Source organism: Anguilla anguilla, chromosome 9 (genome assembly GCF_013347855.1).
Source record: "Anguilla anguilla isolate fAngAng1 chromosome 9, fAngAng1.pri, whole genome shotgun sequence".
NCBI lineage: Eukaryota > Metazoa > Chordata > Actinopteri > Anguilliformes > Anguillidae > Anguilla > Anguilla anguilla.
Window position 1 is genome coordinate 28,472,906 of NC_049209.1, and position 276,039 is coordinate 28,748,944.

General features: G+C 41.9%; 14 protein-coding genes, 1 long non-coding RNA gene and 3 other non-coding genes across 51 annotated transcripts; 7 read left to right on the plus strand and 11 right to left on the minus strand.

Annotated features, from left to right (window-relative positions):
- Positions 1-3,629: 3,629 nt before the first annotated feature.
- On the minus strand, positions 3,630-30,447 carry LOC118236219 (A disintegrin and metalloproteinase with thrombospondin motifs 15-like). The gene is made up of 8 exons (XM_035434398.1): positions 29,185-30,447; positions 18,568-18,700; positions 16,312-16,479; positions 11,569-11,852; positions 9,759-9,936; positions 9,064-9,239; positions 6,823-6,998; positions 3,630-6,273 (listed from the first exon to the last, which is right to left on the minus strand). Exons 1-8 carry the CDS (start codon positions 30,145-30,147, stop codon positions 5,502-5,504), a joined length of 2,850 nt encoding a protein of 949 aa, XP_035290289.1. The 5' UTR covers positions 30,148-30,447; the 3' UTR covers positions 3,630-5,501.
- A 2,836-nt stretch (positions 30,448-33,283) lies between these two features.
- On the plus strand, positions 33,284-51,471 carry LOC118236217 (A disintegrin and metalloproteinase with thrombospondin motifs 8-like). 2 transcript variants are annotated; one of them, XM_035434397.1, is made up of 9 exons: positions 33,284-34,390; positions 37,193-37,432; positions 39,302-39,434; positions 40,017-40,184; positions 41,701-41,993; positions 43,102-43,288; positions 43,673-43,845; positions 44,816-44,991; positions 45,279-51,471. In XM_035434397.1, exons 1-9 carry the CDS (start codon positions 33,638-33,640, stop codon positions 46,009-46,011), a joined length of 2,856 nt encoding a protein of 951 aa, XP_035290288.1. In that variant the 5' UTR covers positions 33,284-33,637; the 3' UTR covers positions 46,012-51,471. The 2 variants fall into 2 exon arrangements, with proteins under 2 accessions (XP_035290288.1, XP_035290287.1); XM_035434396.1 differs by having other exon boundaries at positions 33,285-34,390; positions 39,990-40,184.
- Positions 51,472-51,940: 469 nt separating this feature from the next.
- LOC118235803 (zinc finger and BTB domain-containing protein 44-like) lies at positions 51,941-69,466 on the plus strand. Of its 3 annotated transcripts, none has more exons than XM_035433626.1 (6): positions 51,941-52,193; positions 57,463-58,578; positions 59,186-59,270; positions 60,976-61,127; positions 61,946-62,246; positions 64,691-69,466. In XM_035433626.1, the coding sequence occupies exons 2-6, from the start codon at positions 57,510-57,512 to the stop codon at positions 65,028-65,030; spliced, it is 1,947 nt and encodes a 648-aa protein (XP_035289517.1). In that variant the 5' UTR covers positions 51,941-52,193; positions 57,463-57,509; the 3' UTR covers positions 65,031-69,466. The 3 variants fall into 3 exon arrangements, with proteins under 3 accessions (XP_035289517.1, XP_035289520.1, XP_035289519.1); XM_035433629.1 differs by having other exon boundaries at positions 51,942-52,193; positions 61,946-62,029; positions 64,691-64,859; XM_035433628.1 differs by lacking the exon at positions 51,941-52,193 and adding an exon at positions 52,202-52,312.
- A 21,273-nt stretch (positions 69,467-90,739) lies between these two features.
- On the minus strand, positions 90,740-94,041 carry LOC118236360. The gene is made up of 8 exons (XR_004767019.1): positions 93,967-94,041; positions 93,341-93,375; positions 92,838-92,898; positions 92,607-92,640; positions 92,260-92,300; positions 91,785-91,908; positions 91,520-91,601; positions 90,740-91,075 (listed from the first exon to the last, which is right to left on the minus strand). It is a non-coding gene; the product is annotated as an uncharacterized LOC118236360 (long non-coding RNA).
- Positions 91,161-91,233, minus strand: LOC118236795. Its single transcript, XR_004767079.1, has one exon. It is a non-coding gene; the product is annotated as a small nucleolar RNA SNORD31 (small nucleolar RNA).
- On the minus strand, positions 92,715-92,779 carry LOC118236793. Its single transcript, XR_004767077.1, has one exon. It is a non-coding gene; the product is annotated as a small nucleolar RNA SNORD29 (small nucleolar RNA).
- On the minus strand, positions 92,997-93,069 carry LOC118236794. The gene has a single exon (XR_004767078.1). It is a non-coding gene; the product is annotated as a small nucleolar RNA SNORD31 (small nucleolar RNA).
- A 1,011-nt stretch (positions 94,042-95,052) lies between the features above and the next one.
- On the minus strand, positions 95,053-102,541 carry LOC118236359 (N-alpha-acetyltransferase 40-like). Its single transcript, XM_035434652.1, has 8 exons — positions 102,168-102,541; positions 98,503-98,598; positions 98,002-98,054; positions 97,483-97,578; positions 97,072-97,230; positions 96,740-96,823; positions 96,479-96,556; positions 95,053-96,291 (listed from the first exon to the last, which is right to left on the minus strand). Exons 1-8 carry the CDS (start codon positions 102,171-102,173, stop codon positions 96,147-96,149), a joined length of 717 nt encoding a protein of 238 aa, XP_035290543.1. The 5' UTR covers positions 102,174-102,541; the 3' UTR covers positions 95,053-96,146.
- A 3,544-nt stretch (positions 102,542-106,085) lies between these two features.
- Positions 106,086-116,454, plus strand: LOC118235174 (REST corepressor 2-like). Its single transcript, XM_035432251.1, has 13 exons — positions 106,086-106,663; positions 108,416-108,542; positions 109,180-109,236; positions 109,741-109,821; positions 109,962-110,014; positions 111,148-111,309; positions 111,878-112,002; positions 112,268-112,334; positions 112,729-112,968; positions 114,004-114,081; positions 114,325-114,382; positions 114,509-114,756; positions 115,157-116,454. Exons 2-13 carry the CDS (start codon positions 108,422-108,424, stop codon positions 115,529-115,531), a joined length of 1,665 nt encoding a protein of 554 aa, XP_035288142.1. The 5' UTR covers positions 106,086-106,663; positions 108,416-108,421; the 3' UTR covers positions 115,532-116,454.
- Positions 116,455-119,624: 3,170 nt separating this feature from the next.
- Positions 119,625-169,756, minus strand: LOC118235725 (serine/threonine-protein kinase MARK2-like). 21 transcript variants are annotated; one of them, XM_035433416.1, is made up of 20 exons: positions 168,618-169,756; positions 150,675-150,776; positions 146,132-146,305; positions 144,698-144,751; positions 143,982-144,030; positions 143,489-143,554; positions 142,789-142,859; positions 142,492-142,548; positions 141,477-141,713; positions 140,833-140,952; positions 137,841-137,979; positions 137,301-137,413; positions 136,139-136,274; positions 135,795-135,934; positions 135,390-135,472; positions 133,331-133,477; positions 130,500-130,760; positions 126,087-126,113; positions 121,842-121,880; positions 119,625-120,102 (listed from the first exon to the last, which is right to left on the minus strand). In XM_035433416.1, exons 2-20 carry the CDS (start codon positions 150,678-150,680, stop codon positions 119,664-119,666), a joined length of 2,358 nt encoding a protein of 785 aa, XP_035289307.1. In that variant the 5' UTR covers positions 150,681-150,776; positions 168,618-169,756; the 3' UTR covers positions 119,625-119,663. The 21 variants fall into 21 exon arrangements, with proteins under 21 accessions (XP_035289307.1, XP_035289305.1, XP_035289303.1 ...); XM_035433414.1 differs by lacking the exon at positions 150,675-150,776 and having other exon boundaries at positions 133,331-133,474; positions 137,877-137,976; XM_035433412.1 differs by lacking the exon at positions 150,675-150,776 and having other exon boundaries at positions 137,877-137,976.
- si:ch211-284e13.6 lies at positions 169,596-183,153 on the plus strand. Of its 4 annotated transcripts, none has more exons than XM_035433428.1 (3): positions 169,596-169,718; positions 178,300-179,294; positions 179,817-183,153. In XM_035433428.1, the coding sequence occupies exons 2-3, from the start codon at positions 178,329-178,331 to the stop codon at positions 179,982-179,984; spliced, it is 1,134 nt and encodes a 377-aa protein (XP_035289319.1). In that variant the 5' UTR covers positions 169,596-169,718; positions 178,300-178,328; the 3' UTR covers positions 179,985-183,153. The 4 variants fall into 4 exon arrangements, with proteins under 4 accessions (XP_035289319.1, XP_035289320.1, XP_035289318.1 ...); XM_035433429.1 differs by lacking the exon at positions 169,596-169,718 and adding an exon at positions 175,572-176,157 and having other exon boundaries at positions 178,305-179,294; XM_035433427.1 differs by lacking the exon at positions 169,596-169,718 and adding an exon at positions 175,573-176,157.
- A 2,300-nt stretch (positions 183,154-185,453) lies between these two features.
- Positions 185,454-192,868, minus strand: si:ch211-284e13.5 (uncharacterized protein LOC793850 homolog). Of its 2 annotated transcripts, XM_035433632.1 has the most exons (4): positions 191,198-192,868; positions 190,662-191,024; positions 189,547-190,156; positions 185,454-189,516 (listed from the first exon to the last, which is right to left on the minus strand). In XM_035433632.1, the coding sequence occupies exons 1-3, from the start codon at positions 191,793-191,795 to the stop codon at positions 189,573-189,575; spliced, it is 1,545 nt and encodes a 514-aa protein (XP_035289523.1). In that variant the 5' UTR covers positions 191,796-192,868; the 3' UTR covers positions 185,454-189,516; positions 189,547-189,572. The 2 variants fall into 2 exon arrangements, with proteins under 2 accessions (XP_035289523.1, XP_035289522.1); XM_035433631.1 differs by having other exon boundaries at positions 185,454-190,156.
- Positions 192,869-193,292: 424 nt separating this feature from the next.
- LOC118235804 (insulin receptor substrate 1-B-like) lies at positions 193,293-212,093 on the plus strand. The gene is made up of 3 exons (XM_035433630.1): positions 193,293-194,848; positions 199,597-202,911; positions 209,470-212,093. Exons 1-3 carry the CDS (start codon positions 194,500-194,502, stop codon positions 209,481-209,483), a joined length of 3,678 nt encoding a protein of 1,225 aa, XP_035289521.1. The 5' UTR covers positions 193,293-194,499; the 3' UTR covers positions 209,484-212,093.
- A 3,308-nt stretch (positions 212,094-215,401) lies between these two features.
- On the minus strand, positions 215,402-221,620 carry LOC118235264. Of its 4 annotated transcripts, none has more exons than XM_035432429.1 (7): positions 221,403-221,620; positions 220,054-220,155; positions 219,718-219,735; positions 218,151-218,237; positions 217,443-217,567; positions 216,655-216,732; positions 215,402-216,457 (listed from the first exon to the last, which is right to left on the minus strand). In XM_035432429.1, the coding sequence occupies exons 1-7, from the start codon at positions 221,521-221,523 to the stop codon at positions 216,317-216,319; spliced, it is 672 nt and encodes a 223-aa protein (XP_035288320.1). In that variant the 5' UTR covers positions 221,524-221,620; the 3' UTR covers positions 215,402-216,316. The 4 variants fall into 4 exon arrangements, with proteins under 4 accessions (XP_035288320.1, XP_035288321.1, XP_035288322.1 ...); XM_035432430.1 differs by having other exon boundaries at positions 218,151-218,204; positions 221,403-221,619; XM_035432431.1 differs by lacking the exon at positions 220,054-220,155.
- A 6,682-nt stretch (positions 221,621-228,302) lies between these two features.
- Positions 228,303-231,714, plus strand: LOC118235360 (zona pellucida sperm-binding protein 3-like). The gene is made up of 8 exons (XM_035432590.1): positions 228,303-228,741; positions 229,465-229,580; positions 229,702-229,805; positions 230,355-230,532; positions 230,728-230,848; positions 231,170-231,255; positions 231,336-231,406; positions 231,605-231,714. Exons 1-8 carry the CDS (start codon positions 228,316-228,318, stop codon positions 231,655-231,657), a joined length of 1,155 nt encoding a protein of 384 aa, XP_035288481.1. The 5' UTR covers positions 228,303-228,315; the 3' UTR covers positions 231,658-231,714.
- A 1,580-nt stretch (positions 231,715-233,294) lies between these two features.
- LOC118236125 (segment polarity protein dishevelled homolog DVL-2-like) lies at positions 233,295-253,909 on the minus strand. Of its 2 annotated transcripts, XM_035434206.1 has the most exons (16): positions 253,643-253,909; positions 253,282-253,500; positions 249,821-249,890; positions 249,200-249,342; positions 244,177-244,292; positions 243,398-243,527; positions 242,798-242,888; positions 242,276-242,345; positions 242,048-242,187; positions 241,831-241,907; positions 241,315-241,382; positions 239,489-239,623; positions 238,920-239,051; positions 238,621-238,797; positions 237,780-237,998; positions 236,871-237,415 (listed from the first exon to the last, which is right to left on the minus strand). In XM_035434206.1, the coding sequence occupies exons 2-16, from the start codon at positions 253,440-253,442 to the stop codon at positions 236,871-236,873; spliced, it is 2,274 nt and encodes a 757-aa protein (XP_035290097.1). In that variant the 5' UTR covers positions 253,443-253,500; positions 253,643-253,909. The 2 variants fall into 2 exon arrangements, with proteins under 2 accessions (XP_035290098.1, XP_035290097.1); XM_035434207.1 differs by lacking the exon at positions 253,643-253,909 and having other exon boundaries at positions 233,295-237,415; positions 253,282-253,442.
- A 260-nt stretch (positions 253,910-254,169) lies between these two features.
- Positions 254,170-261,355, minus strand: LOC118236126. Of its 2 annotated transcripts, none has more exons than XM_035434209.1 (12): positions 260,422-261,355; positions 259,763-259,878; positions 259,568-259,671; positions 259,072-259,246; positions 258,646-258,763; positions 258,484-258,569; positions 256,331-256,419; positions 256,071-256,205; positions 255,831-255,950; positions 255,669-255,758; positions 255,469-255,561; positions 254,170-254,560 (listed from the first exon to the last, which is right to left on the minus strand). In XM_035434209.1, exons 1-12 carry the CDS (start codon positions 260,839-260,841, stop codon positions 254,235-254,237), a joined length of 1,872 nt encoding a protein of 623 aa, XP_035290100.1. In that variant the 5' UTR covers positions 260,842-261,355; the 3' UTR covers positions 254,170-254,234. The 2 variants fall into 2 exon arrangements, with proteins under 2 accessions (XP_035290100.1, XP_035290101.1); XM_035434210.1 differs by having other exon boundaries at positions 259,763-259,829; positions 260,422-260,628.
- A 457-nt stretch (positions 261,356-261,812) lies between these two features.
- Positions 261,813-273,830, plus strand: taf6 (TAF6 RNA polymerase II, TATA box binding protein (TBP)-associated factor). 2 transcript variants are annotated; one of them, XM_035432345.1, is made up of 15 exons: positions 261,813-262,310; positions 262,923-263,083; positions 263,230-263,316; positions 263,676-263,829; positions 264,113-264,169; positions 264,482-264,601; positions 264,748-264,869; positions 265,210-265,287; positions 265,514-265,615; positions 265,973-266,155; positions 266,295-266,369; positions 266,999-267,124; positions 268,767-268,940; positions 272,053-272,247; positions 273,037-273,342. In XM_035432345.1, the coding sequence occupies exons 2-15, from the start codon at positions 262,928-262,930 to the stop codon at positions 273,340-273,342; spliced, it is 1,935 nt and encodes a 644-aa protein (XP_035288236.1). In that variant the 5' UTR covers positions 261,813-262,310; positions 262,923-262,927. The 2 variants fall into 2 exon arrangements, with proteins under 2 accessions (XP_035288236.1, XP_035288237.1); XM_035432346.1 differs by lacking the exon at positions 261,813-262,310 and having other exon boundaries at positions 262,928-263,083; positions 273,037-273,830.
- The last annotated feature ends 2,209 nt before the right edge of the window (positions 273,831-276,039 follow it).

A 276,039-nucleotide genomic window follows, 5' to 3' on the forward strand; every position in this document is an offset into this window, starting at 1 on the left:
TGACAAGACTGCTGACTAGATTTTGCAATACTGTACACACTGCACATTGCATATATTTTCAGCTGTTGTGGCAGCCACAGCTTGGCACACATTTTTCTTTTTTAGTTTTGCTGGGTCAGTTTATTTCACTCTTCCTCCGGTGAAACATTTGTGATTCATTTGTCACACAACCACCAACCAGAAAGTGTGCCAGAATGTGGAGAGGGGAATTCAGGCCACTGAATGCTAATTACTGTCAAATAGTATTAACTGTTTACTACACCACAATATGGTGAGCTTCGGAAATAGAGAGAATAGGTTCTGAAATAGAAAAAATTAGAAGGAACAAAAAGTGGACCAGAAATGGATTTATGGGTCAGTCAGTTTAAAGGAAACACAAGGGCCATAATTGTGAGGTCTGATTTTCCTATTTCTCTGAAGACCTCTCTCCATTCCATCCTGTCATCAACTGGCAGGAGTCTACACCAGTGAAGTCTGACTCCAGATCTCACATCCCATTGTCTCTGTGCATGAGTAACAAGAGGACTTAACATGGGGGAGAGAAAAATGAAAAGTGGCTGGGCAAGTACTCCGCCCAGATTCAACAACCTTTTTCTCAGCCTTTGCCAGCCCTTGACCCGCTCCTCCAACACCCCACTCATCAGGACAGTGAGTCACACAAAACTGGGAGAGCTACGCGTACTCCCCCTTTACAATAGGAGTGGATCATCGGGCACAATGTGGTCAGCTGGGTGATTGGTGTTCCAGGAAAGACAGAACGCTTATGTCAGCAGAAAGCTCCATGTGGTCTCAATGGAAATTAATGCGCAGCTGAAGAGATGATCTTGTACCATTCCCACCCATGAACACCAAGGCATTGGTGAGGAGATTAGCGGACCTGGAGCACCACAGAGATGTTAAGCCCCCCTGGCTTTGTGTTGGGGGAGGTCAGGAGTTCAGTGCCCGGGGTAGGGGGAAGATGGGGGAGGGGGAGGACCACTGGTCCAGACCACATGTCTAGTGTTGGAAATCCAGGCTGGTTACTGTGTCTGGTTTGACGGGTTACTCCCAAAACAGCTGCATGCTTCACCCCTGTCTGACACCATTCCAGTAATCATAGATGGGGGGGATCTTTCATATGATTTTATCTCACAGAAAAATGTATGGACAATGCAGGAGTAACAAGGTCATCATAAATCAGTTTTATCTATTATTTTATCAAGGTCTTATAAATCCAGATGCTTCAAAATTCAGGACAGGGATTAATAACAGCCAACACTCTTTTTTCTGTCTCCAATCTTGGCCGTAGCCTCATTACTCTCATAAAACACTCACATTCCCAGTTTTAAAAGGCAAATCAAGACACTCTGCATCTCACTCTGCAGAACTGCAACACCTAGTTAATAAATATTTCTGAGCAGATTTATGAAGCCAATGAAGCATAGTAGTTTTTAACTAATTATGCTAATGATATTTGTCAATTGAAAACTCCAATAGTACAAAAAACTTTTAGATACACTAAAAGCAGTTTTTGTACTTGTTGATATTAGAATATTTTTTTGTTGTTGTAATGGTCAGTTTATAATGCATCTGAAATAACTTTGATATAATTTCCAAATGTGTAACTATATATACCTCAGTTTAGAAACTTAAATTTCCATATATGGATGTATCTATGGGCCTCCAGATGTCACACTTGCCACTAGTGAATAGTTTCCAATTTTCTGTTATAGCTGCTCCAGGCTTTGCACAACACCTATTTCCTGTCACATAAATTAAGTAAAAAAATATGTATTATGCTTTGATGCGTGCAAAGATAGTCATTTTGCACATATTCTGTGTCTAGTCTAATGCCTGTAATGTAATGTAATGTAATGTAATGTAGTCAAAGTTGCAGGTTAAGTTTCCCCAGCAACACAAAGCCAAAAGACCATGCCATGAGGGATGGGAGGATGAATGAATGTTTGAAAAACATTTGGTGCAGTCCTGGCACAGATTGGGAGTCTTATGAAAGAATTCCATCTGCATTCAGCTGTGTTGACAGAGGCACTTAATGCATGTTATCATTTTCATGGTGATGGTGGATTGGAGACATAGCAGCTCTTTTGGTATCACAGATTGTACATCCTTGGTGTGTATCTCTTGCTGCCTCCACTCCCAGAAAGTTGCTAATGCACAGAGGTAATATTATGCTTTAACCTGTTTATAATCAAAGCGCAAAGAATTATATTTACATCTGTAAATATATTGCTGCATGTGACTCATATAAATGCCCCCAGAGTTGACTTAACAATGAACATTTTACATATTATGTGTGCTGTAAAAAAAAAAGTGAAAGGGACTGAAAGACAAAACATTCTAAATGACTTTTATTTGGAATAAATACCTTGAAGACAAAGAAAAATTAACAAATGTGATAGCAAAAAATAAAAATAGGAAGATATTTACATTATTTATTTGTGCACTGCCCAATGGGTGTATACACAGTATACAATGCAGCCAGTGCAGAGCAAGTCATTCTCTTGCTGTACCATGTGCAAAAGAAAACAATAAAATCCCAAGTAATACAGGAACCATCTTGACAAATACAATGGCGGGGGGGGGGGGAGGAGTCAGGGTCCCAATAGATGACACACGTACAGCATTACAAACCAAAAAAAATCATCATGCCTTTTGCCACTTTTATTTATTTAATCATAATAAATTAGATACTAATGGCAACTGTACCAGACAGGGCGTGATATTAGCAGCTGCACTGCTGGCTTGGAATGAGAGAGGACTACTCTGCAAATCTGAAATCCCCAAGTGGAGCTCAGGAATGAGGGAGTTTTACCGAAATTGAACAATGTCTTGAACATAATGTCTTTAATGTAATAAGGGGCACAAACGTAAGTAGAATATACTATAATTTTCTAAAGGTGAGGATGATGATGAACAGACTACTGAGGAACATTGCATTGAATGAGTGCATTCAGATTGGATAGATTTCAATAGGTTCTTCACATGTGTGTTTCCTTACAGGTGTCTGAAATAACCGTTTTTTAAGCCGTTTTTTTTTAACTGCTGTCCATTTGTGGGTTTTTCATATTTTCTGCACATTATTTATCATTCTACTTTAAATAATTTTAACCAAGTTACGTACTCATTTAACGTGTAAAGGTGACCCAATGTGCAGTATTACCCAACAAAATACTCAATAGGCTAGAAGACTAATGCATTAGAGCATGTCTCCAAAGAACTAAGAGTACAAGGCAAATTTACAGCACAAGGCAGGATTAGGGAATGCCTTTGTCCAATGAGGTGCAGAGGATCCACAAAGTATTGCCTACATTTCATTTTTTAAATTATTTTGGCAAGTCAGTCAGTTCATTAAATTTTTTAAGTTGTTGTTTTCATACTGGCAGGATGGTCTTAACCTTTTTTTTGCTTTTCCTGCAGTGATTGACATATTGAGCACTGCTCAGTCTCTTGTTCCAGATAACATTGCAAAATGCCAGAGCATACCATTTAGCCTAGGTCACCATGCAATAGAAATTCTACTGTTCTCCTCTCTCTACTGATAAAGGGAATATAAGCAGTGTATTATGTTTTTCTACTTCATACTGTATATGGAGGGGAGTTTATCCTGGAAACCTTTATTTTTTTCAGAGAAGGAGGAATTCAGTTTCTTGTTATAGTTTAAGACCAGCCTGCAGGCAGTATTGCTTAAGAGTTTTGCTAAGAGTACTGTTTCCACTGGGTAAATCAATATTGTGTTATTGATTTGACAGTGAATACTTAATTTGTCATTAAAACAAACATGTCAAGTATATTTATCAGATGTGCAAGGCAAGCATGGCATGGAAACCTGATGTTTGACTCATTAACCTTTGATAGCACAGATACATGAACACTAATACAAGTCCTATATCATTCCATGATCTTTGCTTATGCAAAAGGAAGAGTGTATTCATCTACCCTGAACAATTTCCTGGATTTCCAGGACTCTCAAGGCTAAGACTCTCTAAATTTTTTCTTCTATACTATTCTATCATGACTCAGAAAGAATGGCAACACTTTACTTGAACTATGTTCCATAAAGACCACATAACATGGATATAAGCAGGACATAACCCATGCCATTACCTGACTTGACAGTGTGTTACAGCTTACAACCAATGCCATTTACACCACCATAATGTATGCAGTGAATTTAACAAAACATTAAAAATAAATGTTATACAGTAATGACGGTCTTATAACATTGGTCATAATTAGTCATCATAAATAATTATGAGGTGTTATGTCATGCTTTCGACAATGTTATCTAGGCCTCATGATGTATAGTTACAGTAAAGCATTATCAAAAGAGTGTATGTAAGGGTTCATAGCTGGTCCGTTCAATGTGCCACACTAACTGAATGAATTTCACATGTACTTGTCTATGCCAGCCATGAATATTTGAAACAGCATTAGCTTTTCACATTTTATAATACATCGTAATTTGGAATGGTGGTACCAAATATAACATTACTATTATTACTATTATTATATATCCTTGAGTATGTCTTTGACATACAAAAAGTTTATGGCAATTTACACTATTAAACATGTCTTAGGTCACCACCCAAAAGATATCATTGAATCTAGTCCAAGCCCTAATAATTCCATATTTAGAAACATTTGCAGATAAAACTTCACAGTTTTTTCAGTCTGTTAAATTTTTCAGTTAAGTGGAAAGATTTTTTAAACATATGAAAGACACTGTTTATTAACTAAATTGACATTAATATTTGATATTAAAGTAAATGTTCAAATATTTCAAATATTCAATATTCAAATATACAGTAAGGAATGTATTTCACAATAATTGAATATATGTCAAACCTGCCAAATATATCAGTTATTACTGCTTTTGCTGTTGTGATTTTATGATCATGCTACTGTAATTATAAAAACATAGTGCATATAAAAATATATTTCTATGTTCTACAATATATGTATAAAATGCATAGGCGTGGCAGTAGAAATCTATGTTGACACAATTTGAATATTTATATTTATATATTAACAATGTAACCTTTTTTAAAGGCCAGTTTGCCAAATAACTGCTTTTTGCTTATTTTTTAAACTTGGGTTGTATTCTTTACTTTGGTCTTTGTCAAGAGTAGAGAAAATTCACACATTAAACAAATAGATATAGGGCACATTTGCATGTAACAGGTGTATATGTGTTGCGTGTGTGAGCTTGTGTGCTTTATTGCTCAGTTATGATCAGAGGTAGACGTCTCTGTGTAACACCAACTCCATATGAATGAAACAATTGGGCCCACAGTTTGTACCTCTCGCTCATACACCTCTGGCACTGTTACACCCTTACCCTGTTTCATATTTTCCTTTCATGTGGCCCATGTTGCAAGCAGATGCACCAGAACAAACAAGGTTCTGGATCGTTAATCAGTTTTTTTGTTGTTTTGTTTTTTGCATACATTTTAACAAAAAATAAAGCAAGTGTCTGTTGGAAATTATGGGAGGGGGAATCATTAACAAGGAGGTAATTTGCAGAAGTCCAGTTCCTGTGGCTTTCGTTTACCAATACAGTGATCCCGAGGCAAGAGCAAGCCTGTCTGGGTGACACATCGCAGCACCCGTCGTTTGAATCCCTTCCCGCAGGTTTTGGAGCAGGGGGACCACTCCCCCACGTCCCACATGGGACAGGGGTCCCCGCATGGCCTCATGGCGTTGGGCCTCTGCGCAGCGTCGCAGTCGGACGCCGCCTGCCCGTCCAGGTCCAGGCACTGCACCAGCCTCCTCTGCAGCCCGCTCCCGCAGGTCACCGAGCATTCGTCCCAGCTGGCCACCGTCCACTTCAGCGCCGGCCTCCGGTACGAGGCCTTCTTCAGCTCCATCTTGTCCGCCTCGGCGAGCACGCTGTTCTGAGAGTGGGCCCGGCCCTCCTTCTTCAGGAGCTTGTCCTCCTTGTTCTCTTTGGCCAGGTAGAAGGAGTAGCGGATGCGCGGAGGAGTCATCTTTCCCACGGAGAGCACCTCCACGGTGAGAGCCTCCAAGAGCGGCCTGGCGGCCTGGAGCGTCTCCGTGGCGGTGGTCGTGCCGCTGTACCGAAGCAGGCTGCCGCGCACGATGATGTCCCTCTCCACTGCCGACACCACATAGTTTCCGTTCAGCAGGTACTTGCCCTGGCTGTTCTTCACCGCCAGGTAGTTGTCGTCACTCACCATGCCCTTGTAGCCCCGCTGCCGGATGTCCACGTTCGAGGCGCCAACGGGAAGCATCACCACAAAGTTGTAGCCATGTCTGTGCAATCACACAAAAATCAGACAATGATTTCAGAAAATGTTAACTGTGTCAGGCAACAACAAGGCAGGAAGTGTTATGCAAACAGTTGGCTGAAAGTAACAGAGTGACAGCCCAACAGAGTGTGAGCCGAGAAGCTTCAATGGTTCGTTCAGCTAGTTTCAAAATGGTTCATTTGCTGGACTACTCGAGGGAGATTATAAGATTTTGTCAAATATAAAAATAGGTTTATCCCTGCCACACATGTGAAGTAGAGGCTGCATATTTAGTAGTTTTACAGTCTAAACGCATTGCTGCTGTGCATTTACTGATAAGACATCCATAGTAACATTCAGCTCATGTTGGGATGGCAGGTACGCCATCATGCCACCAACAGTTTGGCACATGGTACACAACAACAGCAACAATAATAGAAGTAGAAGAAGAATAAAGCACTTTGTTCCTTTATTTGGAAGGTTTAGTATAATAAAGTAACGACAAGACAAAAAAAAAGAATAAATAAAAAGTAAATTAAGAAATAATAATGAAAAGAATGAAACAGATACTCACAAGGGTTTGGTGAAGAGCCCTGAGACTTTCTTGCAGCTTCGGTTGTCCCCCCCACACACACCGCACTTATTGAACTTCTTGTCGGAGCCCAGCTTTCCGTCACAGCCGGCCTTGATGCATTTCCCCTGCACACAGACAGCGGACGAGTCCGGGGAACAGGGAGTCCCATCCACCACCTGCCAACAGCCAACATTCAACAGAAACATTCACGTGACCAAGGACGGGCAAAGAAACAAGCAATTCTGGCTAACTACCTTGCTCAAGGGTTACAAAAACAAAATATTATATAGCTACCAAATAGATGTATTCATAAACTACAATCAAAATCATGGTGTAGCTTACTTTACATAGAGGTATAAAACATGTGCATGTGCATGTATGGCTGTTTTCTATATCAACTGCATACATGCACATGCACATTTAAAATACCTGTATTTGAATACATTCATGTGAACACATAAATGCATGTATTTGAAATACTGCCAACGCTAAGCCTGACAAAGAAGGTTTGGTTGCTCTTTTTAAGCCCCGCCCATTCTCAGAAGTATAGGTGATGAAAGCAGTCACCATTCAGTTGGCTGCTATATCTAAGGCAGGATAAATACTTCACAGTTCAGCCAATGAAAGCTCAGCATTATCACTATACAGCCAGTGAGAACAACGTATTAACTGTCCCTACATGGGTGATGGGAATGTCAGTGGAAAAATGTGTAGCTCTTGACGACGTGTGACATTGCCGATGCCAGACCAGGCCGCTGGTATCCTCACGCTACACTGTCAGAGCTTTTGGTCTCACCATGTGTTATTCAGTAAAATTATCACCATTGTCTTCCAAGAATTGGCTGTCCACCATTGTTATGAACTTGACTTCTCTTATAGGCCTATAAATGTTCTAAAACTTTTATTTTCTTGCCAGCACTGTGTATTATTTGAATTTCACAACCGTCTAAAATAACAGTGCTATGCCAAAGAAATGTCACAGAATCTCCCCAGACAGACTCTTTGTTGATCAAATGCGTGTCTGTTCCAGAGGCATGTCCGCTCTGGTATCTCTTTTGGAAACATATGTTCATTTATGGCCACAAAGCACGCCTAGCACCAATATCAGCAATAGGAATTCTTCAGTTAAACTGGTTTAGTATTCTATCACAGCATATGCACAAAAAGCAATGCTGAAAATCTATTTTTAATTTAAAACTATCAAAATACATTGAAACATATCAATGTAAAAATTCAATGATGTGCCTTTCACAATAAAAATAAAATAAAAATTCTGGCTGGCTTTAGGAGACAAAATCTCTCTCTAACTCCCTCTCCCCCCCTCTTTCTCTCTCTCTCTCTCTCCCATGAGTCCCTGCTCTGGCTCACTTCACACCCATGTATCTCAGGCAGATACCCTCACTCCTTCCAATCCATTCTTCTTTCTCCACTCCAAGGAAAGAACAGTGCTCACGCCTGTACTCAATCCAGTAGCACATACACGTCTGTGTCACTGCCCTGTTTTGTTGTAGCATTTTTTTAATGTCTCTGTCTTCAAATATTCCATACAAATATTATTATGTGCTGTTTTAATCACAATGCATAATAGAAATGAACTGTTATCAATTTCCATACCCAGATATTTATACTTGATATATTGTGGACTGTGTTGATATTCATACTGTAGACCATGACACAACGTGTTTGCTATTACTGCTGTAATCTCATTAGCATCCCTTGTTCAACTGCATGCACCTACCATAATCTGTGTGTCTCCACCAGAATCAAATTAACTATTAATGACCTGGAAATTGTTAAATAATTGTTGAATAAATGTACGGCTTGGATGGGAAACCTCCTGTGATACTATGTTGCTGGGAGAGGTGTTTGTAGGCCAGTTGGGAACACTTTTCCAGTAGCCCAGAGCAGTGATGGGGCGCATTGTGCAGTAGAAGGTGCTGTCCTTTGGACAAGACCTCAAACTGAGACACAGACTAACTCACTGCGGTCACTGAAGATCCCATTCTGTGGGATGGGTGTGGGCATTAACCCTGGTGTCCTGGTCAAATTTACACAAAAAGTAGTTCTCTTCATCTGGGCAACAAATCATACCCTACGTGTGATTGGCTACATAATCACTTGCATTCTCATCCACTTTGATTCCCCAGGTTGTCATAGCGACAGAGAAGTGACTTCTCTGTTGCTTTGCCTGCATAGATAAATAAACGTAAAATAAATAAAATGGCTGAAACGATAACTAACCTTTGGAGCGAGGACGTAGAAGTAGCCTGTTCCATTGGCTCTGCAGATGAGCTTGCACTTGTCCTTGGCGGAAACCCCAGAGTATTTGGGGACCCATGTCACGGATGGGGTGAGCCTGTTGGTGTTGAGGCTGAACCCATTGAAGGCCTCACACTGCTCCTCCCGAAAGCTTTTACCTGTGTGGTTAGATAATTATGGTTTAAGCACTTTTTAAAAAAAACCACAGGTTTGGAATTCCTACAGGAGTTCAGGAAGGGCAATGTTTTGTTTAGCAGCTGTCCTTGACATTTGTTCAGCTTAACGTTATTTGTTTAACTGGACAGGTTTTCTCCTCTGGCCTGGTGCTCATACTCTGTTTACATCGGCCTATTTGGCTGCTGGTCTCTCAGCTTCACACCTTGTGGTCTGAATGGAGGTTTTTTTTTTTTTTTCCTGTGTTTGCTTTGGTTCACTGTGAAGAATAACCCATGAGCACCCACTACAGAATGTGACACCCCCCCCCCCTTCACCCAAAAGAGAAGTAGGAGCATAATCAGTTCTCTTGGCTTGAGAGCTTGGCTTTTACCTCAGCAATACAACTGCGGTTTGAAAACCCTGCAGCATTACATTACATTTATTTGGCAGACGCTTTTATCCAAAGTGACGCACAATAAGAGCAGCAGGCCTTAACCCCCATTACAGGTGCTCAGACGTACCTGCATCCGAGCAGGCGTTCAGGTTGCACGAGCGATACTTGACACGCACTCCCTGGCAGTACTTTCCACCGTTGGCCGGCACAGGGTTATTACACTCCCTCTTGGCCAGCTCCACGCCCCCACCACAGGTGCGGGAACAGGGGCCGAACGCACCCCACTTGCCCCATCGTCCATCCACCTGGAAACACAAAAATGTCTGGTGATGAGCACTATTTCAAATTGCATTTTGAATATTTCTATTCTTTGCTGTATCTCCATATTCCAGGAGTTCAGCTTGATCACCTTTTAAATGATCCACTGTACAGTTATCCCCAAATTATCTCAATTGTGGGGATTTTCTGGTCATATAATGTCCTATAGAACATGTCCATTGTCAAGCACTGGCGTGACAACATGTTTGTAAATGGCGCTGTACAACAGAGTCATTTACCCAGTCGTTCATTTGTATGTTTGATATATAACACAGGCTGCTCTTTTTACTTCTTTTTGTATGGTTTATACCTTTATACTGTGCCTCCTGCAAAGCAACTCATAGCTCCACCATTCTGATTGTAGTTTATAGCTGCTTTTATTTGGAAGGTATTTTGAAAATCAAATAACATTTCAACATATTTTTTGCTGCACAGTGCGGAAGACGCCACAAGCACTTACACAGGACCAGCTAATTCTACCCTAATCCTAACCTTAACCATTAGCAAGAAAAATGCTGACATCCTGCCAGTGGCTATGGTGAACTTCCACCCACATATTTTTGCCCTTCCCTACCCACGTGCCGGGTCACACCCTGCCCTCCTCAGCAGACCGTGCTGCCCTGGTTCTCCAGGGTCTTGATCACAGAGTACCAATCGGGCTTCTCTGCTTGTGGCAGTTACTGATGTGGTCAGTTCACCCAGGCTGTTGATTGCCCGTGTGTGTCTTTTTCCTATTTCTGAAAAGCAATCACATTTTTCCCTCTGACACGCCCCAACCCCTGTGGTCCCCCTTTTGTTCTCCACACCCAGAGCCCTGTGGGTTTACATAAATCCGTTCAATAACTTCAAATAAAATGCAGCGCAAATGCTTCTGGAAATGGTCAAGCAGCAAAAATAAGAGACTCAAATCCCATGCTTTCCAAATTCTTTCCTCCCACATTTGTCATGATTTCAAAGCAGGGTTCCCAAGCCCTGGCCTTGAAGAGCTGGTTCTAATTGTTCCTTGGCAATTATTGCAGTTTTCTTGAGTCAAATTGTTTGCTGATTTTATGCGAACAAAGACAGCAGACCCTGTGCCGCTCCAGGGTCAGAGCTGAGTAACCCTGGTTTATAGGTTTCTTCAGACTGTGAACCATCCCCATCCTCTAAACCCAGCCTTGACATTAAAAGAGGATCCAAAAATCGTTATTCAATGTTGGTTCCCACCTTTAGAGTAATTAGATTCAGTAAAAAAATGTCCCATATAATATTTTAGCTCACAGTAAAGTAATGTATGGAACCCCACCCCAAACTATAACATTGCCCTTCCCCCATTGTAGAGAACTGCTTCAGGTAATTTAATACAGTTCAAATACCATACATACTCCAAAGCTTCAGCTATGTCATAAACATTGTTATTTTTCTAAGTTGTGTGTTGTCTAGATATCACATTTGCCACATCCTGCATCAGAAATACACTTTTATACTATATAGTTATTTGACTCAGTATTATACTTTTGACTCTATGCTATGCATTGCTGTTACATTGAAAGTGGGTGGATTATTTTACATTTGCAACTTCACTTTATCCATCATACAGATTTGTGAAGAGGTGACAGGAGCACATCGGGTCCCCTCACCTTGTCCTTGGTAGCATCCTGCTTGTTGGTGCAGATCCCCCGGACGCACACCATGTTGTCTCCGCAGCTGGTGCCGTCGGCCCAGGGGAAGTGGCGGGTCTGGCACACCAGCTGGCCCCGGGCCTTGCCGGTGCACCACAGCTTGGTGCAGGACTGCATGTAAGGACAGGGCTTGGACCCCTCACCGAACGCCAGCTCACACTGACGGCTCAGGCTGTAGCTGGTGCCCGGGAGCACCTCGGGCAGGGCCAGGAGCTTCTGGGGCTGATCCAGCAGGCAGTCTCCTACAAGGACACCAGACACACTGCTTGGGTACACTCATATATACTATGTGTGTATGTACAGGCATTTATGCTCTCAGATGCTCTCATCCAGAGCAATCGAGACAGCATTTCCCATAAAGCATTTGACATTTTTTTGCTTTATCTTCATTTATACACCGCTCAACCTGGAACAGAACCTGCAACCTCCAGGTTACCAGCCCAGTCCAAACAACAGCACAGGGCTGTGAGACCTGCTCACATCGCACGCTCCCACAGAAGAACAACAACCTTCTCAAACAAAGCCTCACGTCCTTGCTTTCCTGGTTCTACTCCAGAGCTCCAGCTGCTTCTGTCATTTCATTCAACTGTGTTTATTTATCCTAATCAAAAAGATTGTAGCGCCTTAAACCAAAAATAAACAAAAAAATACATGACCACCATTAACTGTATTAATAATCACAGAGAGCCTTTGAAAATGGCTAATATAAACTTTAGATTGACAGCATTTCCATCCCCCCTACCCTCAATTACACCACTCCTTTAATTAAACAAGCAATCATGTTAGAATTAGAACTATCTAACGCAAGCCAAGTTGTTTTTGCCTGAGCCTTTTCAGATAAACCACATAAATACCTTCCAAGCACCGCCAGCCCTGAGGCGGAGTTCCAGGGGAGTGGAGAGGGGTGTGGGGATGTGGGGGGGCCGTGCGGGGGGGGTTGTGTAAACACTGCTATGTGCCGAGTAACGTGTGCAGGGCAACGGGCGTGAGATGGAGCGGGGCCTCTCGGCGGTAACTGACAGAGTGACCCTCCACCGCGCAACCCTTTGACGGCACAGGGCTTCTGAAGGGTTTGACCGTCCCTGACACCAACGTGCCAAAATCACCTGAAGTGCAGTGACGTCCGACGCCACTCCAGCCCGCGCGCAATCTGGTTAACCCCTCAGTGTGCCACCTGAAGTCACCCCGCCTCTCTACCCCAGCCTGTAAGACTTCGCCCTTCACATCCACTGGAGCCGACATGACATGGGTCACAGCGGAGTGATGCTTTTCAGAGAAATGAGCAGTTCCCGGAAATATTTAAATAATTGTGCTGGTTTCATGGTGAACTGAGAGTTTTCTGGAAATCCTAAACAGTGCTCACTGTGTCATGATTTGGTAAAAGTTAAAAAGCAAAGCTCTGAAACGTGTAGATGAAAAGTTCATGATCTTTTAAACCAGCACTATGCTTAGAAAGCACAGTACTTAATGTAATGGAAATGCATTAACCAGCTAAACATCACTCTGGATTGCATTTCATATATTGTTGTATGATTGAAACAAAAGATACATTCCTTGAGTAAACTGTACACCATTCAGCCACTGCCTTCTTATACTATTCTGTATTTGTAGATAACAATACAGCTCAGCTATATTAGCATGACTATATGTAATTTGTAGTCTTCCATATTACTCTGTCAGTGTATTCACACGTTAATCAATGGGTGCTATAAATCCACCTGCTTAAACAACAATGTTTTAGTAAACAACTATCATGACTTAATTTAGACTACAGCAATAAGCTTTAAAAAATCCTTTCAGCCTATGAACTACCAATTAGAAAGATTTAAGTGTCTGAGAAAATAATCATAAAAATAAATGTTCAACCGACAAATTACGTTAAATTATTATGAGAGGTACAAGGTGCAGACATTCTGTCTGGGCTCTGCCCAGACACACCAATCCCCCAATAAACAGACAGGAGACCCTTGTCAGACCCTGAGAGTGCGCAGGCACTGTCATTATGACTTTTGGGAGCATTTCAAGACTTAAATGAAACAAAGTTATCACCAAGGTGCTGAATAAAAAAAGTATACTGTGTATAGATTAAATGGAACACTCACTCATAAGAAAATATGTTTACCGATATTATTTTGCATACCAACACTATCTTTGGAACTTGGTGGTCCAGTTTTTAGAAATCAAGATTCGTTTTTTTTTTTCTGAGCACCACAGCAAGTCCTTCACTCTTTTTTGTGTCTCTCTACATTCTAATCTGAAAATAAGTGTCCTTGGATAGTTAATTGCTTGTTGCCATAGCATCCAAAAAACTTCAAGTAGGAATAAGGTCCTTTGAATTCTTCTAATCAGGTGATCCAAGAGCTGACAGTAACCTCCTTATTTGACCATGGTAAGCACCAGGGAGAGAGAGAAAAATACTTTATACATTTAGTTGCACTCGAGTGTGAAGATTTTCAAAGCAGAGGGGTTTGCTTTCTATACAAATCTTTATTTCCAGTGTAATTTTTCTGTCCTGGCGAATTTCCTGAAAGGAACGTGTCTGAAGATTTTCTATTTTAACACACGTGGGAAACTCGTGACTGTACGTAGATGCCAAACCAAAAACCACAGCTAGTTGTCAGACCCTTCTAATTTCAGACAAATTGTCAGGGCAACGGTCTTTAAAATAGCAACTTGTCTGTGAGCTGCAAATTACAGTCATCTGTGGGCAGGCTCCACAGTTCACCCTACTTGGCACAGGCCCAGAATGCAAAGTGCAGACAGGATTTCACCGAACTGTCCTAGATTGCAATGATTCCGGGGAGCTAAATATATATTGGGTTGTTATAATGCACTTGCGCAGCTATCAATAACGTCTTTCCTTTCACGGGCAGAGAACCATCTGTCTCTCCAATGAGCAATGTGCTTTTCATTGCATATTTATATTTAACTTGGGTCTCTCCTTTTTTTGACAAAAATGTACACAGATTTGTCAAATATGAGACTGACTAAAGAAGCCATCAATAAAATTCCAAATCATTGTCTGATTGTGCTGTTACTATGAACTGTCACAGCAAAATTAACAGTTCACTTCTTCTAAAAATAATTATAAAAATAATAAATCAAGATAAGCCAGATGAATTGGAGTTCAGAGACCAGAGTTAGCGCATGGAATGTCCACAACAGAATGTGATGTCACCAATGGAGAGTCAAAAGAATAAGTGCGATTACTACCCTTGGCTTTTAAGATTTCACTTCCTCTTCTATATCAAGGGACCAAGAGCAGAGATGTCCATAGAGGAGGCACAGCACCTATGGGGGCTGAAGGTTGCCAACAGTCCCATATTAGCTGGGAGGTCCCTTATTTCAACACAAAAATTATTTGTCCCATTTCCAGCATGACCTCCAACTTCTACCTACCATTGATGAATTGCTGTGACACACACTGAAAATTGAAAATGACTGAATAACCAAACCAGATAACACTTTTGTGAAAATACACATTCAACTAATAACATCCTCCCCAATCGTCAATGTGTGTGATGTATCTTGTATTTGAGCAATGCTACATAGCTGAATAACAAAAGTGAACCCAAGTAGCCCTTGTTGGACGTTCCAAAATTTCACAGTATTTTGCGGACCAGTGATCCAAAGTGTGTTGGTACAATCAACTGAGTGCATTCATTTTGCCTTGTTCTCAAATACTTGTTTAAATATTACAGAAAAACCTAAATTCATTTCAAGTTTCAAATTGAAACACAAGTGGAATGATAAGGCGAGCAAAAAAACTCACTTGTGTGTGAGTATACTGGCACAATGCTAGCATGTCAGCTGCTGTGCCCATTCTGCAGACATGGGTGGAACAGAAGGTAAGCCAAAGAAATAGTTTGTGATTTTGGAGAAAATAAAAAAATGTTGGGTGGAAAAAACTAAATATATATAATTTTTGTAAGCCATATGATACACTAATGAAAATTATTAATCATCGGATTTGTAATCAGTGAGGATGTAAAACATGCACACACGGCAATGACCCATTGACCCAGAATTCCCCACAACCTTGGCTATGCTGCATTCCATCTGAAGGAGACCGTGAGGAATTAGCTCCCGGCATTGCATCAGCATGACTGGCATGTTAGGAAATCTCAGGGAAGGTCGAACAGCAGTTCTACAGCTGAAGGCCTCTTGCTCAGCACTCAACAGGCCCCTTATTTTTCCTTTGGTGAAGAAAATGCATTATGCCCACTGCCATCTTCCTAGCAGCACAGAAAGGGTGCCCATGGGACTGATCCTTCAGACCACCTATAGGGTGCCTCTGACGTGTCTCTACATTACATTGTTCACCTCCAGCTACTTTACTACTTTTCAATAGCGAATGCTAAACATTTCTAAAGATGTGAAATTCTCCGCTTGGAGCACCTTCTTCCATTGAAATCCAAGTGTAGCTGGAATGCTTTTGCCTCATTGCTGTTGCTTCCGCCTATTCTATGCACCTTTGTAGTCTGACAACGAGGAGCCAGAACTCTCCAAAAAAAAACATTTAATGAAAAAAAAGGAATTTCTAAGTCTAAGTTTTTTGTTTGTAAACCTGTATGCATGTGGTGGACCTGCCTGACTGATTCTAGAATATCCACAAAATTTGAACACATTGGTGAATAAGTCAGTAAATGGGGTCTGTATCAACAGAGGGGAGGGTCGGCGCTGCAAGTGCTGATTACTAACCATGGCCGCTGTCCAGGAAGTCAGTGATGATGGCCGCACTGCAGGCGGACCAGGGGTTGGTGCGGTCGATTTGTATCAGCGTAGGGGACATCATGTGGTTGTCCTTCATCTTCCCAAAGACCTCTTCGCAGGCCTTCACGTTGTCATGTGGCATGTTGAAGACGTGTCCTGAACCAGGGGAAAGGGCACCCAGATGCAACCATTAGAATGCTAGTCTGCAACTAGCTGGTCCTGGAGAGCTGTAGGATATGACTGGAATGAGGTCAGCATTATACTGATCAATTAAAGAACTTGATTTCACACTGTAAAAAATGTGTAAATTTTACAGTAAAATACTGTTAACTGCATACAGTAGCAGTTTGTATATCAAACAAATGTTAAATGCATTAGTTTTTCACCATGAATAATATTTACATATCAGCTGTTTACATTCTATACCTTCAATATTTAACATATGTTTACTGTAAAATTCAATCACAATTTTTTACAGTGTACTTACCTCACCTCATTTCACCTGATTGCTCGGGTCTAAATTGGTTGCTGACTTTGAGATGGAAAGAAAATCCAGAAGACCCTGTGGCTCTTCAGGAATAGGGTTGCAAAATCCAACACCAGGTGTACAACTCCTGGAGGACTGACAGTATGCTGGTTTGTGCTCCAAACGATTATTCAGGCTTAATTCTATAAACAGCTGTCGTACACTAGGGCCGGTTCACTCCTATATCAGTGGAAACATTTTAACAAAGAACGCGGTACATGTGTAGACTGCAGCTGGGGCGCATGGATTAATGACGGATGGTAGATAAGATGAATGATTGCACACATTAAAAAATTTAAAGCAGAAGTTTGGATGAAATCCCGACACAGATCGGCCTTGTAGTGCACCCCTGCTCTATATGTTCGTACTGGGGTCTATTTCTGCTTAACCCCCCCCACCCTTTACCAGTTAAGCAATATGAGTGCATATTTGTTCAAAAGCTGGCATACCTGTACGGAACTGCGATACTAGGAGTCAGGCCAAAGCACATGTTATGTGTTAATGCAAGGGCGCACAATGACTGCCAAACTGTTTTCAGATTTTGTGCCAGCTTCTGCTCTTGATTATTTAATTTGCCCAATCATTTCTTTCATTGACATTTTTAAAGGGCTACAGCCACAGTTGTACTGTGGTCTGATATAGAAGTGAACTAGCATTGGTGTATACAGCTGGTTTGAAAATTAAGGCAGAATACTTGGTTGGAAATAAAGACAGCATGCACACCAGACCTCCAGGACTGTGCACCATGGGTTTTAAAGGATTTTTTCCAGCTAATTAAGACTGCAGCTGCATAATTTAACAAATACAAAGACCTTTTAGATACAAAAATCTGAGCAACATACTAAATATCTGCAAGGTTTTCTTAGGGATAGCTTATGTGTTTTTTGGAGTCTTTCTGACTCACGTCAAAATTTTCTACTAGGCAGACAAAAAGGTTTAAAAAAGAAAAAAGAAAATAATGATTACCAGATAATACATGTTTTTAAAAAGTTGCCATAGGCACAGTAACTGTATGCATTAATCTGTACATTATGTTAGGTGGATACTCAACATTTTATCCCCAAAAGCCATTGTTTTGGATTCCAGGTAACTCAAGTTTAAACTGATTCTTCTCAGCAGGGCTCTTTCACATCTGCAAGCATTTTTCCATCTGTTCTGAATCATCTGTCTTTATTCCCAGCTCTTCACAGACGATCTAAAACACTCAACAGCAACTGTCACTGGGCCCTGTTATGAATGGGGCCAGTCTCCACTGGAAAAAAGAGAGCCTCGTGGCAACCAGACCTTTAGCCCAATGTCATCACAACTGATCAAAATGACAGGCATTGGAGTGAAAAAAGCACACTCCCTCCCACAACCTGTCTGACGCTGTGCGATTAGTGTTTACGACACTGTGCAGGTGTGTGGGGCAATGGTACGGGAAGGAACACATTTGCATTGTGCTCTTTGCTTTGCTGTATGCAAGATGGTCGTCTCCTGCTTTAGGTTGTAAGGTTTATTGCATCCGGTAAAAAATTTTGGGCTACATTTATGTATGAAAAGTCCATACAATATAAATAAAGACCAAAATAAAAATCATCAACATAAAGCAGGTATTAATTTTGCATAATTTGACTTGATATCGTTTTTATCTAATGTGTTTTATTAAACCTTGCTTCTGGTTTTTTAACCTGTTGAGAAAGTTGGGGTTAAAATTATTCCTCCTCAACTAGACTCACCCAGTTCGTGTGCTGTGGTGAACGCTGAGGGAAGCCCGTCATCCTCAATGACAGAGCAGCTCCTCTTGGAGTCACACATGGTGCCTACGTCTGCCATGCCCAGAGTGTCACAGGTTGAGGCTCCACACAGGTCCTTGTGAGGTAAAAAAAACAAAACCAGTTTCATTCGGCTCAATATGTCACTTTGCTTTGAGATGAGCTAATGTCAGCTCCAGGAAAAATATCAACTGCTGCTGGTGAGAATTATATACACTTATGAGGTGGATTACTGATTTTTAAAAATCAGTTTTTTTTTGTTTTCTCTCCATGTGTGGTTCTGTGTTTGCATCAGTTGAACCATTTTCCCGTTTGTCTCAACATTTTGGATTGTTTGGATGATAACAACCCAGACACAACAAGCCAGGGAAATGAGAAACACACCATTCCCCCAAAGGTGTACAGAGGTACCTTTCACAATGCTCAGAAAAAGTGGTTAAACAGGTGCTAAAGAAGATGGAGCTTGGACTTAAATGATCGGTTAAAGATGTTGATGACTCATCACCTAACCTAATTTCTTGGGTCTGAATTGGTTAGCTGTCCCTGCAGCTCTCAAGGTTGAAAGTGGTAGACGCCTGTTATAACTGGATGATAACTAATTATTCTATTATATGAACACTTATTATTATACTAATAAGTGTTCATAAGTTCTTTATATTGTGATGAAGCAATGTAATGATGTAAGTGATCTCCTCTTGTCATTGTTGACTTCTTCATATCAAAGTTAATATAAAGTCCAATTAATATTTAAAAGAAAGTGCTGAAGCAAACATTCTGTTTATAAATTAACAAACTTTTGTTCAATTGACTTCAAATGAAGTCTTTGTAAGTAACTATTTAGCAAAGCAGACGGCACATCATGATATCCTAACTCTTGGAAAGCCAACATTGCTGTTCACATAATGTGCTTGGGCTGTTTCAAATTAATATTACTAAATAAATTTTGACACCCCAACAACATGTAATATTATTCTTTGGCAGCACAGCACAGCAAGGAGAAAAAGACTGCAAATCCCATAAAGCATCAGTAGAAAATTTAAACAATTTACTGCCTTCAGGACTTTGATCTATCATTTCTATGTCCACAGTGAAACTTGTTCTTTAGAAACTGTTTACATACCACTTTCCGTCAATGCACTTGTTTGAACGCATGTGTGTGTGCATGTGTGTGTGAGAAAGAGAGAGAGAGAGAGAGAGAGAGAGAGGGGTTAGTGAGTGTACATGTATACATGTGTATGCATTTGTTTTTCAGGTATATAAATTATAACCTCACGGCCACACAAAAAAAACCGGTATGTCCCAGTAATATAAATTAGACATTTGACATTTATTTGATTGCTATTAGACAGACCTTTCTGTTTTAGTGGCCTTCTTTAAATGACACTAACAGCACAAGCCATACAGAGAACTGTTTCCCCCTGGAAACTAGCCTGCCAGTTATGTTGTGGAGAATGACCTGGCATGTGGCGCAGTGAACTGTGATGTAACTGTGAAGTCCTTTTCCAGACCCAGAAATGGTTCCAGGAGGTCTGGAAATGTGTCATAGCTGGGGCTTTTTCCACAGTGATAGCCATCAGGGAAGCACGGAACACTTTTGGATGGGAGTGACAGAGATCTATCCCTCACCAGAGAATATTAACTGAGAGAGTTTTATGGGTTGGAATCCATTACTAATCTTTTGGATATCAACTTTGTAATATCTTGCATAGAGAGCTATAGATTCCACATTCATTAAGAATCTTCCATTACCGAAAAGTGTGTGTGTATGTGTGTTTGTGTGTGTGTGCATGCGTGTGGGTGTGTGTATGCGTGAGTAAAAATATTGAGCAAGAATCCATTCTTCGTCATCAAGTGTGAACAACATATTCTTGACATTCAACCATTTGCAAAGGATCACGCTGCATATGTTAGTTTGCACACAATGTCCCCTGAGTCCCTGGCACGTTTAGTTGGCTACCTTGTTTAGCTAATGATTATTCCAAAGAATCCACCAAACATTTTCAAATGTTGAGATAGGCCTAGTACCACCTCAGCTGTACCTTAGTCCAAATATAGTTACAATGCATAGCATATACATAAAGTTAAATGATTTTGCACAATTAAACTAGTAACTTTATCGCTCTCATTCCCTTGCAACATATGTCTGAGGAATCATTTAATTAGCAGGCTAGCTACCTTTACAACCAGCATTTCCAAGTTATGCTATGCTACGAGTTCTGTAACTACCCTGTTGTTGGTTTATTATTAGTCAACATACAGCACATTAACCAAAGCCAATACAATGCATCATTAGCCATACACTAATTGAAAATATCCTAGTTTGAATTTGTGTATTGTGGCTATTGTTATACAGCAAGAATTTGTATACAGCTTAGCTGGCTAGCTTGCCAAGCTAAGTTGCAACATAAAATCCTGTCAAATTGGCTGTTTATGTGGTTACATTTTTAGCCAGCTAGAAGATCATCTTTACATTTGATATTCTGATTAACAAGCATGTTACTACAAAATCACTCATTTCATATGCAGCTGAAAAAGACAATACATTTTAAAAGTACCAGAAAATAATAACTTAGCCAATGTTTACAGGCCTTGACTCATAGATTTATTGCTTGACGGATGATGACTAATGGGCAGCAATGGGCTTGCAGCACAGTTTGTAGAGACAACAATAATGCCTGTGATGGAGAGACAGTGCTCCACTACACCATGTCCCTTATGTTTAATTTTATGAATAGACAAAGAATGTGCTCGAGTGGCCCGTAACGCACTCCATGTTAATCTTCTGAAAGCATCTTTTTGCTTTTTAACATTGACAGCATTCTATCTGTTTGTGGGTAAATGTATAATATGAGCTGTAATACTAGCTGTAATGATAGGAATGGTGTTGTAATAAGTGTCATGCATGACAAATTCAAAAGCCTTAACAGTGGATTTTTAATCTTTTCATTGTCTTCACAGGTCATCTTAACAACCTAAATCTACACAAATAGTCGTTATATGTCACGTGTCACAACTACTTCATAGTGGTGTAACAATAAATCACTCCAGATCACTGTATCAAAGGGAAACGATACAATCCAATGGATACAATGTGCAAAAATCAATCCGTATCGTTATTAAATCATAGAAAAATATTTTGCTGAGATTTATACCGCTATTTGTTCACCATTTTACTCCAGCAAATTCAGGAAACATACCCTCCTGACATGGCAGTAGTGCTGAAAGCTCTAAATTGTGTGTATGTTGCAGATCCTGCCCCCACTACTGTGCCTGAAAAAGATGGGGTAATGCCATGTGTATGTAACTGTTTTTGAAGTAGAACATGCTTCACATATGCTCGGTTATGCAATGAAACCCTCGTCCAAAGCATGTCATATTACAGTCTATGGAAGACCCAGTACCATCGATTTCACTCACAAGATGAACTCATTGACAGCAAGCGGCGCAAACATAAGTTTTTCATTATGGTTTCTAAGATTTTCCTTTTGAATTTCCTTTGTGCTTTCTCTGAAGTAAAACTTGTTTGTCACACTAGGATTCCAGGGTAGACTCCAGTGATCCCTCTGTTGTCAGTCTCCCATGGAGAGGAGTCACTGAATAAAAGGAAAAAGTGGGATTTCAGGTGTACAGGGTCTTAGATCTGATGTTCGCTCCTTTGAATTCACATAGCAAATTGCAAGGCAAATTCTCTGTATATTGTGCGAAAGTGGCAGTTTTTGTGCTCTGATGACAGCATGGTGGATTGAAATGTATATTTTGAGCAAATATGCTTGTCTAAGTACTGTATGACTCAACAAGCAAATACATCAGCCAATGCAACAATGCAAAGTACGCACTGAATAACCATGATCATAATATGATAGTATGCCAATTTGTGTGTTTAAGTTTACAATGTGAATCTCAAGCATTTATTTCCGTTACAAAGGAGGGGCTGGTTCACATTTGCTACACAATATCCTGTGTGGCTGGTACAGGGATTTACTCAGACAAAAAACTGTATGGATGCATTAAATCCACCTGGCTGGAACACTCAGGTTGTCATCCTGCGGTTAGAGATGTCTTTTGTAATTGCAGGTTTAGCTTATGATTTTGAAGCTACTGAACATTTGTGTGGTCCCACCATAAATACAGACTTGCAGTTTGTCTATACATCACCATTAGACAGTAGGCCAGCACTCTTGTTGTAGCCCCAGTGGTGGGGCTGTGGCAGTTTTTAACAGGAGACCCTTCACAGAAAAGGAATATACTGAACTATATTGAAAGTACTTGTGTGTTACCTTTATGGCATTTAGCAGACACTCTTATCCGGAATGATTACTTTCTTTTGAATGCAATAATTCTTTTGAATACTGAAGCAACTGTGGTTAAGCGCCCTGCGCAAAGATATAACAACAGTGCTCTACCTGGGTAATAGTCCTCCAGCATCACAGTTACAAGCCCACTTCCCTGTTATGCAGCACTTCTACCCCAATTGCCAATACAATATAATAATTGATATTATCATTATCAGAAATTAAATGGACAATTCAGGAGCAAATGTACAAATCACTGACCCTTTCTGCTATTGCAATATATATATTTAAAAATGGGCCATGCACCTGTATAAATATCAAAGGTGGTATGTATACAAAAGCTGAACGTTCCCCTAGTTGGTCCTTAGTGTAATGGGTACAAAATATTACAAACAGTTGTTATTGTAGCCCATTGTGCAACCTGGAGCCTGCTAACCATTATGGATAACAGTGATATTTCTTGCACATTACTTTTTAATGGTTTGAGTCATTTATATCAGACCAACCCTTCGTTGTCATGAGGATTTTTAGAGTAATATATTTATTTCAGAGATTAATAAGTAGACAAGAGACCTCAGATGAAAACAATGTGTCCAATCTATTTCTTAACCCCAGAGAGGGGAGGGGGGTAGAAAAAGAGAATGAAAGACATAGAAAAATGAGGAGGGAGAAGGGGGAAAAGAAAGAAAGAAAAAAAGATTGAGAAATTCCTAGATGCTAAGAATGAGCTAATGAAAATCAACAAAAAAGCACTGAGATCAAGCAGTCACAGGCCCCATGGAAGGGTCCGCTGGGTAATTGCTGTGTGCAGTGGGAGTATCCACTCTCATAATTATAGCTCCTGCTTTCAGTTAAAGGTGAGCGCTATTTATATTTAACGTCCAGCTCAATGTTGGGGAGTGAGATAGGACCAATTCTATTCATATATGCATATTTTTATGAAAAGAATTCATTTGACATTGCATGTTAAGGCTCTATTCAACCAAGTTTTTTAGTTTTGCTAATACAACTACAAATGCTGTTTCAACACCACTCTGCTTGGCAAACAGCACAGCAGCTCAGAGTCAGGTTACCAGTCATCAAAACTGTACACCAAATTTGGATGACTTATTACACAGTTAATGAACTGACAATTTAACTGGCTCATTCCTGCAGCCCTAAATTACATTTATGACTTACAGTAACATAAAGAAACCAAAATGACATCACCCAGATGTCTCTGAATATGGTGACTATATAAGTCATGGAAAAGTGGATCACACGTTTTTTCTTTTCTTTTTTTTCCTGGCAGCTGACTGTTGCATTTTTGTTTAAAACTTAAATCATTAAAGACAAAGCTAAGGTTTCTGAAATGTAATATTCTGAAATTTAATTGTAAATGTCTCAGCATAGTTCACTTTTGACACAGTAAAGTCCAGTGTTAATTCAACTCAGAGTACATATGAGTCTAATAGGGACTATATTTACTCTGTAAGAGTTAATTTAACACTGAATATTGTACTGTGTAGGACAAGGCACTTCTTTATGTCTATGTCATTTTCAAAGCTGCCATAATGAATTAATAAATCCTATAAAACTATTAATGCCAGCTGATATAACATCCATTATAAACAATTAACATAAGAGTTAGAATAAACAAATACTGGCACAATGTGTCATCATTGATACAAACCACTCACTGCTTTCTGATGTTTACATGCTTAGCACGTTTTTTTCTGGACTGAATATACATGCATATTACTTCTGCAAGTTATAAGGCAGGAGTCTCTGATCCTGAAGAGCCACAGGGTCTGCTGGTTTTTATTGTTACTCAGACCTCAATTGATCAATTAATTGTGCCGCTCATCTAACCTAATTCTAATAGAATTTAGTTTAATCATTCATGTGGATTTTTTAAATCATTATAATAATCATCATAAAGGTTAACAGTCTAATTAATGTGACAGATGAGAATGCTGTTTATTGTATGATATTCATTTAGCTATCAGCCGGCCCTGTTTGCTTGGTTTTATATATGGTAAAATGTCAAGTGTCAATAACACAAACAAAATTTATGCGAGTTCAACAAGGATGGACACACAACAATATCAGAGTAAAATAGACTCTATCATAATGTATTTTAGACTTAACATTTTACTGTGTAACTATGCCGTGCCTGTATACCAAACTGATGGAAGAGCTGTCACTCCAACTTTCTATTACCATTCAAAATGTTTGAGTGAGATTAGTATGTATTCTGACTTGTTGAGCAAATATATATTTTGTACATAGTGTGATTTGCATTGTAAGCAGATGTGAGAGCAGCTTTCCCATGTCAAGTAAGAGTTTAGGAAACCTAGGGGGAATTCTTGGGGTGGCATGTTTTAGGTATACTTCTACTTCACTTGTTACTCCACAGAGAACCAACTGAGGGAACTGGGCATATTCAAGCTGATCCAAAGGCCTTGTTAAGATCAGCTGATTTAAAGTGGCGATGAAGACACTGATTTGTTGAATTTTGCAACTGACCCCTTCTGATGGTGGCTTTCTTGCAAAATGTGAGAGATGTGGTGTTGTTTATTGTTTTCTGAAAAATCTTTCAAATTAGGGGCCATTCTGATGAATATGTAACTCAGTTACAACACTACACAGAGTCCACAGCTAACAGGAAAATGATTCAGTCTGCCGCAGTTAGCCAACTGTCTATTTGGGCATCCAAGCTATGCCACTACACATTTTTGGCTTGTTGCTAGAATACCTCACCGTGGTCAGCAAGAGACGGAAACATATTTCACTGTGGAAAACTCAGCAGAATCATACTGAACTCCAGCTGCCTTAACATTGGACCAGCCAAAAGCAGAGTAACTAATGTCTTTCTCACATTAAACCTATATCAAACTCAAGATCAAAATCAAGATTCATTATTGTCAGTCAAGAGGCAACTGATCACAACAGCAGTTTGGTTTATAAAACCGCTAATTGCTGTGTAAGAGGGTTTGCCTAAATATATTTCTGTATGGAAATCTTTGGGCCATGAAGTTCAAATGTAGAAAAATATGAGGAATATGGGAAATACTGTCATTTCATTCAATACATTAATGAGTGATAAATTGAATATTTGTCCTGTGCTCTCTATTCCCATTAGCATTTTGTCAAATTATAAGGGATTACATAATGTGAGCTCTGCACTACCCTAAATCATTTCCATGGTTAGAACAGCAGGATTTTATATATGAATGGGTGTGGCCACTGGCCAGGGGCTATGAGCTGTGACCAGCACAGTATTAAACTGTATACCGGACGAATGTGCCAAAAGTGACCTAAAACCATATGTTTCTGATATCTGACATATGTGTGCTGGTGGCAGATAGTGTAGTATTTGCTCTTGCTTTTGGATAGCCACAGGGTGGGTAGTTTTCTCCTTAAAATCAGCAACCAATTCAGAAACAAGGTGCAATGAGTTAATTATGAAATTAATTTCTTTAATTGATCATTGATTAAGTGGTGAGTGACAACAACAAAAAACTACGCCTCCTCCAGCTTTCCTAAGGCAACAGTGAATACCACCGACTGACCTAGAGTGGCAGGGAGTTATTCTCATGCTATTTATATGCTGTGAAAGACTGCTACTTCAAATATGCGCTTTATCAAATAATTATGCAAACAGTTATGCAAACAAAATCATAGATTTCCACCACAATGAAGTTGATTTGGCATGGCAAGTGGCCAAAAGCTGTGAAAACAAATGTGTACCAATGATCATGCTTAAATGATAAATGCTTAAATGTGAAAGAATGCACAGTTGAAAAGATATTTTAAAAGTACATATTAGACCATATCAGACATAGGCTAAGAAAAGGGACTTAATGCACATCCATGAACTCGCCAGTGTGTGTTCAGAATGTAAGGTAAAGTGTGACACTTGCAACAGGTGCTCAGTCAACAGCCCATCAGCTGTCAAAAAACATTGATTTGATCTTTCTTTGAATGGTACAATGAAAGCCTATTGAAACAGGATTCATGCTAACTACAAAACTTTCCCTTCTATTGTTTAAAGAGTCCACAAGGGGGCTGAACATAAGCACTGTATGAAAATTTGCAAGCTTTAATAATGTTTTCAATTATTTTTACCTTAAGCAACACCATATAAAATGTGCATTGCTTATACGAATATGTGGTCTACTGTATACAGCTGTAGCTTTGGAGCCCTCAATCACCACCTACACACATGCACATGCTTTTTTATGCAGGGTTAATCTGAGGGAGTCTGCAACTTTCATCAGGGAGAATAGCAGAGTCCGCAGGTTTTTCTCTTCACCTTAAAATCAGCAACCAATTCAAACAAATGAAGCCAGATGGGGTGAGTTAACTTTGTAATAATCTGCTTTAACTGACTGAGTATGTGTTCAGTAACAATGAAAACTAGCACGTTCTGTGGCTCTCCAGGACAAAGGTTGGGTACCCATAGTTTATACCAATAGAGACAGCCCTAGGATTCCACTGGCCCTAAATAAAAACGTTGTTGTGGCCCCAAAGTGCTTCAGCATAAATCACACCCACTACTTAACTTGAATTGTGTGAGCCAGGGATAGTTGTGGTCCTAAACAAATGCATAGGGTGTTTATGCCAGCGGCCAGCTCTATATACCATGAAAAAAATGCGCTCAAAAATATTACTCTTTGGCTGCAAGGAAATGCTTCAGTTGTGCTAAATTACCCTTCACAAATATTTAAGATGCAAAGCCAAGTTTAAGAGACGGCAGTTCACTCCAATGTAGGTCAGCATGTGCGTTATCTTTCCAAGTGTAAGCAGGGACCATCGCAATAGCGCGCGCCTTCGCTTGCCACAGTTTCAGACGCGCGTTTTCCACGCTGCTGCTGTGAGCAAGCAGGTGGGCTAGTCCCTTGGCTTTTGCACACAGCTCAGAGATTTCTCCCTTACAGCTCAGCGCAGCTTAATGGGAAACAGAACGTCTCAAAGCGATGAGTAGGATCACAGACTAGCAGCTGGAAGCAGGGAAATTTTCAGAGAAACAGATACTTCCCATAGTGCCCTCTGTGTTAAATCCCCGAACTATGACACGTAATATTCATTGGCTTAATTTTGGAAGAGAATAAACGTGAACATTCGTAGGACTTAATTGCTTTTCCTTTCAATCTGAAGTTACCCTGAAGCCAACAATGCCGGGCTTCCCTAAAATCAGCATGACAACGACAGTGAGTGACAGAATGGTGGTGTTTCTTTCCTTTTGAAAACGAACCATTGCATTATATGTCTTAATCCAAATATACCGTCTAATTCTCAAATGAGGCAAATGTTTCATGTTCACTATCCCCCTCCATCCGTCTGTTTCAGGATCAAAACGCTGCGTTTTGAAACATCGGCGCTTAATTCCTCTTTTTAAGGAGGCTCTCACTGAATTAGCTGGTGTGCTCCGATCATACAGTGATAACAAGAATAAGACCGGAGGGCAAACATGGGTATAGGCAGAAAGACGACGACATTACAGTGTGCTTGGGCAATGTGGCTGACAGGTGAACAGCACATCTCTTGGCTCTCTGTCTCGAACTCAGCGGTCACATGACCTGGGTTACTCCACTCCATGCCATTCACCCGACCTGACATGTAGAACACATGCTTAATTATCCCACTGGCCTCCAGCCAGTTTATTATCTCTTGCACCCCACTGCTAGCCGTCTTTCATGCATGTCTGCCGAAAATGCTTCTGGTTTGATATTCCTTTTAAACTGCTTAATAGAATATAATAAGCAGCTCTCATTTTATGTGACAGATACCAGATGTGTGCTTATTAGAGTACTTGCGGGGGCTCCGCATAACGAACCGCAGGTTGCCCATGGAGCAAACCTCAGCACTTTATCATCAGTTTAATAATTGTGGAATTTAGGGAGTGACAATGATTCTGGTATGAGCATGAACTCTCTTAAGAACCAGACATACTAACGACAAGAGTAACGATTCAGTTATTTTCCCAGACGAGAATTACTTCCCAAAAGTATTTGGCAAGCTGTTACTCACGACATTAATATGTTCACCTTTGGCCTGCGAGAGCCATGATTCAATCACAGTGGGAACAATTAAAGTCTTGTTAAATGTGTGAGAGATGTGTGGCCCTTCTGCAACAGGTCAGGGGTAGGGTCGTCTTAGCAATACAGAGTGCTGCAGATTTCACTTGGCTTTAACCGGCATCACAAGGCAGGGTTTCATTGATTAGCCTACATCCGAAGGGTGACAGTTCGCTCATATAAACAAATATTAAACGCATTAAAGTTGCAAGCAGGCTGGTGCTTACCTGTTTGGTGAAAAGGATCGCGGTATCCCAATACTCGGGATGCTTGTCATTATTTTTGTTCAACTTTTTCTGCCAAGTGCAGAAATTTCGCAGAGTCATAGCTGCGTTACCGGAAACTTTGGGTCCTTTGTCAGCTTCGCTAATGACCATGAACTTGACGACCACAACGTTGATGGAATTGAGAATGCTGGGGTGCTTGTAAAGCTTGGCCGCCACTGACATGAGGGTCAAAAGGTAATGTTTAAGGTCGTCCCCGTGGAATTTCTCCATGGACTCGTCGGCAACGATGAGGGCTTCCACATATCTGGGAATGGAAGCAAATCTTTTCGAGCGACCCAAGGTTTTTAGCACCGTTTCAGTCACATTCCCATTGAAGTGTCCGTGCATGTGCTTATATTTTTCCAAAGACTGCAAAACGTCCTGGTTCAAACCAGAGTCCACTCCACACCTAGAAGTTGAATTGCCGCTGTCGTGCGCATTGCTTCGCCGGCGAAGAAAGTGCGGTCTTTCCGCGTTCCCAGTGTGCTCTGATGCCGTGTCATTCTGTACTGGATTGATGAAATATTCCCACCCTTTGTACCAAAAAGCGCCTTGAATACCTTTGCACAGACTCACGGCTGCATATGAATCCCGGTCAGAATTAACAACCCCAGAGTAGAAGCACCGACTCAGATCTGAGCTTGCACCGGTATTTTGGGATGAAACATCGCTTTGATCAAAGAAGGCAGGAGCAAGGAAATTGGTATCTGGATGCAAACTGAGAACAAACTCCTGTTTGAATGCGTTAATTTTAAAAATCGCTACTTGTGCTTCCTCCTCGCTGCTAACAAAATTGTATTTTGCAGAATTTGGGTGATCCAGCCTATGAGGAATGCAAAAATCACTTTCAATAGAATGTGCAATTCTGGTATACATTGACAGAACATTAAAAAGCAATGCAGTTGTCCAAATAAACATAAACATGATTGTGTCTAAAATTGTATAGTAAAAATGATTGAAACCGGCGGAGAATTTCTCTGAAAGTTCGTTATTTGCGATATGATTAAACTGATGTGTGCGATAGCCTATCGATATTCCAAGGCACTGTTGCCTAGCAGAGCTGATGCTGTGTGTCCTTTTCAGTACAAAATTCCCAGTATATGATCCCCTTCCATCTTCAAACTGTCTGATGAAATGACTGCAGCCTTCTGCGGGCTTTATGCTTTTGCGTCATGTGTAAACATTGAGGGATTGTAATCAGAGTTTTGGGGAGGTGCTGGCGGAGCTCATTGGACATGCCTCTTGGTTTAAGGTTAAGACCCCAGTCAATTGTAGCTCTGAAAATGAGATTATCACTGCAGCACGCTGTGCGGGGCATTGTCATTTGAAGAACGATAATGAACATCCAGTGACAAGCTTTTTGTTGTTGTTCAGATTCAACATATTATCCATGCGAAGACGTTTTTTTTTTAGAAATACTTGTTGAAATTGGATACCTATATACTACGTTGAAGTGGGCTACAACTTGTCGACCGGGGGGGGGGGGGGGGGGGGGGGGCTAGTAAACTGCATCGGAGAAATTAGCTGTTTCAGCCCGTCGCTACAAAAAACACTGCACAAAACATTTATTGTCAATCATTTCGGTGTCACCTCCCTCTGATTGTGTCACCCATACCCCCCCCCCCCCCCGGGACGTCTCTGACCGTTGCTACTGTTGGCAGTACTTGATTTGAAATTGATCAGCATATAAAACTTGAGCGCACACTTTACATTGCGCAAATAAGCAAGATAGTCTGCGTAAAACGTCGTAATACAAAAGAGAGTAAGAACACTGCTTGAATCGTAAACTGACGTAATTTTGACGATCGCCCAGAGAAAATATTAGCTAATGTGAGATGGCAGTCTTTACTTTCAATGAGGCTCTTTAGCCCATTGAACACGTAGGAATTTGTCCCAATGAACAATACATACTGTATACTGCAAAGATACATACAGAGGTAACCACACACCAGTCCACAAGAAGGGCCATTGTTTGTCAATAAGTTTACACAATGACGCGTATGATGCGCATTTCGTTACTTCTACTGATTTGCTTTTAAGAGCATTGTCAAGAGCATATCATTTACTATTAGGCCTATGCTAAAAATGTTTTTTTTTTTAATTTAAAAAAACAATTTAAAAAAATAAAGTGAATTTTGTCTGAGAAAGCTTTAAATAATACATGCTTAATAACGCGTTACAGCTGTTGAGAAATTTTATTGGCGATTATAACACCCCTGGAATACAGTTCGAATGCCTGTAACCATGTGTCAATGAAATTGTTATTTTTCATGCAAGCGCGACATCTAGTGGCCGAACATTAACTATGAATAAACTCGCTCTTAAAGTGAAATTCTCTTGAAGGTTTGATCTTGATTCACAATACAAAAGCAGAAAATGTCAATTGCGATGTTAGCCAGATAATTAAATGGTTTTAAAGAAACCCGTATTCTTGCAGAAGTTTCATTCTGTGATAATGTTCTGGCTGCTAAAAAAAAGTCCATACTTCCAAATGTTCCTGACTTTAGGAAAATGAAAACGTGCTCCTACACTACCACCTTGTGGTAGTGTAATACAATTACAGGAAGACGTTTGCATTGTTTAAAAGTTACGTAGTTACCGATAACAACCAAAAAAAAAAAAACTTGAACAGCTTCTGAACAGATCTAAACTGCTGATAATATGAGCCGTTACATTATTTCTGATCCCGGCTTACCCATTTAAAAAAATGTTTTTAAATAATAATTCCAGTTGGGACTGTTATCCTGCTGCCCACCTCTATCTCAGGGCGCCGAGAGGAAATGTATAGGGTTGCTATCTGACTTTTGCTTGAGTTCCTTTGCCTACCTGTTCAAGAAAGGGACGTAGGTGTATGAAAAGACAGCTATTATATAGTTATGGGTGTTGCAAAGATAAATACCTTTATATCTTTAAATATAAATAACTGCAGCTATCAGGTGTTCATCCTTCTGTTTTGATATGTATGGAAGGCGATAAGCTGCACTTTGTGTCAGCCAGGTAAGGCCTACTGTAAATGAAATTGTATGAAATTAATATACATTATATACGATGTGATTCAATATCCCAATATGCTTCTTTAGTTGCTTATAGTCGATTGTGTAGAAGAAACGCGACGCATTTAGATTGTAGCCTAAATGTATGTAACAATGTAATCTGTGTTAGTGGCTGTGGATGAGTGTTCGCCAAATGATTCGTGCTGAAATGGATATTGGATATTTATACTCCTATAATTCGAGAGAGTGCAATAAATAGCCTACTCTTACACATTTTGTACATCCTTGATCTTTTTCCCAATAGAGGGCACTTGTGTTTCTGGAAAGACGTTTTTTTCGGGTGCCTCTGGGAACAAGAAGGCAAATCACATTTATCCAGGTGCTATTTATTTAATGCTTACGTCTAGTCTTTATTGTGAAAACTGGAGTGGAGGGAAGTCCAAATAGGGCTTCTGACCAAGCATTAATGAATGACGAGTTGGGACTGAGACAAGGCTGAAATACAGCAGCTTAGATCAAGAAAAACTTGATCCTCTCCACTGCCACATCTGCAATATGCAATATGATTAGGCCTGTGTCATAACCAACAGTAGCCTATTTATCGGATATTATCGCGCAAAATATTGTTGTAAGAGGAATAGCACTTCTCAGTTGACATGTCATCAGTTTATGCGTGAACGAATTGTTTTGCTTTGTAACTATTACTGGCCATCGGGTTGTAATTTTGTTTAGAAGTCACACACTTCTAAAGCATTATCTTCTTTTTCTGCTTCTTGTTCTTTCATCTGCCCCGACGTAGGCTATAGTAGTTTTTTTTTTTAAGATAATTTTCCACTTGAGAAATGCCATGGATTAAATAACATAGGCTGTATTACACTAGAATTAACACGTGTGGTCTGCACACGAGGTAGAATTGGCGTTCTGTGAGGACTGTCTGGAAGTTTATGAAGCAGTTAGTGGAGTGGGTGTGCTAGTCTGTTCCTATTGGATCAGTTTGATGTGCGAGTTTTTTCATGAAGTAGCCTACGAGGGGGAGGAGAGTGTGTATAGGTGGGTGAGGGATATCAAAAATAAACTTTTTAAGAAGGGGAACGTATAAATACGACCGCGACGCACACCCTTCACTGACACAATCCAGGCGAACATGTGTTAGCTCATATAGACTAACTGCTACAACACTGTATTAGCTTTAGTACAACTAGCAGAATCAAACTGAAACCAATTTGGATGTTTAAATCAAGAGCCGTTCAATTAAGAAACTTAACTTTCGTTGCATTTTTACAAAGCTATTATGGACGTTCTGTATACAAGTAGACACTGCTTGCATTCACTTAGATTATTTTATAGGCTGCATTGAGGTCACACTTAATTATTTCCAGAAATAAGACATTACTCATTTGTGTATTGTCTTCTCTTTTAAAATGTGTTCAGCGTTACATATAACTTTGTTAACTTTGTCAATATACAGCATTGCTCTTTCTGAGTTGCTAGAATCCGAAGACATTATACCTATCAAGGTGACCAGTCGAAGAATCAGCGGTCGTCCGTGGAAAAGGAACGAGGAACTCAGTTTCAGACTTACTGCGTTTGGTAAAGACTTTACGCTTCACTTGACTCCGGATGACAGGTTCCTAGCTCCGACCATTAGGGTCCAGCGCATCAAATCGAAACGTCTTTCTTCGCTATTAGACGTATTTGACATAAGGGAGAAGGGGACACCATCTGACATTGTTAACAGCAGCAACGACGTTAACCGCACCGAGGACATTGAAGCAGATCTGAAAACTTGTTTTTATTCGGGAACCGTAGATTTTAAGCAAGACTCTTTAGTTGCTGTCAGTCTGTGTCATGGAATCCAAGGATCGTTCCTAACAGACGGAGATGAATATCTGATTGAGCCTAAAAGGTCTGGAACTGGCAAACTAAAGCAAACCACCAAGCAGCTGCACGTTATTAAAAGAAGAGTTTCCATCGACACGCGTAGGGCTGAATCTACATTCGACCAATTGAAGGATGACAGTCACAGGAAATCAGAAGGAAGCACATTATCCTTCGGTGAGATGGGTGGTCAAACACGGAATAGGAAGAAACGTTTTGTTTCTGCAGCAAGATATGTTGAGACGTTGGTGGTGGCAGACTCCTCAATGACACGATTCTATGGGGACGAGATAAAGGTAGGACTAGTTCAATTTTCTACTTTTTAAATAGGTCTTATAGAATTTATTTATTGATGGAAAAGCAGTATCAAACTATAGTCAATTTAACTAATGTAGAAAGTCGATCAACTATTTTGTAAATAGGTATGGGCGAAATTCCATAATCCGTCAAAAAGTCTCATGCATTTTCATTTTAGTTTAATCCCAACTTCAACAGGAGTTGGGAAATTTAAAATGGAAAAAAAAGTCACTGTCTAACTATAGAACAAAATATCTGTTTATTTGGAAAGAGACATGCAAAGTTTTGTCCCGGTTCCGAATAGGCCCTACACCAGATATCCCACAAGTGAAATGGTTGAATCGCATAATTACGTATGTGACATATCCGTATATGCGTACGTGTAATCAGATTAAGTCATGCAGCATTTCCCAAAAATGTTAGGCCTATGAAGATTGCTTTGCGTTACTATAAACATTTTGGTTACTTCATGGTTGCATAACTGAGCATTGCTCGAGATTATATCATGCATTCTAACTAGGTCGACTGGGTTTGATCATGTTGGTATCAAACTAATATTGATATGAAAAAATGAATATTAATTCATTATTTTGAACAGTTTGTTGTGACATATGATGAATTGATACATTATAAGACATGCTAAAGTGCCTGTTTCCTAATGCAAGTGAATTAGTGAGAGCATGATATGAGATTGATTGCAGGTCAGTTGTCTTCTTAGCATAGCAAGACCGTTTTAAACATCAATTTTCCGTCGTTGAATATTCTACTGTCAGTACAGCTGGCTAAGTAACTGCACTCATAACTGCATACCAAATAAGGTATTTCTGCAGTAAAGGAACATGACATTCAGACAACATGCCAGAAAGATTACACTGATCATAATAACCCATTTTGAGCCAGTGATATTTGGATCGCCCCAGCACATACACAATAAACTGCCCAGTGTTAACTCAACTCTAACAGAGTACATACAGTATGAGTCCAATCAGAACCATATGTACTCTGTAAGAGTTGATTTAACACTGAACATTTTACCTTGTAGTGTGCACAAGTAAACCATAAATATCTCTCATACAGCCTGGGTATTACAAATTATATACAGGAGATCTGACTTGTTGGGATTTGCTTACCATAGCTGGTAACACATTGTTTTCATCAGAGGATCTGGGATGTATTTTGTCAGTACAGATCCTAAAGTTCTTTGGAGATAATGTAAACCTAACTTTATTGACTTGACATGTAATGCTGAAGTGGCAAGGCATATGGTAAGAAATTAGTGCTTGCAGAAATTGAATTGCATGACCTAAATTTGTAGTACAATAACTTGAATCTGTAAACTGAAGTATTGTTTTAAAAAAAATGAATTTTAACTGCATAAATTGAATGCATATATCATTTTTTGAAATTGAATGGAACGGTTTGAAAATGAAATAGAATTTGGTCTGCGTTCAGTTTTCACAATTTTCACAATTTCAAGTTTAAAATTCTACTTCAGTACACTTTCACATTTAATTCAAAGCTGTCAATTAGGACTCTCCCATCAGGGACCACTAAAGGTGGAGATAAGAAAAAGCCACAGATTTTCAGATTATATATATGGTGTCTGGTTGCCAGATTCATGAACCCAGAGTGGCTGTGCTTTTCAATGTATGATTGAGAAGTCCACACTATTTTTTCAGGTACCTGGAAAGAGGCTTGCCAGTGCTGCAAATAGTACCCTCATTATAAGCTAAAAGAGCTAACACTTTGTTTAAGGCTGTAAGTCTAGGAAGGAAAGATTTATAATGCAGTTTTTTTAAGTTTCTTTTTCACAATTTGGATTTTTTGTGTTTGTTGTTTGTTGTTTCTCAAACCCTCCCCAATTTCAACAGACCTTCAACAGAAACAAATTTTCAAGCCTTTGCTCAATTTCAAAATTCCAAGGTTGCCACAGACTTCCATGCATTTTCTCCTGCCTCTTCTCAATAGATGTTCCGACTTTTGGTGGGAAAATCTACCAACCTTTTTTGTATTCCATTGCATTGTACAGAAGTGAAAGCAATCAATAGATATACAGTATTGTGTAATGCTGGTAACATTTCTCAAGTAAAAATATATGAAAAAGAATTCCCTGTCTTTGTGCCTCCTCAGTATACAATGGTAGCAGCATAGTTTTTTGGGGGAAATTACATGGATAAGTTAAAGAAGGGGTTGTTTTTTTAATTGCCTGTTGTAATTCTTGTGGTGCTTAAGACTGTAGCCAAAAACATGTCAGGCACACGAAAAAAAGATTTCTTGAGGCTTAATCTCATGTTTTATTTTACATGATCTGAGATGGGAAAATCCCAGGCCTCCATGTACTCTTTGTTCTTTATTACACATGTAATTAAAGCCTGTATTAAGTCATTTCATTTATCAGACCACATTTCAAGATGTAATCCTCCATGCTGGTGTGCCTTGCAGATGACTGGCATGAAGTCTACATTACTGCTCAGAGTTTAAATAACTGGACTTATAATGGGACTCTGAATGACTCCTCTTCCAGTTGTCAATCAGCTGTAAATTTAGTCCTAAAAAAGACTAATGACTACAGATGTCCAGGATAATTAATCAGATTAATTACATTTGCCAACATAGTCGACCATATCTTAACCTGTATGTGATAGGACATTCACAGTAGTGCCATATAGTGGTTCAGTTTTTCGGTCACCCGTTATTCACTCAGTGTCATGTTTCTGGCTGATGTATGGGACATACTCACAGATGCAGGACTATTGGAAACATCAATTGAAGTGACGCATGTCTGAAACGTTCCTTCGCAGCACTACATCCTGACCTTGGTCGCCATGGCAGCACAGATCTACAAGCACCCTAGCCTGAGGAACTCAGTCAGCATGGTGGTGGTTAAAATATTGGTGGTAGAGGATGAGGATGTGGGACCAGAGGTCTCCAGCAACGGAGGTGTGACTCTACGCAACTTCTGCACCTGGCAACAGCTCTTCAACCCTTCCAGTCACCGGCACCCGGAGCACTACGACACAGCCATCCTCTTCACCAGACAGGTAAGAGCAACTGGTCCCCTGCTGCCAGTGATGAGCAGAAATGTGTCTTGTACTGAACTTAATGTAATGTTGCACCTTATGTTTCTGGATCATATTTATCCGGGATATTCACTTAGTACAGCTGTTCTGAACAAACTGTTTGCCAATCTTTGATGGAATCCGGGGCTAGGGATGGGCGTAAAAATGCAATAATGTGATTTTTACTAAATGGAAAGCACCTTCCGAATAAATTAGAGACACCTCCAATAATCATAGAAATGCCTCCAAACTCATTGACGGAAGTTTATTATGCAGCAAGATGACACAAAACATACAGCAAACTTAACCAAGGAGCTAATCAGGAAGAAAAGGTGGAAGTGTTTGACGTGGCCCGGTCAGTCACCAGAATTAAACACCATTGAACATGCTTTTCACTTGCTCAAAAGGAAACTAAAGTCCAAAACACCAGCAAACACAACTGAAAGAGGCAGTGGTAAAAGCATGGCAGGGCATCTCAAAGCATCACATCATAAACCTAGTGATATCTATCAGTCGCAGACTTTATGCAGTCATCGAATGTAAAGGGTATGCAATGAAATATTGACCTTGCAAGTCATTAAATTTGTCAAAACTTACTCTGTCCCAATACTCATACTGACTTGAAATAGAGGGACATGACTAATTGAATGGAATTGTTGTAATATAGTAATTGTTATAGTTGTTGACAATACAAATTTGGTTACTACAGAGAATACTTTTTCATTTAACTGTATGTATTTGAACTACTGCCCAACCCCATTTGCTACTATACTTAAACATATTTAAAGCTGTGGCATTTCTTTAAATAGTTTGTCTTCAGTGCAAGTCTATAATAATGATATGGTGATTAATAAAGACGCATTAGAGTAAATATTTGTAATCCGCTTAAAGTGTTTTATACTGTATGATAGCATTCTGTTTGCAGAGCTCAGAATCATAATGCATTACATCCTGGAGTGAGTTTAATGGCTCTGTTGTCAAACTGAAACATTAATACATTTTGAACAGCAGTGGCTCAATGTATAAAACCTCACTGGATCCATTACTGTGTAAGTATGGAAAAACTACTTGAATATCAAACATTCCATCAATTTTTACACAGTTATTGTATACTACTCAAGTAGCCAGGGAAACGTTAGAAATGCACTTTACAAACCATCGTCCTGTTGTGATGTTGCAATATGACATTGGGTCAACGCAGAAAAATGCGGGACTGAAAGTGCTGCGAGTATGGGTCATTTTTAGAAGCACTTTAAATAAAGCTTCATGTGATGACAGTGGCTATTTTAGACAGGCCGGGAGGGCAGCGGTACAGTTGGGTGTGCTTAACCGCAGTACAGCAGCGCTTTTGACACCTGGCCTCATTCTGAGTTTCTGAATAATGCAGGCTGCATATTTCACGGTAGCAGGACACTAAAGTAAAACATAATTGGAGGTATATTTGTGTACTGTGCTGCGTGTCGTCTGCAGTGAGCGCTACTTCCAGCAGAACTGACTTCACATTACCCCTAATCCCCGTGCCCCTCTGATGTCCAGATGTGTTTTAAATTATGTGTGGAAATATGTCTTGTGGCCTCTGTCTTCTGCCCAGGAAACATTTGTTTCAGTCATGGGGGACCTTGACAGGAGAAGGGAAACTCACTTTGGAGGCATGCTGTTTACTGTATTCCAAATGTTAAGGTTTCAGCTCTCGTGGACGCTGTTTTATTTGCTTCATTAATATCTGACGGAAATGGCAGAAAAATATGTTTGATTGGCAAGAGCTTGCTTGGGAGCAAAATATGTTTAAAAATAACTGGGTGTTTGTTGCATACAGCATAATTTTAATTAAATATCTCCTCTCTTCTCCAGGACATCTGTGGACATCAGAGTTGTGACACTTTGGGGGTCGCTGATGTGGGCACCATGTGCGACCCCAAAAGGAGCTGTTCTGTCATTGAAGACAACGGTCTCCAAGCTGCCTTCACCATGGCCCATGAGCTCGGTGAGAGGAAGTGTTTTCTACTGAACCACATGGTTGTATTTGGCATCTGAGTCTTAAATGGGTATAGCGTGGACATCCTCTATCTCTGAGGTTCTCTAACTGACCCACATCCTCCAGCACATGCTGGTTTTTTATGTGAATTTTGTCATTAATTAAAGTTTTTGAAAGGTTTTTTGTATAAGCTTTTACATTTTTTTTTCTTAAATGTTTTAAGGAAACAAGCCCTTCTTTGAGCTCTGTCTTTGAACTCATTTTCCACAATTGATTTAGTGTCATTGATTTATTGTCCATACTTTTAGCAATCAGGACTTATGAATTCCACCTGTCGATCTATAATTTGATCAGTTAAAAATGACAGCATTATTTAATGTGATTAACATTATTAATGGCATGCGTAGCTACTGTTTCTGAGATAATGTGGCGTAATGCGGATACGTTTTTTGACAGACCTTAAGAGTCTAAATCAGAACTGTTTACAGCTTTACAAGGTTTAAGAGCCCTTCTCTGTCTACCAGAAGCTGACATAAGTAAGGCTGCTTGCTGTGATGTCATCAGTGACAGCAGCGGTGTCTCTCCGCACAGGCCATGTGCTCAGCATGCCACACGATGACTCCAAGATCTGCGAAAGGATGTTCGGGCACCTGGGAGGACACCACCTGATGGCCCCCCTCTTTGTTCACCTGAATAAGACCCTGCCCTGGTCCCCATGCAGTGCCCTGTATATCACCGAGTTCTTTGATAGCGGACATGGTGAGCTCAGATCCATTTCATAAATACCCTTTTCAGCAGAAGTGTCTGACTCAATAAACAGCGCTGCTGTGGCATGTCAGAGATGGGAAGAATTTCAAATGCATGTTTTTGTGAAGTATGTATTTGGATGTATGTCACATGTAATACTGGCTGCCCGCCACATTCATCATATCACAAATATCTGTGTGCGGTCTCCAAAGAAGCTTGATTGTAGTTTGCAGACACACAGCCAAACATTTAGGGATTTTGGGCACGATTTTGGGATGAACTTTGGCATTCACAAGCTTCATCTGCTATATCTGCCTACTGAACTGAATCTTCCGCTGCGGCTATAGTCTGTAATTTAGGTCTTTATGGCTAAATCATTTTCCAGCAGTTTGGGCCTAGATTTCACAAGTGTTATTTTCTGAAATAATACTTCTCCTGCCTTTACACTTTCCTGACCACAAATTATGCTCTCTAAAAACCACACTTGTTATATCCTTCTGGGAGTTTAATAATAATATCATCACTCTTCTGGCTTACTGCTACTGTATCACGCAACTGGAGCAGTAAAATTGTGTATTTGACGTGTAGGCAATGTCAATCAAAGGTTTGAATTGCCCTTCCTTGGGTGGGAGGCCTGCCTTTGCGGTTGTTGCGCATATAGAAAGAAAAAGGTATTCCACAGTGTGGTTAGCCATTACCCTCAGGGTCAGTCCTCTTGTATAGCCATGAATCAGTGGAGCAAAAGAAAATATTTGTCTTGCAAAATAGCTGGCATTTCTGTTGATTTATATCCATCAATATTTCCGTCTGCACCACACACTTTGTGCTCGTGAGTCATCAGTGGAGGATTCCAGCTCACGCATTCCATCTTTAACAACTGATCCCCCTTCAGAGAACAAGCAAGTACTGCCAAGCACATTCTTCTCTTTCGTAATAAAACTATATCTATTGGTACTGATGTGTAAATTGAAGTATCTGATCATGCTTCAATTTACTTTAAACAACAGTACCAAAAGGATGGTGGTAAAGGTAGTGTTATCATTGTATCTGAATGGAAGAATACATTTGCTATTGTGATCTGTAACACAAACAATGTATTTACTAACGGCTGGCCATTGTCAACCTCATTCCCAAAAGCAGCACTCTTAAACTCAGTTCCCCTCTCAGGAGGGTCTTCATACATTTTAGATTTTTTGAGCATCCCCCCAAAATTACCCCCACAGGAGTCAAAGAGTCCTTTCTCTGTCTGTCAAATGGTTTTAATGGCCAGAAAGCAGACACACTCCAAAATATCCATAATGTGCCAAGTTAATGGGTAGATCCAAAACAGTAAACAGCTCACACTTACAAGGACACAAGCTCCCGTACAAGTCTGGATTATTAGGCCATAGAGGTAGCTAACGTTTCAATCCTACCAGTGTCTTTAACATAAGTTCTACTTAAAACCCAGATCATTGGCATAATAAATTAAATGTGAGTTGGAACAAAATTGTCAGATTTTTCTTTATTCTTTCTCTTTTTCTCACAGGGGACTGCCTATTGGATGTGCCGGGCGAGACTGTGCCTTTGCCTGCTGAGTTGCCCAGCCGAACTTTCAGCCTGGATGTCCAGTGCCAGCAGGTGTTTGGGGAGGAGCTTGTGCACTGCCCCAACACCTCGGACACGGACGTGTGCAGCAAGCTCTGGTGCAGGGAGAGGGGGCAGCAGCAGTGCATCACCAAGAACGCCAGCCTGCCCTGGGCCGACGGCACGCCGTGCGGCGCCAGCGGGACCTGCCTGAACGCCGTCTGCGTGGGACCTGAGGAGGTCCCGCAACCCAAGGTGAACCCGAAAAGAGCCGATCGCCCTGATACGCAACCCTCCACCCATCAGAGCTCGGAGCAGCCCGTCCCTCGGAAGATTTAGTGCCTCTGCGCTTTCTGAGCCGCCCACTCTCTGTCTGTGCCCCAGCGTGCCCTGACGGGGCTGTTTTGCAGCTTTTGTTTTGACGTATAAATCTCTCTCAGGTCATTCGGTACGCATTCTCGCCCTCTCTGAAAATGTCTTATAGCACTTCTTGTGCGCTAGTAAGCAACCCACCAACCTCCCCCCACCCGCCATTGCGCCGCATAGCTGCTTAAAATAATCAAATGCTCTGCTACATTTTCCAAATGCCGATTTGATTATTAGCATGATTATTTTGGGTGCCATGTTTAAAAAAGACTTTCCACTAGGGCCTCTGTAAGAAGCTAGTTATGACCTCAGACCTGCTGGCAGACTAAAGACTCCTTACACTGTGCTCATAAAATCCTTCAGCTAAAAGCACGCGCTAACTTTTTACACGCCAAGCACACCACCGATTTTGCAAGTGGAGACACATGAGTCTGCAGCAGACCTGAGAGAAAGCAGCTCTGCCCAAGGCAAGGTACTCCAACACAGTAAAATGTTCAGTGTTAATTCAACTCTGACAGTGTATATGAGTCCGAAAGGCATCAACTGTACTCATTCACAGTACAGTTTAAAAACTTTGTCTATCAGCTGATTTAATACTGAACATTTTATTGTGAAGAGACACAAATGCCCTGTGATTTCACTGCACCTACACTGTGGGCTAATGTTTAATCTAAGTATGTCTGGAGTATGTCATAACTTGTTTCATTAAAGTCTTTGAGATCAGCCAATTGAAGAATGATGTTATTCAAATGGTAAATTCTTCTGTGTTGATTAATCTCTGACAGACTACATGAGTCTACACTGGTGATGAGGTGCTCTGTTAGTGTAAAATCTACTTTGTCGGTGTTGATCTGACCATTTTGCTGTGCAGTGTTTTAATGTCACTAAATAATGCATACTTGAAAAGTACTCACTGCTTGTCTTAACTTCATTTAGAAAAGGAGCATAGTACCTTGCCTAGCTGTAATGGCCCCTGATTTGTGGTTTTTTGGTACAGGAAGTTGTGGATGGAGGATGGGGGCCATGGGGGCCTTGGGGAGAGTGTTCCAGAACATGTGGTGGTGGAGTGGAGTTCTCCCACCGGGAGTGCACCCACCCCGAGCCCCAGAATGGGGGGAGATACTGCGAAGGACAGAGAGTCAAGTACCAATCCTGCAACACTCGCCCCTGTGAGAACAGTAACGGTAATTTAGTTTTTTCTTTATAGCATGTTTCTTCTTATTCCTTGGAATGATTTTCCCTGTTTTAAAGAAAGTTCTTTAAATGACCATAGAAAATACAGTTGTTTTTTGTAGTAGTAGTAGTAGTAGTAGTAGTAGTGGTAGAAGTAATAGTAGTAGATAGTAGTAATACTTGGCATGCTTCTTCAGCACAGTATACTGCAGCGTGGATGCTTAGGTAGAAATAGTGTGTCCATGTTCTTGTGCAGGTAAAGAACTCCCAGTAGGGATCAAGACTGAAACTTTACACCCAGATGACATTCAAACCCCATAAACAAGAGCAATTGACTATTTGCCTATGTTGTTGGCACATTCAGAAAAGATTGATCTTTTTCCTTGTTGCTTCAGGAAAAAGCTTCAGAGAAGAGCAGTGTGAGAAGTATAACACTGTGGATAACCTGGATATCCATGGCAACGTCAAGCACTGGATTCCGAAGTATGCTGGTGTGGCCCCTAGGGACCGGTGCAAACTCTTCTGCAGAGTAAAAGGGGGCAGTGAGTTCAAAGTCTTTGAATCAAAGGTACAGTGTGACCACTATTTATTTATTCATTCATTCATTCATTCATTCATTCATTCATTCTTTTTTTTCCCCCCCTTGAAAAATGGTTTCTTACTCTTGAAATTTCCAGTTATACTGGCCATGCCCAAAGATGTCTATATCTTTTTCAGGATTTCATGCCAACTTCATGCCTAGTCATCTATTTCTTCTGAGATTGTTCTATGTTCATGTCTTGATAAACATACTTATAAACATATGAAACACTGTATATTTCTCTACCCATTATTATTTCTAATATAGAAATTATTTTTATTTTCCTCCAGCCTCTTTTCCATGATGTCAGTTCTTCTCCAAAGTGCACAGGCCTCTCTCATATTAGTATTATTATTGATGTTTTTATTATTCTATAGGATTATGTGATCACACATAGAGAGAAAATTTCTTTGAATGATTTGATCAAAACAACAGGATTAGCATCCCTATTTTTATTCAAAAAGTAGAATGGGATCTTTAGTGACCACAGTGAAACTCATCCAAAGGATAGCACAGTGCCTTTATCACTGTGCTGGGGGGCCATAGGATTTCTGTTTGGTCCAGAGGGATGAGTGCCCCCTACTGGTCCACTAACATCTTGTGCAGCAACCTAGAACCTGATTGAGAAAGACTTTTAGCATGTGCAAAACCTTTTAGCATGTACAAAACTAATAAAACAACCAATGATTGGTACAAAACAAATACCATGACCAATCATTGGTTGCTATTGGTTTTGCATATGCTTAAAGGTTTTGCGCATGCGAAAGGTTTTAGTAAATCAGACCCGTAGTTTTCATAGGAGATCTCCCAGCCCTGCATAGCTTCAAAAGTTGGACATGAGAAGGCTGCAGGGTGGTATGGCTGCTGGCAAAATTAAGCCATAACCCCATGTACCATTAACTTTTTTGCATTGTGTTATATGTAGCAATTGTTTGAATCTGTTTCCTGTGCTGTGTAGGTAATCGATGGTACCACGTGTGGCCCCGACACCACGTCTGTCTGTGTCCAGGGCCAGTGTGTGAAAGCGGGCTGTGATCAGGTGATTGGGTCCAACCAAAAACTGGACAAGTGTGGTGTGTGTGGAGGGAATGGTTCCAGCTGTAGGAAGGTCACTGGCTCCATGAACAAAGCCATGTAAGTGTACTATTTCAAGGGGGCATTTATGCTGGGCACAGGGATGGGCAGTATTTAAAATGAATATATTTGAAATATGCATTTATTTATACATTCAATTTTGGGAGGTATGTAGCATTTTTCTATTGTCCTTCAGAACTGCTGTGCAAAGTGAAGGTCCCAGATAAAAATGATAGAGTAAAAATTATTATATGACATTCATTTTGTTCAAAACTGATCACAACACAATGGGATGACTAGTACGTTTAGCAACAAAAAAAGAACAAAACTTTATTTTCATCCTTCAGGTATGGCTATAACGATGTTGTGACCATCCCAGCTGGGGCCACCAACATCGATGTCAAGCAGCGCAGCCATCGTGGAGTGAAACACGACGGCAACTACCTGGCTATCAAGGGAGAGAAAGGCAGCTACATCCTGAATGGAAACTTCTCAATTTCTACGGTGGAGCAGGATATTCCAGTCCCAGGAGCCGTGCTGAAGTACAGTGGCTCTTCCACCACCCTGGAGAGGATCCAGAGCTTCCAGCAACTGAGGGAGGCCGTGACTATCCAGCTGCTGGCCACAGCAGGAGATACCATGCCACCCAAAATCAAATACACCTTCTTCATCCCCAAAGATGTGTCCTTCAGAAAACATAGTGAGAAGAAGACCTTCCTGAACGCGATCCAGCCTTTCGGCACATCCCATTGGGTCTTGGGGGAGTGGTCCGACTGCTCGAAGAGCTGCGGTTCCGGTTGGTCCCGGAGGGCCATTGAATGCAGAGACAGCGGCGGTTTCCCATCCTTCCTGTGTGACGAACAGCTGAGGCCCAGCGACATCAGGCCCTGCGGAGACCTGCCTTGTCCCATCTGGCAAACGGGGCCCTGGTCCTCCTGCTCTCAGACCTGTGGCCTAGGGCAGCGCCACCGCAGCATCCACTGCCTCGACTACTCCGGGAAGGTGGTGGAGCCCGAGAGGTGCGACCCTGCCAAGAAACCCAAGCCGGCGTATACGGAATGCCTTTACCAAGACTGCTGAGACCTGCACAGAGCCTGCTAAGTACTGAGCCAAATGTGGTTGAGGGACAGGGGTGGGGAGAATAATGGAACGTAATGTTTAGGAGAGCATTGGCATAGAGTGGTGAGAAGAACAAAGGAATGGAATTGGGACGGACTAACTCACCTTGACCTGTGCCTGAGACACAGGCAAGGAAATCTGCATGAGAAAGAAAAAGTGTAGTATCTGCACTACCTGGTCTAAGCGAGGTCACAGAGCGTTGGGCCTGTTTGAAAGATTTTCTTTGTTGTTCTTTATTCATTTACTTTATGCTTTTTCATAACCACTATTGAAGTTTCAGCCCAATAGATATCTACCTCAGAGGATGTGAAAGTTGTATATCATATGCATATATTTATAATATAAATTCTTGATAAACTGTACCAAAGGTTGTTTTTTTTTTTGCACAAATAAATGAAAATGCATGAAGTTGCAATGCTCCAAACACACCATAATGTAACAGCAAATGTTTTACAAATATCTGCATTTTTTTTCCAAATGGAAACTTGATGCAGGACTTTATATTTATATAATTAGAAAGACTGAGTAAATTGACTTATTGTATGCCTTAAAAAATCTATTGTTTGCTTAGGCCATATACTATCATACTAATGGTGCAGTGTTGGCAGAGTTTGAAATGTTATTTGTGCAAAAACATAATTTTTGGTGAATCATCTTTTTGATTTTGTTTATCAAGGGCGTGAATACATTTGGAGTATACAGAAACATAAAACAGCACTTAGGGTCAAACAAAAAAGATTATCATTCTACAATTCTTGTCTGCAATTATAAAATGGAGTAGTTTATTTCTCAGGCAAGAATACATTGTGCGTAATGATGGGGGGGCTTAGAAAATGGTTTACAAATTCAGTGTACGAGTTCAACATGCCCCAGTTTTGTTGTTCTCAATGCTAACACCAATGCTATCAACAAAATACTATTTATTTCTCTCTGGGAAAGCATACCCCACTCAAATGCAAGTGCATAGGGGATTATTTTGCACAAGGTAAAGTACAATGCGTGTAGTGAGAATATGATCAATGGTATTATGCAGTCAGTGAGCCACAGTAATCACTAGCTGTTACATTGCATCTTACTGAAGCAGAGTACGTTACTACAGTACTTCGCCTGCCTCTGAGGTACACTCTCCACCAGCTGTTTTGCTGAGATAAACTGTCCCATGATTCATCTGTGGGTAACATTTAGCTCATTTTCACCACGCCATTTTTTTTCATAATGTGTCTGGTTTGCACAGGCACAACGTATTGACTTAAGTCAGTGATGCAGCACCAGGTTGACGTGCACCACTGGATCTGGGGGATTCACTATACCACTATGCGTTCATCAGTGTGAATGTAAAAGAATGTTTGGTAACAAATGCCAAGTACTGTTTGCTGTCAAATTGCAGAAACGACTGCTTAAGAGGAAGATGCAAACAAGTCAATAATCATTTTGCTATTAAGGGCCTGTCATTCATTTGATACTGTATTTATTTTTATTTTTTTCAACAAAATAGAACCTCTCATATGAAATTGTATTCCACGGAGTCAAGTTGTCCATGTTGAACACGCACCAAGTATTTTCACAGCACTTTGGGATACAGCAAAATGTTTATTGTCTGATTTTGCACAGAGGTCATGAGGGTTTGGTTTGCTTGCAGAGTGGGAGTCTGTTAGTCCACACCAATCTTTCTGCTGACCCTGGACATTGACATTCTTATGGTCTCCTTTATGTATAGTTTTTATTTTATTTTTTTGTATTTGTATTTGTATTTATGATGCTCCATGGTGTGTATATTAGCAATTATTTGACTGAGAAAATAGTTCAGTTGTCTTGGTAGTTATGATGGTTGGCTCTTGATGGAAGGCAGTAGATATTTAAGTCTTTATTTCCATAGAGAAAGCTAATATCAAGACATTCATGAGGAGACTAATTCTCATTTTTGAGATAGCAAAAAATGAGTTTATAAAGTGCTTTTAAAGATAACATTAGCAGTTTCACCACAACTAAAAGTTGCTGTGCACTCTAAGAAAAAAGGATTGTTTAAAGGGTTCTTTGGTCTGGGTAATGTTTCAGTGTTGAAGATGAACCTTTTCCACTTTAGGAACCCTTTGCCAGTAGAAAAGGCCCTCTGCAATTGGTTCCATGGAGCTTTCTTTATTGAAAGTTCCACTGGAGAACCCACTTGAAGTGGTTACACTTTGTATTGTGAGTTCTGCTTAGAACATAAGGGTTCTACTTTGTATTTTGCCACAAATTAATTTCAAATGTGCCCTATACATTTTCATGTATTATGGTAAAATATATAGTAATAAGATCATAAATGTGTTCATTTCAGAGTATGCAGCATTCATATTTTTGATGCTATGAACTCTCTTCTGACTCTTTTACCATTATGATGGGGTAAATAGGACAAGCCATCTAAATGGCTTAGAAAAGGACTGAATCTGTAGAAAATATTGCATGTCACAACACTGTTCACCACTGCCTTTGCTTGACTGTAGCACTGAATGGAATCTTTCACCATTTCCCCAGTTAAACATACTTCAGTTAATTCATTTTCAGCAAATTAAGTTTGCTTATCTGATTTCTGAAACATCATATACTTTCAAACTGTGCACACTCAAACATAGTTAAACTGTCAGAACAAGATGATATTGCTCATGAAAAGCTTTTACTGTAAAAATGCGCAATACAGTATTTTGAATATACAATTCTGTTTAAAATGCAAGGGATTCTGGAAGGAAAATAACATCATGCTGTGTCAAACTAATGTTTTGTGTTTTATTTATAAATATATAAATACATTTCCTGTATTTAACCAAATAGGACTTACTACAAAGTCCCCAGTCATCAAAAACAGGAGATATCGTGTGACAAAAATGTATCTGATATCCTGTTATCTATTACTAGATTGTAAATTGAGGTTTTTTAAATTATGTATTTTCTTATTAGAAGACTATATGTTTTGATTGCATTTTGCTTTTGTATGGGTCTTTTTTTACTATTAGTGTTCCATAGATTAAGCTATTTATACATATTTTCCAATGACAAATTATTATTGATATATACAACTGTTACAATTTGGGACACTCTTTGCAGCCTGATCTAAAGCTTCATTTTTCCTCAGCTTAATATTTATGACAAAACAGTGAATTCGGCAGGGTGTGAACATTATGATTATCTTTATAGATACTGTAGTTGGTAGATTAGAAAGTAATTTAAAGATCCGAAAAATATTTCACATTATTATTACTTGGCAATTTCGCAGTTGCCCATGTAGGGGAAATTATTATAAGTATATGATACATGCATTAATCCATCCATATAGGGGAATAGATTTTATGAAAAGAGCATATGATGCATGCATTAATAAGAATATAGTCAAACGTCAATTTTGAAATGAAAAATGACTAAGTACAGTTACAGTTCTACAGAACATGTAGGCAGTGCATAATATCACATCAAAATAAAATATAAGACATAAATACAGAGTACGTCCACCAGCCCAACCCCCTTTTACTCAGATCCACCCTGCACCTCATAGATCTCCAAACACTCCTGTATTTTTTATTAATTTATTTTATTTAGTTTTATTTTTGAATGGGGTGAAAAATCAAGGACTGGTCCTTACATTATGAATGCAACACTGCAACAAAATTCTGCTTTTCAAATATCTGAAATCTAGGCCATGTCAGAAAAAGTTATGTGGAAAATGTGATTTTAGAATGGACATTTATAAGGACTGAATGTCAGAAGGTGCATAAATAATTAGGTTTGGAATCAATTCAGACTTGTAATAATGTACACACAGTGGCCAATTTTGTAGGTACACTATCGCAAATAGTCTGCTCCTCCAAACAGAAAATAGTGACGGTGAAGAGGTTTAGTTGTTGTTCAGCCAAACATTATAATGGACAAGAATCATGATCAAAGTGCCTTTGACCGTGGAATGATTGTTGGTGCTGGACGTGGTGGTTCCAGCATCTCAGAAACAGCTGCCCTGTTGAGATGCAGTCTCTGGAGTTTACAGAGAATGGTGCAATAAACAAAAAACATCAAATAAGCGGAAGTTCTGTGGGCAAAAACACTTTGATAATGAGAAAGGTCAGAGGAAAATGGGCAAACTTGTTAGAGCTAGCAGAAGGGCCACAAATTCTCAAATTACAGCTGTTTACAACAGTGTTGTGCAGAAGGGCATCTCTGAATGTATAACGTGTTGAACCTTGAAGCGGATGGGCTGCAGCAGCAGAAGCCCATGCTGGGTTCCACTCCTGTCAATGAAAAACAGGAAAATTAGGCTACAGTGACAATCAAAGATTGGAAAAATGTTGCTTTGTCTGACGAATCTTGATTTCTGCTGAGACATGCGAACGGTAGGATCAGAATTTGGCGTAAACCGCATGGATCCATGGATCCATCCTGCCATATGTCAACGGTGCAAGCTGATGGCGGTGGCGTAATGGAATGGGGAATGTTTTCTTGGCACGTTTTGAATGCCACAGCGTACTGAGGCATTGTTGCTGACCATGTGCATCCCTGAGTGGCCACACACTGTTTTTTTTCAAACCGATACTTCCAGCAGGATAATGTATGAATCACAAAGTATCCATCATCTCAAGCTGGTTCCATGAACAGGACTTAATTTCACTCCAGTGGCCTGCACAGTCCCCAGATCTCAATCCGATTGAGTTCTTTTGGGATGAGGTGGAACAGGAGGTTCACAGCATGAATGCGTGGCCAAAAAATGTGCAGGGAATCTGTGTGATGCTGTTGAGTCAGCATAGAACAAAATCCCAAAGGAATGTTTTCAACAAGATGCTGGAAACATTCCTTTGGGATTTCACGCAGACTGCAGATTTTTCAGCCACACATTCATGCTGGGAACCCCCTGCGAAGGATCCAGGCTGTTCTTGGGGCAAAGGGGGCTCCCAACTGGTGTTAGATAGGTGTACCTAATAAATTACCTAATAAAGTGGCCACATATACTGAGTGTATATATAGATTTAACTATAAATCCTCTGCTGACAGCTCTGTTCAATTCCTATCTAATGCAATTCATATGTAATATACAGGCCTTTTTTGTCTGGTGCTAAGTGTCTATACTCCTTTCCACCAGTGCAAGGGACTTGGTGAAAGACATATACAACAAAACTGATTAAATCACACAAAAAAACCTGAGATTACACATGTGTTTTCAAATATTAGTAGGTTAATTTCAAATGTAGACTGTGTATGTTGTTATATTCCTTCAGTGAAGGCCTGTGCTGCCATAGCTTCCTTGTCAAGCTATTTATTTCTGTGAAGTTTCTGTATCTGGACACTTAATCACAATAGAATTTTTAGATGCTGCTGTCTTCCAGAATTATAAGTGGTTAGTTATACATAAATACTTTGAATAAAGATGCATCTCTTGCCTGAAACTCTCTAATGTTTTTTTTTATTCATCTTGTGCCTAAAGAACATATTATTGCTCCAAACTATATCAGTTACTGTGAAAAGGTTAAAGGGGAGTGACTGCCAGTTTGTCCAATGACAGATTACTTGATGATGTGTGCTTTGTATCACAACTAGGACACATTCCTCTGCAGGTATTTATAAATGTTACTTTCCTCCAACTACATGTATATTTGGTAGAACTGCATTTTTTATGTTCATTAATTTACAAAAGACATGCGTGCTTTTTCTAAACTTCAGAAACTGCACAAGATTAATATGGCATGTAAAGGTGTTTAATCATGCATGCGTTCATAAATATGTCCGCATGTTCCACTGCATTATTAAAATCGTATTACACAATCGTAACGTTGTACTGAACGTCTTCAATTCCATCTCCCCCTACAGCAACAGTCGTCACCTTACTAGCTAGCTAGCTATCTGGCTAACGGTGGAGTTGGTATTTGATTTTACCGCGCGATGCATTGTGGGACAAAAATAAAGTGCAAAAAAATATCTGAAGGGACAAAGAAGCAAGACGAAGCGGAACGGGCCTTAGTAAACTTTCTAACAATTTCTATCGGTTTCTAAGACTTTCTACAATACGGGGGAACATTACGCAGAACATATTCTGAAGCTCTATCGGTGCGATAAACTTGAAAATTAACTGAGAAATGGGACTTTAATCGGCGAAAGAAAGCAGCCCCAAGCCTGCGAGCTCCACTGCTGTGAGTGTGGTGTATTTACGTTCGCATTTGACTCGCTCTACAAACCCGAGGCTTTGCAGTTGGACGATAGGCCGGGCCGCCCTACTTTTGGTTGGAAGAGATAAATACCAGAAACAAATGTAAATAATATTTGTGTTGAATATATGGTGCAGCAGAGCGCGCGTATAAATCCTGCTAGTTGCTTATTTGCTATAGCTAGCTTGCTAACGCGTAAGCATCCACCTAACTAGTCCAGCTAGATACTGACGTTGGGTAGCGAAGTCTGGCGGGCGAGCTATGATCAGTGTTAATGGAGAAAGCGTATTTCTTTTGCTGAGTAGGGAAACGCTTTTTTAAATTACTTGTGTAGTATGTCAGCTCGGGGAGCCGCAATGTTTTGTAGCCTAAGCTCCTTGTCATTTTAGCTGCGTTCGCTTCAAAAACTGGTCGTTTCTTGTTGCTGATAAAGCCTTTTAAATGTCGTTGGCCTAATTTTCTCCGAATGTGATAACGGAGAATCATATTCATTCTAGTAAAAAAGAGCCACATCCGATGTGTTGTTGGAGCAACGGGAGAGATCATGCCGTCAACACCGCGTCTGCATGTGAAATGCATTGTAAACAAAGTAAGGAGAGCTCAGTGTGAAACCCCGCCCCTAATGTCTCCCTCCTAAAGCGTGGCGGTGCTGAGCTAACCCGCCAGCATTCACGCTCCGGAAGACCTCAGAATCATTTTCACAGCCAGCCGACACTTCACTCTTTCAGTCATTATTCATCGATGTTAAGAGAAACATATCACTTGTCATATTTTCAAAGATGTGCAACTTCACAGTCTCTTGATACGTTTACGAAACCTTTTGCCCTGATCTAGCTCCACATGTCGCCATGCGTTAAAACGTGTTTTTCTAAGGTCACGAGTTTACTGGTTACCCACAATAAATGAGAATATTTCTAAAGGGGACACGTTAGAATGGGAGTTTGGAATTTAAAAATATATGTGTTGTTAATCCAAACATGCTAGTTTTGATTAAATATGCTATGCTTTTAGAAATATTGTAATTCACACAAGAATTCAGCTCAGTTGTCCTAACAACATGGTTTCCCAAATCTAAGAGTACACTGACTACCCACTGTTTAAATAAGAATATTTCTGAGGCACATTTCTGAAAAATTTGCAGTTGGAATTTTAAAATATTTACATTGTCCTCCAAACATGCCAGTTTTGCTGAAATATGTCTTAGAAATATTTTAATTAATATTCTCATTAACAGAATAATTCAGGTCTGATTCCATAACAACCTGTTTCCCAGCGCTGCTGGTAGCTATATTGATTATACATGAGAATATATATTGGAGAATATTTCTAAGGCATATTTCAACAAACTAGGATGTTTGTAAGACATTTAATCATGTTAATAAAGAAAAGCTTGCAATTGCTGTACAATAATCAAACTCATTCAGAGATAAAACTTTGAAGGTACATAGACTGTAAATATTTTAAAATTACATTCCAATTCCAAACTCACTTCACCATGGAGTTGGATGTGGGCATGAACATGCATGCATAATACAGTTATGCCTGTGTGTCAGTGGCTTTGGAACTGGAACTTTTGAACTAAATTGGAAATGTAACCAATAGCCAGTAAGTAGAAAGGAAATACAGTCACTCATGAACTATTATCATTTCGTGCTTGTATATTTGACAGGTTTTTTTTAGGTTTTCAACCCTGTCAAATTGAATTCAACATTACGAAGCATGTATATTTGAAGAGTAATATCACCTTTCAAGATGAAATAAAAGCCCTATAAATCATCAGTGTGAACGATCACTCTAAATACCTTTAAATACCTGTAGAGTCCTTTGTACTGAAATGCTGGAAACAGAAACTTTTGTTTGTCATGTGTATGTGTGTGTGGAACTGAGACGTGTAGGGGTGTGATGTCTGTCGTTTCCTGTCCAGGGTCTCTGATATCTTACTGCACACCACAGGTACAGTCATTTGTATAATTATGCTAATATGCTAATTAATATAATCACAAACTACATTCTCTCTACTTAAAGATCATCTTCTGTTGTGTTACCACAATTTATACTTTAAAGTTAAATTTTAAAGTACCATTGTTTTACTGTACATACTACCTCTCAGATATGTTCAACTTCAGCAGCACACAGCAAATCAAATTCACTTGACTGCCTTGCAGTTAACTGGTGTTGTAATTTCGTTACTGGATCAATGTACAGTATAAACACATTTGTTTAACCCTCAGTGATGTTGCTTCAACCTGCTGTCAGTTCTGCTATGACAACCTTTCTGTTTCTAAGTTCTTCTCAGCAGTATGAAGCTGTATTTAACTAGTGAGCCTGATCAAACAGGCTGAAGTTGCACCCCCGTCTACTCTTGTGTTAGCACTGTGTGTAATGGGGCAAGAGACCCTTGCTGTTGTTTACTTATTTCCTACAGTTAAAGTACAATTTTCATGGTGCTTTCATGCCTAATGTGGACTTAAAAGAGCTTCATAGGCAAGTCTGTGCTCACAGAGAGCGAGGGCCAGGGAGGTCTTTTATTTTTTATTTTTTAGAATGGTAGTTCTGACTATTTTCTTAACCTTGAAACAGGGGGGGGAGAGAAATGGCTCAGTGAGTAAGAATTATCACCATGTACAGCAGCAGGGAGCTTTGTGATAATACTGTCAGAATGGAAGGTTCAGTTTAACTGTGATTGAGGACTGGGTGCGCCTAAGCATCCAGGGAAACTCCATTCAACCGGAGTGGAGCTGACTCCCAGATGTGACACAATAGCTGCTGTAAAGGAGAAGCTTGCCTGTCTGCACAAGAGGATTTGCTTGTAAGGAGTAGGCAGGGGAAGACATTTTCTGTCAGGAGTTTTCATTTTCTCTGAAAGGAGTAGTTTAGAAAAACAGGTGTTCTCTCACAGGCCTAATCCTGTGATTACCTTACAGCACTGCTGTTTTTTCCACAGTGGTCACTTGGTCTGTAAAATTTAGATTTTATATTCAAACATATTTTGAATAGGAAAAAATGATATTGTTAAAAATTAAGGTTTGAATATGTAATTGCAAATATGTGTGCGAAAAATCAAACTTTTCCCGGTTTAAAAACGTTACGTCTTGCTTCTGAATGATCCCATTTTACTCACTCATGCGTACCCATTTAAACTAGCCAATCAAGGAAGAGCGTGCTCATGCGCAGACATTAAGTAACAACATGGCCACAAGCTTGGAAGTAATGATGGGAACATAATGTTCCTTTTAGTGGGCCGCATGTTTTGGTTCTGTTTTACAAAGAGTTTGTTTGGTTCACTCGTTTGGTCTTTCACGACTTGTGGAAAAACCAAGATGTTGCATGTTAATCATTTGTCATTTATGTACTACTTCTGTCAATGTGAAGCATCCACTCAGTTCAAGATTGTTAAGACTGATTGCATTAATGAAGCCATTTTGAAGTTTTTGTGCATATTTTGCAATAAATATTGTAATGTACTGAAATCTCAGTGGCGATTGTTTTATATTCAATTAAAATGTTTTGGTACAATTGACGGTCTGAATGGTCGCTGTTCCATGTCCATTCTTTGGTTTATTTAACAGAATTAAGGATCATGTCCTGATTTTTATGTGTAGCACAGTTTTTAAGTACTGCTGTTAAAGTTAGTTTGCCTCATTAATAATGATGCATTTGCTAATCCGTGTAGAGCTGTGCGGTTTTCTGAGACTTGTCTCCTGCCAGCTTCTTTTCACACTGCAGCCCACAGCTGAGCTCACATGGAGCTGAGTCAGAGGAGGATTTCATGTGTGGTTTGGCAAGCAGTCCTCGGGTACCGGGTCCACCAGCGGTCACTAGAGTACAATGAAACATGCACCCCAAACGAACTGAATCGCTATCCCTAGTGGGGTGTGATTACCAGTTGTGCTACAGGCCACAGTTGGCACTGGCATGGATTTGATTCGAGACTCTGGGGGCTCATTTGTTCACCAGAACATCCATTGCCTTCACCAGATCAGCCACCTGGCTCGTCCAGTTAAGGCACTGTTTTATAAACTGTTTAATAAAGCCTTGTATAAATATGTGAGGGGCAAATTACCATCAAAAAAGTAAGATGTATTTCCTAGTCACTTACTCATAGCCTTTCTCCTGTATTTGTTCTTAATTGTCTTGGCATTCAGTGACCAGTTGACTGGCCCTCGGGGCATGTATGTGCTTTTTTAATTGGACCTCATTTAGAATTATTCTGTACTATCAACACACTGTCAGGCTTGTGTTTAAGAAGTCATTCTTTATTTTTATACAGCTGTGCCTCAGTGACCATGCTCTATGGTTTTGTTTTGTTTGGCTAAATGGTGGACTGTATCAGATGGCATTGATCGAAAAGCATGACCACTTGTTTCCATTGTAGTAATTGCATAACAAGGTATCGTACAAAGTTTATATTTTGACAGAATAGTTTTTATTATGTCTACATACGATACAACACTTACAGGAACCTTATAGAAAAATCAATTTTGTGTTGGGGTTTGTACATAAACAGTCAAATCTATTTTCAACTTTATTTTACCAGAGGTATCCAGAATTGACATTCTTCCACTTGGTTTATTTTTGGAGGGGTCGCTTATAAGGCAGGTGTCAGAGGGGACCAAATTTTGAGTTTGAGAGCTCACTTCATACATTTTTGTGACTTTTGGATGCAAAATAGCCACCAAATTTCTGTATCAATTGTATAAAAGCCCACATTGATTTCCAAAATTTCTACATTGATTAAGTATCTGCTTTCTCTTTACTGTTTGAAAAAAGACAAACAATAACAAAAACTTTATTTCCATTACATAGGTAATCGCAGCCAATAGCAAATTAGAAATCAACGTTAAAGTCCATTTTTCGCTAGCTTGCTGACATTGATTTGCTAGCTAGCTAGTGAAACATCCTGCATTGGAATCGATAGGTAATAACTTAACAAGTTAGCTTAATATCTCTAACTTTAACAAATGGTTATATTAAATTTATGGTTATTCCAAAAATTATGAAGTAAAAATTCTGTAAATCAACCCTGATTCCTGGAGCAGCACTGAGAAAGACTCAGAGTCAGTCAGCAGGGCAAGTAATAGAATATTGAACATTTCAAACAATAAGTCATACGAGTACAAGTCTAAAAAATTAACATTCCTTAGTACTGGTAATTTCAGTATTAATGTGTAGCCTGTACCATTGCCATTGCTTGGGAACCATTTGGAAATTGATTGTTATCAGTGAATGTTGACCAATCTTAATGCCTTTTCAGGTGAACCCTCATCGCCCGTCTGCAGGAGGTGAAACGGACTCTTCGATATGGGCGTCAAAACATTTACTCACAGTTCCCCCACCCACAGCCAGGAGATGCTGGAGAAGCTCAACGCCTTGCGCAACGAGGGCCACTTCTGCGACGTGACCATCCGCGTGCAGGACAAGATCTTCATGGCGCACAAGGTGGTGCTGGCCTGCTGCAGCGAGTTCCTGCGTGCCAAGTTGGCGGGGTTGCCAGACGGGACCGACAAGTTTGTGCTGGACTTGCACCACGTGACCGTGAGCGGCTTCACCCCCCTGCTGGAGTACGCCTACACCTCCACCCTCTCCATCAGCACAGAGAACATCATCGATGTTCTGGCGGCCGCCAGCTACATGCAGATGTTCGCCGTGGCCAGCACCTGCTCCGAGTTCATGAAGTCCAGCATCCTGTGGAACGCCGGGGCCTCTGCTGCAGCTCAAGAGAAGGTTCAGGAAACTGCGGGCCCCCCCGATGGCCCCACGGGCCGCGCCCTGACGCCCCTGGAGGGCAGCCTGTCTCCGGTCTCGTCTGAGTGCAGCGTAGCGGAGCGGCCCGGCCCCCTCCTCCCGCTGGCAAGCGGGCGGGAGTCACGCCGCAAGAGGCGGAGTTTCGTTGTCATGTCACCCGAGAGCCCGCTCAGCAAGTGCAGTGGCGGTGGGCGGGCGGGCTCCCCACAAGCTCCCAACCCCTTGCCCTCCTCCTTCGCTGAGACTGCCGTTCCTCCAGTTGACTCCTCCTCCCTGGCCTTCCCCTGGACCTTCCCCTTTGGGATTGATCGGCGCTTCCAGTCAGAGAAACCCGCCAAACTTCCCGGGAGCCCTCATGGTGGCCTGGAGCAGGCTCGGCCCTCCGACGTGGCCCGAGGGCTGGCCGACTATCTCGCCTGCGAGGGCCCAAAGGCAGTGGCGTCCCCGCTGGAGGCCGAGGAGGACGTGCGGGTGAAAGTGGAGCGGCTGAGCGATGAGGAGGTGCACGAGGAGGCCTCTCAGGCTGTCAGCGCCTCCCAGAGCTCCCTTAGCGACCAACAGACCGTTCCTGGCAGCGAGCAAGTCCAGGAGGAGCTCCTAATCAGTCCACAGTCCTCCTCCATAGGTTTGTCTTCTCCCATGATGTCAGTTACCCAGGTCTGATGTCACTTCCTACATTGTGTCCAATGTCACTTCCTTCTTGATGTCACTTTCTTTATCAGTGTCTGATGTTACTTCCTTTTTACTGTCATCACACAAATATTTGCATGAAAGCTGGACAGAAATACTCAAAAAGCCAGCAGCTTGGAAGTGATGTATTCTGAAGGGTTGTTCATTTTGTCATGATCTGACAAATAGAAGAGGCCAGCTTTTGTATTTTTAGTCAGAATGCTGGTAGATGGTTTAGCAAACCGTTTACAGGACAAAGGGAATGTGGTGTTATGTTGTGTTTCATGTATAGGCTGGTAAAGCACTTACTATTCTTGTCTGTAATTAATGGGAAAATAAGCAAAGCCTATCAATTGACAAGTAAGCATACCACAGTTCTGCACTGAGGTTAAGTGTAGCCAATATGTTTTCTCCTGGCCTGTTGGTAATGTTCTGGTACCCTGGGATATGTTGAGGGGTTTTTTGGCTCTTTTGTATTTTTGTGTTTACACTAAAAAGTCTGAGAAGGCGGAATGCAAAAGTGTGTTTAGATTTATCATGTACTCATCGTCTGTGTGCCACAGGTTCAATTGATGAAGGAGTTGCTGAAGGGTTGCCGTCAATTCAGGGTACATCCAATTCTGCAGGCCACGCGGAAGACGATGAGAGGTAATGGGCTTACCTTCTATTGCAGGCATGTGGCCTCTGTACCCATCTCATTATATCCCCAGTTTAAGGCCAAAAGGTGGTTACTTAGCCTGTCAAATGTCTCAATCCATGAGGGCATTATTACCCATGAATGTTGGCGTGTGTGGAGTCATATACTGTAGCTTTGACCTGCCTGGGTCGGGTGCATCTAAGGAGATACCCTACCCAAACATCGAAATATCATGATGTTCACTGACATTCGGTATTCCCAGGCTTTCTAGATGGTGTTTTGTAATAAATAAATAAAATATTCTATTAAAAAAATACTGAAATAAGAGCTTTAGTTCAAACTTATGGGACTCAGAGGTCCACAAACTGCATGGTAAAGTTACACTTGAACAGCATCAAAATTCCCTTATACAGACTTTACTGTATCTCGTTTTGTCATGTGATGCCATGATAGTTTAATATGGAATAATAATGAACAGAATAAAGCAAATATATATTTTGAAAAGCATGTTCTGTTTGCAATTAAGAATTTTGTTGGTAAGCCGTTGTATAAGCGGGACAGTGTCCAAGGGACATTACGAAAGCGTCTTTCTAGTACCCCAACCGGGTTGCTGATTATTAAAATTCAGTTTGGTTTTAAGTCAATGTTCTCACAGCATGTTTGTTATCATTGATAGCTAGCTAGCCGACTACTGAATGATATTCAAAACAGAACCTAAACTACACCGTCAAGCTGTAACTATGCTAGCTACTCTATATGCAGTCATTCATGGACATCAAGTTGCAAGTATGATATTGTAACTGTTGGCTTGCTTGCTCTTAAAAATTTTCACTTTATTTATCGAGTCAGACTAGCATGAGTATTAATTTAGAATGCTGATTGGACTTTTGCAGGTGCTACTTCATAGCCAGGCATTTATAGAAAAAAATTCACTGCCAGTCAGAATTGAGTATTTAGCCAAACCTTTGTGTATTGGTATTGTGGGAATTCAATTTTTGTGAATTTCGAATAAAAGAGGTTGGAAATGGCATAGCAATGACACAATACCTTAGTACAATTAGCCACTCCAAATGGAATGGGGAGGCAAATGAAGCTTACCTTTCTGTCCGAAAAATAATAAATAAATACAAAAATGTAAAAAATGCTTTTTTGCTCTCAGCAGACGATAGTGCAAACACACAGAGCATGATGTGTAATACCCTAAGATTTTGACAAATTACTACCAGATGTAGGTAGGAAAAACTGCTCTTCTGTTGTGAAAAGAATATGCATTGATTGCTTTTCATATGCTGTATTGATGCCCTTGGCTCCTTGTCACAATCTGTATGAGTTCAGTATGAATTGTCTATACATTCCAGGGTACTCCCACAAGTCAAGAAAATCAGGTTGTCAGCGTGATGCCAAATCAAGCTGGTTAGGTCACTACTACTCAGATATATTTGACTACATATGGGGGTTAACTAATTGTAGTCAGAGGCTTGTTTATTTGTATTCAGTGTGAGTGTATATAAGAATGCAAGAAAATAAGAATACTCATTGATGAGAATTTTCAGTCCACCTAGAAATGTCAATGAAAAAGAAACATAGTTTGAGTGATGATGATTTCAAACATATATAATGTGATTTTGATGCAGGGGTGGGGTTGGTCATGAAACTGATAACTAATATTACGTAGTTAACACAGTATCTGTTGTTTTGTTTTTTTTCTTCCCCCAGGTTGGAAAATGTTCAGTACCCCTACCACCTTTATATAAGCCCCTCAGCAAGGCCTGGCACCAATGGACCAGACAGGCCTTTTCAGTGTCCCACATGTGGAGTCAGGTTCACACGCATCCAGAACCTAAAGCAGCACATGCTAATCCACTCAGGTGAGTTACTCACAGGCTCTGAAATGGGCTCTAGAAGAAAAGGGCTGTGGACCCCCTTTTGCCTCCAGAACAGCCTGAATTCTTCACGGCATGGATTCAGCAAGGTGGTGTGCTGTCTCGATGGCATCACACAGTTCCCGCTTATTTTTCACCACGCATTCATGCTGCGAACCCCAAGTCCACCTCATCCCAAAGGTGCTCTGATGGATTGAGATCTGGGGACTGTGCGGGCCATTAGAGTAAACTGAAGTCACTGTCATGTTCGTGGAACCTGCTTGAGATTATGCATGTTGTGGCACGTTATCCTACTGGAGGTATCCATTTGAAAAAGGGTAGACTGTGGCCAATCTGGCCATAAAGGGATGAACATGGTCAGCAACAATGCGTAGTGATGCTGTGACTTTCAAATGATGCTGAAATTAGTATGAAGTACTAGCAAAGAGGTTGCTCTAGTTTTGATTTGAGCAAAATGGGCAAAGGTGATGTCTTAGTTAGGGTTCTTTTTGGTTTTAACTAAAAAAGTGTGTCATTACTGTCAGACTGTAATCAGTGGAAAAGTGGGTCATGACTATTAATTGTCTTTAATGGTTGTGGATTCTTAATTTAACTTCTCTCAGCATGAGGTTTGGTCCATGTTCTCAAATGGTTCTCTGTTTTTTTCTCTTTTTAGCATTTACTTAAAAAAAAAAATGTTAACGTTTTGGTATATTTTATATGTATATTCAAAGTATTTTGTTCCCGGAAGGGATATTCTTGTGAAGAAAGTCTTTGTATATTTACAAACCCACGCGCTCTCTCTTTCTTCATCTGTCTGACAGGCATAAAACCCTTCCAGTGTGATCGCTGTGGAAAAAAGTTCACACGGGCGTACTCCTTAAAGATGCACCGGCTGAAGCACGAAGGTAAACGCTGTTTCCGGTGCCAGATTTGTAGCGCCACTTTCACTTCCTTCGGTGAATATAAGCACCACATGAGGGTCTCCCGCCACATTATCCGCAAGCCGCGGGTGTACGAGTGCAAAACGTGCGGCGCTATGTTTACCAACTCCGGCAATTTAATCGTACACCTGAGGAGTCTGAACCATGAGGCGTCAGAGCTAGCAAACTACTTCCAGAGCAGGTGAGGAGTCCGGGGAATTACACTCTCCCCTCCCTTCCACACACCCTTCCACAGCACACCAGGCAGAATACACTTTCTTTTTGTTTTGTATATTTTTAAAAACTCATGCAAAGTGGCTTGGCTGGTGAAAACCATTCCATATGTTAGTGGCGTGTCACTGTGTTCTTTGCATTTCATTTGTACCTTCTCGATATTAATTTTTTTCTATGCTACCTTTAGTCTGGTGTGCGTATCTAGCACATACCTGCTAATAAGTTCATACTGATTGGACGTGCCATTGTTTTCTAAATTGTGAAATGGCACAGAACACATGAAGCATTAATATCTGACGTATGATTTTCACTCAGCGCTGTGATACATGTTCAGTTTTTGCCGTTGCTTCTCTCGGATTGGAACGAAGTGGTGTTTTTAAAGGACGTTAGAATGGCTGTGCAGACACAATGGCCGAAGGAACATACTGTTCAGAGACCAGCCAGATTGGGATCCAGCCTGATCTGATAAACCGGGGGCGGAGCCTCCTGTCCCAGAGGGCTCGGTGTCTGCTGCTTTTTGGTCCGTTTCAGAACATAAGTGGTTCGCTTAAGGCATTATTTTGGCTAAGGAGTCCACACACCTTGTTTCCAAGGCTTAAATTGACTTGCTTGTTGAAAGGAAACCACAAAAAAACAGACTCTCGGGTCCTCCAGGAGCAGAGCTTGACACCCCGAGATGAATAGGCAGTTGCAGCATAGCATTGCGGGCCCTTGCGGACGCATATCTGCCTGATGTACTGTAGAAATAGAGTCTGTCAGGGCCGCAGCCCTGCTGTTTTAGGGGTTGTCATATGGAGACCCAGAGCTACTAGTCACCCAGATCACATGCCTACCCCCCCACTCACAGTGGGGTAGTCATAGCCATCACTCACTGTCACTTTTACTCCAGTGGACAGCCATTTTCCAAGGCTACAGAATTAGAAGGATACTGGAATGAATGCTAAAAAGCAATTGAATGTCATCATGATGATAATAATAATAATTATTATTATTATTTTCATTATTAGATTGTCTATTGCTTAGAGCAATACATGGCTAATAAGAACCTGGTTATACTGTCTTTTATAGGTTGGTGTTGACAGTTTCACTAACATTCATTGGCCTTATATTCAGTTTCCTCCCATTCTGGCAATATTCAAGAGTAAAAGGTCCTTGAATTTCCACCATGTTGTTTATTTTTTGGAGAATTCATTTTGAAGGGAAGAAATAACGGCTTTTTAGCAGCACCTGCATTTCAGAATCTGATTTTCAGGCTAGACGTTCAGTCTTTGTCACGTGTAACGAATGCGATCCCGTGTTGGCCGGATGTCTCATAATTCACGGTCTACATAGCACCGCTGTTCCAGCGCGGGGCCCATGCTGTGAACACTGAGAAGTGAACACTAATGGGGAACAAAGTGTTTTATGGCCACTGAATAACCCTGCGAGCTGCCATGTCCTCCAAGTTTCTATCAAACACTATAAACCAGAGACCGGTGTTAATCGGGCTGGAAGGTTACTGTGTTATTTCTGGATCTCTTTGGCTGAAGATCAGATTGTCTGTTTGCATGTTTTACAGTGCCTGTAATCAGTCTGGGCGTTCGGGCTCGTGCCAGAACCTCTGGAAGGGTGCTATTTACCCTCTTTATATGGTTTCATTTTCCTTGTCTATTTCCCCCTCCCCCTTTTTAATACCTTAGTCTGTGTTCATTTTTGCAACTCACACGTCACTTAAGCTTTATGTTCTGCATGAAACAGAAATGTACCTGACACAAGGAGTTCAATTTCTCAGCTTAATTCATGTTATTATGCTTGATGTTATGGCAGTACAATAGATTTGTTCTGAAGCAGTGGAACTGTTTAGAGTTTGATACAATGGCCCTTCTGTCCTTTTACCACATTCACATGTATTCTCTAGTATTTTACTCTGTATTAAGTTTTATTATGTCACGATGAAACAAAAAAATGCAAAATATGACTTTTTTTCAAAGGCTCATATTTCAACATAATTGAATTCTATTGAAAGCCAAGGATCTATTTTTAAATCTTGTCTTTACCATTAGAACATCTTAAAAGCTGTCATTTTTTCTGGCAGCTGTCAGTTAGATGTGAATGATGATTTGCTGTCACACGTTTAATGGAAATGGAATATACAGCACAGAATTTGGACTTTTAGGAAAATGTAACTATTATATAGATATAAATATAACATAAATATTTCATTACAATGCATATTTTAATATATTGCAGTATTTGAAAGTGATGATTATTAGTATATTTGTTGGAATATCTTATAATGTATCTTACTGAGATATATTTCCGGTATATTCCACGTCCATGAGACCTGCATTGCACGTGTGAGGGGGAGGAAGGGATTGTTCTCAACGGCGCTCTGTGTGTTTGCCCTTGGCCTGCTGTGGCGTGGGTGTGCAGTGACTTCCTCGTGCCCGACTACCTGAGCCAGGTGCAGGAGGAGGCCCTGGGGCATTACGACCTGGCGGAACACGGGTTCGAGAGCGCCGCCTCCGTCCAGATGCCCGTCATCTCCCAGGTCTCCTCCACCCAGAACTGCAGCGCCGCCTTCCCCCTCAGCCCCCCGGGGCCTCTGACGGACAGGGAGGAGGAGGAGGAGGATGAGGCGGACGCAGAGGAAGCGGAGCAGGCGGGGACCCCAGAGCCAAAGATCCAGCCCGGCGGCAGATCTCTGGGCGCTCCTGAGGACAGACTCCCCCAGGAGGTGAAGGAGGAGCTGGCCTCCACCACGGTGGAGTGAGGACGTCCGCTCCCCCTCCGACCCCGCCCCTGCAACCCAATGCCCTGCCACTGGAAAGTGCCTGAAGTCTCTTTAATCTTCACAAGTACCGAGAAAACAAGAGGTCAAAACCCTCACTGACCGAAAACAAGTATCTCTGTTCTGTTTCCTTGTGCCTGTTTCTGCTTGGTCCTGTGTGTGGATTTTTTAATTTTTATTATTTTGTTTTCTTCCTCTTTGTGTATGACTGTTTTAATAAGTGCTGTGGTGTACATTATTTTAAAGTGCCGTGGCTGCAAAACAGACTTGATGTTGCATTTTAAAAAATTTAGCAGCTTGTAATGAGGACTTGTGTGAAAACACTGTTGGATATTGTTGACAGTTGTGAATTGTGTGTATGTGTGCGCGTGTTTTCCCTAAGAATATGAACCACGTATAAATACTTAAACGAAACGTAAGTATTTAAATGGCGTTTTAATGTGATTTAACTTGAAAATTGGCATCATGCTCTCATCACAAGAAAACCGGAGTATTGCGGTCCCCTCCTCTCAGACCTTCGATGCCACGGGTGACGGGTGCCCGTGGTCCTAACTTGGCTCCTTCTCCGCAACTGTGCCGTTTTAAGGCATGAGACCGGGGGGGGGGGGGGGGGTGGGTCGCGCAGTGTTTTCAAAGGCATTTTGTGAGATATTGGGGTGTAGAGACTGCGTCCTGTGTGTCTAGTCCCTAGGCTCTAGTGTTAACGGCCGGGCGTGGTGTTGCTGTACTGATGTGGCATTGTTTGTGGCATAAATGGGGAAATGTTGAACTGAGATATGTCTTAGAGAAATGAAGACTGTTCAGCACAGCACCCTACTGGGTGATTCTGCCTCCTACAGAACTCTGTGACAAGGTTAGAGTCTCATCAGAGGAGAGAGGATTGGCTAATCGCATTGCCAATGGGAACAAAATAACATTTGAAGATGTTGCATCATATCATTTTGAAGTTGTACCTTCTAGAACTTTAGTGCTTGGCCCACTGTGAACTTATTTTATGAATATCTGTGACTTCCTGTCACTCCTCCATACCGAAATGAAATATGCTGCAATATATCGAAATGAAAGGTATTTGTCTGGATATTATTTTGCAACACTCCAAAATATGTGGACAAACATACAAATTGCTGAAACTTTGGATAGATATATAAAAAATAAACTGCTGTGAAATATATTTATCGCTGTATTTTCACTAAAACCCACATTTTCAGTATATCGCAGTATATACCATTTGTACAAGATTATCTTTTTTTTATTCATTTACCATCGTACTGAAGTTTGCACATCACTGACAAGTTTTGTCAACCACTCAAAAGGTTGACTAAGGAGAGTGTAGCTGTTATATTGTGGAGGATGAAACTGAAAGCAGTGACTGCCAGGTCAGTGTTGTAAATGAGAATTTGTTCTCAATCACTTTTACCTGGTTAAATAAAAAAATAAATAAAGCATTTATCAGCAACTATTTTCAAGGGTTAATGTTTGAGTGATAAGGCCCTTAACTTGTGTGTGCGTGTGTGTGTGTGTGTGTGGACAGCAAGCTTATTATTATGTACAAATGGAAACAGACTTATGTGTAACCCTCTATCTGAACAAATTCACGTACATTTAAAACTAATTTGAGCTAACGGTTAAAAAAGTGTCAAAAAAAGTTGGATGGTTAATTTCAGTGATTTGTGTCATACAGTATACAGACTTGTTTTAGTTGGTTTTGAAGTGTGGTGTGGAAATCCTAATTGTACAGTCATAATTAAAGTAGCTCCGGGTATATTAAATGTGCTCTAATATTTATCAAATCACATTCATCAAAATAGATGGGAAACACTAAATGTATAACCTAAACTTGTTTTCAGTTACGAATAGCTTGTAGTAAGCATTAATTGTTTAGCCAGTTTATTAACAACAAAATAGCTTTGGCATATGGTCCAGTGATGGCCTCTGGCATTTGTTTTTTTAACTTCTAATAATATTTATTTGTTTTGTTGTATGTTTCCTTACCCTATCCTCCAGTGGTAAAGCAAAGTGTACATGAATTGTGGAGTGAATGTAGTTTGACATTTTATAATTATTCATGATTATACACTGGAGAGCAGAGGTTGCATAAGTAGGGTTACTGATATCAGAATGTGACTGAGAAAAACATTTTTCCAAGTGAAAGACGTGTTTATGACTCGCCACTCCTGCTTGTTTGTGATTTATTGAAAAAGTATATATATATATATTCCAGATGCTGAAAGTTACTGCATTTTTAAGAAGTTTTTTTTCCTTCTCTTGAACAGTCTACGCTTGTTTTATGACCGCTCTTTGCAGCTCTTAGTTGCACTTTCTAGTTTTAAAAAACTTGCCGTAGTGGATCAACATTCTCACCTCACGAATGGGGTGGGATTGCAGTTTAAGTGACTGAAGAACCCAGAATCGACGCCCTTGTGCTCATTGCCGTTACACTGATGGCTTAGCTGTGCTTGATAGTGTTCTAGAGCTGATAGGTTCACGTTGACTATGGGGTAATATAACCTAAACTTTTATATCACTCGAAAAGATATCACCCCTTGCTGGAAAATCCTGTAATATTCCTTTTTTTAAGCAAACAATTTGGCATCCACTCTGAATTAAAGATCTGGTTTATACATATAGTAAGGGAGCAAAGCACAAAGAGTACTGTACTTCTGTGTGATAAGGGAATTGCAAGAGGCAATCTGCTGACATTGTTTTCCAAATTTAACCTTGCTGATGTCAGGTGGTTAGGTGGTCTACATATATATATATATATATATATATATATATATATAATCTTAATAAAATGCTGCTGTACAGTCATGATAATTCAAAAAAGTGGCCTAAATATTTCAGTAAATTCATTTAGACATTTTTGTGCAATAAATTGAGAAGGGTTGTAAGGTTTGTTGCCAACCGACTTTTTGTATGAAAGAGTGTTGTGTTAATGTGGAGCTCTTGTGATGTGACTGAGAAGGTAGACTGAAGATCAGTTTCAGTTTTCTCATCCTGTGATAATGAACCTTGTAGGCCAGTGGTTCTCAGCCCTAGTCCTGGAGTAGCCTTGTGTATGCTAGTTTTCGTTACAACCATGCTTCTGATTAATTTAGGCTGCTCCAAATGTCTTTAAGTTGCATCATTTTGTGGGTTTTTTTGTTTGTTTGTTTGTTTGTTTTACATAATGCAGGTTTGTTCATCACCATTGCTTTGTCTTTGAATTTTTAAGTTTCCGCAAATGATGTAGTTTCAGTGTCCAGGTGTCCACACGAATAGCATTTAGGACATTATTGAGTTCAGCTGTATGTCTATCAATGACTCAGTACAAAATGCAGTATGACTCCTTTACTACAGTAGAGTTAAACTCATTGTCTGAGAACTGATCTGACTGATTGAAGTTTTAAAAGTTTTGAAAGTTCATTCTTTATAACAGAAATATAAGTTTCTGATATAATGTGGCATTAAGAGGGTGAATCACCCCTCATTGGACATTATGTCTATTTAAAAAAATATTTAACAGTACTTAACAGGAATTGCAGAACAATTAGTGGACAAGGGGGGCACTTCAGAACCAGGGTTGGGAACTACTGATGTGGACTTCAAAAAGCCACTGAACTCCCTCAAATTATGACTCCTGCATTCAGTTTCTCTTTGTGAATTTGAGAGCATGTGCATACTGGCTTTCAACGTCTCTGTAGCCGCTACCTTGTTGAGGTCGATGAGACTATGCCATCATGCCTTGGGCCATACAGTCATTTTGACACTTTGTTTTTTCTCATAAACCTGGTATCTTTTGGCATGAGGACATGTTTTTCCACACCTTGCTACTGATGTGGAATGTTTTAATATGTTTCTTCTGGTAGTTTTGCATTTTATATATCATACAGTTTCTGGTTCATAGTGTTTAATGGAGGGGTGTAGCTATTTGTCACTATATATATTTTTGTGAGCTTTTTGTATTTCAATTACTGTTTGATGAATATGTCCTTTTTTAAAAAATTCTTAATGTGAATACCAGGAGACGGTCAATGGATTTTGAGCCTTATAGTGTTCACTTTGTGACTATGTCTGTATTATATATATATTGTATAGTTTCATTAATCTAAAGCCTAGTTTTATTAGTATTGTGTGCCTTTTGATATTGAATCTGTAGTTTATTTAAATGGTTTTAAACATCCAATGATGGTTATTACATAAAAGAGTGGTCACAATTTAATTTGTAACATATTTGTTTTATGAAGTACTGCAGCTAGATTATAATACTCTTCAGAGAACATTCACAATTAGAAAAAACAGCGGAGTTGTTTTTCTTTATATTATTGGATGTTTTAAGCCAGGTTATTGTGGTTTTGAGATTGCAGATATGTTAACTGGGGATTTTTGTTTTGTACAAACAACACATTTAGATTGTAAATAAAAGACAATGCATCAAATCTGTGCAATTGCAAATTTTTTTCTGACCTAAATCAATTAGTATGACAGAAAATTGACATCAGTTGGCATTGACTCGCCTTCCATTTTAAATGCCGTGTATATTTGGAAGTCTGAGGGCTGAGTCTGAAAAACACCACAGGATCAATGGTGCAATTTCTGTCAACCACATTTGCTCCTTTCCAACTTGCCCACCCCCTCATCCAACACTGCTTTGTCACAAGATGATGTTTTAGTCTGAGTTAAATGAGGATGAGTCAAAGTATGAAACAATGAAAGACACTTAGATGAATGGAGGCTTTCGCCCTTTTTGACAGGGATTCTTCTTCGACTCCCCCCATCCCACATTCCATTCCTGGCGCAGACTCCTTATTGCCAATATCATCCACCCATACTGCACAGTGGAAGAGGCTAGAACATGTATTTTATGGATTGCCAAAAGTATGAATGCAAGACAAATGCCCCTTTAAAGGCAATGATGTTTTCTATTTTGTTGAATTCTGTTCTAGGAAAGAAATTGTGTGAAGTAGATTAAAGAAGACCAGAGGATTAGAGAGAAAGAAGAGGATTTAACATATAAGGCATACATGTTGATTTATGACAGATGTGGAGCTTTGCTCTTCTATATTCTATTTTGGAATGCACTTTATTCTAGGTGGATTTTTGTGACCCTAAAAATGCTGCTGTATTTCATGTTAGCACGAGCTCTCATTGAATAATGCAGCCTTTGACGCACCCACACAGAGCAAGTGCTGAAAAACATATGGAGGAAAACAGCTACTGGAGAGAGGACCACTGCACATTATTTAGTAAACACACCTATTCAGAGCAATATGAACAGTGTTTAAGAATGTATTGTGGCAAAACAAAGCATATTCGGAAGACAATATTTAATATCGTGCCATGATCTTATGTATTAGTTATAGTCAACAATGGTGGTAGCAAACACAAGTCTCATCAAATATTGTATTGATATTGCACATTTTATATAACATCTGTCACAATATAGGGCTGGTTATTCATCTAAGCAGATTTATGGTGCATGGATACTCTATGGCAGCCCAAATTTGGTAAGCTCTTCTTTAAAATGCTATATACATGACAGGCTGTCCATATATGGCACAGACAATTTCTGGCTGAAATATGAGACGTCCTGGTTAATTTGGGACAAGTAGCAACACTGATGATACCACATTCAAAAGTCTAGTTATTGCCTTCTTTCTGAAATGCTACATTCACAAAAATGTTTGAAATTTGCCATTCCAGCTTGATGCAAATTTGTCGTAGGTGTTGAGTTTAATTATAGCCTGCTTCTCTAAGAAAGTTTACTTTCCAGAAAGTTTATGGTTTTCTTCAAGGGTTATGTTTGTAACCTCCTGCTTCAAATTCAACCACCCTGTTACTCCCTGATGACATCCAACATATTCATGTCCCAGTATTTTTCTGATCTTTAGTAATGATCGATAGATGCTATATGTGTATGTTTTACATAATAATTTTTTGGTTTGTACATACAGGTTGGATAGCTATGTTAAATATGCTGAACTAGAAAAAAACAAAGTAATTGCGTTTCAGTTGCACAAGCCATGGCTGTTTCCATGCTGCAAAACCTGTGAGTCATTGGCAAAGGATTCAGATTATCGTTTAGTTGAAATAAGTATCTCTCAAATCCAGAAGAATCTGTGAACAGGACTCAACTTGTTCAGCTTCACAAAGGTGCGAATTGATTTTCAAAAACAAAAGGCTGCCAATGACACCTTTGCAATGACCACAGTCAATTTGAGTTAAATGTACTCGAATGGAGTACTTTTAACGAATAATGTATGTGAAGATTTTAAAATGAAAATTTTTCTGTGTTGTCATGATACTAGTGTTAACCAAATTTAGTATCCATGACTAAAATTAAACATTTTCCATTAATAGGTTTTAAAAAGCTAATACACAACAACAGCAGGCATGAAATCGCAGAGCCTGACTCATTTTTCAGTCCCTTTTCAAGCTCCATTTTTTGCAGTGTGCACAAATGAAGGCCTTTTGTTAGGAGTTTATGTGTAAAAAGCATATAAGCAGAAAATGTGAACGCTTTTAATGTTTATATCAAATGTATTCATTTATTTAGTTTATTGGTAGAATTTGTGATGTTCCTTTTGTGATACAGTATTTGCATGTTAAAGACGCATTTCAGATACTGTATGTATACTGCATACTGCGGGACTTTAATAAAATGTACGGTAATTTAATAATTATCCTGAAAAAGAATGGCTACATATAATATTGGGGCACTTGACACATTTGTTTATGAAACACATCATAAAATCAAAGGAGATGAAATTCCATGGACAGCCGTTCCGACAGTTAACTCGTTCAGTGAAGCGTGTGCGCTCCATTAGCTGCTAGCATTGCTTCCATCCTGACAGCTCATGGAAAAGAGTATTTATTTCTCTCTGTGGAAAATCACATCCCATTCGGAAGGAAATCCTGCAGCTCGGTGGGAGTGCATGGCTGCGGTGTGGTCACGGCTGTGCACACGCCTATTCTTCCTGTTCCAGGAGGGCCACGTTGGGTTCATATTGGGTGAATTGGGAAAACAGGCCTGCACATGCACAATGTTCAATGACAGATAAAGTCTGGGGAAAAAAACAGGCCATGAGTAGTTTCTTTGTCCAAAATACTTGGGTCTCCAAAAGAGAAAGCGATCACAGAAGCATAAATCTAAAAAACTATCTAAAAACATCAAACCTCAGGCAAAAAAACTAGGGGTCTTCTATGGTCATAAATTGAACTTTGAGGCTTATATCAGAAATGTGACCAAGACCACCTTTTATCATTACCTTTTCCCTCACCAGCTGACAATGTGAAATTAATACACATTTTAATCACTACCTGTTTGGACTACTGCAATGGCCTCTTCTCTGGTCTACCCAAAATACCACCTGGTTAGCTACAACTTGCATAAAAGCACTGCTGCCAGTTATTCCAGTCCACATGGTCTTGCCCCTGACATGTTTTTAAGGTATCTAACATGCAGATCTCTCCAGTCCTCTAGTTCCAACCTTTTGTCATCACCAAAACCAGAACCAAAGCATAGAGTGAGGCCGCTTTAAGTTCCCCTGACCCTAGGCTGTAGAACACTCCGCCTGAAGAACGGAGGACAGCACAATTGGATGATATTTTCAGTAATAATTTTCTAGTTATTTTTCCCTTTTAAGTTTTTATTTTTCTGATTGCCCTATTTTTCAGGTATGATTTTGCTGATATTGAGTTTTTGGTAAATGGTAGATGGACTTCATTTATATGGCACATTTTTCAGCAATGTATAATACAATCCCATTTTATTATATGTAAAGCACATTGCATTGCAACTTCTGTACAAAATATATATACAAAATATGCTATACACATGAAGTTTGATTTGTTTATGTTACAATATCAAGGGTATATCAGTTAATCCTACAGTCTTCATCCACCCCTAGTCCAACTTCCAACTTGGTGTTAGCCTTGCACTTCTCTGCTATAAGCCTATTGAATGCAATGGAGTTCGGAGTGATAACCAATATTTTCTAATCATGTAAAAAAATTGTTGAAGGTGGTTCTCAAGTGATTCAAACATAAGCTATGAACTATACTGAAGAGGTTAAATTGCAAGAGGAGGTGTGTGTCAAATGCATCACACTTGCACCAATGGCCCCTCAGAGAATCTGACCAGTGTCTAAGCTGCCATGTCCCTGATGTGGCCTCTCGCTGCTACAGTAAGTGCTGTTCCCAGATGGCAAGGCAAGAGTCTCCTGAGATCTGACCATCTGGGTTCCAGGTCTAACTTGATATAATGTAATATGGATTGTGCTGCTCCACACGTGTGTATCACTCTCCACGTTCAGCATTTAGGTTGAATTGTGACATGTCTAGGGGCGTGTTTGGTATTTTTGGGGCCCCTGGCAGAGCTATGTCTGTGGCCTCACAGTACATCTTTGCACATCCAAATCACTACTACATCATATTTGGGCCTTATGATTTCAGGCACCGATGTTTGTTTTAAAATATGGCTTCCCAGCTGCTTATCCAGTCAGATCAGATTTTGGTCACACGAATGGACAATATGGGTGCTATGTTTCACATATAATTCATCTTACAAATCATGTTGTGTTTAAGTGATACAATAATGTTAATCAAAGCCAGTATCTATCTAGCTAGCTGACTCGTTTTTTGTATTGGCTTAGTAAATTACAGCTAATCACCTACCTTCTGGAATTTTCAAGACGATCAGCATTAGCTAGTTTATTGCACACATGCTATTTTAGTCCCACAGTTGTTCAACTAATGTGATAACGTTGTTTATTAAAGAGGAAAACTGTTTACAGCGAATACATTACAGTCTATTTACAGTTATTTTATTTATTTATTTTTTTAAAAGAAAAGATTTTTCTGAATAAGTTCTGTCAGTATAATAAGGGGCCATAAGCTGAAGGCAAAGGTAAATGGTTATGACAATGTTTTTTTTACACAGATCATTCATGGAACAGCTTTTCAATTGATGTCTAATAGAGTGTCTGACAATCCTGGACATTCATATTTTTGGCATCCAAACAACTTCCTCCTTTCTGCATTAGGGTAGTCGTGGTTTTTATTTTCCTAGTCATAAATAAGGAAAGCTCTGCATGCCTTTTTTATCCCTGCTCACCACTAGAGGTCTGTAAAAATGTGTCAGGCAACAAAAAAACATCCAAATTTGTTCATGGATTTTCAAGACGGGAATTGATAAAAAAATATTTGTATAAATAAATTGTAGATACAGTACATCATTTTCAGAAAATACTGAATCTTACATTTATAATGTTAGGTACATCCAACTTTCTTCTTATTTATATATTAAAGATAAAATATATTTATATTACATTTATCAGTTATGACATTCTCAATTATCTGTTGCCCGTTTGCATGTCTACTGTCCTGGAAGCTTGAATATTACTCAACTCTTGCACAATTTGACTTGGAGGTCCATGTTGTAACATAGATTATAGTCCTACAAAACTATGATTTGAATGAACAAACCTGGAAGTTCCTGTGTGGTACCCATGCTGGTACGCGAATACATTTTATGTGAAGCCGTCCTTATGGCATTTTAAATCAGCAATTTCAGAAATGCACTACTTAAATTGTAGCCACTGAGGCACAGTTCAGTATTTCACTTGTTCTCCTGAGGATCCCCTTCTGTTCAGCCAGAGAGGGAATAAAATATTCCTCATTTCAGTCTATGCTGGTTGTGACTCCCCAGGGCAGGAAGCAAAGATAAACATATAAAGGAAGTGGGAAGTCCATCAACTGGAACATTTGGTTACATAACAGGCTAGTGGCTTCATGCTGGGGGTGAGGGTCACTGCCTGTACAGTGCAGTAATTTACAATGCACGTGTTTGTGCTAATGAGAAAAGCCCGGCAGCCGTGAAACTCTGGTTGTCAGATAGTACAATGCAACCCTCAGAGACCCTGGGAAGCTCCAGCCATATCAGCTCTCTCCCTGGTGCTGGCCCCTGGTGCGTTTATAATTGGCACCATTCAAAGGTATGCCTGGCATTCTTACCTGTACCTTTTTCCTGACGCAGATTTATTGCGAGACAAGGGAGAAACTGTAATCTTTTGCTCTGGCTTTGTAGTAACGGATCTCCATCATCCCACACCAGCAGGAATGTGTTTCACCTTCCCAGTGTTGTGCCTGGGGAAGAAATGTAGGCAGTGCTACAGGCCATGTGAGCCGCCAAACCACCGCCATTTTGTACTATGTGCCGCTGGACATCATCCCTAAAGAGCCCCCCCCCCACCCCCCTCAGTACAATGGCATTACATAAAAGCGCACATCTGAGAAGCATTGCATCCAGCGTGCCTCTTAATGTAAATGCACACATGGTTAGCACATGGTGTGCGTGTTCACTTTACTGCATGTATCACTGTGGCTCAGGAGCCCACTGGCAGACAGACCCTCTGGACACAACTGTTGAAAACCAAGTCCAAATTCATTTTTTTAGCTGTAGCGTACACTGCCCTGTACCGCACTCCGTCCTGTTTCACCGTACTGCATGACAATGAAAAAGCATAATAATAAAGAGATTTGTTTTGCATGTAAGCAATATCTATCACATTTTTTTTGCATCAATGCAGTAAAATGTTTCCCATATTATTTGTAGCCAAAAATGTGCGATTTTGCCACATTCAGTATTGATATTTATTTATACTTATATTCCAGTTGAAAACTCTGTGGAAATCCTTCCAGATTGAATACAGCTCAGAGGCCTTATGTTTGCACCTGAGAACAAGGATTTATTCCCCAATGAAGCACAGTGGCTTTTTATTAAAGTTCCCACTGCAAGCAGTTACCCTGTTTGAGAATCTGGGAACATTTCCATTGCTCTAAGTAGGTGAAAACTTTCCTTCAATACCTTTCATTTCAGATCAATCAACCGATTATAGCAAATAATTTGGCAAAATGGACAAAAAATGAACTAAAATGTATAGGGTATAAAAGGAGATATTTTCAGATCTTAGTTCTCTGAGAGAACAAATGTAGATTGCTTCTGTTGAAAAGGGGATGCGGACTGTTTTTCATCAGTGATACAGAAGAAAAGAAGCTGTTGTTTGGTTAGTACTGCCTGTCTCACTGATGTTATTGTAATTAACTGGTAATAAAAGCAGAAATTAGTCATTGAGTTATCATCAACTTGTTGATATCGAGCTATCTGAGTGACAGTTACTAGCAACATTAAAATTTATCTTCATATTTCTCTCAAAAATCATAAATTCTGCTGAGATCTTTTAAACTCAATAAGGTTTGATTCCCTATTAAAGAGAAAGAAAAACATCAGTTTGCTGTTCTTTTTACCTGGATGTTGTTTTGAGCAACAATAAAACTGCTTCTTTAAAACCAAAGTACTCTAGGTTCTATCTTCTCCAGCTGCTTGTCCATATGGCAAGGTTAAAGTGCACTCATATTTTACTTTGCAGGCATCTAGCAAACACAGAGACATCCTCATGAAATGCTTTACGAGGGCCAGTAAATGCAGAATTTGAGTGCTTATGTAACTATAGATTCCTGGAAGAGTCATTTATGTTGGACTTTATGTTGTAGGCTGCAGGCAGTTGACCAAAATTCACACATGAAGAGTAAATCCCATGTAATCCATCTGCCAACGTCCCTAAGATTTGGACAAACTTATAATTGGGAACTACAACATTTCCCTCCACACAAATGATAAAGAGTCATCTATACTCATTGATGTCTGAGGGGAGTGTAACAACATAATCCTATGGCTGGGTGCAATGCTGCATTCTGGCTTCTTGCCCATGATTAAACACATCAGATGTTCCCAAAGCAATGTACAGCTTTAGGTATTCAATAAAACAAATTTTCTATTACATCCATTGAGTGAAATTTGTATGAAAATTGTATTCTCCAGGGTGAGTGCTTTGTTGAAGTTTTGTCTCTGTTTGCATGTAAAGAATGCTGTTATGTAAACACTGTCTCCAGTCTTCCAGATAAATGGTTCTTAGACCAAGGGTCAGGATTCAGTGCAGTTTCTAAGCTGGTCGGGACTCAATCATAGCAAGAAACAATATGAATAGCAATCAGAGGAATAATTTGAACCCCTACTGTACACCAGCAACCTATATTACACTGATCTTAAAATTATTTTTTGCCTTTCCAAAACAACAAACAAATTAATTTCAGTATTTTTAAGGAATTTAAGGGGAAAAGGATGATCATAACATAACATTTGTAACATCATCTTGAAATAGTTCTGAAATGCTTGAACTCATTTTATGTACATTTATTATTTATTAGAGTACATATTTGTATGTGTTATCTAATTAGTTTGCTTATTTCATCTGTTATGAGTGACTGGAGTGCACAGATTTTTTTTTTTTACTGGGGTTCTGGGGTTACAAGTTTAAGGACCACTGACTCAGACTTATTGCCTTCTACGGCTGTCTGTTATTGTGCCTGTGTGTATTGAAGGCCTCACTGCCTGTTTTTGCATCCTTGCTGCATTCAGGATCCACTGGGATCCACCAAGCAGCTGTAAAACAAGCATGTAACCGTCCAGACCCACGGCGCAACTCACTTCCACAGACACATTTTAGCTGGCACCACCTGCCCATGCATCCCACAAAACGTCCCTCAAAGGTCGTCTGTGAGTGAGTGAGTGAGTGACCACAATTTGCCATGCATAGCCCACGGCGGCAGTTCCTGCGCGCCATGGGGAAAAAAAGGCCATTAGAAACGTGACCAAGGAAATCAGCAGGATGTTTTATTCTTTGCAAAACACTTTGCAATGCTGAACAAGCAGTGGAACTCCACACAGCTGTCAGAAGACCATTCGCTGTTTCACTGCTGGGTTTTACGAGTCACGTTTCTCAGCAGATGTGCTGGAGCACGGGAGCATTTTGCAGAATTGAGGCAACATAAAAATCTTTGGAGAAAAACATTCAGAAGAATTTTATTAGCAAACGCTTAGGGCCCCTGAAAGCTCAGGGGCACATAAGTTGAACTGTGCTCCTGGATGGTGTATCCAGGAGTAAATCTCATTATTTTGATCCAATCCAGACCTATGAACATGAATAGGGATTCCAAACAGGGAGAGAAAACAAAAGCTGAATAAAACTGTGGTTATGCACACATACGCTTTATCCAGTACTATTTTTTTTCTAAAAAAAAAATGTATTGTGTTTTTAAATAATTTTAACAAAAAAAATAACAAAAAGACACTTTAAAAAGGAATGCTAAAAAGGTAAGTCTTCATGAATTTGTCTGTGGACACAAAATCCTGTAGACCCTCTGGCAGGCTGTCTCAAAGGCTTGAGCCACAGAAACTGAACAGCCCTTCACTTCTCGTAGCCCCAACCCTGGGAACAGAGAGAAGGCCGGGCTGGAGGACCTAAGGGATCTGCCTGGCATAATGGTAACACCGGTTTATCCTATATCACACAACTGTAAAAAAAATAAATAATTCACCATGGAATTTTTGCAACAGTAGCCCATTATTTCATCAATAATGTCAGATCACATAAATTATTATCCCTTTTAAATAACAAAGAGCAAAAACTGAAAAGAAAGATTACCCTCATTGTGCACCAGTGAACCAGAGTACTAAAATTTATCTTGGAAAAAGGGGTGGAGCTGTTAATTATAAGGTTGCCAGCTGTCTTTTGGGGTCCTCTGGGGATAACAAGGAACAATGTCAAATTCAAACAAAAAGGCTTTATTACAAGTTTTTAGGTAGCAATTTCTACTGTGAATAAGATATACAATATATATTCCCTTTAAATCCCACAATACAGTGTGCAAAGCACAATTATAGTATTGGCCTTGCTTCTGCAAGTCTCTTTGTGGCCACTTTATTTGGTGCACCTATCTAGGACCAGGTAGGACCTCATTTTGCCTCCAGAAGGGGCCTGAATTCTTTGCATCATGAATTCAACAAGGTGCTGGAAACATTCCTTAGAGATTTTCATCCAAGCTGATTCAAAAGCAACATGCAGTTCTTGCAGATTTTTTTTGGCCACACATTAATGCTGCGAACCTCCTATTCCACCTTATCCCAAAGGTGCTCCATTAGATTGAGATCTGGGGATTGCGCAGGTCATAGGTGAAGTGAAGTCACTATGGAACTAGCTTGAGATGATGCATGCTTCGTGACATGGTACGTTACCCAACTGGAAGTATCCATTTGAAAAGGGTAGACTGTGGCCATAAAAAGATGTACATGGTCATGCTGTGGCATTCAAAAGATGTTCAATTGGTATTAAGGGTCTAATGTGTACCAGGAAACATTTCCCACACTGTTGCACTGTTGGCACAAGGCAGGATGGATCCATGGATCTACACTGTTTACATCAAATTCTGACCCTATCATCTGTACGTCGCAGCAGAAATTGAGATTTGTCAGGCAACATTTAACCAATATTTAATCACCCAGGTTTGGTGATCAAGTAACCACTGTAGCCTCATATTTCTGTTCTTAGGTAATAGGAGTGGAACCTGGTGTGGTCTTCTGCAAAGTTCAACGTGTTTTGCATTCAGAGATGCCCTTCTGCACACAACTCTTGTAAACAGCTTTTATCTGAGCATTTGTGGCCTTTCTGTTCGCTTGAACAAGTCTGCCTATTCAACTCTGACCTCTCTCATGAACAAGGTTTTTTCACCCATAGAACTGTCATTCACTGGATGTTTTACCACTCTCTGTAACCTCTGGAGCAGTGGTAACCAACCCTGTTCCTGGAGATCTACCATTCTGTATGTTTTCATTCCAACCCTAACAAACGCTCCTCATTCAACAGCTAGAGATCACATTGAGCTGCTGATTAGTAGAATCAGACCTGCCAAATTAGGGTTGAAATTAAAACCTACAGGGTGATAGACCTCCAGGAACAGAGTTGGTTACCATTGCACTAGAGACTGCAGTGCATGAAAATCCCAGGAGGGTAGTTGTTTCTGAGATGCTTTGGCATCAACAATCATACAAAGGTCGAAGTTACTAAGATCAAACGTCTTGTCCATTCTCATGTTTGGTCAAAGAACAACTGAACCTCTTCAGCATGTCTGCATGCTTTATATATTGGGTTGCAGCCATAAGATTCGTCGTTTGGAGAAGCAGGATATTTGCGTTAACAAGCAGGTACACCTAATAAAGTGGCCACAGAGTGTATATGCACACACAAGAGTGTAACAGAAATGCTGAAAATATGCTAAATGTATAAGATAAGAAACCCATGCATATAAAATAATTGCATAAAAGAAAACAGGCAAATATCGTCTTCAGATATAAACTTTATAAACAAATCTCCCACAGCTCCCTTCTGACACGACCGCAGCATTTTGATCATGAACGAGTCTGACTACTCTTCGCACCTTGGTTCAGACCCATTTTTAGAACATTAATGGCACCCTTCTCTCTCTTCCCCTTCAGTAATTGCTTGGCTTGATTAATCATTTATTGATATGATGCATTTGTTTAAGCACATCTTGGATTTTGTTGTGGCAACACAGCACAACAGCACCCAGACTGAATGAGAGTGCTTTAAAAAATGAGCACTTGTGAAGGCCAACCTCAAATCAGCCGGAATTCCTGCTGCTCACATAGCTGGTGGCCACGGAGGTCAGTGTCATAACAATCATAAATATTCCCTGGCAGACTTCTGTGCACCACCTCTGTCATTTCTCTAGCCATGTACTCGCAGTTAGAAAGCCTTTAATAAATCTAATCCACCATCAAAAAATGAAAAAAGCATAACAGATTAATAAAAATGAATCATTAGTTTCAGGAAGTATTTTCTGTTTATGTAACCATACCTTTGTGAGGAATAAAGCAAGAGATGTGGCAGTCGTGGGAAGTCACACATAAGTCAGACCAGTTTGAGGTCACCGTCTACCCCATGACAAGCTAAATCACACAGGACTGGAGCCCGTCAAACGGAATGACCAGTGAGCACCTGTGGAACACATTTCTTTAGCTGAAGAGTGTTGGGCAGTTTGGGTAGTGTAGAGGTATAAACACTCGCCTACCACCTTAGAGACCCGGGGTTCAATCCCCGGCAGTGGTACTTCTGGCTTGGTCACAATTGGCAGTGTTTGTGGGTGGGAAGCCAGTGAGGGTATGAGTCCTGATTGTTGCATTAGCGATTCCTACTGGTTGGTCGGGGTGCCTGTTCAGCAGGGAGGGGATCTGGGGAGGATAGTGTGAACCTCTGCACGCGTTACGCTCTCCCAGTCAGAGCGTACACTCTTCGCTGTCAGGTGAAAAGAAGCGGCTGGCGACTCTACATGTATCGGAGGAGGCATGTGGTAGTCTACACCCTCCCCAGACCAACAGAGGATAGCGCATCGACCAGGACCGTGACACAGGGAATTGGTATAACGACTAAATTGGGGAGAAAATGGGAGAAAAATGGCAAAAAAAGAAGTGTTAATCAACTGTGGTTCTTTTGACCTGTATTAGTATTGGATGATTGTCACTACTTTTACATTTCATACTTTTTTATTTCATCAATACGGTCTTCTAAATAAGGATGAAAATAGGAAGAAAAATGTATTTGTAGGGAGCTTTTCACTGTCAAAGGGCTTTGTAATCAATAAGAAAAAGTATCAAAGCAAATGAAAGTCAAAATCAAATAAAAACATAGGTGAACATATATAGAGCTACATAAATATCAGAAAGTTTTCCAGAATATATGAGTTTTAAGATCTTAAAGCTGTCATTTCATTGGGAAATCTACAGGTGGTCCAGCAGGGAATACCAGAGACAATGGACCAGAAAGGATGACCATCCATGGTATGGAGACAAGTTTGAGCAACAGACAGGAATCTGGAGTCTGAAGCTGCTTGACTTCATTCAGGGTTGCACAGATCCCTTCTGGAAGGCCCTTCACGTACCAGGGCCTGGTTTTAGTTAAAAGCAACCATTCTGGCTAATTTTTCTACAAGGCTGTATACATCAAAACAGGTTAATCCTTTATGTAAAGGAGTAAAAGGTTTGTCTGCTGCTGTAGTTCATTACTATCGGCAAAGTAGAGGAGCGATTAGCCTAATTAAATAAATAAGAGCAGAAGTAGTCATGAAATCCCAAAACAAATCAGATCATTTTGTGCACGCCTGACCTGAGTGAGGGTGGGTTCAGAGACTAGGTCTGGGTATCCAGGATTTGGTGCATTTAAAACCTCACAGGCCAAGAAAAAAATATAAAAAATCTATCTTGCACAGCCTGTGCAAGGATTCAAAGATGGGAATCATGTGAGCAGAATGGTTTTTTTTCAGGATCTTGGCACCACTCAGATGTGCACTGCAGTAAACCCTAGAGAACCCTAGAGAAGAATAAGGGATGGAAAACGTGATATGATGTTTTGTAGGTCTTATGCTAGAGTCAAAGTATTAGAGACTATTGAGGACCAATGGATTAGAAGCCCGTGTCTAAAGAGGCATATTTCCACAGTTTAATTAGCAATGTGTGAAGTGCCTGCTAACAGTGCTTCTGTTTTACTGCAGTTCCACTGGATATAATATACTTCTTAGTCTTATCTCTTCCAGGAATTAACCTAGGTCTTGTGTAAGTAATATATAATTCATATATAACAGTCATCTGTATTAGTGGAACAGAATTTCATATTGATTAACAGCTGAAGGGGAGTAAAAAAAAATATTCTAATAATAAAAAAGATTAGTATATAGCCTTATATCAGTATAAGGGATTCCACATGTTACAAAGGTTACCCGAGATCTGGTCTCTTCAAAGGTAGCATAGTGCTTTCAATTTGATATGTAGGAGAAGAATCATTTAAGACATCCCCACCGAGAGCTGCATGTTCTCATAGGCGAGGTGAAAGGCTTGAGTGATCTATGGGGTTAAAAACAGCTCTAATGTCGAAAATGAATAGGACACAAGGGCACACAGCGGCCATTCATATGTCAATTGCAACCTTTACCAGAGACACCTCAGTGCTGTGCATGGGGTACACGGGGGTACTCAGCTCCAGCCCTGGAAAACCAGTGTATACACTGTATACACAGTAAAAGAAAAATTCACGTGGATACATGTGCAGTCTGCAGCTGTATACATTTATTATATAATTATAATGTAATTTTCTAGAAATAGAACCACTTCTCTTCTAATGTACAATGATGAACCTGAAAATTAAGAGCACAAAAGTGAAGGCAAAGGGCAAAAAAAAAGAAAAAAATCCCCCTTTCCCCCTTTCCCCCTTTCCCCCTTTCACATTCATTTTCTCCTGAGAATCCAGCACCAGGTTGATTTCCCTATGATGGACATATTTCCTGTCCAGTGCCCACATACATGGATGCCTAACAACATCAGGCAAAGGGACTGCCGATGAAAACTAGCCTTTTGGCTAACTCAGGTACATTTACATTTGTTTAAAATGTTGATTATTGTACATTGTCCCTTTTCAAATAAAGAAAGAAAGAAATAAATGCTACCTGCCTGCTACAGATATTAGGGTAAGTGTACTACCCATCTACCCAGGCAGCACCCAAATTACTTTGGAAAGCCCATTTGATTGGAAAGACTTTATTAAGTAAAGTAATGTATTAAAAGGAGCAGAGGTCATCTGTGGAGCTTGAGGCACATGTGGCATTGATTGGCTGTGCTATTCCCAGTTTCAACAACCAGAATGACTGACACAGCTATTATTTCAGAGCACGTCGTTTTTGCGGTTTCAAGTAATTTATCATTCCTTCACTGAGTCTTCAAGATTCTCAAATCAATGTGTCTACAGTAAGGGAACTCTCGACGAAAACAAGAGGCGTCTGTGGAACGTTATTTTAGATCTCTCAACTCTTACATTCTTGCGGAGCACCTGATACCGATAACATGATGAATGAGTTCCCAGCTCCCATCCAATGATATTTCATGCCTCCTATATTTAGATATATGGAGGCTCTACCAAACACACTTTACCAGTGACAAGCAAACATGATAGCAGGCCCTTCATATTTCTGACGTGTTTGAAATAATCTTCAGCAACAAAGGGGTTGTTTAAATGTGATGATTCAGTACATATCAAAGAAACTGATTTCACAGCTTAAACATTATCTATCATTTAAATCACTGTCATTTTTTCAACTCAATTTTTTTTTTTAAACTAACTTTTGGGGGAACATTGAAGAGGTTCATATTCTAATGAATCGCACTGATGACGTAAGTTTTCTATTAGTTTCCTTACTCATACTCCTGCAGTGCAGTTCATCTAGAAAATACGAAAATACTTTTCCTTCTGATTATCAGGTTTATTCAAAATTATTATATTAGCAATACATCCATGAAATCATCTGAAATGACCTGCCATAGCCTTCCAGCTTTACAACATTGCAAACACTGAGGCAGTTAGCCGGACATGCACATACTTCCTCTACAAAATCAGGAGAATGCAACCATTCTTCACTACCGATTCAACCATGCTTTTGGTTCAGGCTCTGGTCCTCTCCCACCTTGACTACTGCAATGCTCTCTGCACTAGCCTCCCTGGCTCTGCTATCAGGGCTCTGTCATCAGGACCCTGCAGCCCATCCTGAATGCTCCTGCTCCTGCTCGCCTGGTTTACAACTTCAGAGCTGTAAACCAAAATCACTCTCACACCATCCTCCCCTCCTCACTGCCCTCCACCGGCTACCCCTCATGCTCGCATCAAATTTAAAACCTTGGTGCTTGACTACCAGGGGGACTGACCCTTCATACCTTAAGAAGACCATCAGACCGTAAACACCGGCCAGACCACTCTGTTCTGCAACCTTGAGCCTGGATCCTCCCCCTCTCCATGTCCATACTTTTCGGTCACATTTGCTGTCTGCTCTGGCCCCTTAGTGTGATGGAATGAGCTTCCCACAGCACTCAGAACAGCAGAAATGTTGGCCATCTTCCAAAGCTGATCAAAGACCTGCCTCTTAAGCCTGCACCCCTTCATTCTGGGTCTTCCTGCACAAACTGAAAACCACTTCAGACTGTACCTTAACTCCTCCACCCCTCTCTAGCACTTTTATCTAGTCCTAACACCTGATTAGATGTAATGACCTTTTTGTTTTCTGAGCCTGCAGTTCTTTGCTACTGTTCATATAATAAAGATTAATATTCAATTTTATTCAATGTTTGTACATTCTAGGTTGATGTTCAACAGGGTAGTTGACACGCTGTCAATCAAGTTTGCACTTATTGCACTTGGGCAATAACTGCTCTTCTACCCCTGCATTGTATTTATCTCAACACAAGAGTGTCTGCTAACTACCAGTGAAGTACTGTATTTCCTATAATTTCACTCATAACTATTAATAATACTCGATTGTATTTACAAAGCACTTTTTCTCATTTTAGTCTTTACATTAATGAATCATCATCAACAACAACAACAAAAACAACTACAATCTCCCAAAGGAAGGCTTTGAAATTGTATCATTACGTTACTGAGCATATTTAGGCTTTTATGAGAGCTGTCCATCCTAGGAAATGAATATACTGTTTGTATAATTATAACATTACATTTTGTGTTCACTGAAAGCTGTGCACTGCAAACTGTTTTATCAAAGTCCTCATTATTTCACACAGCTACATTTTCCAGTGACCATAGTGCAATTAGTAAAGCAGTTGCCTGGGTGAGCTGGATAAAGATCAGAGATAAGCCTGGTTTAATTGGCAGTCATTTGCGCACAAAATTGCATAAATTTACGGTGGGTGGCATTAACTTATCTTGTCTTAAAACGTACCAAAGGACTGTGAAACTAATAAAATATGACATAAACGCCATTTTAATTTAATGCTGATTAATTTTTCCTTCTCAAGATAGATGCTATCCTAGAACAGATGGACTCCTCTTTCCTGCAGTAAATAAGACATCTTCTTATGTTACTAATCTCAAAATCTGCTGTACAGAAGAAAGGTAAGGATATTGTTTCCATATATATTGTCATCTTTGCAAGTATTACACTTCATCTGTTTCTTATTGTAAAAATGTCCCTGCAATGTGTTGTCCATAAATAGAGAGATTTGCTGTTAACTTTGTTTTATCTTTCTATAGCTGGGTAAGTCAAACTGAACTCTCTTTTGGGGTGTTGACCAGGGGAACAAAGGGAATGCAGGGTAGGGAATGCAAAATATTTTATAGTCAACAAGATGTAGGGGATGATGAGGCATCCATATGTGGTGGACCAGTTCTGTGGGATTTGAGCGGCACACCTGGGTTAAAACCCCCGCCATTTTGAAACGTGCCATGGGCCTTTGAATGACCACAGTGAGCCACGGCCTCCGGTTGAGTGAGCCAAATCTCAGCCAAAGAAAGGCTCCTTATAGAGTATACTGTCCAATTATTGTGCTAGGATGTTAGATTTTTACTTTTGGCCCAGAGGGAAGACTGCCTCCTTCTGGTTGAGCAGCACCTCTTCCCGTACAAAGTTTTTTAGTACAAGAAGTCTCCCATCCAGCCGTTTACCAAGCCAACCTATGCTTAGCGGTTTGACGTAAAGAGTACAGGGCAGTATAGCTGCTGGTTAAACAGTATTTGAAATTCTATTGTCCACAGAGAAAATCCACAATGCTAATGTATTATTTTGAAATGACTGTGACAATTTTGCTTTTTACTCTGCTATCAAATTTTGAATGTTTTTCACCAGGTCAACCTGCCTCCATGAATGCCTGGAAAATATGCATAACAGTTGAGTAATCTGTGTTAGTTTGCCATGAAAGAAAGCAACTTTTTCCGACATGGAGCTTTGAGTCAGCCAAGCTTTCTACTTTAATGAAATGAACTTCAGCGTAAGGTGATAACAGGAATTGCATTCAAGATACCAGTACATGACATGACATGACAACTTCTGTAAACAGTTCTGTTCTGAAATAAAACTCTAATTTTACTACTCTCCTACTGTACATGTTCCTTTTGTGGGAAGTAGTGGGTAAATGTAATTAAAAACGCACCTGTTGTTTGTGGTTATTCAGCCTGTGAGATCAAGTGAAATTTTGATCTCACATCATTCAGTACTCACATTCTCACTGTCGCTAAAAACCAAATGAGCTTCCTTTGCCCAGAAACAGTCCAGTGACACTACAGCAGGTGGCTGTTGTTAGCTGAGTGTGGGTCTGGACCTTGGTCCTGGTATCCAAGTGAAACAACTTCAGCTCAAATCCCGTTAAGCACATTTTCACTGGGATGCGTTCTGTGGATAAATGGATGAACTGTAGTGAGTTTTGTTGAGTGTAAACATTCAAGAGAAACATAGACTTGAAAACGGAGGAAAACCACCGACAGTGGTTTCAGTTCCTGAAATGAGGGATTTGGATCAAATGCTGTCTTAAAGGGCAGCTTTTTCAGTAAGAATCATTGTGAACATGTCTCACAACATTTTCAATTTTACATAAACCCATAATTCAAAAGACACCACCAAAGGAACACTGTCCAATTGGACAGGCCTTCAAAAGTTTTGAAAATCAAATGTTTCTGTGAACTGGTTTATTCTTTAGCGGCTTGAATAATAGTTTATTGGGGAGATAGGGACATCTGGTGGAAGCATAACTTGGCTCTATTTCAGAACAAGTAAAACTGCTTTTTCACAGAACCCTGCAGTAGCTGTGTCTGAAGGGTTGTAGACCTGTCAAGAGAAGCCCCTCATATGGAGAGAAAATATATACACAGCAATAATATTTTAAATGCTAATTTAATTGTTCCATTGTAAATTGGCATTTGATTTAAGGACTTGGCAGGGCCATAATTCAATTCACAGTCAACACCAATAAGACTATAAATTGCAAGCATATCTTTGTTTTTGACTTTGTAATTTGACACCGCGTGCAAAAATATAAACGGGAGATAGTTTCTTTTCTATTATGCAACAGAAGGCCAAGCTGTAGGGTACAACACTAAATCAAATTATGTCAAAACAGACTGACTAATAAAATAATTTATTGGAATTGGGGAGAAAAACGTTTTTACCTGGAATTGCGTTTCTCCTCCCTCCAAAACTGTGCATTGATCTTACAGCATAAATTAAAGGCTTATGCAAGTCTCATCTCAAAAAACAAATCACACCACTGACAGCTACTACAAATCCAGAAAAAAAATTTTTCTGTAAAGTACAGGTTAACTCTTTCCAGATATATACCATACAAACTGAGTGCAGTCTAATTGTTACTCTTTTGGTTTATCAGCTTCTACAATACATAAATGTCAATATTAACAAATAAAACCAAGATAAACTATTGCTAAAGCAACTATTTACAGGCAGGACATTATCTGTTATGTCTCCTGGGAGACATAACAGATAATACCTTACAGAAGTCTTTTCAGTGAACTTGGTCTGGATATTAATCACTTTTCTAAGAACAAGTTGTTAGAACAGAAGTGCAATGACTTGGAATAATGAGCTTGCTCCGGACGTAGGCATGTTAATTACGCTGTTTTCAGGTCACCCAAATATATTTCCCACAAACCAGCGAGCCACTAGGTGAGTGGTGTCAATCCATTTTGTGATTTAATGGCAACTTTGTCCAAGAACTAATTTACAAGAGCTTGTTTGAATTGGCATTGTTGATAAGGTAGCAAGCTACAGTTGCTATAGACTACTCAGGTGCTCTTGGTAAACATGATTTACTGTGGTCCAGTATAGCAGCAAACCATCACAGCTGTTCAAAAACATTCAGCCTGAAAAACTAGTCAGAACAATATGCAATTTTATAGGCCTAAAAATTATTAGCATTATTTCAGTCAGTGGTTACACAGAGTGGCTACCATAAATGCAACAAAAGTTGGGGCAATTTGTTGTAATGATAAAACAAATAACTATTTTAATGCCAACACAGTTTGAAATGGCTACATTATTGCCTGCCAAAAACAAGTTTGCAGAACATTTGTTGAAAATGGATTGCACATCCCATGGCATTGTAGAATTCATGGACATCCCCTCTTTAATTTACCTGTGCAAGTCTATTGGAAGGTGATATATCAGTATGAACAAACACATAAATACTGCACCATATTTCCTATTCTCAGAAATAAGAACTTGTCTGTTTGCCAGCCCTTGAACTGCAGAATGCACTCATTTTCCAAATGAGAGGATTATGGGAATACCAAATGTTCCTCTGCTCCCTTGAAACAGATGTTTATTGCCCTCTAGTGTTCAGTATAAGAAAGTGGTCTGCGCAATTGCCCTCCTATGCAGTGATGAAACACAAATAAAACATAAAACTGATGGGTGTTGAGCAGAAGATGAACCTAGCGTTACACTATATTTGAAATAAAAAAAATCATTTTCAGGGCCCCTCAATCCACCCTAACACATAATCAGGTGTAAAAAAAAAAATTTAAGAGCCTGTTTCTTTGCTCTTCATTTATTGTATTTTAACACTCACTTGGGCATTTTGTTCTAGTTTGAGTAACATTGTCTGCACTTCTTGCACTTACATCTCTTCAAACTATATTTTCCCCCTCTAGGAAATTACTACACATCAGGCCCTGACCACTGCATTTTTGTTTGCATTCGTAATTCACTTTGGATAATGTCTGCCAAACGATTGCAGTCGCAGTCTTTCCCAGAGCTGCAAGCTGGTTTCCGTTTCAAACTTATCTTAATTTTCAAAAAGCTGCATTCACCACCGCAGGATCACTCCTGAGACCCATGTGCAGTCTGCAGATGCTGCTTGTGACCTTAGCCAAGTTGTATCAAATGAATGGCCAGGCCAAGTAAGAGCAGAACTCGTCATAAAACCCAGAAAAGGATAGGCCATCAAGTACCCTTGGTCTATCCCTACAACTACTGAGCCCGTTTCAGTAATAAACTAAACTCCTCAAAAAAAGTTTGGAAATTTGTGTTTGGTCGATCATATCTGTCGTTAGTGTTATTAGGCATTCCATTAGGCATCCTCAACCCAACTGAACACTTGTGGGATCAGCTCGGGCGTGCTATACGTGCTAGAGTGACCAACGCAACCACGTTGGCCGACCTGCGACGAATCCTGGTTGAGGAATGGAATGCCATCCCACGCGTGACCAGGTTGGTGACCAGCATGAGGTGCCAGGCTGTTGTGGCTGCGTATGGTTCTTCCACCCGCTACTGACTGTTTGTTCAATGAATAAAGCGCAAAATTACCAATGTCTGGTTTGTTCCTTGTTACTGAGAGTTCAATCATCCAACCCCACAAACAACTCAAAACAGTCAGGAGACTCTACCAACAGAAGAATACACTGGTTGACACTGGCATGGAAATTTGCCACATGTCACTTAGGACCCTACCTACATAATCAGCTATGCTGCTCATCCCACAAATGCATGATCCTTACAAATGGGACATTGTAAGGGGAAATGAACAGGCTTTCCAATGATATAACATACATGCTGATAAGTGACAACAGACAGACCAGACACAAATTTCCAAACTTTTTAGACAGACAATACAGCCTATGGAAGGCAATTTTACTCCATCCCTTCCCACCCACCCCAATACTGCTTCTGAGTACCTATATAAATACACTTCCAGACTGGAAGTGTATTCATTTAATATTAAGATTTGCTTAAAGGCAATCTGATTTGAGATGCATGCACATATGGCCTGGCAAGAGAAACCAAGCACTGCGTGTTACTGACTCAGAGGTCCAAAAACAAGGACTACAAATACAGCCCAAGGACTACAAATAGATTCCAAAATCATTTGTGAGATTAATGAGAATCCTATTAAAATCTACATTACTTGCTTTGCTGCAGTAATTCTAATCTATTTGGAAGTAACCACTCACCATCTTCAGTAAATTTAAGCACTGAAGCTTTGGACAAAAAGGTTTATTTAGGTTGATACATGTGCGATCATCATTACTCAAGAGAAGAACACAGCAAGGAGATTACCAAACACTTGAAATGAGTGCTACAACTCAGGAGTATAACTAGCAACAGTCAGAGTAATGCACCTCTTTGGCAACTGCCACATACTGGTAATGGACTGTACCAATTTAATGCACACATTACAAATAATGAATTACAGCAAATACTAAAAGCTACTCCGTCGTATTCTGGTTGTCACTTGGTTTGTTTCATTATACCATCTCCGTTCCCAATCATCCATACAGAGGAGTGTCCCTGGGGCCCTGGAGAGAAGGGGGGGGGGGGGGGAGAAAAGAAAGACATTGAAGAAACTTCCCAAAATGCCTGAGCTAGCAGTCAGTGCACACGTGTAGATCAGAGGGGTACCACTCAGTCACATAACATCAGACTGGGGCGGTAATCGCATCTCATCACCTTCACACCAGAACAGAATTCCCAAAATTTCCCCCAGATACCAATAATCCAAACTGCACAAATCTTTTCACCCAGCAGTATTAAGCTTTTACTTGATGTTCAGAGGCATGACTAAACATTTCATGTAGGCCAATACAGCAGTTGCATTTACGCATTAGTCCGTTTAAAAATATTTAAATTAAAGCACTGCATATTTCTTGATAGATTACATGCTAAAAAAATACATATTTACAATGACTGACATTACTTAATTCCACAAAATGCATTTACAATAGCAGCTTGATAGCTCTTACCATCAAGTCATTTCCCCTCCTACATGACCAACACTGGATGTCAGACAATGAATGTGGACTGGCCAGTACCCTTCAAGGATATCTAGGGAAATGGAAAGCCATAAGTAAAGCAGCACACAAGCCTGCACTATTACAGGGTCAGATTAGAGGTTCAGATTTTCAATTAACATCACCAAATTCAGGCATATGCTTGTCTTTTGAAAATTCATCATTTATCCTCAGAGCAGACTGCCGTTAAACGACAAGCCTTTGCTGGAGTTCTTACCCGGAATTTGAAAGCAAGGTTTCCACAGTCAATCCAATGTTAGCTGCGATTCAACCATTTTGCTCAATGGTTCAACCCAGCTTCCACAGCACTCTGAGGATCATTCCACACTGCACATGTACTCCTGCAGATTAAAAAGACACTTGTAAATTCAGTAGTAAAGTCAAATTCAGCATATCACTGCCACCCAGGTTAGTGATATGACCAGTCAGTCATAGGGAATCAGACTGGGGTGGTAATGGGCATCTTCATGCCATAAAAAGCAGGGGCCTCATTTCAAGCTAAGCCAACAATCTTTACTGCATATGTCATCGGCACAACTCCATTCCCTGCAGGCCGGCATGTGCTGGCTTTGCGCAACTTACTCATTCAAAATGATTCACTCCTATTGACTACAGTAAAACATTCACCAAGGAAAAGTTTGTCCATTAGAATCTGGATCTTTTTTTCCCCCTCTAGAAATGTAGATTCTCACCATTGCTACACCATCACCATTTTCAGTCCAGACAACGGTTCCTGTGAATAGGATTATAGTCAGACAGTGAACGTCACCATGCCACAATTCTACTAGCTACGGCACTCTGCAACAGTCAGAATAAAATAAACTCATCAAGTGTTCAGACGAACGAGATTCCAATAGATAGATCATCATGTGCAGAGGACTAATGCCACAGGGAGCAGTCTGGTATACCCAAGGCTCTTCCAGCCATATCTGCACAAGGGTCCACACCTCTGGTCCTGAAAAGGCATACGGTCTGCCATTTTTCAGAGCCAGTGCTGTAGAGCCGTGGTACTTTCTGGCAGTTTAAGATCTTGGCTTACCATGAACGTGACTGCCTCCCGATCGCTCGGACACCTGTGAAGAACGGCATGAGTCAGCACAGCTTGACATCGGATAATTACCCAGAGCACGATCTGGAGTTGTGTACAGTCGCTCAGTTGTTCATCTCTTTTCACATTGGTTCAAAGTGAGCTAGATATTTTAATCATTGGGACTGTACAAATAATGACAGGCTATGGATGACAGAAGTAGTGGGTGGTTGTTAATCTTACCTCTGAGCCACATGGTCTTCAACACACCCCTGCAATTCATTTAGGGGGTGCAGGAGTAAGTCTGAAAAATAAGAGGGACCATTAATGTTAGTGTATTCAGGCTGCAAGTACCTTTATTTTTTTTTAAATGCCAAAAAATGTAATTTTACAAAGTACACGTGTAGATCAGAGGGGTACCACTCAGTCACCTGAAATCAGACTGGGGCGGTAATCGCATCTCATCACCTCTAGACACTGAACAGAATTGTAAAATGCAAAAAAAAAAAAAAATCTAATTGATGCAGTACTACAGTCTCTGAAAAGTTCTGTAAGCATACATTCTGAAGGTACACTAGATGGGAATTTTTGATTTAGGAGTACCTTTCACAGCAGAATACCAATTAAAATTCATACTGGGAGGCTAGAGGAGCATAAGGAAGGCACCTAATGCCTAAAGCACATCTTTAAAACCCACGGTTGTTGAAACAAAAAGTTTAGCAGGATTCAATCTTGGGTGTACTTACTTGCGTTGCCCTTTCCAATCAGCATGGTCACCTGCCTGAATGGAAAAGAAAAATAATATAACGCATGGCGGTATGGGTGGACTAGCTTGGGAGAGCACAAATGTTCAACTACTTCTATACGGTCCTTTAAAATTAGTTTTATTGCGATGAACGGCAGTTTCTCGTCAGAGAAAATAGTTTGCAATCACAGAAATTCAGTACAGGTCTGTGAAAGTTATCATCACTGAGAAACGTTCATTAACACCCCGTGGACGCTGCATGACCATGCGCTGGCTATTCCGCTCAACTTAATTATCACCTTCATATTGAGCACTCAAAACAAAAATACTGACAAAATATAACCTAGCAAAAGTATTAAGATGGTTTTAGCAAGAAAAGGGACAACGGGAAAAGGTAATATCACCGGATGGGTATAGATTGAGAACTTTCATGCACGCACGAGTAATATGTAGCTGCTACCAAGTAGTACGTTATATTTTCCCACGCGTCTCTATTAAACGAATGTTAGCAATAATAACATGAATTATACAAGGAAGAGGAAAATGAAGGTTTATCACATAACATGTACAATCAAATGTAGGTGGGGAGAAAAACAAGAGTATTAGCGCATGTTAACACACACTTACCTAACGCAGAGTTCGGCACAAAATGAATGACTAGCTCAAGAAAATCGCTTTTATTTGCTTGCGCTACTTACCCCGGAAGTGTTCTCTTTGAAAGGGACAAGGAGGCTGGACCTGCTTGGGCTGGACCAATCAGAGGAAGAGCCAGTGCGAGAGCGCCAACAAGGTAGATTTTCTGACCGGTGTCTGCAAGAACGAAACAAAAATTATGAAGAGGAATTTCATTTTGAACGGAAATCAGATTTTTACCCCAACCTTGTCACACGTTTTCTTATTTTTACTTTCAGATTAAACTTTCAGGATTATTTTTTAAATAATTTGTTAGTAATGGCAAGGTCGTCAAGAACATACTCTACTGAAATTGGAGGTGTGCCAGTAGTCTTTATTTAATTACATTTTTTACACGACACTAGCTCCGCTCTGCACTGCGCTTCTGTCTACATACTGTATTGATGTGTTAATGAGCATCGATCAAAATCAGACTGTAGATCAAAACACAAGTGGGTTGTATCTACTGAACTTGTATACGATCCACCTTTCAACCGCAAAGTGCTGCATTTTAATTCTCTGCATTATTTGCGGAAATAAAAAAGTGAAACAGGAAAGGCTATCCAACGATAATTGGCTTTATTGCTAGCAATGAAGATGGATATTACCCGATTATTCTTTTTTTCTTAAAGTATGTATAATTATGAATACATGTTATAAAATGTGTTTTAAAATTTTTGTTTAAAAGCTATACAATGTATCTGCTCATGTATGTGTAGGCTCCGGAAACAACTGTACAAACGGCTTTGGAGTTACTTGAACTGTATTTTCCTGCTTTAAACCACAAACACCCGAATTCTCTGATACCTTTGTAAAGCTCAGAACCTCTTTCTAAAATACCCTTCATTACACACAAAATCTGAAATATAATCCAAAAGAACACTTAAATTTCCCTCAAGTATGATGACCCTCTGCTTTAATTCACACTCACCCCATTCTCACAGAATACATGCTGATTTTCTCTTAATGTGACAAAAGATGTCACAATTGATTATAAGAATGCAGGAATTTTAGGGGATCCTATTCAAGACAGTAAGCCAGTTAGAAGTTAAACAAGTTTCCTTTTATTTGTAACATACAAATAAAACACCTACAAGGCAGACATATTTCTGGTTCCCTTCATTTTTACATGAAATCTAATAAGCACATGACTGTAAGAATCTTAAACATTTCTCACTGTAAATGTTTCGTTTTTGCAGTCAATTGTTCACGTACAAAGGCAAATCAGATAAGAAATATTTTTTTTCTATACTGTACACACCAAAAACTGAGTAGGCAGTAAGAAAAAGAAAAAAAGGGGAAACAAGGGACAAAGGTTCACAAAATAAGAAATAGTTTGCATGATTATAAAAATATAAAATGAAAAAAAATGTAACAGGCCCTTTTCTAAACTTAGTATAGTATAGTCCTCTCTCTCATGATACCCTATCTCCTACCTTCACTGAATCGCCCCTTTCCCTTACTTACGAACCCCCAAACTCTGCTTTCCACAACACCCCCTTTCCAAACCAACCTTTTTAAAACATACATCATGCATTTTCATAACCTGAGAGATGAATCCTGCGTTGCTGAGATTTTAAGTTGCAAAGAATTCCAAACAAAAAATACAAAAGATATCACACCCAACATTCATTATTCCACATACTTATCAGGCAATTGACTTCACATCTGTCTTTTTGCTGGCTAGTTATTCTGAAAGAACAGTAAAAAATAGGCACAGGAATAAGCTTTAATTCCTGACATAAGTTCTGGCTGTAGTTTTCTATAAGCAATAAAAAAGTTTGTTGTGAAAAATGTTCTGAAAATCCAATGGGCTTCTTCTTACTATAGTAAGAGAACATTGCCTCTCTTTAAATCAAATGCCAATCCTCTGTCTCCTGTTGTAATGCATAAAACTGGCAACTACAGCACATTTAAAAGAAAATGGGAATAAAATTTCCACATTTAATAGGATCAATGGTCATTCTTTGGGGAGTGTAAAATTTGTACATGTATTACAGGGGGTGTAAGAGGTTTCTATGGGAACACATTTATTATAGACATTGGGAGAGTTTATAAAGGAAAAAAAAGGTTGTGGTTTGGTCTGAGGCGGGGTTGTTTCTATTTGGGAAATAAGGCACCCCCTGCCCCCTCACTCAATGGCAGCACCCCCCGCAGTGCCCTCCAGTGTGCCCATGACCTGCGGCCTCCCCGAATTTTGTCCGCCGACTCAAAATCTCGTAAGTGCAGTCGTCCCCACAGCAGCCGGACATACTGGGTGAGGTGTCATCAATCTCGAACCTGAGGTAGAGAGATGGGGTGAGGAAGCCGTATTTAATCACCTCATTGATTTGCACACAAGGTCATCCATAAGAGCCAGATGGGAAGAGACTCAGAGAATGTCATGAAGAAAGAGAAGAGAAAGGGCCAGTGATGTAAAATGAAATTTAAAAAAGGAAGAGATGTGGTGAACTGTGCTAAGACTCACTGTAAGGCTTCTCTGAAGAACTGGTATGCACCGAGGTTGTGTTTGAAGACCGTCAGCGTCACCTTCCTCATCTGTGTGCTGGAGGGAGACACAACGGAGAACGGCTCAGTCCCTCTGAGAATCTGCATGTCACCGTGTGAACTGTGTTCCATTTGCTGGTATAGGCATTTACATTGCATTACTTTACAATCACTTTATGTCGTTCTTATCCAGTTGAGTTGGGTCGCTGATGATGGGAGTCCCTTCAGCTGGAGGCCATACCTGTTGGCGATCAGCTGCAGTATCTGGATTAGGAACTTTCCAAGGCCTTTCCTCCGCACTCGGCTCTCCAACTGAACCTCATAACTGAAACACAGAGTTGCAGCTCAACCACACGATCAAGGCTCACGGCAGAATTTACATACTACTGCTCTACACCTCCATTATGTCACCTCATTGGTTCAGCATTCTTTGTCTCTGATAGCTCAAGCGTTCTCAATTGTTTGAGCTACCAAAGGATAAAGGATAGCTACCGACTGTTTAATATAATGTTCAGAACACATTAACATCTAACGTGCGCCAGACTACTTTTGCTCAGCTGCTATTGCACTCACCAGTAGAGCACTTCTTCCCCACACTCAACGTCAAATCGAAAGTGAGAGAAGGCGATGGGGGCAGAGTCAGGGTCTCGAGCAAGGAGGTACCAAGCTCTCTCATGCTTCATCTCTTCCCTCTTCTCCCTTTCTTTCCACCCCCACTCACTCTGTTCATAACTAAGGAGAAGGGGCACAGAGGTTGGATAAACAGACAAAAACCAAATGTACAAATGTACCATTCCAGAGAAAATGTATCCAAATGTACCATTCCAGAGCATTCAAACAGACAGGCAAATAAAGTTAAAAGTCTTATTTATTTTGAAGTTAGATCAGAAATTCACTTGTTTGCTTTCACACTTCTCTGTCTTTCTCTAACAACTCTCAGGCATTTCCTTCCCCTCTTTGCCCCCACTCCCTCTCATTTCTTACAGAGATTGCATGTTGGCTCTGGTCAGTTCATAGGCCCACTCCACTGTACCGGCATCCAAAGACGAGACACGCCTGCATTCTATATGAAGGTTTAACCTGAAACAGACGAGAGCAAGTGCATAAAGATCAACCCTTTTTGGGTCTTCTCCTCCAAACGTGAAAAAGGTTTCAGGGCAATCTCTGTCTTTACACACTTTCGCCAAATTTGTGCATGTTAACCTTGTTATTCTAAAATGTGTTCGGCGTGACACTCATGTGCTGTTTTCTGTGCAAGAAGAGGTGGATGTGGCTACAGAGCCAGTGGTTGAGGATCAGATTTATGGTTTGTTGCTAGCTAGCTAGCTAGCCACTGCAATGGCCCAGATACAGCGAAGCAAGAAGACAAGTCAGCAAGAGTGGGCAGGGTTAAAGACGAAGGAGAAGACTTATTTGATAGTAAACACAGGACCACAGCAAGGCTAAAACATCCTGCATAAAATGCCTTTAATACCTATACAGACTCTGGACAAGCATTCTTACCCGTTTCTGTCATACTTCTTAAACACAGGGAATGCAGCCAGAGGATCTTCAAGCTGCCAGAAAACAGAACTATTTTATCAACAGTTCATCTGGGTGCCTTTGGCTGAACATGCCTCGTGATATGCATAAACATACACCTGTCACACTTATGATATTTGGAAAAATTTATAATCATAAGCTAAAGCACCACAGAGAATGGTATTACTGAGAGGAGGGACCACAGCTGAATAGTAAAGGTTTTCTATGCAAGTACATCTGAAAACAGTATGTGAAGCCGACTATTTGGCTAAGTTCAAGGTGTACACTACAACTCCTTAAAAAAGCAGAAAAATTGTATAAGTCTTTAAAAAAAACTATCATCTCAGTGATGGAAATTAACTGTGTGAATTTTCATAACTAAGTATGACAGTTGTGAAATGATTGTGACTGCCCTACCTACGCAACAGGTCATGTTTTGAATTGCGGTGTATGGCTAGCAGCAACAAGAATCGGTTCTCTTACCTTATTGGCTGCCTCCACCTTAGCACACACAGCGTCCATGGCAGCTCGCTCCTCTAGACGTCTCTGCTTCTTCTCCTTCGCCCGGTTCGATTTCCTCTAAAGGAATGGAAGGCAAGGAGAATAGGGGCAACCCATTTAACATTAAGATCTCTGCTGAGCCCAGTTGTTATTTAAAATGCTTTACACCTCACAGAGATCTGTAGCCAGTTCTGCATTTAGTGGAAGAGTACCACATTCAAATGTATTCTACACCAAGAGAAGTAAAAAAGGCCACATTCCAATATAATTTTTCCCTCCTAGTACAACATGACTTCTTCTTGCTATGTGATTGTGCACTATGTGTACCATTTTCTCTTACATCCTTAATCACTTAATCAACAGTTCAGTATTTACACATTGGCCTAACTCATGAACCCACTTCAAAGCTGTTTAAATTTGTGATCCTGCTGGACACAGACACGATGCCATTGCCTAGAATGGATACTGTAACAGGTAATCCCATAATGCTTTTACACACAAAGTTTTGTGTGGCATCTTGACTGCAAATACGGATACAAAATGTATGAAGAAGTGGAAGAGGACGGGTTGTGTATTTTTAAGTGGGGGTGGGGGGAGGAAGTGTGAAAGGTTTGTAGATGACAGTGAATTTATGTTATCCTAGTATTCTGTGTTCATACCAGAATCAGACAATTATACAACTTTAAAGTGGGCTCCACGGGTTAGGTTAGTGTGAAAACTGAACAGGCCTACAGGTACGTCATAGTTGGACAGAAATAAGCATGGGATGCAACAGGAAACAGCAGGAAAAGACACCATCAATTATATTGGAATGTGGTTCCTTTACAAACCTGAAGAAATTGTATCCTGGTGTTACAATATGTTAGACATGATGCTCTCAACAAGACAGCATTTAAACTAATGAGTCAATGTGGGGGAAAAAGTGAGCCAAAAAACGCTAATCTGGGACTCTAAATTGCCCGTCGGTATGAACATGTGATTAAAAGGTCTGCAGGCCCTGTGATCTGTGGGCCCTGTGATGGATCAGCAACCTATCCAGGGTGTATTCCTGCTTCTCGTCCACTGCATGCTGGGATAGGCTCCAGCACCCACCCCCCAGCAGACTGGGGGGGGGGGGGGGGGGCAGGCTGGAAGTGTTTGAACACTGACACAATTTTTGTAGTTTTGGCTCTGTACTCCAGCACAAGAAATTTGAAATGAATCAATGAATATACGGTTAAGGTGCAGACTGTCAGCTTTAAATTGAATTGCCATTTACATCCATATCTGCAGATCCACGTACAGCCCTTTTTTATAAATAGGCCCCCATTTTAGGGGAGCAAAAGTAACTGGGCATCTGCAATCCCACCTGAATTCGGAATGTCCCATTTACAAACTATGTACAAGCATGCTCACACGCAAAGCAGGGGCGGAGGCTCAACCATACGCGAGCAAGTCCAGACAGTCAATAGTTGTCACCAAAGCAATGAACACCGCTATCCCGCCAGACTGAATTCCTCACATACATCCCTTGGGCGACATGAGGCCAATTGTGTGCGCAGCCCCAGCGGGGGCTACCAGCCACAACCACCACTGGCCATATTCAGTCCCCAAACCATGGTGCTCAGTAATGCACTGTAAGCAGCGCTTTTACCACGAGAGCTACCCAATAGTCCCAAAGTCGTCATATTTAGTATTTGGTCGCAAATCCTTTGTATTCAATGACTGCATGAAGTCTGCAAAGCATAAACATCACCAGACGCTGCTGGGTATCTTCCCTGGTCATGCTCAGTGAGGCCTGTACTGCAACCATCTTCAGTTCCTTCAGTCTTGTCTTCAGCCACATCATCAATAAAGACATGTGAACCGGTTCCAGTGGCAGCCATACAAGCCATTCATGCTGTTACACTCCACAACATGCACCAAGATCATCCAAAACAGATCCCGTGTTAACACAGCTACCTATACAAACACACCTCCATCTCCCACTGACCTTCATCTATAACACACTGTAAATAGAATGTAATACAGTAAGGCAGTCCTGCTACATGAGCCAATTACTGTTGAATTGTAGGGGACCCAGGGCTGATGTACAGTAGCACATGTTTTTCAGTGGAGAAGTATTAGTGCTGTAAGTGTCAGCACCTCAGGAATGCAGCTGTCCTAAAGAGGTGCTATGCAAAATATAGCTGTGGGGAACACGCAAAATCGCCAACATTTTGTACCAAGCCACACTGCTATTTCTTTCCACTCATAGTGCTTGTCAGCAGTGACCCACTCTTACTGGACTGATCAAAGACATTTGTCCACTTCTCTCCAGTTATACATGTTCTCGCCATGCTTCCAACATGGTTTTCCCTTGGTGTTTGGTGCCTTGTTGCCACTAGCTACTAGCTAAAAAATAAATAAATAAATACAGCTTGCCAGAACTGGACTCACATCTCACGGGCACTTACAAAGAGCATTTTTTGTCTTTAAAGCACCTGCCACATTCCAAGACCAACACTGTAGAACCCAAGTATCATTCCAGTACACACAATGTAAACTTCAACAAGTCATACTAAAATCCTAGCAAGCTTACTGGGATAAAAATCATACTGCGCATACTCTAGGCTGAAATTCGGTCCAATACAGACTCCCGATAGGACATGACTTATTTAGATAAGCCAAAACGATATGTTAATAATACTGATAAATAGGTTATACTTTATTGACCCCATGGGGTAATTTGTCCTCTGCTTTTGATCCATCCAAGCTACTTAGAAGAAGTAGGTGCCACAAAGTAGCAGCCAGGTACCAACTCCAGTTCTGAGGCCAGTGTCTTGGTCAAGGGCCAATGCAGGAGTACACCTACCCTGACACAGCCTACATGCCATTTTGTATTTCTGCTATTTTGATTCAAATGCTTTATTATGAACTATGATACACATCAAGGAGACTTGCTGCACGTAATTCAGTAGTTTGTTTACGTGTGTGGGGGAGGGGGGTCCTAGATATACTGCTAATGTACAAGAAATTGTAAATTTGTAGTATATCTAGGCTTTCCTTTCAGTTTAATCATTCAATAAATCGGTCAGTAGCTGTTTACAAAGAGGTTTTTACAAAAAAATGTGTTACGATGGCATGAAAAAACCTCTAGAATTTACCTGAATTTAAATAGGGGTAATACAGGCTAACCTACCAATGAGAAAGAATGTGACATGTGTACATACCATTGAGCTTGCACGATACCTAGGTGATGTACCGTGCACCCACAGAAATTCATTTCTCATTCTAATTAAAAAATACGTTGTTGCATTACATCCATTTATATACATATATATATACACACCGTAATATCAGTATGACCCTAACAGCGCGCTTCTAGTGGCCTAACACTAAAGAAAAAAAATGGATTCCACCGTAATGAACAGCGTAGGAAGTCAAAGGACATCGAGACAAAATGTGGAGAAAAACGGAGAATTGAGTAATGAGAAGGAAGAGAAAGGGATGTGAAAGGAGGCGGGCAAAGAAAACCTTAAAGGGGGGTTAGTGTTACTTTGCAATCTTTGTCTCCCTCTCTCACATTCACTCACTCGCGGATCATGATTTCTGAACGCACGTTCTTTGTTCACACTGCTGCACGCATTTCAGTCTCCCTTCACACGGACATAGCAAGAGAAACTCACCCCCATATCGTGGTATATAAGCGATCGCCTCCACGCTAGACGCTATATGTCTTGTATTCAATAGTTGTTTTGTGTGTGGGGATTGTTTTATGGAAGAATAACGAGCATAAATAAAAGTTGCTGGTTAGCGAGACAAAATAATAACAAAACTGTAGTAGCTGGCTACCAAGCGAGCCTGCTACAAATCGCCCCTAATCGCGTTTTATTGTTCCTCCAAATTGGCGACAGGAGGAGGGACCAAAATAAGCTCTATTCCCCTTTCTTTTCTCTCCCCTTTTCCTCCCTCCTTTCTCTTTCTCCTGTGCCCCGTTGAACATCAGCACGAGTACGAAGGGAGAGAGAGAAAGCGCTTCCTCTTTCCATCTAGAGTGTTGGGGAAATACGTCACGGGCTATAGGGGTCAAGTTGTGTCTTGCCATGCTTGCTTCCCGAATATAGATCTTCTGTCTTACAGTTCTGTCGTCTTAGGCCAGAACTTACCTGGTTTTGAATGACATAAATTTACTGCTATGCCGTCAGAAATGTGTAAGGTGTGAAAAATGTGGGGTTAATCATGGGATTTGTGCTATGTATGTTAGCATAACGGCTACAATCACTTGCGACCCACCAGCTCTTTGTTGCCTAACAAAATGCACTAAAGTGACATTCACAGCTTAAAAACATATTCATGTCCCCAATAGCAAACTGGTTAATACTATTAGACCATTATTAGAGATTTGAGATCACTAGCCTCACTTGGTAAGATTACATTTCAGCCTGGCTAAAGAGCATATCTGAACATATTATTATTATTATTATGATTATTATTATTATTATCTGCAGATTAAATATTCAGTGAAGCAGCTTTCTTATGTTTACTTCACTGTGAATGATCAGTCATTTCCTCCAGGTGGTGCCACATCTTTTTGCATTTGGTTCGTTTGAACCTATTTTTTACAGTCTCTGGTTTGAACCGAGGCCATGAACAGTATAACGGATAATAAGAATGTAACCGGTTGTGTTCCTTCAATTTGAGCAATGAATGGGTTGTGCCAAATTCACACTGATTGAGTAATAGTTGCTTGACATTTTTGGATTTTGAATACTGAAGGCTGTAGTTTCTGCTACATTTCACAGAGAAATTGAATTAACTCCCACGTTGAAATTTCTGCTCTCTGATGCCTACCAATGGCCAAGATGGATTCTGCATGTAGAATATGGGAGACCAGCTGGCCAACTGATTTTTTTAGCTGACTGTCCGTATGTGTGTTTGTGTCTATCTATCTATCTATCTATCTATCTATCTATCTATCTATTTGTCTGTCGGTTGGTCTGTCTGTCTGTATATGTTTCTATATTCATCTATATATTTAATTCAATTGATGAGGTTGTCAATTTTGGAATAGTAGCAATAGTATTCAGAAATGATTACTGTCATCTAAGTATTTAACAAAAGGTCAGCAATATCATTGATGCGCTGACAAAGTTCTGAGTGAAGAATATTTTATATGTATAGATAATTCTGATACCAGTGGGACCATTAGAAACTGTAGTGGTTATTGGTGGCTGTCACCCAAAGACGGTGAGATCAGAAAGTCCATCCAGGGTCATGGGGTTGTGGAGCCTATCCCAGCGTGCATTAGGTGAGAGGCAGGAATACACCCTGGACAGGTTGCCAATATATCACAGGGCACACACACCATTCCCTCACCATTCACTCACACACTTATACCTATGGGCAGTTTAGGGTCTACAATTGACCTACATATATGTCTTTGAAAGGCCCAAGCTGGGATTTGAGCCTAGGACCTTCTTGCTGTGAGATGCATACCCACTGCACCACTGTGCTACCCCTAGATCTGAAATTACTGATGCTTATTTATACATTTATATTTATATACACGTGCGCGCACACACACAAATATATATATATACTTTCTGTATTGTTCAGTAAAACCCACCATATCATCCAATCAGAAATAATACCCATGGTGAGATCCTATTTGTATGTGCAAAAGATATATATATATATATATATGTATATATGACCAAGCCTAACAAATGACCAGTTTGTCAGACTTGATCAGCCTCACAGCCAGCACCCATGCATGGACATTTCCTATGAACTAATTTTTTAGAAGAGGGAAGCAGTGAATAGCTATTGTAAATGCATATTTCTTTCTCAACTAATCATCAAAATCATAAACATGATATCAGTCACCAAATATCATTACTGAATGGAAATATTTAGCGTATAATCATAAAAATCATAATAAATCAATAATACACATTAGAAAATCAATTTAAAATAAATCTAGAGAACGGTAAAAAAAAAAAAAAAAAACATCCATAGGGCCTGAATTTGTTTGTAAATCACACAGAAAACATCAATACACTAGGATCATCATGTGTATATGTGAAAGCTGTATACTTCAGTACCTATGTATCTGTGCAGTAGTTGTGTGTCCTTTTTTTAAACAATATTCACTCACCAACTTTCAAATACCACCCATCCCCCCCCCCCCCCCCCCCCCCCCCCCCAACCACACCTCTGTCTCAGGGACAGATGGCCCCCAGCAGCCCCGCCCCACACTCTTTGTCTGCAGGTCATATGTCTTACAACGAAGTGGCGACATGTGGAAGGAGGGCAGGGAGTTCTCATAAGGATAAGGAGCAGCTAGCTGCATTCCCAAAGCCATGACTGTAAACTTTCAGATGCCTGAAGACTCCACTGTGTATAATGTACAAGGTAGATCTGTTGATGGAAACATAACAGAGAGAAACAAGAATAGAGCTTGTAAAAATATTGCCTTTTTCTTCAGTTGCATACACACACACACACACACACACACACACACAGTCACATACATGCACACACCAACACACACAGATACATACAATCTTCTGGTAAATAATTATTCACCAGTATGAAATGATTTATTGCTTTCCTGAAGAGATTAGTAGAGGGTTGACGCTTGATTCAATAATATATAGCCCAGGCATGAGAGAAGAAGGGGCAGGGTGATCACAGCTAAAACAGCACATACAGAGGGGGTTAGAGGAGAAGAGGGAGAGAGGAGACAAGGGCAGGAAGGGGTGATGGATGTTAGAGGACAAGGAAATGCAAGAGAGCAGGGGAGAAAGAGAGCATGAGAGACAGAGATAATGGAGGAGGGAGGGAACGGGATTTTGTAGCAAGGGAACCATGATAATTTAAAAATGAAGTAGCCAATGAGAACATTATATGGTAAATGTGACACCAGAAAAGGTTGAAAAAGTGACTGGTTGAAGCTTCACAGAGGTGGAAATATATGTCTGTGTATACGCATTTGAGATTTTACAGTCCTGACAGCAGTATTCTTGTGAGTGTGGACGGTGGACATGTCCCCAGTCTAGATAAACTAACCCTACTATGCGCTGTTATAGAAATCCACTTTAATGGAAATACATGTAACTTGTGTTAAAGGATTAATTTCATACACATTATTTATAGTTAGGCCTATTCATTTTTCCATAATGTGAGAAATAAGAATACAAACAGAATGCTGTTTTCAACATTTGAAATTGAAATCGATTTACAGACCAACATCTAACCTATTACCTATTCTTAAATTCAGTAGATAATATTTCAGTGCTAATTACCGTCTGTTTTGCAAATTGAGTGTGCTATTGAAGATCTTTCACGATTACAGTTGTCCCCTCGTTTGCTCTCTACTCGCATAGTCACATCAGGATCAGGGCAGGTCGACCGACCTCATCACACGGCTCGTCAGCTGCCTTATCCTTTCGCGTTTGCGGAGGGAAGTAGCTCCGACCGCCGGGCCGGTTAATTTGAAAAGGGTCTGACTGGTTAACTTAATTGGATTACAATATTTAAAGGCATTGAAAAAATGTACCTTCCCGTTTCGTTTAAAAGTACGAGGTGCAAAATCGCTATATGAACTCGCATAATTATTATTACTCAAATGTAATGTAATAGATAATTTGCTGTTACCATGCAATATATTCACAGTAAATAGAACGATAGATAAAAGTTGCTCAAAGCCAGAATCCGTAAACGTAGATAGTGCATAATGTCTGGCAAATCTATTGTGCAATTGAAGAGAACTACTTTTTGGCAACGAAGTTGAGCAGGCGGCAAGCTCACAATAAACGGTTTGAAAGCGAGTGCTGAGGCTCCCGGCACAGTCATCCCTTTACGCACGCTTTATGCTAGAGATTTCATTGTGCGGGTATAAGAGTAGTGTGAAAGGTAGTTGAAATGAAACTGTTGTGCATTTAAGTGTGCATGCCTTTTCTGCGCTACGGGGACATGTTTTGACTACCGACAGAGCCAAGTTTTATATCGGACAAGAATAACTAGATGGGAATATGTTGTTTTAAATAGGCTAGGTGAAGCTAGCCTAGCTAGCGTGGCCAACGCGAATAGGAACAGAAGAACTTAAAGCTTAAAAACAAAGGATTCAAACTTATCACAACAGGCTGCCATCCGGAGACTGGAGGGAGGATAGAAAAAGGTGACTTTTTTCATCGTTTGGTTTTGGCACGCCTGCACAGACCCACGTTGGATTGTTGGTCCCCGTGAATTTGTTCTCTTAAAAAAACAATGGCAGGGAGTACGATGGAAAGAGGAATGGTAAACGAAAAAGACAAAAGAATGATCAAAAGGATAGACTTGGAAAATATTTCATTGGAAAAACTGCTCTTCTAAAAAAAGATATTATAATATGGCTAAACCGATGGACAAGTGCTCAGTAGACAAGAGAATGAATTTTATGTTCAGTTTCCTTACATAATGTGTAGAACCCATGGAAACTTTAGGGGGAAACATCCACCAAAACATTACTGGCTGGCAAGTCGTCGGCTTAATCGTATTTGGCCAGCTACATAAGTTGCTCATATCCTTACTTGGGACATGTTTAACATTATTTCAGCATATAAAATTATTTAGAACCGAGTTATAATTTCCATTAAATATATTCTCCACAACAAGACACAAAAGTAGGCAGTAGTGTCTGTTTGCTTGCTACAGTAGTTATGGTCTTAGTCAAAATGGAATAGTCTACACTTGAATTATGCAGCAGATAAAATTGAGACCAAATTTCCCTAAATTTTAAAAACGTGTTAGTCTTCCACGAGATACTGTGTGTTTGCGTTTAATGACGCAGTCATCATTGGTTAGTTCATTCCTTCAACTTCGCTTTCTCCTAACTCCTTTGTTAAGTCGTGGAACTCAGAAGTTGAGACGTTTCCCTTTGGATGTGCTGAAATAAGTATTGACACCATTCCTAATTCAATTGCTGTTATTTTAAGAAAAGCAATATAGTTACCATATTCAACCCTAACTTGGGATTCACTTCTGGAAAGAATAAACACAGAAGGCTACGTTGTGCAGCTGTTCAACAACGGATATCTAACAAAGGATAGCGGTAGCTTGCTAGTTCTGTAATCATTCATCAAAATGAATATTAAACCAGTCCATGTGTTTTTCTAAACAGCCTACTAATCAATTTCTGTCAACTTACAAAAAAATCTGAATATATCGTAAAATAGCTTGCTGTGGGCGAGGGCTAAAATAAAATAAAAGTAAAATTTAAGTATGATGCGTATCTTTTTATGTGTGGGGTTAACTTTGGGAAGACGTCAGAGGTCAGGTCACGTACTAACCGAGTTCCCTCAAATCAAAACTAAGTTCAAAACGAGGAGTTGCAAATATAATTCAAACGCCTGAAAAGACAAACCGTCTAGTAAGTGGTCTTTGAACAAGAAATAATATCCAGAAGTTTTGATGTATTGTGTTACAGTATTTTCTTGAAATAGCTTCTGTGTTTCTCTGTTGCCCCAAGGTTTATAGATCCTTCAAGGGTGCACTTTATATGATGTGCTTAATTTAAATTACAATTTTTACAGTGTAATTGGTGACATTTATTATGACCACTAGGAGGAATGAAAATGTTATTGGACAAAGAGAAAGTAAAGGGTGAAAAATTTGCTTTCTGTAAAATTTTCACTGGGGTTAGTTTTTTCTCCAGGTGTTTTCTCCAATAGCCCATGAATGAATGTCAGTTGATGTGCTTACTGCTTAAGGAGGTTACTTTTGTAGTGTAAGCCTTGCCATATGTGTGTATTGGACTCTTCTGTAGGTATTGCCTGCCATAAGTCACTGGGTGAGAATAGGCTATTTTTTTATATGTACGAGTGTGTTGTCAAGGTGCCAAGTCTTTTGGAACAGGTGTGTGTGTGTGTTAACCCAGGTGACTGTGTTGTAGGGAACCATGCCGTCAGTAATGGAACGTTCCGGTTCTGGCGTGCTGTCCCGCAGCAGAGCCAAAACTGTCACCAACGGCAGTAGCCAGCATTCAGAGGAGGAGAGCAGCGATGAGGAACATGCACACGGTACAACGTCATGTTTACACCAGTATTTCCCAGACTCAGTCCTGATGACCAACTGTGCTTGCTTGTGTTTGTTCCATCCGTAATTGAGACCTATCAATGGTAACAAGCTGTATATTCTTCTTAATTGGACATTTATTGAAGGGTGATTATCCCTCTGCTTTATGCCAGGTTATCCACACTACACTAAACTACAGTGTTTCTATACTACACACAATGCTGCCTTCCCATCTACCACAGGGAGTTTTTCTTTGCCACTGTTGCCTTAGGCTTGCTCCTGTGGGGGTTTAGGCCAGGGTTGTCTGTAAAGCGTATTGTGACAACTGCTGTAAAATATGCTATACAAATAAAATTTGATTGACTGATTGATTGATTGATTAATCTGCTGGAGTATAGTGCTTTTTTTATTTTTATACTATACTGCCATTCTACATGGCTACTAAAGACTGCCTTCAACTTGTTAACGTTTTTCATAATTTTTTAATTGGGGAGCCTCACCAGAGTGGTTACATAACATATGTAATCTGTCAACCCCTCTAACATATAGCTTTTCTGTTCATTTCCATCTTCCACTCTGGTTCCACTTTTGTTGGTATTATGGGATGTTTTTTCAGCCTCCTTTTTTCTTTTCTTTCCACAGACAGTATGATTCGAGTTGGGGGAGACTACCAAGCCCAGATACCTGAATATAAACCTGGTATGGAAGCAGGAGAGCGGAGAAGGGAAGGGAGGAGGAATGGAGGGGAGGGTGGTAGGAAATGAACAGATGGACGGATAATGGAGTGGTGGAAAGACTAGGGGATCAGAGGGGTAGGAATAGAGCGGGAGAATGGGGAGGAACTGCATTTGAATGGGGAGGAACTGCAGAAGGGAATAGCGGGGAAGGTAAGGGCATATCTAACAATCTTGCATCACAGGTCTGTCGTTCCTGTAAAAAAAAAATTAATTACATAGAAATTCCGTGGTACCTTTGTCTGCAGGACACCTACAGACCCACATGCACGTGAGTGGGTGTGTGTGTGTGTGTGTGTGTGTGTGTGTGAGAGAGAGAGAGACAGACAGACAGACAGACAGGGAGATGGGGGAGAAAGAGTGGGGGGAGGGAGGGTGATGGAAAGAGAGACTCACACTGCAGATGTGGAAGATCTGTGAGTGCATGCCTCTGTGCGGAGTCTGAACTGGTGTCTCTGGGTATTTTCAGACAGCCCAGCTCGATATGCTGAGAAGGATCACAGAGGCATGCTGGTCTGGTCGCCCAACCAGCTGGTGACCGATGCAGAATGTAAGAAATGCTCCTCTTCTCCTTTCTAAATGGAGATTCCTTTGACATCATTACTGATGATCAGTGATACATTGCTGCTCACCGATTTGATCAGTGTGGGACATGTGGATGATGGTGTTATCACCCCTTGTTTCTTCCAGTGGATGAATACATTCTGATGGCAAAAGAGAAACATGGATACAATATGGAACAGGTACACTTATTTACTGTCTGAAACACCAGTATTATATTAGTAGTATGCAAATCTGAAATTATGTTCATTATAAAATAATGCCTCTCAACCTCTTGCCATATGAAATAATTACCATATAATGTGTGCGTTAATCAACTCTAACAGTGAATTATTCACAATTTACTTTCTGAAGAAAATAATAAATTCTCCTTGGAACGTAATGACATGTTATGTTATAGGTGATATGCTGTATACATTGCTGAGAAATAATGATCTGATTTCCAGAAATGACATATATTTTCAATATATTGCAATATATTGAATTTCTGTAGGTATAGTCTTTGTTGTGAAGATTGACAACCGCCACACTGTCGTGTGCTGTGACATGTCTGTACTGCGAGAGGAATCGCTCATTAAAATCACACAGTGCCCTTCGCAACAGGCCATAGCTTTAGTTGACGTGTAAAGCTTTCTACCAATTACATACAGTGTTCTTTAGTGCTGTTTCTCAGTATGGATTACAGAAGGAACTCTGCAGCCTTCCTTATGTAGAGATGGACTATCGTATGGCATTTACCCCTTTTTCTCATTTTCCCATTAACCTTTCTTGCATTGCTACATACACAGTGGCTTGCTTTTCTCACTTAAGGGAAGTGAAAAGAACTCATGAGACAGGCTATGAGTTGTCATGGTTCCTGTAAATTGTTACAGCCTTGAAATCTTTTTCAACTTTCTTTTTACAAATCAATTTGGCACCCAGTGGCACAGATCCAATTAGCTGCAGCCACAGTCGCATTCACGCACAAACCCCGCTGCTGATTCGGGACAGTGTAGAGATCCACAGTTCTCCTCTGAAAGCCATGGTGTCACCAGCCGGTTGCTTTAACATTCAGTCCTGCGTGGGTCGCAAGATAACGATGACACGTAGACTCCTAACCAAGTGAACCCTCGCCTACCCTGGGTGATGCAATCACCCAGTTGCGGGTCTCCCTATGGAGCTACTAGCCGCAGTGAACGCAGGCACGGCCTGGATTCAATCCAAGACCACGGGGCTCACCCTCGCAACTCAGCGCGGTGCCTTAACCGAGTGAGCCACCCAGCAGCCATCTGTGACACCTTAACCGCAACTCCCTGTCACCCTCCACCCCTTGCAGGCTCTCGGCATGCTCCTTTGGCATAAGCATGACGTGGAGAAGTCTCTGGCCGACCTGGCCAACTTCACGCCCTCACCCGAGGAGTGGACAGTGGAGGACAAGGTGCTGTTTGAGCAGGCCTTTAGCTTCCATGGCAAGAGCTTCCACCGCATACAGCAGATGGTAATTCAAACTGTCATTTACACTCAGTGGTGTGAGTTTCCTGATTTTTAAAAAATATTCTTGATTAATTAGGAAATGCTGATCTCAGACCCTAAGTGTTTCAGCAGGGGACTTCGGTATGCCATAAGCACAAACATTAAGAGTGGCTGATAGCATGAGAGAATGTGCAGTGGCCCCCAGAGACATTTAGAATTTCCTGATTTTCATGATTACTTGTAATTGGAAGTGACTTCATCTCCCATCATGCATTGAATTGAATTGGATATCTGCCCATACTGTACTTTGTATCTGTTGACAGCATCAGTAGAAAACTCATTCCATGAACCAGAATATAGTGACCATGTTCATATAGCACAAAAACCTTGTGCAAACGTAAATGATGCATGTAAATTTATCTATGGTGCTAATATTAATCCCAACATTTGAATGTAGCACTGTTTGTCCCCTTTACTGGTGCTATTGTTACAGGTGTTACTTAAAAAGGAAAGAGGTTTGTAAAGTTTGTGTGATGGACTACAGCTAGCCAGATAATAAATTGTTATCTGTAAGTGAATTTCATGTTTCCTAGTTGCCTGATAAGCTGATCTCCAGTCTGGTGAAGTACTACTACTCCTGGAAAAAAACTAGAATGCGCACCAGCGTCATGGACCGACAGGCCCGACGATTGCTGAACAAGAGGGAGAAGGACGACAGGTTAGAGAGGGAGGAACGTGTGTGTGAGTGTGTATGCGCCTGTGTATGCGAGTGCGTGTGTATGAGTGTCTCAGTGTGTATGAGCGACTGTGTAGGGGTGTGTGTATATATGTGTGTGCCTGTGTGACTGTTTGAGAGAGAGAGAGAGTGTGTGTGAGTGTCTGAGTTTTTATCACCCCTGAGAGTAGAAATATATAAGGAAAGCTGTATTATGCTGAGCTCCTGAGCTGGAGAGGTTACCCTTCCCTGTTCTTTTCCCTCTCAGCAATGAGGACGCAGAGGAAGGGGATGGAGGCAGCGACAGCGACTTTGAGATAGAAGCTAAGAAAGAGGTGAACTTTTCATACTCTGAACCAACACTGCTGTATCATGGACTCAGTCATTGTGTACTGAACCACAGTCAATGCCCCACTCTCCCTTACCCTTCCTCCTCCATCTTGTCAGTCCTTTCAGGGATGCATCATGTCTAACCATTTGGAAATTATTCAATATTTATGAAGTCAGACTTAATCCTTGCATTACTGAGCAGTGTTTCCTGGCAATTACTTCATTTGTGGCAAATGTGTACCCACACTTACTGAGTGTGTGTGTTCAGTCATGCTTCCATTTCCACAACTATTATGGACTGAACTATACAGAAACACAATGTTTTGTTGGACATATTGTTTGTAACTATTATTATTCAACATTCATGTTCTCACTCTCCCCTCTCTGTCCCTCTCTCAGACTCAGAAACAGACTGTAAGCGCAAGAGGAGGAGAGAAGGCCAGTTCTGGGAGGCCGGGCCCAGTCCGGAAGGAAAGCCTTGGGTCGCAGTACAGACATCACCCTCTCCGAGCTCGACGGCGCCCCCCAAAGGGCATGCACCTCATCCAGGAGGACCTCACCTCGCTTTCTGCCAGCCCGGACACAGGGGCAGTGTCTCTGAAACAGCTGGATACACAGCTGGTGTCGCTTAAGAGACAGGTGTGCACACTCTCTCTCTGTGCATCCCCACATCTTCCCAGCCTACCAGAAATGCTTCAAGAACATCGAGGAACATTCCAGCTGTATCATCATTAGGCTGTGAGACAGTGTTATAATAATGATGATCCAATGGAAACATTGTCCAGCGTTTTTGGAATGTTAGGGAACGTTACAGTCTAAACCTAGAGCTTGTCCCAGCTAACACAAAATGTTTGTAATACTGGGGAACATTGCAGTCCAGCGCCATCTCTGCTGGTTGATGTGAAATGGTGGAAAAGCATTACAAAAGTACATAGAAGTGTTTATCCTACCATTTTTAATATTCTGTCAGGACCACTGTCATCAAAGTAAGATCTTTATTAACAATAAAGGCAATACAGTTATGTTTGGCGGTATGGCTCTGTCCTGGGAGCTCTCCCACCAACCACGCAGCCCGCGTGGATAAGGCCGGGAGGCCAGCAGCCAAACCCCCCTCGAGGGGTAAACACAGAACAGATCCAGCAGCAATGCAAATTTTTTTTAACACACAGGGATGGAGCAATACAAATTCTTAACACACAGAGATGAAGCTGGGGTGGTGGAGGGGATTTACAAAGCAACGTGCAGCAAGCTTGCAGGCAGGACGAGCAGCCGAATGAGTAGAGGGAGGCTGTTTAAATAGACCGCCCTGTTAAGTGAATGTACTGTGATAGGTGAACATCACTCAGCTGAGCATCAGCTGATTCGGCCAGAGCAGCTTGACTCTCGTGGCCTGCCAGAACTAACGCGATGCTCCATTTGTGGGAACGTTCTGGCATCCGAACATCATAAGCTGGGTTGGGGTTGGTCTCTGCATGGATGGACACCGCACTTCCTGGACTGTGCCATAGCATCCAGAGCAGGAGCTGAATCTCCTGTTTGAAACCTGAGTTTCTTGTGGATGGACTTTAAGTTGGAATGACCCGATCAATCAATCATGAGTTAGTTTCCATGGTGATTTCACAAATCCAAATTCAGAGCTGTTACACGAGTGGCCTTCTGTCTCTTGGGTTGCAGGTTCAGAGCATCAAGCAGACGAACAGCAGTCTGAAGCGTGACCTGGAGGGAGGGATAGAAACCCTGCGCCCCACTGAGGTACAGCACATTGATGCAGCAGAGACACTGATTTAGTCAGACAGCACAGATACAGCACTGACACCAGTCTTTCAGCTGATATAACACTAAGACATAACTGCAGTGAGACTGCACACTGAGTCACTGACACACTGAAACCAGACTCACTGACTGGAAACACTGATATAACACTGACACTGAATTATAGACAATGGACTGATCCTCCTGCCCTCACTCTCCATCTTCTCATTATCTCTCTCTCAGCCTGCTCCCAAGATCAACTCCCGCTGGACTACTGAGGAGCAGCTTCTGGCTGTACAGGGTAAGATGCCTACAACTGTCATTTAACAGAAATGTAGAAGATCCAAACGCGGTGATTTAACAACATTTAACTCCGCCTCCCTTCTCTCTCAACCCCACCCACTTTGTCCATCCCTCCTCCCCCTAGCCATCAGGCGCTACGGTAAAGATCTGGCGGCCATTGCCGAGGTGATCGGCAACAAAACCATCCCGCAAGTGAGCTCGTTCTTTGTCAGCTACCGGCGGCGCTTCAACCTGGACGAAGTGCTGCAGGAGTGGCAGGCGGAACAGGAAGTGCTCCAAGGGCATGCTGGGAACCCTGAGGACATCAAGGATCTGGCCGGGGCCAGAGGAAGAGGGGTGCCAGGGGGAAACGGCAGCGCAGAAGATGAAGAGGTGAGGATGGAGGGAGGAGGGAAGGGGTGGTGTAAGATGAGGTAGAGGAGGGAGTGCTGGAACAGATGTTGTAAAAAGGAAAATGTCACAGCTTGTGTGTGAAGTTTCAGTTTGCAATGTGGCTCCATTGTAACTGAAGCTTGTGGTTTTTTATGCTGTAATGTCACATCAATTAAGTCAAGAATTCTAGCGGTAATAATAATTCACAGTAATTTAAAACCATAACTACAAAACTGAACTCCCTCCAGGACTGGAGTTTTGAGGGACGCATTTTATACTGTAGATACAGAAAGGTGTTTGGCATGGATGGATTCATTCATCGCAGGAGCTAAAATTGTGTAAAAAATAATTCCTGTCCTGTTTGTAACCACCTTCTTATCCCCGTTTTTCATTCCTTCAGGAGCAGATGATAGTAGAGACTGAGGCCACATCTCCTCCCACTGCTAGTAACGTCAGTAACTTCGGTGCAAACCAGGGGCCCCCTTCCCTGTCCCAGCCCCCACCTCTGCTCCGCCCCACTCCTCCTCTGGCCCCTCCTAGCCTGCACCGACAGCCCCCGCCCCTGCAAACTCGCCCAATCCAGACCCGCACCCCTCACAATCACCCACCCCCACCGCTGATCCGCCCCGCAGTCGCGTCCTCCCGCCACCAGGGGCTCCGAAACTCACTCGGCTCCAATTCCACTTCCGGCTCCTCGTCGCTGTCCTCCTCTTCCTCAGGTCAGCTGCCACCTTCCCTAGTGGGACTGAAAGTGGAACAACCCCATTCTCACTAAGGATCTTCGGCAACCAAGGGCTGTAGATGGCGTGCACACACACACACACACACAGATTTTGCAGATGTGAGAGAATAGTAGGGTGTGAGAGAGGGAAGTCTCAGAGACAGAATACTACTGATGCCATTTTCTCCTCCCACTAGTAAGTGGAGGACTGTGCAGCCCTGGTCCTGGAGAGCTGTAGGGTCTGCTGATCTTTGTTTTTACCGTAAAATCAGCAACAGATTCAGACTGATGCTGATGTGAGTTTAACTGCATAATTGGTTGCACAATGGATCAAGTGCCAAGTAACAGCATAAATGAGCAGACCCTGCGGCTCTCCACAGCCAAAGTTGCAGATCCCCTGTCATAGTCACTGAGCCACTGACTCTTCTGAACAGAACGTACGTATGGGCAGGAAACTGAAATAACCAAGTTAACTTAACCCATCCAGGTCTTTCTCCTGGCACAGCCACACACGCTGCCTCATGATACACCAACCACGGTGAAGCATTCACCTCAACGACTGGCCAAGCATTTAGCTTTCAGGACAACACATTACTGAAAATTCAAAATGCGACCTTCGGTGAACCCTCTCCCACAGTCTTCACTGTTTGCATACAAGCAGCTGCTGTATGCAGGGAAGTGTTTGGATTGGACTACCTTGACAGCATAGCTCCTTGATGTGTTCAGCCCCCTGCTGGTCTCCATGGCAACACTGGGACTGTTCCAGTTGTGGGAATGCAGGTAGGCAAGCAGAGTTATGTGGAGAGACGGTGTGCTCGTCTTTTTAGACGGCAATCTGTCTGACCCAAAGTTGGGGGGAAAAGGTAACCCATTTAGTCAAGCACAGAGGAGCCATTGATTTAGCAGGTTACTGAGGAAAACACAGAATAGCTGCTTTTTTTTACTTGTAGTTTAGAGTAGGATTAAGCACTAAAACAGTAAAATACTTGACAGTTTTTGACATGTTTAAACATGCAGGCACTGAAAACTGCAAAAGCAAACACTGGCACTAGGAAAAAAAATAGAACAAGAAATTCCCCTCCCCTGTGAATGTTTGCATTTGTTCTTTTTATGTATTTCTTTGGAATGTTTTGGAATTTAATAAAAATTGATGTGATTTTTTTAAAAATTCAATGGTTCCGTTTTTTTTTTTTAAGCGTGTGTATAGATTACAGTATTTTGTGTGCTTATGGACAGTAGGAGTGCTGATCTGGAATCAGGTTTCTTCTGTCCATATCCATCATAGGCTAAAAGGCCAAACGGATCTTGGATGAGCGCTTCTACTCAGTGCTTTATGAAAACAGGCCCGCTGCTTTTAGACCCAGAGCTGAACCCCTGCTGTACAGTTGACGCTAGACCGGAGTTACTTCATTTTGTATCCTTCATTTTGTTTTCTGACTAAACACAACCAGCTTTGTCATTGATGTCATTTCTTTTATTTTATAATGGGTGAGTGTATCTTCTCACAAATAATGGAAAAAAATTAATTTTGAGTTTGACCCCTGGCAATGCACCAACATTAACATGTAAATTACAATGAGAAATTGAGCCCAGTAGAAATTCCCAGCAGCTTCGTAACAATCATCTGAAAGCATCTGCAAGATTAAAGATGTGCACAGGTGGCTAACTTGTACTAGGGTCAACACCACACACCTTGCTCCATAGCAATCTCTTGGTTACTCTTTAAGTTTAAAATTTACAATGTTTTTTATTCACATTTTTACACTTTTAAACATCCCTAAAGATGTTCAAAGTATTTTTAAGGGTGAAGTAATTTGGCTCAGACTGGTGCACGGGAGAGAGTCGAATCATGCATCCATAGTGTGTACCCTGAAGGAAATGCAACTTGAATGTACAGCAAAGATGACTGCAGCTCAGCTCTCACAGGCATGGTGGGAAACGGGGGTGCTGACAGCCTTACTCTCTCTACAGTCCACTCCATCCAATCACACAGTCACCGCGGGCCAGCCTTCCGTCCAGGAGTGCATTTCAAGAGACCGCACAGACTGGAACAGCGCAGCTTCAATAGGTCTCTGCCGTTACCGAATCAATTTAATAGCCGCGCAGTTCGTAAACAAGCGCGCGAAGAAGGAGTCCACGGCCTGGTGTTTTAGCGCTTTGCCAGAAAAACGACGAGCTCCAACCGTCTCCACCTCAAGGACAAGAGCTGCACCTTCTCATTGATAAAAAGGAGCACACAGCAGAAAAATGCACAAAGCACACCGTAAATACAAGCATGCTAGCAGACGTAAAGTGGGAAGTGTACAGTCTGGTAACCAGCTAATTGTTCTGGTCACAGGAACACATTTTTAGGCTGATCCTAATACCATGCGACCAAAGCACGAAGATGTTTGGCAAACTTTGGGCACCCCCAAACTTTACAATTCAACAAATCACTGCCAGTTTAACAAACAGTAAGTAGGAATACAAATAAAATTTAATGTGGTGTGCATGTCTTCAGGTAATGTTAAAAGTTTCCACATACACATAAATCAGACTAATTTTAAACTCCAGAAACTTGACATTGATGATGGGTATCCTATCAGCAACCTCTAATTACAGATGACAAATTAAAACCGGTCCTTAATCACAAGTAGAATTTCTACAGAACGTGTGTACAAACAGGCATGTAAAAACTCCATGACGTGCACTGAATTGCAATGTACAGACAAAAAGGCAAATACTGTTTGGGGCAGACAGAAGACACATTTTAAGTTTGAATTTGTCACTTAGCCATTTTGCTGGCTCAGTTACAATGATTCTCAGGAGATACATGGAGTTCCAGTCTACATAAAAAAGATTAACAACAAAATAAGACCCTCCTTTTCCAGTGATATACATGTTATTGACATTTCAATGTCTACCTAGCTAAGCTTTGGGAAGTGTTGGATAAACACGATCAGGCCACACCCCTTACAGAGGTGAGAATCAACCAAATAAAACACAAAAACAAAAAGAAAAATCATTCAACTTTTGTTTATTCTTATAATATTAATAATTTTCTCCAGAAAGGCAACGGAACCGACTCACTCCAGTGCAGCACTTTGAAACCAACCAACAATTCTTAATTACAATACAATCCACCAATAATTACTTAATTGGCCCTTAATTAGTTAATCAGAAGAAAAAATAAAATGACCCCTGCTGTAGAAAAGCAATGTGGGGGAGGGGAAGGAGGAGGAGGGGAAAAAGTGATACAGTGATAGAGCATTAGAAGAGGTTCTTCAGGTTCAAATCCAAACTGTCAGTTGTGCCTCAGGTCAGACACCGTTCCTCGGCTGCAGTGACGGCACTTGAAGCTTCACAGATCACTGAATGGGATGAGCTGCCATATGCTGTCAATCATTATCTAGCCTGAGCCAATCAAAGCCTCTGGAACTTCTGAAAATCTTTTATTCAGGTCCCCTTCCTCCATTTATATACGTGTAGTTGCCCATCATGGTTGTACATTCAGAGCGTCAATCTGCAGCTTTCTCCGTTTATTTGCAGGACACCTGGATCCAGGAGTGAGATGCTCAAGTATTATGGTACTTTACCATAGCTTGGGTTAGAGCACAGTAATGGGGGGTTACAATGTTCAGTGACAGAAGCTGGTTTGAGTTTATAGTGTAGAAAGGGAAACCCACATCATTACGGTAATCAGTTAATTACTCTCTCCTTCTACCCCATGTTCTCCGTATTCCACTCCTTCTGAAATTAGACATCTGAGGTGTAATGAAGACCACCAGGGAACAAAAATATCCATGCAACAGGACATCCCCAAAAAAAGTGATGAATAGAGGTGAAACAGAAACCCCAAATGGAAAAAAAAAAAACCTCTTCAAAACAAACCACCCCCTCAAAATCTGTACACACCAAAACCTCTTCTGCCCTGTGAAGTCTATGCACACTTGTTTAAGCGAAACCTCAGACCACCTCCTTATAGTATCAGTTCTCTTGGTTGAACCGTTAGTTGAAGTCTTTCCTCCGCTCCTTCCATTTCTCAAAGCTCGAGTTCCTCCTCTCGTCTGACAGGAACCTTTTTTGCGGTCGTCTGTTCCCCACCGTCCGTCCTTTGCTTGAGAGTCCCCCCCCCCCCCCCCCCCCCCCCCAAGGTTTAAGTCCTCCCCAATTCCCTTCCTGTTCCCTCCCCTCCCCACCCCACCCCTCACAGTTTGAGCTCGTTGGCGACCTTGGAGGCGATGTTCTTGAAGGCGATGGAGGTGCCGGAGATGCGCTTGAAGCGCACGCCGTTGAGCGAGAGGCGGGGCAGCTTGCACACCTCCATCTCCCACTGCACGAAGTCGTCGCGCGCCGGGTTGCCCGACACGCACAGCAGCATGAAGCGCTCGCGCAGCTCGTACTCGCAGCTGTTGGAGTCCAGCACCTTGCGGATCTCCTTCATCATCTCGCCGGGCTCCATGGACGACGTGGTCTTCATGCTCCAGGTGAAGCGCAGCGAGCGCGGCTTGGTGTCCTTGCCCAGGTGTGAGTGCGGCGGGGGCGGGGTCAGCGAGCTGGGGACGTTGGACGAGGACGACAGGGAGTCCTTGTTCTCGTCCCCCACGGGGGCCTTCTCACGCTTGTCTGCAGTGCTCAGCATTGGCCTAGAGTGAGAGAGAGAGAGAGACAGAGACAGAGACAGAGGGGGGAAAGAGAGAGGGGCAGGGAGTGAGAGGGAAAGAGACAGAAGGAGGGGAAGAGAAGAGAAAGGGCAGAGGGAAGGGAGGGAAAAAGAGAGGAGTGAGCAAGAGAAGGAGTGACAGAGAAAAAGCAGGGGGAGCAAAAGGAGACCACGAAAGAGTTGAAGTGAGAGGCAGACAGAAGAGAAATGGGAACGGGTAGAAGGACGGAGAGAAAAGGGAAAAGATTAGAAAATTGCGAAAAAGGGGGAAGAGAAAAAACCGACAGTGGAGAAAATGATTGAGGAGGAGGAGAATGGTTAGGAAAAGCGACGGTAGTTCAGGGAGTTGGAGGGTGATGGTGAGAGAGATAACACACAATCATGAGAGTCCTGTACATTCTGTGCTGTACCCTGCTCTCACCCACCTGAAGGGAGAATCTGCTTTAGAATCTTAAATAGTGACTGTCTGTCAGCCCTTCTCACACGCACGCACACACACACACATACACACAGACATGCGCACACAGATACACACACATCACAGAAGAAACCACAACCACACTTTTCTATAACATTATTCAGAGCCCAAACAAAGACACCTGGCTCAATGTATCATAAACAGAGAGCCTTACTCTACCAATTAGCCACAATACACTGTCCACCTACCACTAGCTACCGTAGTGTTGTGGCAAGCATTGTGAGAAACATGATGCGTTTTCTCACTGTCTCAATGATATTTATATGTAGAATTAACATTTTAAAAGCAGCCATCGCCCTCAGAATGTGTACTGAATTAACAGTGTTTTTTATAACGCACTGAATCAAAATTCAGTCCTATGCAGACAATGTTGCTATGCATCAGAATATACAGTGCCCTCCAAAAGCATGGTAACGGTAGAGTGAAATAATTCGTTATTTTGACAATATACTTAAGGCATTTGGATTTGAGATCGAAAGATGAATGAGACAAAAGCACAGACAATCAGCTTTTATTCCATGGTATTTACATTTCAAAATGTTTTACCATTATACAAAAACAGCTGTTTTTGTGGTGAGTCCACCCATTTTCAGTAGTGCAAAAGCTAACGGATGACTGACAGGTGTTCACTGTTTCTCAGGTGTTTCCTTTTGCATGGATTGTTCACATAACAGAGGACAGCAAAAGTAGGGTGAATTTGAAACATGCAGACAGATTCTGGCTTTGAACAAAGAAATTCCTCCAACCTCATTGGACGGCACTTCATCCTGCAGCAAGACAATGACCCCAAATACACTGCCTGTGCAACTAAAGCATTCGTCAGCGGGGGAAAAAGTGGAATGTTTGGACTGGATCCAAAACTGTTTTGAACTGAAATCCAAGTGCCTAAAGTACATAGCAAAAATAAGATATTTCACTCTGCCTTTACCATACTTTGTGAGGGCACTGTATCCATCTAATCTAAAGGAGGGTCTCTAAAAAATAAAGACCTAAAAACCTTTGCTATAGGAACCAGCACACAATATTGACACATCACACTGAAAACAATTCAAATTATAATGAAGACCCCCCCCCCCATAATTTTTGCCAGGAGCATGACAGTAAGTCTCTCTTTCACCAAATATTATCAAATTAAACAGCCCTTCTCTTCAGTAACTGTATGCTTAATTAGCGTCATTTGGTCATTGGTTGATTGAGGGACAATTTGGCGGAACAGCCAGTCGGTCGGTCGGATTTTTCCTCACCTGCTTGCCTCATCCCGACCCTCTCCCTCATACGGGCTCCTCAAAAAGAATCGGCACAAGTTTAGTCTCCCCTGCCACACCTTTATCATTTTATTCAGTTCAGATTTCATCAATGGAGCCCAGGACCAAACTGACCTCGACTCTTCCTGTGCCAGTTCCACAGATGAGCTCTTTCTGCTGGTCACACACCCAAAGCTTCGCTAACACCCTGAACATGACCTGATCCAAGAGTCCGTGTCTGGAAACAGGACTCCCCACTGTGTCCTCTACATAAGGTCTATTCAGGATACACTACACTCCAAACCCGAAGGTTACTTCTCAGCTTCTCAAAGCATACCACAATCACAAAAATGAAAGCCAGTACTTCAAGTAATTCACTAATTAATTTTTTTACTTTTTATTTTCAGAGGAGGCTGCAATGGTTTCGCAACATAACTTGTTAACCCGCACAAAATAACTGGCTGTATTAGGCTGCATTGTACTATAAACTGACTAAAGAAAAAATGGTGCAACTGCAAATATATTTAAATTACTGTGAAGTTTAAAAGTGTGTGTACACTCTGAGAATGAGTAGTCAATGTCCTTTCTCAGCTCAACTGGCAGTTCAATTTGGTAGTGCATTCTCAAATAGAGCACCAACATACGATGGGAGTAAAGCAGACCATATATGAAATTTTAAAAGCATGAAATGGGAGGCAAAATGGAGGGCTATTTCAGGAACGCTGAACTGAAAGGGTGAAAATCCCCTGCTATTCAACCTCTATTTCACCCTGACGGGACTGGACAGGAAGAATCGGTGGCCGTGAGCCATGGAGGTCCTGGGTAATGCATCAAAATCCTGTCTCTGCTTCAACAGCAGCACACCCCCATCACCGACCATCCCCTTGCATAGCACCAACACACACGCGCATGTGCGCACACACACATATATATACACACACACACACCCATAATCTACCATCCCCACTGCTTAGCACCAACACACACGCGCATGTGCACATGCACACACACACACCCCCATCACCTACCATCCCCACTCCTTTGCACCAACACACACACACGCATGTGCACATTTATACACACACACACATCACCTACCATCCCCACTGCTTAGCACCAACACACACACGCCCATTCATGCACAGACCAGACCAGCAGACAGACGGACAGACAGACAGACTCTGAAGCTTTAGCAGTGCCTGCTCTGCTGCGCAGGCTCCACTTCAGTTCAGGGAGCCGGGTTTTGCCTGCAGCCAGGCTGCATGTCTGAGGCTCAGGGCTGTGTGTTGCACACAGATCTGGCTCGCAGGACCACTGGATGGTTCCAGAACACGTACTCTGACTTTCAGACACACTTCTCTACCTACAAGGTCCACACAAATAATCTCTCCCAACCTTAGCCTCTCCATACTAATGCTTTCCCTTAAATCTGTTAATTGAAAGAAATCATTATTTAATGTTATTAAAGCAGAACGCAAAGAATTAGGATATTTTTGTGTTTTTAAAAATGATGTAATGTAAGAGTTTGCAGTCATTAAAAATGGATGAAAATTAGTTCAAAGTAAAATTACTGTGAGGCTGCCCAAAAGCTGGCGGTCATGTTGATGATGTCAAAAGAATGGTACTGCTGCAGCTTGTGTGGTTCACGTGCTGTCTGATAGGCTATGACATCACAAGAGTCGATCAAGAAAGGAAGCGGAGGGCTTCATTGGCCTGTGCATACAATATCAGCCCTCCCAAAGCCATAACCTGCCTGACAGCACGTCAACAAAAAACGTGAGGTGCAGAGGAAACGTTCCGCTGACACCGTCAGGACATGCCGAAGAACACAGCGGTGCGCCAGTTCCATTTCAGGCTATTTCAGGCAAAAATATTTTACTTTGAACTTGTTTGCTTGCATTTTTAAATGGTTGCTGTCTCTCACACTTCTCCATGTCATTTTCAAAAACGACAAACTAAAAGGTTGCAGTTCTGCTTAAAAAACATGGTTGTTCTTCATGCTACTGAGGTAATCTACTCTAAATACTGGAGACTTCTAAAATGGAATAGATGGAAAAGACAACAGTACAGCTGGAAATGATACTCAGAAGAACACGCTTACCAGATTCTGACCACTGGAGTCTGGAGTGCTCATCTGTTTAGTGCCTTGACAACATTAGTACTAATCAAGGTTTGGTAAAAACAGCCATGCCATCTGTTGGTCAACGCCAGTAATGCACATATTGTGGCAGAAATACAAATTTGTAATTCACTCTTGCTGTACTGATTATGCCTACCAACTCACTCACAATATTCCTCCACAGGACGAATGCAATGCAGACAGATTTAATCAGCTGATATATAGTTGGCTATGATTAGGGATGACTGAAGTTGCCACTTCACCACTGTACACTGTTATGGCCAATTTCCAGGAGCACGGAACCATTCATTTAAACGCTCCTCTTTCCTAACTTAAACCTAAGGTGGTCAGTGTAGATCCCTGAAGAGATGTAGTGTGGTTTCAATTCCTGTTCTTTTTTTCCCTTGGCATGTGCCAGCTGCAGTGTATGTGAACCCAAAACTCATTTACTCACTCTTTACTGTTACTCTGTAAAGCGTGTGACAAATACAGTATAGTAAAAATACTATAGCACTATGAAAACTAAATTGAATTGATTTGACTCACTGAAGCTTCCTCGACAACAGAGCATGCCTGCCCTGTCACCAGAAGAAATACATACATGGAACAGGGAATTGTGGGATTTCTGAAGCTGGCTGTATGATACACTTCTACTATCCTCCTGCTCTCTTGCTGAATGCCAATTAGAGGCAAGAGTTCCGCTCCTTTAAATACAGAGCTGAGTGACTCATAGGCACAGCCATAGAAGGAAAAGTGGGCGTGCTGAAGGGGGTGGGGGCTGAGTTCCATGAGCAGGGCTGAGAACCAATCACAGTGAAGTCCAGGACAAGGAAGAGGCGTGGCAGCGGGAGAGCAAGGGGGTTAGTGCAAACATATAAGCATCCCAGCCCTGCGTTGGGGGGTGACGTTCTGATGCGAAACCCAGAGAGCAAGAGAGTGCCACAGAGTACACCCCACGTCCCCTCCCTCTCCCTTCACCTCTCCTTCACTCCAGAAGCACACAATTAAGTAAGACAGGTCGAATAAGAAGGCACAAAAATGCCACTGCCGTTTCAGTTTTTTCTTTCCAAACCTACAGAACTCAACATGAAGCTTTAAGGTGTCATATAGCTGCTTCCATGCGTTCTTGACCACACATCTCAGCAATAATGTTGTGATTCAAGGACAGTGTAACAGTGTCCCAGTAATTGTACACAACGACTGAGAGAAACAAAGATTCTATGCACTACATTTTGTTCTGGACTTAATCTCCCATCAGCCCCTTCCAGAAAACTAAGGTAGGTGTGCTGCTTTCCTACTAAAGAAAAAGATCCAATTCAGAGACGTTGGCTAGCTACCTGGCACTAATGACTAGCAAAAAAAAAGAGAAGAAAAAGGAGCTTCATGAAGCGTGACATCAAAGTGGAATCACATGACCTAACTGCCTGAACTAAAATAAGAACAGTCAGGGCTGCCTCCTGTGTTGTTTGAACCATCTAGAAGCTTTGTTGCTTGGAAATAAAATTGAAGCCAATGAGGTTCAAAGATGCTGCTCATATTTGATCAAATTGGAACTGTTCAATTTGTTGCCCCATTTGCTGCCAACAAAATTAATGGTTGGTGTAGCTCCTCTCTGTTTTCTACCAGTAAGGTGACGCCAAGATATTCTTGTATTTCTTCATTACTCCCTGCCATTCCAGTCAGGGTGTGGTATTGCTTGAGCTGTCGATGTTGGTTGAAAATGACACGACGGTCACAGACACACAACGTTTCCGTTGACGGCATTCTGGGACATGCAGTATAGCACCGTCTAATGTTCGCAACAAGTGCACAAGTGTACACGAATGGAAAGGGGGATGTGATGGAGGAGAGCGAGAGAGAGAGGGCTGGCTGTTATTTTCACCGAGCGAGGCAGGGAGGGGCTGGCGGAGGAAGGTGAGTCAAGCAATGGAACGAGAGCGACGTTAGTACCGGCCAAACAGCTGACCACAACTCATCCACAAAAAAGAATAGTAAACTCAACCACGTATAAACCAAATACAAAGAGATCAAAGCACAAAAAGGACAAGAGAACCACAAAAGAGAAGTAAAAAACAAAAAAAACAACAACAAAGAGTCAAGGGGGGTTCATTATTGTCATTGCCTACCTTCTGGGGAACCTGAACGAGAGATTTCTACAAAAGGGGGAGGGGGAGAAAAAAAGAAAAGGTATGTACACAAACGTGCACACGAACGAAACCACAGCAGATATCCTCATACATAAGCAAACTGACTCTGGAAGGAAAGTTCACTCAAAAGCGTCGCTATCCGACTCGGCAGTCCGGCAAAACACAGACTGTTGCAACATGTTCGTAAAGTTTACACAAATATTGTACTGCAGAAACGTTGCGTGGAGCCCGATAAGGCATCGTACAGTCAAACTGGGACCATGGACAGAATTCAGATTAGTGTCATCAATAGATGGGTGAGGCATGCAAATGGTATACATGTGGTCAAATTTTAATGTTTGAGTTAACGGGAAGATTGATGGAGCTTTGCCGTCAATGAAAAGTTAATAACCAACTATTATTTATAAATATGAACAAGCGTTGGCCTACAAAGCATACACTGCCCCAAACCCCCTGTGATGTGGAATGCTGTCCATAGTTACTGAGACGTGTGCCACTTCAAACCAACAACCCCGGAAAATGGCTAAATATTAGCTGAAGTACCATTTTGTCCTGACACGCAAACACATACGCACACAAACACGCACGCACGCAATCTTTCCGCATATACACAATGTCAACAGGAAGTGATGACCTGTCTCAAGACTTGAAGGTTACAGTTAGCAGATAACGTTTTCAGAGCGGCTCTGATATAATAATGAAAAGTCATTACTCTGCGGGGGATGCGGAGTGCTCCCCCCTGTTGAGGCACTGTCCCGGTGTGTGAATGGGTCCCACGGTCTGGCACTGAATCTGGGCCAAGCCGACACTGAGCAGGCTGCAGCTAACCGGCTGTACAGGCTCGTGTGTGGTGCATACTCACTTTAGAGGGTGTTTGTGTGTGCGCGTGTGTACGTTACATGTACTCATTGCATACGGTTTGGTACGAGTACTCACTGTGGAAAGAGAGCGAGAGCGTGCACGCGCACGTACATCTCTGGGCAAAGTAACACGATCTGCTGACGTCACGCGACACTCCGCTTCTGAGAAATCTGTTTTTGCACTTCCGTAATGTCCGCTCACGGATCTCGAATGAGAATGCTGACCATACGTCCAAGACCACCTCGCTGGGGGTAACCATGGAAACTGTCACCACAGAACTAGGCTTCGCATTCGAGAACGTGATCAGTTGTACGTGCAAATCATTTTTTCCGGTTTTCATCCAAGAGCCTCAACACGCAGTGAGCAGCACGCTTTCCTCTCTGGCCCAGAAACACAGGGGACACACTCAGTGAACATGCCCCAGTACAGCCTGTCGGTTCTGAACCCTACGGTGAGTATCACTGGTCTGCTAAGAGGGGAGACGCACACAACCTATCGAGCCAGAGAAAGACTGACGGTTTCACCAATGTAAGGCCACTTCAGAGAAAACATAAGCAAAACACCAGAACTACCCTTTACAAACTGAAAACTCTATGAGACTTTAAGAAAAAGCCACTGGAGTAACAAATTCATACCATCACCTTACATTTAACAGGGCATCTTCATACAGTGGCCAACTGAGTCATAACAGCAGACTGAAATTAAATGCCAAAGACACGTAGATACAATCTTAATTTCTATGCAGAAAGTTTTCTCCCCATATCCAGAAATTTCGATATTCTTCTCCCCCGTTTTCCTCCCCGCTTGAATGCCCAGCCCTGCTCACACTGCACCTCCCGTGGTACTCTGCATTGCCGACTTGGCAGAGCGCAGGACAGAATGAGCCGTACTGTGAAGCATGTGACAGCCGGCACTTCTCATCACGCCACAGTTCACATGTAGGACTCGCACAGACGCAAGTCTGAGAAAAAATGTTTGTTTGTGGGCACCCGATGAACCAGCGGGGGGTGCTGGTGCACGGCGAGAAGCTGCAATCGCAGCCAATCAAAATCCTTCCATCCCTGGGCAACACAGGTACCATTCGGATTAGAAACTGTACTGTGGGGCCCATGTATGCACTAGAACAGTGCTTTAACAGATACCAGACTGTGGGGCCCAGCCGTTCAGTAGAACAGTGCCTTAACAGATACCAGACTGTGGGGCCCAGCCGTTCAGTAGAACAGTGCCTTAACAGATACCAGACTGTGGGGCCCAGCCGTTCACTAGAACAGTGCCTTAACAGATACCAGACTGTGGGGCCCAGCCGTTCAGTAGAACAGTGCCTTAACAGATACCAGACCGTGGGGCCCAGCCGTTCAGTAGAACAATGCCTTAAAAGATACCAGACTGTGGGGCCCAGCCGTTCAGTAGAACAGTGCCTTAACAGATACCAGACCGTGGGGCCCAGCCGTTCAGTAGAACAGTGCCTTAACAGATACCAGACTGTGGGGCCCAGCCAGCCGTTCAGTAGAACAGTGCCTTAACAAATGCCAGACTGTGGGGCCCAGCCGTTCAGTAGAACAGTGCCTTAACAGATACCAGACTGTGGGGCCCAGCCGTTCAGTAGAACAGTGCCTTAACAGATACCAGACTGTGGGGCCCAGCCGTTCAGTAGAACAGTGTCTTAACAGATACCAGACTGTGGGGCCCAGCCGTTCAGTAGAACAGTGCCTTAACAGATACCAGACTGTGGGGCCCAGCCGTTCAGTAGAACAGTGCCTTAACAGATACCAGACTGTGGGGCCCAGCCGTTCAGTAGAACAGTGCCTTAACAGATACCAGACTGTGGGGCCCAGCCGTTCAGTAGAACAGTGCCTTAACAGATACCAGACCGTGGGGCCCAGCCGTTCAGTAGAACAGTGCCTTAACAGATACCAGACCGTGGGGCCCAGCCGTTCAGTAGAACAGTGCCTTAACAGATACCAGACTGTGGGGCCCAGCCGTTCAGTAGAACAGTGCCTTAACAGATACCAGACTGTGGGGCCCATGTATGCACTAGAACAGTGCCTTAACAGATACCAGACTGTGGGGCCCAGCCGTTCAGTAGAACAGTGCCTTAACAAATACCAGACTGTGGGGCCCAGCCGTTCAGTAGAACAATGCCTTAACAGATACCAGACCGTGGGGCCCAGCCGTTCAGTAGAACAGTGCCTTAACAGATACCAGACTGTGGGGCCCAGCCGTTCAGTAGAACAGTGCCTTAACAGATACCAGACTGTGGGGCCCAGCCGTTCAGTAGAACAGTGCCTTAACAGATACCAGACTGTGGGGCCCAGCCGTTCAGTAGAACAGTGCCTTAACAAATACCAGACTGTGGGGCCCAGCCGTTCAGTAGAACAGTGCCTTAACAGATACCAGACCGTGGGGCCCAGCCGTTCAGTAGAACAGTGCCTTAACAGATACCAGACTGTGGGGCCCAGCCGTTCAGTAGAACAATGCCTTAACAGATACCAGACAGTGGGGCCCAGCCGTTCAGTAGAACAGTGCCTTAACAGATACCAGACTGTGGGGCCCAGCCGTTCAGTAGAACAGTGCCTTAACAGATACCAGACTGTGGGGCCCAGCCGTTCAGTAGAACAGTGTCTTAACAGATACCAGACTGTGGGGCCCAGCCGTTCAGTAGAACAGTGCCTTAACAGATACCAGACTGTGGGGCCCAGCCGTTCAGTAGAACAGTGTCTTAACAGATACCAGACTGTGGGGCCCAGCCAGCCGTTCAGTAGAACAGTGCCTTAACAAATACCAGACTGTGGGGCCCAGCCGTTCAGTAGAACAGTGCCTTAACAGATACCAGACCGTGGGGCCCATACATGCACTAGAACAATGCCTTAACGGGATTTTTTTTACTACTGCTATTTTATTACAAACAATATTTAAAAAAATATAATTAAGCAACATTTCTCTGCTTAGTACTTTTGTAAAGATGAAGAACAAGACATTCATACACGTTTAATCGTAAATCATACTTTTACAAATCTAAATGTATTAATACTCCACATTATACAAGGACACACACAAGAACACCACACCAGGGTTGGGGACAATTTCATCTTCAATTCCGTAAATTGAGAAAATGAATTGAATTAAAAATCTTCAAAGAATACTGTCATTTTTCAATTCAACTGGATTTCACTTCATTCACTTCAATTTGTCCTGGGCCTGTATTCATTCAAGCACCTCAAAGTGGTAGTGCTGATAGAGGGATCTGGTTTTCCCCATCCATACCCTAACCTTATGCAGAACAAGCTAAAAAGGCGAAACTCATTCTTATCCCACAAGATCTATTAGGAATATAATCCAGGATCTAGAATCAGTTCAGCCTTCTAGCTCGTAATAGGCAGGTTAATAATTTGAACAGCGGATACCTGATTCTAGTTCAGCACTCCTACTCTGAGGCACTTGAAGCAAACAGGCCCAGAGCTCCGCCCTCTCTAGCCCCATGCCTCTCGCCCGCCATATTCAACCCGAGAACGAAACCCTTCAAAATCTTACCTGCGCACAAACTTGGATGTGAACTTGCTGAAGATGCCGGTTCCAGCACGACGGGCCTGGCTGTTGCCGTGGGAGAGGGAGGGAGACACGGGGGGGCCGTTGTAAGTGGAGGCGTGCTGGTCTCGCGTTGCCCTCTGCTGGCCGGCGTGGAAAGTGCTTCTGCTGGCGACCCCCCTGGGGAAGTTGGTGCGATCCGTCACCGTGGAGCTGCTGACGTTATGGGCAGAGGGAGATGCTACTGCCAATCTCTGAGGGGTGGTGCTGTTTATTTTAATAAAACATATATATTTCCTTCATAAATAAATAACATTTTTAATATACATTTAGTACTTTCAAAATCACATAATTAGGTACTGTAACAAAGCTCTACCTTTATGGTAAGTCTAACAACATTACGTACATACTGATGCATAGTTACTTGGGCATGGAATCGTGCTGGAATATTCACGTGTATCCTGTACCATCCCATCAGTTTTCATATTCTTTTTTTAATATAACCAATGAAATTTATTTTAATATAACCGTTTTATCAGAGATGTACCCACATAGTGTGATAATGTCTCCTGTTTTTATGCGAAACGTAACTCACGATTGTCATGTGCCTTTAATTACACTCTGTCCCTGATCAATGAACACAAGCTGCTGCAGCACAGAGCTAAAAGCCTGAATCTAAATGGATATTAAAGTCCCAGGCTTCACACTCAGGCCCCTGTAGGGAGACACTGCGAAACACACAGAGGAGTGAACGCGGCGCGAAGGGAGGGAGGGGGGTGCCGGGCCCGCCGAGTGCGCGCTCTCCCCGTCCCCACGCCGCCGCCGCCGCCGCCAGAACAGACGGGCCGTGTCGGCGGGCCCCCGGTGACGAGGAGGCGCGGCGGCGCCTCCCTAAGGCTGAAGCCTCCACTTCTTCCGCTGCTTTAGGAAACTCGTTTTTAAACGCGAACGGGAGCAGCAGAGCACAGAAACCGCTACGCTAAAGCCCCCGCTGCCCTTCGCCTTGAGAATCGGCCAAAACAGTCATTTTAATTACCGTTTCCTTTTTCAAATCTTACAAATAACATACAATTATTCCCATATATATAGATATATAAGTAGTTGTTTATTCCAAGCAAAATGGACCACACAGCTAGTTGATGTAATGATTACAGTGTTAGTGGTTCAGTTTCATGAGTTAGGTCAATAGATAGCTTTTTTTAAGTTTAGATTATAATGTAACATTAATATTTACTATTTGTTATCATTTTGGTTTTTAAGTTGTTCTTACTATACATATGTAAACATGGTCTTTGTTTAGGCATGAATTACCTAGATTTCCTCGTCCCTTATTGGTTTCCGTTATTTAAACAACATTCGGTTATGTAGATAACCTTGCTTCTATTAATGTACAAAGAAACTGACTGGTTCTGTATCAGAATCGGCTTTAAGCCAATCACGAGAACTCAAACAGCAGCAACTACCTAGCCAGCGGTAGCATCCTTTGGCTTATAACAATAAGAGTAACACGATGCCAACCGTGTGGGGCTCGCACATTCTGGATGGACAGTTAAGTTTGTTAGCCAGCCAAGTGTTCTGTAATGAAGTAGCTATAAAGCTGACATAGCGGGGTTTCCTGTATCAGATCACTACATAGAGTTCCCCCAGTGCAGCAGCTTTCCTCTGATCTGTGCTTGTTTATTTGCTGACAGTCGAACCCAAAAAAGTGGGACGGGGGGGCAGGTGTGGGTGGAGGAGCATCTCGATGGAACAGAAGGATGGTGGATACGGGGTGAGGGTGGTGAAGCAGGAGACCGCGGGATGCCAGTTTGATCAGGCCGCTGAGCTGAGAGACACCCAGAGCCAAGCACACACCACCAGAGCAGCAGCGCACAGCAGGGAGCGAAAACACGCACGCACGCACGCACGCACGCACGCACGCACGCACGCACGCACACACGCACACACGCATGTGCACACACACGCACATGCACACGCACGCATGCACACACACACGCATGCATGCATGCATGCACACACGCACAAAATCACATACAAGTTACATACATGCACTCCGCTCATACACACATACACACACACAATCACATACAAGCACACATGCATAGCTACATGCATTCAGCTCACACACGCATAGAATCACATACAAGCACACTTAATTACACACACTCAGCTCAAACACACACACAGACACTTGTATATGCTCTCTTGGGCTCAGTGCTGTACAGTGTGGAATGGGTGGATTTGTGATATGTGGTCGTCAGTACAGAGTGTGAACGCTATCTGTGGGGCCATAAAGTGATTGGGTAGAGTGTGAGTGATGTCAAAGTGATGTAATAGAGGAGGGGGCTCAAGTAATGGAGAGTTGGGGCTGATCACGGCTAATTAAGTTATTGGCTCAGCAACGGAAAAAACTTTCAGGGCAGGACTAAGGTTTGCCGTCTTCACGGTATGTACTGTCGCTAACCATATTACAACAGATACAACCTTTGTTACAACACCCCATAATCTAAGTAATCTCTCTCTCACAGACATTTCCCATAAAAACGCCTAGTTTGATTGGTACCCATTGCTGAACTGTGGTTTGCTGAACTGGTGATTGATACTGTGTTTTTCACTCGGTCCCATCTCAAATCAACCTGCCACTCCGTTTCCTTCTCCATCTGTCAAACGTGAGGAAGCTCGCCTTCGACAATCCCAAAAAGATCCCTCCTGAAAGTCTCCTCCCAGCTTTACCCATCCCTCTCTTTCTGCTGACGAAGCCACCTGACACAGCACCTCCCTGTGGGGACTCCTAAACACCTCCCCTCCCAGCGCTGTCCTGCTCCTCCCTCACTTGCCTGGGGAGCTGTGCGTGGAGGTCAGGGGGGCTGGGGTGGGCCGAGGTGGACAGGGACTTGTGGTGTCGGGAGCGGGAGGAGGAGGAGGAGGAGAGAACGGCGGAGGCCGGGGCGGTGGAGGCGCGGGACCCTGAGGTGGCCAAGCTGCTGGAGGGGAGAGAGAGGGACACAGCCCGAGAGAGAGAATGGGGCGAGAGCGGGCCGAGGGGGCGGGGTCAGAGAGCGTGCGTGCACACCCGCACCCAGAGCGCGCACACCCGCACACAGAGCAGCAAACACCTGCACACAGAGCACACACCCACACCAAGCACGCCGCAAAGAGGGCGAGGAGCATAGGGACACCCAGTGAGGAAATGGGGACCAAATACCGAACACACTCACCCACTCACACACACGCACACCCTCACAAACACGCGCACTCTCACACACCCACTCACACACATGCACACTCTCACACGTGCGCTCACATATGCAAACTCACACACGCACTCCCACACACACAGACACGCACACACTCACGTGATTAAATTGCGTAATCATGAGAAATTCAACAGCAAAAGGTGGACACCACTATCTTTTGGTGAAGGGGAATTAAAAAACACAAAGGTCTGCTTGCCAAACTTGTCAAAGTAAAAGCTGACTCACACCATGTTTAAAATTTGAGAAAAGAACACCAACAGTATATACCGTACAGAAGTTGTTGATTGCTACGTACGATATACAGTATAGACACCACACATACAGTATGCATGCACATGCGATTATATTCAGAGATGATTCATGAACATGAACCCAGAACCACGTCCCAACTACAACCCAAAATACACAGCCAATCAAAATGCAATGCTTCACGTGAAGCACTGAATGAAAGCTGAAGCGGAAAGAGAGAAGGGAGTCTGGATACGGGACAGGGGTGGTGAGTGCGCAGGTACGGGAGAGAGGGGCGCACTGCCAGCGGGGCTGTTTTGGGAGAGCGGGGGTTTAGCCCGATGACTCCGCTGTGCGTCAGGAGTCTGCCGCCTGGCCACGGCACCACTGCCAACTGCAGCGCTGTGGGAGCGCCAGGTTCTCTGCCTGAGGTGTGTGTGTGAGTGTGTGTGTGTGTGTGAGTGAGAGAGTGTGTGAGTGTGTGAGTGTGTGAGTGTGTGTGAGTGTGTGTGTGTGTGTGTGTGTGTGTGAGAGAGTGTGTGTGTGTGTGTGTGTGTGTGAGTGTGTGTGTGTGTGAGTGAGAGAGTGTGTGTGTGTGTGTGTGTGAGAGGGTGTGTGTGAGTGTGTGTGTGTGTGTGTGTGTGTGTGTGTGTGTGTGTGTGTGTGTGAGTGTGTGTGTGTGTGTGTGTGTGTGTGTGAGTGTGTGTGAGTGTGTGTGTGTGTGTGTGTGTGTGTGTGTGTGAGTGAGTGTGTGTGTGTGTGTGTGAGTGTGAGTGTGTGTGAGTGTGTGAGAGAGTGTGTGAGTGTGTGTGTGTGTGTGTGTGTGAGTGTGTGAGTGTGTGTGAGAGTGTGAGTGTGAGTGTGAGCGAGCATGCGTGTGTGCGAGTGCGTGAGCGTGTGTGTGCGAGTGCGTGAGCATGTGTGTGTGCGAGTGCGTGAGCGAGCGTGTGTGTGTGTGTGTGTGTGTGTGTGTGTGTGAGCATGCGTGTGTGCGTGTGTGTGAGTGCGTGAGCGAGCGTGTGTGTGTGTGAGCGTGTGTGTGTGTGAGCGTGCGTGTGTGTGCGCGCGTGCGTGAGTGTGTACGTGAGTGTGTGAGCGTGTTTACTGTCAGAACCAGCTGATGCATTCACAATACAGGCTGCCAGCCCCAGGTTGACAGGGAGCTCATTCAGATGAAGCCTTACACAACGCAGACCAGGGTTAACACCAGCATTCTCCTCGCATATGTAAACATCGCTAATCCTGTACCCAGTCAGAGAGAACTAGCAATACCTCTTTAAAATAAGTGCATGTGATTCTTCGCACTCCTCAGCTGACACAGTGCATAATTTGCTTTCATTTTGAGTGCATCTACGATTGCGTTAACGTGTCTGTGTGTGTTCATATATGCGGTTTTGCAGCAGTAGCGTACCTGTCCTTGCCGTTCTGAACCGATTCTCGATCAGGCACAGGGGAGCTCCGATTGCGACTCGTACCAGTGGACAGGATGCTGTTCTGTGAAGCACAGAGCCAGGGAAAAGGGGTCATCCTGCGTTCAGTGATGCTGAGGGTGGGTGGGGGGGTGGGTGCGTGTGTGTGTTCGTGTGTATACGCGTGTGAGTGGGGGGGGGGGGGCATATGTACTCCTTGTAGAGGGTGTGTCTGGGTGTTATGATGCAGTGTGTGTGCAGTATAAGTAATTACTGAGGATGGGGTAGGAATGCGTGTGTGCGGTATATGTACTCAGTGAGGATGGGGTAGGAATGCATGTGTGTGCGGTATATGTACTCAGTGAGGATGGGGTAGGAGTGTGTGTGTGCGGTATATATGTACTCACTGAGGATGGGGTAGTGCTCTTCTTACGGTCTGCGTTGAGGGGACTCGGTGGCACTTTCGCGGAGCCGCCTGACCCTTTCCTCCCAGAATCCTCAGCGCTGTGTTTACTGTCCACCTGGGAGCGCTTTGAGTAGGATGAGCCTAAGAGGGAGGAGAAACAAATGAGGAGTAGCATGAGACAGAAAGAGAGAGAGAGGGTGGAACAGAGAGAGAAAGAAAGAGGGACAGAGGGAGGAGCCAGAGAGAGAAACTGGGAGAGGGACGGAGACAGAAAGGGGAAAAGGACAAAGGTAGCAGGAACAGGAAAGCAGGAAATTTTTATTTCTGAAAAAATCTAAAATGAACCTTGGTCTGCGGATCTCCTGGGCTTCTGATTGGAAGAGACACTGCGCTGTACCTTCTGGGGAGGCGACTGGACATTGCTGTTTGTGAGGTCGTTTCCATGGCGGGACTTGATTGACAGGCTGACGCCCTCGCCCATCTAAGAAGCAGCAGCAGCAGGAGAGAGAGAGAATGTCAGAACATCACATGACAGTGCAACAGAGCTCTCCCTGTCTCCGGTGACCTGCTCGCTTCTGCTTAACAATTAAAATGAAAACGTATTGTACTGAGGCAAGGGTACACCAAACTGAATTGCTACAAACCTTTAAAAACATTTGTGATCAACTACCCTTCAGACTGGCTCCACATGATAACTGCCCTTTAGTCTTGCTACATGCTAACTGCCCCTCAGTGTGACGGTATTTACTGACTGCCCCTCAGTCTGGCTCTGCATGCTGACTGCCCCTCAGTCTGGCTCTGCATGCTGACTGTCCTTCATTCTGGCTCTAGTTGCCTATCAGCCTCTCAGTCTGGCTCTACATGCCAGCTGTTGATACAGAGCAGAAAAAAGTGTTTATTTTCCTGATGAGTGCAATCTATTTACAGTCCTGTGTGTGGGAGCTATACTGAAAAATAATGAGACAGAAAAACAGCAGGGTAAGAACTTATGAGGCTTCGGCTTGACTGCAAAATTTAGCTTCCACTTAGGAGAGCTCATTTTGCCATTACCGACAACTGCAGCTGTACTCAAACTATAGCTAATTTTAGATAAGCAGGCAGTAATTAAAACATACATACTGTAATTAGCTTTTGAGTGAGACAAAGTTCAAATGCAATTCTACATTTTAAGCGAGCATAAATCTGTTATTTTGGAGGGAACCATTTTGGAGGGAACCATACTGTTAGGATCGCTGATAAACACATCAGAAGATTAAGGGATAAAATGTCCCCAGGTGTGCGATCGTGCACACTGGCCCACACTGCAGTGTATCCACTCAACACCTGCATAACCCCGAGTTTGGAGCAGTGCTTACTCTCGTGTGCGGATGTGTCTGCGTGCGTGTTTATCTGTGTGTGTGAGTGTGTCTATATGTGGGTGTCTGTGTGCGTGTTTATCAGTGAGTGTGTGTGTGTCAGTGTGCGTGCGTGTGCGAGTGTCTGTGTGTCGGTGTGCTTGGCTGTATACCTCTGAGTTCCTGTAGTCCAGTAGGAGGTATGTAGCCATCACCTCGTTGTATTTTTGGTTAATGAGAGAGTCCTGGATCTCCTCCTGAGAGTAGCCCATCTGCAGCATCACATCTGAGGAGAGCAGAGAGACAGGATTACCCCTGGACCCACACTACTGACTCTAACATCCACATCAGGCTCCCACACCACGAGGCAAAGCCAATACTCACCCTGGGGTGAGTAATGTATGCAAACAGACTCAGGCATGCACATGTGCACAAGGACACAAGGGGGCAAACTCGCACTCAACCTCACAGACCAAACGAAGAAGGGGGCGAACCAACGGAGCATGCAGTGAAGCAGACGTGCACACACACAAACGCGCACGCGCTCAGAAGGTGTAAAAACGCTCCCGATCATTACCGAGTCGAAAACGGGATCCTCTCCTCGCCCGCCCCACCCTCCCGGGGAGAGAGCCCACAGCCGCACCCGTGCCCTCACACCACGCGCCCCCCACCCCGCCCAGAGTGCAGCGCCCCCCGCAGGACGCCGGCCCCACCTCTCTTCCAGCCCTCTGCGCCAGCGCGTGGCTGACCTGTCCTCCTGGGGTCCTTATAGTCGGGCTGCGGCTCCACGTACGGCTTCAGCTCCTCCTCCTCATGGCCCACGTTCATCCAGCGGTCCCTCATTACCTGCTGCTGAGGGAGAGAGAGGGGGAGAGGTGAGAGAGGGAGGGAGCGAGGGGGAGAGGTGAGAGAGGGAGGGAGAGGGGGAGAGGTGAGAGGGAGGGAGAGGGGGAGAGGTGAGAGAGGGAGGGAGTGAGGGGGAGGGGGAGAGGGAGAGAGGGAGGGAGCGAGGGGGAGAGGTGAGAGAGGGAGGGAGCGAGGGGGAGAGGTGAGAGAGGGAGGGAGCGAGGGGGAGAGGTGAGAGAGGGAGGGAGAGGGGGAGAGGTGAGAGAGGGAGGGAGTGAGGGGGAGGGGGAGAGGGAGAGAGGGAGGGAGCGAGGGGGAGAGGTGAGAGAGGGAGGGAGCGAGGGGGAGAGGTGAGAGAGGGAGGGAGAGGGGGGGAGAGGTGAGAGAGGGAGGGAGAGGGGGGGAGAGGTGAGAGAGGGAGGGAGAGGGGGAGAGGTGAGAGAGGGAGGGAGCGAGGGGGAGAGGTGAGAGAGGGAGGGAGTGAGGGGGAGGGGGAGAGGGAGAGAGGGAGGGAGCGAGGGGGAGAGGTGAGAGAGGGAGGGAGAGGGGGGGAGAGGTGAGAGAGGGAGGGAGAGGGGGAGAGGTGAGAGAGGGAGGGAGCGAGGGGGAGAGGTGAGAGAGGGAGGGAGTGAGGGGGAGGGGGAGAGGGAGAGAGGGAGGGAGCGAGGGGGAGAGGTGAGAGAGGGAGGGAGCGAGGGGGAGAGGTGAGAGAGGGAGGGAGCGAGGGGGAGAGGTGAGAGAGGGAGCGAACGAGGGGGAGAGGTGAGAGAGGGAGGGAGCGAGGGGGGGAGGTGAGAGAGGGAGGGAGCGAGGGGGAGAGGTGAGAGAGGGAGGGAGCGAGGGGGAGGGGGAGAGGTGAGAGAGGGAGGGAGCGAGGGGGAGAGGTGAGAGAGGGAGGGAGCGAGGGGGAGAGGTGAGAGAGGGAGGGAGCGAGGGGGGGAGGTGAGAGAGGGAGGGAGCGAGGGGGAGAGGTGAGAGAGGGAGGGAGCGAGGGGGAGGGGGAGAGGTGAGAGAGGGAGGGAGCGAGGGGGAGAGGTGAGAGAGGGAGGGAGCGAGGGGGGGAGGTGAGAGAGGGAGGGAGCGAGGGGGGGAGGTGAGAGAGGGAGGGAGCGAGGGGGAGGGGGAGAGGTGAGAGAGGGAGGGAGCGAGGGGGAGAGGTGAGAGAGGGAGGGAGCGAGGGGGAGAGGTGAGAGAGGGAGGGAGCGAGGGGGAGAGGTGAGAGAGGGAGGGAGCGAGGGGGAGAGGTGAGAGAGGGAGGGAGCGAGGGGGAGAGGTGAGAGAGGGAGGGAGCGAGGGGGAGAGGTGAGAGAGGGAGCGAACGAGAGGGAGAGGTGAGAGAGGGAGCGAACGAGAGGGAGAGGTGAGAGAGGGAGCGAACGAGAGGGAGAGGTGAGAGAGGGAGCGAACGAGAGGGAGAGGTGAGAGAGGGAGCGAACGAGAGGGAGAGGTGAGAGAGGGAGCGAACGAGGGGGAGAGGTGAGAGAGGGAGGGAGCGAGAGAGAGAGTGAGGGAGGAAGCGAGGGGGAGGAGGAAAGGGAGAGGGGGGAGAGAGAAAGAAGGAGGGAGCAAGGGGGAGAGAGGAAGGGAGGGAGCGAGTGAGGGTGAGAGAGAGGACAGAGGAGAGAGAGAGAAGAGAGAGGGAGTGAGGAGAGAGAGAAAGTGGGGTAGAGTGGGGGGAGAGAAAGGAAAAGAGAGAGAGGAGAGAGAGCAGGAGAGAGAAAAATGGGAGAAACAAAGAGAGATGGAGGGGGGAGGGAGAGAGCAAGAAACAGGAGAAGAGAGCGGGCAGAGAGATGAGGAAGTAAATGACAGTAAGAGTGAGAAAGGAAGAGAGGGTGTAGGTAGGGAGGAAGTGAAAAAGAGGGGGAGAGTGTGAGCAGGAGACAGAGAGGGGGAGAGTGTGAGCAGGAGACAGAGAGGGGGAGAGGGTGAGCAGGAGACAGAGAGGGGGAGAGTGTGAGCAGGAGCGGGGGGTGTGAGCAGCAAACAGAGAGGGGGAGAGTGTGAGCAGGAGAGGGGGGTGTGAGCAGGAGACAGAGAGGGGGAGAGTGTGAGCCATAGGGAGAGAGAGAAGGAGTGTGAGCAGGATGGAGAGAGAGGGGGAGTGGGAAGAGAAAGAGGGGTACAGGGGGGAGAAAAGGTGAAAGAGGGCAGGTGAGGACAGGACAGGGGGAACGTGAGACACAGGGGACAGCACAGAATAGTCAGGATGTAACGCAGTGCAATCCCAGAAAGTGAAACTGGCCATCCTTTCCAAAGTCAAAGTCACTTAAAATTTATGGGTATATATTTCCCGACATAAAAACGTCTAATAACTAGCTAGCGAGCCAATAAACATGGAGTGGTGCTTAGTAATTTTTTTACCACTGGTGTCGCTACACTGCATCCAACGGCACATTCATTTACCAACTTCAGAGCAGAGTAATGACTAATGACTGAGTAATGATCCAGACTTCCTCATTCTTTCTCCTGTTCCGTCGGCCATCTTCTAGCTCCTCTCATTACCTGGCTAGTAGCTGGCCCAGTGAAGGTTGTGGTTCAAATATGCCACTACTTTGAACTGATAACCGCAATGGTACACATATAACAGGAAAACACATGGAAGGTACATTCAAAGCTGGTCAGCCAGCTTACTTCAGGAAATGTTCTGAAATAAGTCTGCTTCCATCAAATCAGATTTCATCCTATTGAAAATATTTAGAAAAGTTACCTGTGAAATACCCCCGTGGTGATTTGTGAAATATGAAGGGGTGAGGTCACATTGTACATGATGTAATTATAAAAGAGGTGTGGCTGTTATACAAGATGTAATAATATGAAGAGGCATGGCTAGCTGCCCTTATATGGACTGCCACTGACCTCTAGGCTTCCCCTCTTGGTTGGATTGAGGATGAGAAACTTCTTGAGCAGGTTCTCGCAGTCTGTGGACATGTAGAAAGGAATCCTGTACTTCCCTCTCAAAACCCGCTCACGCAGCTCCTGGGGGTGTGAGAGGGAGAGCGAGGGAGGGAGAGACAAAGAGAGAAAGGGAGAGAGATGGAACAGGTTTTATGTCAGTTGATCCCAGACAACAGTCTCATCTCAACAGGAATGTGACTTCCCCCTGATTTTTCTGATTAATCAGGAAAAACAGATTTTCAGAACACAAAGTATGTGGGTTTTATAGTTAAACTATTCTTCTATCAGCTCTGTACCCAAACTCTGAATGTGTGCACCTGGACATCATAAACATACATGTTTTTTGTGGCTCAGAACATTTACAGTATGAAATGAGAATTTGCAGCTCAACCAAGGAAAGCCACAGAAAAACGCCTCAGAAAACAGAAACAGGAAATGACCATGGCGCTCTGAGCCTGGACCGCCAATGGCAACTGTTGAACACAGTGAGTAAGACCATAAGAATTAGGTTCTGAAAATCTGAATTTCCTGACCAATAAGGAGAAATCAATGACAAAAGGTTCCATCCGTCAGTGCCCCGTCCCCCCAAACTCAAGGGTCAGCACCTTGAGGTTCTGTCCGTCGAAGGGCAGCGAGCCGCTGACCAGCGTGTAGAGGATGACGCCCAGGCTCCACACGTCCACCTCGGGCCCGTCGTACTTCTTGCCCTGGAAGAGCTCGGGGGCGGCGTAGGGCGGGCTCCCGCAGAACGTGTCCAGCTTGTTCCCCAGCGTGAACTCGTTACTGAAGCCGAAGTCCGCGATCTTGATGTTCATCTCCGAATCCAGGAGGAGGTTCTCCGCCTGAGAGAGAGAGAGAGAAGGGATTGTACAGGTGGATGATTAAGGAGTCATTTCCACCTCCCAAATCCTGCCCAGTGCTCCTCACCCGTCCCCCTAGCCACTCCTCATCATCCAATCAAATTTCCTGTCCTCATCTCTACCATCTCACCTGCATTTTTATACTTCCTCATTCCCACTCCTAAACCCACTCATCTGTGTCCCCTCTACTACACCCTCCCACCTGTGTCCCCTCTCCTACACCCTCTCACCTGTGTCCCCTCTCCTACACCCTCCCACCTGTGTCCCCTCTCCTACATCCTCTAACCTGTCTCCTCTCCTACACCCTCCCACCTGTGTCCCCTCTCCTACACCCTCCCACCTGTGTCCCCTCTCCTACACCCTCTCACCTGTCTCCTCTCCTACATCCTCTAACCTGTCTCCTCTCCTACACCCTCCCACCTGTGTCCCCTCTCCTACACCCTCTCACCTGTGTCCCCTCTCCTACACCCTCTCACCTGTCTCCTCTCCTACATCCTCTAACCTGTCTCCTCTCCTACACCCTCCCACCTGTGTCCCCTCTCCTACACCCTCTCACCTGTCCCCTCTCCTACACCCTCCCACCTGTGTCCCCTCTCCTACACCCTCTCACCTGTCTCCTCTCCTACACCCTCCCACCTGTGTCCCCTCTCCTACACCCTCCCACCTGTGTCCCCTCTCCTACACCCTCCCACCTGTGTCCCCTCTCCTACACCCTCCCACCAGTGTTCCCCCTTTCACACCCTCTCACCCCCAATCTCACCTTCAGGTCTCTGTGTACAATGCACTTCTGGTGGCAGTACTGCACAGCTGAAACGATCTGCATAGAGACGAGAGGAAGGTGCGGTTAAGGCTTGACAGAGGCAGCACTCTCTCACACACTCAGGACGGCTGCAACTGCATCAGAGGTTAATTCATACAGAAATGGGGAGAAAAGAACATGATTTTACACGTGCCACCCGTTATTTTCCCATTCTGTGCCCATGCTGAGCCCCGCTGATGTGCGTTTGCGCCGCGTGGCCAGCTAGCCCCCCCCCCCCCGCCTGAGGCACCGCCTCACCTGTCGGAATTTGGCACGAGCCTCTTTCTCTTTCATCCTGCCGTGAGCGACGAGGTAATCAAACACTTCACCTAATGAGGAGAGGAGGGAAAGAGAGAGAGGGAGGTAGGGAGGGAGAGAGGGAGGGAGGGAGAAAGGGGAAGAGAGGGAGAGAAGGAGGGATGCCTCAGACTATTTCCACCCATAACACCCATTCTACAAAAAATGCTTCAGTATCACACTTCACAGATAAAATATGCTTGATGGTATTCAGCAGCTAGCAGGAGCAGCCGATAGCCAAGCCTGACAAACCGGTGCTTCTCTGGAAGTAAATTGCTCCTCCTCACCCACACCAGAATAATGCAGCTGTACAGCAGGGCTGCAAGTGTTGTAGGGAGATTTATTCTGTGGCATCTGCTGTGCAAATAGATGACGTAATCTCAAGGACTACGTAGAAGTCATGGCTAACTCTCATTCGACATTCTTTTTGTATCCAGTACAGCTATCCAAATGTAACGGGCCATCGTATCTATAATGACAGTCTATATAATTTATGTTTCTATAATAGTAAATTATTAATTTGTTTTAATAAATTATTCAAAATTCAGTTTCTGCCCCAATATATTGTTCTTCTTTTCCTTCGTATGCTTGTGTACTGTGCAATTGTGTGTGTGTGAGCCTGCAAATAAACAGTGGGAAAGAACAGTGGGGAAGTTCTCACCTCCACTAGCATACTCCATAACCAGATACAGCGTCTTCTCCGTCTCTATGACTTCAAATAACTTAACTGGGAGGGAAAGATGGAACCAGAGAGAGGCCATTAGGACTCATTTCCATAACAAATACATTTCTCTTTATTCACACAAATGCTTTACATCCGCATCGCTCCTCAATGCGCATCTTTTTTCCCCCAATTACCCCCACCAGAAGCGCAACACAGGCTGCTAATTCTGCATGCTGGGAGTGCAACTTAAGTGGCATGCGCAAAAACGATTCACTTTCAGCTGCAGCTCCCTTGGGCACACTGAATATGCAGAGGAGCGGTTTGATATTCAGAAGGCGTGCGCTCATAAATCTAATGAGGCGCTCTCTCGGGCTGACCCACTGTAAGAACTAACTGTTCCCAAACTGCAGGAACGCGTGAGCAAAGCACAAGAGAGTTCTGAACTTAAAACGTCTCTCCACGCAGTTATTTGACTGGGTGAAAAACTCACCGATATTGGGGTGATTCAAAAGCTTCATGATCCTGACTTCACGAAACAGCTGGGGAACAAAACGGATCGGACAAAAAACGGAGTTAATCTTCAGAAAGTGTGAGCGAACATGTGCGTGTATTTGCGTGAGAAACTTTACTCAAGGGTGCATTGGATGGACAAAAAAACTATTTTCTGCAGTCAGCTTTCTTTGAGGCCATGTATACCCATCTATGCATGTTTGAGCAATTCTGTGTCAGTGTGTGCACCCTCTTAAAAGACCTATGAGTCAGACAATACTGGAGCTCTACAGGGCACTTTTGGAAGCATTTGTGTGTATGTGTGTGTGTGTGTGTGTGTGTGTGTGTGCGCGCGTGCACGTATGTATGTTGGGGTGGAGGGGTGCTTTGCATGTGTAATACAGTGCAACCACACCTCTCTGTACAGGAAGTCATTGAGCCTCATTTCCTGTAATTACCCTCTTCTGCCCAGGACCCCAGGGAAGCCAGAGAAATAAACCAAACCAGTCTGATTCAGAACTTCAGAGAACAAAAGAATGCGTGACAGAGATGGCTATGCCCAGGGTGCTACTGGGGGTTAGGGGCGGACAGGGGTGATGGTGGAGGCGGTAAAATTTGGGGGTGGTCCCAGTCACACAGGACAAGAGTGGATATAGAAATAAAAGCCCCCATCACCCCCTTCTGGTTAACAGTAGGAGTCACAGGAAAGTCACTCACCTTCTGGAGACTGGAGGAGTTGAGCTGAGTCTTGTCTATGATTTTCACAGCCACCTGGATGATAAGGAAAGCTGACCAATGAGGAGAGAGAACTGCCTGGGGTGGGTAATAACAGAATTCCGGTGTGGCTGGGTGAAGTGAAGGATTTATGAGTAAAGCGGGCATGATGGGATTCCATTTGAACTCCTATAGGCAGCAAACGCAGGCCTAAACATTGCACAGACTGACAGTAGCAGGGCATCTGCTTATCTGAGTTTTTACTCTGACTTTGCATCAAGAGGAAGAGGTTTTGTGTTGCCTGACTTTGTATGGTAAAACAGAATAACACAAAAACAGGCTAATTAAACAAGAATCACAAAGTCCAAAATTTATTTAACCTATTTTTTACAAACTATATTCTGCCAAATTTGCAGTATAGGGAATACTACTTTGAAAGTGTTGTTGTACAAACTACCAATTAGCCCACTAGACAATGAAAGTACAATAGGCAAAACAATAGGCAAAGCAACCCTAAATAAAATTTTAACAAGCCTTGGAATGCAACCAGCTTATCTGGGAAACCGCATGCTCTGGAAGGTGGAATACTGACACTGTTGAACACAGCGGGTTGGAAGGAGGTGTTTTTTTTTACATAAACCAAATGAAAACACAAGAATTTAAGAATATGTAATAATGACGACAGGCCATTCAGCCCACCTCGGCTCTCCATTTAGCTACAATGCAGATTTTTTAAAAACCATCAAGGCCTCCACAACACTGACTTTTCTACCTTCAAAATCAAGCTATTTCAAGATTTTTGAGAACCATGGCAACCCCATGCGAGGCTTTGAGAGAGCTGGGTCAAACTGAGCATGCTCCCATTCACACATGCAGCAGAGCAGAGCACAGAGCTTAAGCCAAAGAACCAAGCAGGCAAATGAGACCTGCAGATTTTGCTCCTGGCCAGTTCCTAACAGTAACTAAATTTCCTAGACCAGTGGCCTCCTGTGTATGCTGGTTTTCATTCCAAACGATTAAAGGGGGCAGTTCACCCAAAAATAAAATGAAGCTATATTTGCATATGTTCAGCAATAAAGCCAAATATTTGAGGCCCCCAGAGACATTTAGGGTCTGGAAAAACAAATAATGTAAATCTCAAGAGACAACTCTCTTGTACAGAGAGTTTGTACAGTTTTTGGTCTATAAATAGATATATAAAATTCTAATCTGAAAGCATTGCTCCTGGGAACGGTGCTCTTATCACACATCACACTCCAGACTGCGGCTGTTAGTTCATAAGCCCTTCTTGCTAGCTGGCCAATAAGAAATGTCTCCCCATACCTAAGGCCCATCATTCGTCCACTCATCTGTCAATCCTTTATGAGGCTGACACCAAACATCAGCCCAGCCACCGGTACTCTGTCACCGTGTGAGTGAAAGCGCGGGTTCACGCACCTCTTTCCCGGTGAGCACGTGTCTGGCCAGCTTGACCTTGGCGAAGTTGCCCTTGCCGATTGTCTTCAGCAGCCGGTAGTTGCCGATGTGCGGCTGCTCGTCCGCCGTGGTCGCAACCGAGCTCTGGCATCGCGGCATGCTGGGTCGCCCCCCCGCCTTGGAGTCCGAGTGAGACTGAGGGGAAGACAGAGAGGGACGGATTAACCTCACAGTTAAGCATTCATTATTTATTACAAACAAAGCTGTGTTTAAAAAAGGCGATGTTTCATTTCATTATTTTACTTTTAGGAAATAGGAAACTGAAACTTTCTGTTGAGGCATGCTTGAGGCATTTCAGAGAGTCAAGGATAACACTGGAATTGTAGGAAAGGATACAGAAATAACACCAGATAATGTAATAACTAATGTAATGAGCTCTACATCAATAATGTAAGAGAACAGGATAAACAAATAACTTGCTAGATCAGGGGTGTCAAACTGAATCCTAAGGGAGCCGCACTGCCTGCGGGTTTTTGTGGTTTTCTTTCAATCAGATGCTAATTAAGGCCTTGAGAACAAGGTGTGTGGACTCCTTAGCCAATCAATGACTTACATGAACTACTGGTACTGAGAACACCCCAAAAAGCAGCAGACAGCTAGCCTAGATATTGTAATAAACTTGTTGAAGGTATAATGTAGTCAAAAATATCAAAACAGTAGAAACACCAACAAAATGGCTATACCAACATACCAAATTTAATACCTTTTGGTTACATGGGGCTGGGATCGGAAAAGTTTGTCATGTGCACGACAGCGCCACCATGTGGCCCATCTGCACAATATTTTAACCTGCCAAGCATAACAGCTAAAGGTTGTTGGAGGTCAAAGCCAAAATACAGTTCAATGGGGCTTCTCAGCGTTGCATTTAAAACCACTACTGAGGTAGCCACAAAGCTCAAGACGTCTCTCCTGATTTTTGTTGTGAGGGACGCTAGCCTATGCCCAGAAAGTTAGGGTCATAGAGGCCACATTAGTCAACCACACTGTCCGGAAGAACCGGGGAGAGTTTTCCAATATTCCCAAAGAAAGAAGGAAAACCGGAGCAGTGCACCTCGTATACAGGGGTATACAAGCTCCTCCTCACATTTCCTGACCAGACTGAAAACAACTGCTGCATTCTGAAAATGTGAGTCTCCCTGTTGTCCCAATTCTTTAACTACATTCTTTCACTACGTGCAATGACAGCTGAGTGCTCCATCTTTATGTATCATCCCTTGGAAAAGTTTCCTGGGTAATATGTTTCTTACATATGCTTCCTTTGCAACATCAACTAATTAATTTGGAAAAGAGCACCAAGAAAAATGATGCGAAAATACAGTGGTAAGGGTGATTCACATTAAATGGAACTACTAGGGTTATCTATATGCTTTAGTCCCACCAATAGGAAAAATCTTAAAAAAGGAAATGGAAGCAATTTTTCATGAATAAGCTGGAAATACTGATTTACAGACCCAAAGAGTCTCTGGGAGCCACAAGCATTTGGCTTTACTGCTGAACATTCTCTGCTAACAGCTGTCGAGAAGGTCCAAAAGCTCTTGCATGTGCTTACGTTGCCCAGCCCTCCGTTTTACAACCCTTTGCCTCCCTCTGGTTGAGGATTGTAGGCGTCTTTAAAGCAGTATTTCCCTGAGTAGCCAGTAAAATCACAGAAAACAGAAATGGTAGATGACTAGGGTGCTCTGATATTGGGTCAGTGAGTTAGACCATTAAAAAGAAAGATTCTGTTCATCAGGACATCCCACCTCTCTCCCTCCTCTGGTGACAGGTGACACTGACCAGTAATGGGGGGGGGGGGGGGGCAGACAGAGGGGAGAGAGTATGGGCGAGTATTTTTGCAGGAGAGCCAGCAGGTGACAGAGAGTGAAATGGAGAGGTTTATTTATATTTCCAAGCCACGCTCTAAATTTGCAGTCATTCCACATCTACAGATTCAATTCAATTAAATGTTCTTTTCTCAAGTCAATCTCTGATCGAAGAGTGCTTTTGTGGAGACAGCAGATGGGCTGGTGTTCATATGTTACAGTTCACAGCAATGGAAATTTAAATCTGTGCTCAATATGAACGAGGGATACAACCTACTCAAAGCAATCAAGGATGGTATATAACTGCAGGCTTTATTTTATGTTGGCTATGACTTGTGACAGGCTTCTGACAACTTGGCCATATTTCAGATTTTTTGTGGCATTCAGTAAAGTACAGGTGCATTCTGGGACTGTTGACTTTACACAATGACAGATTGTGAAAATAGTGTACCTTTTGCACAGTCCTGATGATCTCACCAACCCACGCCCATCATACCATTATCTACACAACTCCAGACACCCACACAAAACTGAAATGAGCATTTCCCCAAGAACAAGCAAAATAAATACAGAAATATTGAAGTGTTTTTAGAACTGAAAATTTAATATAGGTCTACACATATCCTCCATAAACATCTACAACAGCTAATGTCATGTGACACGTGAAGAGCTCTGATTTGACAATATTTTCTCTGCATTGTACATCAAAATAAGGGAAGTTTTAAATGAAGCTTGAAAATAAATATGTTGAAAATAATGGCACTGACATCTCAAATAAAATTTAAAGGGAGAGTCCCCATTTTCTGGGGACTTTTGACATTATTTCTGCTTACTGCATGTTTTTGATTGGCCTAGACAGTTTTTATGCGCGACTAAAAGTATTTTATTTTAGGATTTAGACCACAAATCCCAGAATCCCCCTATACCAGCAAAAACAATCACAAATAACACTGAAATACCAACAACATAAAGTGAACTCCCATTAAAAGACCCAAAATTCTGTGAAGTTAAGTAACCATACCAAATTAATTGCCAAATTACTAACTCCTATATTTACCCCCACTCACAACATAACAGTTAACTTCTATACAACAGAAGTTACATAAAACACGATAGCGTACTTAATACACTCTCCTCATTACCCAAAACTAAGTTCAATTCAGAGGCAACAATTGAACAATTAATTGAAACCGGAAAGGTACAAAAACATAAAAATGTAAGTACATTTGTACAGTGCATTTGGCTGAGCAATTTCACAATCGCCTACTGGAGAAAACGATGATAGCAGCAGGTGATGTCATCCTGACACCAGACCAAAATCACTGATGTCTTAGCCGCCCTCCACAGTTAGCCACTGCTGTTAAGTCTTTCCGTGGCCAGATTGCATAACTTCTTTCATCTACAGACAAGCGAGGAAGAGGACAGCTAGGAAATGGACTGACTCATCTGGAAGCTTCTCAGCCAAAAGCTCAATTTCTCAAAAGCCTGCGTGGGTAACGGCAAAATGTGTCCAATTTCACATGAAGGGACCTGCTTCAGAGAAGGTTTGAGATTCTGTGATGTTATCACGACAAACCTCCCAAGCAGCAGAACCAACATGGCAAATGAATTTCTGGCATCTCTGATGCATATTGTACTTTGTGTTGGGCTGCCATATTTACTGAGCATTGTGGTGTCTTACTGTACAGCCCTGTGCAGGGACCTGCAGTGGCTGTAAGAGCAAGCAATGCAATGTGCAGTGGGCATACACACACATGCACTTATACATATGCGCATGCACACACACGTGTACATAGGCTATATGGTACTACTTATCTGTCAATGTCTGAATGTTACATTTTTACCTATATGATTAGCCATTGATTACAATCGTTTGTATAACACTAGGAGATATAAATTACATGGTTTTGTGATTAAACTAATTGTTTAATTACCTAGATGGCTAGCGCAATGTTAAATGCATTAGCAAAATATCTTTCAAAAAAAGGAGGAAATCTTATACAACTATACGATCAAAATCAGGTCATATGCATCGAGCGTTTAACTGCAGATTTATGTGCATTAACACATTATTGTGCAGCACACAGCAAGCCAAAATATGTAGCAAATGTATAGTGCAAACTGTGCAAAGCTGTGCTGCCCAATGTTGGCACCACATTCGCCTCTGGTATAGACCACCTCATCCACTGCCATTAGTTTGGGTGTGCTTCACTGATGAGCACAGTGCAGGAGCCGACACGCATGCGCTGCAGATGAGGCTGCCGCGTCATGTGTGTGCATCTTCACGAGGGGCAGTACTACTTCCCCAATGGAGTGTGTGTGTGTGTGTGTGTGTGTATGCGTGCATCTGTGTGCGCATGCATGTGCACTTGAGTGTGTGTGTGTGTGCGTGCATGCGTGTGTGAGTGTGTGTGCTCTTGAGTGCGTGTGTTTTTGTGTGTGAGAGTGTGTGTGCATGTGTGTGTGTACTGCATATCGCATGTGTGGCTGGAAAACAAGAGGAAAGACAGGAAAGCCAACACCAGCTACATGACCGCAAACTTTAAAAATCCCTGCTGCCCCATCCCATGCTCGATCAAAAGCAGTCACCAAAAATTAAATGTAGAACTGCACTGCTTACAGAGAAAATAAAGGCAAACCCAGATACCGCAAAAGATGTGTCAAAGCATTACAGTCCAAGGGAGGCAACGCGACCAACTTACATGCATCCCAACCTCTTCAAGGAGTTCAAAAAACTACAGGTCAGTGGATAGGTCCGTTGTGATTTAAGGTGCTTCAGTGGAAACTAGCAATCACTGCCAATTCTGTAAGGAGACATTAAAGGGTTCCATTTTAAAAAACACAAGTCCTTCTCCTTGTCATGTCTTTGAAAACTTTGAAAAATCTTCATCTTCCCATTCCCATCGAATCCGATGGTGAATTAGAGTGCTTGGATCACTTTGTTCCTTATTTTCCGTCCCTGTACATGTCACCATCTGATACAGTATCGTGTATTTCTTTAATCTCTCCCAGGTGATGAGAAGAAAGAAGCTGTACCTTTACCAGCCAAAGTATTATTCAGATCATTGGCACACCAAAATGAATGAAAACAGGTTGAGGCCAATGCAGTTTAAAGGGTGTCCACCCTGCCTATTTTCACATCACCAGCCACTTGAATAAAACAAATGGACAACAATATTAACTAATTTAGGTAATTTACCAAAGTTAATTCACCTCGTTGCACATTTATTTTAAGTTTACACTTATTTTGTAGGCCAGTTTATTTTGGCTATGTTCGTGCAATGCTGACACCATTGTTTTTCTTAGGACTGACTGTAATACTGGTATTAATGGTGTTTTAGAAGGAATCAACACCAGGGTCAAAATAGTAACACCGTGACAAACCTACTTCCTACAGATTAAAAAGAACGATAAGGAACAACACTATAACCATATGCTACTGCCACCTTCCTGCAGTTCATATACCACAGTGAATGCATAACATGACAGTGTGGAAACATTGCTGTCAATCACTGCCAAGTCTCAACTGACTTAACACTGATGACCGAGGAGCTGTAATACAATAATTGATCCACACGTGATCAAACAAACGCAGGCGAGTAAACTGCTTTGGGAAAAATTGTAAATAGAGATAATGTGCAAACACACAGAAAAGAGAGACAGAGAGAGACAGAGAAAATGAGAGACAGAGAGAGAGAGCTCAGAAGGATTTTTTTTCTGTCCAACAAGTCAGGAAGCTTGGGCAAGCTGAGGTAGTTTTGTAATTAAACTGCTGCGTACACAGACCAATCCCGTGAGGCCTGGAGTGTGGGTGGGAGGAGTCAGAGCAGGAGTCACTGCAGGAAGAAAGGCTGAGGCAGTGAGTCTCCAGCACAAGTACTGACATGAAGGGACAGCTGTGCGCCACCACACTGCGGCCAAAAGACATGATTTCTCATTTAAACCAAGAGTGCAGTCTGAGGGGAATGGTTCCCACGGCAACTGTGCTAATGTGCCAAACTCAATCCACACCAAGTAAACACGCAGTTTGGTCCTGATTACCTTGTGAACAGGGGAAAGCAATGGCCAACACTGACCCGGGAAAAAGCTTCAATCCAGGGGTGCTACAAGCATTCAGGCAGCAATCGTGAATGGCTTTCTGTCTACTAAAATGTAATATGACCCAAACTGGAAGTCCCTTTGGGATAAATCACATCTGTAAATCTGTAAATGTCAAGCACACATTGGCCCAGTATAACCCTTAGACTCGAGTTCTCACCAGTTCTACATGACACATTAAAGTATGTGCTATTCAGGATGCTCCCAGAAAAGAGACAACACACTACAGATCCAACAATTGGCTCAACATTCTCATAATGATAACCTCAAAAATTAGGATTTTATGGACAACAATGTGGCCTCCACAAATTAAAGAAACTGCTAGTTTAATCAAACAAGCGGTATAAGCATCAGGCCCCAACAAGGAAAATATAAGCATATACACTACCATTTAACTCCTTTATGGTTAAAACATGCAGTTTTGTCATTTCACAGCTGAAAAAGTAAAAGAAAGAAAATGCGTTGGTGGGCTTGACCCCAGGACCTAGGGTTTTGTAGACCTAGCCTATGTTTTAACCAATGTCACTGAGAAACAGATAATTCCACAGCAACCACAGGCAAAGACTTTTGAGGATGGCCAAGCAATAATTTAACCAAATCAGTTCACAGCATTTAGCTCATATAGAATAGCACGGCTAACAGCATTAGCTATATAATGCTATATAATATTATATAATGAAATTAGCACATCAGCTTAGTTAGCATCTTGCCAATTCAGACCATCACCTTATTAGTGTCATCACATTTCTTAAAAGCATACTTTCCTTGCCAATTTGCATAGCATATCAGGATGATAGCATTACTGACCTCTATTATTGACCTCTCCCTACAGTCATCTCCCCCTACCCACAAGGCGGGCAACCTCCTCGACCTGGTTTTTCTGAGGAATAGCCCTTGCACCGATATCACTGTAACCCCTCTGCACACCTCTGACCACCACTTCGTTTCCTTCTCCCTCCCCCTTGCTCCCTCTCACCCACCTTCTCCCCCCACACCCACTGTATCTGTCCGCCGCAATCTCTGCTCCCTCTCAACCTCCTCTCTTGCTTCATCTGTCACTGCTGCCCTCCCTCCTCTCGAATCCTTCACTACCCTCCCCACTGATTCTGCATCCACCTCCCTACTTTCCTCCCTTACATCTGCTCTTGACTCCCTCTGCCCCACTGTCTCTAGGCCAACACGTCCATCTCCTCCCCGCCCGTGGATGTCCAATGCCATACGCACCTCCAGGGTTGGACTCCATGCAGCAGAGAGGAAGTGGAGGACATCCAGAGATGCTTCAGACCTCTCTGCCTACCAATCCCTCCTTGCAGCGTTCTCCTCCACGGTGACTGCTGCCAAGGTAAACTACTATCAAACCAAAATCCATAACTACCGTTCTAACCCTCGGCAACTGTTTTCTGTCTTTTCCTCTCTCCTCAGCCAGCCATCTGCACGCCCTCAGTCCTCGCTCACTGCTGACGACTTTGCAACCTTCTTTGACGAGAAGATTGCAGTCATCCGCAACTCCTTCTGCACTCCACCTCACCCTATGCTCCCCTCCCCTTGTCTCTCCACTCCTCTGCTTACGGTCACTGGCTCCCAACTCCCCACCCCTCAACCTGTACTCTCCCCCTCCCTCACCATTTCCCCTTGTTTCTCCGACTTCTCTCCCCTCACCGATTCTGAGGTTTCACAACTCCTACTTTCCCATCGCCCCACAACCTGTGCCCTTGACCCCATTCCCTCACCACTCCTCCAGGCAATCTCACCCGAGATTCTCCCATTCATCACCTCCCTGGTTAACTCCTCCCTGACATCCGGCTGCTTCCCGTCAACCTTCAAGAAGGCCCTCATCTCCCCCCTCCTGAAAAAGACCACACTAGACCCCTCCATCATTGGGAACTACAGACCGGTATCTCTCCTTCCATTTCTGTCAAAAACCATTGAACGTGCTGCATCAAATCAACTCTCTGTGTTTCTTTCACAGAATGAGCTCCTCGATCCCCATCAGTCTGGATTCAGACCAGGCCACTCGACAGAGACCGCACTCCTCTCTGTCAACGAAGCTCTCCACGCAGCCCGAGCAGCCTCCCTCTCCTCCGTCTTATTACTTCTGGACCTATCGGCAGCCTTCGACACAGTCGACCACCCCACCCTCCTGTCCTCCCTATCTGCAATGGGGATCTGTGGCACAGTCCTCAATTGGATTGAGTCTTACCTCTCAGATCGCTCCTTCCAGGTAGCCTGGGCTGGTAAAGTATCTGCGCCACACCCCCTCATCACCGGAGTCCCACAGGGCTCGGTCCTTGGTCCTCTCCTCTTCTCTCTCTACACCCAGTCCCTTGGCCCTGTCATCACAGCTCATGGTATGTCTTACCATTGCTATGCTGATGACACACAACTGTTTCTCTCCTTCCCACCCTCTGACACACAGGTCTCAGCCCGCATCACTGCCTGCCTGAGTGATATTCAGAGCTGGATGGTCCGCCACCATCTCAAGCTCAATCCAGGTAAGACAGAGCTCATTTATATTCCGGCTCTTAACTCCCCTCTCTCTGATCTCTCTATCTCCCTAGGTAATACCATCCTCACACCATCACCCTCAACTAGAAACCTTGGCGTGGTGATGGACAACAGACTGTCCCTCACCGAGCACATTTCAGCAGTGACACGTTCATGCAGGTTCTTCCTGTATAACATCCGGAGGATCCGCCCCTTCCTCACAACTTACTCGACCCAACTCCTCGTCCAGGCAGTGGTCCTGTCCCGCCTGGACTACTGTAACTCCCTGCTTGCTGGCCTCCCAGCATCATCTATCAGACCCCTGCAACTCATCCAGAACGCAGCAGCGCGTCTGGTCTTCAACCTCCCCAGACATTCCCACGTTACCCCCCTGCTCACCACCCTCCACTGGCTCCCCGTGATGGCTCGCATCAAATTTAAAACATTAGTGCTTGCCTTCAAAGCAGCCAGGGGGTCAGCCCCTCCCTATCTACGTCAACTCATCAGACCCTACACCCCAGCTAGACCTCTCCGTTCTGCTGCCACATGTCGCCTGGTCCCTGCCCCGGCTCGCACCAGCACCCGGTCACGCCTCCTGTCTGTTCTAGCCCCACGGTGGTGGAATGACCTTCCTGTGCAAGTCAGAACAGCAGAGACCCTGGCCGTCTTCAAACGTAGACTGAAGACTCACCTCTTCAAGCTACATCTCACCTCATCACCCCCCACTACCCTCTAACATTTTTTTTCTTAAAAAAAAAAAAAAAAAAAAAAAAAAAATTAGGGTGTACAATTCACACTTATACCTAAGCAAAGTTATACCTATTGTAGCTCTCTTGCAGGAATGTTGTAAAGCACTTGTCTCTGAGTTTTGTAATGCACTTGTTGTAAGTCGCTCTGGATAAGAGCGTCTGCTAAGAACCTATAATGTAATGTAATGTAATTACTAAAACAGTCAGAGACGGTTGTCTTAGGTGCTTGAAATATCAACTGTGTTCAAAATAGGCCTACTTGCTTACGTCCTTATCCCCACGTCTCATGACCCAGAACTAACTGGCAGCCATGATGGAACATGAAAGTTGTTTATAAACAAAGGAAGGAAACACGGTCCGTGCTTTTGTTTGCCTCCTTCAATGAAGGACACAATGATTAGCAGAGATTAGACCTTTTAAATGGGATATTCCTAAGAACAAATTTGCATGCCAGTATATGAAACAGTCTAGGAGGAGATCTTATTATTACAGCCTTTTTCTCACAGCGCGCAGTAACCGGCGCCGTGGGCTATGCATGGCAAATTGTGGTCACTCACTCACTCACTCACTGACGGACGATCTGAGAGGAACATTTAGTCCGACGCATGCGCAGGTGGCGCTTCGTTTAGTAGAAGTAGGCGAAAAGCGAACATGTTAGGGTTAGCTAAAGTAACGTTAGGCGATAAAGCTGTGCTTAAAAATGTCGTGCCGTTCGAAGTGGTGATTTGGGAGATACAGACAGATAAAGGCGTCACGCTAACTAGGTTAACCTAGTTCATGCGTATGGATGCTATCCTGCACGCATGAGTAGGAGCTAAGGAAACACAGCTACAACCACCGATGCAGATGTATGGACACACGGAGATCAACAAATAACGTTACAGAAGTGAGGACGTGCCATAGCTAGCTAACTATAGTTTGCCAAGTCGCGCCGTGGGTCTGGACGGTTTCATTCTAAATGGTGAAAATACAACTTAATGGACATCAAAATGTGCTTGTTGAGGAGAATTATCTCCTGACAATGGTTTCAAATTTCTTACTTAAACAGGGTAGGAGTTATGAGTAGGCTATTTATAGAATGGAAGTTCAAAGTTCATCTTAATGGTCTGGTGCCACTGAGACTAGTCAGCAGCATAATTGCTCATTGGCTAAAATACGGGGACAGACAGCATTCCACATCATAACAAGGCCACACCCACAGCAGGAGAGAAGATCGCATTCGCCATCAACCCCCATTGAAAATAGGCTGTTTTCACCTCTGACTTGCAATACTTGTATGTCAACTCTCAAATTTGTGTTAAGATTCCTTATATAATAAATATCATGTGCTTCCAACGCCATAATTTGTTACCTTCTTTTTTTAATCACATGTGCAACAATAGGCTACTCTGTTCTGCACTTGCTGTTCTCGTATAGCTAGCTTGCATTATTCAGACAACCAGCTTGTTGGGGCTATTCAATTTCAAGATTAAACACACAATTGTAGTTTTCCCTTATATATTGCCATAATCCCAAAAGGTTGCTGCTTTGCAGGCAGTACCAACCATCAGCTAAAACAAAACAAAAAAAAAAAAAACATCACAATATAACAAGCTACTACAAGACCTCACAAAGCCTGACAGGATGACTTCATGGCTACATACAAGCTAGTTGAATTGTTAACAGACCATACCCAGCATTTATCTTCATTTAAACATAGTAACAATTTCCTATACCGCGAAGGCAGAGATAGATTTTATCACAGTTAGCAGTAATGGGGGGGGGGGGGGTTCCACTTAGAAATGTTAATAACAATAACAACAACAGCAACAACAACAACAACAACAACAATAATAATAATAATAATATTAGGTGTGCCTTATAAATGTATAACCACTAAACGTTAAGAGACACGCTAAACCTGAAAGAAAACCTTAATGATTTACGGCGGTACCGACAAACTTTCTGGCAATCAGAAAAAGGACAGTCTAGGATGGACTGAGGGCTATTTAAAAACACTGCAGTGACGACGGTCACATGCCCAAACCCGTGGTAAGTCTCCCATCACCGCGGTATGGTGATTATCGTTGCAGTCCAAATAGTAACTATGATATACCATCTACCAGTATTAGTGCACGTGTCAAAGCAACACCATCTCTTCAGTGGTTTACAAAGACATTTCCCTCTTTCGAGCAAGGGATTGGCAGACAGCAATTAGTAGTAACATTAGAAAAACTAAATGCATGAGGCCTGCTTTTCACCACAATACTTTTTTCGATCTTTAATAATGTCAGTCTATACACAGCACATGTATGACCAATGTCATGCTGACCAAACAGGAACTGGTGCTGGTAAATAGTAATTTATGTCAATTTCATATCCTATTTAGCAACATGCAATAGGATTACTTAGGGAGCTGAACAAAGAGTGCACGTTCCAAATTTCAAGTCAATGGGACTTACGCTTCAAGAAAAAATAACTTATCTGTATTACTCTCTAAAATGTGTTTATTCCTTATCATGGTACCCATATTTTTCCAAGGTTTTATTTCTGTTGACATTGACTTGTATGGAACCATGTGCCCTTCAATTTAAAACACATTTCAAAAGGCTAAATCTGGAATAAATTACAATGATTTAAATGGATACACCCAAATGGGTCAACTTGACTGGCTAGCTGTGTTTTTACATTGCATCTTCTGCTTCACTATTTAGGCTAGTTAGGGACCGACAGATAATACATACAAAGTTACCAGTCAGTCTGTGGAGCTTAGACCCTGTCCAAAGCACAGTAACACAGTGGAACATTTTCTGTGCTTACATTTTGTCATTAAACAACAGCCTTTTAATAAAGGGAGGCAAACTTCTGACACAGTCCTTATTTAAAAGCGCTCAGTCTTCCACTGAAAAGCAGGCTATGCCAAGTAAACGGTGTCTTATCAACACCAGAATATTTTTATAGAAAAGGCTGTTGACTGACCAAGTGGCATTCTCACTGTCATGCTACTGCAGTTTGCCTGTGTTGAAAGCATGCAATTGCAAAGAACGAGGGAGATAGAGAGAGAGAAAAAGAGAAGTTGTGTGAAGGTTCGACTGGTCAACAGTAACAGTAGTACATTAGTTCTCTCTCACACAACACACTCAGGAGAGGTTTGGCCACATGAATTACCACTTCCTTCTCTAGAGAACTGCACTCAAAATGCACTCCAAAATATTAGCCGAATTAAAACATACCAGCGAGAAAGTATCTCTTAAATTTCTTCCCAAAAGTAGCACTGCCCTTTAAAAAAAAACTTATGTATGCATATTTTAATTACTCATTTACTTCAAAAAGTAAAAACCCATTCCCAAATATTACAGTGTTTCCCTTTACCCTAAAGACGCACTGTTAAAAGGCACCATTTTCACTGCCAAAATGACTCATTCGCACAGTTATAATGGATCATTTTCGCAGTAAAAATTCTGTTTCAGCCGTGAAAACGCACCAAATCTGCGATCATCCCTGGAGTTGGAGCAGGTAAGTACGATCTATTGAGGGGACAACAGATCTGAAGAGGAAGCCGTCCTCTGTTTGGACATTACACTGAGCCTTCAGTCTACCCTCAATATCCCTACTTGGCTCCTAAAAGACTTCTGCAGTGAGTGGATGTGCGTTTGATTACAGATCATTCTCATAAAGAATGACTAATGACGAGGGGACATGCAAGGACTGGATGGGTCTAAGATTAAAGCAGCGACAGCACCAGGACCAGCAAGGAGGAGACACACAACTATGACATTCGGGCAAAAAGGAGGGTAGGAAAGGACAGATGAAAGAAGAGTTCCTTACTCAGTCTCTCCTGAAGCCGTACGAGGCCATGCAGGTACTCTGAGGAGGCCAGGCAGAGGGGGAGAAGGAAGCAGAGGAGGGGGTGGGAGAGCCTAACGGACAGACGACAGGTGTGGGGGCCAGACAGCAGATTACATCCCAGCTCCAGTTAAACCATAACAAACCCTGACGCTGGTTTCAAGGCCCTGGCTGGGTTCTGACCGCAGATTTGTCTCCGGTTCAGCGGGGTCCATTCGCTGTTCAGGGTGGTGCAAACCAAGATCCAGCGCACTTTAGTGTAACACGATCTTGCCATTGCTGCTTTAACAACTCAACAGCAATGTTACATCTGATCTATAGCAACAACCAAACAAAAGTCAGGAGTTTAGGCCTTTCAAGTTACTTTCCATTTCTCTATCAGAGCTAACAAACTAGTAGGCTAGTTGGTACAGCTCTGCTGGAAGCCGGTAGTTTCTCGACAAGTCAAATTTGCCAAAAGCCAATGTCATAGAAATCTGACCCCATGAAAAACTGAACTGAGGGTCACTTCTCCATATAGAAAAATGACCCCTGGGTCATTTTATAATATATAAATATGCCCAGCCCCCTTATGGAAAAATGACCTCCCCCCCACTGAAAAATAATTAGGGCCTAAAACACATCATAGAATATACTAAATTATGACCATGTAAAATCCAACTAAAGGTGACCACCACATTGTGATGTTTGTAATGCCTGAGAAAGTCCAATAGCCAAGCTGTTTCTAATTTTGTGCCGTTTTTAAGGGATGATTTTCTACAACATTCAGACATTCATACAAATAGAAAAAAACGAAGGTCCCTGATGGATTTGAGCATCGATTCTGTTGGGGCCTTTCTCCTTTAAGTTAGGGCAGGGTAGAAAACTCTCACACGTTCCATTCTCAAACCCGGTAAAACGAGCTCACTTCGGCCGGGTGAGCGAGCGTGGGCGAGCGCGCGGTCGCAATGGCGGTTCCTTCCTGTGGATGGCGGAGCGCGTTTATCAGATGCGCAGGCGACGCGGGAGCGGGAACAGCCACGCTAGCCGCGCGGGCACGTCTCGGAGGGCCCGGGCCGATCTTATGTAACAGCTAAGCACTGAGCAAATCAGTGCTGCTCCCTCTCTCCACCACATCCACCCATTCCGCACCAAACCAGCAGACCTCCAGCAAACAGTAACCGGAACGCGCCGAGGTGTGGGTCACCGAAACACAACCGCACACACCGATAAACAACCCCGGCGGCTTTTTCTGCTAGAAACCCAGGGCGCTCGACTGCTCAAATGAAATCTCACAATTGATTAAACGCGTGAATATGCGAGCACCAATCAAAAGCTTACAGGCAGCTTTATCAGCAACTACCCCTTTGCATCACAGCACAAGCTGGCAGTTGAAGATAAGGAACAAACAGTCATTTAAACATGTTCCAACTGACACACGTACACATGCTGACTGTAGGCAGCAGGTGAACTGGTACTACCGGTTGCACAACTCTGTCCTTCCTTCCTTTTTTCTCTCTCTCAATATCGGTCTCTCCGACGTCTTTATTTGTTCCTCATACTTCCCTCACCCGCCCCTCGTCGCCCACGCACACAGCTGGCTTCCTCCACACTTCCATCTGCACACCGCGTCTTCTGAAGTGTGAGCCCTCCCCAGTTCACCTCCACCTGCCTGCCTGCCTGGCTTCCCTCGGTCTGCAGAATCTGAGAAAAATTAGCTCTTGTTGCCACGGAAACAAGAGAAAACGACTGTTATGTACTTCCAATCACTTTGCAGTTTTCTTCGAGCTGCGTCTGAGCAGGCAAACCGGAAAATGCGTTTCTAGCCGCTGTCGGCATGGACAAACCAAACTCCTCTCGGAAAGTGAGGAAGATGAGGGACTGCCGCAGCACGGGGGCTACAATGCTTTGCGAGAGTGACGACAGTCCTCGTCTAAGCGACACCAACGGTCCGACACGTTTAAACATGGCGGCACATTACTGTCAAGTTACTCCTGTTTTTCAAGTGAGCGGCTGCGTGGGAAAGCACGAGGGGTGAGGACGGAGAGGGGGAAGGCGAACGCCTGTTGGTTGCCATGACAGTGTTGCCATGGAGACCTGTTGCTCCACACTGCCCTGTTATGCTATGTAGACCTGCAGTCCTGTCTCTCTTCCTTCCTCTTGTTTACTCTGTTTTACCACTCTCAGCAATCATAACAAAAATTGAATCAACTCACTGAGCAATCTGATGGACTGGTTACACATAAACGCACACATACAGTACAGGCCAAAATATTAGGCCATCAGTGGTGGTTTTCTTTAGGTAGAGAATAATTCAGTTAAACTATCCTTAAAATAGCCCCTTTTGACCTTAATTAAAATTAAACAAATTAGTGGAAGCCTATCTGATGATTTGGGAGGTCGGGGTGGGAGGGAGACGAAGGGTTAGTTAAATTGACTGAAATCTTATCTACTTAAAACTTATCCAGGTTTTTTTTTTAACTGCAGGAAGCCTAATACCATTGGCCTGTAGTGTAAATAAAATACATTACATTACAGGCATTTGGCAGACGCTCTTATCCAGAGCGACGTACAACAAAGTGTATAACCATAACCAGGAACAAGTGTGTTGAAAACCCTAGAGGGAAGTACAGTTCCAAGTGCAGGGAACGACCGCATAGTTTAACTTCGACCCTGTAGGTTAATCTGATTAACAGAACAAAAACAGCAACAAAGCAGTGTATGCAAATAAAACAAGCAATAGTTGAGTGGGCACAAGTGCAATAACGAAGTCAACTAAGATAAACAGCTTACCTAGCTACAACCCTAAGACTACATAGTCAATTAGAGACTACAGGGAGGTAGGGAGGGATGGGGAGAGGTGCAGCCTGAAGAGGTGAGTCTTAAGTCATCGTTTGAAGGTGGTCAAAATAGGCACGAAAGTTGAAAGAAGCATGGCAAAGAAGGAGGAGTTAGGCTTAGATGCGCAGAGCCAAATATACATATTGCGGCAAGGTTATTCCCAGGGAGAAACTGCAGTGTTCCTGGTGCAGTGTTCAGTACACACTCCAGGGTCCAGCTGATGGGAAGTAATGTTAACAGGAGAAGAGCGGGAAGAAGAAGGATAACATCAGATGCAGATGACAAATATCTTGTGGTGTCTAGCAAAAGAAACAGCCGTACAACTGCACCACAACTACAGAAAGAACTCAACGCAACCAGAGAGAAGTTAGTTTCCGTGACTACAGTGAAACGGTAACTATGATCCGCTGGTCTAAACGGATGCGGATCTGTCTTTTCCCAATCACTCTTAGTCCAGTGTTGATGGTGCTTGGCCCACTGGGGTCTTTTCTTCTTGTTAACAGCATGTACGTATCAAGAGCTTTTTTTGCAGATACACATCCTTTTAGACCAGCAGATCGTAGCTGCCATTTCATCGTAGCCCAGGGAAACTGACTTCTCTCTAGTTGCACTGAGTTCTTCCTATAGTTGTGGTGCAGTTTTACGACTTCTTTTGCTAGACAACACAAAATATTTACCTCCTGCCTCTTTATCTTTCAGGTCTTCTCCTGTCAAAATTACAACCCATCAGTTAGACACTTCTGAGCGTGTACTGAACACTGCACCTGGAAATATTAAGCCGATTTGCAATTTCTCACTGGAAATAACCTTCATGTCACAACATGTTTACTTGGCACAACACATTCAATTATTGTATAGACTTACAATAATTTGTTTAATTGTAATTAAAGCCAAAGGAGGCTATTTTGAGGAAAGCTGTGTCCAAGATTATTTTAAGTAAAATTCGTCTTTTTATGTTACTGGAGGTAGAAACAGAAAAAAAAAGTTTACACTTTGGTTTGTAATTCAATAAATGTGCATATATTAATGGAATTCCTCTCTACCTACATTTATTTTATTTTTTTAAACCTCAGGTGGCCTAATACTTTTGGCCTGTACTGTACATTGGCAAGCAGGCATTTACAAAGAGACACTGTTCAAGCAGAAGAGTATAAAAAACACACCCCTCCTTATGCACACACACGTACACATGTGCACACAAACTCGCAGACAGCCAGACAACCACCAGCTACACAACCATCCCACAGTGACAATGTAAAATGACACTGTTGCAACACACTAAGTCATGAATTGCTCACAAGGGCTCAAATATGTAGGCATAATCGTTAAAACCATTCACTATGCCTGCCCTGTTGGCTTGAGGATTTCAAGCAGCTTGTTTTCAGTTTTCAGGTAAATAACCCATTTGAGGTGGTGGCGTACATTTATGGCAGCACGAGGAACAAAAAAGAGTATGCTACCCTGTACTGTACACAAATAACAGGGCTTTGGGGAAAACCCCAACCTAATCTCAACAAAATCTGGCATTTTCAACACTGCCCTGTCAATTGACATTTCAGAAATGACAGAAGAAAATCTTTTTTAAACAGCGAGGTACAGGGAGGTAAACAGAAGGGAAAGACTGAAAGAAGGAGGGACAGATGAAGGAGGTGTGGGCAAGCCTGTGGGTCATTCATCAGGTTATAAATATCCCACCGTGCCTATTTCCAGAGAAGGAAGAGACAGCCAGGAACACAAATAGACACCAGCTGAACTCTCCCCCTCTCTATCCCCAATCTCTCTCTACCCCTGCCCCCAAGAAACCTCCTCCCTACACAGGGTGGGACTGTTTAGTCAAGTAAATGAGCACTCGGCAGGAAATTTTGTGTGTGTGTTTTAGGTTTTACGTATATTTTCCCACACGTATGCAGTATATTCAAATTTAGCACCCTCCCAGCTGCCACCAACCGACTTCAAATTAAGTGTCCATTTATTATGTCGCTCCGTCTTGTAACGAAGGCATTCATATGCTAAGGGGTAGCCACTAATATCGCGACACAGCTCACCAGTTGAAATCTTTTATTATTCTCATGTGAGAAATATCACACAAGAAATGCCAATCTGAATATTGCCCGTAACCTAGCTAAAATGTTGAAATGTCAAAAATGTGTTTTCATATTTTATCAATAGTTTGTTTCATTAACCAGCATCCTAGCAGTATTCAGCCAGGCTAATTTAAAGCTAGCTAACTAGAGACAGGATGAACACAATTTTTTTTAAAAATTCACTAAGTATGACTGTGATAAGAAAAACAAAAGAAAACATACAATCAAACATTTATACATGCATTTGGAATTTTCTTGGCCTAAAATAAAGTTTTTGCATTTAATTCTTTAATCAGTATTCGTTTAAAAATGTCACACTGATGTCACAATAAAAGATAGCCTAAAAATCATCAATAGTCTAGCTCTTGCAGCACACTTAATATCTGTAAGCCAGTTGCACACACAGGTGTAGTGGGGGAGACTCACACATTTTCTCCTGCGGGCATCACGCATTTGTGTTCTTGTCACACGCTCTTGTTTTTAATTGTTTTGGAACCACTGACAAGCGGAAGAGACAGTTAACATCATTTTGTGCATTTTTTTCCCACAATACATCTTATTTTATCGCTGTTGTCCCCCGTCGCCTTGAGTGCGCTGCACACGAGAGACACAAAATTACAGGCTTAAAGTTAAATGTTTTGCCATCCTAGGCGACTATTTCTAAAATACAGCCTATTCTATTTTTGTCTGTTTCCCAGAATAGCAGAAAAAAGTACTCGAGCAATTGCAAGGACAAACCAGCTTGGTATGGGGTAAAGAAAAATATAAAATGTCAGACCCCTACTCCCAAAACTGCACAAGCTGACCATTGCGCCACTTTCTACTTCAATAAAAAACACCAAAGGCCGAGGAAGAATAGGGAGAAAAAAATCTAAGCTGCAAAACTGTATGTTTAAAAGAACTACTTCCTGGTCCCTGATATTGACACACGGGCCTACAAATCCCCTTTTCACTCATGCAGAATTATTGAGCTATAGGTTAGTGTGTGTAGTAGTATGCAACGAAAAGATCAAACTCCGAGATAGAATCCAAGCTAAATTAAAGGGTTCTATTGTCACGGCACACTGACTATTTGTGTTTTTTTCGAGTTCTACTACTGGTGAAATATGAGTTATGCTTAGTGGGAAACCTGGCAACCTCCGGAGGTGGATAGATTTTACCCTTGGAGCAAGGAGAGGTGAACAAAAAAAATTTCCATCTTGGGTCAACTTCACAAGCAGATTGCAGCTATTGCTTGCCCCTTTATCTCCGTATTTTTCAAAGTACCGTGTTGAATCGGAGTTAAGACGCAAAAAAAAATAAAAAACCCTCCCACCTGGAGGGGCAGGTGAGATGGAAACACTAGCCGCTAGCCTTAAACAGTTTTCTTTTATTTTGCTTCATTAAAAGGAGTGTCCAATGTCCTCAAAGTACAGAAAAATAGTCAGATTGAGAAAGAGCAGGGACAGAGGCCTGGGTAATTATGTGAGCAGTGAGCACTGGGAGACACTACTTCACATTCAGCTCCATCCTATTATATTTGCGGGCTGTTTTTATCTTTTTTTTTCCAGGAAACACCAGAAAGACAGAATATCACCATCTGTTTCAAAGGCTAGAATAGGAGGCACGGAGCGAGAACTGATGGTCAGCTTGAGACGAGGGGGGCGGGGATCTACATTTCAAAGAAAGCGACGAGAAGGAGGAGAGTCAACACAAGCTTCTAAAGCAACCACTCTCCTCTCACACCCCTCATCAGCTATTTATAACCGAGTGTGCATGAGAGAGGGGGATGGAGAAAATACAACTTAAAAGGAGGAACAGAGAGACCAAATGTATGACTGGCAAGATTCAGTTACCACGTCTAAGGTCTGAATGACCAAAACATGGTGAATAAAAGTGCTCTTAAGACCCGCTGCTTACAACAAAAGGTATGAACCCAAACGTGTCATCACAAATATGACACCCAAACCACAAACATGTCACCAGTGTCTTTCCTTCTCTCACACGCACACAAAGGGCCTTGATGTACCAACAAAATGGAGAGCACCGACAATCCTGTCTGCACTCCTCCCACACCCAGCTCATCCAGAAAGGCTGGTTTTGAGAGAGATTGTGAGAGAGAGAGAGAGAGAGAGAGAGAGAGAGAGAGAGAGGGAGAGAGAGAGAGAGAGAGAGGGAGACAGAGAGAGGGAGGGAGAGAGAGAGGAGAGGTAGGGAGAGAGAGAGTGAGAGGTAAGGAGAGGGAGAGAGAGGACACCTGCTGCCCCCAGCACAACATCCTGCCCCAGATCAGTCTCTGCTCTTTTCACTAATAATGCCTTGGGTAAGCATCAGTGTCAGATGAGATAATAAACTCAGAACAGTTGTTGTGGTCATAAAGTGCACAGTGAAACCTGAGTTCCAGTGCCTGTGGAACAGGCTCAAAATCCTTATATATTAAGCTGTGCTTGGGCACATCCCCTGTATGGCTGAATAAACACCTCACAAAAACAAAAAAGTATGTATGCCTGTGTTTTTACACAGCTATTATCCAACAATGTCTCTTAGTCTTGCCAATATTCAGAACAGCTTTGCTATAAACCAAGTTATTGTCTTATTGACAACCAGAGCTTCAAAAAGAAACATTTTACATTGACATAATTAACAGTAAAATTGTCCAATAGCAATCATATACATATGACTTTACTGAGCCATTTTCTTCAGCGATACTGAATGCACACTTGATGTGCACAGATACTGCACCCTGGTTCAACTGAGAGACAGATTTAGAAACCAGGGGCTTGTCATGCATCAGTGCTAAAAAGCTTTGTCCTCATGTTTCTTAGTACAGTCGTTGCGTTCACTTTGAAGTGATGGCTGAGGTCATGACAATAACGTTATGTCCAAGACGTTAGCATACATCTAGATAACTGATCACAAACCAGAACTATTTTCAAAATCCTTGACCTTTACTGTAAACTGTGTGTTAATCTTAGTTACTCTAGACTTGTTTTAAAAAATACTATCTTGTTTGTTTTCTGGCAGGTCTAGGTACAGTTCTTAAGTAGTTCTATGTTGGGATTTTAGTGGACTATATTTAACTCATGTGAACCTGCCAGGAACGAAACGCACTCCGCTGCCTTGGGGTGTACTCCAGTATACAAATACTCAAAGACAAGACGCAGAAATGGCGTGTCACTGTTAAAAGACTATAAATGCCAGCTGTTTACACTGCGGTTCACTGCAAGCTAGACTGGCACCTTACAGTAGAAAAAAAATCCCTGACCCGCTGACGAACTGGGATAGAAGTGGTTGGTAATATTGACATCATGCACGACGCAAACAGGAGAAAGCCACAAACTCGGCAGACTGTATACTTTATCGGCCCGCAGAATTAACCACCTTGAGCTTTTTAAAGACTCTTTCGAAACGAGCAAAATCCAATAGCTAACCCTAGGTGAAGACTATAGCCACAAGCGTCGGTCCCGTTTCCAAAGCATAACTCGAGCTCCGTCTACACTCCTGAGTCTGACATAGGTAGTTTACGGATTACAGTACAGCGTTGCTACGGTTATTTCTTTTATAGAACATGGGCTTTTCCATAACGTTACACGAGTCATTGGGATTCACAGTTCTAGGTAACGTTTAAATTAAATTAGCTGGTATATACATCAATTATCTTGCAGTGTTTTTTTGTTTTTTACCAGAGGGAAGTAAGATTCGAAGCAACCAACGAATAACGGTAGCTAGCATTTTTTTAAAAATTGCATTCCATATAAAGCAAATTTTATATAGCCATATAACGTTAACTTGACGTTGATCACCAACTTGCATGTTTGCAGATGCTATTTCGGTAACCACACGACCTGTGGCAAAATGATAGTCATACACTGCATGGCAGCTAACGATAGCTAGCTAGCTATTGCAGCGTTTCAAGATAGAGCTAGCTGAGGTTAGCCAACTTCAACTCGGTCAAATCAATCAATCAAATAATAATGTTGTAAACAAATGTCTTGGTAACTGATGTAGTCTGTACCAAGATGATCTAGTCAGTCAAGTCCAAGCTTGAGCTAAATCGCACTAGATAATTAACGTCAGGTTGGTAGTTAGCTAAGAGTAGCTAAGCTTGTCAAAAGAAAAAAGCAGAACAGGAAGCGTAACCAAAACACAATAAAAACACAGCTTAACTACCTCCTAACACACCAACTTGCTAGCTAAATACCGACAAGTAACGTGGTGTGTTTAGACCCACCACGTTTGAGTAACGTTAGCTAGTTCGCTACTTGCCTGACACCAAAATCTAGATGGTTACGAGGTTTGTTAGCTAGACCAGTTAGCCTAGTTAAAAACATTATCTGCTGTGCTTCCAGTTAGTACTCCATTAGTCTAATGTTGTGGTGCAACGACTTAGACATGTTATCAAGCCAGATATCAATCGCAACCTATGTAATTCAATAAGCAGGATTTATATCCAACACGACAAATAGCAACTAACGTTAGTTAACATAGTCAAGTAGAGGCTTGTGAGCAAATTCGTTATCAGTCTCTCAAACAAGCCAACAAGCAGCCAAAGACACTTTCAGTTCTTATTCACATCATCATCAGCTAGCAAAGGCGTTAGTCTTACCTGGTCTGACGAATGCTCATTGACTGTTAACAATGGCGTCCGTGCTGACATTTTAAGAAATTCTCAAAAGGGAGGGGGCAATGGGGTCACGAAACTGAAATTCAGAATCTGACGCACATTTGTTTGCAATGTCAGTCTGGAAAAAAGTTGAAAGCTGGCAACTATAAGGTGATCAACAAGTTGAAATCCTCATTAGTATCTTGCTGGTAGCCGTCCGTGTCCGTGGTGAGGCGATTGCTAGCTAATAGCCAGCTCACTGAAGTTTTTTTTCAACCGTCAGTGAAAATGGACATAGCTATCTTGTAATTACAAAACATATGGGCCAGCTATTGTTAGCTAGTTACCGGATTGCTAACTTGATCAGAAAGATAAACACATCCAGGGAACTTGATAAAATCAGATTGTTGTGGTTACATCTATGTAGCTAAGCTATTAGTTGTCCATTCCTTGTAGAGGAAAACGAAAGAGTTTAGTATCCGGGAAAATAATACTTTAGCTAGTAAGCTAACATTACTTGTGTGTCAGAAGTAAGCATATGCTACAGCAGAACGCATTTCCCGGTAAAGTCTTCAACTCGAGCCTGGGGATTCACACTTTAGGCCAGCCCTAGTGGAACTTGACCCACCATCGCCAATAGAATAACAAAACAAAGCCAATCAGTTAGCCCTAGCTATAGTTGCCCATTTAGCCAATCATAACCCAAATGTGGAGAATTAACTATAATTCACAGAAGCCAAAAATCCAGTATGGCCTAACAAATGGGCTACCCGTAACTTACCGAAAAATAGTGCAAAACGCACGAATACGAAAACAAAAAGAAAAGTCGACCAGCTTTCCTGGCTAAAGAGCTAGCTTGCTAAACCGAAAAAACGTCGTGTTGCAGTAATGAGGCGGAAGAGGCTGTGATTGGGTGTAAGCCAATGTTTCTGAAAGAATCCGATAAGGTTCCGTCCCGTTCACTGCCTCCTCGGTGATTGAGTGGGCTGTGGATCGGCTAATCTTTGGAGGTGAACGACGGCCGCTCCTGTGCACGAAAGGCGACACTGCTGTTCTGAATCTTGCTCGCTAGGCTAGCTAGCGTGGTACCGGAACAAGCACCAGGTAACATGGCCGCCGAGGAGTGTGAGGGGAGGAGAGTGTACGCGTTGTATGTTAGCTGATCTTCGGAAACGGTCGGTGTCACTCGGGCGACCGACTTTGGACAGCACTCCAGCTGAATCGTACAGTGGTTGCTGGGTCTTGAGGCCATAATTTCAATTCTAGAATTTTAACTAGTTGTTATTTTTTCTTTAATGATTTTCAGATTATTTACCATCTTAAGCCACATTTTTGGCGGAAATAGCTATGCATAAACATTAAGAATAAACGTCCCATGTTGATATTGTGCTTATTGTGCTATTTTGCAAACATTGGGCCTCATTCACGAATATCTTCCTAAATTTTTTCTTAAATTTATTCTCGAGAAAGGTACTAAGAAAAGTCTACGTCAGATTCACGACGTGTTCTTAAACCGCAGCAATTGTTCGCAACCGTGTTCTTATAATGATGGGGTTCTTATAATCCCATTGTCCTAAAAATGAATGAAAATTAATGAAAATAATTATTAAAAAATATTATAAACGATAAAAATATTATTGTAATTTAAATTCTATAATATTATACAACAGTAGAATTGTAGAATTGAAGAAAATGCAATTACCAATTATTCTTCACAAACATGTCAGCACTCAAATGTGCGTAAGTGTGCTCTTGAGTGTGTGTAGATTCTGTTCTTACCTAAGAACAAATCCCAAATAAGAAAACATTGGTGAATGTCAGAATCTTCGTGAAAACTGCATAAGTGGACTTTAATAAGAAAATTCTTCATAAGAACAGTTGGTTCAATGCGGCCCAATGACTACAAAGAGGTATCCCAATTTTTTTAACTGATCAAATTAAAGACTGAGCGGAATCAATAGGCTCCTAATTAGGCTGTTTAACATGTGTTTAAGTTTTTTCTGTATTAATATTATGCAGGGTTTAATACAATGTTTTCATTTGCTTTGTTTTTTAATCTACCAGATGGTTAGTTGTGTGCAACCATGTGTTTTATTTTATCACATAAAACATTCAAAAAAAATTTTTTTGGACTTTTATTATTCATGGCATGCACCATCAGTTCTAACATAATGTGGTTTAAGAGGGTAAATAATCTCTCTAAACATGAAAAGCACTTAAGAACAAGGACACACAGTGTCATAGATGCGGGGCACTGCTCTCACCAATTTCAGGTACTTGAGTGCTAATAGCTTCCCCTTGTGGAGAATCTTCAGCCTGCTAAAACTGAGTGAGTGAGTTACAAGTCAAGTCCATGAGGTGCTTCCATATTTAAATAATAATAATAATAATAATAAACACCTTATTAAAATTCTGGAATTGCAGTGTTGGGTGCAATGAAAACTGCATGCACAGGGGCCCCAGGACAGTTTAGCCGTTTTTCCACCGCATGGTACCGGCTCAATTCGACTCGACTCTACTCGACTCTACTTGCTTTTGGTACCAGGTACTTCGTTTTCCACTGCAGATAGTACCCCCGTCAATGTAGCTGGTCGTCATAGCGACGCCGCATGAAACGCGTTGCTCTGACAAATCAGTGGTCTGCACTGTTTTCACGTCACCTTTTGGTATCGCCTCAGCTCGCTTGGAACCTCGACAGAGGTGATACCAAAAAAAGTACCAGGTATGAGGTACGATCCACAACTTTTGCCCGATGGAAAACCAAAAAAGTTGAGTCGAGTTGAGCCGGTACCATGCGATGGAAAAGCGGCTTTTGAGAACCACTAGACTAAAATCATTATTAAGAATAATTCGTTAACAATCATTCATTAACTTGTCCAAACAATGTAGTAACCACTTCCAACAGTCCAGTATTGTGGATATCTTGGAATCCACAGAGACCTAACATGGAGTGGAATTATTTTGACCCCTTTTGTCACCGTTCGTAAAGTCCCAGGAAGACCTAAGAGGTCCTCCATGTACTTTACTCAAGGGCTCGTAAGTGGCAAGGTTTCTTGGTGCTTTCCCCAAGCACAGAAATGAGGTCAAGCTATTTGTTCTTTGAAAAAGCATGGTCAGACTATCCACTTGTAAAATTTATGTGCTCATCTATTCTGAGAATAGTGGCCGCTTGCAAACAAGACGTCTTTGGGCAACACACTTTTGGGAAAAAAGACATGAAGAGTGATTTCTTGCCAAGAAGCCTGTTAAAATTAGCAGTTAAATATTTTGGCCAAGCAGAAAGACCATTAATGTCACTGTCTATAGGGATAGAGGACCATACAAAATTTGAAGGCATATTCTATAAAGTTTACCCATAATTAGTCTGCACTTTCATTGGATTTGTGATAACCAAGGTCCGGAATGTATGGATGGCAAATAGGAAAATGTTTTAATGCAGCATTTTGAAGATAATAAAATTTTGTGTCATTATAACTATACAGGCATATATTGCCACACTAATTTTGAGAATCTATTACACTGGACCATAGGTCAAAACTTTGAACCTATTTCTGATGAGAAAGGCCCAGGCTATATGCATGTCTAATATGAAGATGTTTTGCTGTAGCATTTTGAGGTATGACCATTGAAATTCATTATAACTATATTTTGGCATATGACAACACAATTCTTAAGAGTACCTTCCACATAATTTACCCATAATTAGTTGACAGGTTCACCTGATTTGTAATGAGGAAGGGCCAGGCAATATACATGGCAAATATTAAGCTTATCTACTGTGCAATTTTGAGATATGACCATGATTGGTATAACTGTATATTATGGGCATATATGGTAAGTCTATGATTCCATTACACAGGATCTTTAGATAATTAGTTCACACTTTCACCTTATCTGTGACGAGCAAGGCGCATAGTATATCCATACCGAATATGAAGAGGTTTTACTGAAGCAATTTGGAGAAAAATAACTGTAATCTCATATGTCCGAATATAGACTATATGCATAGCCTTGGCCTTGCTCATCACAAATCTGGTGGAATTGTAGACTAATCATGAAAAATTCATAATGGTCTCTCAAATGTAGTTTTGCCTTATATGCCTACATATAGTTATAATATAATAGTCTCAAAAATGCTACAGTAAAACCTCTTGATATCTGATATGCATATAATCTGGGTCTCCAGAAAGTAGTTTAAAGTGTAGACTAATTATGGAAAACTCCAGTGTAATCATGGACATTCTAGAATACTGTCACAGGCATTTGGATTTATGATCAGAAGATGAATATGAGACAAAAGTATGGGCAATAAGCTTTTATTTCATGGTGTTTACATGCATATATGTTTTACCATTTTGCAGAAACTGCTGTTTATGAGTCCTGCCATATTCAGCTATGCAAAATTAAGTTAAGGTATGACTAACAGGCATTAGCTGTTGCTAACTTGTTTCCTTGAGCTTGGATTGTTCACACATAAAACAGCAATGAGTGTCTAGTCTTGGTTTTAGCACTGGTCAATGACAATGGTCAATGACAATGACAATACGTATCTAAAAATAAATACTATTTAATTGCAAGTGCACAATTAATTTGATTCACAAATAGCATTTTTGTGAATTACAGCTTATCATAAACTAAAGAATGTCACCATGCTGGGTTTGATAGGCCTATACATTCACATACTGCAAAATTTGTCAGTAAATTTATCAGTATAATTTGAGGCACAATTTTTGTGTCCAGAAGGTGTAGTGGAGTGTGTTGGGTCAGTGCTGGTGTTGAAGATGCAGGAAAATCTTTATTGTACAATAATTATGCCAGTTAAATTGAGAATGTCTCTGCAGGTGTAGAAACATCTAAACGGCTCCATCTAGGGATAGAGTTCTGTACTGCACTGTCTTCAGAGTAAATGAACTGACATTTTGGTGAAAACCAATGGATGTCCTTAGATGAAGAAAGATTACTTCAAAGCAAATTGTTATACAGTGGGTTTGGAAATCACACTGCATTTTATTTGTATCAGATGATGGCCCTTGACAATAAACAGGATGGTGATCAGATTTTATATATATATATATATATATATATATATATATATATATATATTATCAATACCTTATTTAGAACAATAATTTGGAAATGCTATGTGTCTCCATGCTACAACAATATACCAAAGGCCTGGAATTAACAGGAATAGCTTGGTACGTTGCACATGTTGATATCTTTTTTGTTTGAAGAACAAAATAACAGAGATCTCTTCCCAGCTTGAATGCAATTTGAGAGTACTGGCCTGTGCATCAACACTGTGAAGTTTTGTATGTCCATTGGCAGGTAGCTAAATACTTGCAACATATCCTCAAGTGCTAGATTTATAGATATTACTTATTATGTAGATTATTCTCAGCACTAGTTTTCATGTGAAATGAAATTAAATAAATAAATACATAAATTGTTCTTTTTCCCTTCACAAACTCATTTTGGCAATTTCAGCAGTCACTAAAAATTATTTACAGAACTGAGTTTGTGAAGAAAAAGTGCATTTGTGTTTACTTGTAAATCAAAGTTCAGGGCAAATGTCAGATAAATCTTTAATCAAAACTTTATTTAGCTAATGATACTGCCATGAAGATTCTCTGTAAAAATTTGTGATAAATAGATTGCATTTATTTTTGTGCGATAGCTGCCTCTTTAGAACTGCCTCTTTGTTTCTGTTGTTGTGCTGTGTTTAGTATGCTGTAATAAAGTATCTCACAATTTCTGTCAAATGATACACCTGGTTTGCTAGGCTACCAGCCCATACTATTTACAACATCAGGAATTTGATCCTGAACTATAGAGCACATGGCTGCTCTGAGTGCTTTTGATGCATGTGTACTAGTAGGTAAAGGAGCTGAACTCACCTGTCAGAAGTGGTCCCATGATATAACCAATAGGCCAAACGTCAGAAAGATGTGGGCATAAACAAACAAAATGTCTGGTTAGGATTGTGGTCTATACATCAGTCTAACTTAAATTTGAACTATATTTGTTTGATCCAGCCATTTGAAGCAATTTTATGTACTGTTGAGGCAAACTAGGGCACAATGGCTGAGTTAGAGGGTGCTCCAACATCAAGCTCTCCTGGTCTCTCAAGAAAAAGAAACCCGAAGTATGGTTGTTGTTCTCAACAAGCCAAAGGAGATCATTTTCTCAATACTAAATAGATTGGGAGCCCATGGGGAATCCCATAAGGGATGAAAAACTGTATTAAAGCCTCATACATACTCATCCTAATCACCTCAGATCCATACGGAGAGTTGTGGCATTTGGAAGCTTTATCTGCATGATAAGGACGCAAGAGCACAACCTTGCTTATTAGAGGACTCTTAATTCATAGAAAGCATATTCAAAGAAGATAATCCTAACTACAGTACTGTATACATTACAAAACAATGGGTGTTGACCAGTGTTTTAAATGACATAGGCTAAGTGAGTGTACAATGGCCATCTTACTGATTTTCCTTGATTTTTCAGCTTGGTTAACTTTTATAGTCACAATGTAATCTTTTGTGATAATCTATTATCTATAGATAGACGTAATCATTCAGTGAGTACTAAAGTAGTAGGGACATTCAATTATTTAAAATGGCCAATGGCCTATTTACTTTGGAATCCTGATCAGGAAAGCATACCTGTGACCTGAAAATGAAGTTTGAATCTCAGGTGAGATAGTGTATCATAGCCTACCTAGGTTATCAATATCAGTCAGTTAATTCATATGCAGCGAAATTTGGTCAAATAACAAAGGCACTACCGTATAATTACTGGCAGCACAAGATTGGCATCTTACTTTCTCTCGGATGCTAACTTGTCACTCGTTAAACAGACTGCATTGCAATTGGACTAAAAGTAGGACATACGCACCCCGCCTATTCAGCCTCTTCGCTTTTGGGATTGGACAGAAGCGTGACACGGGGAGGGTGCGTGGGTGTATATCGGAACATCCAAAGACTAACATTTAAATCTGTTTGCCGTGTAGTAAGACACACTGTAATTTCTTGGCATTTTTAAAATTGCGATTTATTTATCAGATTACTAGATTTTGTCTTAATTTGAAGATCGACAATTGGCTGCTTCGTTGATTTCCTCCGGAAAGTTCGCCAAATTTTCCCCTCGGGGGTTGGAACTGGACGTTTTTGTGGGCGTGCCTTTGCCGACTGTATCTATTAGCTGCTGCTGTATTCGTTTCGGAGTTCAATCGGTGGTCTCCCGACCGAAAACGCTAGCCATATTGTGTATCGCTTCTTTCGTGGAAGTGTTACGAACACCGTTTCAGAATAAACTTAGGCTGTTATGCACAGGAAATCTACTGGTTCATACCGAAATTTGCCTTGTCCTCTCCAACCAGAACACATATGCTATCTGCTGTTTTCTCGTAAAACAAAACGTGTATAGCTGTCTTGCTTTTCAGCTTAAATTGCATTGCAAAGCATGCAGATCACGGCATCAACCTGGAGAGGAGTTATTGCGCATTCCACAGAGTTCCAGGAACCACGATAACATTAAGGTAAACCTGTTAAAATATAAAATGTTTGATTTAGAAAAATCTTAGCCTATCTTATCTACCCGCAGATGTACAGTCATGCGTGTAGCTATAGTCTTGCTTGTTTAACCTTATTAGCTCGTCTATCAGTATTAATTGGCCGGTCATTTTAGCTCGTTGTTACTGTTGTTAGCGAAAGAGCTATGATGTGTGAAATAAATTATGATTTATCAATAACATTTAATAATATTAGGCTACGTCATTAATTGCCATTAAAGTAGTCGGCTATTTTTGACGACAACCGTGCCTATTCTGTTTGCTAACTAGACAAGTTATGAACTGAAAATTGAATTTCATATAAAATTTTTGAGATAAAAATAATTTGTTACTTTTAGCTCAGCTGACTTCAGATAACTTTGTGCGCGATTCGTTTGTACGGCGGTAGAAGCAGTGGACCAGTTATAATAGCACGAGTAATGCAGAGAGGGTGGGCGGGGCTAGCCCAGATATATGTGGTGAGGGAAAAACCAAGACAACAAACCCTTGAAATGTAGGCCATCGCGCGTGACCCAATTCCTCTGTACAACAACATAGTGCGAGCAAATGTGGAACACCATCTCGGCACGGTTCCAGGGCAGGCTTGGCTTACTGTCACGGATGTATGGATGAATAATTAAACCAAAAATGACTAGTTTTTACTTTATTCATGTATTAGATTATTTTTTATAGTTTGCAACATAATTCGGTTATGATCATTTAATCCTAACTGCTTAATAAAAACTGAAAACCCAGAGTAATTGTACACTTATTTGATCTATTCTCCTAAAAATTGAATAAACCTTTATAATTTCATATCCAATGCTATAGCAGTCTTCTTCCTGATGACACAACTCTCCTAACAAATGTAGAAGTAAATAGAATATTTACTACAACATTGATGGTAAAGTTGATTATTTTGTATGTCTGGCTTCACTGGTCTGTACTTAAAAGTAACAGTATACTTAGTGAATATTGTACATTTGCATTAACAAGTAACCAAAGTACATGTTATTTTTCTCAGTACAAAATAATCTTTTAATCAAGTTTAAAAACAAGTGAGCCAACCCGCATAGCATTCAACCAGTTACTGTGAAAGTTTGGATAGTGTAGCATATGTTTGTGTGGTTTTCAGGGCTTCTTGGTTCAAGCTTGGCATGTGTAACAAGGCCAGTAGATTGTGCTGTGTGACAGATATTTAGCTGTGTGGGCCCCTGGCTGTGTGAACAGTCAAGCTCTGACCTACTTTTCCTCCTTACTTCTTACCTGCTGAGCTATTTTTATCTCTGACACTAGGCTGTGTGAGCAGCCAGAATCTCAAAGTGGTCTTAGTTTCCCATCATTAATGCTGTACGGTTATTGATCTTGAGGCAAACCCACCCTGTTAAACAACACCAGCTGAGTACCCTTTTCTCTCTTGAAGGGCATCATCCCAGCCAGCTATTATTGTCTTTTTGTTGCTGTTACCAAGGAGATACCAGTCAACTGGAGTGATTGTTCTGTACCGTTTTTTTTTTTGTTTTTTGTTCTTTGACCAGAATGTGATGTGCCTTCCCTTTCTGATTTTGGAGAAGAAGTCTACATAGAATAGCTATAGAATACAATCTGAGAATTAGTACAAACAAGATATACCAATGCACAATTTTTTAGTTTTGTTCCGTTTCAGGTTTTTATTCAACTCAAGCATCAAAGTTATTTTTTTATTTTAAAACTCCTGCAAACCCCCTCCCCCTCAAACATCTATTCCCACTGAGGCTCCAAATTTGGTATATTTAGATTTTAACCATTTAGCAGAGACACTTATCTAGTCCGAGGAACTGAACCAAAGCAAAGTTCCCTAACCATTACAGTATACTGGCACCACAATATATTATGGCACACACAATGTCTGAAACAAATACCACATTTTTACTCTGCATTTAATTGATTGCATCATAATTCCAGTTTGATCAACAGTATCACTGGCTGACCAATGAAAGCAAAGCAGAATGACAGCTTGCTTTCAGTCCTACAGATGTACACAGGCAGTTGAACAAAAGCAATCCAGGCAGCAACAAAAAAGCCACGGGAATCCTGGAGTATCGGTAAATCAGTAATAAAATTTTTGTTGTTGTTTTTTCCAATTTGCAGTACAGAGTGTCAGTGGTCGAGGTCCGGCAATGGATGGGTGGAGGGGTTTCGCTGCAGCAGGAGCCGATGAACTGAAGCTCAAACCTGTGCCCATAAAACCCCAGCTGGACAAAGAAACCCAGCATACCAGGCAAGAGGAGGGGGGGGAGGAGGGCGTGCCCGTAGAACCAACGCCTATCATTGTGAAAAAAGAGGACATATCCAACGTGCCTTGTAAGGTTCCAAAATTCCAGTACGTGGACTTCCCCTCCTTGCACCAGTGTATTCAGCAATTAGCCATACCCCCGCTAGAGAGCTGGCTGGCGAGGTGCCCAGCTGGTTGGCCCCCGAGCCGAGGCTCCAGGGACACTACGGAGAGAGTCCCGAAATTTAAGTATGTGGATTACCCTTCACTGCACCACTGCATCCAGCAGCTTTCTGTGCCGCCCCTGGAGAGCTGGAGCTCGGGGCTGCCGCGCTCAGTGGGCAGCAGTGGCTTCAGGCTGGGGACTGGAACAGCGGGGCCACCTGGCACTGCCAACCAGGAGCAGGGAAGCCTGGTGTCAGGGCACAAACGGGACAGAGACTCTGTCCTCCCAGGGCCCAGTCCTGGTCCGGTCCAGAAGAAGGTTGCCTCAGACACGACTTCTCGTAAGCATTCAGTGCATGTCATTGGCCAGCCCGAGGCCAAACCGCTGATTGACAGCTCAGACAGAGGACAGCCCTACACAGGGACTACCAAGGGCAGTGAGTTCCAAAGGCATAATGTCCTGGCCCCTCACAGGGCAACAGCCAAAATGAAGGCGGGTAAAGGGAGGCAGCGCCCTCTTAACAGAATGTTTTTGGACGTGGAGTCGGACCAAATGCAGCCTGGAGGCCGACCCGACCTAAGAGACTCTAAGGATCCTGAGGAGTCCTTCTGGAGAACCGTTACAGAGTCAGTTTGTCCGTTTTGCCAAAAGATGTTCACAGATCCAGAGGAGTTAAGAGTTCACCAGAAAAGCCATCGAGACAAGGTCTGTCCATGTCCTTAAGGAAATATTTTTGTTGTTTCTGGTATTTGTTGTTACTTGACTTTTTTGCCCATTGTTGTACCAAACAAGATTCTTCTTTTGAATTGGGGGAAACGGTCTTAAAATGGTACAATAACTGCTGATCTTGTTATTTCATTAGAAGAAAGCTCCAGGCAACCTGTGGTAGAATATGCTATATTCACGATTCAGGCCACATTCAATTGACAACCTGTAAATTAATATTATTTTCATCCGAATGTACTTGATGTGGTTTTCACAAAATATCTTACCTTGGGTTTCATTTAATTTTTTCTTGAGAACATTAAGTAGTGTTCAAGATCAAATTTACATTCAGTACTAGTGGTAACAGTAAGTTCAATATGGATGGCTGAAAGCACAATCCAAGATGATTTTTGTTGATCGCTCTGAACTGTATCGTTCACTTGTTTTCCTGTGTTGTCCCTCCTCTTCAAAACCTCCTTTCAGAAGTCACACTGACAACTTATCCATAGACACATCCCCCAGCCCCGCCTTTCTCCCCAGCTGACTGCCCGCGAGTACCTTCACACCACGCCTGCCTTGACTGCGGAACAGAGCGATGACCCTGCGCGGGAAGGAACCGAGGTCCGGATGCCTCAGCAGCCACTCAACACCTGCGAGAGGAAAGGCCTCAGCAGTCCTGCACAGATGTAGACCCTGCTGTCCCTTAGGGAAACTGCACCCTAATGTTACTGTACTTTGTTGATAACAACAGAAATCACATAATTTAATTATCCTAAATAACTGTGGTTAAAATATTTTTTGAAAAGAAGTTGTGGTGCCACTTCCCTCTTTGACTCATCCATCCGTCAGTAATACATTGAGAGTGGGCATGGTTGCCCCGGTGGTGAAAGCACATAACTTGGGCAGTTACTTGGGACTTTTCCAGGATGGGATGTTATCTATAATATTATTATTTGGTAATTCTAATTTTATATTTTACCATATTATCGGTGGACAGATCTATTTACCATCAAAAATTGATTTTAGAGTAAAGTTCCCCTTTTACTTTTGCCATATGATGCAAAATGGCTGTGAAATTTGTGAGGCTGGCTGATGAAAAGTTTACAGAGTGAGGCTGCTTCGTGGCTTATCCTGTTAAGCCACTGTTCTCCTGCATGGATAGGCCACACAGGCAGGTATCAAATCCAGACCGTGCCAGTGCCGACTATGGCTGGCAGCCCCACCAAGTGTGCATCACCCAGCGTTGGGAGGACTTCAGTCAGCTAGGATGTCATCTCATCCTGTTCCAGTGATGCCCACTAATTCATATGTCCACCTGTTAAAGGGGATACTTAACTTTTTCTTATTTAAAATAAAAAATAAAAAAAAGTATTTCAGTTTTAATGTATGTTCTTCATTGGCCCAGAGAGTTTTTTTGTGAGATGAAGGATATATTTGATTCTTACAGAAGATTTTGAGGACCTGAAAGCTTTACAATAATAGATATTGGGCCATTCAGGGGTTTGTGGTAAAGCAAGCATATGCAATTAAAGTAACTCCAAAGCAGCTTGACAACCATGTTATGCCTTCAAAGCTTGTATGCTTGTGTATTACCTGATCACTTTTTAAAAATGAGAATCTTATATTTGGTTAGAACTATTTCTTATGGAACATGCAGCCTGACACTGTTGTGCCCAAAGAAAGAAACAGTGTGGCTTCCAGTGTGATCGGTACAATACATGGACAGAAGAAATTCACTGTGTGAGAGAGGAAACCTCAAAGCTACAAATTGACAGGACTGAAAATGGTGCTTGTGCAGTTTGTGCTTGTGCAGTTCCAATTTCTGGGGGAAAAAATGACAAAATGGACTTGATGTCACTTTCAACAGTTACTTTTTGACAACCAAGATTTATTGACAATGTGGCTAGTTGTTCTGAATGAATGGGATGTCAGCACACCAGATCACCTTCCTTCTTCGACCTCTCCCCTAGCCAATATCCATTGCAACTTCTAATCCATAAATTCAGGCCTGAGCAAATATGATTTGGCAGTGTAGCTGAAACTGTTCTGTTTATTTGTTGGACAATCACAGCTTCAGTTTCAATTTGTGAGTAGCTCGGCTAACGTCAGGCATGCAACAATGAAAACAGTGTGGTTGGCTGCCCCATCTCTGGTCCTTGGAAGAGAAGAGCTTGCACCACTTGAAAATTGGGAAGCAAAGAATTGTCGGCAGAATATAAAAATAATAATTGTGAATAAGCTATAAAATTAACGTTCGCATGTATAACCTCTGGAAACACAACAAGGGTGTACAAGTTGCTTTGGAGTTGCTTGCATATTTCCTTTCTTTAGGCAGGAACCCCTCAAGGCCCGGATGCTGTAAAGCCGGCCGTCATTGAAAGTTCTGTACCTAAAAGGTTCTTCATTGCACACAACAACTGTCTGGGAAAATTGGAAGGCATACACTAAAAAAGGAAATGAAAAAACTACAGAATGCGAGGTCGTGTCTGCATGCCCCCCCACTTGCGAACTGCTGTGTGATAAGCAGCAGTTGACATCTTGCTATAGAGCAGGGATCATCAACTCTGGCCCTCAAATCCAAATCCAGCCCTGGTTTTCTTTTCTCCCAAGTAATTAGTGCTACTGATTGGCCAGACTGTCTTCACACCTGACTCCCAGGCAAAGGGAGGGTGGAAAACAAGCAGTTCTCGGCCCTCGAGGACCATGAGTTGCTGATCCCTGCTATAGAGGATAGCAGCGTGAGCATGTTTGGGCATTCCAGATTGGGGGAAAAAGGAAAGGGGGGACAAAAAATTAAAGGTCTAGAGCAGGGGTGTCCAATCTTATCCATGAAGGGGTGGTGTGGGTGCAGGTTTTTGTTTTCACCCAACACTAAGACACGTGATTCTACTTATAAAGGTCTTGGTGAAGACCATGATTAGTTAATTAGTTGAATCATATGTAGTGCAGGGCTAAGACAAAAACCTGCACCCACGTCGGCCCTTTTCGGATAAGATTGGACATCCCTGGTCTAAAGAGAGCTTTGCTAGTGCCGTTTGCCATCCCTCCTTCTGAAAACTAACCCACCCTCCTCCCTTTTTGTGCCATGTTTTGAAGCGGTTCCTAACAATAATGCTGAGAGCAAGAGAATCACTTCCAATCACTCTTACTAAAAGCACAGACATTTTAATTGTGAGAACTGGGAGAGATGACTGCAGAGCTGCAGTTGGGGGGCACACAGATTTTTATTCTCTAGAGTTTCTTTGGCCCTAATTTAGCTTATTGTGTGGCTGGTGAGGAAAAACCAACAATTCTCATGTCTCAAATGTCAGAAACACAAAAGAAAACTTTCATTTTGTATGGCATAATATCTGAGGATTTTGCCAAATGTTTCTTCTTAAAAAAGGATACGCATATTTAGATTTTATGTGCTTTTTTGTGGAGTATATTCAATCAATCAATCAAATTTTGTATCTTTACAGCACTCTTAAATTGTCGTTGTGCACAGTGTGCATTACGAAGTAGTGGAAATCGGTGGTGGACATTTTACCATATGGCTTTGATTAGATACTACAGCCTGAGAATCTTCGAGGAGTGTTGGCAGTACAGTAGCATCTTCAGCTCTGGTGGTGTTGGAAAAAACTATTCAGTTTATCGGGTGCCTCTGTAGTCATGAGATTTGCTTACTCCACAATAAGCTAAACGAGGAGAATAATCACAAGCTTTAGGACGTAATCTAATTATCTTTGTTTATATTTTTAATATGTTCAATGGTAATTCAGCCATGTTTTACTTAGTCTAGATTGTGTGCTTTTGTTTAGTGTTGTTTTAAGATGTTTCATTGTTATGTGCGCATTAAATATAATTTTTTGAAACAATAGTCTTCCTGAATCTGTCCCATTCTGGCAACTGAATTTGCCCAAACACACTGTGAGCACACAGAGAAACCACATGGAAAAACCTCATGGTCATATGAAATTAATGTGAATCAAATGTGAATTACATGTGATGCATGTGTTTTCTGGATGCTTCACATGTGATTTTCATGTTTGTATGTGGAAAAAAACACCCAACATAATGTCACATTGCACCACCGCATCACAAAAATAATCAGTCCTATAATCAGACATCTCTCGCAGCTCCACACCATCTGATTCAGTTTAAAAAAAATAAAAAATTTTAAAAACCATTTGATTCTTCTGAATCAAATGTGAAAGAATAAATATTAAGCTTGTATTATGAAACTTGCTAATCTTCAGCATTCATTGTTTCGGGGAAGTCACCCAAAACATTGTATGTTGTCGTGTAAAGCTCTGTTTAAGGTCCAACATGTTTTAACTAGATTTTTTTAATGGTGAGGCTTTATGTCTCAGATCTCTGTGTGGAAACACCTTGTTTACATTCATAGTCATTACACTTTGAATAGCCATGACATTATGTACTAATAATGCACAATAACAAAATTGCAGTCACATATAATTAAAATCCCTACCTTAAGCTTTAACAACACCATGTAGCAGACACATTTCTTAACTATTTTATTTTAACAGGTTAAATCATATGAAAAAGGTGTAAAATCAGCCAGATTGAGGTCTATAAAGCTTATAATGGTATCCTTTACTCATTCTTAGATGCAATGTGTAAGTTATTCCTATTTAAGCCAATCAAGACACCTGCAATTCTGCCTGTCAATACATGTAAGCATATTTAACTCTTACCTCAAGTTTTTTGTCAGTCTGTAGCTGGCCATCTGCAGTACCTGTTTTACCACTTCTGGTTTTACTCTCAGAGCACTCTAATGCAGCGGTGATAACCTCTATTCCTGGACCGGGATAAGTTTATCACTCGCAAGTGTATCACTGTAACTAACCCCAAAGCACAACCTCTCAGGACATCTTCAAATATGGTGGTGGCACATGTGAAGGTGGAAATATAAATAATAGGCTGTAGGGTAAGGATACTCAGATCTGGGCCTCAAGGCCAGTAGTAATCCTGGTTTTCATGTATCCCCTCTAATCAAGACTGATTAAAATCAGGCACACCAGATTAATTGCATCCCTGGCTGACCAGTGGTATTAATCAATCAATTAACTAACTGGTAGAAAAGAAAACCAGCAGCACTAATGGCCTCGAGGGCCAGATTTGAGTATCTGTGCTCTAGGGGGGAGGGTTTAGGAGCTGGATTGGAGCCGAACAAGTGACACTGTTATAAGAATAACATTTAAAAAGTATAAAATTGTGTATGATATTCATGACTGCCAAGAGGAAGTGGCTTAATGTCTTGCCCTGTACTGTTATTCTTCAGCAGTAATGAAATGTGTTTACAAAAGTCCTGAAATGATCTTTGTTGGACCATTTCCCCATCCATCCATCCATCCATCCATCTATTCATCCGTTATCTATACCCACTTATCTTGAGCAGGGTCGTGGGGACCATTTCCCCAACACATTCATTATTGATAAATAACTGATTTTATTTAAAAATGCGTGTGGAATTCAGATCAAGTATGCGATTACAAATGTGTAACAAATATGTCCCATTGTATGCGATGATGGCTCAGTTGATGTTTAATTAAAAGTGTCTTGGATCATTCCATCAAATAAATCATTTGCTTTGAATGTCAATTGGAAAACAAGGAAAAATCGTACTTGAGTGAATGGTGATCTGATGCAAACGAGTGAACAAGTTTATCTGATGTGCCTTTCTGAAATTGAGCCTGTTACACTTGAAAGACTGGGAAATGTCTGTTGGTTTAAGCCATCTCCTGTGCTTTATGTTTGTGTAGATAATACATGTTCACCTTACCTATGTAATATAGGAGAACATGGCAGGGAAACTGTAATACTGCTGATAAGAAAAACACATAATAGGCTGCTGCCTAACATTTTACAATATGTACAGCTGGGTTACAGAACAAAAATGGGTCAATCGATGCTTTTGTGCGGTAATTTCACAGTCACAGTTAGGGGGCAAGGGTTCCTGGTTCTGATTCTGAAGTGGAAACCCAAACATGTCTGCGCTTGTCTTTCTGTGCAGGTGACAACCATGCCCTTACAGTGGCAAAACATTAGATACAGATAATACAGTGAGTTCCATAATGTTTGGGACAAAGACATTCCTTCTTGATTTGGCTTTGTACTCCACAATTTTAGATTTGTAATGAAACAACTGACTTCTGGTTAAAATGCACACTCTCTGCTTTTATTAAGGCTTCACCAAAGTAGAAATTACAGCATTGTATATAGATAAAATGCATTCCATTCTAGGGCACCATAATGTTTGGGACATATCAATCATTAATTAGTACTCAATGACTGCTTGAAGTCTGTGTCCCATATACAGTACATCACCAGGTGCTGATTATGTTTTCTGGTGATGCTTTGCCAGGACTGTACTGCAGCCATCTTCAGCTTCTACTTGTTTCGGGGGCTAGTTGTCTTAAGCTCTTCAACATAATGAATGCACATACAGTTTGATTCAGATTGGATCAAAAATGTTCCAGTTTTTGGCTTTGAACTTCTTTGTTGCTTTAGCAGTATGACTGGGATCATTGTCTAATTGTAGGATGAAGCACCATCCAATCGGTTTGTAGGCATTTGGTTGAAGATAAGATGCTTCTGTGCTTTTCAGAATTCTGTTGCAGCTATGAGCAGTTACATCATCAATGAAGACAATTGCACTATTAATTGTGGCAGCCATACATGCCAAAACCATAACACCCCCACCGTATTTCACAGAATAGGGGGGTTGCTACGGATCTTGGGCAGTTATTTTTGGCCTCCACACTTTGCTCTTGCCATCACTCTGATACAAGTCCACACACCTTTTTTTTCCAGAACTCTACAGGCTCTATTAGGTACTTCTTGGCAAACTGTAACCTGATCATCCTGTTTTTAGTTTAGTGGTTTGCATCTTGCAGTGTACTCTCTGTAGTTCTGTCTGTGAAGTCTTCAGCAGACAGTAGTTACTGACACACCCACGCCTGCCTCCTGAAGAGCGTTTCTGATCTTTTAGACAGGTTTTTGGGGTTTTTTCTTCATTATAGTGAGAACTCTTCAGTCATCAACAGTAGAAGTGTACCTTGGCCTGCCAATTTGCAAAAAATAAAGAAATCGATAATTTCATGGTTAGTATTATTTGTGGTTGGTGGATGCAGGCAAAGTAAATATTGCCAACTTAGATTTCAGAGTAACCTAGAGACAGGTATTGCAGACCCTATGCAATCACTTTTTTCTTGCATTTACCATAATTATGCAGCAAGATAAAGATGTATAGTTAGTTATTCAAAATGTATAAAATGTATAAATCCAGGTAGTGTACTTAAAATGCACTTTCACTTTACTTAACAGAAGTAAACTTGTAAACTTACAGGATAACCCCCCCCCCCCCCCCCCCCAACTTAAACCCATTGTTCCTAATTCCACCATGTTGATCAGTATTGATCAATAATTTTGCCATCTTTCATTGTGGAGCTTTGGCCACCCCAAGCTACAAATAAGTTACTCATGGTGAGATTTCAGCATGAAATTTTAAGCCAGCAGAGCCAACATGAACTGGTTTTTATTAACAAAGATTTTCAGAAATCAAGACCTTACAGACCATTGTAATGAAAGTGGCTATATAAAACATATTGAATGCTCCCATGTATCTACAAGTTGAAAAATGTACAATAAAAATAAAAATAAAACATGGGGGGGGGGGGGGGGGGGGGGGGGGAGTTGAAGGTTCAGTGACCTTTATCCTGCAAACACTAAACCTTCATTGGACTTCAGCCCCAAGCTTGGAGCTGAACTCAGGCACAGTTTTGAAGGTGGTTCTAGAAAATACAACGATCAGACATTTTTCCAGTTCAGCATTAATTCCCTATTATAAATAAAAGTAGTTCTTAGGTAATCAGAACCTGTAATATTTCGGACTGTGGTATAGGTTGAGTTCTTCAGATATTCACAACGGCTTTAAGAAAGTTCGGAGAGTGTGAAAGGGTTATTTTCAGCCACACTCAATGAAACTGTCACAAATCCTTGTGTTGATCCCTTGTAATATGCAGATCTATGCCCAGTGTCGTTTTGTTCCCTTACTTTCCAAACAGCTCCCCAATTATACAATGAAGTCCTACAAGCCTATTAAAACCTCTTCCCCTTAAAAACCACAACTGATTGTGTATTTATCTCCCATTGGCTCCATCAAGCTTACTAGTAAACCAGACAGACAACTCCCAGACAAAATCTGCACAGACACAATCAGGAAATGCAGCAAAATAATCACAGATAAAATGCTAAATGGGAGGAAACCTCAATCCAACTGGAGATGTCAAGTACACACATGCTAGGGCAACAGTGATGTGCAGTAGCTGGTTGCAGTATGGGGTAATGGTTAGTGAACTGGGCTTGGCCCCTTGAAAGAGAATTTTGGTTCAATTCCCAGGGGGCACTGTCATTGCACCTCAATGCAAAATACTTAACCCAGGGTTTCTCCTGCATAGTGAATTCTGAGGCGGCCGCTACTATCGAATTTTGTGTCACCTCCACAAAATTCTGACCTGTTAAGAAGTATAACTGCCCTGCCGTCGACGTCCCAAAGAATCAAACAGTCGCTTAGCCAATAGCCAAATATGTATACGTGAATTCCAACTGGCGACTTTTCCCAAAGCAGTAAAACATTGACACTCGAAAAACAATAAAAAGTATTATACTTTACTAACAATATGTAGTAAATCTGGAGCCAGGAAAAATCCTGTTTACCTGAATAGCTTCAGTAAATATCCCACTATACAAATGGACTGTATGTAAAACCATAAGCTGCTAAATGTTTAAAAACGTGTAATTTGGTGGTGCTATTCCAACTGGGAAATGCATAATTGTTGAACCCACATAGTTACAGAGTATAGCTGTAGTAATTTGCTCAGTCAAGGCCAGTTCGCATTTGCCTTGTGTGGTGGGGAGAAAACAAGGATACATTTGGACAGGTAACTAAGAGAAGTTGGGCCTGATTGAGGAAAACCCAATGTTGTAAACATACAACAACAGAATGAAAGTTACGGAACAAAAATTACTTTCTAAAAGTTTCACTAGAGACTTTGAGGAACTTAATCTTAATCTGAGGAACTTTCACCTACTATTCCAAAAAGAAAGTATATATTTGAAGTATTTTTTATTCACCTGTCCCAGAACTTTAAAGGAAAACTCCAGGCTAAAAAACATCATTAGTAAACATGTAGCAGCGATGTGAAATTAATTTCAGGGTTTATTATCTGATATGTGTAATATATTTTTCATTATCGCTACTTCCAATTTTACAGTTGCGAACCTGTCAGGCTTCTTCCGATGTCACTACAGACGGCATCCCTGCACTGCCTGCAACTATCCGGTTACGGTTCAGGTGTCATTTGGATGAATCTACCCCTTATTGGACACAACGCTAAGCATGCGCCAACAATCCAAAGGCATGCAGGCTAGGCTACTTGGGGGCATTCACAGGGCGTTGTGGAGAACGTGTGTGCTCAGTCAAAATGGCGAGCATTATTTGGCTGAATGGCCTGTTCTCGTCACTATGTTAGATTATGTTATGCTAAGTTATGTCAACCTTCCCTGCATAAATAAAGTTTAATAATTAATAATAATGTGCTTATTCATATTAGATCTGGGTTGGACATTCTTACCTGTTATTAGCCTACTGGTTGAATTCACAATGTCTACAGGAAAAAAAAAAGGAAAATAGAACCAGGGTTGCATTTTACATTGCCAATATGCAAATTGCAATTCCTACAATGCAAAAGTGTTTAGCCTGGAGTTTTCCTCCAAGTCACTCAGTCCAGCTTAAAAGACCAACTGAGACAGTGAATATAAATGTAAAATGTATACCACGGACAATGCAAAAAATGTTTAGACAAGAAGACAACTTGGTTTTCCAGAAGGCTTGGGCCAGGTCTACACAACGCCAGTCCTGTTGAGCTGCTTTGTATCCAGGTTTTTGTTCCAACCAATTATTCTGGCTTATTTTCTAAATGGCTGTATGCACTGGTTTTCTCCTATATCAGATAACAGTAAAACATTTTCACCAAGCACTTATGTGCAGACCTCACTGAGTCTGCACTCATCAAGACCCATTTGCATTTCGCACTACAACTAACTGGACAAACCATCTCTGCCTTTTTTCTCATTTCAGTCTCTTCATTCTCCTCTCTGTTTTCTATGATGAGTAAGGTGACATCACAACTCTTTCAGCACTATTTTGTTCTACCTCTATAATTTGTAGTCCACTCCCAGAGCCCACCCCACCCCATTCCAATTCCAGCTAGGTCAGGGAACCCCTCCAATGGAGTGGGACCTCTGATGGAAGCGGAGCCCCCCACAGTTCCGGAAGGTCTTTCCGCACTGGTTGCAGACATAGGGCTTCTCGCCCGTGTGGATGCGGAAGTGCCTGGTAAGCGCCCACGAGTGGCGGAATCGGGCATTGCAGACGGAGCAGGCGTACGGCCGCTCCCCGGTGTGGATGCGCTGGTGGATCTTCAGGTGCTCCATGCGGTTGAAGTCACGGCCGCACAAGGAGCAGTGGTAGGGGCTGCGGCCTGGTGGAAAGACCTGCCGCTTAGGGTTTTTGGGGGCAGCGGTGGCGGGGGCATGGTTGTGGTGCTGGGCGCGGTGTTTCCGCAGCTCCCCAGCCAGATGGAAAGCCTGGCCACACACCCTGCAGACGTGGTGGTTCCTACTGGAGGCAGCCATCTTGGCATCCCCGTCACTCATCTGGCTGGAGAACGGCTGACCTGCGACTGAGATCCGTGCGGGTTCTCCAGGCTGGTATGGCTTGGAGAATGGCAGAGGCATGCCGCTGGCTGCTGGTGAGAGGACGTCCGGTATCTCTGGATTGAAGATCGTTGAGTCAGCTGTGAAGGCACGCATGAATTGGGGGAAGAACAGTCAAAAAAAATTGTCATCAACTTCCCAACAAATCCATTACTCAATAAATATAATCCCATTTTGACAAAACTACAGACATCGAGGAAACTAACAATGACTGGCATGGGACATGCAATAAATAACCAAGAGATTAACAATTACACTGAGGAGGCTAGAGCAGATTCACGGCTAGAGGCAAAGATACATTTAGGAGTGTGTTTGACATATTTCAGTGGCAGTCTCCTCATTTCACCCTCCTGCTGCTACTCCATTTCATTACTACAGGTAGCCACCACTTACCAGTTACCGGACTACAAGTACTTCCCAGCATGCTCTCAGTCTTCCTCTCTATGTCTCTGTCTGTTTCTCTTTATCTCATTTCAATTTACTTCATTGTCCTTACAGAAATAGATTCATCTTGCCAGGCAATACAGTGTACAGGACACTTCAAATAATCTAATATTACAGAAAATAATAACTATTTAAACTTACACAGAGAGTGGCTGGTGCAGGGAATGAGGGAGTCTGTGCTGCAGTTCTGCAGCTGCAGAGGTTCAGGCCTCCAGTCTTCCAAAAGTCTGGACTGAGCCAGAGAGAGGCTATCTGGACCAATGTCTTCCGCCCCCCCACCAAAGGGCCCAGAGCCAGAGGCACAAGTGAGATCCGGTGACTCCTTTTTCACCTCCAGGGGCTGTTCTACCTCAGATTTAGGACAGACGGCATCAGGTACACTCTGTCCTTCAACAAAAGTCTGGGCGTTGTCCAGTCCTGGAGCTGTTTGTGACTGTGTGCGATTAAACTGCACTCCACCCATCTGGCCAGCCGTGAACAAATTGTGATGGTTTCCATCTGTACCTGCACAAAAATAATGATAAACCAATTGTGCATATTGTTGGGATCACAAGACTTGAAATGTATTGGACACATATTTGAAATGTAAGCTTAACATCTGCATTATTATTTACAACAAAAAATGCAGAATGTAGCATACTTAGGCATATTGGATAAACATTACGTGCAAAACAAACCTGTCGATTCTTGAGGTTCATTTGATTTTGACTCGCCCCCTATATTTGAGTTCAGGTCATGGGAACAGACACGTCCATCCTCACGGATTTCGCAAAACGATTTTTTATGGTGTCCATCGACTTCCTCAGCTGCAGTCAAAAACTCATACCTTTCATCCACATTCAATAATGCATCAATTGGCTGTTTTGATTCGATATTCCTTTGCTGTTTTTGTTTTCCAGTGATAGGCTGGCTTTGTAGGCTGTCGATATGGGGTAACGGTGGTAGATGAACCTGTTGAACTCCATCAACAGAGCTAAACTTGCATGCCGCAGCCAGCTGCGCGTTGCTTTCGTCACTGACGCGATCACGCAGGGTGCAAACTTCCAACTCAGCTGCTTGTAAACGCTGCTTGAGTGACTTATTCTCCCGTAATGTTTCATGCATTTGATCACGCACATCCCCCAACGCTTGGCCTACCAGTTTGGTGATCTCGAGCACAGCCATTTCCACAGCCACTCCAAATGCATTGTGTATGGTCGCAGTTAGTTCATCCTGAAATGAAAACGACAGCTCCGAAACTAAAGATGAATTAGCTGGGCTGCCATTCGTTGACATTGCCAAGTTTTTTATTTTACGTTTCTTTTTCCCCGAAACTGCTCTTAATAACTAATTTCATTTGGTGGTATAGACTAACGAACCTTGTATGCCAATGTTATATGCTTGAGATGGGATAACTAACTGAGAAATCCTGGCTAATTTAGCAGTAACTAAGTTGGCTGTGCAATCTGCAATGTATATCCAGGTATTAGCAGGCTCCTAAAGTGAAGTTCGTAATTTTGAATTAATTGGCTAGCGTCAGCTAGCTAACCAGCAACAAAAGTGTACATAGGCTACAGTTCGCTATTGCTTGAAAGAGAGCTTGCTGACCAGTAGCTATGCGCGCTAGCTAGCTAAGTTATACGGAAACAAAAGGTACTCCCTCTTGTCTTCAAAAAGTTTTCGTTTCAAGTTCCCTTTTCCGACTAAAGACGCGTTGCCATAACAAAAACATGTACCAAGCGGGCGAGTAAGCTATACGGAATATTGCAAAAAATAGCACAGCAGGATTTTTTGTAGCTTTAGCTGACGTTAGATCATTTTCCAACAACGTGGGCCGATTAGTTTGATCCCCTTTCAATTTTCGCTCCGTGCTATTTAAATTTTAACCTGACATCAGCGAAGCGCCGTTTGACAAACAGTAACCTCTATCAAAGTCTTAAACCAATAATAGTTAAAACTGTGATTGTATATAGCTATTATTCTGACGTTATGTTTATTTATTCGTATTTGGTATTTCAAAACTCCGGGATCGTTCACAGTTGATCACCAAATTTCAGGTGGACGTTACCTTTAACAAAGATGGTGAGTAAATACAAAGATTGTCCGCTTCAATGTTTTGTAAATACAGACAATTCATTCTAGTAGACTGTAGATTGTAGTCTCGTGGAAAAATCTAAATAGCTGAATGCAAAATTGTGAAATTATCACGTTTTATGTTTTCCCCTCTCCCTGATAACTACTGTAACTGTTCTTGTTGATGATGATGATGTTGTTGCTATTTACAGTATTTTTAAACTTTGACCCATTTTGACCCATGGTTTCTCTTCATTTACATTACATTACAGGCATTTAGCAGACGCTCTTATCCAGAGCGACTTACACAACTTTTTCCCATAGCATTTTACATTGTATCCATTTATACAGCTGGATATATACTGAAGCAATGCAGGTTAAGTACCTTGCTCAAGGGTACAACGGCAGTGTCCTTACCCGGGAATCGAACATGCGACCTTTCGGTTACAAGCCCAGTTCCTTACCCACTGTGCTACACTCCGTCCTACACTACGAATTATCAACCAAAAGTGGCATTGAATACAACATAAAAACAAAATTGTGTTTTAGTCTACTAGTGGAAAAGTAATTATTCCAACAAGAAACACAATGATACAGAAGTCAGACTTCAGAAGTACTCTAACCCAAATGAACTACACATGGCTTTATTTCCAAGACCGGCCCACAATATGAAAACCAAGAGTGGAGCTTCACCTGAGATGGAGCTTCTACAAGGAAAAGTGGACTGACATTGGGTCACATTTTAGGCCTACCTGGCATCCAATGTCCAGCACACCAATGCCCAGTCTAAAAAAACGCACCTGCACGTTAACTCGTTAACGTTCATAATTTGGCTTTTTTAGAGTCCATGAATGCCACTCACAAAAGTGTCCATGTTTATTTCTGTGTTAGTATCACAAGCACTGATTCCATGTGATAACGCAGGCTGACGGCGCAACGTGTTGGAATACAAAATAACCGACAGAGGTCACACGTGTGCTGTTCAAGCCACTGGGTAGTGTAAAGTGAAATAAATAATGCAGTCTACCTGTCGAAATGAAATCACACAATTCACACACTAAAATACCAGACCAACATACGCACACAAACACACACCTACGTTGCGTTTATTAATATGCCACATATAGTCCTGCCTGATACATTATGGTAAAATACCGCCTATTAAGTGATAAACTACTATTTTAGAATAACGACGTTTAACATTATGTCGTGGACATTTTTCAATGTAAGAAATGCCTGTTTTAATGTAGCCTAACGGTGTTTGCATCGTAAACAGTTTTCTTTTAAAGAACAAGACTTTTTGTAATGGCGCACAGAACATTTTACTTTATCGTTACCTTTCATATGTGAAAACATGCAGTTTGTAGCCTACTGCATGTATCAGTTACGCTAAAAACGACAAAATATATTGAAAAACAGCTACCCCCTGTTTGTCTCGTAACAACTTCTGTGAATGTCATGTGCGTGACTCAGGATCAACTAATGACTAAACTGCACCTGAAATTCCATGTGCGTACCGTCTTAATGCGCTATTCTCTCTTCCAAATCGCATATGGACATGCGTTGACAGACAGGTAAGGTCAGGAATCGGAGAGTGAGACTGTACCGTGAACGGGATTAAAGTACCCTACTCAAGCAACTAGCTAAATTGCAGTAGCTAGGCAGTTTAGCGCAGACGTCGCTCGCCGCATGTGCACGCCTGTCAGTGTGTGAGCGCAGACGGAAGCTAGCGGAGAAAAACACAACCGCAAAAGAGCATAATACAATTAATTAATTCGGAAAATACTCACATTTAACAATTCTGTCACTCCCTTAAATACACCTATTTAAAAAGCGATGATCCAAGGATGAAAAACAATACATATTAGCAGTAGAACGTATTGAATTGAGGACAGAACCTTAAGAAAAACAAGAATTCAGCCAAGCAATGGAGAACCAGGCAGCGGAGCTGCAATGCTACGAGGATGTTTGCAAAAGCGGTTACCTCCGCAAACAGAAATCTATGCATCGGCGGTACTTCGTTCTGCGCGCGGCCTCGGAACGGGGCCCAGCCCGGCTCGAATACTACGAGACCGAGAAGAAATTCCGCAGCAAGGCGCCCGTCCCGAAAAAAGCCCTCAATCTGGAGACGTGTTTTAACATCAACAAGCGGGCGGATTCTAAGAACAAGCATATGATAGTGCTGTACACACGCGGGGAGAGCTTTGCAATTGCTGCAGATAGCGAAGAGGTCCAGAGCGAATGGTACCAGGCCATGTTGGACCTTCAATTTAAAAGTAAGCCACCAAACCGAGTGTTCCCCTTTTCGGTCTCCAAAAATCTAGCATGCCCGCAGTGATCTATAGGCTACACAATCCATGTTTTTTCGTGCTTGAAAACTGTATGATAGTCAGTACCTTCATTTTGCATGTGCCATTCCTTGTAAGGGTCAGACAATATGGTATGCGTTACGTGTTCTCGTTTTTGGCATGTTTGTGGAAGGGATGCATGCATGCGTTAAAAGGGATGCTGTGTTTGCTTGCAACGTAAACACTGCTGCACGCGCAGTAGCAGAGCCATATTCGCTGACACAATACAAGACATTGTATCTCTCTGTCTCTCTCTTTCCAAACAGCCAATTATGTCTGCACGTTTTTCCGTCCAGTTCCGTGTTTTTTATAACACTGTAGTAAATGGAGTGTCATTATTGCCTTCAGTAAACGTGAAACACGGATGCGAGTGTTTCTTCTTCTGTACATTGGTAGGCTACACGTTGTGTACATTTCGACTGTAAACATGTACAAGTTAAAATGTTTTTCTCTTACCCTATAGCTCTACAGTAGACTTCTTGCTGACTTAAAATACCCCTCTCTCTTCTGCTAATGGACTTGGGAAAAAATCTTATAGGCTACCGATGTTTGCTTATAGTCTGCGCTTTGCGAAAGGTCTGCCTATCCTGCAGTGTGAGGAAAAGACAGAGGGTAGCCTACGCGTGTCAAAAATGCTGTCACTTGAGCAGTTAGATTTTTTTCTTTCTATCTGTTTCTTTTCATTTTCCTTTACCAAAGCAAAGAGGCGTTCATCATATTTTTCATATAGTTATTTTTAAAATAATGTGTGTTTACGTTACATAAAATTTCATCATGTTAACAGTACTAATACATGAAGTAACATAATGGCTCCACAGCGGGCACCCTGTTGGGACTAAATATTATCTAATGTTGATACCCCAAAACAGGGTGGAAGGTTAGAGAAAGTGATAAGTACGACAAAGTATGTTGTATCTGTCAATATGGAGCTTGCTCAAGCTCAAATATTTATTTTTAAATTGTGCCTTCTTGGTCTACTTATAGGGCAAATCTGAGTTTTACAGATAGGCAGATGGGCATTGAGAGAGAGTGTGTGTGTGTGTGTGTGTGTGTGTGTGCATGTGCATGTGCATGTGCATGCTTGTTCACGCTGTACATTGTTTAGCCCAATTTAAAGTCTGACCATCAATATATGTGATGTTAAAGCAATTTCAGTAAGAGAAATGTTTGGAAATATGTTGTCAGCGCAAAAAAAAAAAAAAAAAAAAAAAATTCAGGGTCTTAATTTTTAATTTCAGCTAAACTCATGCACACAGGTCATCTCTACATCATTGAATAACTGACAGTGGCTGCTTTTCTATTGTATTCAGCTAGCATAGGGGGTTTAAATAAAGTGTCACAAAATTGTTCTCAAAAAATGTCGAAATGGGGAACCCAACGCGCACCTTTTAAGTTGGGCAAACCATGCATGCTCAGCCACAATGTAAATGATAGATATAGGCAATTACCAAATTTTAAAAACAACACTTAATACATCTTACTCACTTCCAAAAGATGCGCTCCTCTCTGTTTTTCTACAATATATTAAATGTGTCCATTAGTACTTCCTTCTTGTTTAGTTATTTTACATTAGTGTGAGCGTTTTCAGTAATTACGCCAGCATTTCTGAATGCCCCTCCATTGTGATGTCAATGCCTGTGTGAAAGACGAGACTAGACTATTGTCCCCAAAGCTGTGGTTGTTCAGGGGTGAAACTGTTTCCCCAGGAGGAATTGAAAGCTTAATACCGAATTTTATTTTCCATTTTCAGTCCAATCCTGAGTAATCTCAGACAGAGGAAGGAATTTATATTGGGGTGTAGAAATTGTGAGCCTGCTCCTTATGCAATGTGATGGCTACACAAGGAGAGTGGTGGAGTGTAGAGTGAAGTACTTGTAATCAGATAATGGCAAGTGGTGCCCACGTACAGTAATGGAATGTTGTTAATTTGTGAGAAGAAAATAAGGAAGACAAGGTGTTATTGGGTAGTGCGTGGGTAGTGCGTTTGAGCTCACACAAACCAGCCAAGGTATGCAAGTGTTGCAAGGGGCAGCGGTTTTTATAATTAACGATTATATGTAAGGATACACTATAATATTTGGGTCATATTGATATCAGCTTATAATGGCTTAGAATCAATTGATGGGCAAGGAGGCTGCTAGGTAGCTCATCCTGTTAAGGGCGCACATTCTGGATTTTGAATTGGGACACTGCTACTGTTACTATCACCATTGGCTATCAGGACAATGCACAAGTCCACTTGTAGATTGGCCTAGGGCTGGGTGGTTTCAGTTGGCAAAGATGACCGCATCCCATGATGCAGCAGCGTCCCTCGCTGGTCGATTGGCCTGCGAGTCTACCTGATGAGTTGCATGTGAAGTGTCTTCCTTGAACTCATGCCTGAACGAGCCCGACTTGTCAACTGCAGTGTGATAAGAAGCTGCAGCTGACATCACACAATTTGGAGGAGAGCACATGCTTGTCTGTGCTCTCCCAAACCAATAGCTGAGATTGGAGAAACGAACATGTATACTATTGGGTATTCCGAATTGGGGACAAAAAGGGGGAAAGCAATAAAAAAATGAAGGATTGCTTGTTTGAAAGGAGAGATAATGTTTTGATAAATGGGATATATGGTAGTGCCAGTCTACTGAGTCGATGTGAATTTGTTATATGGGGGTTAGAGCGAGGACAGAAAATCCAGATGGGTAAGGCTGTTGGATAAGTTTGTGTGAGACTGGCTGGATTTGGGCTTTATTTATTTATTTTACCAGGCAGGTCAATTAAGATCAAAATCATATTTACTATGATGGTCTGGCAAGAGTCAGTAGAGCTCTTGAGGAGGCGTGAGTAGGGAGGTGGGGGTGGAGTTAATAAAGGGGTTAAATAGAAGAGACAATGTAAAGTAAAATAAGGACAAACAGAATGACAACAGACAATAGAGACAGACAAAAGGCAACCAATAGTCGGATAACATGCATCAAACAAGCAGCATACTATTACAAAATGCAACATTTAGAGATTTTGCCTCTGGCAAAAGTGCCTCTCTTCTTCCAAGTCAAATTTTCCTAGTTTTGATGATCTCCCTGTGTTGTGTTTTTCTGTATTTTTGTCTTAGTTGAGTTTCAGTTCCTAGTGGGTATCCTCCAGGGTACCTTTCAGAACTCTTTTTGCTTTTCTTTGTCCTATTTTTTTTTTTTTGGTGTTTTTGCTGAGTGGCCATTTTTTGTTAGTTCCTTGCAATCCTTTGTGTTTTTAGAGGAACAACAATAGACACTGCTTCTTAACTCATTACATCAAGAAGAGCCCATCAAAAAGGTAGTTCCATGTACCTGACTATGTCTGCTTGCACTGGTCATTTGATGGGCAGTTTAGCCAAAAATGAAGTAAAGCTATTTTTCCACTTACCCAGGCTGAAAGGGCCAAAAATTTATATTTGAAAAATCAACAGCATCATCGCTTTCAAAATGCAGTGACATGGTTACTCACGAGCATCCACAGACCTTGTTATGCACAGTTATATTAAAATCTACTTTCTACCAAAGTACGTCAAATGTGTATATTAATGCAAAGTCTCGTTACGAAATACATAATTTTTGCATTTGCACGAACTGTGTGGCAAAGCAGTAGTTTCAAATGAATCCGTGTCAGTTTGCGTTAGATGGCAATGAACTGTGGCCAGCAAAACATGATCTTGGAAATTAAAACGCCTTCCAGACATTATGGCTGCATAAAATAAACAAACAAATAAATATATAAATAAAGTAGACTAGAGCTAAATAATGGCTATTATGTTTTAAAATGTTCAACTTATTTAGTCTCAAAAGCTCAATTTCAAGTTGCAGCTGCTCACTCCTTTGCCAAGAAGTATTGCTGCTAATTCAAGGACATAGCCTTAATAAATTGGTGGCTGGCTACCATAGTCCTATTGTTATTTTTGTCTGTTATGAATAGGCTGTTTTTACTCTGTCAAAACTTGAAGAACTTGAATAGGCCTAAATACAAGCGTGATATAATTGGCAAATTGTTTTATTGTATTGTTGTTAAATGAATTATTCGGCACTCCAGGCTGAAGCCAATTAATAGTTTACTATCCAAATAGGCCTGTTTGTCATTGTAAATCACAGAAATCACATATCTTAGTCTAAGAGATTTTAAAAATATTTATTTGTTCAGTTGTTTACTCTTTATTTAAAAGGAAAATGTTTCAATCATCTAATGATGCACAATCATGACAGCTTCTTTTGTTTAGAAAATGTAAATTGCAAATTTTTTTCATTTTTTTCTTACCTAATTCATCCTGTTTTACAATGTATATGTATATTTTTGTAATCCATTTTTATGATAATTTAATATTTTAGCGTACGTTTCTGTATATGTCTGCCCCATGGTCGACATGGAATCTCGACCATGCCAGTTTCAAATATTGCCAGCAGCCCCATCAGGTGACACTTCATTAGCTGTAAAGTTGCCTAGGGAGAGTGGGATCGGTCGGCAGGGATGACCGTGTCTCATGACACATCAGCAACCCCTGTTGGTCAATCAGGCAACCACAGTCTAAATTGATAGCAGAGATTGCAGTCATAAAGCATAGGAATATAAATGGGAATTCCACATTGGGAGAAGAAAGAAAAATTTGTTAAAAAAGAAATAGAAAAAGTCTGTAGATCTAAATAAATAACTTCTCCTTTCCACAGGTAAGACGCCCGATGACAGCGGAAGTGGTGGAGAGGTCGGGACTCCCTTCCCAGGCCCTGCATTTAAAGAGGTGTGGCAGGTAAAAGTGTGGCCCAAGGGGCTGGGGCAAGCCAGAAACCTGGTGGGCATCTACAGGCTGTGCCTGACGGACAAGACGGTTAACTTTATCAAGCTGAACTCGGATGTGCCAGCCGTGGTGCTGCAGCTGATGAACGTGCGCCGCTGCGGCCACTCCGAGAACTTCTTCTTTGTGGAGGTGGGCCGCTCGGCTGTGACAGGGCCCGGAGAGTTCTGGATGCAGGTGGAGGACTCGGTGGTGGCGCAGCACATGCACGAGACTCTGCTGGAGGCCATGAAGGCTCTCAGCGAGGAGTTTCGGCAGCGTAGCAAGGGGTCTCAGTCAGCGGCAGCCATTGGCGGGGGTACCACTGCCTCCAACCCTATCAGCGTCCCATCTCGACGGCATCACCCGAATCCACCACCCAGCCAGATCGGCTTCTCCCGAAGGCCTCGCACTGACACCCCCGGGCCAACAGGGGGCAACAGCGGCAACACCTCCCCAACACCTCGCCATGGGTTCTCCAGGTCGCGCACCTCCAGCATTGGGGGTAGGGGGGTGGATGAGGGCAGGGTCGCGGCAGGAGGAGCAGTAGGACCCGTTTCTAGCCCCAGCCTTAACGGGTCCTCCTGCTCCACCACCCCAACCCCAACCCCCATGCCCAAGACGACCCGCGCCCCCACCCCTGCCAAAATCCCACTCAGCTTGGTACGCTACACCCCCAACCCCGTCCCATCCCCTGCCCCCAGCCTGTCCTCTAGCTCGGGGCATGGATCAGAGTGTGGGGGGTTTGGTTTTGGGGGTGGATTAGTAGGGGGCATGGCCGTAGCCCCTTTCAGCCGCGCCCCTCAGAGGGTCTCTGTCTCTGGCTCTCCCAGCGACTATGGCTCCTCAGATGAGTATGGTTCCAGCCCAGATCTCCCTGGGGGCTCTGCCTCCAGAGGCCTGGGGTGCCATGCCTTAGGGGGCAGGGCCTCCAACTACATCACCATGGGCCACCAGCAGCATGGAGGGGGCAGAGCTTCGGGGGGAAACACACGCGGCTATGCCCGCAGGGTGCTCCGCCGCTCCTCTACTCGAGAGTGTGAAGCTGAACGCCGGCTACTCAGCAAGAGGGCTTCCCTTCCCCCTATGGCCCTGGGGCGGCTCCACCCTCACAGGAGGAGGGAAGAAGAGGAGGAGGCTGAGGAGGATGAAGACTACACCGTCATGTGCCGGAGTGCCAGCAGGGAGTCCTTCACCTCCCCCAGGGCTGAAGGCAGGAAAGGAGGGGGCGGAGGAGAAGGAGGAGTGGCTGGAGATAACGGCTATATGTCAATGTTGCCAGGGGTTAAATCCCCCTCTGTCTCCATCTCCCTCTCTCTCTCTGTTGCGGTCTCGGACTCCAGCCCCAAACTGGATGACTACATGGCCATGACTCCTAGCAGCAGCGTCTCGCCCCCCCAGCCAATGCGCTCTCTCAGCTCTGAGGGGTATATGTTGATGTCACCCAGCAGCAGTTGCTCCCCAGACCAGCAGGTGGCAGTATGGGGAGGCAGAGGTGGTGCTATAGGAGGAAAGAGGGATAATGGTAATGACTATATGAACATGTCACCCATCGGAGCCCGCTCCGCCAACAGCTCGCCACCACCTAACTCTGAAGGACACCCCCCGCAGGGTCTTACCAAAACTCCCCCCTCCTACTTTTCTTTACCCAGATCTTATAAGCACACCCTGTCTGCAAGGGTTGAGGACAGCCTGGGACGGGGCAAAAGGGCAGGGCTCAATGGCAGTAACAGCTGCAGGGGCGGTGTAGCTGGGGTTGGGGTGGGAGGCAGGGGTGGAATGGGGTTCCCCGGCAGGCAAGACTCCTCCCCCGGGTCCTCGAAAGGACGGCGCCTCTCTGCCTCCTCCTCCTCTTACTCCTCCAGCTCGGCCAGCAGCGAGAGCCTTGAGGACAAACTGACACCGAGGGCACACGGGGTAAGAGTGGGTGTGGGGTTCAGGCCTGGGGAAGCCTGCTGCTCTTCCACAGAGAGAACATCCCAGCAAAGGCACGGTCCAGGGGGGAAGATGCAGAACCAGCAGGGCCAGAAGCAGCAGAGGAGGGGTCACCCTGCAAGCATCTTCGAGGACATGTCCAAAGCCAGCACCCTCCCGAGGGTGCGGGAGAACTCCCTTTCCTCCATCCCCCAGAACCCTGGGGAGTATGTCAGCATTCGTTTTGGGGGACCTACTGGGGGGAATAGCGGAGGAGCTGGGCATAGGGGGCTCATGGGCCCCATACTGTCATTGCCACGTGGAACCCTGGGGCCCTCTCATCGAGCCGAATCCTGCCTGAGCAGCTTTCAGACCCTCCCCCGGAGCCTTTCTGCACCCCTGGCCCCCTCTGGCAGTGCCGCCTGCTCCACCGAATACATCAACATGGACTTCGGCCACCCTCCCTCGCTCTCGCCCTCTCCCTCTTCCTCGCCATCATCCTCCCACCTCTCCCTGACCCCTGTCACCTTCCCCTCCTTTGGGTCCCTCTCCACCCCACCTGCTGTCGCCCTCAAGACCCGGGAGGAGTCCCACCACACCCCTCGGGAGGCGGAGCCGGGAGACACTCCACGGAGGAAGCCTGGAGGGACCACCCCTGTTGCCGCAGCACCCAATTCACTTGCCGGAGACTACACTGAGATGGCCTTCAGTTTGGACTCGGCCTCCTCTCGCTGTAGCAGTCCCACCCTGCGTCCCTCTGCCATGGAGCTAGGCCTGGACTTCCCGCTGGGGAAGGCAGGAGCCAGTCCTGACCGGACTGGCCCCAGGGTGATCAGGGCAGACCCCCAAGGACGGCGGCGCCACTGCTCCGAATCTTTCCTAACTTCCTCTCCTTTACCCCTCTCCTCCTCCTCCTCCTCCTCCATGTCCCTCTTCCCTGAGCACAACACGCAGGGTGTGGCACACCAGCTCAGGTTTGAGGTGGGGGCATCCACCTGGGGGAGCGGACTGCCCGCTGCCCAGGCTTTGTCTGTGGAGCAAGGCCTGAATTACATCGACCTAGACCTTGCCAGCAAGGAGGGCCGCCGTTCTACTTTGGAAGGCCCTGCTGGCATCCACCACCCTCCCCCACCCCATCTCTTCTCCTCTTTACTTGGAGGGGGGTCTAGTGGAACCCTGGGAGGGGGTTCTGTGGGAGGATGCAGCGTTGGGGCAAATCTGAACACCTATGCCAGCATCGATTTCCTCAAGTCCGAGGAGCTGCGGACAAATCAGAACAGTAACAAGGATGGACCAGGTAAGGTTTCTGGGATGGGAAAGACATATGGGAAACATTTATTTAGACCTAATGCTTAGTCAATATTTAGTCCAGATATAATATTATGTGGCCATCTACATATGGAACGTAGACAGACTGTTGTTAATGTCACATAAGTATACTTCACGGTAAATTAAATGAAAACATAAATATTTACTAAATAATGTACATACATAATTATAGCACTACACTGTTCCTTCGTAGATGCCTTTTTCTTAATCAGATAACTCAGATTCCCAGGGAATTATGGCATGACTCATCCTAATATTAAGTTAAGTTAATGGCGACATGGCATTGACAGGGCATTGCTGTAAAAGAGCATATGTACTAAGTCAACTTACCCTGTGTAAATAAAGGTTAATAATAAATGTTCTAGTGCATGGATGGGCCTCATGGTCTGGTTTCAAATTTGGACCCTACCAGCACCAGTCCGACAAGGCAACTCATAATTGGCACTAGCATGATCCAGGAAAAGGAGTATTACGGTTGGCCGATATGACTGCGTTTAATTGCACTAGCAACCCCTGCTGATTGATCAGGCGCCCATGGTCTGCCTGTTGATGCGTATCTGTGTAAGCCCGACTTGTAGACTGTGGTATGATTTAAAAGAACGACGTCTGACATGTTTCTGAAGAGAACACATGCTTGTCTCTGTTCTCTCAAATCCATAGCAGAGGTTGCAGCAATTAGTGCTGATGAACACAATTGGGCTTTCCAAATTGGGGAGGGAGGGTGGAGGCATAAAACATGACCTGGCTTGTCAGTCAAATTGAATTATGACAGCTGACGGTGTGCAGCTCCGGAAACCAAGAGACCGATCCAGAGCATAAGTTGCACACCCTTCTCTATGCAAAGCAGTTATACTACAGTCTCTCACTCATGGGAATGTAAAAGGGGAGGCTTTTAAACTGCTTTTTAAACGGCCTTAATTCCCCACCCCCTCCCCCACAACCCCACCCAACTCCCTTCTCTGGGTCTGAGAAATGATGACCTCCATTGTAAAGGATCTGTATCAGACTGTAGCTCCACTTGGACATTAGCAGCCAGACCACACTGTGTGTGTGCGTGTGTGCGTGCGTGCGTGCGTGCGTGAGTAGTTATAGAACAAAGCCCCATGTGCCTCTGGATTTGGAAGGATTAGATAAGTAAAATCACAAAATAAAGCTCCGGAGCCTTAATAAATCTCATCTCTCGAAGCAAGAAAAAGTAGTATTCACAAATTAATCAGAATAAGAATCAGACTTTATTGGCCAAATATGTTTTTATGCATGTAAGGTATTATATATATATATATATATATATATATATATATATATATATATATTAATCAGTTGCTCTCTGTGTAACAGTGAAGACAAAGTGGGGGGAAAAAAAAAACAATAAAATAAGTATATAGTATTAATAAGTAAATAGTATTGTACTTGAGCTTTGGAATATGTACATCATATTGCATGTTGTAGATTATATTGCTTATGTTGGGGACATTAGTCTGTGAAATGTTCACTGTTAAATCAACTCTTACCAGGTACAAATGATCCCTATTGGACTCATATGTACTCTGTTAGAGCTGAATTAACTGTGTAGGCTTTTTTGTGTCAATTAGTGCTGGATATTTATATTAGGGATATACAGTATATATGCTACTTCCAGTTTTTCCACATAGTTCAATTGATCAGTCCGTTTGTGACCATATCACTGAGGTTCTACTGTATTTCCTATGCTAATGAGCCAATTAGCAACTCCAGTTCACTGTTGATTTGTCATTGATAAAAGTAATTTATGATTTCTGTCTTAGCAACATGATGTGAATCAACTCTGTTACCTATAATGAACTGATCTCTAAATGAAGTGGTTAGACAGAGAATGGTTGAAACAAAAACCAATGGGTAATTATACAGAGGGGAAAGCATATGGGAGAGGGGTATTTTTGGACTTTTTCTTTTGTCAAAGAGCACCTGGTCTGCTCTGTTTCCTTAGTGATGCTAATGAAGCTGTTGTTTTTTTTCTCCCAGTCTCTTTCTGCTTCTCTTCCTGTCACTTTTTCATTTCTTTTTTAACATCACTGAAACTTTCCTGTTAAGGTACTTGTTGAGTCACAGAAGTGCTGCCGGAGAAGTTCAAAGTTCATGCTAACATCCAATCTCTTTCTCTGCCTTTATCACTCCTTCCATTCATCTCTCGGTATTGCATTGATTAATTTCCTCATCTATCAGTCATATACCATCTTCACCATTCTACCTTTAATTTCTGTTTTCTCTATTATCAGTATGACTTCCTTCTCTTAAACATGGTGTGCTGTGCATGTGTGCATGTACGTGTGTGTGTGCATCTGTGTATATGTTTGCTGTTGTAATAAATTAGCTGGTTCCCATATTCACATGTTACACTGCATTTGTTCCGATAGCAGCTGAGGTAAGGTAGCTTGCTTAAAAAGTGCAAAAGTAGTACGCAGCCTGCAACCTATATCAGTGAAACTCATTGATTCAAGGGATTTTTCAGCAGGACTATAGCCAACTGTGGTAGCCTACCTTGATGCAGTGTTTCTGCTCATGAATTGGAGCCGCACATGATGTTAATTTTAGTTGTACACTGTTGTTTCCTTAACATCAGAACATTCAGTATCCAGCTGTAATGCACTAGTTTGCCTCCCTGTAAGCAAAGGAAAAGCCACGTGTGGCTCTAAGGCCAGTCCCATGGGGTCGGGCTGCTTCATGGAATATTGATGGAAAGAGCTGTTTCTTCTGTGGAAAAGCTACTGGAGACGGCTGAAGGTTGCCGCTTCTTATCCGCGATGACCCTCGATCTGAGGATACAGGTGAGGCAGGTTTGCCGTCTAATTAACATCAGTCACACGGTGCTCCCTTCAGGAGCGACTTAACAGATGGAGAAATTAACTTTGATGAATAAGTGTTCGTAAAAAACACTGACTCATACTAAAATGAAGGAGGGGTGGGTAGTAGGGAAAGGAGGGAGATGGAAAGCCCTCCAAAGTCATTAACACATCCTGCAGACGCTGAAGAGGAGGTGAAGTGCCGCGGGAAGGGGAGGAAGAGCCCCGTGCCGAGCCCTGTGCAGACGGAACACTTGTGGAGTTCTCTGGCATCAGCTACGCACCATGAAAGTGCAGTGGCATCGATGTAGCGATGCACATAGGAACATCTGGCTGGCGAATGCGGTTCATACAGCATCCCAACCCTTTTATAACAATGACCCCAAGCTGGGTAAGGCACTGTTGGTAGGGCATGGATGGGGCCTATGGTCTGGCATTGAATTCATACTCTGCCAGTGCCGACTGTATCCGGACGCACGATTGGCTGTAGCGTCGCCTTGGGGGGGGTTTCAGTCAGCAGGGACGATGGTGCCTTGTCACCACTGGTTGATTCAGCCACCTGTTGTTCGGACATGAAGCGTCTTCCTTATGAATGTGTGAGCCCTACTAGTGAACTGTGGTGTGCTGAAATGCACTGCTTTGCATCACATGCTCTGGAGGAGAGTGCATGCTTATGTGCACCTTTCCAAATCGGGATGGAACAGGAAAAAGAGAGAAGCATGTTGAGCCCAAAAGTATGGTAAATTAGCATATAGCCCAGGTCAGGTTAATGCTTTTTGGGTTTTTTTTGGTACATTGAGCACATTTTGTAGGTGAAGCAAGTAGCGAAACAGTCGATAGTTTCAGTGACTTTGACTTTGGCACTTTTGTGGTTTAACCGTTGTTTATGAAGCAAGAGCCTCTTTGGATCCAAGGTATCTAATCTAAGATGCTCTGACAGGAACCTCTGGCAGGATTCTGGGGCTGACGAGCCACCTGGGTTGTCCTCAGAATCCCTTGTTCCCTCCTGCTCACATTTGTTCCTCTGTCTGTCACAGAGAGTGCTCCCCTGCTGGGCTCTGATCAGAGATGAGTGTTGTCAGGGCGCAAAGGAAACAAAAGTTAAAAATGCAACCCGGGAAAAACCAACCTCCTCGCAGTCCAAACTCAGCCTTTATTTGATATTTTTGTTTGACAAAAATCCTTTGCAGTGTGTAAATAACTGTGTTTAAAAGCAATGCAGGATTCAAGTGTAATTTCAGTTGGAGCAAGATTGAATTCAAGCAGTGATTAACAAATATTTGAAATGTAGCTAATACTGAAATATGCAAACAAGAACTGAAATATCCTAATGAGCATTAAAATACTATATACAAATAAAGAAACAGAAAAAGAAGATATACTAATTGGGGGTTGAGGAGAGGAAAAAAAAGAGCTAGAGAGGGTCAGAGTGGAGAGGCAGAGGTGCAGTCTGTAGAGATGGGTCCGCAGTCTGCATCTGAACATTTTTGCTGTTCTGACAGTTGTTCTGGAACCTGAGCTCGAAGCATCACACTCAAATGAGCGGCAGAAGCTAGTGATGTGAGGGATGGAGTTGGGAAAGAAAATGGGGCACTTATTCTCTGGGCAAAAAAAAGCAATAAAGATAATGGCGAACTGTAAAAACAACACAACGCTCATTGTGGCAGAAACCTGCTTCTAGGAAAGATGGAAATTTGAGTGTGCGGTGCTTGGATTGAGCCTGTGAGTTGGAATGAGAAGGATACGGAGAAGGGATATTGCATTATTCTTCTTACTTTTTTTGGTTTTTGCTCTCTGGAGGTTCAGAGGAAAGAAAGGCACTGCTTCTATCTTTCCTGTAGCAGTGGCATGAATGGCCGTTTTTCATTTGTGTCTCGCAGTGCTATAGCGAGCCTGGCTCTGCTGCGTCCCTCACACAGTGTTCCTGAAAACAACCCTGACCTTAATTACCACACTGATATTACAAAAGGAAATGGGAAAGCTGCAAAGAGAGCGATGCCCCTAAAAAAGAGCTCTATTTATGATTACCTGATTGATTTATCTGTTGATATGTAAGCCTCGGTTTCTCTATCATAGATTATAGGCAGAAAATTGGGCAGTTGGTGTCCTTTACAAATTTCTGGTCAGTTTTCAGCTGCGGCTTATGTTAAACCGTAAGTCGATGTTAATGTACTTTATTGATCCCTCTACTGTTTGTATTTAGAATCATTTTGGTAAATTGCGGTTGTCTAGGCACTTTACTTGCTGTGTTCTGAATCTAAACGTCTGTGAATCAGTGACGTATCCCTACAACGTTTATAATAAGTGTGGCTGCCCTAGTGACAGGAAATGCACCACTCAGGCAGATTTTTCTGGGATGGGAGATGAATATTTAGATGATTGGCATGTTGTACTTGGCATCAGTTCAGATCAGTATACCATCAAAATTGACTTTAAGGCAAAGTTCCCTTTTTAAATGTTTTGGTTTTTCCTCAGTGCCTCCTTTCTGTTGGCAAAATAGATTGTTTTCTAATTGTTCTCTATCTAAAGACAAATTCAACTTGGCTCATTCTTTGCTATAAGACACTAAACACCACAACCAATCACAGACACATTGCTCCCATCAAATTTGTTGTGATTATACCTTAACCATCGCACAGGATGAGCTGCAATGGATTCATTTCTTTGACAATTTAATGAGCATGGGAAAATTTGCTACATTATGTGTGAAAATTAAAATGTGTGTTTCTTTCCTCGATAAATAAACAAAAATGGGAAGGTGCAAAGAGAGCATTCTGTAACTGTAATGCACATAGGAACCCTTGGCACAGAGTAAAATCCTAAAATCGTAGAGTAATAACCATAATTTCCACATCATGTACATTGCACACCTCGTTAAAAAATAAGAAGATCCGAGCAAGAATATTAACAACACAAAGTGCAGCCATAAATACATTTAAGTATATGTGTATGTATACATAATATCTTTCTCCCCCTTTCTCTCTCATTCACCTTGGCTATTTGCTCTTTGTGTATCTATCTCAATTATCAGTGCCCAGGGTTCATTGTGAGTGTGAAAGCCACTTAACAAGTGTGTTGTGTTTAAAGTGTGTGTGTGCGTGTGCGTGTGGGTGCGTGCGTGTGTGTGTGTGTGTGTGTGTGTGTGTGTGTGTGTGTGTGAATACATTCACCTGTATTCAGTATTGTATGCACATAATTCCTTAAATTTCTGAACGCACACGTTTTTGTGCATTTGTATTGACACAGCAATACGGCAAGACTGAAGGGAAAGAAAAACATGCTATTGTAGGACTGAGTCTATGGAACAGAAGATTTTGTTTGGTTTTACACAAAGACACTGTGAATGAGACAAACATACAGTGATCCTCTGGGCACCATTAAATTGATCTGTCCACAAGTGCAGAGATAGAGCAGGAAATGAAAGATTGATTGACTCTGTCCATGTGTTTGTACTCTGGGGTGTAACTTCACGTCCGATAGCTATTAAAAAGATGGAGAGCCTGAGAGACAAGAATGTGAATGTTGCTGAATCTTTTCCAAAGTTCTCATTTGTTTTCTTTATGAAAGGTGGAATTATCACTTCTGTGTGTAAATGACAGACACTCACTGTTAATGTCCAATGCTGAAATTGCAATATTTGCACATAAAGCATCTCTTATTGTTTACCCTTATCTCATGTTAATTCATTGTGTCTCTTGTCTTTGCAGAGTGTGGCACCTGATACGCAACTGGACACGTCTTTGAAGCACTTTCAAAGTTTTATTCTTTCCCTCAGCCACTGAAAGAATATGTGCCAAAAGACTCTCTCCTATTGAGGCCTGCAGCCAATCAGAACAGATTATTAAGACTCACTGCCAACCAGGAGCCAGTGACATTTTTTTTCTTGCAACTTGCAAGGGAACTTCAAGAAATATAATTGTAAAATTTGTAATATAATATGATATAGTCAAATTGAGAAATTAAATATTTAAAATGATCAAATATACATATAGCTACATATAACTTTAAAAAAGTGCCTCATATTTTTTGATTGTAGCCATTTTAACAAAGAAAATCATGAAATGGTCAGAGGAAATGAAAAAAAAACATGAAACTACATTAAGGAGTATTGAAAATTATTATGTTAATAGTAATAATAATGACATTCAGCTGGCCTTACTGTGTTTGTGAACATTTAAAGAGTAGCTTCATGTTGCTTTTTGCTTTGCCACATGCCATAATTGCCCTGATGTGTATGGCTCACCCGTTGTTATGACCTCACCTGCCACTTAAGCTTGCATTTACAATCTCTCTCTTTCTCTTTCTCTCTGTCTCTGTCGCCCTCTCTTTCACAAACACACACACACACAGGACAAAGATACATGTAGGCTCAAAGGTTGAAAGCATACTCATGTTTACATATACTCACGAAGGGCCACAAAGACACACTATGCATGCTATACACATTGAAAGGCAAAGGACAAAAACGCACTTATACTTGCATGTACACACACACAACCAAACACACATCACAAACATATACATGGTGCACATACACTGTGTATATTGATAGGTTCCAAGGACAAGAACAAAGGCACGCTTGCATGTACTCACACAAACATGTGCACACACACACACACAAACACACGCACACATACATGCTGGAACAATCTCCCTCTCTCTATGCCTGAAGATCTATACTTGCTTTATGCATCCCTTGTGATTCATCAGCTAAAACCATGCAAGTGTCTGCCTGTGTTCCCCTGTCTTCAGTGAAGCCGCACACACACCACACACACTCACACAAATGTGAAATGCTGTTTAGCTGGCATCAGATTTTTTGGGATAGATAATTCACTGATTTCTGTGTGTGTGTGCTTGTATGTGTGTTGAACTCTGTTTTACTAGTTTTGCTAAAGAATCTCAGTGCAGATGTATATATTTTTTCCCAGCATTCATTTCATCAGGTGGTTGTACAGTTTTGTTGATCCCCAGATCTGAGTTGAGACAATACAAAAGAACTGCATTATAAACTGGGACTTTTTCCTAAGGCACAGAAATATCTTAACATTCCTTTGCTGGAAATCAGTGCCAAAATACAGGCTGTACACATATCGACAACACACACACATGCATGCACAAAGTACATTTCATAAGCTACTATTTTATGATACAGGTATGAAGTCCCTGTGGTTTAGGGCTTTCCGTAACTAAATAAAGATATTAACTTTATATTTCTCCCAGCTAAGACAACTGCAGGAATCAAACTATCAAATCTACTGTTTTACCCCATTTCCTGCACCAAACTGATTGGATGGTTTCAGCCATTGGGAGATTTTGTGTGGATTATAGGGCTGCCCTTCCAAAGCCTGGATCTATTAGATTCCTGTCTGACCAGCACTACCCTTCACTTTGTTCTGATTTGATCAATGGAAAGAAATTGTGAAACATCTTTGTCTGTTTCCACCTGTCTGTGTATCTATTTGGTCTGTTATGTTGATCTATCTTTATTGCCTTAAGAGTTAATTGACAAACAAAAGATACGCAGCAACTGTACAAAGATTTTGCATTCTAGAAGCAGGTGAATTGCGTGTCAAAAAAGATGCTTTATTTTTGAGTTTGGTGAAGTGCAGTTTTGTGTCACGACTGTAGTTTGCTGGCTAAACGGCATAACTAAGTGATGTGGAGACAAAGATTATACACGAAAACATTGTCTTAAAGTACCCTTGTCAACAATTTTGGAACAAGTGTAGACTTAATCACCTTAACAGAAGTTACCATACAAAAGGCATAATAATAATAATAATAATAATAATGATTTGGAACACGTGTAGACTTAATCACCTTAACAGAAGTTACCATACAAAAGGCATAATAATAATAATAATAATTTGGAACAAGTGTAGACTTAATAATCTAAACAGAAGTTACCATACAAAAGGCAAAATAAGGATAATAAAATTATTATTAATAGTAATAATAATAGTTATTACAATAATAATTTTTATAATAATGGTGATGTGTTATGACATTAACTAAAGGAGAAGGGTGGTCATTTATGCTCTTTATAGATTGCTATATTGTTCTGTGCATTAGGGAGTAGAATTCAAGGGAGGGGAGGGTGTAGGGTTAAAAGAAATGGCTAATGTGTTGTTTCTGTTCATGCCAATTGTTCAAAATGGAAAATCATAAGATCATAAGGGTCCTTGCCTGTGGTGTAGACAGTGTCACTTTGTTGCTTGAAGAAAAAACAAAACAAAACAACAAGAAGTGTCTGTCTTTTTCAAAGTGTACTAGTAAGCATACCGATGATAAACAATGCAGTTTTTTAAATAAAAACAACAGTGCCAAGTGTTGTTTGTCTTTCTGCAGGAAGTGAGTGTGAAGTGGATTGCGAGTCATTTGCTCATAGGTCAGGTGTGCATTGAATTGTTTCGGGTAAAAAGGCTTAAGGTAAATTTACTTAAATTTACGGGGCAAATTTACTTAAGGTTTTAGCACATGCAAGTAAATAAAAATCATGCACAAACCACTTTCTTGATTGATGAAATTGGTAGAAATATTGGTTTTGCTAGAGCGAAAACCTTTTTAAATGTTAAATCATTTATTTATTCTGCCTTTAGGTCTTATAAACCCTGCTGCGGTGTATAGACACTGGCACAAAGAAGCAAACACATTACACTGATCTGTCTCACCTCAACACATGAATTCATGATTAATCTCAATATAAAAATAAAAAACATATAAAAATTGGTCTCTCACCATTCAAGACAGAAATTAATGTAATAAAGCATGTTCTTGCTAAACGTAATCGTAATCTAAAAAACATTTCTCACATCCAAATATTGGACAAAACATTCTTAAAATGGGAAGAGCTTATTGGAAGCAAACACATTGTTTTTGGATAATTATTTGACATTATTGTTATCAGACCATTGATATAGTTTGTTATATTAATGATGGTTGGCCCAATGTGAACAATTTTACCAGGACACCAAGATTAATACCCTACTCTTAAAAAAAATGTGCTATTGGGATCTTTTATCACCACAGTGACTCGTGAGAGTCAAGATTTTAGAATACTGAGAGAAAAAACGTTTCCCCTGAAAGCTCCAGGGCTATTAAATATGTACCCTTGACTATATAGTAGAAGTGGTATTTTTGTGACACTTAGATCAACAATTCATCACGGAGTACTGACCAGGGGCAGCATCGACTGGTTAGGGAGTGGGACAGCTTATGCAGTTGCCATGGGAATGGGAAGGTAGTACCTCCTGCTAGCCTCTCAAAGCTAGAAAACTACAGCTGCAGTGTTAATGTGTAAACAGAGCACTCCAGCATTGAGCCAACGGGAGGTAAAGGGCAGACAGATCCAGGGTGAAAGCAGATGCTGATGTCACAAACTGACTGAGCTTGAGGTGAAACTGATGTCACAGACTAAACTGAAAAAGCACTGATGCTGATGTCACAAAGGAACTGAATGGGCACAGCACTACATTACTATTAATAGAGCATCGCATTTTCTATTAATTCGTGGAAATTTCTTTCAGAGATGTTCTTTGTAGGATGAAATATCACAAGTAGCTAGCTGTCCTAAAATTGAGGTGTGAAAGGGCTAACATTTAATTCAGTAGTAGAAACACAGGCTCTTAATCATTCAGTACATTCATTCTCTTATCCAGGGCAACCACCAGTTATGTAAGCAACGGAGCCAGGCCTGGCTAATAATATTTCCAGACTAGCGATAGTGCACCATCAATAAAGCACTAAATGTAAACTGACTAGTACCAACCAAGACAATATGTTGTGGGTAATGCACCACAAGAACATGATAGATAATTATATTTCACTGGCATGGTGCTTACCATGGTGCTTCTACTGACATAGGGCCTACCCCAATGGACTCCCACAGCTAAGACTTGCTTGTCTAAGTCTGACTAAGTCTTCGCTTCCTGTCAATAGTATCAAAAATAGACTGAGCAGTTTCAACCACTATAACAGACTTAATCAATGCCATTCGCTCAATCCATATTTGCAATCGCACCAATGAGGATGGCCTGTTAGCACAGAAAATGCCGGGCAGCTGACAGTGGATGTGCTTTGTTGCCAGACAACCCATTCTGAAATCAGCTTCTGTTTTGCTGTCATGTGATCAACATTGCAACATGGAATGGTAAGCTCTGTGAAGCTAGCAACTATTCCGTGAAGATCATGTGATATTATTTTGACACTTCCTGGGACATTTCTCTACAAGATTGTGCAATGGTACTGTAAATGCTGAAACAGAGATTTTTATATGGTTGCAAAGAATCTTTAGTTGAAATGAATTTGAATGTCGATGCAATGTCAGTTCTACTATTACCCAGCATGTGTTGAGTTTTTGTACACCATGACAAGGCATGGTCTTTTTTTTTAAGTGCCAAAAAAATTGAATGAATTAGAGTTCTGCACTGCTTTTTTGTGACTTACACAAATACATCTAGAATAAATTAAGATCATGATGTCACTAATAGGCTGAGCTAATACTGATGATGTCACAAAGAGATTGATATTGTGTTTTTACTGTAAATTTAAACAAAAAAGAGGGAGATCCAGAAAGAAGTCTGTTAAATATATTGAGGATAACTAATTCAGTTTTATCTTACCTTTAGTTTTACTAATAAAACAGTCTGAGTATATGTGCCACAGAAGTAAATAGTAAATAGCAATTATATGAAGTCTTTGAACAACTGAAGCCATACCCTTATGGAAATGGTACTTGGCACATTGATACAGGGTTACTCCAAATGGTAATTCAGTCATTTTGGCCAGATTGGCAACTTCACAACAAGCACTACAGCAAACATTTGAAAATGCAACCGGTCATAACTCCTGACCCCATTGACCTAGAATCAAAAAACTTTTTCCTAGATTCTACTCCTCTGAGAACATGTTCATCCTAACCACAAAGAAAGTGTGGTTAGATTTCCACTATTTTGAATCTTTTAAAAAAACCTTAAAAAGTATCTTGTAGATACTTTGATCGATTTGCACAAAACTTGAAAAGTAACATGTATATTTAAGAGTAATATAAAGCAAGTTGCTATGGTTAAAACTGTGCCCACAATATGACGATGAATTTTTACAAAAAAAAAAAAAAAAACTGTATACATAAAGTATTGAAACCAAGTGTGTGTAATGACAATCCCATGCTGAAAGCCACATTGTGGTGCTAAAGAGCTCAAGGATTTTTATAAATGTAAAAATTCACCAAAGAAAAAAATTGGTTTCGCAGATATTTGAAACTTGCTACAGTCTAATCATTTCATTAGACATATGTATATGCATTGGTCACCGCTATTTTTAACTGGCGACATTTAGCAATTTGTTCTTTCATATGCAATGTCTTTTTTTTATATTAACAATATAACGATGAATAACTCTTCATTCATTCTTCATAAATTACCAGACTCCTTCGACACATTATTAAGTGCAGAAAGGTTATTTAAATCCCAGATTTTGGCATGCCATTAGCTTTGAGCAAAGAATTTTGGCTTGATTGAAAACAAATTACTGAGCAATACAAACAACTTTTGGGCCCAAAGTACGTAATAAATAAAAACAATAAATGGGTGTAATGGGTGAAATTGTCGCAGTGTCTCATACAAATGAATTCCCAGATACAGTCATGTGTTTATTTCTAATCATGACAATGTGAGATTGACATATTTATCTTTATAAATGAAACATCTATTGCCATTTACAAAATATAATCATACTGTAAGTCCATTCTGCACCACTCAGAAATTACTCAGTAATTTTGACTTAAATGTGCACTCACTCAGTTTTCATCGCATTTGATGTTATTTTTTTGAACGCTGGGACTATTTTTCGATTATTTTAGGTTTTATATTTCCACGTCTTTGTTGAAAATAGATTCTCTAACACTTCTTCTGCCATGGAAAAAATACAGTACTTTAGAAATTGGACATTGAAATAAATATAGCAAATCGCTCATATCCTGGAAATGACATTACATTACATTATATTTCTTTGGCAGATGCTTTTTCCAAACGAAAGAAGATGTTGGAAAGCACATTTCTCATAGCCTACATAATCAATTATATGTTTATTATACATTTATTTTACAAACATAAATTGTACCACTGTGCCAGAGAACAAAAAAATGGCATGTATTTATTTTTTTCAGTACATTCCTATGCAAGTATTAATTATGTTAAATAAGACTTTGTCAACTTTGTCAAAATACTGTATTGTACCCCTGGCACTGAATGGACATATTTTAAGTATACGAGAAAAGGAAACATCTTACAATTTCAAATGGAAAATAATCAGTGGATCCCAAAAGGGTACACCAGGTCATTACTGCACCTCATAGGGATTCACTAATGTTTTTTGGGGGTTTTTTTTTTGCACTGTTCCTCAAAAAGTGTCCCATGCAAAGCTAAACAATGCAGCCTTATTACTGAGCGTAATCAATACATTTGACTAACATGCTATATCAGGTGTGCATGATTGTGATTAAAAAGTATGAAATCCAGAAATACACCCCTTGGTTCGGGAGTCAGTTTAGTATTAGTTTAGTATTGGGTGATCAATCATAATTGTAGGAGTATATTCCTCTCTTTCACACACCCAGCTATGAACGTTCTCACAGTCTGCTGCAGCAAAGCGATCTGAGGCCAAAAGAAGCTCACAGGGACAGGCCTCTTCATCCTGGTTGAGAGAACAAAGCAGAACAGCTCAGCTGACCACTCCAGCTAACCAACAGAGAAAATGAAACTTGATGAACCATACTTTAATGTAATACGGCATATTCAAGATCCTTTCTTTCATTTATGTGCAGAGTACAGGATTGAAAAGGAGGCATTGTCTTTGCACCCACCAGTCAGCACCTTTAGAGTGGGACTTACCGGGCTTTGACCAGAAAAAGAGTGGATATCTGCTTTCACCCACAACTGCTTTCCATTGGCCACTGATATCATCCAGTCCTATAGGGTCAAAAGATCACTTACTCATACGCTGTATATACAGTAAAGTATGTACATATGCATGTGTGCGTGTGCATGAGTATACCTGTGTAATCATATAATTTATCTATACATATGCTTATGAGCTTAAATGTGTATATACAGCAGGGACCAAAGGTCTGAGAACACTACCAAAGAGAAGTTTAAACTTCTTATTCAAGAATGCATAATTTTTTAATAATATGTTTTTTTTAAAACAGGGTGTAGGCATATATTTTGCAAGACCAATAGCAGTAGCAAGATTATCAGGGAGAATGGCAGATTAATTCAATTATTATGAGGATATGTAATTTAGGATATTTGCATACTGAGCTTCAGGAACTCACATTTGTTCATATATGAATGGAATAATACATGTGACAATCAATAGAGAAACATGCACCTCATAGTGGACAAACCAAATAGTTCCATAGCTTCCTATTTCAAATGAATGTTTTGGAAATGTGTCAACATGTTGATTTATAACTGTTCTCAATAAGGTATTCTTGAATAAGAAGTGAAATTGGAGTATCATAATTGCATTTGTTCTTGATAAATAATGAAAACAACCACGTAGTGTCCTCAGAGTGGTCCTCACAGTATGCGTATATGAGTGTTTGTATGTGCAGCATACATTCACACAAACACATGCACACATTATTTTGACTCCATGTGGCAGTGTCTGTAAATACCCGGTTGTGCTTGCGTAGTGTGACAAGAGTAGCATTTTTCTTGTTGCAGAAGCTTTCAGCCTCCTGGCAGTCCCCCTGGCCATGCCAAAACAGATAAAAAATGTTGTCGCGTAGATGCCAAAAACCTGCATGGTGACACAGAACATGATCATTATTATTATTATTTTTTTTACAGATCATCAAAAAAACGTTAAACAACTCCCTTCATTCAAACAATTATTTGCTGTGACCAATAATGTATATAATAAAACAATCTATTTTCTGTGCATTACCCATAAAGAAAGCTGGAAAGCAAATTGATCGCGACACATGACCATAATTTTAGATTAAGTTTTCTGATCTAAAAGAAGTACACTGTTTTCGACCTTTTTTGCACCTTGCTACCTTCATATTACATTAAACAAGATGCAGTAAGAGCTCAAATTGAACACTCTGCCATCATTTTGTAAAATGAAATCTTTTCCACAGCATCAGCACTCTTGTTCTCCCTTGGAATTTTTGGTCACACTAAATTGATTGCTTTGGTTATACAGACTGACTTTCCTTTCACAGGCATGTAATAATAAGTATTTACATACAATAAAAGTTTTTAAATTACAACATTTTTCACAGATTTTCGGGGGTAACACTGAATGACATGGAATTTCATCTCAAGTATGCCCAGGTTTGGACATCATCAAAATCATCAAATTTTTAAGAGAGACTAACCATTCTGGTTATCCATAAGGTACGTTTGGCCATATCCTGCCAAATGGGTGTTATCTTGATGATATGATCCAAAATGGTGTATGAGAACAAAAGAAAGAACAAGAACAAGAATTAGATTACTTAACCCAATGAGAAATTGGCCTCAGTAGTACAAAAAACTTATCACAAAGTTAAGGCATGTAAACACATTCTAACAGGAAGGAGTGATCACTGTCTGGGATAATGTCAGACCCCCAGTAACATATCCCTAATTATGAAGCATATTCTTCCAAGGCCATTCACCAAATGCTTCCTATATGCACCATGCTTTTTTTACACTCAGCCAAAGTCAGATCCATCCCTCTTATCTTATCTAAATGTCCAATGACCATGTAGCACTATTGAGAACAACAAACATTTACTGCCATGCCTACATGGTCAGCTTGATGTGACAACCAACTACTTCCTCAGCTGGTGAAAATACAATATTGTGCAATAAGTTAGCATACTGTTAAAAAGACAAGCCGTAATGTAAGTATAATGACAACTGAATTTTAAGAGCTAGGCTACAATAATGAAGAATTACAGCAGTGCTGGGGTAATTACAGCAGTGGTCTAGTCTCGTTGCCTGCACATTGGGTAATGTAGTCAGTTCTGAACTCAAACTCTTCCTTTATTAAAAACAAAAAATAGCTGCAAATATTATTGCATATAACAGGTGGCCTTTCCAGGGAGAGTCTAACAAATACAATACATTTCATGTTCATTTTAAAGCATGTGCTTGAACTAAATTTATGTGTTTGGTTATTCAGGGGCCTCATTTATAAAACGGACTTACGATCAATTTTGATCTGAAGTATGACTTACGCAGAAAACCACATATAAGTAGTTATTTATAAAACCTTAATTTGACGTGGAAATGATCTTATCTCTACGCAAAGTCTAGACTTGATGTAAATGATTTTTCTGCTGGTTATGTATGGCTATTTTTTTCCCCTTGCAGTTTAAGGTCAGACCATTTCTTTTTCAGATCAGCCACAGTTCTGTCTTGCTGCCCCACCTCGTTCACTGCAGTGGCGACACACTCCCAAGCTACCTTTTTGGCTTTGTTTGTCAACCCACTATTTAGTCCACCGAATAATACGTGTTGCCTGTCTTCAATCTCCTCTACCATCGCTGTGATCTCGTCTTCCAAAAAGTTTGCTTTTCTCTTTTGGTTCATGGTCATTCCTGACTAAAACTTAATTTGTGCTAGCATTACATAAAAGAGGAAATCGCTGATTGTAAGGCATGTTCAGGTGTCGTCAATTTTAAGTTAATTTGAGATTTATAGATCACAGGTGCGTAAGTTACAAATGGGCTTTTTAGAACCTACATAAGCAAGGTTTTTTATGCTCAGTATCTTTCATGAATCGAACGTACGCACACCGTCGGAAATGATCTTAAGACAAAGTTCAAGTATAAATCTAAGAACTTTTTTTTAAATAAATGAGGCCCCAGGTGTGAAACAGGTGTGGAAATATTTCAGATAAGCAAATATCAGAAAATATCAATGCTCATTTGATGAACAAGATTCAAGGCTTCTTACCAGCATTGGACTTGGAATCTGTGGAAGGGGAAACTACCGTCAGATTTACAATTAACATCCATTATTTTCACCTCCACCTCCTCCTTTTTTTACTCCACATCTTACTTTACATTTTTCATAATTCTATATTCTGCTATTCTTTCTAACATAATTGTCTGTCATCTACATTATTTTCTGGTTTGTGCCCTCACAGAATCTTTAGTTCCTTACCACTCTTTTTCTAAGATACATTACCAAATATCTCATGATAAAAAATTAATATTATATATTTTTTCAAACATTCATATTTTAAAAAATTCCTGTCATTGTTGCATACCAACTTAAATTATTACTCACAATGCACTCCTAATACCACAAGGTTGATGACCAGGAGCAGGGTATTTATGAAACACAGGACGATGACTAAAATTCTTGATCCTCTTCCTGTCGAATATGGTCCTGACATACAAAACCACAGGGCAGTTTATATTATTGTTGATAAAAGGACAATATACATTTATGTCTGCCTATCAAATAATAGAACTAGCCTCATGGACTGTACTGCCATATATTGTAAATATGTGGGCATGTAGAAGATATTATCATAAAGATACAAGATACAATATACAAGATACTTTTATTGTCACACAACCAGGATGGTGGAATTTGCTTCCAGTACAGATTTTCTGTGTGAGCTCTCTCAGTCGCAAGCAACAACAGGGAACATCAACAACAGAGAACGACAACAGCAACAAGAACAACAAACAATGGTTTGACCGTCACTTTGTTTTGACTTCTCTTTTGCCTGTTCCTTTGTACCTTCGCCTATCTGATCTCCTGGTTTTTGATTTTTTGCCCGTTTACCACTATTCTTTTGGAAACTCGATTTTGTACCGTCCTCTCTCTGATTACCTGGCTTTGAACTTTGGACTGAATAAAGACGTAAAAAACGTTTTTTGGATTTCCCCGGTCTGCATTTGGGTCCTTGCACAGAACATAACAGATTTCTGTCAGGACCACTGTCATCAAAGTAGAACTTTACTGGAGCTCTCCTGCCAACCACGCAGCCCGCGTGGATAAGGCCGGGAGGCCAGCAGCCAAACCCCCCTAGAGGGGTACACACAGAACAGATCCAGCAGCAATACAAATTCTTAACACATAGCAATGGAGAATGCAAATTCTTGACGCATGGGGATAGAGCTGGGGTGGTGGAGGGGATTTACGAAGCAACGTGCAGCGCTTGCATGCAGGAGGAGTAGCCGAATGAGTAGAGGGAGGCTGTTTAAGTAGACCGCCCTGTTAGTGAATGTACTGTGATAGGCGAACATCACTCAGCTGAGCCATCAGCTGATTCAGCTGAAGCGCTTGACTCTCGTGGCCTGCCAGAACTACGCGATGCTCCATTTGTCCAATTACTTTTGCTCCTCTAAATTTGGGACACTATGTTTAAAATGGTTGTAATTCTTACATGGATCACCCAATGTAAATGTAACTACCCTCAAATTAAAGCTGACAGCCCATGCTTTAACTACATATTAACTGTTTTATTTAAATCCAATGTACTGAAGTAGTTCAATGTACTTTGAAGTCAAAGCAATAAAATGATATCACTGACCCAATATTTTGCATTTAAGTGTATATATAGTAGTTTGGCATCTTTTCTTTTGCACTAAGAAATATTCTTTCATTGGACAGTAAAAACTCACCCACACTCTTCTGGATATTCTTCCCTGGATGTTGTAACTGAAAAGTCTGGTAAGGAGACTCCACACTTACAGGGTTTTGATAAATATTGTCTATGTCATTTCCTCTTTGAGCAGATCCCATTGAGCCACGGGAACAAATCTACCTGTTGAAGAAATGTTTTGTTGACTGTTACCTCCAGTAGTAACCTCTTCTGTCAGTTAGCCAAAAGGAATAAAGTTCTGTTTCAGTGTCACTTCTCATATCTCTTCTGAAACTTTGTGGTTTGGCAAAGGAAATGACATACTTTCCAGTGAATGAAGTGTTTATTATGAAGCAAGCTGGATTTACATACATATGAGAAGCTTGGGCTGATTAAAGGTTTTGGACAGAGAGCTTGCACCGCCAGACAGAACCCACAGCTAAATAACGAAATGGCAGTGCAAGGACTTTGCATAAGAGACTTGCTGGACGTATTCAGTAGAATAGGCAAGCGGCCAGGACTGCATATGATTCAGCTCAAGGAAAAAGCAGAATCAGTTATTCGCCCAGCAAGGAAGGTGCCTTTAGCTCTAAGGAACAGACTGAAAGCTGAGCTGCAGTGACTGACTGACCTGTGAAACAAGGTGTGAAATGAATTGAGGAGCCAGCTGAATGGGTTAACTCACTGGTGATTGCAGAAAAAATGGGGACATGCATTTACCCAAAGGACTTGAGTGAGGGGATCAAAAGGAAGCATTACAGACTGCCCAAAATATCAGACAATACAAGCCTTGTGGCATAAGCATGTTACTTTTCAGATTAAGTTGGATGAGGAGAGTGCAACGTCATGCGCTTTCAATATCCCATTGGGAGGCACTTTGTTTGCCATTTTGTTTTCTTAGTTTGCCCATTGGGATTTGTTTAGGACCAAAGGTATTTCACAGAACTGTGACACATGCATTGGGCCTAGTCAACTACATGAGTAGGTTTATCCCTAACATGTCATCAAACACCAGGGCACAAAGAAGCTTGCAGGAAACAGAAACAAAATGGCAGTGGTCACATTAGCATGGGAAGGAATGGAGAGAACTTAAAAACAGTCTGATAAGGGAGACTGTGCTCAAATATTATGACCCAGATAAACCTATTAAAATGTCCAGACGCATCAAAAGCAACACCACACAGACTGGTTCCCTGTGGCCTATGCGTAGCACACCATTACACCAGCAGAGAGAAACTACTATAACAGTAAAGGAGATTTTGCGTGTAGTGTTTCAATGCGAGAGTTCCATGAGTGCATTTATGGTAGGGCAGAAGCACTAGAAACGGACCGCAAGCCTCTCTTGACAATCGCTAAGAAGTGTCTGGGTGGTGCATGCCTACAGAGCCTACTGTTTCGCATTCAGAAATACAATTTGACTTTTGAATTAACCCCCTGGGAAATAGCTGATAATGGTCTGCGCAGACTGTCCAGGGCCAGTCTACATAACACAGGCCCCGGTACCACTGAACATGACGTGCAAATCAGTGCGGATGAGGTGAGGAGCACGGATGCCTTTGAAAAAATGGGAGACAGTGAAAGATGATGTCCTACGTGATGTAATGGGAAAGATACAAAAGACAGGACAAGCGAGGCTGAACAAACCCTACCTGCACTTTCAGGAGGAGCCGACAGTGCTCAGTGGCATGCAGCTGAACAGGGCAAAAGTGATCACTCCTGCCTCAATGAGAATGTAAATGGCGATGCTGGCACACAAAGGCCATTTATGCATTGAGGAATGTAAACAATGTGTCAGAAACATATTATATTGGCCATAATGTGAACAGAGACATTGGAAATGTACGAAAATGTGAAATGTGTCACTCATGTCGCACAGGAAACCAGAGAGGCTCTGAGGTAAGGTGGCAACAGACATGTTCCACTTTATGGTCAATGACTTTCTGGTTATTATTGGCAATCCTGCAACCTAGCCTGAGCATGCATTCTTTTCAGACATGACAACAAAGCAGGTGGTCAGCAGAGAAGGGCAGTATTTCTGTTACTTGTATTTGAAATACGTATTTCAATTACTTTTGAGTATTTTGTCATTTGTATTTGACAGGGCTGAAAAAATTCAAATGTCATTTGTAGCAAGATACTTTAGAGTGGAGTAATTTTGTGTTCAAAATACTCAAAATACAAAATAGTGGTTTCACTCTTACTCAAGTAGTTTATGAGTACTTTTACTTCAACTTGAGTCAATATAATTATAATGTAACTGTCAGGTGCGTGGGGGGTTAGGACCCAAACGCAAAGTGAGGGGGAAAAACACAAAACTCCGAACGGTGAATAGAAACAGACTTTACTTTACAAAACAGGAACTAAAGCAGGGAACAAATAGCCTCGCAGGGCAACTCTCAAAAACACACAGGAAACAAAGAAAATCCAAAAATCCAAAAGCACATGGAAACCAGAACATGGGCAGGTACACACGGGGCAGAAACATGATCAGAGGCGCACACACAAACACACACAACCAAGGATCCAGCACCTGAGTCAAGGAAGAAGGGAACTGAAATAGACCAGACACTGACGAGACACAGGAGGGCACCATGAACAATCAGGCCACAGAGAGGGAAGGGAAAACAAGACAACCCAAAAACAATGATAGAACAATTGAAAGCAATAATACAATTAAACAGGGGGAGCAGGACACAAAACAGAAGTGCCGCCATCTGGCGGCCCAAACAAGGAAAGACAGACGGAAACACAGAACCATGACAGTAACAATGCTTTTTCTTGAGTACCGTTTTTGTTTACCACGACTGGTGATTTGTGCGTATCCTTTTTACCCACAGGTTTTATACTGTGCATGTTTGATTGCTAAATGACAGAAGATTAATTAAAAAATGAAGCAGGTAGTTGATGAAAAAAGAAAGCTCTGTTGAAGCATTTAATCCAAGTGTTTGAACACAGCTTCTCGTTATTTCTAGTGATTTCTTCATTCCAAGTCCAAGAAGAAAGGTTGAACAGTAAAGTGAAATCTGTCTGGCATTTTGAGGATATACTGTGTGAAAATGGTATGAGTGAATGTGTGGATATGTGTGCAAGTGTGTTTATGCCTGGGTAAAATATGTACATACACAGTACAGGCATATGCATATACAGTGGCATTCTACTTACTGTTCTTCCTTCCTGTATGGTTCAAACTCTCACCAGAGCCTTGTGTACATTATAAAAATCTGAATGTTCTGCCATTTTTAACAAATTCAGTATACTCAATGTTACAAATGTATTTTGCTGTATTTTGAAAATACAAAATACATGTATTTTATCTTGGTACATTTTTTGGGTCCAGTATTTTGTATTTTATTTTGATACATTTAGTTGAGGGGTATTTTGTATTTTGTAAGAAGATACATTTTGATGTATCTTTGCCAATCAGAAATACCAAAGCTTTACAAGGCATGGGTTTGACACCTGACAATGGTAGTAAGTTTGATTACAAGGAGTATTGCCCATTCTTAGGAAAACACTTACACGTCACATCGAGCCCACACTACCCAGAGTGTAACAGGCATATAATAAACCTTTATTTGACTAGGAAGTCACATTGAGATTAAAACCTCTTTTACAAGTGAGACCTAGCCAAGACAGGGCCAAAGCAGTATACAACAGCATACAAAACAACAACAATGACAACAGTAGCACACAGAATAAAACAACCAACATGATAAAATACATAAAGTAAAATAGTGTTACATAAGTTCAAGGTTTAAAACAAGAACAGGTCACAGACAAAATATCAATTATCCTTCTTTTAAAATCTGGTAACGAGATGAGGTAATCAAGTTTGAGTTTAGCCTGCAGCTAACCTGTAACCTGGGCATGCATAAAAAGGACGTGCAGATAGTGAAAAGGCTGCTGGAATCAGGCCCATATAAGGTCATCTTGTTCTACAGAGCAGAGCCACCGCCCTCAGCAGAGCTCCCGATGAACCGCAAGCTGCGCACGAAGCCCCTCCCAATAGAGCCACAGAGCAGAGCCCAGGGAGGAGAAACGCTCTCACAGACAGGGGAGAAACTACGGCTAAACCGCCAGAGCTCTGGCCCCTCTGGCAGAAAAGGGCACATCTCTGTAAAACGGAAAATTAAGAATTATTTAATCTATTAATCTAATCATTTATAAGTAAATAGGTTATTTCACGTCCAAGTCAAACCTCTGACATATTTAACCAGTTACCTAGCAGAGCTAAACTTGCGTTGTGTGAAACCATACATTTAGATACTGTTACATACTTTTTCAGTACCACGTGGGATGCAGTTGAACACAGGTGGATTCGGAATCAACACAGGTGGATTTGTGCAAACGTATTTAGAGTAAGAACATGGAAAAACCTGGCCTAATTTCGGCTGTGAAAGGGGTGAATACTTGTCAATAATGTCATTTTCATGTTTTTAAAAGTTAATATTTTCATTTTGACATTAGTGAGAGTTAGGTGTGCTAGAAAAAACCCTGTTTAAATATGTTTTAATTTGACTTCATAACAGCAAGGAAAGAAAAGGAAAAAATAAATAAATAAATAAATAAAATTTAAAAAAATAAATGAAAATAAATAAATAAATAAATAAATTTAAAAAAATATATATATATATATATATATATACCGTAATACCGACTAGATCCACTTGATGTCACCAGTAGGCTTCACTGACGCCAATTTTTACCGCATATCCAGGTGCAATTTCTTTAGCAGGTCTAAAACCTGCAATTGTTTGTTCGTTGATAAAACCTAGTGTCCGTACTTAAGCATCAGTATACCAAATCATCTTTACCACAGAATGGAAATGCTGTTGTGGCAAGTGCTTGCCAGTCAGGTTCGTGTCTATTTCATTTGTAATGGTCTGGGGAAAAGTAGCCTATGTAAAATAATTCACAAAGAATCAGTAGGGGGCACCAATGCACTGTGGGCATAACTTAGGCTATTCAGTCTGTTGTTATTATAATAGGCTATTTGTCTATTTTTCCAATGTAGGCCTATGTTAATGTAAGTTTGTAGGAATATTGTTAACTCAACAAAAGTGATGGATGTAGGCCGACCTCAAAAAATATATAGGCATAACCCTAGAGAATTACAAACACATTCATTTCTCGTTCATTAATTTTTAAAAAGTTTTCATAAGCCGCGTTTCCACCAAAATTGCCCGGAACTTTCAGTCCCAGGAACTACTTTACCAGGAACTAAAAGGTTCCTTCAGCCAATGGTTGTCTGCGTTTCCACCGGGGTCTAAAGTACCGCGAAGATTAGGCAAATTAGCCCACTGACGTTGTCGTCGGTCCATCTGTCATATGATTTCTTCTGTAACCCCATACTTCCACCGAAGTAGCCTACATTATTTTCTAATAACCGGGACAGCCCGGAGGGGTTTATTCCACTTACAACGGGTTACCAACAATGAGTACATATGGTTACTTTTGTGTTTATTGATTTTCATATATCCTCTCAAACACATTCATTACAGCAGAAAACATGCACACGTTGTAAACAATTTGCTGTTTTATTACTTTCTCGTCGTCAATTCCATATAGGCTAATCGCAAAATGACAAGAATAGAACGAAAACTCGGACTTGCGTGAAAATGTAAAGGTACAGCCACCGTTTGCTTTCCTTCGAAGTTACTGCTAGCCGAGCAGCGAAGTGTGCCCTCCAGATGCGAACCATGCACCATAAATATAGTCCATAGTCTTCCTGGTCTTTTCGTGGAATTGAAAAATGGCAGTAAAATTGAGTAAAATTACGGCAGTCTGAAAAAGCTAAAGGGAAGATTACTAGAATTAACCTGTTATTTTACCCGGATAAAAAGTGCGGAAGGTGATTTACAGTTTGCTTGTACTGTATCACCAATGTTAATTATGCAGAACTGCCGCATACATCACATAACTGTATCAAACGTTTTGAGTCAATTACAACGGGCTAACAAAGAAAATCCGGAAGAAAATATTCAGCAACCGAATTAATCCGTTTGAATGTTTTGGTAGCCTACGTAATATGCTGTCCCAGCACGAATGCTTAGCATTTTATAAAACGAATACTAAAGCAAGAAAAGAACAGAAGAGCACACGTTATAATTCCAAGACGTTGACAGGCTATAACCAAAAGTAGGCTACTGCGCCGCATAACATACAAGTTTGATTTGAAGTTATTATGAAAATAAATTGGTTTGCCGCTGCATATTTTCAAACATGGCGGGTAATGGCGGAAAATAAATACAACACAAATGCTACGAGTACTCGACCAATCAGAAATGTTCGGCGCTGCAAGCTCCACCCAAAAGGTTCCTGTACTTTCGGAAAGTACTACCCCACGAGCAGGAACGTTTTGGGGGGTAAAACAAAGCCCCCAGAACTAAATTTAGACCCTAGTTCTTGCGGTGGAAACGCACTGAGTTCCTCAAAAGGTTCCTAGTTCCGGGGTATAGTTCCTGCGGTGGAAACGCGGCTATAGTGTGTTCAAACCTTACGTCACAGAAACTTCTGAACCTGGATTTGGTCGGCCATTTCTGAGGAAAGCGCAGAACACTTGAACCCAATGAAAAATATGGTATTATAATAAGCTTAACCGCCTTCATCACGTGTACAAACATGGCGAACATGAGCTTTTACCGACGAGCTTAACACGTACATGCATTATACCTTAATTTAAAAGATTTAACCTGAAAACATGAAAGTAGTAGGCCTAGTCGGTCACTTGAATGTAGCCTATTTGCTTATTTTGAAAAAGAAGAACATGTGGTACATGGATGATGCAATCAAATACGCAAGTTTACTGAAAGTCAGGTAGTTTTCAACTATCAATAGGCCTTTAATTATCCGACCCAAAGACTATGCATTCTCACGTGGACATTAATGATTGGATAAGAGACTGATAGGAATATTGGTTCAGGTATAAATTTAGCGGGTTCTAGCTTGATCTGATGCTTTTAACGGTGTGGAATTTTGTTCGTTTTGTAGCTACATGCAAAGGCACAATGGGAGTAGATAAAGTATTTTCCTGGGTAACCTTTTTAATTTTGTTATGCGGTTGCGTAAACGGGAACTATGTAGGCTTGTCTCCTGAAGAGGGAAGCCAAACGCGCCACAAATCCGGTCGTCGTAACGAGCCACAGGCTCAGAAGTTCGAACATTTGGACCAGAGCGCTCCCCTATCTTTGTTATGTAACGAGAAGAACATGACCTTAATCGTGAAAGCTGACTTGCACAACAACGGAATTCGTATTTCAACCGAGGAGTTGCAGCTGGGACGAGACCCGTCGTCGGGTTCCTCTTGTAGGGCTTTTGCGTTCAGCGACATTGAATATGTGATCGAAGCAAGCCTGCACGAATGTGGTACCTTGTTGACCGTAAGTACGACCCGTAGACCGCAATTCTAGTCCACACCTTGCCGCAGTCTGGAGCCTTAGCATTTGGCCTAAATCCTATCGTTTTCGCCACTTTAGACATCGCATTAATGAGGATAGCCTACCATAACCACTTCATTTTGCAAGAGTTGATGTCTGTTCACAGCTTGCTTCTGTTTTGAGATTACAATATGGCAAGTGGGAGAATAAACACATTTGACTAATCTGCCATATCTAAAGTCTAAACTTTGGGTTTAAGCTTGCTGATTTGGTTGATTTTTTTTTTTTTTTTTTTTTTTTTTTTTTTACTGACTTGAATTTTGTTTAGTAGTTCCTGTATAATGGGAAATTCATGCTGCATAAGGGGATTCGGTGTTTCTCTACTTTTTTTAAAATTTTATTTTTTTTTTAAATGGTAGTTTCTGTAAAATGTAATTACACTCTTCAGAACATTGAGTACCACCAGTCCAAGTCTTCATTCAGAGAACTTTGAATGGGGACTTGGCCTGGTTACTTGCACTTGGTATCAAACTTGAGTGCTGGAGACTAAACCCGACTTGAGCTTAAGGGTGAGTTGGACTTGAACTTCAGGCTTGACTTGCCTTTGTAATTATGTGACTTTACTACAACACTGTTCTGATGTCATGCTGACCACACCAAGGGCCCTGTTTGTTTAAAAATGATTTCCTGGTCCTGCTCAACATGATTCTTTCCCAATATTTATAGATCGAGGAGGACTCCTTGGTCTACTCTAATGTGCTGAGTGTATCTCCCATGCCCACCAGCAGTGGCATCATCAGGACAAGTAGCGCCATTATTCCCATTGCATGCCACTACCTGAGGTTTGAATGCTTCTGCCACATTGTGAAACTGAAAGCATTTGGTAATTAAACAGAATACAATTTAACGAGTCTAAATACAGCTGATTAGTGTGACTTTCCTTTTCCTTCCAATTCTGTTTAGGAGGCATGTTGTGAGCAGTGAAGCAGTTTATCCAACTTGGGCCCCTTTCACCTCCACTGTGGCTGCACTAGACCTCCTGGACTTCTCCCTAAGGCTTATGGCTGGTAGGATTTATTAGTGTTCTCATTCCTGCTTCCTGTATGTGGGCTTTACGCTTGTTTGTGTGGTATTTGTGTCAGAGCAGACAAGGAATAAGTACAGATTTGACTGATCGGTCATTCTGAGACTTTCTATAGAACACAAGTGGATGACCTGACTGCCATGAATATGCCACTCATGACTTAAAGCAATTTGAGTGGTCTTTAGAGGTTTCATCTTCCTTTTAATGTACAGGAGCAATTGCTCATTGCAAATTTGAACGTCTAGATAACCACTACATGATTATTTGAACAGCTTCTAGCTCATTCACTTAATTGGCCAATGTAAGATGGTACAGCTGTTTGTAGTTCTGTGGCGTATGGGTTTAGAACTGCCTAAATCAAGATGTTCCCTTCAAGTGTCTAGGAACAACTCAAAATTGCAGTTGCATTTACATTTTGGAAAACCAGCAGCTGGTGCATCCCTAGGATCAGATTGAGAAATGGGTTTCTTGATGAGCTGGGATTTGGAGGACTCATTTGGGTTTACATCTGGGCTTACATCTGTCTATACAGCTGATTGGCGCTCTGAAAGCTCTTCCAAAAAGTATGTGTTTGGGGAGCTTTTGCACATTGAAGCTTTGGTCAGCCTTTCCGGCCACGTGCCCCTGCGAATCTTTATGGACACCTGCATTGCAACTATGGATCCTGACATGAACTCTGAACCCAGATATGCCTTCATTCAGAACCATGGGTGAGCATCTGGAGCTTTGGATTTTAAACTGAAACCTTGCCCTGGACGTGAATGTTAGTTGTACAATAAGCAGTGCCCAATACCTACTCTTAGTGGGCTGTAGAGCTTTGTCACTTTCATGATTTAAAATGGAATAAAATGGATTTTGTATAATGCCATTTTATTTAATGACAATTTTTTTTTCTTTGCCTCCAGGTGTCTCTCCGATGCTCATGTTAAAGGATCCCATGCTCAGTTCATGCCCAGGTTCTTGGATGAAAAGCTCCAGGTAAAGATGGATGCCTTTGTGTTCCCTGAGGGCTTCCCTGAGAGTGAGGTGAGTGCTGTGCCTTGGCTGTTCCTGATTTCAGCTTCAGAGTGCCGCCAGCTCACCGTGTACCCTGGCATTTTAATTTCTCCAAATTTGTAGTTGCCATGTCCAGTCTTCCACACTGGTTCTCATTGTGAGTGCATGCTCATGCAGTAGTTTCTGCCCAAGCCATTGTCAAGGAGCTGTGGACAAAAGCTTGGGTTGAAACTTTGAGCATTATTGTACTGACCTGCCCTCACTGAACTGAGCCTATGAAGTGTATTTGTTTCCTTCCGATTTGGATCTAAAACTGTGGGACACTTGTCAGCACATTTCTACATTTTGTAGATTTATATTGCGTGTCAACTGAGGGTGACTGCAGCCTCCGAGAGCACTGATGCCATGAACAAAGCCTGCTCCTATGTTAATGGACGGTGAGTGAATGTTCTGGGACAAAATTCTTCCAATTCGGAAGATTTGTTGCATTCTAATGCATCGCATTGCTTGATTTCAGGTGGCAGAGTGTGGATGGTGAAGATGCAGTGTGCAGCTGCTGCGACTCTACCTGCCAGGGCAGCGATACTGGTAAGTCCTGTGCTCCTTCAGCAAGCCTGAGATGATGGCTGTCCAACTAAATCTCATCTCATCTCATCTCACTAGGTCTATAGACCAGGGGTTTTTCAAGCTGCTTTGGGTATCCCTATATGGTAGTTTATTGCAACCAATGTTTTTGTGTGGAGTAAATGGAGTGACTAAACGGGTTCATAACATTTTATGTTTCAGGTGTTCTATATACTTTGGGATTGGGACCCTTTACTGTGGCCAAAAAGGACTGAACTCCAGTGATTTCTTTTGCGCCAATAAAGTGACATGCGACTGGCTTTGTGTTCCTACAACTTTGTGCTGTTGTCCTATGCTTGGTCTACTTGTAAAATGTTGGTTGCTATATTACTGCCATTTGGCCAGTGTAATAACTGCAGGAAACTGAATTCCTTACTGTAGAAATATTTGAAGTCCAGGCTCCTGCTGGGTTAAATGCCTGATGTGCAGTTGGTTTCCCTGGTGTAAAACGGAAAGGAGCGCTGTTAAAACATATCTGAATATCAGTGTGATTCCATATGGGCTGAACCTTTTTCAGCCAGTCATGCGACTATGGTTCTCTCAGGAAACGATGTTAGTCAATAGGAGTTCATATGGGGGCTGCTGGGTGGCTCCTTGCACATGAAGCATCTTCCTCTGCACTCTAGAATTGATAGAGGTTGCAACAATGAGTGCTGATTTAATACAACTGGAAATTCCAAAATTGGGGGGGGGGGGGAGGGGGAGGGAGTTTCTATTACTGTTATAGGCTGCAAGAATCATAATACTGAAATACATTGAGGGCTGATTTTGCAGATGCATATTAAACGTAGTCCTGGATTTGTTTTTGTATTAAATCTCCATTTAAAATTGAATTTAGTCTAGAATTAGACTTAATCTGTCTGTGAAACTGGACAGTTCTGGGGCCTCATTTATAAAATGGACTTGGGATCAATTTTGAGTATTTTAAGTGACTTGCACAGAAAACCACATAAGTAGTTATTTATAAAACCTTACTTTGTCGTGGTAATGATCTTCTCTACGCAAAGTCTAGACTTGCAACTGATTTTCCTGCTGGTTATGTATGGCTATTTTTTCCCCTTGCAGTTCAAGGTTAGACCTGAAAAAGAAATGATCAGCCACAGTTCTGTCTTGCTGCCCCACCTCATTCACTGCAGTGGCGACACTCCTAAGCTACGTGTTTGGCTTTGTTTGTCAACCCACTATTTGGTCCACTGAATAATGAGTGTTGCCTGTCTTCAATCTCCTCTACCATCAGTGATCTCATCTTCAAAAGTTTGCTTTTCTCTTTTGGTCCATGGTTATTCCTGACTAAACCCTCATTTGTGCTAGCATTTAAGGGGAAATTGCTGATTGTAAGCCATGTTCAGGTGCTGTCAATTTTAAGTTAATTAGAGATTTATAGATCACAGGTGCGTAAGTTACAAATGGGCTTCTTACAACCTGCACAAGGTTTTATTTTTTTTATGCTCCGTATCTTATGAATCGAACGTAAGCACACCGTCGGAAATGATCTTAAGACTAAGTCTAGTATAAATCTAAGAACATTTTTATAAACGAGGCCACTGGGCTGTTTCAAAAACCAGAGCATCTCCACAACAGATCCTGGGAGCTCTCTGGTGAGAGTGCAGCAAACATGACAACTAGCTAAGGCAGCAAAAAACAAAACATTGCAGATGAAGGAGACAGGATTAAGTAACATCATTTGCAATATATTTAAAATCTAGGTTAGGGATTTTATCACGCAATACCGCTTGTGTTAAGTATTCAGACAGCTGAACATCTTTAAGGACACTGAGCCTCAGAACCGTTGGATTCAGAAAATAAACAATTTCTTACTAAATCCTCACTTCCCAAACAAAAGAGAACTCACTCATGTCCAGTACAAATTTATTTTCAAAAGTGAAAAACTGGCACAACAAATTTGGGGGAAAAACAATGCACAAGGCAGCAGTACCATATAGCACTTTGAAACGTGGACACAATTCTCTTCATTTAGCACCTTTATCTCTGTGATTACATATTTATATATAAAACAAGAATTTCAAAAATAAGAGAGACCAAGAGTGTATCAGCGGTATAAACTATTCAAAAGCCCCCCCCACCCCCCCCGCATGCCCTTAGATTTCTGCAATCCCAAAAGTACCATATTTGGACCCCCCCCCCCCTTCACCTCTCTTCCAAAATCTCTGGTACAGCCTGTAGTGGTGAGTAACCAGTTACAAGTGAGCAACATTTGGAGTTCCTGACTTGCCACAATAGGACTGGAAGTTTCCAACACACCCAAGTGCAACTATACAAGAACCCTACGGCTTTACAGAGCCCTTCAGAACTGATTTACTGTAGTATGCCATTCCATAATATTGACTGAGCATATTGACTGCTCAGTTAAAAAAATATATATAAACATTATTTATGCAGCATGCCTCCCAAGAAGCTAGTGGATATTTTCCCCCCTTTTAATCATTTTTAAAAGGGAGTTTCAAACCAAAACCAACTTTTGATGGCAAGTTGATCTCTCCACCATAATATGGTTATAAAATGCAACAATTACAAAATCTTCTAGATATCAGTTTACCATCAAAGAAAAGTCTGGTCAAGTGATGAGTTTCATATCACCATGGCAACCACATCCACTATTGATGTGGTAGTGACGCAGCCAGGATTTGATCCTGGCACTCAGTAGCCTGTAGTTTACCCTTTTCAGTTAACATTTTAAGTTAAACTATGACTGCTCTCCCTGCTCTCATCTCATCTTGCTCACACTACCTGCTCCTGAGTAAAAACTAGGGCTGCAGCTCTTGATTACATTGTAATCCGTTACTCCGTCAATCATTTTTCAAATAATCTATCAAAACATTCAGTCTTGAAACAACACTCAGTAATTTCACAAAGTGAAGGATCCCAACAATACTTTTGAGAACTATTAGTCTCATAATTTCCAAGATGGGCTTTTATGAAGTAGCCTATGTTCTATTAGATGACTATGCATCTGCACAACATTACAATAATTATGTTCAGAGAAGTGCACCCAGTTGTCTGCAACTGCTATGGTACTCCAATCATTTCCCCAGTGAAATCACCAGCACTCAATCACTGGCAGATACTCTGGGGAAATGATTAGGGCCATAGTATGTATTCAATGAAGTTTCCATCACCAGTGGAATATGCTACAATCACCAAGATGAAATCACCACAGCAATCATCAAAGCACCATCAGCTTCAGCACAAAAATTATAGTGGTGCACAAGGACATAACTGAATTATGTTTTGAGGTTTGTTTTTCTTTTCAGTCTTACTTCATGAAGGAAGATTAAGGGTCTTCCCAACTTGTCTTACGCTGTTCTGGAGTGCTTTTGGTTAGATGTTTGTAGCATTTATTTCAAGTCTCTTTTTGTGACCTGAATCATTAGTGTCATTGATGGTGCCACACCCACGTGATAAATATGCACTTTTCCAATACAGACAGAAATATGTAGCCCTCATTCCTTTAAAAGGACATCTGGATTTGTTCTATGAAAATAAATGTGCAGAAAAAGCTACATTTTATATACATAAAGAGCCTGAAATTAATCAGAATCATTCTACATAAAGGTACTTACACTTTCACCTAAGAGAAAGTGCTGGACTTACAAAGTAAGTGATGTTGCGCTCATAAGGTTTCATAACGTTTCTTACATCCACAGAGGATAGAAAATGATTCATGCATCTCCAAGGCTATGTACATCCAAAGCGCATTCACTGGATTACATTTTTTTTTTTCATGCAACAATCCTTGATGCCCTTTAAGTTTTGTTGAGGAATCAGTACCTGAATGGCCTAGCTAAACCAATAATATTGTCCACATGACAGAAATGACACCACAACACCTCAACTTCAGGTAAAGGAGCATACTTTTGTTGCTGCCATTTAGTGTCCTAAAGCACAATTTTACACATTCGAAATAAGTCACAAAATCATTCATTCACTCCACCTGGGTCACCATCAGTGCCTTGGAATTTCTTCAACATAAAAGGGCAGTGTATTTCATCGCCGTACAACTAAAGAAAAATATATAAATGATCAACTACAAGACACTCTACTATCCCCCATTCAGAACAGTTTTACAACATTTGGATTCAATACAACCACATAAAAGGCAGGCAGGGCTTTCCAATCTTGGTCCCAGAACTCAACTTTGGGGCATTTTCATTCCAACCAGAAATGGTACATTATTAAATTTAATATAGCATGTTTATTTTAAGACTTAAGTCAATCAGTCAGATAAGCTCTTGGGTAAATAAAATGCAAATTTGTAGATGTTACACCATAAAGAATTTGGACGTGTTAGGTTGAGTGACAAAGGGGCAACCCAGAGTACATACCAGAGACCTGATTACTGAAAGTTGCATCTACCAAAGACAAACAAAATGGTAACAGACAAGTTAGCATTCTGTTAAGATTAATCAAAAAATATGAAAACAAGGAACAAAAACAAATCCCAGATTGTTCCCTAGGACTATGTTTGGACAACCCCATCATGAAGTATCACATCATTAACACTCCTACAATGACAAACTATTTTGGTTGTTCGCTTTAAAGATGCTTGTTTTAATCAGCTAGCTGATCAACATCAGTCTCCACCAGTGACCCCTGTGCCAACCAAGTATTCACTATCGTAGTTCACGGTGACAGTTATGCAAATAAAACCATAAATAAGAATGTACACAGGTCATCAAGACACTGTTAGCGGACACACAAAGTCCCTGTAATTTAAGGTGTATTGGACAACAGGCAAAAAAGAAATGTTTGCACTTGTGCTGTAACCTTTCTAAAGCTTCCTAGCTGTACGCTTCTCACTGTGGTTGTGTTGCAGTTAGATAATGAAACCCATCCCTGAGCAGGGAAAAATAGCTCCAGGCCCAAATGGTCAGCTGCTCTCAGACACAGGTGCTTCTCTGCATGTTTGTCCTGGAGGAATCCATGAGGTAAGAAGTCACGTCATTGGTTAGGGCTCATATTTCAAATGGTTATTGTAAAGTCACATGGTGAGCAAAAAGAAGAGTGAGGTACCAACTGAAATGGCCAGGGACTTAACACAAAAAAAGACATCTGAAAGGAAATAAGAATCCAGAGACTAGATTTATGGTAAACTTTGCCCTTGTTTCAAGGGTCTCTAACAGGTGTGATTTTTCCAGATTTTTCAAGAAATACCTATTTCAGACCCTAAATGGAGAACTTGGGTATGACATAAACACACACATCAAAAGCTTTTGCACTCTTGACAGCCGATGGCAGAAGAGAAAGTTCAGCAATGAAGCCAAATACTAGGGGCCCCCAGAGATTTAGGGTCTGGAAATCCTGATTCAATCAGAAATAATCATATAATTGCTCTAATAATTAAAAAAAAACATCAAGGTAGAGCTGCACCCTCAGCTGTGAAGGAGGGGAGAACAGTTGGCACGTTTGGCTACATCACATCCACGAAGAACTCGCTGGGGTTCCCCATGGCCAGGTGGAAGGACTGGCGAGAGGCAGTCAGCTCAGGAGGCACAGAGCCCAGGTCACGAGTTGGGGGGGCACCAGGGGGTCCTCCTGGAGTGGAGGAAGGGGGCAGGGAGGGAAGCTGGGAGTGAGAGGGTCCCAGACCAGGGTGAGGGTGGGGGTGTGGATGCAGGTGTGGATGGGGGTGCTGAGGGACCATCATGAGCATCATGGGGTTGTAGGGAAGGGGCATGCCAGGGGGATGCGGGTAGGCCAGGTGAGGGGGCGGGAGTCGGTGTTGGGAGCGCTGGCTGAGGTGGCTGTGCTCACTGGGCGTGGCTGAACCATGGTCCCGCCTCAGGCTGCTGCGGGTAGAGTACTCTGATTCGCTGCCGCTGCCCGAGCGAGAGTCAGCCCCTCCCCCCACCGGGGACTTCTCCTCCCTGCCTCCTCCTCCTGTGCTTCCACCTCCTCCTTTACTCCCTCTGCGTCTCTCTCCCTCACTCCGCGTCGACCCACTGCTCCGACTCCCTAAGACAAATAGACACCGGATCAGACTGCAGCTCCATTACATCTTCAACAGATCATCAGACCGTACACACCTTCCAGGCCCCTCCCTTCTGATAGCTCTGGGCATCTGGGTCTTCCCACCCCCCCTCCCCTTCCCCATATACCTACACTTACAGGTTACATCTCCTGTATGTTCTGGCCCCCTGGTGGTGGAATGAGCCTCCCACCACAGTCAGAACATCAGAATCCCTGCCCATATTTCAAATTGCACTGTTCTCCACTTTTTTTCACTCTGAATGTAGAGCATCTGCTCAGTAATTGTAATGTGTGAATGTAATGTATAACTATGAACACCGATCAGACAGATGATGAACATAAAATGCACCTTCACTGTGCTGGCTACCCGTACTCCCAGGCGCATAGCTATAGCTGGAGAGCTCGTGGTAGGGAGGTGGCTGGCTGGAGTAAGGGTTGGGGTACTGATAGGGGAAGGCGTGCATCATGGGCCAGGGCGTGGCTCCTGGGAGTGGCAAGGGAGCCAGAGTGTCTTGGTCCGACGCTCCGCTTGATCCATCATTATCGTTTAGGGAGAGGTTGGCGATGTCTTGAGTAGAGAGAGGAGGAAGAGAAAAGTAGTAGCAAGAAAAGGTGGGGAACAATGATGTCATCTGAGTTTTGTAACCAGCACAGAGCTAAAGAGAGCAACAACTGCCTCTGCACTCAATAACAAAACCCCAAAATATGTACAAGCATGCACGTATACGCCCCCAGCTCCCGGCTTAGAGAGTGAAGAGTACTCAGTTTTTCTCCGGCAGTGCCAGCAAGGCAGCCAGCTACTTCTTTTCACACAGCAGCCATAAGCCACACACTTGCAGAGTGGGAGTGGAGGAGACCCACTCATACATGTACAGATGGCAAGCCATGGGAGCTTAGAAGGTCAATAAGGGTTGATTGAGCAATGAACACTGCTATCCCCCCCTGACTGAATCCCTCCCATATATCGCTTGGGCAACGCAAAGCCAATTATGCACCACCCCTGTGGGACTGCCGGCCACAGTCAGCACTGGCATGGGCCTGATTCCTGAGCCTGAGACCTTGGTTCTCACTCATTACCCAGTGAGCAACCCAGGAGCCTGCAAAAATGAGGGCTATTTAAACACTTGGTACCCCATGCACCTTCTTTTGGCCAAGCAGTATGTCTCCTGCTACGCTGTTCTGCCACTCACAGTTCTCACAGTCGCTGAAGTCGCCAAAGATGTAGTAACATTGTTCGGAGAAGGTTATCTTGTTGACGGTATGGCGGATGAAGCCAGCTTTCAGAAGGTTGCTGGCGTACTTTCGTGCCTCCCGCCTGTCCTGGAAACCCTCGATGTGATGGTACAGCCATTCCACCACATCTGACCCTGGAGACACACACATGCACAGACACACACACACATACACACACACAAAGGGGGTAGAGAGGTTTAGAGATCCAGGCCTTTGGTTTGAGATCCCTGCTTTATGCATTCTATACTTCTCTCACCAAGGAAGGCATTGGGGATGGTGATTTTCAGCCACATCCTATCTCTGACCTCCAGGCCAGACTCTGGAGATGCCATGGCTTTGGCCACAGATGCCATGTCTGAGTGCAGGGAGAGGTTAAAATCATCGAAGCCTAGAGAGAGAGAGCAAAGGGGGTTGGAGTTATTGCGTGGACCAGGGGGGCTACATTTCGATATTCCAATTTCAACTGTTGCTGTGTCACTCTGTTCTGCAGCCAGATGTTGATAAGTCTGGAAGTGACTTCTCAGACCCTATAGCTGAAATGAGCAGTGAGAGGATGAGTCTTCATTAGCTTCAAAGCTAAGTAAAAATGATGGACTACCATGGCCTATGCACACATAGATGACTGAACATGTGGATGTCTATACTCTCTAGAATGGGCAGTGGGGCTTGTACTTGAATGTGACTGCAATTGCAGATAGCTACTACATTCCAAATCAGGGTGGGAACCAGACATACTCAATCAAAAGTTGGGCGCCAAATTTAGATATAAAAGAAGGGTCTGAAAATGTGTAAAAAAAGAGAACAAGTACAAAGACGGAGACTCACGCTCTGTTTCGGTGACGGAGGAGCCAGAGGTCACGGTGCTAATAGAAGAGCTGCCAGGGTAGGGTGGGAATGCACCTGTTAGCGCCACCGAGTGGCTGACCCACAGCGCCGGGTCTATCGGCCGGATGGGCTCATCTGGGAGTGAGTGGGGGAGATGGGAGATGGGATATGGGAGATGGAGGATTGGACAGGAAATGTGATGGGAGGATGAAGGCAGTCGGAGAATGTGGAAAGGTAGAGAAGGATTGGATAGAGTAGAAGGATGGGGACAAAAAAGAATTGAGACAGAATGTATGAGAAGGGTACAGGTGTTGAATTTGAAAAAGAGATGGAGAAATGACTGAACAACTGTCATCAGTGACATCTGTGTGACCACCACTACCACACCAAGCTCTCAGAGCAAACACTGCAGTTGCATCTCACTACAACAGAAATCAAATATCTTGTTCTGCGGTTACATTTATGGTAACGCATATAATCATTCAGCAATTTAAACTGCTGGTTTTCTATTAAACATACACATCTGTATAGCTGTACCTAAGAAACAGCAATCAAGAATATGAATTCATATTAATCAGGAAATACTCACATACCCATGCCATATCCTCTGGCTAATATATTACTGACGTACAGGATCATTATTTGTTGTAGTATCTGTGTATGATGTTCTGTTCTCTTGTAATGCTGGCCCCACACTAGAGGATAACTGGGCCGATTTTGTGCCCGATTTGCTCTTCCCGACAATCACGGGGGCATTCCCGATCCGAGGTTAATCTGAACCGATTATCTGACCAAATGATCCCGTAGTGTGAGGGGTTTACAGACATAATCTTAATGTTACCGACTGGATCGGAGTCTCCCCGATCTCGAATCGTAAATATCAAACATGTTTGATATTTACGATTGGAAATCCTGTAGTGTGAAAGGAACAGTGATGGAATATTGAGCAGAAACCCGCAACAGCCAATGAGAGCGAGCTGACCGGGAAGTGTCACCAACAGAATTTTTTTCGGCTTGCCGAAGCTGAAGATGTTCTCTACGGACGATATTGTTTTACACTCAATGGGGTTAGGCAACTGCACGTAGCAACAAAAGTATCAATATTATTGTATCATGTATATATGTAATTATTGTAACGTTGTGGTCTCCATGGAGACAGGGAATCAGTTTTTTTATTTTCGCAAAGTCCCTGGAATCGACACTCTGAAATCGTTTAGTATAAACGCCAAGTGTGTGGTCCTGCGTCTGGACTGAATCATCTGGTGTGTGCGTTCTTACGATTAAAATAATAAAAATCCGTTAAATCTGTCGTTATGTCTGTGGTCGCCCACGTTTTTAAAGTCGGTTAAGATTTGAAAATCATCTAGTGTGCACCAGGCTTAATTTGAGCAGTTGCCTCGTTGCCCTTTCTCACTCGTGGCTATGTGTGTCTTACATGTAGGTGAAGGCAACAGAAAATGAGCACCATGTCAATAGCTCCAAAATAACCAAGGACCTGTTGCAAACTACACCAGGAGCACGCATCAAAACGCTGGTCAATTTGTGGCAAATTTTAAGGTACATTCTTGGTTTTTCGGAAGGTACTAATGCGGTGTTACCCTCACCCATGTTGTCATTGTGCCGTGCAGATGCATCAATGGACTGGACGTGCATGTAATAGTACTTTTGTTATTCTAGGTCTCACTTGTAAAAGATATTTTAATTTCAATGAGAATTCACAGTAAAATACAGACTGATGATAATACTTGATCTCAGTTTTTCAGTAATAAGCATTTCTTGTTTAAACAGGAAAATAAAAAAATACCAAGATCATGGATGTGACTCACTTCGTGGGAGGGTAAAGTAGCCCTGTGGAGAGGGGTCCCAGCACTTGGCAACCGTGAGGATGATGGGTCTAAGAAACAGGGAGGAGTCACAGTCAAGGAAAGGCAGTACACACGTTTCATAGACTTCGTTTTACATGCAATATGGTTTATTCTGCTTTTTTCTGTATGGTTTAAAAATCTGTATATCAGATTTGTACATATAACATTTTTCATGTAGTTTATGGATAAACCTATTTTTAAGGAATTTTGTAACAGAATACATTTTAGTGTGTTTTGCCCATCCCTGGTCATAGTTACATGACAGAAAGCACATTCAGCGGACAGACAAGACAGACAGCAAAAGAGACAGAAGGATAGACAGGCTGAAATGTGCTCATACCTACAGGCCACTGAAAATACATACTGGAACTGTACTCTTCATTATTTTAACATTATTCATACATTTTATTAAGCATCAGAATGCTTCTTCATTAGTATCATTCAATAAAATAAGGAAAGAAGGGGGCAGTGACTCACCCAGGTTTATGCACAATCTCTCTCAATACTCTCACGGCATCGTCATTGCTCATGTTCTCAAAGTTGATATCATTCACCTGGGGGGGAGAAAAGAGGCAGGGGGAGAGACAGAGTTAGAAAGAGAACTTGTGTTCATCAGAGCTTCTCCCCATTCAAGAGTGAGCACAGCCCTTCACACCGTCAGCAGCATGATTTCCCCAACTGCCTCCCCTCTCACCTGCAGCAGCATGTCTCCTGGTTCTATGCGCCCGTCAGCTGCCACAGCCCCGCCTTTCATGATGGAGCCGATATAGATGCCCCCGTCCCCCCTCTCGTTGCTCTGCCCCACGATGCTGATGCCGAGGAAGTTGTACTTCTCTGGAGAGACAAACAGGAAGTGAAGAGTGAAAGTCCGCTGAGGCAAGTGAGCGAGAGACAGAGAGAGAGAGAGAGAGAGAGCACTCACCCATGTTCAGTGTAATGGTGATGATGTTGAGGGACATTGTGGAGTCTGTCACACTGCTGAAGGAAGATGCCTGAAAGCAAAATAATTTATTTATTTATTTTTTTTGTCATTGGTCGATGACAATGCATGGGGAAAATATTTTAATACAAAACTGAATGAGAGACTGGTAAAACCTAGCACACCAAGAATTCAAAAGACAATATCACTGAACAACCTCCCACCAAAGTAACTTTCGCAACTCCACAGAGAAATTCTGTACAGCCATTGAAAACACAACATTGCTTTACAAACTACTTTGGAGTTACTTGAAGTGCATTTTCCAGACCACAAACCCTGTATACAAACTGCTGTAGAGCCATCTGGTAATCAGAATCTAACGTATGCTTTATTCAAGCAAATAAAATTATCTGGGCCTATCAAAACACAAAACACACACACAAAAACTGAAATAATATTTTTAAAAACGCAGAAACAATAAACTTTAAACCAATTGATTTGTGGTACAGCAGTGTGCTGCATTACCCGCTCCAGCCTGGGAGGGCGCTGTTTCCTGCGTCTGCGGTGCCTCTTCAGCAGCCGGGAGGCGGTGCTCTGCTCTGTGGAGCCGCTGAACCTGGGAGGCAGCAGGTCGATTTGTTATTCAACAGTTTCAACTGAAATTATACCGCCATACCATCTCAGACTCCCAGGTAGACTCCACTTGTGCCACTAACTGGACATCTTATCAAAGGCTTCAATCTAGCCCATTTTTTTGCTATTTTTTTTAGTTTTTTTTTTTTTTTTTTTTTTTTACTTGTAAGCAATTTAACTGATTACCTGAATGAGGATAAAATCATACTTTAAAGCTTATTTAAAGATTATAAAATTTGTAACACTGCACACAATATAACACCAGGGAATATGCCCTCATGAAGGCAATGTTGCTGAAACGCATTTGCAGTTTGAAATCTGTTTATGTTCAGATATGCTAATTTAAAGAAGTTTTTATTTTGTTCTGTGAAAAACATCAGCTTTGGATCTCCCCCTTTCCCAGTTTTTCTCTTCAGATCGAAACATTCAAAAAAGGACAAAGAAAATAAAACTGAAAAAGGCTGAAAAAGAGTCCTGTCCCAGCACTCCAACCTGCTCATGGTGTCGTCCTCGTCAGAATCGCAGAAGCTGGTGGTGTCCAGCTCACTGCTCATGATGGTGGAGGCACTCTCGTAGCCTGCTAGGTGGCGCTCTAGCCTGCTCTGTCCGTTAGCTCGAGGCCCTGAGGTAACGAGAGATGGGAATGGGAGAAGGCAGAGAACGGAACGGTGAGCTGCGGAGGGAATGGGGCATTGCCGGGGTGTATGCATCTGAAGGCTGTGCATCAAGGTCACACTGATCCTTCTAATGGGCGTCGTTTTCTGTTTGTTAGTAACTGATAAAGAGCAAGGCTCACCTAAAATAGGTTACAGGTGTTCAGAGAGCAATGTATCATAATACAGAGGAGAAAGGCTGAGTTGAGCAAGAAACACAGTGCTGGGGATTTTATTTCTCCTTTCATTGTTAGTAACTGAAGTCATTCAAATCTATAATCCCAGATGCCTCAAGCTCACACTGTTATTTCCCACGGGCTCTATTGCTAATAGTCTTTTTTGTTTGTTAGCACCGAAGTGTTCGCAAACCTCATTAAATTGGTAACAGGTACCTGCAGAACATCTTATCATAATTTAGGAAAAACTGACTAGAAGTCGAGTAGCTAAAAGCTAAAGTGATGATATCTATAAAGAAACATCTGTAAACCTGTTCTCAGACCTAGTCTGAGGTGGAGCACGGGGGTAAAACTGCAGGTAAAACATCCAGCCTGGGTCTGACATAAGGAAATGCAAGCAGATTCCAGAACGTTACAGAATGTTCCAGAATGCCAGACTCACCATGCTGCTCCAGGCTCTCCCTCCGCCGAGGCCTCTCTCTCTCCCTCCTGACGGACACCACAGACTCAGTCTCTGTGCGGTCGTCCAGGGTCTCCACGCTGCCAGACGCGTTGGGGCTGCATGAATGGGGGAGAAGGGGGGGCCTTAGACTGTGCCCTGAATTCATTACTACAGGATTTTTTTTTCTTAATGATTTGTTTATTTTTTAGGGACAAGCAACAGATGAAGCAATGCACTACGTCTGCCAGCAAGGTGGAATTCACACTGACTCTCACTCTGGCACAGGGTTAGATGGCTTCTGAGTTCCTCTGATCCCTTATTAAACATCCATCACTACTTAACATTCAAGAATTTACCAAGGGCTCTTATCCAGAACAACTTATGAAGGTTCGTAGGAGAAGTTGTAAAATTTTGTAAAAGTTGTAGAATTTGTAAATTAGCATTTTAATCATTTGGATAACTCATATAATGTAATGTGATGCTCAACACAACAGTAACACACTTCCAGCACATTGTTTGACTATAAACAAGCAGTCAGTGTAAGGAAGATCTCTCAAATGGTTACTGAGACATGAAAATGGAGGGAAAATGTGGAGATTTCCTTTTGTTAAAATTATAAACAGGCTGCATTTTTCCATCTTCGAATGAATCATAATTCCAAAGCAAGTTCCATGAAATGCCTGAATACAATTATGAATGAAAGGGTTGGTAGCGGAAAAATTTTCCAAGAGAAGGCAAACTTGTTTACCTTCTCATTTATGGCAAATTTCCAGGTAGTGCAGTTCTCTTCCCTGGCTCTACTTTTCTGACTGCCATCTTTATCCCTAACTCTATACTATATGCACACACTCACACACCTTAAAGTATCAGCAAGCCAGTACATTAGTTACAAGGCCTGCTAGTTAGCTATTTACATTTAGTTAACTAGCAATCTATCAATATGTCACAGCATAATCAGTCATCCGAAAACTTGTTTCATAAAAGGAGAGTCAAAAAGAAAACATGTACTACTAGTGTAACCAAGGTACTGGGACTAATTACATCTGGCATCATTTTACATAATTTTAATACCCCATTCAAAATGTAATCACCTGTCCTTATTTTTGATGGTCTGCTTTTCTATTGTGGCTTAGTCTACAGAATACCAGTTTTTCCTGACTCCTTTTGTAAGGTGTATATTTCAGCACTTGCTTTGAAAAAAAAAAAAAAAGACAATCACCAGGAGGGAGAGTTCATAGGAAGATATGGTACTGTACATTGGGCATTATGCATCTTTCACTATACCACTGTCACATTATCTGAAACTGTCCATTTTACTTTCCTGTCAAAAGGCTGAGTGATTCTATGGTGTAACAATTAACAGTGAAGAGCTGTACACAGAAGTAGAGGTATATGGAGTTACTTTTGTGTCTTTATTATGCAATCAAACAGAACAGATTTGAGAGCAAAACTTTCAAATGCAGTCATTTCATCAACTTACCAGTGAGTGCCTCGGAAACACTGAAAATGAATGGGGTTCAACAAAGTGTTTGACTCTATTGAGACTGGCCAATAGAGACGTGTCTTACATCCTTCAATGTAGGTCCCGCCCACAAAAACTTTTGGATTCGCAAAAATCAGAGTTCAAAACTTGGATTCGCAAAAAACTGCGTTCAAAACTTTTGGATTCGCAAAGAAACTTTTGGATTTGCAAAGAAAACTTTTGGATTTGCAAACAAAAGTTTTTGATTCATATTAATACATTTTTAATCACAAATTAATTTTACTTGCAATAAAACATTTTTTTATTGCAGTGTCGATAGTTTTGCTCTCAAATCTATTTTTTGATTGCAGTGTGGAAAGTTTTGCTCTCAAATCTATTCTGTTTGATTGCATAATAAAGACACAGAAGTAACTTCATAGAGGTAGAACTCGCCCCTATTATACTTCAGTGTATTTATCGTAAGAGAGACTAGATGTGTTAAATGTGTCATTTCTGATATAGATCAGACATCAGCTGAAATACCTTAAATAAACACCTACCAGACCAAATGTTCACTTACAAATTCAAGTACATTGGTTTCCGAGTAAAATGGTCCTCAAAAAGCCAACTGACTAACTAGTTCCCCAGTACCTTCACTAAAATATTTCACAGCCAACATGCTAAGCTACAATATGTAAAGTACAGTGTAAAATAAAATACCCTCTTCAATCAATCACAAATGCAGCCTAGGCAGCTTTAGTCACCTTGAATGGCAGGAGCTTTCTGTACATTTACCATCTGAAAATTTATAAACAGGCAAATGAATCAATTTCCTTTTGGATGGAAAGTATTTCATTTCCAAACATGACAGAGGCAGGTCTGGCACAGCACATTTGTACTGTAATGGACATTCACTTCAAGTTCACTTCTAATTGGCAGCATACTATATGGACATAACGCCGCGATTGGTTAACATGCAAATCACCATGTTGCTCACATAATCACCAGTATCTCCAAAAGACCAATATTTAATCCTCCTCTAGTACCCAGTATAACTTTGTTGCTGTATGTCGCTATAGTTACTATAGTTACTACAAACTGTAGTTGAAGTTACATGAAGTGTATTTTCTTTCTTCAGGCCAAAAACCCCCAATGCATGTTAGCAGCCATTATAAAGCCTACAGGTCATCAGGACTTCTCAAAACATCTAAAGCATCCTTCATTACACACAGGCCAATCAAAAACATAATTTTTTTTTCAGTTTTATTATAACAGAAATGGAATTATTCCTTTGATATCACAGGTCTAGTATTTGTTTTCTTTGATTCTTTATGTGAGATAACTACCAGCATTTCACCTCATAATTTCAATTGCACACGGTCTTTAAAGTGACAATCTTGAAGATTTAAGTTTCGTTCTCTATGGCGGTGCCAATGGCGAGAAGCGGTAATTGCAGGTGTGTTTTTGGACCTCACTTCCCATAGATCCAACCGGATCCAACCAGTGTCGCCTGTGTGACGTCAGTCAGTTGGCACGCCAACTATAACACTTACTATTTACTGAATAAAAAACGGTTGTTATGAAATAACGTTATGTACATACTCATTCGTTGTCTAACATTAGGCGAACTCAAGATGTCTTTACACTGCCGAGCCGGGTTAAAATGCCGTAGCAAACCTGGGGTAGAATTAGTGATGAATATCTGCAAACGTTCTTTATCCACCTTTTGCCCGGTATGAACATCTTTACACTGCAGAGAAAAATTTGCGGGATTCGCTGTGGCTCGTGCAATTATGTAGGCCTATCTCGTGCACGATAAGCAGTCTTTTTCGTGAATGATTGTTGTGTGGTATTTTTGAAACAACTGCCTTGCAAAATGTTACCCCTGGTGTTTCTGGTTTTGCTAGCTAAACTGTTTGAGAATAAAGCTGAGCTGGCTGTTAAATTAGCAATCAGAACAAGAAGAATAAAACAAAAACAAAGGAGATTTCATCAAAAAGGGCATAAAGGCTGAAGGAACATATGAGGAAGCGTAATAAAATAATAACAATGCTAATCCATACTGCCATATTCTTTTATTTAGTTTTCTCCTGCATGACGTCTTCAGAAATCAGACCCAGCTCTGCTCCACATACCCCGGCTTTATTCCCATCATTAAAATATATTGACAAACTCGATGGCAATGTAAATAACGGTAACGTTAAGGCCAGTTCAGATCAATGATTCGCAATGAGGCGAAACGGTTTTAGAATGTTGCAGAGAAAAGTGCAGCGGTGTGAACTGGCTAGTAGCAGAGCCGTTGCCTGCCCTGAGGTTTTAAAAGACTGTCCTTGTCAAATCGCCAAGTGCAGTTTTAGAACGTTTACAATCAGACGTCTTGGAATTTTGCAAGTTGCACCCAGTCTCGCTGCGAATCATTGATCTGAACTGGCCTTAAGTTAGCTACACTGCAACGTTGCAACAAGGTAGCATTGCATTCGAGAGACGGTTTGCGAGGTCAGTACCGGTCGGTAGTGTTAGCTAGCGTTTTTTTCTAATTGTTAGCCGACATTAGATTGTGTTAATCACATTAGCTAGCTAGCTAACGCAACATTACCTGATGAGAGATGGATACTGTGCGTAACGTTGTCTAAACTAATGTTGTCTTTCTTGACATGGTCCGGTAGCTAGCGTTAGCTGTGCAAATAGCTATGTAATTTAGTAAAGTTACATTGTCATTAAATGTAATACGAAATCTACATCAACAAATAATATGATCTCTCATGTTGCACAAAAACTTTTTAGGGTTCCATAACTCCCCCAACCCCCCCTTTCTCTGTTATTGTAACATTGTGCATGTAGACAGCGGAAAAAACAGTACGCCGCACACACACAAGTGAGTTGAAGAGCGAGCCTGTTGCGTTAGCTTCGCCTACGCTCTCTGGCGGACCAACCACTGATGGGTGATGAAAAACGCGTCACTAACTGTGCGCCGCTTGTGATTTTCTCCCGGGAATGTCGCCACAGACACCAGGTTTTTTAATCATGAATTATGATAATAATAATAGTATAAATTAATATAAAAATAGACTCAATCACCATTGCGTTACCCAATGCAGCGATAGATAGTGACTTAAAAGACATTTATTTTAATGAAAATCTTTGAGATTATTACTTTAAGCAGTGATGAAAAAAAAAAAACTAAAAAAGAAACTTAATCTGTTTTGGAAGTAACCAGTTATACGTGACAACTCCTTCTCTCTTCTGGTTCTTTAACAGCTTTTTAGGTGGGCATTCAACCACATCCAGAACACGGGCACCATCCTAATCCGTCATTCAAAAGCCAACCATACGAATAAATTCAATGAATGAGCAAAGCAGTTTCACAGATTGCGATGAAAGACCCCCCCCCCCCCGTTTTAAGAAATACTAAAACATCCCTTATTACAGCACTTTACAGTTCTGCACCACTGACTGGATTTGAAATGTAAAACCCATTGAAAAGGTGGTTTTACTAGTTGGACGGAAAACATCGCCTGATTCTTGAGGAGATGGCATAAGATCAGGGGGCTAGAAACTTACTGGAAGGAGGGGGGTCTGGAGTCCCCGATGCCCCCCGTCCTCTCTGCTGGAGGGGGTGGGAGGGGCGGAGGAGGGGGTGAGGGTTCGGGTCGTACCTCGGCCGGGGCAGGGGTCTCTGGGACCGGGCTGTCTGAGGAGACCAGCTGGGGGGGGATGGAGAAAGAGAAATGGGGGAAACGAATGAAGGGAGGGGACAAGAGAGCAAGGGAGAAAGGGAGAGAAGGTAAAACAGAGCCTCACACCCTGAGGAGAGTTTCCTGCAGTAAAACTGTGTGATTACAGTGCAGTCCAATTCTAGTTTGAATTTCTTACTTGTCATTTCTTGCTTTTCGTTTTGAAAAAAGTTTTGACTGTCCACTGTTATTAACACTGTGGTCTAACTCAATATTATAACCATGCCTGTTATGGTAGAGTTGGTTTTTTTTTTTTTTTTTTTTTTTTAAAGGACAGTTCGATTTTCATATAAAAAAAACAGGGGACACAAACATCTAAGCACTGTAATATAATGTTAGACCACAGAGAACCAGAACCAGTTGGGTAACATACTGTGGGAGATTAATTCCTGTAATTCAGTTACTCCTAATCACACAGTTGGCTGTTTCCATTCATTGCCGGTCTTACCCAGGACACTACTCTCCCGTTGAAGCACGGCAGCTTGGCAGCATCATCTGAGATCTCCTCCTTCACCACGCTGCAGGAACGAACCAAGCAGGGAACAAACAGTCAGATCGCGTTACCACTTTAATTACGACCACACAGGCCCATCAGGAGAGCCAACTGCTCCTTACCCACAGTGGGTGGCAGTGTAGTGTAAAGGTTACGGAACTGGGCTTGTGAGCCTGAGGCTGCAGGTATAATTCCCAGATGGGTGTGAAAAAACCTGAATTTTCTTCAGTAAATATCCAGCTGTACAAATGCATTCTATGTGCCCTGGATAAGTGACCTGCACATTGAGTGTCTGCTAAATGCATTGCAAGGTAACCAACTGCATTCTGTAGATAAAGCATGGAGACGCAATGCAGCCAGACATCTGAAACACTGGAGAGGTCTGAGCTGCCTATCTACTGACTCATCCCAACCAGTTAGCATTAGCCAGCCGAAGGAAACTGCCGCAAACAGCCATTTCAGGCTCTCTTTGATTTCCTTTCAGAGATGTGTGCACTGATTACTTTGTGTTCTTATCCACCAATCTCCTGCCTCTGGGTATATGCCTGCGCTTGCCTCTGTCTGTGAAACCCAGCCTGAACAGTCGCTCTTTTGGTTTATATGATATTAAACATAATTATAGCCTATATGAGGAACATTAGGTGCACATATCTTCCCTTGGAAATAAGTTTAATGTTTTGGCCATGTTTTGGCTTCAGTCAAAAGTCCCTCCAACAATTGTGCTACAAGCCACTGGTATGGGAAAGGAAACATTTTCAGAAACATCTGTACTCACAAGCACACAGAAAACAAGACCAGGTCAAAACCTAGTATATGGCTGGACCTAACACACGTGATCCGGCCTACCAATGGTGTAACTTCATAACTCGGCTGACCAATGGTGTAACTTCATCACTCACTCAGTCACAAACATTCACGTTTGTAGGGCTGGCCCCGCTGTTGTGGTCCAGCCAAAAACAAAATACTGTTGATATTATTAGCAGAAGACTGTGAAACTAACTAAACTGCAGCAGACTGTGAAATGAAACAAATTCACATAATATGGTATCGGATCTAGCCTAATTTGTGCCCTCCTGAATTGACCAAGACATTCCAGTGAAAGGACAGGGTTGCCATTGCACATTCCAATTTTGGGAAATGTGGGATTTAAACTGTTCAAAAAACAACAAAATACATGACTGTACGGTAATAGATTATAGACTGCAGAAATAGATAATACAATAAATTATATTATTGTATTATAATGTATAATAATAATTGTATTATACATGGTCAAGGCGCAACCTTTGGCAAAAAAAAAAGCGACAAGATGGCTTGCCAGATAAAACCTTGAAGGGGCACTCAGCGGTTCTCTGAGATTATAAATCCAGCGCTAAACTATGATGACTTCCTGTCACCTGGAAGTACCATCGCGGGGGTAGGAAATGGGAACAATTTGTGTTTTCCAATCCAATTAATATACTAAGCAAGCGACATCCCTGAACCCCTTTTCTGTGGAACAAACTGAGTATGCCATCGCTATCAGACACACTAAAGCCAGGTCCTGGACAGCTGCAATGTGCACTGGTTCAATGCAACCAGTGAATTTAAACTACGCGATTAATTTAGCCAAAGCATCATCAGTTTTAAAGCACAAGGATCAGCCCTGGTCCAAAACACAGGGCCAGTGTATTATTTATTTATTGGCTTGGATTGTGACAGGACTTCCTCTGGTTTTTGTAAGAGCTTAATTGCTTCTCTGGGTCCAGGACCAGCACACTGGGCCAGAATCCTGGGGGCAGAACTCACAGTCTGTTCTGCACATCTGTGTGAGAAGCCTGCAGGCCAGGGTGAACGCTGGCTGTGCATAATTATTCACCCTCCTTCTCCATGAACAATCTTAAGAAACCCTGCAAAATAGCCTTGACTTCATAACACATGGCACTACGCAGTGTTTTGCTTAGCCTTAGTGGACACCCTATCCAAAACCATACAGAGCAGAACCATACTACCCGTCCTTAAAATGTTTCCTAAAAACTCCAATCAGTTGTCCCATGTTCATTACCAGATATACCTATATAATTTTTTTTCCCTCCAATCCATCCGCCAAAGATGGCCCATGTGAAACACAATCACCAACACACAGGACCCAGTTATTACATTTCCTCAGTATAAAGATGTCTGTTCGTTTAACGTCATGGTATTCAACTATCTCTGTTCAGCTCTCTAAATCCGATAACATAGTGCAGTGCCAGGCACAGCTGAGTTAAAGTACCACGCACTTTAGACACAACGCCTTGGTCACCCACAATTCACTGCACGATACATAGCTGTTCCACGTTGTGTGTTATTAAACTGTATTAGAACTATTCCAAAATCGAAGCGTAGCTTTGACACTAAACATCGCAATCCTGCCACACAGCATGGGGCTTCCTCAGTTCCCCGCCCTAGATAATCAACGGCATCACTCAATAAGTTAATGTACAGTAGCCTACTGTACTGCCGTGTGATGCATACCAATGTAGTTAAGCAGGGGCGAGTATGGGGCGCGTATAATCAAGTAGTAATAACTTAATGACTTTTCAGAACCGGGTACAGGCCATCTTGACCAATGGCGAATTCCTCTTCACACTCAAAATGCAGGAACGTGAAATATTCGAATCGCACAACTGTTTAAGAGAGCAATAGGAATGTGACCATTTTACTGCTAGGTGTTATCTTCTATAAAACATCCTTGGACTGAAAACACAGAACTGACAACATGATGAAGAGGTCGCTTCCGCAGAGACAAAATTTGGCTTACATCCCAAAAAAGGAGGAAGGGGCAAAACTCTAAGGATCTAGCCAACAGCAGATGTAATTAAAGAATTGAGAGTAGGGTTATGCAGACGAACGTGGTTTTATTTCATCCCAGTAGGGGCGAGGCACATTAACTTTTATCATTGGTGAAGTTTGATTCATTAACTTAGTACAGTAACGTTGCTGTACTACAAGCGTCTGACCAGTTTGAGGCAGCTACCCCTCTTCATTGTATCTAGCTAGCAAGTACTAAGTAGACATAGCTAGCTAGTGACATGTTATAGGACATTCAACATTTCAAGCCGAGTCCAGTTAGAGAACGCGATTTGGCGAAAGGAAATACGTTAATGCAAAAAAACGCAAAACATTTCTTCGCAGACAATCAGTAGAATAATTAACGTTAGGCACATCAGGCAAACTATTCTAGCTAGCCAACTTCAGAAAACTCAACCTTCCAGCTAACGATTCATATTAATAATTATAACGTTAGTTTCACAGCTTGCTCTCCATTGTTTTTCATGCCAACACTAACGTTTCCAAGCCAACAAGTTACATAGCTAGTTTGCTCTTTTGTCATTTCAAAGGCAAGCCGCACAATCTCGACAGCAAGCTATGTACCCAATCTGGCAAGCACTCACCCGAAATCTTGATCCATGGATTTAAAGAAGAATTTGTAATTCGGTTTGTTCAATACTTGCTTAAAATCCAGCAAAGTGATTTGTTCGGCAGGTATGGGAATCTTCACCAAGTACGGCGTCTCCTCCTCGTCAATGTGGTAGATTATTTTTGTTTCCGCCATTTCGCCAGCTGCTTTTTTCGGCTCCACAAAGCTATCCAGGGGGATTTAGAAGAGAGGTCTGGAAGGGATCAAGCCGCGCTGTTAGCGCCAGCTAACTTGTAAAACTAGCCAGCTATGTACGGAACAGTCTTGTAGCTATGCAGACTTTTGCCAGATAATAGAGAATGTTTTAAACCAAGCCCTCTCAGTCCCGACGGTACCTTATTTCTTAGGATCTTCTGGAAACAGGTAAAATACACACACTCGCATAAATATATTATATAAACAACTCAAACGCTTTATCCTACAGTTAAAGAAAAAGCACAGCACAAAACTTTCTCCACTGCGAGCCCAACGCAGCGTAAAGCGTCATCGAGGCCCCCTTGCGTTCTGGCTTTCACGTCGCGCCCCTTCCCTCATTCCCGATCCCGATGCACGCTCGTAGTGCAGGTTTGCAGCAGTTTAAGACAATACAGTAGTCTTAAGCAATAGAATCATCGACTATCATTACGTCCATTGTTCATGTGTTCATCAAACAACCCTTTCAGATGGTTGAGACGGCTGAATGAACGAACGAGTGAAATGAAATTTTTTATTTCGGCATCATATAGGTTCTAGCTACATTAAAATATTCCACCTTATAATTATACGAAGCATCTAATGTTAAAGTGGCCCATAAACTCTACCCAGTCTAATCTCAACATTACAGTATAGTCATCATAAATCATAACATTAAGGCACAATGAAGTCAAAGCAGCACATTAAGCATTTTATTGTTAGCAACTATTCACATTTTATCATCTAGAAGTACATTCATTGAATCAAGCTGGTATCCTTGTCATCTGAAAGGGACATAGACCTGAATTCCTCCTCCCAGCTCAATGGAAGTTCTGTGCTCATTGTCTGCTGATCTGGTGGGTCTACTGGGTGGGCATCCTCTTCTCTTGTAAGGACAGCAGGGCTGAATTTATCCTCGCTAGTAGGGACTGTGGTGTTGCTTTCTTCATAGCTAGGAACAACTGTAGCATTTGCATCCTTGCTCGGAAGAACTGCAGATCCAACAGGTTCTTCATCTGAGAAAATCTCAGGATTGCCACTGTCCTGGGCCACAGGGCTCAGTGTGGTCTCATTATTCCCATCTGAAAAAAAAAAAAAGATTCATTGCCAGAAATTCAGATTGAGAAGTATGCAATTCTCATTAAATATGGGATAAGAACATATTACAGCAGATTTACAGGTTTGCCTAAATTGTCTTCAATGAACTCTCAAAGTTCAATGGAAATGTTTGCAAATATACAAGCACTCCAGTGACACAAACCGTTCCCTCAGGGTGGAAGCTTAAGTGTCCCGTTAACTGCATAAATATGTTGGGCCTTTTGGAAAATTGTTTACGGTATTAAGGCAACATTAATAGATTCTCTACAATTTGATATTGTATTATTGCAATTTGAAATATGTATTGTAATGTGTTTCTGTGCCTGCTCAATGCAACAATACATGCTGGAATAGTTTAACAGCCATGATTCCTGAAAATGGGCTCCTTTGTTACAGTATCCATTTATACATTTCAATGCAATTGTTTCATTTGCATTACTTTAAAAAACACGCAATCCATTTATATACAGCTGGTTATTTTGATCCAAGTATTTCAGTTTAAGTATCTTTCCCTAGTGGGCTGTGTAAGCACCCAGGGTAGGAGTCAAACTCACAAGCACATTTGAATTACAAGCTCATTTTCCTAACAATTATACTATGCTGAACTACACAAAATCATACTGCCATTCCTAAAAGTATGTGACATTTCGGGACATTAAAAATAGCATTTGCACCAACTGGTAAACATTACTTGTGTGTATTCAAGTGAGAATATCAAAATTTCATACCAATATTATGCAGTTGATAAGAGGACCCTACATATCACAAAGACTAGAAATGATCCAAATCAGAACGCTGCAAACACTTAAAAAATGAAAACGTACAACTGCGTTGAAGTCAAATAGCTTTCAGTTTCTGCATACATTTATCAGATTGAAAGTGTCAATCATACCTTTCCTGCCCTCATATACCATGATCCCACTACCTTCGTCCTCATCTATGAAGGCACCAGCTTCCTCTTTGGCCAAAGGGTCCTCCAAGTGGCCTAAAAACACGTCAGTTTCCATAAAGATTAAAATCCCAAATGTTTTAGAATTTGCTATAGTGCCAAAGTACCACTCTTCTAGAAGGCAGTGTAGTCTATATACTTACTACCATCCTCTTTGTATACAGGGTCCACAGGATCACTTTCCTGTTTGGCTGGGGGCGCCCTGGGGCCAGGGGTGGTCTCCATTTCTAGTTCTGAGGTAAGAGTTCAGTTAATCGCAAAGCTAGATAGACATAAATGTACATTGGGTGCCCAACAACCAATACCTTTCTTAGCATCCATTTCACTGAACTCCACAGGCCAGCTACCATTGTGTTCACCTGGGTAGTCCACAGGATTGATACCCTCTTCTGATGCAGGGGTCATTGTTTGGCCTTCCTGTGCTTCTGTGCATGTATTTGGGGGGGGGGGCAGAATCCACAGTAGTCTCCATGATCAATTCAGAGAACTGATTTCACTACACTATAATGAGATCTGCAAGTAGGTTTACCCCAAGCCAGTTATACCTTCATCGTCATCACTGGCCCACAAGGCTTTGGCCTCTAAAGGTCTGCTCTCAGTCTGTTTGAGTCGAGGGGCCATGCCACCATGCTCACTTGGAAATACCTTCAAGGGTTGCAGCAATAACTCTTTTTCCAATTCTGAGAACACATTTCACACATTTGCAAGCTTAAGCATCAGAGATACTTTTTGGAATTTGCAAAGGAGCCCCCATCTTCTATAGGTTTGTTGCGATAGCCCTTGTAACCATACATTCCAAGTTTACCATGGTGACCAGACTGAATTGGTTGTTCCCAGATGTTAGGTGTCTCACAGTTGTCACATATCCAGTCGTTCCCATCCACAGACCTCCAACTGAAAGGAACAGAATTTGTAAAAGAAATGTGTACAATGTCACAATGTCAACATTAATTACAGAACAGAGCTTTTCCAGCTTAGTCCTGGGGTCCTACTGCAAGTTCGTTACAACTAGGGATGCCAGTTTAGGGGGTGTGACCCAAAATTTTCAACTTGCAGTACATTAAATACAAATCCCCATGGGATCAATGTAGGCAGTGGATTGTTACGATCACTTGACTAATACAATTAGGGATCAATGTGACACTTATAAAAGCAATTAGTTGATGTAACAGGCTACACCGATTGAGAGAAAGGAATGTGACATGGATGGACTGCGAGATAAAGTCCAGGTACAACCGCAGGCAACCCTCCTGGTACAGCACACACCAAGTCAACTTATTTTGCATTTTGCAACCAATCCACAGAGGCACAAAAACCAAGACCACCACTAGACAAAAAAGTCAGTCTGAAATAAGAGGGTGAATCCTTTTAGCACCATTTAAGTAATTAATACCTGAAGTTGGCATGAAAACCAGAAATGGATACGGCCCTCGTTGTCCATCACTACATTAGAAAGACACACTTGGCCTCCTTATAAACTAGTCACGTAAGGTACTGAATAGCTCGCCAGTTAGCATTGCATTACCATGTGGTATTCAAACACGTGACCAAGTCCTGCAAAGGGCCTATTCAGATTATGATCCTTGCTCAAGGGCATAACAGCGCAATGACTCCAGATTTGAACCTGCAGCATTCTAGTCACAAGACCATCCATATGGCTAAATCTGATTTGGTAGATTTCAAATTTCAAAGTCTCCTTCTGGTTTCCCTTTGTACTGTATCCCAGTTCCTTCCATTTGTGTTTTACAATTCCACAACTTCTTTTTTCCACTTATTTTACTCATTTTCTAATGTTTTAAAGCAGGGGTACTCAAATAGTACTACCATCATGTAGGTTTTTATTTCAACCCTAATTTGGCACACACGACTGTTGAATGAGGTGTGCTTTGTTAAGGTGGTAGATCTCCAGGAACAGGGTTGGTTACCACTGGGTTAAAACACAATGGGACCACAGCCACAACACTGGACAAATCCTGGTTCAAGTTTGCTGACAATGCCACCAAAAATGAGCATTCTGCATTGTTTTTTCAATCTCAAGGCAGGTTTCCAAAAGGGTAATTTGCAGACTCCATTAAACCGCACTATGCCAGAAATAGCTATGCATGCCATGAAGAATAAAGTTCCCATGTTAATACTGTGGTATACTGAGCTATATTGTAAACAATTACAACACAAACCTACAAACTGCTACAACCTGCACGATGTTAAACAGGTTAACATAGTTATAAAAATGAAAGACTGAGATGAATCAATAGGCTTCTAATTGGTTAAAGTGGACACCTGACCACTAAAGAAAACCATCTGGTAGACAATGGAAGAATTCAAAGACAAAGCAAATAATCACGAGTCAAACCTGCACTGTGCTAATAAGATTAGGAAAATTTAAAAGAAATTACACATGAGTTCAACAACCAAATTAGGAACCTATCAATTAACATCTTTCATTTTATTTAAAAAAATAGCTGTTATGTAATTGTTTGCAATACCACAATATGAACATGGAAATTTTATTCTTTATGGCATGGGTAGCTATTTCTGCCATAATGTGGTTTCAGAGAGTAAATAATCCATCTAAAAGCATGAAACGCAGCAAATTAAGAAAAATTAACAGTTTGCTAAAAATTCTGGGATAGCAATTGTGGTTGTAATGAAAACCAGCATACACGGGCCTCCAGGACCGAGTTTGAGAACCACTGTTTATTTGGTCTAGTAATCATCTTTGTCAGTAAAAAGGAACACTAAAGCAATGTTTACTGTTGATTACATAGGAAATTGCTCTTCAGGTGTAAATATGCCCATTCCAATCAATACTTTGACATCTGTATTTTGGTACTGAAAATGAATACATTCAGAACAAATTCACAATTTCTTAGAAGATGTGACCCACTGTCCAAGTGACCAGTCCACAAAGCACTTGGAATATGGGGATCTAGAATAGCCAGAGCCCAGCAAACCCACCTTCCATTGATGAAGGAACAGGCCCTATTCTTGGAGTCTGCATTGTGCATGACAGGCACAGCCTTCAAGTGACAGGCGATGTAAAGCTGAGGAACAAGAGAGGGAGTCAGGCATTGGTAGCCACTGTAGGAATGCAAACAATTTGCAAAGTCGGGGTCTTACTGCACTCCTGGTCTCCTGGCGGAATCTGAAGGCCTCCAGGTAAATGTGAAGTTTGTCATCCTGGGCTCGGGGCAGGAAGTGAGAACTTGAGCCAGTCTGCCTGGCATCTGTCAGGCACCTGGATTAGGAACAGGAGTTAGATTATTCCTGCCTAATCAGGGAATACTGTTTTTGTCTGAATGCACACATTTCCAAGTCCAATAATTTGGCTGTATTCCTGAACATTTTCTACTGTTTTTAGCTGCAAAAGTGTGAAAGCTCTTGATGTGTTTGGGCATACCCAAAGTCATCTGCCTCTGATTGAGACATCTAAGGACTGGGGGGGGAGGGAAAAATAAGAAATCATACCTCAGAGGGAGAAAGTCACAATGGTCAGCATCCGTATTGAAAGAGAAGGTAACAATCCTCCAAGAGGTTTTTCCTCACCCATTCTCAATGAAGGAGTATCTGGGCACAGAGTTCTTGTCAGGGAACACTGTGGCCACACAGCTGTCGACAAACATCCGGAGCGGCATGTGGTAGGCCAAGGTGACTGAGGCTTCAATATAAATGATATCTCCCAAGAAGTAAACATCAGAGGTCTTCTCAGACAGCCAGTCACCTAAACAGATTTCAGATAAAAGCAGGACTGTGTTCATGTTAAGAAAAGTACCATTTTATTATAAACTATTATCAACCCAAATGGTACATCCAATCACGGAGTGCTGTTACAATTGAACAATTCTTACCAAGTCACTTGCTGCGTCTGGTTACACTACAGACCCTGACACATCCACCAAGCAGGAGTCAATCCATCTAAGACTTGCAAAACTTTATAGGTTGGAGTGAATGTAGTGAGCCAAATTAAAGTGAACCATAGAACAGCAGTTTAATGCTGCCCATAATAGCAATTAGAGCAACAAAGGAAACAGATTTCACTGACTATTCATCAGCCTCAAGGAAAAATCCAAGGCATCCCCAGCAGACTGAGTAGATGTAAAAGGAATCCAAGTTGGCTTCAGGATACCACTGCTCAGACCATACCTCCTGAATAGCAAAAGGATGAATTTACAGTAAAGACTGTAAAGACTTTGAGGAAATTCCTTAAACATGTCACAATGCACAAATGCCAACTCACCTTCTGTAGTGGCACTCAATTGGAATGAAAGCACCTTCCATTCGAATTATGCCATCTGTGGAGGGCACTGGGGAATATATCAGTAGGTTTGTGTAGATTAAGGAGTCATTTGCGATCTAGGAACGACACAGGTCAGCACTTAGAAATTCAAATCTTCCTGCATTTTACAGGCCGTAAAGCAGAGGCATCTTTTTTCAGTTTGATATCCCTGTCGTAAAGCTTGGCCTGAGGTGGAAAGTCCAGGGGTCAGAAAGTGAAAGTCCTCGTGAATTTCTTGGACCCATGAACTCAGCCAGCTGATTTCACCAATTAGATCCACCTCCTGGCTGAAGAATTGTGCTAATTAGCAAATCCAGGCGATTTGAACAAAATACTGGAGGACTTTCTGAACCTGGATTTTCAACTTCCGAGCGTGGCCAATGTTAATTGTATAAGAATCACGGCTAGCAACTTATTTTCCCAATAAGCCTGATACTGAGACAGACACCGTGAGAAGGGTTTTGTGTGTACGAACATCCTGATTCAGTAACAGTTCGTCTGCACCGAATCCAAGACCTGTAGCCTACCTACGGTGCAATTTAACCAGATATTTCAGGTTCCGCGGTCGTTATTTTGCTAAAAACGCTAATTAACAATGTAAAGGGAGGGATGCAAAATACCAGATGTCTGGTTCCACAGTCGCTCAGTGCCGCGACAATGCTGTACTCGGCGGCTGCAGACGGCTTTGCCCTGCATGCAGGCGTAGTCTCTTCTCCAAGTCGCAGGTCATCTCCATCGATTAGTACCCCGGTGTTATACAGATCGGCGTTTATGACTATCTCCAACCAGGCGTCGAGACATCGTATTGTGATAGATTTTGTTTGGGAATATACTTTCCCGTCTCCAATGGGATCTTGGCCTTTGCGAAGGGTCTTTGGCGGGACTGGAGGGCGTTCGACCGGCGGAGGCTTCACAACTTCAGGCTCCTGTTGAAAGCCACCGCCAGGGCTATATGGTGGTAAAGCATGGCACCTTTCCAGAAATAAAAAAGTGAGGAACAGACATGCAGTTAACCATGGTGCTTTCTTCACCAGACCCATGAATCCTTACAGTGGTCCGTAAAAAAAAGAAATGTCTAGCTAAAACTACAACTGGGTTTTGGGAAATACGTCACTGTTCACAGAAAACCAAGCATTCTTGTAGTGAAATTAATGCCTTTGATAAAACCTCTTATTAGCTAATGAAACACCAGATGTGAATTTGCGTACTGATTGATGTCTTTGATTACACTTCCGTTTCATGTTAGCAAGTAGGCCCATGAAGTCCATTGCAGCCATTCTGTCAAAAATGAATCAATTAGGCATACAGTGAGCAAGATCAGCCACATGTGTGCATACAATATGTGCGTACATAGCCTATATTTTGTTGTTTTGAATGTGTTCGTTTGGGGTGTATGAGGCTGTTTCGCATCCATTCATTTGACTCTGTTATTAAATTAACGTTATGACTCTCGGATGACATCCATAACAAAAAACATAACTTTTCAGTGCAGCGTTGCCTCATGATCTAGATGATGTAGAATCAAATCCTCATAACGCAGTCGCAGGTACAGATTGTGCCAGCTAGTCGGCCAGGTGCGTCCGGAATGGGATTTCAGAAGGCCCCTGTTCACCGGCGCCTCCTGTCTGCCTGCAGTAACAGCGCAAGTTTTAAATTCTTCCCCGGCAATGCATTACATTACCTGCATTACATTGCATTACTGCCATTTAGCAGACACTCTTATCCAGAGTGACTTACACCGCCTTTTTGCCTTTTATTATTAGAGAAACTGGCTTATTTGAGAAATGTTTGACAAAATATCTTAGAAATATATAACCAATAATTAGGCGAAACTACACCAATTTTAATTTTAGTTATGTTTGACTCATTTTTCAGGCTGAAACGTCTAATAATAAAAAATATTTAAGGTATATTTAGTCAAGATCCGCCTTCTTTACAATGAATCCATTGCATTGGCCTATTCTGGCCAATTAGATCAATGAAAAAGACCTCGTTTTGCGGAAATACGTGAGAACATCCACCTCGTCCTTGAAGGTGCACAAAAAGGTTTAGTTTAAGTACAGGATTCTACTATTATCATGTGAACAGGTTTTTCTGTTTTTTCGATCAAAATACGTTTGCTATTATCTGTGTTTTACGTAATTAAAAAGTAATTTCATTTCGCGCTCAATAACAGGACATGAAATGTGACGTTTAAGGACCCACCACATGAAAAATGTTAAGGCGGATTTTAAGAAAAATTGGAAGGAGCTGGGATGCTCTAGTCTAGACAATACTATCCAAGAATCAAACATACCGTAGCTAGCTAGCTTATCCTATGTTCCTCCATAACATAAATGTATAACAAGCTAGATAAGTAACGCTACACTACAAATCGGCAATGATTTTCATCGGTATCTTGTGAACGTTAGTTGATTTTCTAAAGCACAGGACTGCTGTGCGTGTTTCACTAGCTAACGTTAACTTGACAACTAACGTTAACTAGATTTCAACAATTAGCTAAACGAAGGTAAGACCATTCTTTCCTATGAAATTAGCTAGCTACGTAACGGTAGCTAAAGTAGGTTATTGGCTTTTGCTCCTAATTGTAAGTGAAACAGCCAGCTATGTTAATATGAAAGCAATAGCCTAGCAGCTTAATTTTGTGCAGCTGCTCGGAAAAAGAATCTGGAGATATCATGACGTTTGATGGCTAATCGAACATTAGTCTTAACTGTGAAGCAATGTAACGTCACATCAGTCAATGGCATTTGTAGCGTTATTTTAAGACATTCGCTGTTAGATAGCTGTGCTGATAGGTGTATGCAAGGAAAATACCCCCCCCCCCCCAATGTTTGCAGGCACACGTGATGTATTCCTCTATAACTCATCAGAAGATGTGGTGGAAGATTTGATGAGCGCAAATATGTATATGATGATAAAATCAGTGTTTATTTACAGTTTCACACTCCAGTGTTTGATCGCGAAATAATTTCTACATCTTCCAATACCTCTGACACATTCGTATGCAGGAGCTGTAGTGTTGATTTTTGTGCCAGATATAGTATTTGAGATGTTAGTCCGTTTTAATTATTTTCCATCTTCAATTTGTGATTCTGTCTTCCCCCACCATCACCACCAGCTGCCATGGCAGAGGATCGGAGACAGAAGCAGTGCACTGTGGTACTGCCAACGGAGTCAATGAAGGCCATTGGTGAGTCCGTTGGAGTTGGGCAATTACAGGAGGAGAGCTGTGCGGCCTTGAGCGAGGAAGTCAGTTACCGCATCAAAGAGATATTTCAGGTAACAAAGCTGGTTGGTAACACTGTTTGGTAACACAAGCTGCCGAACACACCATTCATGAGTGGATGCCATACGCTATGTCAAGGTGTGAACATGTATATCAGTTAGCTCTGTGAATTGTGTATGTGTGTGTTTGTGTTATCCAGGATGCTTTTAAGTTCATGCACCACGGGAAGAGACGCAAACTGACCACCAGTGACATCGATCATGCCCTTAAACTGAAGAATGTGGAGGTGCGTAGAGATAGATAGTAGATTCCTACAGACTCATTTAAAGCAGCACATATAATTATGGATGCCTGGACTTTGGAATAGAACTGTAAGGCAGTCTTGACAGATTGTACAGCCACACAATGTAGAAGGGAAACATTTTTTCTGCGTAAGGCCATTTTAAAAATTGTTTTAGCTCCAAGTATGATACACGGTTGTTTGATGCCTGTCATTTTTATCCACCAGTGCTTTTTAATAAAAAGATAAGTTGCCTCATATTCAAACCATTTGCTTCATATCTAACCGTTGCTGTGTTGGTATATACAGTATATGTGTTTTTTGGCAGATCAGTGACAGTCAATGTTGTGTTTTGCCTTCCAAAGCCCCTGTATGGGTTCCAGTCGCAAGAGTTTATCCCGTTCCGCTTTGCCAGTGGAGGTGGCCGAGAACTGCACTTCTACGAAGAGAAGGAAGTAGACCTGAGTGACATCATCAACACACCTCTTCCGCGAGTGCCCCTGGACGTCTCACTCAAGGGTATGTCTCATATTGCTGCTGGTATTTATGACAGAATTGGTGGAAGTATTGGTGGTTGTCATGCTGATGAAGATACTGATGTTGTTGAAGAAGAGCTACATATTTGCCTTATTTTAGAATTATGTTATAAACAGTTGCACTGTTATGGATCATAGTAATGCCGAGGCTAGAAACTGTAGTATTAGCAATAGTTGTAGTTAGTTTGCATTTGTCTGGGGACTATTTGAGCTCTTGCTTTCAGATTTTGTTGATTTTTTTTTGTTTTACACCTGTTGTCTTGTAGCGCATTGGTTAAGTATTGAAGGTGTCCAGCCTGCCATACCAGAGAACCCGCCTCCGGGTGAGACCATTCTCTTATCCGTATTATTAATTCGTCCAAATCCTTCTGTCTCTGTTTCTGTATCAGTATTTATCTTCAATTTGTCTTCATGTCTGTCTTTTCTGTATGTCCTTATCTGTCTGTCTGATTTTGCCTGTCTTTCTGTCTGTCTGTCCATCCTTCTCGGTCCCTATGGTTATCCTTGTCTTCCAGTCTGTTTGTTTCTCTTTATCTCTTCATGTTCTCAAACTCTCATATTGTGTTCCCCTTTGCCTTTGTTTTTTCCTCAACCATCTGTCATCTCCTCTTCATCCTCTCTTCCTTCTCATGCAGCTCCAAAAGAAATGCAGAAAGCAGAGGCCACTGAGCCCCTTAAAGTGGTGAAACCTGGACAAGAGGAGGAGGGCACCATACAGGGCAAAGGTCAGGGTTCAGCTGCTGCTGAGGGCAAAGGTGAGCAAGTGAACATTAAATGTGGCACGTATCACGGTGTACATTTCATCACCCGTGTAAGAGTGAAGAAAAGAACACGGTAGAATTTGCTTCCTCTTTCCTTGCTTTCTCTATTACCTCACACTCCTCCTTCCTCTCTGCCTCAGGAAAGGAGAAGAGTTTGATGAGGATGAAGCCGCGCGGGACGCACGAGCTGTCCGTGGAGCAGCAGCTGTACTATAAGGAGATCACTGAGGCTTGCGTGGGCTCCTGCGAAGCCAAGAGAGCGGTGAGTCTGTGTGTGGATATGAGAGAGAGAGACTCTGGCAAAATGTGTCTGTAAATGACAATGAAAGGTATAGTTTGTTTCACAGGTGACTCAGATGTATAAACCATGCAATGAAGAAGCAAGCGATCTGCAGTGTATATGAAATGCATACAAACAAATGAATATTTCATGTAGGCTTATTTCAAATACCACCATCCTTGGGGGTGAATCAGATTAAATGTGTGAATCAGAATAATCCCTATACTGCTGCAGCAGTTGCGTGTTCTGTGAGGGTCACTCAGAGTGTGTGGGGGTAAAAAAGGTGATGTCAGTATATCAAATACCCTGTTTTTCTGCTTAGGAGGCTCTTCAGAGTATAGCTACGGATCCTGGGCTGTACCAGATGCTCCCTAGATTCACCACTTTCATCTCTGAAGGGGTAAGACTGTGTACTTGTGTCTGTATACCTAACCTCATGTCCGCAAAGTTAATATGCAAAGACTTTATTGGTATTTCCAGATGTTGTTTGCTGATTTTTAAACGACACAGTGCACCATGGAAAGCAGTGTAGAGTGTTTTCTGTATAATTACTTGTGGCATTTTATGGACAGGTCAGTTCAGAGCTTAATTTTATGCTGCTCTTGCACGCTCGCTTCCTCTTTCAGGTGCGCGTGAACGTGGTGCAGAATAACCTGGCTCTCTTAATCTACCTGATGAGAATGGCCAAGGCTCTTATGGACAACCCTACATTGTACTTGGAGAAATATGTGAGTTTTCTTTGTTTGCCCTGGTGTAGAAGGCTGGGGCTGAGGCAGGCCCATGTGTTTATTCATATGCATGAACAGTGATTTAAAAATGTGTGGACAGTGATTTAAGAAGTTGTACATTTACATATTGACATTTGGTAGACCCTTATACAGCTGGATGTTTCCTGCTGTAATGTAGGTTAAGTAGTTCAAAGATACAGTGACAGTGTCAGTGATCTTGGAATCAAACCTGCAGTCTCATAGATACAAGCCCAGATTCCTAACCACTTGCTTTCACTACAGTCTTTGTAGGAATTCCTCCTGCTTTTCTGTGGACCTTTGTAAACCTGTTCTCTCTTCTCTCTTCCCCTGCTCCAGCTCCATGAACTGATCCCAGCAGTGGTGTCCTGCATTGTGAGTAAGCAGCTGTGTCTGAGGCCGGATGTAGATAACCACTGGGCACTGCGTGACTTCGCCGCCCGGCTCATGGCCCAGAGCTGCAAGACCTTCAGCACCACCACCAACAACATGCAGTCCCGCATCACCAAAACCTTCACTAAGGTGTGTGTGTGTGTGTGTGTGTGTGTGTCTGTGTGTGTGTGTGAGTGTGTGTCCTGTCTGGACCTCCCCTCCCATTCTCAGTGTATCTGATCACCACCCTTTAGCCTCTTCAGCTGCCTTCTGTCTCTGTCACTCTCAGAGTTTGTTGGATGAGAAGACACAGTGGACGACACGATATGGCTGCATTGCTGGACTGTCAGAGCTTGGGCCGGATGTGAGTTTGGGAGTTCTTGGGTACCTCTCTCACAGGTTTTTTATTGTTTTCCTCACGCAGAACAAAAAAACCCTTGTGCACCAAGGTATATGTACGTAAAAGTAAGAAACTTACCTGAAAATTTAGGAGTGAAATGTTGTTGCTGCTATATTAAAAAAACGTGTATAGTTGGTTCTTATGTTATTTGATTAATTTCTTGCGCAATCAGCTCCTTACACAAAGAGCAGGTTGTACTCTCAGTTTAGTTTTTCTTATTTTTACATATATGTAAAAAGTATTATCAGAAAACATAGTGGTTAGTGTTGCCCAGGGTTCAGTTGGTTAGAGGATCGCGTTTTATCACTCTATTTACCCCCGCTGGTAATTTGGGAACCTGTGGACTGGATGTCATAGCTGCGTCTGAAAGGTCTTCCTTCAGCTCTACTCTATGCAAGCTTAGCGATAGTCTGTGGTGTGAAAAGAAGCAGCTGACAACACCATGTGTGAGGAAAATGGTGGATGTCTACACTCGGCATGAACATGGCTGCGGTTTGACTTTCCATTCCAAATTGGACATGTTCTGCCCCATGTTGGATACCAAATTTATAAGAAAAATGTATAACTGGCCCTCTCCCTTTTGTTTTCTCCAGGTGGTTAAGACACTGATCCTCCCTCGGTTGACAGCAGAGGGCGCTCGTATCAAGGCGGCGACTGAAGGGCCAGTCATGTCCAACATTGAGAAGATCGGAGCTGAGCATGTGCAGAACCTGCTTTTGGTGAGAGTGATTGAGCCTTATGAGTGCGAAGCTGCGGTGAGGGGTGGGGCAAGATTTGGGAAGCTGAAAGGTAGTCAGTGCATTTGTTTTAGTTACACATGAAAACCGGCATAAAAATGTGAATGGCCTATGGTATAATATCACATCAATCCTCTTTCTTTCAATTACTGTTTTGCTGTCTCGCTAGCCTCATAAAAATATCAATGTAATATTGATATTTATATTTTACTGACAAGTACGGTAGAATGATAAATTGTGTCAAGGGTGATCTGTAGTGAAATATAAGGTATGCTCAAAAAACCCATACATCCAAAAGCAAGGAATTTACTAAAGGATTGTGACTGCATTTGAAATGCAAAAGCGGTGGCAACAAGGTTGAAATATGTACATCAGATTTACTAATGGTTGCAATTGGTCGTCCTTATTAGGATGTGTTTTGCGAAGATAAATTTAATCCTTCCTTTTGCTACATATTTGTTTCAGCATATTTATACCTGGGGTGAACACACTAAAACAAGGTGGATAATTTCTGAATCAGGCCAATGAAGTATTCTGTCTAATTTATTAAAGCAGGCCTTAATTGCAGCTCCTGGAGATTTTAAGAATTCTTGAAAGCAGTAATTTGCTGGCTGAGCTCTGATGTAGCCTTGCTCTCATTCTATAAAAGGTATATTAAGCTCTCTCTCAAATGTAGGAGCAGTCATCAGTAAGGAAGAGACACAGAGGACTAAGGGAAAACAGTATATAAGACAGGAGCGGGTCTTTCATCCAAGACGGTCTTTAGTTACACTCTTTCTTTTAACTGAACAGCAAACTGTGAAGTGATATAAGGTGCACCTCACTACTGGAGGATGTAAATAAGGAACTTGAATCTCACACCCAGAGACCCAAATTTCCTGCCTGCTGTGGTGAAGTTACTTTTAAATTTTGAATGGCTTTGTCCAAATCTTTTCAAAGTAGGCCGCAGTTACAGAATTTCACAATCCACATTCTGTAACAGTTTTACCTTCAGATGCTCAACGGCCTTCTTCCATCACAAATTCAAGCATCTATTCCTTCCACCCCCACAACTTGATACATTTGCTGGGGGTGTTGTTCTGTTGTTCTGATGGTGTCCATATTCTTTCCTCAGTTGGACCACTGTCTGTGTTTTTTTTATTTCATTACATTGTAGGAAATGTTTTTCACACTGCCTTATACGATTGCCATCTTTTCTTATGATCTACTGTTCCTTTTGCTGTGCCTAATTAATTCATTTGTTTGTGATGTCACTCCAAATGTCTCACCTCTACATTGGTGTTGCATTTCTGTGCTGTAGTACGGCATTATAACACTTTGCCTAGTTAACCATTACCACTATTTCCTGCTCATAATGTTTAAGTTTTTTCTCATGTGGCTGCCTCGCTAATGTCAGCAGGTTTATCGTAGCCATTTGTTTCATGAAGATTTTTAACGGGTGTCTCCTGCTGAAATATCGCAAATGAGGGAGTTCAGCTTCTTTGATTGTATCATTAGAACCAGTCTTAGTAAATTGGCAATTAATGTGTCGGAACATACGACCACAATGGACAAATGTTTTTTATCTGTTTCCTGAAGTACTTTTTCTGTTATGTGTTGTGGTGACCTTCCCATGGCTGCACAGAAACACTGCGCCACTGTGCTCGCTAAGACACGCACACCGCCAGACATCGCGGACCAGTACCAGGCTGAATACGGCTACCTTGGCACAATGCTGTGCTCCCACGTCGTGAAGGCCCGAGCCCAGGCTGCGGTGCAGGCCCAGCAGGTCAACAGAACAACCCTCACCATCACCCAGGTAACTGTCAATTATACTTCTACTGTGACCTCCAGAATTATTGGCACCCTCAATTAATGTGAGCAAAAAAAATGCTGGATAACTGTAGTGGAAATCTCACTTTAACATGAAGGAAGAGAGACCGTTTTCTTGTATTCAAAAATATTTAATCATTAATTAATCAGAGAAAAACTCTAACACACTCACATGAAGAAGTTAGAGTAATTCCAAAGCATGAATGAGGGAACACACAATAGATAGTCAACAAATCTTGGACCTTGCTTTTGTGAAGGTTTTTCATTGGTTATCAATGGGTGTCTGAAAAAGATGAGTCATTGTATTTACAAAGTTTGTTCACACAAGGACCCTTGCAACCCATATTGGTTTTTTTTTTAACTTACAGATATTGGTTTTTCTAGATGTTTTCAAATTGGCTGTTCTAGGTGTTTTCTAGGTGTTTTCATAATTGTGGTTATCACTCTGAACTTTGAATAACTCTGAGTTCCCCCTTTATCCGTAAGGGCTTGCACAAACTAGAGCAGAGGTTACTTGACTATTTTGGCAGCACACAATCTATACCATGATTGTAATGTAAGATCATTAATTTTCTTCTACCTAACATTCACTTTGTTTATCAAATGGTTTATATGCTCTGCAACATGAGAAAATTACAGCTTTATTGTGTTTGCCATTGTTCACAGGAAAAAAATCCAACACAAAATCATTTTCATCCTGAAACACCTATCACAGTTATTGGCATCCCATCATTTAGTACTTTGTGCACCATCCCATTGCTAAGATAACAGCACTAAATCTCGTCTTATAAGGCTTGATGAGGTCGGATAATGCGTAAGAAGGGATCCAAGACCATTCCTCCATTCAAAATCTCTCCAGATCCTTCAGAATCTTTGGCCCTCGCTTGTGGGCTGTCCTCTTCAGCTCACCCCACAGGTTTCCAATGGGGGGGACTGGGATGGCCATTGCAAAAGCTTTACTCTGTGGTTAGTGAACTTTTATCAGTGAACCTGTCATGCAGCTTTTTAGAAAGACTAATGGACCGCAGGTTGGCCCAAAAGGAATTCAATAACTAAGCTTTCTCTGAGTAGTGCTTTTGTGCTGCAGGTTTCTTCTTTAAATCATGCTAGAAAGGCCGCTCCCCTCGACTCACCCAGTCCACACCTGCTCTATATGTAGAGGAGTGAATACTAATAGTAAATGTAGGTCTACCCTAGTATGGAGGTCAGGACTTCACTGGTAATGGGCTCCATTTCTAACACCTTTATGAGTTTCTGTGAGATCTATGCACATTTGAAAGTTGGTTCGAAATATGAATAGTGTTTATTTCAGCTCCTATCACACATTCACAGCTAGATAGGTAAGATGCAGCTTACTGCTTCTTCAGGCTATATATGTGCCCCTTCCCCAGGGGTCAAAGCTCTAGCTAAGCATGTTACTAAAAATCTAAAGATATAAACGCAATATTAATCCCATAATTTAAAGAAATAACCCCACCCCCCTTGTTTCTCACCTTCCTGTGGTCTCATTGAGCTAAAGATTCATTACTTAGAGAAAAAGGCTGGAGTTGATTGAAAAGGTTTCAGTCTCAAAGATCTAAGTCTGTATTGGTTGTACTGCTACTGACCAGGAATCTGCTCCAAACATCTCTCTCCTAAAATCTCCCCAAAAACCTACTCCTAAGAAGCCTCTTGAATTCAATACTCACAACCTTTAAAGTCTTTGCTTGACCCCCTCCTCCAAGCAACTCACACATGTCCTTTATTACATCAGGATCAGCTTCTGCATTTACATAGAACATACAATCCTCCATTACTTTCTAACTGACACATTAGATTAGTCTAATCTAATCTTCCCGTTTTCTAACGTTCTGTCTCTATCACATGGCCTTGTCTAGCACTTGGGATCCTGCTAATAATTTTCTTTTACTTCTTTCTTCGTGGTTGGACTTTCATTGGCCTTTTACGCTGGCCCCTCGCTGGTCCTCCTTGAGTGTCTTAACACTGCCACTTTGCTGTTCCTCTTTGAGAGGAGTACAGGCCACCCCTTCCATGATGTCCACCTCCTGCATGAGTCCATCCAGTGGCGGTTCGTCCTCCTCCTCATCCTCTGGTTCCCGGCATTTCTGCAAAGAATCACTTTTAATACTCCCTTAGCCTCCTGGCAGAGACAGTCAGATTTCAATTTAGAATGTCCTGGTGTTTAATGGAGTCAATGATGCCATGATGTATTCTAACAAGGGTCCCGGGGCCTTTGGAAGTAAAGCAGCCCCACAACATCACAGATCCACTACCATACTTCACAGTGGGGATTAGGTTCTTTTGGGCATGACCACGCCTCTTTTTACGCTAAACCCACGTCTAGTGTTTGTGGCCAAAAAGCTCTATTTTTGCTCACGTTTGTGGTTTTATGGCAGCAGAGACTTTCTTCTGGCAAGCCTTCCAAATAGCTTGTTGGCATGGAGGTGGCATCTAATTATAGTTTTGGAGAATTGGTGACCCAAGGGTGCAACCATCTTCTGCAATTTTCCAACTGTGATCCTTGGAGAAACGTTTGCCTCTTGAACCTTAATTATTGACATAATAGCAGAGCTATTTTATAACCATTGCCTGATTTATGAAGGTCAACAACCTGTCTCATTTCAGTCCTGGATCTTCCCCATGTTGATGAAAGTGAAAGAGAGTTTAGCTTGCATGTCACTTCATATCTATACATCCAAGTGAAATAGGAAGTCATGGATGAACAATTAAGATTTCCAAAAGACTCCGGTGTGTTTAAAAAAGTAAAATATGAATGGGGATGGACATCAGTTTGATTTTGTTCATAAGAATTTCTATGGGTGCCAGTAATTGAGACACATTTGTTTTTGAGAAAATCTTTTTTTCTTAGAATAATTTCAATTAAAGGTTAGATTTGCTGATAAACAAAGACATTTTTTCACAGGCTTTTTTGCTCATCTTTACCAAGGGTAATTCAGAAGGGCACTGTAACCAATGTCTCACAAGTAACTGTCAGTGAAACAGACTAAATCATCATCACAGGGGTAAATAATTGTCAGCAAATATACTGCTATTCATGCATTTGTAGACTTAGTTGTAACAAACCATTTCTCTGGCAGCCACGCCCCACTCTCACCGTCTCCCAGAGTTCTGTGGGGATATCTGGGGGACCTCGCACGCCCAATATCATCAAAGTGCCCAGCTCCCTCACCCTAATGACGTCCGCCCACCCTGGGACCCCAACCCAGCCCTCACCTCCGGCAACCAAGTACATCGTCATGGGCACCAGTGCAGGGGTGGCCCCCACTCAGCAGGTACCAATGTGAATGTAATGTTATTGTTTCCATGGATATTGCCACCATTATTGTAGCCATTTTTGACAAATTGAACTTGACTCAGTGGAGTTCTTTCACTGAAATAGGATTATGGGAAAACTTCTGCTGAAGTGAATATGCAAGGATGAAAATAGCTATTTTCTCACACTGGTATATGTATTATTTATGCGTGTCAGTCTCCCTATGCTTGGAGCTGAACTTTAAGTGACTTACTTGCACATTGTATTGTTACTGTCTTTAGCAAAGCTTAATTTTATCCAGTGTATTAACCATCCCTCTTTTTTAGAGGTATCTTAGAATAACCTTAAATTATGGCCCTCAACCCTGGTCTTGGAGGGCTGCAGGGTGGTTTTTCCTTATTATTCACTGCTTAGTTTATCAGTTAAAGCAGCTGCGTAAAGAGTGTACTCACCTGACCTGTTTTCTTGAGTCTGTACTGGCTCTTGAGTTTAAGGTGAAAACAAAAACCGACACACCCTGGCTACATCTGAATGCCCTGAATTAGTATCCTTCCTTCTTTCCTTCATCGTTTTATTGCTATGAAGTGACTACTAGGTCAGGTTTCTACCACATTCGTTTCCCCGTCCATGCTATATAGATCAGGTGTAGGAAGGAAGGATCTTCCGACATATTGGGCTAATTTCTGTGTAGTCCGTTATGTAGTTTACTGTCATTTCTGTGTGGTCTGTCACATAATCTGTTCTAATAAGTAATCTGTGTGTGGTCTGTAATCTGATTTTCTCGAATCTGTGATCTCTGTTCCTGCAGGTGATCACTCTTAGTTCCTCTCGCTCCAGTTCTCCAATGACCAGCACTATCCCAAGCTCTGCATCCACACTGCAGCCCCAGGTCAAACTGGAGTCTGGAGGGGCTGGTGGGGTGGCTGGGTCACGCACCCTCCAAAAATACATTGTTGTGTCCCTCCCTCCCTCCTCCTCGTCTTCTCTGGAGAGCAAGAGCTCTGGCCTGCTCCCTGCCCAGCCCATCCCATCCGCTTCCTCTCTTTCTTTGGAGTCCGGGGTCAAACTGGAGCTCTCTGGGCCTCCAGGGGCCAGGACGCACTCCCCACATTGAGAATGAAGGGAGAGGGGTCTGCGCCCCCCATCCACCACACTGCCTGACGGAAACTGACAGAGATGGGGGGCAGGCTTTTGTAAAATGCTGAGGAACATCAGGAGGGGAGTGGGTGGATCTCCTTATTCAGACACCAGAATCAGTGTTAATGGTATGGGGATAAGACAATTGTGACATAATCATATTGATAAAAAATAATAATAAAAAAAAAATAGAGAGGAGCTCCACCAGTCAGAGTACATTGATAACTACCGACAAAATGCTCATTGTGATCGGTGGATACTACTTCCTGGATATCAAAGAAGGTCCAGGAAATACAGACAGAAATTATCCAAAAATCGCTGTCATCTTTAGCCGCGTTTCCACCGCAGGAACTTTACCCCGGAACTAGGAACCTTTTGAGGAACTCAGTGCGTTTCGACTGCAGGAACTAGGGTCTAAATTTAGTTCCGGGGGCTTTATTTTACCCCCAAAAAAGTTCCTGCTCGGGGGGTAGTACTTTCCAAAAGTACCGGAACCTTTGGGGTGGGGCGCAAGCGCTGAAAATTTCTGATTGGTCGACTACTTGCAGTGTTTTGTTTCAACCGCCATGTTTAAAAATCTGCAGCTGCAAACCGATTTATTTTCATAATAACTTCAAATCAAACTTGTATGTTATGCGGCGCAGTAGCCTAGTTTTGGTTATAGCCTGCCAACGTCTTGGAATTATAACGTATGCTCTTCTGTTCTTTTCTTGCTTTAGTATTCGTTTTATAAAATGCTAAGCATTCGTGCTGGGACAGCATATTACGTACCAAAACATTCAAACGGATTAATTCGGTTGCTGAATATTTTCTTCCCGATTTTCTTTGTTAGCCCGTTGTAATTGACTCAAAACGTTTGATACAGTTATGTGAGGTATGCGGTAGTTCTGCGTAATTCACATTGGTGATACAGTAAAAGCAAACTGGAAATCACCTTCCGCACATTTTGTCAGGGTAAAATAACAGGTTAATTCTAGTAATCGTCCCTTTAGCTTTTTCAGACTGCTGTAATTTTACTCTGCCATTCTTCAATTCCACAAAAAGACCAGGAAGAATATGGACTAATTTATGGTGCATGGTTCGCATCTGGAGGGCACACTTCGCTGCCCGGCTAGCAGTAACTTCGAAGGAAAGCAAACGGTGGCTGTACCACTGCTAATTTAAATTTTAAGTCCGAGTTTTCGTTCTATTCTTGTCATTTTGCGATTAGCCTATATGGAATTGACGATGAGAAAGTAATCAAACAGCGAATTGTTTACAACGTGTGCATGTTTTCTGCTGTTGTTGCCAGTTATATTGGAAATGTGAATGCATTCTATCGCCTCGGATGTCAAGACATGAAAGTGAATGTTCGCAAAAAAACATAATGAATGTGTTTGAGAGGATATATGAAACAGTTACAATCTGACTATTAGCCTGTTATATCCTATTTGTTGCATAACAACGGTCCAAGTTCAACTACCAACGACAGTTTTGCTTGACAACGGTAAAATATGCCCAAACGGCTGCAGAAGAATATTTCAATTCCAGGTGATTAAATTGATAAAAATCAATAAATACAAAAGTAACCATATAGTCATTGTTGGTAACCCATTGTATATAAAAGTGGAGTAAACCCCTCCGGGCTGTCCCGGTTATTAGAAAATAATGTAGGCTACTTCGGTGGTAGTATGGGGTTACAGAAGATATCATAGGACAGATGGACCGACGACAACGTCGCTTTTTAGCCCATACATCAGTGGGCTAATTTGCCTAATCTTCGTGGGACTTTAGACCGCGGTGGAAACGCAGACAACAATGGGCTGAAGGAACCTTTTAGTTCCTTGAAAAGTAGTTCCTGGGACTAAAAGTTCTGGGTACTTTTGGTGGAAACGCGGCTATTGTTTTGTTACTTGTTACCAGCGTACTTTATGATTAGTGGAGCCTCTCAGTTTTTAACATGCAAGTTGACACTATGACTGTCTTAGCCCTATTTTGTAATCCCTGGCCCAAAAAGCCTGATGAAAATATTTGCCTGCCAGCTCCACTCCTTGAGGTTTCCCATGCAATTCTCCAATAATTTATTTTCCGGTGATGGTTTGTGAGTGATGACAGCTCTTCCATATTCACCCTGTGCTAACAATTGCCATTTGTGGGCAGTTCTAGCTCATTTTACATTATTTACAATGTCCCTAAGAAAACTTATTTTTTTTAAATGGTGAAAGTCCTTTCATGCACATGTCATAGCTACGTATTAAAGCTCATATTAGCCAGAAGCACCTGTTTAGCCCTGTATAGTTATTTTGTGAAGAAAAAGGTACAACCTTGTACCATTACCAAATGTAGGTTTTATAGTTATTTATTTCATCATAGTTTCTTACTTGTTAATTACACTATCCTAGAAGGATTGTCCTGCCTGGCAGAATTCAAGCTATTATCTGATTTAAATCATTAATCTGGTAAATGTCAATGAGAAAATTAATTGTGGAATGCAAGGGAAAGCCCAGTTATGTAGTGGCTTTATCTGCCTATGAGAGACTGGCAATTACTTGTCATCTCCCTCTCTTTCTATCTCTTTCACTCTCTATAACCGGCACACTCTCACGTGTCATGCATGCATACACAAACCAACTGCAACCATGGAAGCGGAGTGGAAAGATTGATGCAACTATGAATATTTCCTTCTACTCTGGTG

What these genes read in the sequence shown, in the direction of transcription:
- LOC118236219 (XM_035434398.1), bottom strand. Translation starts at nt 30,147, where the DNA reads ATGTTTATGTTTATTTGGACAACTGCATTGCTTTTTAATGTTCTGTCA. An exon ending in CGATCCTTTTCACCAAACAG is followed by an intron (nt 18,701 to 29,184) that starts GTAAGCACCAGC and finishes TTACCTCACAAG; the next exon opens with GACCTGTGTGGAGCCTCAAC. An exon ending in AGGATGCTACCAAGGACAAG is followed by an intron (nt 9,937 to 11,568) that starts GTGAGGGGACCC and finishes TTGTGTTTCCAG; the next exon opens with GTGGATGGACGATGGGGCAA.
- LOC118236217 (XM_035434396.1), top strand. Translation starts at nt 33,638, where the DNA reads ATGTGTTCAGCGTTACATATAACTTTGTTAACTTTGTCAATATACAGC. An exon ending in CCATCCTCTTCACCAGACAG is followed by an intron (nt 37,433 to 39,301) that starts GTAAGAGCAACT and finishes TCTCTTCTCCAG; the next exon opens with GACATCTGTGGACATCAGAG. An exon ending in TCAAAGTCTTTGAATCAAAG is followed by an intron (nt 43,846 to 44,815) that starts GTACAGTGTGAC and finishes TGTGCTGTGTAG; the next exon opens with GTAATCGATGGTACCACGTG.
- LOC118235803 (XM_035433626.1), top strand. Translation starts at nt 57,510, where the DNA reads ATGGGCGTCAAAACATTTACTCACAGTTCCCCCACCCACAGCCAGGAG. An exon ending in GCACATGCTAATCCACTCAG is followed by an intron (nt 61,128 to 61,945) that starts GTGAGTTACTCA and finishes TCTGTCTGACAG; the next exon opens with GCATAAAACCCTTCCAGTGT. An exon ending in GCAAACTACTTCCAGAGCAG is followed by an intron (nt 62,247 to 64,690) that starts GTGAGGAGTCCG and finishes GTGGGTGTGCAG; the next exon opens with TGACTTCCTCGTGCCCGACT.
- LOC118236359 (XM_035434652.1), bottom strand. An exon ending in AAGAAGTATGACAGAAACGG is followed by an intron (nt 97,579 to 98,001) that starts GTAAGAATGCTT and finishes CGTCTGTTTCAG; the next exon opens with GTTAAACCTTCATATAGAAT. An exon ending in CTGCAGCTGATCGCCAACAG is followed by an intron (nt 96,557 to 96,739) that starts GTATGGCCTCCA and finishes GTCTCCCTCCAG; the next exon opens with CACACAGATGAGGAAGGTGA.
- LOC118235174 (XM_035432251.1), top strand. Translation starts at nt 108,422, where the DNA reads ATGCCGTCAGTAATGGAACGTTCCGGTTCTGGCGTGCTGTCCCGCAGC. An exon ending in AAGAGGGAGAAGGACGACAG is followed by an intron (nt 112,003 to 112,267) that starts GTTAGAGAGGGA and finishes TTTCCCTCTCAG; the next exon opens with CAATGAGGACGCAGAGGAAG. An exon ending in TGGTGTCGCTTAAGAGACAG is followed by an intron (nt 112,969 to 114,003) that starts GTGTGCACACTC and finishes CTTGGGTTGCAG; the next exon opens with GTTCAGAGCATCAAGCAGAC.
- LOC118235725 (XM_035433404.1), bottom strand. Translation starts at nt 168,668, where the DNA reads ATGTCAGCACGGACGCCATTGTTAACAGTCAATGAGCATTCGTCAGAC. An exon ending in TGGACTACAGGAACTCAGAG is followed by an intron (nt 136,275 to 137,300) that starts GTATACAGCCAA and finishes GCTGCTTCTTAG; the next exon opens with ATGGGCGAGGGCGTCAGCCT. An exon ending in CTCCACGCACAGCTCCCCAG is followed by an intron (nt 130,761 to 133,330) that starts GCAAGTGAGGGA and finishes TAAAATAAACAG; the next exon opens with CACCACCCCTCAGAGATTGG.
- si:ch211-284e13.6 (XM_035433428.1), top strand. Translation starts at nt 178,329, where the DNA reads ATGGATGGGTGGAGGGGTTTCGCTGCAGCAGGAGCCGATGAACTGAAG. An exon ending in AGAAAAGCCATCGAGACAAG is followed by an intron (nt 179,295 to 179,816) that starts GTCTGTCCATGT and finishes CACATCCCCCAG; the next exon opens with CCCCGCCTTTCTCCCCAGCT.
- si:ch211-284e13.5 (XM_035433632.1), bottom strand. Translation starts at nt 191,795, where the DNA reads ATGTCAACGAATGGCAGCCCAGCTAATTCATCTTTAGTTTCGGAGCTG. An exon ending in TGAACCTCAAGAATCGACAG is followed by an intron (nt 191,025 to 191,197) that starts GTTTGTTTTGCA and finishes ATTTTTGTGCAG; the next exon opens with GTACAGATGGAAACCATCAC. An exon ending in CTGCACCAGCCACTCTCTGT is followed by an intron (nt 190,157 to 190,661) that starts GTAAGTTTAAAT and finishes GTGCCTTCACAG; the next exon opens with CTGACTCAACGATCTTCAAT.
- LOC118235804 (XM_035433630.1), top strand. Translation starts at nt 194,500, where the DNA reads ATGGAGAACCAGGCAGCGGAGCTGCAATGCTACGAGGATGTTTGCAAA. An exon ending in GTTGGACCTTCAATTTAAAA is followed by an intron (nt 194,849 to 199,596) that starts GTAAGCCACCAA and finishes TCCTTTCCACAG; the next exon opens with GTAAGACGCCCGATGACAGC.
- LOC118235264 (XM_035432429.1), bottom strand. Translation starts at nt 221,523, where the DNA reads ATGGGATCTGCTCAAAGAGGAAATGACATAGACAATATTTATCAAAAC. An exon ending in CCTTATGGATAACCAGAATG is followed by an intron (nt 217,568 to 218,150) that starts GTTAGTCTCTCT and finishes GTCACCATGCAG; the next exon opens with GTTTTTGGCATCTACGCGAC. An exon ending in CTTTTTCTGGTCAAAGCCCG is followed by an intron (nt 216,458 to 216,654) that starts GTAAGTCCCACT and finishes TCTCTCAACCAG; the next exon opens with GATGAAGAGGCCTGTCCCTG.
- LOC118235360 (XM_035432590.1), top strand. Translation starts at nt 228,316, where the DNA reads ATGCTTTTAACGGTGTGGAATTTTGTTCGTTTTGTAGCTACATGCAAA. An exon ending in GCCTTCATTCAGAACCATGG is followed by an intron (nt 230,533 to 230,727) that starts GTGAGCATCTGG and finishes CTTTGCCTCCAG; the next exon opens with GTGTCTCTCCGATGCTCATG. An exon ending in CTGCCAGGGCAGCGATACTG is followed by an intron (nt 231,407 to 231,604) that starts GTAAGTCCTGTG and finishes TTTATGTTTCAG; the next exon opens with GTGTTCTATATACTTTGGGA.
- LOC118236125 (XM_035434207.1), bottom strand. Translation starts at nt 253,442, where the DNA reads ATGGCGGAAACAAAAATAATCTACCACATTGACGAGGAGGAGACGCCG. An exon ending in GAGGACGACACCATGAGCAG is followed by an intron (nt 242,889 to 243,397) that starts GTTGGAGTGCTG and finishes GCTGCCTCCCAG; the next exon opens with GTTCAGCGGCTCCACAGAGC. An exon ending in GAGATTGTGCATAAACCTGG is followed by an intron (nt 241,383 to 241,830) that starts GTGAGTCACTGC and finishes CCTGTTTCTTAG; the next exon opens with ACCCATCATCCTCACGGTTG.
- LOC118236126 (XM_035434209.1), bottom strand. Translation starts at nt 260,841, where the DNA reads ATGGGTCTGGTGAAGAAAGCACCATGGTTAACTGCATGTCTGTTCCTC. An exon ending in GCCAGGAGACCAGGAGTGCA is followed by an intron (nt 258,570 to 258,645) that starts GTAAGACCCCGA and finishes CTTGTTCCTCAG; the next exon opens with CTTTACATCGCCTGTCACTT. An exon ending in TGTTCCTTCATCAATGGAAG is followed by an intron (nt 256,420 to 258,483) that starts GTGGGTTTGCTG and finishes TGTTCCTTTCAG; the next exon opens with TTGGAGGTCTGTGGATGGGA.
- taf6 (XM_035432345.1), top strand. Translation starts at nt 262,928, where the DNA reads ATGGCAGAGGATCGGAGACAGAAGCAGTGCACTGTGGTACTGCCAACG. An exon ending in AGCTGCTGCTGAGGGCAAAG is followed by an intron (nt 264,602 to 264,747) that starts GTGAGCAAGTGA and finishes TCTCTGCCTCAG; the next exon opens with GAAAGGAGAAGAGTTTGATG. An exon ending in CATTGTACTTGGAGAAATAT is followed by an intron (nt 265,616 to 265,972) that starts GTGAGTTTTCTT and finishes CCCCTGCTCCAG; the next exon opens with CTCCATGAACTGATCCCAGC.